This window comes from Tauraco erythrolophus, chromosome 13 (genome assembly GCF_009769465.1).
Source record: "Tauraco erythrolophus isolate bTauEry1 chromosome 13, bTauEry1.pri, whole genome shotgun sequence".
Taxonomy (NCBI): domain Eukaryota; kingdom Metazoa; phylum Chordata; class Aves; order Musophagiformes; family Musophagidae; genus Tauraco; species Tauraco erythrolophus.
In genome coordinates, this window is record NC_141477.1 from 22,372,967 (window position 1) to 22,661,324 (window position 288,358).

At 49.0% G+C, this 288,358-nt stretch overlaps 5 protein-coding genes across 7 annotated transcripts; all 5 read right to left on the reverse strand.

The window, feature by feature from the left end:
• Positions 1 to 20,517: 20,517 nt before the first annotated feature.
• Positions 20,518 to 204,746, reverse strand: ARHGEF9 (Cdc42 guanine nucleotide exchange factor 9). 2 transcript variants are annotated; one of them, XM_086619470.1, is made up of 12 exons: positions 202,083 to 204,746; positions 192,892 to 193,039; positions 190,113 to 190,222; positions 83,261 to 83,440; positions 70,257 to 70,448; positions 63,375 to 63,554; positions 60,712 to 60,944; positions 55,925 to 56,054; positions 48,572 to 48,703; positions 32,795 to 33,038; positions 32,032 to 32,100; positions 20,518 to 20,699 (listed from the first exon to the last, which is right to left on the reverse strand). In XM_086619470.1, exons 1-12 carry the CDS (start codon positions 204,744 to 204,746, stop codon positions 20,518 to 20,520), a joined length of 4,464 nt encoding a protein of 1,487 aa, XP_086475596.1. The 2 variants fall into 2 exon arrangements, with proteins under 2 accessions (XP_086475596.1, XP_086475597.1); XM_086619471.1 differs by lacking the exons at positions 48,572 to 48,703; positions 190,113 to 190,222; positions 192,892 to 193,039; positions 202,083 to 204,746 and having other exon boundaries at positions 83,261 to 83,386.
• Positions 131,379 to 131,558, reverse strand: LOC147527933 (uncharacterized). The gene has a single exon (XM_086619872.1). The coding sequence runs from the start codon at positions 131,556 to 131,558 to the stop codon at positions 131,379 to 131,381; it is 180 nt and encodes a 59-aa protein (XP_086475998.1).
• A 41,546-nt stretch (positions 204,747 to 246,292) lies between the features above and the next one.
• AMER1 (APC membrane recruitment protein 1) lies at positions 246,293 to 249,544 on the reverse strand. The gene has a single exon (XM_086619751.1). The coding sequence runs from the start codon at positions 249,527 to 249,529 to the stop codon at positions 246,293 to 246,295; it is 3,237 nt and encodes a 1,078-aa protein (XP_086475877.1). The 5' UTR covers positions 249,530 to 249,544.
• Positions 249,545 to 253,888: 4,344 nt separating this feature from the next.
• ASB12 (ankyrin repeat and SOCS box containing 12) lies at positions 253,889 to 258,493 on the reverse strand. The gene is given in 4 exon segments (XM_086619917.1): positions 253,889 to 254,022; positions 254,928 to 255,536; positions 255,539 to 255,773; positions 258,380 to 258,493. Coding segments are annotated over 4 exon segments (1,092 nt in total).
• Positions 258,494 to 266,176: 7,683 nt separating this feature from the next.
• On the reverse strand, positions 266,177 to 286,906 carry MTMR8 (myotubularin related protein 8). Of its 2 annotated transcripts, XM_086619436.1 has the most exons (15): positions 286,883 to 286,906; positions 285,116 to 285,238; positions 284,298 to 284,460; positions 281,784 to 281,941; positions 280,129 to 280,257; positions 279,042 to 279,151; positions 277,547 to 277,619; positions 276,985 to 277,117; positions 275,205 to 275,314; positions 273,945 to 274,070; positions 272,199 to 272,248; positions 269,945 to 270,145; positions 269,392 to 269,520; positions 268,320 to 268,446; positions 266,177 to 266,524 (listed from the first exon to the last, which is right to left on the reverse strand). In XM_086619436.1, exons 1-15 carry the CDS (start codon positions 286,904 to 286,906, stop codon positions 266,240 to 266,242), a joined length of 1,941 nt encoding a protein of 646 aa, XP_086475562.1. In that variant the 3' UTR covers positions 266,177 to 266,239. The 2 variants fall into 2 exon arrangements, with proteins under 2 accessions (XP_086475562.1, XP_086475563.1); XM_086619437.1 differs by lacking the exon at positions 277,547 to 277,619 and having other exon boundaries at positions 279,017 to 279,151.
• Positions 286,907 to 288,358: the final 1,452 nt, after the last annotated feature.

A 288,358-nucleotide genomic window follows, 5' to 3' on the forward strand; every position in this document is an offset into this window, starting at 1 on the left:
GAACGGGAAGACTTCCTTCTGAAGAAGAGGCTCAGAAAGCTGGTTTCACGGACGGTCGCCCTGTGTGCAGCTCTGATCCTGGAGCGCCCAGCGCTCCGTTCCTCTCGGCTGGACGCTTTGCAAACGAAGCCGATCCGTGCCGTCAGGTCGCTGCCCGCAGCAGGGATGCCGGCGAGACGGGAAAGGTTTTGTATCCGAATTAATGAACGCGGCGCAGCACGGGCCTGATCTTGGCTGTCTCTCCAGCAGCTCTGGTGGGAGCAGTCATGGGTCTGGCGGCCCCATCTGCGGCGTACGGACCACCGCTGCGCGTTGTCGGAGCGAGTGGCACCTCTTACCCAAGTAGATGACGCCACGATTGGAATCACTGTCCGATCCTGTGGCTCCCGTTCCTCAGCCGCTGCTCAGACCAACGTCTGATGCTCCGTGCTGGTGCAGGTGATCCCACAGCTCAGCTCCCGAGTCCAGCTTTGCGTTTCAAGGGGAAGTTCTGCTGTTGCCATGGTGGCTCTTTTCCACGAGCAGGTTTGTCCTCCTGAGCATGGGCAGGGAACAGGCACGGCTGCTGCTGTTTCTAGACGCTGCGATACTGTTATGATCTATATGTCAGCCTGGTCCCTTTCTGCAGGCAGCACAAAATGGTTTTCCATAGTCCGGGGAGAGCCCTGGAGCTGAGCTGGGTGTAGAGCCCAGCTGCCTCGCTGGTGTTCCTCACCCCTTTGGACCCGGTGAGTGACCCCGACCTCCCCAACACCTCCAGCACAGGTCTCTCTTTAGCGCTCTGCGTTACTGCTACGTGCTTTTGAGGAAACCAGCGTGTCCCCAAGCTGTCAAAGTGTACTGAGAACACAGATGCACATTTTCATCTTATTTGTGGGACTCCTCTGTCCTCCAGCTACCCCAGGTGCTGAGGTGTATGGCATCCAGTCATTATTACCCAGCTGGGCTGAGTTGAATATAATGAACTAATTAACTCAAGGTACAGACCCTGCCTACAAGAGGCAGGCCATTTCCTCCTGGCTGTGGAAGATGTAACAGTGTCCTTGGTGCTGCAGCTCAGGCTGGTGAGTGACAACTGGTGACCCTGACATCTGCGAGACCCTGAGAAGCCCCGACTCCTTCACCTGAGCCCGGAGCCAGAGTGAGGGTCCTTTGGTGAAGAAGGTAAAGCTGCAAGCCCTGATGTGGTATTTGTGGGAGGGAAGTGTGCTGGAGTTGGAATGAATGGACTGAGTCTCTGCTCACCTTAAAGCCTTCTTGAAAAAACCTTTGAAAACAAAAATTTGTAAAACAAAAAGGGGGAATTATGGCATCCAATCATTATTACCCAGCTGGGCTGAGTTGAATACAATGAACTAATTAACTCAAGGTACAGACCCTCCCTACAAGAGGCAGGCCATTTCCTCCTGGCTGTGGAAGATGCAACAGTGTCCTTGGTGCTGCAGCCCAGGCTGGTGAGCAACAGAGGTGGTCAAGGAGCAGGAATTGCTTATTATCCTTGCCTAGAAATTCCCATTGAAAAGCAGTGATACTTGGGAATCTCAGTGCAGGATCAGCTGTTTGGGGATCTCAAACTGCATCACAATTGAGGTATTGCCCTCATTTTTCTACCAAGGCACTGAGATGTTAAGTGGTTTGTTAGAAGTCTGCAGAGTGCTCAGCATGGGAGGCTCCTGGTCTTGCCCTTTCAGTGGGAGGTTTAGATCTGCAGTGGGGTGTTTCTGATAAGACCCTCTGACTAATTGCTGAGAACAAGACCCAGTCAATAATATCAGTGTTAATAGTTTCCCAGGCTGAATTACGTACTTGTTTTGTGTACACACACAAACCCTGATGCATTTGACGTTGTTCTTGTGGTTGCCTTGTAGCTGAAGACTCAACGTTTTCCATATTCGACACAGATTAAATCTTTGTTAATTTTTCTTTGGAATTTTGCAGTGAAGGTGAAATTAATATTTCTCACCTCAACTTCAAAGCAAGCAACCAAACCTCTCAGGCTCCAGCTCCCCGTGGGTACGGATCAGCCTAACTGCAGCAATGGCAGCGGAATTGTGAGAGTGATGAGGTCCTTGCTTTTTCCACCAAGCCCACACGAAGCAACAGATCAAATACATCCTCCTCCAGCTTTTCAAGGACCAAAATCTATACATGGCTTCAGCCTGGTGCAGAGCCTTTCCCATATTTCACCCTGTCCAATGTAAAGCACCACGCTAGGCGTTTGCACCCAACGCCCTCCCTCCGCTCTTCGGGAGAACAGCCTTGGAAACCAAAACCAAGTTGTATCTCCATACTGTCCTGCAGTGCACCCTCACAGGGCACTTTCTAGGGCTGGCCATTGCAATTAATAGTATTTAAAAGCAGTGTGGAGCAGCAAGGGAATAAATGCCTATCTGAGTTAGTTTCAAAGCTGTTGGAGATTGCACGCTCCAAATCACAGAAGGGAGCTGATGCCACGGGTGAGGAGCAATGGTTAAAAAAGCCCTGGCTGCTTCCCAGAGAGCTGAAGTACTAATTAGGGCCATGGACAGTCAGCTAATTCAGACCTTAATGAGCCCTAAGGGACTGTGAGATAACAAAAGCTCAGATGGGTACGGCACTGCGCAGCCTTGAAGCTGTTTTAATAATAAGAGCCTTGACAATAGGTGTAGCATCATCCATGCACTGGGAGGAAACTGTGGAAAGGAGCCTGTGAAATCTGGACAGTGGGGGCAGGTCTGGCTTTCTCTCATGGCAGATTTCACCCATTACAAGCCAAAAACACGTGGCAAAATATGACTGTTTTTTTTAAAAAAAAAATAATTCAAATTTGCAAAATTAGGTGGTTGCAAAGAAGAATTAAACCTGTCCAAACGTGAGACCAAAGTCTTCCTCTTATTTTGAAGACTTTGGAATGGATCTTAAATTTCTTCTCTAGATGGTTACTTTTTGGTGGTGCCTTTCCTGGGCTTCATTTCCTTGGAAAGCTGGGAGCTTTGTGCGTGCACAGGCAGGTCTGCGATCTGCCCTTGTCACCCCATCACCCGTGTGGAAACACGGCGAACATCCAACACGGGATGCTCCATGCTTCTGGGGTATCAACCAGACGTTAGGGAAAAAAGAAAACCAAACAAAACCTCTCAGCTGTCAGGTCAGTGCAGGGCAGGATCTGGCCTTTGATGATGGGTTTCCATGGGCGCTTGTGCCCATCTGGCCGTAGCACCGATTATCTCCACGTTCAGCCTACTGAGAAGTTGGGGGTAATTGACACGATTTTTGCTTCAGAACTCATTTTTAGCAAATTAAATTGAAATGTAATTAGCTATTTTGGTCTCCTTAGTAAGCTAAAATGCTGATTGTGGAGCAGATGAGCGTAACGTTCCGTTAGTTTTCAGGGAGGGTACTGGAGAGGAGGAAATCTCTGCACACATGATGGGTTCTCCCCTTCAAAGAGCATTAGGTATCATCTAAGTTCCTTTCCCTCCCCGTTGATCCTATTTTTAGATACATATATTACATTACATGTATATGGGAATCCTCCTGGGGTTGTCACAATTCGTTCTGCAAATAAAAATGGCCTTTTTTTCAAATTCCTTCAAACCCAGTCTTGCTGGGAGCCCCTTCCCTGATGTGGAACTGTTGCTCCCTGGTTGCTGCGTTGCTGAATCTGTCCCATTCATCACTAATCCCTTCAAAACACTGGATACAATTTTCTTTTTATTTTCTATTACATGTATCGAAGTAAGCCAGTGCTAAACCTTTGAAATATCAAGTTCCTGCAAAAGAAACTAATCATAGAATCATAGAATGGTTAGGGCTGGAAGGGACCTTCAAAGGCCATCTAGTCCAACCCCCCTGCAAGGAACAGGGATATCTCCAACTAGATCAGGTTGCTCAGGGCCTCGCCCAACCTGGCCTTGAACGTCTCCAGGGATGGAGCATCCACCACCTCTCTGGGCAACCTGTTCCAGTGTTCTACAACTCTCATGGTAAAAAATTTTTTCCTAATATCCAACCTGAATCTACCTCCCTCTATTTTAAAACCATTACCCCTTGTCCTATCACAACAGGCTCATTGTTAAACTAAGAAATTGGGTGTTGGCTCCCCTGGGAAGGTCAATCTGGCCAACGGTGAGAAAGGTTAATTTGGTTTCTCTGCTAAAATAAGGGATGGTGCCTCGCTCCTCACCCCGGTTTGCACAGCTCAGGAACAGCTCCCGGCTTTGTAAGGCAGGATCACACCCTTCCTCTCATTTCCTTGAGAAAGTACAACCTGTCTCCTCCATCTGCCGCTGCGATGGAAATAGCAGTGGGGAGCTCTCCTCCCCCTTCCCCGTGCGGGAAGCGTTACTCAAAAAAAAACCCTGAGCTGCATGTGGCACCTGCATCACGATGTGATGCACAACGGGTGCGCTCGGCACGGTCCTGGTCAACAGGTCCCCCCCATCTGTACGACAGCCCTCCTGTCTTTTGCAACTCAACTATATGATCTCTGTATTTTATTGTGTCTATATTTTGCTATTTATAGCTTTCTTTTGCATCATGGCAGTAGTAACAGCTCGCACCCCCTAAATACCCAGCCAGGCAAATGTGGTGTTTGCCACTACCCTCTCCTCTGCTGCTGGCCTCCTCCTGCGCTGCAAAGGGCAACGTGTCCCTCCAACCCACATCCAACCTCTGGTGTTTACTGCATGGACAGTTTCTCTCCGATGCTCTGGCTTTTCGTGCTATTGCAAGTAGTAGGAAAAAAGTGTTTATTTTTGGCTTACTGAACGTAGTACCCCAAAGTAATGGGTATGTTGCAAATTGTGGCCTTTTAATCATCAAATTAGCATCAAATCTCAAAGTTCTTTTTGCTGATATTCCTCGTATATGAATCTTTGACATTTCCTTTTGCAATCTAAGATCTTAAGAAGAACATAAAATAGGACAAGGTTGGTACGAGTCGGGGGACCTGCAAGAGAAATGCAGGTGTTCTCCTTGTCTTGCAGCAAGTCTGTCTCATTGGCCAACCTCTTGCTTTAGGGAGCATTTTCAGACCAGCTATGTGCTTGCTCACTAACCTGTTTGCTACAACAACATAAGGGTATTTGGTTTTCTTATTATTATTTTGATTGAAACCAGCTATGTCATGTAGTTTTTGCAAGGAAAATTCCCCAGTGACAGTTCTTCTGAGTCATCATCTTTTAGGAAGCAGCTATCGGAAGTAGCTATCTTCTCCTCCATTCCCACCTTCCAAACCATCTAAAAGAACTGTAATAGAAACTAGAATGAGAGATGAAGAAATTAAACACCACTCTCTCACCCCTTTTCCCTTCCTCACAGCTACCCACACATCTTTCTGCTGTACCTCCTACCTCTCCCGTATCAGCTCCTGGCTCCCTCTGAGTTTGGCACTCAGGAAAAACAAGGACCTGCGAGTAACGCCTGGATGGAGAAGGGAATTCATACACTTACACCTGGGTATACTCTGATCCTTCACTCTGGGATGGACAAAGGTGTTGTGTTACTGCTGTAGGAGGGTTATGTGGTTATTCTGGAGGTCTCTGCAGCTGCTTGGCCATTGACTCTTGGAAGTGTCTTTCTTACTCAATGCCATAGAGAGAATGATACTTCTACCTGTATGACAGATATGATCGATGTGCCCACTGAAAAGAAAATAATGGAATGTGGTGAAATCCCTCTGGATTCTCCACATCTTACTTCCAGCTGAAATACAGCACTCGTGGGTGCTCCGCCGGATGAGTTCGATCAGGGTGTCTTGGTGGAAACAACTCTCTTCTAAGGGTTGAAATGGTTTTTTATTTATTTATTTAAAATCATAAATATGAGCAGACGATATGCCCCCCCCTCCCCCCAACCCCATATGTCTGTAGGAGTCATGGAGCAATAATACCCTTCTGGTTTAGGCTGTTTTCCTGGCACCACTGCTGGCCCCCAGCAGGGAAATACATGGCAGGAGGCTGCAGAGTCCAATGGAAAGGGAAGGGAAACATGATTCACCAGGTATTTTGCAGCCTCGTCATTAGAAAACTGAGTAGGTGGAAGAGCTGGGTTTGGATTAGGAATTCCTCATCCCTCCCTGTGTTCAGCTCCCTTCTCCCTTTTGCCTCTGACTTACTCAACGTAGAATTCATTAATATGACTATGATGCATGGACAGATATTTTGTCTCTCCTCCCAAGTCAATCCTCCTTCCTTCCCTCCTGCTCCTCAGCTGCTTTCTTCAGCAGCATCCTTGTCTCACGTTCTGGGCAATAGCAGGGCCCCAAAGGGCTTTGGTGTGTTGGGTCCTATCTGGAACCCCTTTTCCCCAGGTTTTGCCAAGTGTCTCATCCATGTGGCGAATAAGCCTTACTTTGTATTTCCCTCCTCACCACTGTTTGATGGCCATTTCCTGGGACAACATCATCAGAAAAATAATTAGCAAAGCTCACAGCAATAACAAACCCTGAAAATCTTTGCCCTCCAATCCAACTGTTTGGCATTATCAAGGAGGAGAAATGTGAAATGGTAACGCTCTGTAATTCATTAATGTGTTAATTGATTTCACAAAATGTGTTTGCAGCCACTTAAAGCAGTCTCTCTTCTCTGCTTTTTATGAACTGCAAGTACAAAGCAGAATTATGAAGACCAGGCTGCCACTTGCCCAAGCAAATGAAAATACTGATAGAGTGTAAGTTGCCTGAAAGGAAAAATCAAATTCTTTCCTGTTCTGCTGAATTTGGTATGCATCAAAAATACAAACTTTCTGCAGTTCCAGTACTCTGTGAAGACGAAAAGGACAATCTTTTTTTCCCAATTAATACCAAACACCTGAGGGGCAATCAGAACAGAATAACAGGGAGCAGCCTGACGCGGCGCATTTATTTCTGTGTCAAAAAAACCCTCATCAATCTATTGTCATAGATGAATGGCAGGGAGAGAATTGGCACTTAGAAACGAAATGGAGTTGTTGTCATACAAAGCTGTCTCGTTTCAAAAACACTTCCAATGGCATTTATTTTTTGTATTGATTTCAAGAAGCTCTGGCTACAGTACAGGTCCTTTTTTGGCCTGAATGCTTCTCTGGAGAATATTTTCCAGGTGTTTTTTTTGAACACAGATGTAACGTTGGGAAATGAAATCAGCTTTGCAGCCAGCAAAGGGAACGGCTTCAAAGGTTAACCCATTGCCATGGCTTGGCATTACTTTCTCGGCATCTTTGCCTGGACATCTTAAGCTAAAGATGCTGTTGCCCTTGGGAGAGAAGAACCCTTCTTCCCACCTTCTCTCTAAAAGTCTAACACACATCCAGGAGATAAGAATGACGCTCCTAGAGAGAGGGAAAAAAAAATGCAGATTGCTCAATTTGAAAGAAAACTGATTTTTTTTCTCCCATTTTATTTGAAGTAGAGATGGGTGGGAAGGGATGTGTCCTCCCTGACTTCTGCTGGAAACCAGGCTGGATGAGCAAGCACGGCACTGACAGGCAGGGGGGGTGTTTCCTCACTGAAATGAAATCTAAATTTAACTTTCAGGGGTGTTGTTCCCTCACCCCACATCTCCCCAGGTATTTTTTGCTGGACAGCTGTCAATTGGCTGGCCAGTTTGGGTCATCTCCATGCAAAGCTTTGGGTTTGAAAAGCAGTTTGAGGCTGAAACGGGGCTGCACTCAGGGCGTTAAGGGTCTTCCTAACTGAGCACAATGGAAATGGCAGCCACGAACCATCGACCAAGGTTGTTTCTTCCTGTTGCTTTCTGACATGTGTTTGTCAGAGCAGTGTTGGAGAACAACCTGCGTTGATGAAGGTGGACGGACTATGAAGTACTGACACTTGTGATTATTGCTGCTGTGAAGCTTCCAGCTATTTGGGGTTTCGGAAGAGTTCAGGCATCTGAAAATGCATTATCTGAACATTTGGCAAGATGAGAATTTGGAGGAGAGAATATAAAAAATTTGCCTTCCATTAACACAAGCTAATGAAATCATTTAGCCAGCACTTCCAGTACTGAGAGCATGCAGCCATGAACTATTTTGAGGTTTCACTTGCTTTTCTGCCAAGTTCTAATCTCCAGACCAGCTTTATTTCTGAGTGGGAACTGAGGAATTTTGGACAATATGTCAAGCATCATCCACTGGATCTGCTAATTTGTGGCGAGATTGTGCAACCCTTAACGCGGGCGCCGTGACTCGTTTGAGCTGTGCCCGGCAGGGCGATGCGGGATGGCTCCGCTGGAGCACGGGCTGGAGGAACAGCCTCGGGCACAAGGATTAATTGTGTAAGAATTCAGCACAGTCATGAGTAAGGCTCATATGCTGGAGCCCTTTCTTTTAATTCCGTGGTGTTAATGTGAACTTTGCTGTAGTCAAGGGTTTTCTGAGAATATTATTTCTAATGCACTCAGTTCCTAAAAACCTTTTCTTTCTCAGTAGCAGAACCTCCCCCCTTCGGTGGTTTCAGCACACAGTCTGGGAAAAGGGGCTTTCTCCTGTTTTGTTGTGGACTCATCTCTTTGCCATTATCCTTCCCACATCTTTGTTGGATGTAGACTTTGTTTTCCTTTAATAAACTTATTTTTAGCTCCATAAAGTACACTTGAGATACCATCCTTCCCAGGCAGCCATGCTGCTGCCTAAGCAACCGTATTCTTTCTGGAGCATTTAATGTAGGATGAGGTTGGGGTTTTTTTTTCCCAGTAAGTAGTAAAGCTGCCCTGAAATACATGTGGTGCTTGGCCTGGAGTTTTATTTCCCGAGAAAGGCTGAAATCCTGAAAGTCAACAGTAAAACCCTGGCTGACTCTAGTGAAGTGAGGATGAAGGGGGAGCAGCCGGTGGATAACCTTGATAAAACTGGGAATATATAGGTACATCGCATCCAGAAGGAACGAAACCCAGACCCAGCTTCTCCCTGAGCAGACTGCAGATGCCAAATGCCTTTGCTCCCTGCTTGTCCCCCACTTTCCAGTGCTGGGCAAAGGCTGGACTGGCCGGGCACGAGAGTGGCTCCGACCCGCTGTGCCCAGGGCGGAACGGTGCTCCCTGCACCTGCATTGCCTGCTGGCATGAAAATGAGAAAAAAAGTGGAGAAAACAAAGAGAAATTATTGAATGCAAAGAGAAACTATTAAAACCAACAAAAGTTGAGAAAGGGCTGCTGTGCTCTTGCCTTGGCCATGGTTCCCAAGACATTTCGGAGATGACATATCTAGCTGGGATCCAGGCACCATCAGACTAATTTTGAATTTAAAATTAATTATGCCATTTAGTGCCCTCTCAGTTGCATTTGGATCAAACCATGGGACCCAAACAACTAAAGTTCCTTAAGGATGTCCTCAACCCTGGTGCCAGGTGCGATCTGAACAGCTTCTCCTCCAGCACTCGGGCAGTGGGGGACGGGATGGAGGGCTGGGGGGGAAATAAGAGGGTGCAGTGAGACCCCTGTGCCGGGCAGTGTCAGGACACCCCTCACGTCTCCGTCTGCTGATTTTCCTCATTACTAAAATGAAGGAGGGGGTAGGTGCCCCAAGCACAGTGCTTTCCCAGTCTGTACTGGGCTTCTGGGCACCGTTATGGGAATAACAAGAAATAATGTCACTGGAAGAAATGCTGCTGTTTAAATGGCTTGCTTGTGGCGTTGTTTCACCCGTTACAACATTGCAGAGCTGATGGCCAATCGCCAACGCTACAGCGGCGAGTTTATTCCTGTAATGTCATCGGGCAGATAATGAGAAAGAAGGAGTTTTGCCCGTAAATTGCAGCACATGTTAAAAATCACAAGTAGAAAGCAGAGGAGCTTGTGAATCACCTCACTGATCAAGGATTTACAACTCTCAGTGCTGGTCAGAGCAGGGGAACACGGGGCGGTGACAGGAGTCTGCATTTCTGAACAAGCTGTAATAGCAAGATGTGTCTGGGAAGGCAATGAATTGAATCCAAAAGGAAATAAAAAAAGCAAAGAGGGAAGGAGAGGAAGGAAAAAAATAGGGAGGCAGGACAAGAAGGGAAGAAAATAAAGAAGATAAAGTAAGAAGGAAAGAAAGACATCAATTTGTAAGTCTCCAGCTCCCCGGAGGATGGGAGCAGCACCCCTCGAGCTGCTGCCTGGGACATCCCTGGACGTCTGCGACTGCTACAGCAGACACTGGATCTCTGCACTGGATTCCCTTTGATCAGCTCCAGCTTTGTCCATTCTGTAAGCCCTTGACCTATCCCTTCCTTTCAAATCCTGCAGACATTTCCTACACTGACCTACTCGAAATGACATCCCCGGAACACCAGCCTCTTCCCCCCCACCGTAGTCTTCGTCTAATCATTCACCAGCTTTAGCACTGAGCTCTATTCTCGGGAGCCAAATAGTGGCAACACTTCTTCACGGGCAGCTTTAAGTCGATACGAGCCGTAAGTCAAGGGGAACAAGTTAAAAAAAAGAAAAATCAATATATTTTACTTCGACAAGCGTTGCTACGTCCTTAATCCTGCCTTTTTACAGCCCGCAGCCTGCAATCTGCCCAACGTTTGCTCTGCTCCACCGGACGGACAGCGGCTGCCAGCGGCTTCGCTGGCTCCTCTTCATGCTCAGGTTCACCTGGAGGGGCTGCGCTGCGATGTTGGGACAGAAACGCTCGGAAACGGGGTTGTTTATTCGACCCAGCTGTTCCCATTGGCACGGCGATGGCCCGTCGCAATATTTCTGTTGGTCGTCGGGCTCTTTGCACACCTGGCAGCGGCTGGACGTGTCCGCAGAGCCAAGCGGACACATCCTGCTGTTCCGAAGGGTTCGTGCTGGTCTGGTGCAGGTGCAGTGCCCCGTGTCTGCCACCTCTGAGCTCCTCATCCTCCAGCCTGGGCATGGCACAGGAATTATAACCGGGGAGGGGAAGAGGGGTTGGGATTCAAACTGGCATTTCTACAGCGGTTTGCATCAGCCTTTCTCTTCCAGCAAAAGCTTTTTGTTCATGTTTGGTGCAGGATAAATAGGGCCTTTGACCCTCTACATGACGGGGCATTACTAACACGCCTTTTCATGAGGAGCCAAAAGAATGACGGTGTCAGGGCAAACACCCACGCTGAGCAGTCTCCGCATGGCTCTTCCCAGGGTTGTCGCTGCCTTTTTTGGGGACCTGTCATTCCCTACCTGTAAAACATCCCCGATGGCTCCCGGCCCTGCTGCTTGTCTCTGACTCAAAAATGGGTCTGTCTGGGGAGCGTGAAGGAACATTCAATGGTGACCGTGGGCTTTGGTGGGTGCTGCCTCTTGGGTATGTGCTCTGATGTCTTTTTCACCCCCCCCTCTCCCCAGGAGGCAACTGGAACACAGTCCCGGCGACCTCAAATTCCGCAGTCCGGCTTCCCACGTGTTGGGAAGTCAGCGGGGTCAGCACGCCCGTGGTGCAGGAAATGGATGGGAAAACCCGACCGCCCGGTTCCCTTTGCCAGGTGAGTGGTGTTACCACCCGCTCCAGCGTAAAACCACAACCACCAACTTGCTTCTCCCTGTCCAGAGGCGCCATTAATGGAGCCCCTGGGCGGCACTAAATTACGTGCGAGGCTGAAACCACTCAGCTGGAATCGGGCAGCAGAATCAAACTTCTTTAATGGTACATCCAGACAGGAAAAATCAGGCCCGTGGAACTGCGCCCGCAACACGGATGCCAGCAGCGGGACGCATCCTGGAGGGACCCGGCTGCGCGCTCGGCTCCCCGCTGCGAGCCACGGGCACGCGCCGCTCCGCAGCCCCTTCTCTGCAGCAGACTGGAAATCTGGGTTTTGCCATCCGTTCCTTTTCGGGGAACTTTGGAGTGCCGCAGCAGGGATGCAGCGCGGGGCGGGTGCTGCAGGCGGGATACGTACCTGGCACAGCAAAGCTCCTTTGGCATCACCTTTGCGGTCAGTGGCAAACAGCAGCTGCCTCCGGGTGGCAGTTCGGCTTTGCGGGGAGCCCCAACACTGGCAGTCCTTAGAGAGTGGGCACAAAGTGTCCCGGGAGCAGAACCAGAGCCCACGGCACCCGTCTCGGCTCTCACCGCAGCTACGAGTATTTATTGTATTTGCTCCTAGTTTCTTTTCCTGGTCCAAAGACTCTGGATTTCCTTTGTATGGCGTGAAACCACCGCAGCAGCAGGGCTGGCCAGGGGCTCCTCTCTTGCTGCCCTGGATCTGTGGGGGAGTGAAACTTTGAGGAAATCAGTGTGTTGGTCACATATTCCCTCAAAAACCAGCCCGGAGGATAAGGGCTCTGTTAAGGCAGGTGCCAACATGGTTACAACTTTCATTGCCAGGACGAAGGAAGAACCCTCCCTGTTCCTGACCCACCTTGTGCCCACATACAGCACCCACCCACGGGCACCAGTGCTTTTGCCTGTTGGAGTTGGGCTCTTGGTGGCTTTTGTGTCACTCGGGTGTCCCCTGGGAGCACCAGGGCCCTCCCCAGCTGCCCCTGGACACCACCACAACAAGAACTTGGCTCCAACCAAACTGAAAAAAATAAATTGTGAACTACAACTGATGCGGTTTAGGTCAGATAAGGCAGAAAAATGATAGAATTTTTTTTGCATTTGCACTATTTGTGTGCAGTTTTCACAGAACCTCATGGGCCCGAATCCAGCAAAGGACGAGACTTTGCAACGAGACAAATTGCAATTTGGCCATCTTGTCTTCTGCTGGATTTGGGGAAAACTGCAGACTTTCACGTTGGCTGAGGCTGGGATGGGGAGTGGAGCTCTTTTTTGGGCACAGAAAAAGCACTAGTCTGGCTGCTGGAGAGTTAAAATACAGCAACTGGCACCTCTTTGCATGTATCCAGCTTCCAAATCAAAAACAAAGAAGTAGTGTGATAGCCCAAAGATGCACTTTAAGACGTGCAAAAAAGATCTTTAACTCAAAAAAAAGTGCACAGGAGTGACTGATGGTGGAAAAGCTATCAAATATCCAGGTCAGTTGGCATCAAATTGATATTAAAATGATTTGGGCAATATAGCTCCAGATTCGAAGGTGACCCTGGGTGGCTGTTGTACAGGAGAGGAGCCCTGGCCATGCTGGTGGGGCGACGGCTCTCACTTGTTTGGCATCACCACCCAGGGCACACCGTGCTGTGGGCAAACGTTGACTGCCTTCTGATTTCCTATGAACCTGCAAAGGCTTGAATGCACACACTCCCCCTCTGAGTAGTTCCTTCATGAATGAAAATGTCACAGCTTTTGTAAAAGCGAGCTAAAATGAGAAGCAAAGATACCAATATATTCTCTTACTGCTCCTCCAGATGAAAAAAAAGAGAATAGAACTCTCCTGAAGTCAACTTCCCCGGACTCCCAGGACCACTGGGAAGAGACCACTGAGGCTCTCGGAGCCCAAGTTCCCCGGGGTTATTTATGAGCCAGTTTGGTCCCATGGCTTACTCTGAAAACCCAGATCCTGGCAGAACTCCGTGTTCCCCTCCAGCTGCACAAGGGTAGAAAAGCCAGCCAGGGTCTAGCTGTGCATGTTACAGCTCTCTGCTGCGACAGCAACGGGGCAAGGTGGTACGTGTGGGCGAAGACCCGCGTGTGCCCAGCCCTTCCCTCCGCTCAGAACGCCATTCCCAGCTCATCCCAGCTGGGAGCCGCAGAGGGCAACTGGCGGCGACACACGCGCGACAAGATGCTGCAGCCCAGAGCCCCTTTTCAAGCCCTGATGGTTTCTTTATGAGGGCAGTGTTTCTGCCAGGGTTTACTTTTTTTATACAGTCTCCTAAATGAAAATTAAAAACCCCACAGTGTTCCTCTCTAGGACGTTTGTTGTTGCTGCTTTCACCACTTCTGAAAGAAGAGCAAAGTGCTCCGTGTCCCTCGGACACCGCGCATGCCCCCAGCCCGGCTTTGGCTGCTGTGTTGGCAGTGGAGGTGCTGGAGGGGGGGTTTGGAAACGGGTTCTTGGAACAGGGAAAACTTTTTGAGCCGTTGCCGCTGCACAGCCCGGTCTGTGGCAAGGGCTGAGCACAGAGACCCTGTCACACCTGCAAGAGGTAACAAATTACTGAGGCTCTGAAATGAGAAGGTGCACATCTTCACCTGGATGCATTTTTGCCTTGAAAGAGCTGGAAAAAAAAAAAGGATGTGAACATTAAAAGCATTTAAAAAATACCATCTCTCTCTTTTCCAGCGCCAAAGTAAGAGATTCAGTCAAATAACCACAGTTTTCCAATTTGTACCTGCAGTTGTAGGGCGCTGCTATTTGCAGTTAAACAGCTACTGTCCCTCCTTAGCAGCGCAGGACTGCGAAGCCCTCGTGGGCAGCGCTTAGAAACGCTCTCGAAAATGCCAGTTATTCCCACTGCATCCCCAGCAACGTGCAATTCCAGTTTGTTCTTTAATAACCCAGCACAGATGGTGCATTACGTGCTTTGGGGGATGCTGACCCGCTACTGTACCCGGCGCAAGACCTGGCGCTGCTTCTTAGCTACACAGCAAGAAGATAATTTATTGTTTGGGGTAGATTGGGATCCGTAATCCCAGCACCATCAGTCAGATTGAAAGTCCAATTCCTTAAAAAGGAAAAGCTTGACTGTAATATCATGGATACACACACACGGATAAACCAGAGATGGCTTTGCCGTACGGAGTCGTTCATACAACATTCCTGTCGTGTCGCAAACGTTATCAGCCTAAAAGTTTCACTCCTTCCATTTCAGGACCCTGACGCTGCCCACCGAGGCCACCAGCTCCGCGTGGTCCCGACGACTGCCCAGCACCTGCCCTCGGCCACACGGCGCGGGCACGGCGAGTAGGTAAAGTGGCACAACAGCCCATGGGAACAGGCAGAGCCAAGGGAGGTGCCCATTTTAAAGTCATTTCCCTCCCCATCACTGGCCGTTCTGAGGGGTGAATTCTGCACTTCAACGTGTAGGTCATAAATGCCATGGTGCAAACTGGGGGACTGGGACATTTCTTGGAATTTCTGGCTGAAGGTCTCAGCGCTCAGCTGGCACCTCTGTCCTGGTGTGCCCCTACTCTACCTCAGAGGGTCACTTTGGGCTCTTATCCAGAAATCCGGCCTAAGGAACCCCGCAAAACATGGATTTTAAACTGGGTTTCTTTGGGTTTTGGTTTCGCAGTAGCTGGCTGAACGCTGGGTGGCTGGAGGAAGCTAAAACCAAACGAATTCTGTCACTAAATTAAATACAGATGTCACTAAATTAAATACAGATGTCAACTGTCAACTAGAGGCTGCAGCGGTGGCGCCGGCCATGGATCTCCACTCCGGCCACCGCCAGGAAAGCAAGCTGCGGGTGGGAGCGTGCTGCGGGGCACGGCGGGCGGGTGCTGCTCCTGGCTAAGCGTTGGCAGTGCTCTTGCTTGCTGCACACAGGCTGGGTGATGGGGTTTCTTCCCCATCCCCTCTATCAAGGCCATTGTTGGCACACCACACGTCTTGGGTGACGCATATGGCTCGTGCGCTCCCTCACCACCCCCCCACAGCCCACATTTGCAAACGTGGGAGTGCAAAATGTTGGCCAACAACTTATTTGTCCTGCAAAGACAGTGGTGTGGGTGGGAGAGGTGTTCTTCAACGGGAGGTTTTACATGGAACTGCACTTTGGGTCTGCTCTCCCCAGCAGCAGCTTTCGCGAACGGCGCTGTGCCAGTCCTCCCGCGTGACTCCAGCGACGTGCTACAGGAGAAACGGGATCCTTTGGGATGTGAACCCCAGCATGGCACCACCGTCCCCATCATTGCAGGCAATAAGCAAGAGAACAAAGCTTGGCCGGGCGCTGCTGAAGCAGTGGGCAAATGTGAAGCTGTGATGTTTGAGGTCTGGGTGATGCTGCTCCTGAACCTGCTCGAGCTCAGGCCCCGCCGCAGCCTTGGTGCTCGCAGCTTTGCCTCTGTGCTCTCCCTCTCTCCCTGGCTCTCCCAGAGCAGAGCTGTTTGGGTTTTGCATCTTTTCGGTCCCTCGTCTGCCCGGTTTCCCCACGTGGGGGCTGCAGACGCGGTCACTCCGTGTCTCACCCCGCCGGGCACCACAGAACAGCCGGGAAGAGCAGGAAGTCAGTGGCACTGCGGAAAGCACAGCTCTTGGCAGCTGATGGCAGCCCAGGGTGTGTGCCCACCTGTTTCTCCGCGTGACGACGGGCATCGCTCCCGACCACCGCCGGCTCCGGATGCGGTGACCCCACTTCTCCCGTTCTAACCGTATTTTTGGGCTGTCCAGAAACCCACCACTCGACTGTCTTACCTGTGAAATGCCACTGGGTTTCTGGAGAGGGGCTTTGCCTTTCCGGGCTAAAGCCCCCGGTTCCTCCGCCCCGGGGCACTCGCTCCCTCCACGCCAGGGAAAACCAGGGCAGGAACCTGCTCATCCGCGGGGCTCCGCGTGCGGCCGGGCTCCCATCCCTCGGAAACCATCCCCGGCTCTGCTGCTGTTGCTCAGAACACGTTTGGGATCAGGCATCCCTCCGGAGAGCTCAGGACCAGCACTTTAACCCCCCGTTCCCCGGTCCGAGCTCCGCTCGGAGCAATCCCTGCCGCTGCCAGCGCCTGCCAGGCGGTACGGGCAGCGTTGGCCTGCCGGCTACTCATGAATCATCTCAGTTCAGCTGGAGGACCCCAAGCAAAGGGGGGTGGGATAATTCCAGACCTATTTTTTGGTTATGCTCAGAAGCCTCAGTGTCTGCTCTGCTGCCAACCTGGAGCCCCATCCCAGCGATTCGTGCTCAGCCTTTGGGAAAAGAGTGAGACCGCTCTGAGGGAAATGATTTAAAATGCCTTCAGGTGCCTTTTCACTTCTTTTTATTTAATTCCATAAATATTTTCATAAGGCTCAGTGTCTTTACAACACTTTTTAAACACTTTTTTTTGTTTTATACACACAACTTTGACACTTGTTTGACAGGGTCAAACAGTCCAATATAAACAAAATAATAAAACTGGCAAGTGCGGATCAGCTGGGTTACCAAAATCCTTTTTTTTTTTTTTTCTCTTTTTTTTTTTTTCTCTTACTGTTAAAACCCCAAAAGCACTAAAATATCAGTATTTGGCTTCAAACTAGAATTTTAAAAACCTTTTTTTTTTTTTTTTTTTTTTAAATTCTCTGCTACAAGTCCCTGTCATCATAGTGCCTTTAAACTCCTACAGACTCTTCTTTTCTTCTTAAGGAAAAATAAGCTTGGTGATGCCATGCAGAACTTACAATAGCTACTAAATATACATGTTCCCTGAAATGTAGCTGCAATGAAAAGATGACAGAGCATAAAGAGAACAAAACCAGAAACCCAAAGCACCACAGTGTACTATCAATAACATTGCGATGGATGGCCGGTGACCATCCAGAAACTGAAACAAATTTCAAATATATTTCTCTATGTATTATTTTCTATTTACAACTGTTAGATGCACCTAGGTTGGTTCTTGTTTGATTTTTTTTTTTTTTTTTTGGAGAGGGTGGGGAGGCGAAAGTCTTGAATTTAGATCCTCTGTTCTAGTGTCTAGGCAAGGGGTAATGCATGTCATTTACCTAGGGAGGAGGGTATTTTTATGGTTTTTTATATATATATAGATTCCGCCAGACAAATACCGTGTAGGTTTGTTACAACTCTCTTGTTTCTGCGTATGGAATGGTAAGTGGGTTCCTCCTGTCTGGCACTGAAATGAAAGTCTGTATCAGATGCTCAGTCAAAATCGCCCCGATCTGATCGCATCTGCGCTGCTGCCAGCGCTCCCAGCCACACGAGGCAGCCCAGCCCTGCTCCCTACTGGGAAAGCCACGGTAGGCAGGAAAAGTGGGAACCCGGTGCTGGTTCTTCTTTGCGATAACGCTCCATCTCTTGCAGCACCTTGGCAATTTATGGAGGGGAAGAGCTTTCTTGAAGGCCATGCCTGAGAGCCAAGCTGCTCTTCCCTCTGGAACGAACGCCTGCCCCTGCCGTGCCCGCCGCCCGGCTTCGGCAAGCGCCGGCAGGGCTACTGTGTTTTGGCTTTCCGTTTAAGAAAGAAGCTGCGAGTCCAACAAGTGGCCTTGTCAGATCAAGCGAGTCTTGATTTATGATGCAAATAATGGTGTGGCGGTGGTGTTGCTTTTTTCCTAGTGCTGAATATTTAGGAAGCATCTTCTCATAAAAATTATGGATGTCTCATTCTCACTCTCTGAGGCACAAAACAGTAAATGAACAGGCTTAACTAACGTGCTCGTTACTTTTTTTCCCCTAAGCAATTAAAAAGGCAAAGGAATAAGTGAAATTTTCATCATGTCGCCCAACAGTTGGTAATATCTCTCTCTCTTTCTCTCTCTCTCTCTCTGCGTCTCTCCAACCATTCAGAAACAGTAAAACATTTCAGTTAACTTCTGAGAACCCACCTCATTCACTTCTTTAAATACCCATTCTGTTAAAGAAACAAAATAATATCTCCTACGTATTCGATATTAAAATCTGGCCATAAAAATGCAAAGATACAAAAGAGCATAAAAATAAGTTCCGGTATAAAATTGGGTCGCCTCCTATTTGGGATTCCCGGTGGTTCCGCTGCTGCCTGTCACAGAGGGGCCACTCCTCCTCTCCAAAACATTCGTCTGGCTTTGCTGGTTATTGATTGTTTCTGGATTACTAAAAAGTGCTGAGATTATTTTTGTACTTCAGTGAAAAAACACAGCCACTGCCTTGTAATGTGCCCTAAAATAAAACAGGCTCCATGGAAATACTGAAATCACACTCTCTGCTCCTCCCATTCTCCTGTATTTCTTAGGGGAGGGAAAAAAACACCCTGTGTCTCCACGCTAGTTGGCCTGGGGTGCTTATGGGGTGTATCAGATTCAAAAAAAAGTGATAAATACCGTGATCAATCCCTTCATCCCACATTTTCAAAGGAGCTTGCAGAATAGCTCTGCAAAGTTTTTAAGTTTGTCTTCTGAATGTGGTTAAACAGTCTCATTTGCCCTAGGAACAAAAAAAATCATCCTAGTGCACAGCGATTTGTTTTACGAGCTGAAACATAAGCTTCTGCGCTTGCAAACGAACGGACTTAAGGCTGAAATTGTAGGGAGTGTCTTTGAAAACAGAGCTACGAATCTCCAGAGGGAGAAAAAGAGAGAGAAAGAGACCTGGAGAGTTCAGCTAATCACTCCAGAGCCCACTGACACCGGTACCCCTCTGCTGAACCATCGATGCCGTTTAGATCAAACCCATCACTGATTTACATGAGGTCACGTAATCGTGGTCATGGGGCTAAACTTCTCAGGTGACATCCTTATCTTCCCTGAAAGGCAGCTCTCAACTCCCCTGCAGCTGGGGTGCATTAAAGATTGGGAAAATCCTTCCAGTTACTGAGGCAATGAGCCTGTGGCTACTCAAGTTTTGCTCCGGAGGTCAGTGCCCAAGTGAAGCCACGGACCTCACGCGCAACAGAGCAGAGCTGGCAGTGAGGGCAGTCGTGGTCCTCACTTCGGGGATCACTGCTCCTGAAAAGAGCAATTAGTGGTTCATTACCGTGGGACTGTGCGGGCGTGAGTGTGGCCAACAGGATGGGACCTTAGTTCCTGAAGGAAGAAAACTGGCCATTTGTTGGAGCTAATAGCCAATTTTCCTCGGGCTGGAATGGAGGGCGTGAAGCCATCAGGTTTTAAGCTTTTATCTTTGCATGGAGAACAAAGATAGGAGTGGGCTTTTCAGAGTCGTGTCTCAGCTTAAAAAGAAAATAAATCAAAGCTAACCCCGCTGAAAGAAAACGAAATGCAAAAGAAACAAAAGCCCCTGATACTCTTTTCTCAGTCTTACTCCGGGCGTGAACAAATCACACCGAATTGAGAAAAAGACAGTGCTTAAAGAAAATGCAAAAAAAAAAAAAAACGAACGGAGGAAAACCTGTCTCTCGCTTCCTAAATAGCTGGTACCCCTTCTGCTTATCTTCACCTGCCCACAACAAAACGATTAAAGCCAGAGAAATACTGCGCAGCAGAGCATGGTGCACGGGGAGCACATCCAGACAGGCACGAGTCAGACCAGAGAATGTGGGACGGGGACGGGGTCGATGCTCTTCGTTGAAATGGTGACTCCGGGGACAGCCAAGGACGGGACGGAGAGGGAGGGAGAGGGAGCAGAGATCTCCCAGCACTCCAAAAACCAAACGACACCCCCCCCCCCCCATAAATAAAATCAAATAAAATATACACCGATGTAGTCCATGAGGAACTTCGATGACGAATTCACACAAGCGAGAAAGCATTCTGGGATGCCAATGACGACTTGAATGGAAATGAAGAAGAAAAGAAAAAAAAACAAACCACAACAACAACCAGATGTCCGACCAATGGAATAAAATAAAACAAGTCACATGGTTGGAAATCATTGGTGCTTCCTAGTATCTAGTAGCAGATTGCTTCCCAAAAACAACAAAAAAAGTTTTTGGTCCTTCTATATATATACATATATGTATACATATTATTATTTTTAAAATGTGTATATATATATATGTATATATATTTAGTTGCAACAGTGCTTCTCCGAAAAAAGGTCCATCTATAAATATAATTTTATTTATTTTTATTTTTAAATTTTAGTTCTTTTAAGTTAAAATTCTCCATCTCTCTAGGTATTATTTTTTGAATGGTGTTAACCTGCTGAAGTTTTGCCAGAATGGTGCCTGGCTGCGTCTGGGTTCGGTGAACTCGAAGACCTGGGACTGGGATATGCCATCTGTCACCATGTATTGTCCCTGATTTAATGGATCCTGGGGTGGTGGGTAGGCTGGAGGAACCGACTTGGAGTAGCTCACACCTGCATCGATGATTGGGGGGAAAAAGAAACAGATCAGTCAAAGTGCAATTGGGTCAATAGTCTTTCTTCGTCATGCTATCGCTTCTCATCCCTTAATAACCAGGGTCCCAAACAACAGGGTGATGGGCTGGAGACGGCAAATCTACGGAGCAACGCAGCGGCTGCCTGAACTCTCAGCTCGGAGGCTGCCTACGCTAGACCACGAGTTGAAGATCTGGAAAAGATCCATGACTTTGGTCTTGGCAGAGTTTTGCCTGCCCTCATGGAAAAGTCCTGCGGGACCTGAGGAGGCACCAACGCCCGCCTGGCCGGGCGAAGGCCGACAACCACAGCGTCCAACCTGCTCGCAAATTTAACACTTGGTGTTTCCGAGCTCGTTTTCACCCTCCCTCCCAGCTACGCCTGGAAAGCAGTTCTGCCTCAACGTGCCCCGCTGAGCAGCCCCGAGCAGTGCGACCCCCCAGGACCACCCGGCACCGGTTCCTGCGTCGGAACGGAGCAGAGCTGCTCTGGAGGTCGCGCTGCGCTGCAGGGACCCGCACCGCTCCGGCGCTTTTCTGCCTATACGATGGACAACTCATTATTTTCTTTAGGAAAGTTTGTAGGACTTTTCCATAGGGTTCAGTTTAAATTTACCAGTCTGGTTTCAGCCAAAAACGGCTGCAGGCAACGCAGAAAAGGTTGATTTCTGCGCAACCCAAACTGGTAGCGATGGGTGGACTGGCGAGGCTACGCTGTCAGGTTCTCCATGCGTAATGCCCACATACACGAGTCACAGCTCCTGGGCAGGAGCGGGGCGAGGGGGTGCTGCCCTTGCAGCTTTCCCATGGAAAGGGGGACCTACGCAACCCGTTGTAGAGGATGGTGTAGAAAGGGTGGCTCTGGGTGAACGGAAGTGGAACAGACGGGAGGGATGTCACCGCCGCAGTGTAGGCTAAACAGTAATACAGAAATTCTGTATTTCCTTCCCCGCGACACCACTGACGAGGGACACTCCCTCCTTCAGCCTCAGGGTAGCGTGATCGGCTGGAAACCACAACTCCAGAGAAGGGCAGGAAGGAGGGAGGAGCAGGGCTCTGAAGCAGGTTGCTGTAAGCTCTGGCCATCTCTGGATCCCCTCTGCTGCATGCAGAACTGCTCTTCCTTCTGCGGGGAGGGCAGCCCCGGGCGTGTGATGGGTGGCAAGCTTCGCAAGGGCCAGCTCGAGGCCATTGCCTCCCCTGGTCTTAACCGCAGGAGCGAGGCGACTCTACCCAAGCAGATCAGTGTCCTCATCTGGAAAGCGGGATGGCATCACCCACCTACCTCACAGGAGGGTTGTGAAGCTAAATTAATTAATGTTTGTATAACACTTTGAGATCCTCGGCTGGGAAGGTGCTAGAGAAGGCAAAATACGGTGATTAGCACCCAGGTACCACAGCAACGGGTGTCAAAGAAATGCCAGCTTTGCGTTCGGTTAGCGGTTCCTACGGACACACAAACACATGCTTTGCGGGAGCGGTGCCGCCGGCCCGGGCACGGGGGGCTGCACACAGGCGGGTACTTACAGACAAAGGGAAAAGCCTCAGGAAGTGCACTCACGGAGCTCATCGACAACTTTTACAGGTGGCCACGTTAAAATTCGGGGCCTCTTTTAGACACAAAGCTGAGGCTTTAGGAAAGAGAATGAATTCGCTTCCCCTTGCGAGAGAATTTACCAATCCGGGGTTGTTAAAATCCTCAAAAGGTTCAGACCAAACGGAGATATCATCTTGACTATGTCTAACTGATTTCTCCTTCTTTACAGCAAATACCATCCAATGGTGCTGTCCACTGTAGGGAGTGACCGAGACCTTTCCTTACGGTGGACAAAAAATGCTCCGTGATTCATACTTATTAACCTTTAACAAATTCATCACAGTTAATATTTCAAACTTATTTGGAAAGAACAACCTGGAAATATTCTGCATTTGTATCTGCGTGCTGGAATAGTTACTCATCAACAAGGTTTCTACTCTGGAATAGTTACTCATCAACAAGGTTTCTACTCTGTCTTTCCCAAGCTCCTCTCTCCCACAGAAAGCCTGCAGAGCAGAGTGCAGCCCCAGAGCCCGTGCTGCCCTGGGGTCAAACCTGGAACAGGGTCAGTTCTAGGACACCTGAGACAACTTCTGTCCCATCCTTGTTGGTAGGCCCCGACCGTCAGTTCGAATTTACCCCACTATGTGACTTAAGCCAATGAAGTCCCACAAGGGTAGAGCATGGGCTTGAGCTCATCTCTGCCCTGCCTCTTCCAACCCTTCTTCTACCACGGTCCTGCTCTGAGTTGCCTTGCTGGAAGGCAGGTCAATGTGTGGGCAGTGTAACCAACCGCAGAGTCTGCTCTGGAGGGGAAACTCCAGCCCTGAACCCATACAAGAGCGTAGACATTCTCCAGGAGGCCACCAGCCTTTGGTGCCTTGGCCACTTTTCTCAGCAGAGACTGGTGAGGAATTGTAGAATCTGTGGGAAGGTCAGGATCTGGTACAGGTCCCTTACACGGCTAGAGTGGGAAATAGATCTTCTGTCCGGTCAGTGGTTTGGACCTTTGTCTGACCCAAAGGACCAGGAATTACTTCAAAGGCCAGTAGGCCTTGTGCCACCAAGATTACTAAGCTGTGCATCTAAAGCTGCTGTTAAGGGACAAACAGCAGTTGTGTCTAGCTTTGGAAGACCTTAAAAACCACATTGCTTTAATGCCACGGCCCAATGTCTTTTGCATCCTGTGGCTGCTGAGTAGCAGCCTTGTGATGCACCCGGGCTGCCGGGCTGAGCTCTTTGTTGTCACTAAACCCATCTTTGGAGGGTGAACTAATGTATGTTAATCATGATACAGAAATGCCAAAAAATCTCCTGGATCAGCAAAACGTTATGCGCTTGGAACGCTGAAGAAGTAGAGAAAGGACAGTCTGGCTGAAGTCCACTGACATTGATGGAGTTACACTGCGAAGAATGTAATCCATAGTCTGTCTTCTCCAAAAGAGAAAAAGGCAGACTCCCCTGGCCAGATCACTAGCAAACCCCACTCAGGTCTTTCCCAAATAGCCTTTTTGGTCCAAACTCCTGAAAAACATCCATCCTTGCTTGAAACATGCCCATGCACACATTGCCACCTCCCTCAGTAAAGCAGCTCAGACCCATATTCTTGGAGGTGTTTGTGTGCCCCCTCGAGGATCGAGGCTACTGGCATTAACATCTGAGCTGGGTGAACGTCAGAAGCTCCTGGCTGGTTCTGCTTGAAGGTTTGCATATTTATTGTATTTATCAAACGGCCTCCATGGCATCAATGATGAAGACAGCAGCTCTTTATGGATGAGGCTTTGGGCAACCTGGTGTAGTGGAGGGTGTCCCTGCCCATGGCAGGGGGGTTGGAACTAGATGATCTTTAAGGTCCCTTCCAACCCAAACCGTCCTGTGATTCTATGATTCTCAATGGCATGCATGATCACCGGGTGTTTGTGGGCATGCAAATAAAAACGTGTGTGCTCGGGCAAGTCAGGCTGATAATTCCACCAGAACACATTTTCTTGTGAAATTGAGATTTGTGAATTGCACTTTGCAATAGCTTGAGGTGCCCCAAGAAGGGCCTCTTTGGTTTTTTTTGGACATACCCACGTTCTTGACAAGGTGGAACACGGGAACTGGGAGGGGGAAGGAGGGAGATTCACCTGATCTGCACGTCTTCAAATCCTGAGAAAATGCAATTCTGGGAAAAAGTCTGCCAGGTTGGTATTTTTCTATTCTGCTCTGAAGTGCTTTGCTCCCGCATCAGAACTGGGGGCTGCTGTGCAAAATCATCTCAAGGGATTTTCTTTTTTTTTTTTTTTAATATGCAAAGCCATAACTCCACTGCAATTCAACAGAAAGCAAAGCGCTTTCCCAGCGCGATTCTGGGCTGCCTGGTGAAAAAAATTCCAAGTGCAAAGGGGAAGAATTGATTTCCAAGGGCAAAGGCGTAAGAAAGCAGCTGTTCAATGACCAGACCTGGAGCTCCTTCTGCTGGTTCGTGCATAATTCTGCACTGTAGCAGAACACAAAGGCTGCAGCTGCACAGGCAGGATGGTTCAGCGGGGTGGGGGTTGTGGAAATCTGTTCGGAGTGGGAAAAAGAAAACTCCAGGGTTTATAATTTGGCTAGACAAAACGGGCAAAGAGAGATGCTGCACTGTCAGTTGAATTCATGGCTTTTTTTAGTACTAGGCAACGTCACTTGGAATCTTTCGGATTTCTCAGCTCAGAAGAAAACAAAAAGATTTAAATCTGTCTCATTTTCCCCTTCTAGTTCTTTTTTTGAAAGCGTCTCATCTATTTGAGGTTGCAACACGACTTCAGTAGCACGGGAAGCTGTAGGAGCACGCTACTAACTGACAGGGGATCCACATGGACACGTGCAGACATGGCTCCAACACAGCAGGACAGCTACAATAACACTGCACCTTTCCAGAGCTGATACAAAACACACACAGAACACGCTCAGATTTGCCTCTAGATAGAACCACGGAAACTTGCCTTACAAGCTGTTCATTCCATCCTCGACCTTTAGGATTTTAGCTTATAAAACTTTGATCAGGAGCTATTCCATAGGCTTTTCTTCTACCTAGCTGCCTAGGTACCATGCTGTTCATTAGCGAGAGCCGAGTGGGACACAGTAAAACACCAGCACCTGCTTCCTCTGCTGGCTGCTGGAGGCTGCTGGGAGGGATGGAAGCAGTGCTGCGCTAAGGAACCCTGCATCTCCCTCTGATCGCAAGAGCAGCTGAGCCAACTCGCATCTTTCAGGAGCCATGCTCAAAAATCCCAAAAATTCCGTTTCCTCCTGAATATTGTGACCGATACACAACATGGGGTAGCCAGGAACACACCTCAAGAACCCTAATTGTTGTATGGTTAATTACTCCTGCAATAGCCACAAGTTTAAGTTAAAGAAATGAGCAGTCATGGCTGATGGGTACAGCCCTTTGCCCTTCTTCAGCACATTTCAACAGAGGATCTCAAAGCACTTCACCGCTACTCACGCGGTTGCTCTTACGTTTAGGGTTGGCAAACTACGCTGGGTCTGACATTAGTTCTGCTCCCTGATTGCAGACCTGCTCTTCACGGCGAGAGGGGGATGGCAGCTGGGACCAGGAAACGTCTGCCTCCGACGGCATTCCTGGGCGGCCGTGGAATTCATCGGTTTACGCTTCCAGGCTAAACTGCCCGACTCAAATTTTGTCATACTCGTGCCACTCGAGGAATTTAAGTGGTGTGTTAGCCATGGCTCTTTACACAGCTGGGGATCTCACTCAAGGGCCTGGCAGAGGTAGGAATTACCAGGGATGGTACTGGTGAGGAGAACATGCCTCAGCTCCCTCTTCTAACCACTGGCCCAACTTCAGGTTGGATATTAGGAAAAAATTTTTTACCATGAGAGTTGTAGAACACTGGAACAGGTTGCCCAGAGAGGTGGTGGATGCTCCATCCCTGGAGACGTTCAAGGCCAGGTTGGATGAGGCCCTGAGCAACCTGATCTAGTTGGAGATATCCCTGTTCCTTGCAGGAGGGTTGGACTAGATGACCTTTGAAGGTCCCTTCCAGCCCTAACCATTCTATGATTCTATGATTCTATGATTCTCTGTGTTGGAGGCAGAGGGAGGGAAAAGGACTAACTGCAGCTTGAGAAACGCGAAGGAGGAAAGCAGTAATCTCATGTCCTGGCTACTCCAGAGCCAACCACAGTATCTACAAATACTGAGGTAACTTGACCTTCCCGAGTCTATTTATCAAGTCTGTTACTGCAGCTTGATGTCATTAGACTGGACATTAAGATGATGATTCCTCATGTGATAAGCAAAAGCTAAGCAAGGCAAGATGGAAGAAATGATACTAGGGCTTTATCAATCAAAGCCAGGTGAAAACTAATTTATCCCATCTAGTATTTATATAGCCTCCCTCTCCTCCACCATTCTGTACACTGATAGCAAAGATCACTCTGTCTGGTCCATTGATAGGAAGAGATCAGGTCACCCATCACTGCCCTGAAATGCAGCCTCTTCTGGGGAGCAACGCTGCCCCTCACCTAAGATTCCTCAGCAGACTGAAAGTGCAGGAGTATCTGGGCTGACAAACTTATTTGGGCAACCTGGTGTAGTGGAGGGTGTCCCTGCCCATGGCAGGGGGGTTGGAACTAGATGATCTTTAAGGTCCCTTCCAACCCAAACCATTCTATGATTCTATGATTTCAGTTGGAATCTCAACATGACGCTGATGTCGACATGTTGGCTCTTCAAACGAGGGCCACCGGAAAACCCAAGAGGCCCGTTTCACATCTCACCAAAAAACTCCTCTGGAGAATTTGCTCCGAAGCCTGTGCCCACTGCTGAGTCACCGGCACCTTCCTTTGACATCTCCCAGCCAAGAATTTATTGATGATTTGCCTTAGCTCGTACATGTGACGGGACCTCAGATGATGCTACTGACCCCAGCTGGGTTACTGATGCCTGGAGTGAGACGCTGTCTGTCTATACTGCCCTCAGTGGGACCAGTGCTGCGGAGCCCGTGGCGGGCACTGCGGAACGCCTGCGTTTGGGAGGCAATGGGATAAATTCTGTGATTTCTCCGAATCTGTGGGGAAATACCACGGAGAACATGATTAGCTCCGTTCTCTCACCTCCACTGTGAGAAGCTCTGTGAAAACAGGGAAGTGGCGCTGATTCTCTGAAAATGCAAGTGCCCCTCTATGTTTTAAAGTGGTTACTCCATGTGTTGCTCAGCCCCTGTCAACCCCCCGAGGCTATGCCTACATGTGCCAACAGGATGAGGAAACATGTCGGGGCCACGTCAATCTTGTAAGCAACGGAGATGCAATAAAATCGGCTTAAACACTCGGAGAACCACGGGAGGGACCTACAGACTCTGGTACCTGCTGAGACCATCCTTGGCAGCTGGATGATGCCAGCAGGAGTGTGTGAAGGTGCAGCCACCTCCTCCTGCGTGGCGGGCTTGGTGGGGGAGCGCCCGATGGGCAGAAGCGTGAGGAGTCAGAGAAAAGCTGTTGGGCATTTGGGTCAGGGTTTTTATGACATAGTTGGCCGTGCGCTCAAGTGATCAGAAAGGAAGAAATTAGCAGGAAAATTCAGTGACTCAGAGGGTGTTTTACTGCAGGCCAAAGCAGTTCATGCTGGCTGGTGATTTAACCCCTGCTGGGTTTGCATAGCTGAGTATTTATGGGCAGCTTTAAGGAGGGCATCCTTCTAAGCTCAGGGCTAGGGGTGGTGGTGATTGAATACATGTTTTCCTCCTTCCCCAAGCCCCAGACCACCAGGCTAAAGGCTTCTCTGGGCTGAGGGCATCTGCTTTGGTGAAGCTGTGGCGCAGTGCAGAGGAGAATACACAGGACAGGGAGAAGGGCATGAAGAAGCTGGCTCATAGCTGGGTCTAAAGAGCTTTCCTGGAGTGGGAAACCCTCGCACCTAGGGCTAAGGCCACTTCTTTAAATTAGAACTGACACTTTGTTTGCCAAAATGGAAACATCAGTGGGAAACAGTGCTTTAAGAATCTCTAAATTCTAATTCCCTGACACCCCTGGCTGACAGCTTCTAGGACCATGAGCAAAAATCCCTTACACGTTCACGCCATCCTGCACGGGGACAGACGTGGACAGAGTTGGGGATCAGCAAAGTCACTGAATGTTTCTGAAAGCTGCAAACGCTGATGGTTGGAGGGGAGATGAAAAGCGGCCAGCAGAACAGAGGCCATCGGTGGACAGAGGCACTAAAGGAGCCTTCTGTTTTCAGACACTTAGAAATGGAAAAAGTACCCTGGATAACCCCGTGCCTGCGTTAAGGATGGACTGGAGATCCACAAGGGATCCATTTTCAGGGGAACTTTAGAGTTTCTGCTGCTCAAGCCAGTAACGAGCACAAATCTGGAAGTGCAACTCGATGCTATCGTAACGTCGCGCAGGTCCTCGGTGGCACCTGGACTTATCTGCAGCAAAGCTGCCCACTTGCTCGGCTGTAGCTTAAAAAGGGCTGTGGGTTTTTTTGTTGTTTTTGTAAGTCAAGGCAAATAAATTTCCCTGTTACTTTACCATTTCTAGGAGACACCACACTGAATTCTATTCCCTGTTACCACACTGACGCTGACAGAAGCTAAAGGGCAGTAACCAAGAGGCAAAATATTGAACAATCAATGCAAGAAGAAAAAAAACAACAACAAACGGCCCTTTTCTGTATCTGCTGGTAAGGTGCAGAGCCAACACTACCCATTTCCTTTATGTCTAATGGACTGAAAGACGGCCAAAAATTGGTTTAACGCTGTCTTAAGGCACCTGGTCTCATATCATTACGTTTTGCCCAATCCAATAAGTAGTGCAAATCCGAGTATATTGCTGAAATCTGACCGCGCGCATCATGACGTCGCTCTGGAAGGAAGCCTGGCACCGCGTGTGTGCCAGCGTGCCAGCGTCAGGAGGGGGCTGCCTCCAGAGGGGCCGACTTGTGCCCCACAGACAACCCTCATTTTGGGATCAAACACTTCTCAAAACACTGGGAGTTGCGTTCTCCCCTCATCTCCTGGATAAAGTTTCCATTAGTTTAAAAAGCAGAGTTTTACTGTTTCTCCTCCTGCTCTCAGCATCTCTCCCTCGCCTGCTGCAGCGAGCAAGCAGTAGTTCAGATGCTTCCTTCATGCCAGCCAGCTCCAGAGCAATACTTCTGGGAGGTGTGGTACAACAGTGCATGAAATAAATGGCAGTTTATACTATTTGAAAAATGTTTTTCTGCTTCACCTCTAACAAAGTTGATTGCATTTTCCATTTCACCTCCTTCACGGCTTTTCTCTCTTCCTTAAGTGTTCTGTGACAGGGAAATTACCACCGTCTCCCATTTAAGAGGTGGAGGGAACAACTGAGATAATCCAGAAACAAGTCTGTAATGGGCATCCCCTGGCACGGAGCGGGGCTCTCGGCACGTCCGGCCAAGCTGCTGAGCTGTCGAGCTCTGCTGCACCACTGAGACCTGTCCTGCCAAGTCCTAAATTTACATGAATAAATAGTTCAGTTGAATGCAGTGGAAGGATTCCTACTCCTAAAGGGTTTCACTGCTTTCCAGGTATAACTGATGCTCCAAAACTAACTTAAAGCCCCTTCCAACGCTGCTGGTGTGCTGCAGGAGGCTGCGGGCAGGGCAAAGGCAGCGCGCGGTGCCCGCGGGCAGCAGCCTCCCGGCACGGGCGCTCACCCATCTGCCTGCACCCAGCCCAAGGGCTGCACCTCAGCAACACAGCCCCAAGGTTGGCAAAAAAAATGTGGGCAATGTATGTAAAATGCATATGGAAAGGTTCAAAAAATCAGTCACTGCCAGCCAGCTCTCAGGAATTCCCTCCTACCTCCCTCTTCTGCACAATGCCACCAGCTCCCTGCTCCAGCAGCTTCGTGCCTCTCGTTGGGTCTTGGGCACAAGACAAACCACAGAGTGAGAAAACTGAAGAGTTTTCGGCAAAGCGTTCGGTGCTAGTACTTAATTTAATTAATCAGAGACTGGGCTATGATTACCACAACGTAGGACCAAAAGAAGCAGAGCTACTAATTTCATGACCCTATTTGTTGATTTTCAGATCTCGTGTCTCAGGTATCAACCAGGCTTCGCCTAACCTGCTGCTCGGGCTCCAACTGAATTTCTGTCTGCCTCGAGGACTTCATCTCACAGAAAGAACTGCCGGTGTGACAACAGCTCGTTCTTCATAAGGAAATGCTGACCGGTGGTTTAGGAGCTAATTAATTTTATAATGAGAGAAGCCCCCTCCTTTTTCATCTCAGAGAGAAAGAGAGAGAAAGAGAAAGAGAGAAAACAAGAGAGCAATTGCTGCGTGAGAAGTAAGTACGGTCAGGCGTATCGTGTTTGTCAGGATGTGAGTCCAGTGATTTAAGTGGGAATACTGGTAGACATGCCCAGGCACCTTTGAACTGTGTCACTTAATGACTGAACAGTACAACTATTAATTAATTAATGCCTTAATTAATTAACACTATAATTAACTGAACAGCAAATAATAATTGAAACTGGTTTTGTCATGGCCATCATGCAAGTCAGATTCTCTTAATTTTCCAGTTGCCAGCATCTCCGTGGTTGCTTCCGTGCTGAGGGACGAGCATGCCAGTGGGGAGGGGTGACTCTGCCAAACCGCGCTCGTGACGGCGTCGCCACTGCCTCGACTACGTGCACCCATTTCTGGGTGTGTGCATACTCTGAGCTTAGAAAATCTGGCCAGGAGAGTTTTTAGAGAACATCTTAGAAGACAACATAGGAAGTTAGAAGAGCGGAGAAGACTAATGACAATGGAGAGACACAGCGAACCAAAGAGTTTACGGCTGGCCTAGCAAACCACTACTGGACCAGCAAAGCCAGTAGACAACAAACAGGTGAGGCAGAAAGCAAAGAGCTCCTTCAACTTTTGCAAAACCCAACCCAATGCCTGTACGGAGCGAGGACGGATCTGCCTGGAACTGATGACAGCCAAGAAGTGACGAGTTCTCTCAAAGCCCAGTTACGGGCCTCGTTGTGCCATGGTACTTTGGCAACGGATCGATACGTCTACGACTTTGTGAAGCTTTGGGAAACGTGAAAAACGACCTCACTGACTTTCCCTCCGTATTTAGTATTTCAAAACCTGTAGCTGCAAGAGTTATTGCGAGAGAGAGTTAATGCTGGCTGCCTCGCCGGTTGAGACTGTGTTCAGTGTCTAGCGTGGCATTTATCAGTGGGCTGCAGCCTGCCTGGGTGGGGAAATGAACCTGACATTGGAGAGATATAATGTCTTTACTAAAGTACTTTATTTCCTAGAGCTGACACTACTGTGCTGTCCTTTAGAAGTTATAGGTAGCCCCCAGAAACATAAGTGTCCCCTTTCCAAAAGCAGGAAAGGGGTAGATCCCTCAGCATCTCCAGTATTTTAGCCATTTTTCTTTCCTTGCTAATGGGAGACTTTGGGAATTAGCAGAACCCCTACACATCTCCGCACTCACTCCCGTTTCAGCCTGAGATAAACAACTGAGATAGATTTCTGCCCCCAGGGACAGCTTCTGGACATCAGACTGGAGACAACGAGATCAAATTCATCTCTGGTGAAATTCCACTGGCTTCAGCCGCATTAGACCAGAGATTAATTTGGCCCACAGATACATTAAGAAAGGATACAAAGCACAAACGGTATTTTATAAAAAAAGAGAAAGGGGAGGGGGAAGTTCAAGGGGGACGCTGGATCCTAACCCAACAGGATTCAGCCCAGCCCGCTCCACCCTCACATCACCAGGCACAGTGCGTGTTGCCGGTTACCTTTTTGCTTACTGACTTTCTTTACTGTCATTGCCGCTTGCCGCTTTTGATTTTCAGAAATTTCAAAGCCTGGAAAAGGGAACACGGCAAACACAATTCAGAAGGTTGCTTACAAAGCCTCTTTGTCATTTGGGGAAGGGGGAATGTTCTGCACTGCTTGGCAACACGGGTGCCCTGGGTGGCAAAGCATCGCCCCGTGAGCTGGCTGTACGGGCAGGTGTTTTACTGAAAAGCAAATCCTCCTCGAAAGGGCTGGCCTCTCTACAATCTCCCTTGTGCAGGGGCTGCGTGAAAAGTAAGATTAGACCCATTATTATTTATACAGTATCATAAATATGCCCAGTGCTTTACAGCTGGGCAACACAAACTGAGCCTGAACTGACACTGGTTACAGTCGATTTATGGGCTGATGCTGAGGGAAGGGCACGGCTGGTAACTCCTACCCTGCATGAGAAATGCTGAATCAGAGCAGAAATGATGCGGCCAGGAGACTATGAAGTCAGATGGCCGAAGAATTCTTTCTCCCACAATACCTGCAGAGGTCCAGGCTTGAAGCTACGGGCAGAATTTTTTCATTGAGGGCCAAAAATACCAGTAACTGAGTTGGAAAGAGACCTATTTCTGCCTATGAGAGCAACCAAGGACCTTTGAACAAGGTTGAACTGTAATTCTACTACAAAAACAAATGTGGGCTTCTCCAACAGTTGGGGCTAAATTAAGCATTACCAACGACCTCCTTTCAGGTTCATTTCATATTCCTCACCTATCTTTTCATCTTCTTTTACCATCTTCCTTTCTTCTCTGAAAGCTCTAAGCCATCGTAACTTCTCCTCCAGTTTCTTGGCAAAGAATAAGTGCATTTCCTCAGTCTCCTTGTTATGAAGTTTGAAGGCATTCTTCATGCTGACATTGAAGTCATCATCTCTCCCATCTTCTATATCCACCACTTCATATTTATCCATGTCTATGCGACCTTTGTAATACAGAATATCTCTTCGTATCAGATCCTACAGAGAAAAAAGGAGAGATGGGTTGATCGTAAGATACTTACAGAGCTTGAACTCAGCAGGGAATTCATGGGAGGGCTGAAGAAAAGAAAGAAGTAATGGTGAAACCTGGTGAGATTCTTCAAGCCTCATCTGCTGTGAACACATTTGTTGCTGGCTAAACAAACAGAGTAAATGATAGGCATAAAAGAACAAAACTAAGTCCTCATGCTGCAAAATTTTGCTTGTAGGCATGAAGAAATGCCTTTGAGAAGGTAACATATTTCCATCATTTTCCATGATGGGAATTTCAGTTCCATAGGACGAGAAAATGGAAAATACAGGCCACTGGCCCGATGGGATTCCTGTGCTGCAAAAGAGGCTGTGCCAATCTTGAGAAATCAGCTCGGGCACGTTTGGCAGCGCAGGTTGGGTAGTGCAGGTCTCTGTTTTCCAAACACGTTCTCGGAGTCGGGAAGATGTGTCTCTGCCCCTTCTCCTTGGATCCCATTTCCCATTCACACACAACTCATTGGTAAGAAAATCACCCTGATCCTCAGTTCAAAGAACTCCTGACCTATTTCTGTCCCACTGCACCCTGGTTTTAACCTCTTGATCCAGCTTAAATATTTTCTTTTTCCCTCCTTAATGTTTACAACCTTCACAACCCAACTCGTTTGTCCTTATCTCCTTTCTAAGTTGATTACTCCTGCCCCTTGTTTTTCAGCAACAGCTCATTTCTCTGCATTGAGAAGGGAAAAGTAAACCAGTCTTCATTATTAATTTTTCATCATTCATCTGAGAACACCCACAGCTCCGTGGCTGCTTGACATGCCCAGCACAACCTCCGCTCCGTGCCGCCAGCAGCCGTGCCGCGGCGCGGTGTCGCCTACCGCGATGCCCCCTGCCAAACCACAGAGGGTGCGTGTTCACGGCAGGTGGAGGTGGCACTAAAAAAAAGTGGTGTGAGATCTGTTGTGTCAACTGCTCCATTAGAGATGTGAGATTGTGGATGCTGATAAACTGTAGTAAAAACCAGATAATTTCCTGTCTTCCTCCTTACCCTCTTCATACTTATTTTGGCTTTGCCCATCAAATTTTGGACTGCCTTTACTAGAACTGGTCCTGTTGTATACTGGTGTAAGAGGAGCATCTCTATGTCTTTACAGGAACAGATAATAACAAATGATCATCAGAAAACAGAATTAATAAATTCTTAATTAATTAATTAAGAATATTAATTAATATAATATAGTCCTGACCACGTAAGGTGATTCAAGTTACAAGGCAAACATACTTACAAAGACAAATCTAGCGACACATAATCAAGATTTCCTTCCTCTATCCACTCTCAAAACCCAACGTTTAGGTGTATTGCATTACCTTAAATACTTTTTGATTTTTGAGAGTGCTCTAAATGCTACATTAAAAGATTCATTCAAAAGGAAAAATAAAATCAATGTACAGCATTTATTCACTGAAATAAGACTTAGTGGTGTGGTTTTTTAAAGATGAGCAGTAGGTTATTATTTTAAACAAAACATTAATCTCGGAAAATAAATTGCACATCATAATTTTTCAGCAAACTTGCTCATGGATGTGCCAGACAGTTTTAACAATCATGAGACAGGGCACCGTCCAGAAGCTCGTAGTCTTTAAAACCTGGATATTTCATGCTGAATATGAAATAGAAGATCTTTTCTGTTTTGTCCTAACTTGGAAAATTGCTTCTTTCCTCTCCCTTGGTGTCCAGTGAAGTGCAAAGAAAAGGCTGTAAGCATCACACTAAACACGTTCAATTAAATCAATACTGTGCACTGTGTTTAAATCTGAGTCTTGGACTCGTTCTTAGAAATAGCATTTATCTTCACCGCATTCTCAAAACAAAATTGATAACAAATCTCAAAGGAAAAAAAAATGCACTCCTTAAATTATCTGTACCAGCAACTATTCTTCTTCCCAGAGAGAACTGACTCACTGCTGCTGAAACCTCCAAAACACAACACAGAGCAGACCGTCCTTGTGAGCGAGATGGGTGAAGAGGATCAAATGTACTTTTCGATGCAATATTCATGATTATGTAGAGATTTGTTCATAAAAGGTATTACAAGAATAAATAATCACAATCCTCCTTCTCACCTGGCTCTGGAAATACAAGGCTCTGCACATTAGCTTGCTTTCTTACACATACTAAGTACATCTTTTCCTCTCTTATCTCTCCTATTTTGTTTCAGAAAACATCACGAGCTATTTTTAATCGCTAATGCTAAGTGAATGTTTGTAACAGCTTTGTGCTGTCATTATACTTCCAGGGGACACCACGAGGGGTTGGGATGTGTCTGACTGAACTGCTCCACACGTTTCCCCTCCGAGGCTGCGGCAGGAACAAGCGCTGCCTCCCGCGAGGCGTCCGCGGTGCCTTGCAGGGGCTCCCGTGCTCGGCAGGTGTTGCTGAGTGTTGGATGGGAAGATAACGGTGTTGCCTAGGAGTTACTGAAGGAGCAACGAGGAGATAAAGGAATCATACAAGTGCTTTTGGAAATAAAACGGCCCCACAGCGTAGTATTGCTGATGAGAATGCAATAGCAGGAAAGAGCAAGCTCAGCTATCGAGGCTGCCTGCAGAAACCACCCGAAGAAGAAACACCATGGTTCTGTCCTTGGATGTATGGAGTAAGCACACGGCGAACAAGGGGAAGTCAGCAAGGGCACAGCTCCTGCCTGCCACTTTTCCTTTCATTTGGAGAAGAAACTTCCATAACAAACCTCGAAGAAATGAATCATCTTTTCTCCCATCGCCCTCCCCAGAGCTCTCAGCCTCCAGCTCAGCAGGAACCTTCTGGTGGAGAAACAGCTCCTGGAGTGGGGAGAGGCCCAGAGGAGAGAAAGGTGCTGACATGGAGAAGACAAAACCATTCAAGGAGGTACAGAAAAGGTAAAGAGCTCAGAGCAAGTCCATGCCTGGCGTTTTCCAAGTGCAGGACCCTGTGTCAGCAGTGCTTTTCCTTCGTACTTCCACAAAAGATACCCCAAGTTTTTAAGAGCCCCTTTATTTTTCGCAGAGTGGTAAAGCACATAAACATCTCAGTGAACAGCACGTGTCTGCACGTGGGACACACTTTGTGCACACCTGGTCTCAAGAAAGCTCTGTCCATACAGCAGATTAATAACGGTAACTGGATGATGCCATTTTAATAGGTTAGGCATTCCCTACTACCACTTCTCCTTTCTTCCTCTCTTCTTGCCAGCACTCAATAAAGGGATATTATTTCCTAATTAACTAAATTTTAACACTCATAGTATGGGAAGTATTAGGAAGTATCTAACTCATAGATGTTAGGAAGTATTTCTTCTCTGAAAGGGTTGTCAGCCACTGGAATAGGCTGCCCAGGGAGGTGGTCGAGTCCCCATCCCTGGATGTGTTTAAGAATAGGGTGGATGAACTACTTAGGGATATGGTTTAATGGGGATTAGGGATGGTTGGACTCGATGATCTCTAAGGTCTTTTCCAACCTAGAAATCTATGAATCTATGAAACATAATAATTATTTGATCTGTGGATATTTTATCACGTGTGTTCCTACAGCTCATAAAGAATAACATATATTACTTAACTCCTTAGTGAAGCTTGGGTAAATACACTTGGCTTACACTGTGACTCATCTCAACACAATTTAGGAATTCATCTGGGCTACATGAGAGATGTACAGCAAATGAGGCCAAACCCCTGCTTTAAGGAGCTTTTTTTATGCATGTGGACAGGAGGATAAAAATTCAGGGAACAGGCAGGCCATGAAAGCAACGCTGCTTTGTGTGATTCCTGCGAGATGGGGCCGGAAAGCCCGCAGCAGCGCCGAGAAGTGAACCGTGGTGCTGTGCACACCGGCGGCGTCAGGCACAGGACCATCCTTCCTTCCTTCGAGCACGTAGGCTGAGCCAAACCAGCACACACGAGGTACAGGAAAGCAGATGTGTGGCTGAGGGTGAAAATGGATTGTTTAAACGGACTGGTGTAAGTGCTACACGTCGGAAGGACAAAGCAAATAACACACACACACATAAAAAGGAGATTTATCAGCTGTGTAAGGAGCCACACTGTCGAAAGGAGCTCAGGCTTAGGGGAGGGCAGAAATGGCAGTGGGGACAGGCTGCTGCCAGGACTCCTGATAATCCCAGGGACAGCATACAAGAGAGTTAGGAAGAAATTATTAAGCTAGAGCATCTACCCTTGTTTATATGCTGGCTATATTAGTGTAATATTACATATTAGCCTCTCCCCAGTTAAGCCAGGACAAGTAGCTGGTTTACACTGTCCAGTTTTGAATATCACACAAAACTATTTTTTGTAGTTAAATTGGGTAAGTGCATGAAAATATAAGAAGACCAAAAAAAAGACTCTCAAAACCTGAGCAGTGGGGAAAGGCCAAAGAAAGGGAGTTGTTTAATCTAGAAAGGACATAAATAAAAGGGAATGTGCTATTGGTATTCCAATGTGTGAAAGCTGCTTCTCTCCTAAGGAGGCTGGTGATCAATTATTCTCCATTTGATTGTGGCTTGGCTTAATTTACCACAAGGGAGAACAGGATTAGATACTTGGGAAAAAAAAAGAAAAAATCTTTCTAGCTATAAGAGTAGTTAAACACTAGAACAGACAAAATAGGGAAGTCTTGGGACAGCATTCCTTGGAGATTTTCAAAAATAAGGTTAGACAAACATCCGTCAGAGATGATGTGAGCATACTTAATCCTGCAAAGGGAATAGCTGATCTCCTGGGGTCCTCGCCAGCTCGGCACTTGGATGCTGCTTAAGAGGAAGGGGACAGATGGAGGAGAAAATGCCATGGGAGCAGGTAGGATTAGCCCGGACCTCGGGGCGGAGTGGGAGATGCCCCAGGCACAGCGCGGGCCAGCAAGCACGAGGAGCAGGACAGGAACCTGCAGTCTCTGCAGACAGCATCCAGCTTGCGCTGCGTGGCTCTTCAGGAAATTGATGCATCTAGGTCATTTCCACTTATTTGTCTAAATACGATCTTTTTTTACCCTCCAGCTTCTATGATTTCCTTTTCTTTCCCTGGCTGAGGTTAATTAAGCTCTTCTGCATAGCGCTCTGCAGTCTGTTCACGTAACGCCTGCTAAGGATTCGCAAGGAAAAGATGAAGCCCACAAAAGTCCTGTTTGATGGGAGCACAAACCAAAGTTGTGACGCGTTTCGCAAACCCGCCGTTGGCTTTGTCGGAGCTGTGCTCGGGGGCACGGAGCGCTCTGTGGCACCTGCTCAGGCCATCTTCTCCTGCTCTCCCCCTGACTTACATCTCCCCATTTCACTTCCCTCCTCTGAAGGGGGGAGGTGACTTTCTCTAGCTGCACTGGAAAGAAAAAAAATTGCATTTGTGACCATCGTAAGGAAAGCAAGGCTGGGCTTTTACTGGAAAACCTGAGGATCTGAAGTTGGGATGTGGTTTCCACAATGAATTTATGCACCTACCCCCAAACTGCTGCAGTGGATACAGCACTGATGGATAGGCGAAGAGCAACTGACATCATCTACCTGGACTTATCCAAAGCATTTGATACTGTCCCACACGACATCCTTGTCTCTACACTGGAAAGACATGGTTTTGATGGATGGACCACTCGGTGGATAAGGAATTGGCTGGATGGTCGCACTCAAAGAGTTGTGGTCAACGGTTCAATGTCCACGTGGAGGCCAGTGACGAGTGATGTTCCTCAGGGGTCAGTACTGGGACCAGTGCTATTTAACATCTTTGTTGGAGACATGGACAGTGGGATCAAGTGCACCCTCAGCAAGTTTGCAGATGACACCAAGTTGTGTGGTGTTGTGGACACTCTGGAGGGGAGGGATGCCATCCAGAGGGACCTTGACAGGCTAGAGAGATGGGCCTGTGTGAACCTCATGTAGTGGAGGATTTCTCTGCCCATGGCAGGGGGGTTGGAACTGGATGATCTTTAAGGTCCCTTCCAACACAAACCATTCTATGATTCTATCTGTAGAAAGCATTGCACCTGTAAATCAGACTGTTCAATAACTCTTACTATTAAATTGACTTCTGCTTGTCTCTGGTACTGCTTTCTCCGCCTGCTCTCTAGCTTTAATCAATCCCTTTTTTTCTGCCACGAGTACCCCAGGCCACAGCTAGGTGTGCCAGGCGCTGCCTTTGCACGCTGCAGTTGTGCAAGACCCTGTAAGGGCCAAACCCTCCCGTGATGCTGCAGAGGACGTGTAACACGGATCACGAGGAGGGCAATCTGCCTGTGCAGTTGACATGGCATTAGAATTAAAAGCTATTCAATGGCTTAAGCAGCATATGGCACATCGGGAGGAAATTGTCCCCTCCATCAGAGGGCACAGGGAAGCACCTGAGAGGACCCAGCCTGGTGTGTCCCAGGTAATTTGCCCCTGTTGGCTTTGCGTGCGGCCACCTTCATGTGTTTCAGAAACTCCGATTTATTTCTCAGTGGGTAGCGTGCAAGGAATGGGTGGGGGGGTCTTAAGCCAGGGTGATGATTTTAGGATGGCACATTTTTTTTCAAGTGCTATGGTTTATTCTATCCTAGGTCACACTCTGCTTCTCATGCGTAAAACAAATCATCTGTAAAGCACAAGTGGGGAAAGAGCCATTTCCAGCCATGAGTCATGAGATCCCTCTTACGAGCTGACAACATAAAAGATGCCAACCTCAGAATAATCCATTACAAGTTTCTCATTGCACATGTAGGTTATTGGTCTTCCTGGTTATTAAAATCCTGCATATTCCAATGGCAAAGTAGTTTCAAAATGACTCGGGGAGGAGTTATGCACTCTGAGTACATGGATGCAGTCAGGTCTTCTGAGTGCCGCTCCGGAGCCTGGCAGGGACTGGCTGCGGGCCTTTGGCTCAAACACAATTCCTCCCTCAGTCCTCCCCCATTAGCCCCCATGGGATAATGATATTTACCTATTTTACAGGGCAACTGGGAGCTGTAAATAAGTAATCAGTAAAAGCCACATTGAAAGCCTTTGATGGTGGACCTTCAACAGCTCAAAGCCGTGTAAGGACAGCTTTGTGTTACACGTGCTGCGGGACGTGGAGCTGGCAGAGCAAAGGGAGGCGGAGAGGGGGCTCCACGGGTGGCAGATGCAGCCCAAGGGCAGCGTGGGGCAGATCCCTCCATCCCTCCTGCGAGGCAAAGGGTGGCCCAAGTAACATGCAACAGGGTGGCTCTTCTGCAGGGGACTGTCACTCCATTCCCACCGCAGAAGAAGCCTTAGAGAAGATCATCCCAGAAGATGATCCGAGATGGGTAACGGGCAAAGTCACATGAGGATTTTCTTCCCTCACTCCTCCCTACCCAAGAACATGGAGCTGGAAGTCCTACACTGCATACACACAGGTAAAGCAAAGCCAGGGCTTGCCTCAAACAACGAATCCTTGAAACGTAACACGGACAAGGCAGCAAGGTAGCAGTGTGCTCAGTATAAAAAGCAGCAATCCCTGCAGACTATTTCTGCCCAGAAGATGATGTGTTCTTCAGGTATCAAAGGAGAACAGGGATCCAAGGATAAGGCTGGAGAAGACCAACCTACAGGCAAGCTCTACAACTTGGTCAACAGTTGATGTTGAAACATTTGAATAGTGAATAATTGATGCTGAAATTGGGAAAAGGCTAAACCAGAGTCCATAATAACTGCAGCCAAACACCAACCCATGATTTGGGAAAAGCAGAGGTTTGGAAAAGCCTGAGCTGTCTTTTGCACTAAGGTGTGGGTCTCAGAGCCCTCTCTCATGATTCCTCGTTGACCTGGGCAGTGACTGCAGAGCAGAATGGAAGAAGCAGAGGGAGTGAGCAGAGTTTTTCAATTTACTCCTGAAATTTGTCCTGATTTTCCTGCCTGCCTGCTCTCTATCTTCACTCTGCCCAGCCTGCCGTGAGCAATGAGAGCATGGCACGCTGCCACTTTGCCATGTCTTTGGGTATCTTTAGTCATAAGGGCTTTCAACGTTCTTTGGCTTTTTAAAAAAAGATTCAGAGCCTACATTTAAAAAATGTAATTTACCTTACAGCGACCCTTTGAAGAAAGCAGCCCAGCCTGCTTTTCATGAACACCAAGGACACAGTTTTGCGTGGCATCTGTTCATCTAACTTAACCCTGCTGCAGGCTGATTTTTGAGATGGGACAGTTAACACATGGTTTTCATCGACCTCCTCAAAGCTGAGCGCTTTGCAAAACTGCACCTCTCTTCCGTGCAAATGAGACCCTAAAACTCAATGAACCCTTCTGAACGTTTTTGTCCTAATTATTCTTGGTATCAGAAAATAAATCTAAGCCCTGCTAAGTGGCTGGATGCCAGTGACTGTGAGCTTTGCTATCAACCTGTCGGACACGGGGGTTTGGGCTGAGCCAGCCTTTAGGAGCTGGCTTTAGGGAAATGGGGTCTGCACAGCACAATCCGAAAATGCCATGAGGGATGGATCGTATTAGGAATGGGGATGTAACACCACCTCCCCAACACAACCTTGGCCACTCGCTTCCCACCACTTACTTCCTAGGATGGGTCAAGTTGTTTGTTAAAAATTTCCCCAGGGGCTGCCACGGGCAGAGGGGAGCGGAAATCTCTGCGATACCAGTTTACGTAACTCCTCCTTGCACAAGGACAGCTGTGCTGGGGAGGTCGGCAGATTCCTGCCAAATTATTCAGCAGTGTCTGTCTCCTGAGTTTCGAAAGAGACGTTTGATTCATCCTTGCCAGCTCCATGAAGCTGCAGTGTGGGATCCGAGTGGGGGAGGACTGGAGCTGAAAAAGCATTTCTGTGGAAATGCTATTTTCGTTCCACGTATTTAGTGGAACATCAGTGGCATTTTGATGCCTTGTTCCACCTCAAGCCCAGTCACATTGGCTGCGAAGCAGCCAGGCGAGGGCGAGTGCATTTCCAAAGAACTAATAGCACGAAGAGATGGGAAACCCTTCTGCAGACACATCACTTGGCTTCTCTGGTCTCTGCAGTTTGCTCCCAGGGGCTTCAAATTGTGCTGCTGAAAGGCCACCGCAGGAGGAGGGTTAGATTTTCAGCTCTTGAGGTTTCACTTGTGGGCCAAATTTGCACCCACTGCAATTACAGTGGTGATAAATCAGGCACAGAGTATCCTGTATAGCCCCTTGCATATCTGTATGGCCATGAGCGGGCTAAACCGGTTCCTTATGCAGAAAAAAACCCACAGACTGCGAAGGGCTCTAAATGCAGCCCTTTCTGGATTTTACCATTGAATTAGCAACTAACAAAAGTCTTCTCCTGCCCTCCTCCAGCTGGCTCCTCTGGCTCACCCTGATGTTTTTCTCCCTGTCTCCTGCGTTCCAGTGCCCTCCCTGGAGTCTGTGCCTCCCTCTCTGCTATGGCACACCGAGCAGTGCAAAGGCAGAACCTGCCTCCCTAAGACAGCAAAATTTTCACTATTAAAAGGACTAAATTTTCACTATTAAAAGGACTATTTTCAGGGCTATTTTCACTATCAAAAGGAATGTTTTCTTTTCGTGAATATGCCATATCTGAAAGCCAAAATACCTTTTCGTAACTGTTTTTAACATATATCCTGTCGATCGCTGGACCTTGCCTCCATGACCATTAGGACTGGGATTTAAGTGCTGACAGGGCTGGCCCCAAAGTTTCTGTCAGTGTAGGTGCTGGCTTGCACCATGCTAGTTCCAGAAGTTTGCTGCTTTTATTTTTGGACAATGTGGCACTAGGATATATCAAGGCTGCACCTTTCGTTTTCTCTGGGTTTTCTTCATGTGCTTTGAAATACCTTGCTGGAAGGGTGGTAAAACACTGGACCAGGCTGCCCAGAGAAGCTGTGGCTGCCCCATCCCTGGAGGTGTTCAAGGCCAGGTTGGATGAGGCTTTGAGCAACCTGGTGTAGTGGAGGGTGTCCCTGCCCATGGCAGGGGGGTTGGAACTGGATGATCTTTGAGGTCCCTTCCAACCCAAACCATTCTATGATTCTATGACTCTATAATTCATCCCTCATGTTCAGCCACCTGCTAGCCAAGGAGACTGGCAGGAAGATCAACCTTCCTTGCCATGCTCTACAATCTGGACCCACAGAACCCTCTGGGCATGAACACAGGGCTGCGTCAGTGGGGCTGTGGAAACACTGTTCCTTAAAAACATCATCTTCCACTTTGCTCTGGAGCTGTGACCAGGCCAGTGTGTTTTCTTTGGTCATCTTCATGCTCACTTTTGCTGTCTCCCTCACTCAAGCAGCAGCATGCCCTGCCTGCCAGTGCAGCATCCACCGAGTCCCTACCGAGCTGCTGCCTGAGAACAGTGAGACACAGCCTGACCCATTTTCCCACCCTGCTGCAGGCTGGACCCAGGCCTGAGCCAAAACATGACATTTCATGGACATCTGCGTTACTGGGAGGAAAAGAGAAGGGGTAGGAGGTGCTGCAAAAGTCAAACAGTGTTCTTTGTGGGTCAGAAAAACACTTAAGTAATAAGAATTGTCCCAGTGCTGCTCTGTGCTTGCAAACAAGATTTTCGGCTAGCCCAGTGAGACCCATTCAGCCCGTAATAAAAGCAGGGCCGTTGTTTTGGTGCAAAGATTACCCCAATGTTTTTAACAGAAGGGATATGGGAACTAGACCTTCTTACACTAAAAGGGCTCAGAAATGTCTCCTTTATCTTCCCATTTGGAAACTTGGACTGCAATGGAGTTTGACAGGATTACTTTATTTACTCTCTCTCCTGTAGCACAGCTATTTCTGGCTGGCTGGCTGTTGCTATTAAACTGGTCTCATTTTGCTTCTCCTCCAACCTGCTTTGCTCTGCGAGCTCAGGGGAAGATGGCAACAGCAATAAACCCCAAGCTGGAGCTTGCGTTGCCTCCTGATTACAAGAGACACATAAAAAGTGCAAATGAAAACTAAATGTGTTTCACGCAGTCACTGATCTTTCTGCGCTGTCAGAAAACACTAAACACGGAGCCCCGTCAAGGACTGTTCAACTGCTGGTGAAAGAAAAGCATAATTTGGTGCAGAAACTCTGTTAACCCTTCATACTTCGTACTGTCGTTTCCAGCCTAATGCCACAGCGCTCCCGAGCCCGTTGGGGAAATCCAAACTATTACCCAGAACGGGAAAAAAAAGAAGATCCTCATCTATTACACGATAAGCACCTCGAGCATCTCCCAACATAACAAGCTATGATCATAATTAATACTGTGTGTCACACTCCTGGATGTTAAGTACTATGATTTGCAAATTTAAAGCATCTCTGTGTCAAACTCTCTCAACTTCAGGGTGATAAGAAAAGTAGACCCTGTGCCTTTAAGGCAACATCTTTTAATGCCACCATCATCAAGGATTGACTTCATTTCTTGGTAATTACAGTTAGCATACTGGAATGTGCATTCTTCTTCCTGATTATAGACATATGGTAAGTCACACCGAGGCCAGTGCTTGCTTCCTACACAGTTTGTTCCCTTCTTCCTTTCCAAAAGGCATTTTTGCGTTAGGGCAACAAACTGACATCTCTTCTGAAGAATGTACCACGTTGTCCTCGTGTACACTGCAACGTCCCAACCTCTGGTTCGGGAAACACAGGCAGAAAATTCATTAGGAGGGTTTGTCATTAATCCAATGGCTAACGTTACTCAGATTTGCAACGAAAACCTAAATCATGAGCTCTCCCAGTGGTTCTTTATCAGGAACTGTAGACATCCAAACTAACTCTGTGCTCCCCATGCTCTTCCAGAAGTCCACAGTGCTATCTACATCCACTGGTATTTCAGCATTCAGTCCATTAACACTGAAATGGTTGACATGGTCATTTCATCCAATTAAACTTCTCACTTCCTAGCACCAGAAAATAATTCAGTGGTGATATTAGGAAGTGACCAGTGCTGTCTCTGACGGCAAAATCTAAGCCAAAGAGATTTATTTGCAAATCTCAGAAACCAATTTGGTTTGTTACAATTCTCCCACAGAAGGTGCTTTGCAAAATGGTTGCCAGAAATGGAAGCTGGCTACCACGGTGTCAGCTCCTCCACCTGCTGCTACTGCTCTTATTCATGCAGCCCTCGTAAATCTTACTGCAAGTTTCCTGCTTGGAAGAGACTTAAATATACCCATGCTGGCAGAGATAACATCTGCCAAGTGCATTTGAACGCGGCCGTTCACAGTTACTCATTTTCACAAACTAGGTCTCTGTCTGAAGTCCCATCAGTTATCCAAGACGTGGTGGTCATGGAAATGCATTCGGGATTTCTCAGTCTGAGGCAGTGGGACTTACACTGGCAACCAGGGAAGGGTCTGAGCTTTGCCTCTGGATCTGACCAGTGCCATCACTCTTTTCCTGACTGCTGAACTACGTTAATGGCTAGTTCATTACAGTCATATTAATACAGTCATATAGTCAATACAGTCATATTAATGACTATGCTAATATTTGGTCCTTTGTATGCAAACAATCCCTCAACCAGATAATCACCCAGCTGCCCACATGCCCATTTGCCCATTTGGACCCTTGGCTCAGCTCACGTTGCAAAAGCCCTTGGAAAAATCCTAGGAGGCGCAGCCTGTGTGGGAAGACAAGAAAGATGCTCACGTTCAAGGAGCTGCTCCCACCAGCAGCTCTCAGTCCATCCCACCCATCTGCTGAGCAGCAGATCACCTTTATGAGATGAGTGAGCAATAGGATACAAGGGAGTGATTCCAACCTGCAGACATCTGTGGACACCCATGATTTCAAAAGGCCAGGCAGATGCTGAAACCTTGTTTGAAATGTTTGGGAACAACTAATAAATACAGTTAATGTTGATCAGTGAGCTCCCGTCTGTCAGGTGGCTGGCCTGGCATTACTGATGATCTTCTGCAGGCGTATCAAGCGAGGGAACAACGAGGTGATAATCTCAAGAAGAATCACCCTGAGAATTATCCTCCCTCACAGAAATGTCTTGGCCAGATGTCCAACAAAAAAAGGCTCCATAACCTCACAACGTTTTCAGACATCAACAGAAAGGGATGGCAAAGCTTCTGGAAAGTAAGCCATATTCAAAGCAGACAAGGGTTTCTTTGGAAATACGTTAACTGCTGCTGAAAGCAGGTAGCTGGATACTAGAAATACCTCCATAGCCAACAGACCTTATTCCTTAGACACAGGCAACATCGATGGATGGATCAGCAGGAATAAGAAACACGGTAATTCTTGGTAGCATACGACAGGAGTCCTGCTGCAACCTTCCTAGGCCATCTGCCTGTAAAGCTGATGGCCCAAACCTGATCCAATAGAAGAACAGTAGAAATAATGATGTTTGTTGAGAATGTGGACTGTGCCTTGTCTTTAGAGCCACACAAAGGACACAGAACAGTTGAACTGGAGCAGTCATCATCGTTTACTAACTGATAGCAAAACTGCTATGAAGAAACCCAAACTTACGTGGGAGTAGAGGGGCATGTTACTTTGCACCCAGCGCTCACCTTAAATAAAGGGTACAAAAGGAGCTGCTACCTTGGCTATAGACAGAATTTTTTAATGCTCTGCCTGGGTTCAGCTGCAATACTGCCAGCCCAAAGGATCGGCAGCTTGCAATACAGACACGAACACGCACGTAGCGATGTGCTCTCCTGGGACTGAGATATCCTGCATATCGGTTGGCTGGAAGCAGAATACTGCTGGAATTTTTGCACCAAAAGAAAAACTTTCACTAGCTCTTCTCCAGATATTGCAGAAATTCATATACCGTCTTCCTGGACCTAACGTGCATCTACTGGTACCAGTGAATGCCACTGACGCCTCACCTGAGCCTACTGGAGTGAAGCTGATTCCAGCCAGTTTTGCCACATAGACATTATTTCATCTTCCACTGCATGAGCTAGTGAGCAGGGACCTGACAGTCTCAGCAACGTGAGCCCATGGTGCAACACATTTTACAGACAAGGGAGTTCAAAGGGAAGGAACCAACACCCAAAACTGTCACAAACGCCACAAAACACACCACAAAACGCCTTTTGAACACCTAAGGGGAGAGGACGGTGTCACGAGGACGGTGCCACAAGGACGGTGCCACGAGGACAGCGTCACGCTAACGCTGGCTGCATACTGGTACAACCTTCGAGCCCGCGGCAGCCCGCTGGGCAGTGCTGAACGCTCTCTGCTCGTACCGACGGCCACGGAAAGCCCAGCTCTGACCTTCCCAGGAGTTAAGGGAACACTTGATACCTCTCTGGGTCACTGCCAGCGCAAGCCAAACTGGATGCTGCCTTATGAATCGGAAATTCAGGGTCACAAGCAAAGTGCAGGAGGTCAAGATTAATAATTGAACCCAGCTGCGTACTTCCAGACTTGTTTTGACAGTTCTCTGAACATCTGACTTGTTGCTCTGTGGTTATTTTTTTTTTTTTTTTTTTTTTACAGAGCCAGGAAAGAAGCAAAAGGCACAGCAACGAGGAGGGGAAAAATAAGCACATGCATTCCAGAAGGTAAAATTTCAGTCGACCATGACTCAGGAGAAGAACGTGCCACCCACTGAACTGCACAGGCCGCAGCTCCGTGTACGGCGGCAGCGGGCAGTGATGCCACGGTGAGTCAGGAGCCACCCACGCCCCCACCCACGCCGCTTCCTGCGGCGGCAGGGCACTCTCGGAGGGCTGCCACGCCGCACAGGTCTCGCTCAACCTTTCTTTAGCTCATGAGATGTGACAGGAAGACAGCCCTGGTGTGTTTGGCCGGAGATGTCTGCAGCTCACCCTCACTCCTGCTTGAAGCCGGTCCAGGGGACTCCCTCTGCGCAGTTATCTGCGTCGCTGCAGTCGAAATGTCTGACAGCAGACAGAGGAACCCAGGACTTGTGTGCTCCATCCCTTCAGTTCCAGCAGTTGTGATGGTAACGAGCTGGGACCACCTTAGCTGGACTCCAGCAATACAGCTACGATGCTGCTGCTTAACACAGCTCACCTGCTGCTATTAACACTACGACAACACATCACCATCAGGATTCTTCACCACCTTCTTCTACCTTCATGATGGGTTTAACAGCAGAGATATGCCTTATAAAAACCAACACAGCAGCTACAAGAGGACGAGGCTCAAAAAGCATTTCACCAAGTGCCAGCATTTACACCTTGCTACAGACCAGGCTGCTGCCTGATATTTCTTCAAGGGGCAGCAAATATCATGTTACTGCAGTAACTGAATTGTCTGCCCAAGTGCCAGGCTTCATACCGAAATCCCAGAGCTATCTAATCCCAGATCATATGCTGCAGCCAAAACCCAAACGGAGAAGGGAGGCAACGAGCCAAACGAGGGGCGCATGAGAAAAAGGCACGAAGTGAACAAGTGGAGGCTGGATTCGCTACAAGCATAAAATCTCTCTATCACAGTATACTCACCATCCCATAATTCAGTATTTCTAGCACGTTGATTGCCCTTCCTCACTGCTATCCATGTCCTCTTCCGCATGTGTAGCAAACAGCCACCTTGCCCTAGAAACCACTTTGGACTGGGAAGCCTGTCCGCAGCATGTCCTTAGGCGTGCTGCTTTCTCCCTGGATGTCCTTACCTTCTTGCAGAGAACCATCTGGTGATCAAAGAGAAAGAAAACACGCTGCTGGTTCCGTCCATAAGGCTGGTAAATCCAGGACATCTCTCCCGTGTAGATCAGCTCTGAGCTGCGGTCCAAGATATCGTCTCCCTAAAGGGCACAGAGAACGAGGCTGAGTGGCAGTGGATATGTTTCTCTTTGCAGGATGGGGAGGAACAATAATTAAGATTTTGGCCCTTCTGCAGCTCTCAAAGCCGCCCCGTCTGACTTCAGACCAGAAACTGGAGATGGGGGATAATTCTGAAGGAAGGAAAATAAATGAAGTAAAAGCGTGGACGCTCGAAGCGTGGCCATTGTGGTTCACATCGCAACGACGAAAGAAACAGCAGAACTGCTGCTCCAGACACTGTCCCTATTCCCTCCTCTCTTTTCCAGGTACCAGCAGACCCCGGCTCTCCCTGCAGGTGCCAGTGGCATCCTGAGAGTGAAGCCCCTTCCTCCTGCTCACGGCAGAGCCACTTTGTTTTCAGGGTAGCAAATTCCCTGGCACCCCCTCCCTTTAAAACACCATCCCAACACACATCCCCTCCTGAGATCTCAGGCCAGCTACCAAAGTCCTCTACACTGGGATATCAATTCCCCCACCCGTGAGGATGCCAAAACTCACCCCTCCACGTTGTTGCCTCTCCTCCCACTCATTCAGGCAATTAGTCCCTTCTCCCATCTCCAAAAAACTGTCAGGACCACCCCAGCTCCTCTGGCAGCCTCCACCCCCCCACCGCTGGCAAGGCCTCCCCGGCCGGCTGCCAGAATGCCCTCACCCTTCCTCTGCCTCCGGCTAACGCTTGTTTTCCTCTCCCATTTTTTTTTAAGGATTCATGAGCAGATGGTCTTGCAAACACATTGCTCTCTCTCCCACTCTCTGAGAGAACAAATGCAGTCACCCTCCGCTAATTGGGATGAGCTGGACTTTTTAAAAAGTTAATTAAAATCTATTTATTAAAAATGGGTGAATTCAGCAGCACCTGCCCTGTGGGCATCTCAGTGTATCTCTCGCTCTGAAAGCCCACAGAAGGCATCAGGATGACTTCAGCTAAAAGGTAAGGAGCTGGATTCAGGAGCAAGTGAGAGAAAAGCTTTTTTTTTTTTTTTTTCCTTCCTTTTGGCTCTGAGACTAGTGCAGTTCTGCCTTTGATACCAAACTAGAACCAATTTCTGGGACAAGAGCATCACAAAATCTCAGCAAACAGCTTGTAAAGGTTCAGCCATCGAAGGGGGCATCCAGACAGACAGGCTTTCCTGGGACTGCTTACACTTGTAGGTGCCAAAGCAACCGAAAGTCATCCTCACTCCTAATTTCTTGGTGAGGATTTCAGGCTGCTGCTCAGGTGAATGTGTAATTAACCTCTCAGCATTGATTGGGAGCGACTGCCTGAGTCCCTGGGCCCTGTGACAACAGCAACTTCATTAAGTCGCTGCATCATCATGCTGCAGCACAGACTTTCAAATCGCCTTAGCGAGGTGTTTATCCACCTCTCCATCTCACTTCTGTGGCTGTGCTATTAGGGATAACTTCCCAGGAACACAGAGGGTCATTCCCAGAAGGGACAGGCTGCACATCCTGCAAGGTCTCAAGAGTGTGGTGTCAGGGTCCGATTTCAGCCGTGGTACCTCCTGGCCAGCAACTGGGGACCACGAGCTGCTGCGACAGCTCAGGTATCTGCAAGCCCTTGAACAAGAAGCCTCTGAAGAAAACACACCGTCGCAGAAATTGTGGGCTTTCCTGGCTAGATGTGAGCTTATACAAAGAAGATTCACACGAGGCTATGGATGGGAGCTTTTAAGAGAGGGGGCGAGCCTAGAAGAGGCTGTCTGCTAAAAATAGAAAGCCAGTTCTGTCTTTTGCTCCTGTGGTAGCATCTCAAGCCTGAGGACACACAGAGGACTCTGCAAACACTTCTACTTGATTAGCTGAATCCAAACTGTGTAGTCCCTGCAAGCAATACAAACCAAAAAAATTTAGATCTGAAATGATAGGATTTATATTGCATTTTCTATGTTGGGAAAACAATTTATATATACAGTCTATAGGCTAGAAATAGATGATTTCCAGTGCTGGGTTAGCAAATTTGGAAACCTATATTGCAAATAGTTTTGGACTAGCACACAGCCGGCCAGCCTTCAGCTCCCAGGAGCAGCATCTCCATGGCCCTGCCTGTTCCTCAAGCCCTCGGCTGCTATAGCAATACACCAGCCTCGCTGCGCTGCTACAGCCTCCTACAGCAGATGCAATGAACCTTGAAAGGCATTTTTTTCCCCTGACACAGTTATACCATGTCTTTGAACAGCATGAACTGTCTTCTGCTGGTGGAACGTCCCTACTGGGCAGCAAAATGGCCAAGAGACTAGATGCCCTACTGAGGTCTCTTCCAACCTAAGTTATCCTATAAGCCTATAATAAAGAACTCAGCCCTCCCCAGCCTGCATCAAGGGTTTGCACTGTGCATCCTGCTACATACAACGAACAGCAAAAAGAAAGCTGACTCCTCTTTTCTTCATGCAGTCCCAGAGTCCAACTACTTAGTGTGCAGTAAGGGGAGCAGAAGGTCACCCAGACCCAGGCTGGACATGAGCTTCATGGTCCCCCGAGCTTGCCAGCGCTACGATGATCTATCGAGTCCCAGGGCTAATCCTGACTGTCCCAGCAGAGGGTCAGCTCTGCTGCTGCTGCTACAGAAAGATGTTGACCATCAGCTCCCCAGGTAGGCTATAGGTGACCACCAATCTCTGCAAAGAGAAACTGGGAGGAACTAAAGGGTTTTCACTATTGTCATGAAAGAAGTGCCATTAGGAGCACCAACGTAACAAGGAAGGGCACGGCACTGCGAGCTGCAGCACGTTACACCTCCTGCTCCTTCTTCCCATGAGCAATCCCTGAGCAGATGCTGTCCCAGGCTCAGAAATGCTCATCAGCCCATCGGACCTGCTCCCCTGTGCCCGAGCCCACCTCCTGACACGGCTCCTTGCTGTCACTGCTGGGCACGAAATCCCCTTTCCTAGTTAACATTCAGCGAGCGGGGCTCTCTTCTGCCTGACACTGCTGTTCTTTAATTAGAGATTGACAGCCTGATTAGCACTCTGGGCTGCAGAAAGATCAGAAAAAGGAAAGCGAGAGAAACATTGTCCTTTTCATCAGGCTCCTTTTTTGATACCTTCTGTTGCTGGGAAGAAAAAAAAAAACAAAATGAAGAAGAAGAAAAAAAAAAAAAAAAGAAGGATCTGTTTCAGTCCCTGATGCGATTTTTTTCCCAGGAGGATTTCTCATCAGGCTGCCCTCACTTTGAAACCAGTACGTTGGTTGCATGCAGCTTTTTTTTCATGTCATTCTTGGATTCAATAACGTAATATTAGGCTGAAGCCAACTATCATCTATTACATAATTAAGGGCACCGAGTCTTGATTTAAAGGACCCGTAAATAACAAGAATGCGAAGAAATTTAAAAGGACAGTGTTCATTATATCTCCCAATTATATATATTTCTCCCTTCATGTAAATTTAACACTCTTGAGACCGGCCAAAGTGGCAACCCCTGGTAATCTTTGGTAGAAATATGTAGATATCTGCATAAACCAAAGCATCTGTTTAAATAGCAAGTTAAAACTAAGCCAGGCTGATGAGCAAGGCTCTCTCCTGTGCCAAACATCCTGCCACTAGCTTGAGGACCTCCACAGCTCCCATCCCAGGGAATGGGTGCCTCATTTGAGAAAAACCTGGTCTGAAAGGGAGGAAAGCATTGCTGGCAGCTGCCACGAGGGCCGGGGAGGGAGCCTGACACGCTGCAGCGATTGCTGCTTCGTTTTGTTTTGCCTTGGCTCGAGCGCTGCATGAAAAGGCACAAAACAGAGCAATTCTGAGGTCTGCCAAGGCGCAGAGCTGTTCTCCACCTTCACGTCATCTGTGACGGGCACTCAGAAGGGTGCAGCTGCGCTGGGGGCTGCGCTGGGCACCGCGGCCGTGCCCGCGCACACGCCAAGCCGGCAAGTCCTGCCCAGGAGCGAGCTGGGCACGCAGCACGCTCACCAGCTTGCCTCCCTGGCCTTGCAGGAGGGCAGGAGAGCAGTGAACGTGCTCCTCCGATGGCCGTGCAGCAAACCGTGCGCGGGGAGGACGGCAGGGACGCGCCGCTCCTGCACTCCCACTGCCTCCTCTGCGTGCCGTAAATACAGCGCTGCCCAGCCGGGGCTTGCCAGGACTCAGACCCGATGATGGGCTTTGTGGAAATAATCCCTTTAGAGAACTGCTGTGCGTGTATATCTGTCTAGATTCTACCCACTAACCTTTGAGATCTCAGAGGGCAGGAGCACACGAGGGACTGGGCATGTAAGGGCTGCCCAGGATGGGCTCTGTCTGAAGTCTGAGCCAGAGGAGACTTCCAGGCTGCTCTGAACCCGCTCCAGCTAACTTTGTGCGCTGGTTTTGTCCACCTGCCTTGAAATGTCACTGCTTTGATCTGAGCCTATTTAGCAACAAGGAAGGGGATGACGCTGAGCGAAGGAAAACAGAGGTTGAACATCAGGAAACACTTCATAACAACGAGAGCTCTCAGGCATGGAAAGGTCTCGGCAGGAGGTGGTGGAAGCCCTACGTTCTGCGCCGTTAACGACGGAAAGGACAAAAGGCACTAGAGAATTCGGTGCAGGCGGGGGCAGCACCTCTCTACATCTTTTTATATACTGGAAATTCAGGTTACAAAAGAAAGAAGTGAGTCGTACACGGCAACGGTCCAATCCAGGCTTTTCACTCAAGACCACGTTCCTACGAATTTTACAGGAACGCTTCTCAAAGTGATTGGGATTATTCCTAATTTACAGCAGTCAGTGAGATCAGAATCTTCCTTTAGGATTCTGCTCGGTCACTTCTCGTGCAAAGGTGCCAGTAATTCCTTAAACGTCACGGCCTGGCTGCGGTGGCACGGTTATCAGCTGCCACTAGAGCCACGCCACTCTTTCCTGGTCCCATTTGCAATTTAAACCTTCAGTTCCTGCTTACGTGACTTCTCAGAAAAAAAAAAAAATCTGGCCTTGGTTAACTCAAGGACATTTGCATTTTTCAAACACCGACCCTGAAGTTGATCTTCAAAGGGCCACGCAGAAAATCTTGAGGGATAAAAATGATTCCTGAAGCACACAGGCACGAATCCATGGGATCAGTAAAATCCCTTCTGCTTAAATCAGCTAGGACATTTCCTCTACTTTTTCTATTTGTTTTAAGATCAACAACATTCCAAATAACACCCTCTCCTTGCAAGAAAATGTGTACACACGCTTTGTGTACAAGAACATTTCAAATACTTACTCATTACATATTTTTTGTTTGGTTTGGATTTTTTCTTCTGCTTTAAAAATCTTTTTCTGACATCTCATTGCAAAACGTGGGTAAATTTAGAAATGAAAATGCAATTTCAAATCAGAGAGTCAACATCACTGGTCCAGAGCTTGGGTTTGCAATGCCTAAAGAGAGTATCTGCACAGATCAAGGACAGATCTAGGCATCTGGCACAGCTTTTGATCTCTCCTGCTCTCTTCCTGCATTACACTATGGCTAACTTGGGAGTATTTTGGGTTTTTGTGCATCCTTATGGCCACTACATGGACATCTGTGAAGCAGGGGCTGGATCTGATTCAGAAGTTACTGCAGAAGAAAGAATCAAGTAGTAAAGTCCTCTGCTGGATCTAACCCTCCTCCTTTAGTGTTCTCACCACAACTCTATGACTCTTCTTGATCCAAAATACAGAGTAAAAATGGCAAGAAGGGTGTTTTCCTTTGAATGGGGGCAGTACCTGTATTCCCCTTGGACCTCTGAGCACTAGCAACAGCAAGTTTTGCTACATTACGAGAAGTTGAAGGATGCTGCTGCAATATTGTGCTTAAAATCTGGAATAGTTGAAAAAAGCCTGGAAAAATGATTTGGCCAGTTCCTGAGGATAGGATGGAGATAAAGAATGGGTACTGCTAAGCAGGAGTGAATTATAAAGGATATGGCTAAAGCTAAACAGGAATGAATTATCAAGGATATGGCTAAATAAAAATGAATTATCAACTGAGCTAATGGAAGAGAGAAAGAAACTGCTATTCCACAAATCCTAGGTGGGGGTCACCTTGGCTTTCCACTCACACATGACTATTCACTGCCTTGGAATTGATCTGTCCCTAATCTAGATTTATTTACAATGAGGGTCTTGGCATTTCTTACAAATGACACACATTAGCTCATCCCATGGAATATACTCCAGGCTGAAGATACATCTGATGGGTCTGTGCCTCCTTGAGAGCAGTTTTCTAATTCTGAAAATGAGTCTGCGTGTCAGTAAGGAAGAGGTTTCTTCGCAGTAAACAACAATAAAACAATCAAGCAAATCATCTGCGTTCTCTGCTCTCACACCAGTCACAAGTTAAGAACCAGCTATGATTGCTGCATTTATACGTTTTATCAAGAGACCCAGGGCTGAATCCAGCCTTCGTTATAGCAACAAAACTAATTCAGTCAAGGAAAATACACAATAAGAAGGTGAGGCACCTTATTTCTCTCCCTCTTCTCACAGCCTTCCTAGATCTTTTCTGGAAAAAAAACCACCAATAACTCAATGATTCATGCATCTTTCCCATATACCAATTTACATAGTACGACTCCACTGACTTGAATGTGGAGTTATTCCAAATTGTTGTGACTGTGAGGAGGAAGAAAGGCTACTCCATCACTCTGAGTGTCCACTTGCTAAACACATGGATCGATGACAACATAGAGAGGGATTTACAAAAACATTTCTCCTCGGTCTGCTTCAAAACCCCTCTTTTTGTGGGTACTCATTTTAAATGTGCAAACAGCATCTCTAACTTTAGCTTAATGTATTGGCTTCTAATCATAAAGCACCCACCAGAAGAGTTTTCTCCAGTTTCTTAATCTGTCACGATTTTGAGGGCTTTTTATTACCTCTTTCCCTACTTCTTCCCCAGTGACAAAGCACAGAGCTGGAATGCACACAGAGTTTGATCCAAATCTCTCTCGCTCCCAGGACAACAGCACTTAAATCACAAAAGTTATTCCAGATTTCTATTGATGAAATTGGAACAGGACCCTAGATTTCCTTCAGAGTACCATTAATGTTTTACAACTTCAGAACCATCTCCAAAATCTGTAAATAAGTCTTCTCTGTCCCAAATTTAATCCCCGTTTTGGGGTCTTATCCAACCTATATCCAGACCATGTTGTGTGAAATGAACTATGTGGTCTAGGATAAGTCCAACAACTGCACAAAATTTACTTTTTCCAGGTTTATAGCTCCTAAACCGGGGCCGAGCGGGTGCTGTACCTCCCAGTCCAGAACGGAGGCCTGCCACTGAGCTATCTTGTCAATGTTCTCCAATCTCCGCTTCCGCTCGTTGATCTGTAGGGTCACGTTCCTCATGACGGCGAGAGCAGCAGCCACATACCTGTAGTCGCTGTTGAACACAAAACAACAGCCCATGAAACGGAGCCTGATGTGCAGGGGAAATGCACAGGGGTCTCTCGTTAGCAGCAGCATAATCCCACCCTCCTTTCCAAAAGCAACGCAGGCAGGATTTGCCGCTCGTTATTAGGACACCGTATTTTTTTCCATCAGCAATGTCTTTGTGGATCCCAAAAGAGCAGCTTGCTTGAAACTGAAGTTGTGTGTGTATGAGACAGAGAAACCAGCCAGCTCCTCAACTGGTTTGCATGAGGGGAGCCCAACTGGGAACAGCTGAGCCTCCACCGACCCAACAAACAACAGCGGGAGGTAGCGTTCTTCCAAGCCTTAAGGTGCTCAGCTGAAGAACATCCTAAAAGAAAGTCTGAACATTTTCATAGCCTATGTCTTTGGGCCTGGATTCTACCATTTTTAAAACAAACATTAGAAAATATTTTTTCTATTAGACACAAGGCCGGAGCCCCTTCCAAGCCGTAAGGTGACTCCACGAGTGCCACAGAGCATTCAGCCCTTGGCACTCACTCTTACTGCAGACTTCAGGTGAGCAAATCAAAGCAATTTTGGTTTTTTTTCCTGGACGGGGCTGTGAGTGTAATAACAAAGAGTGAAAACAGCCTCCCGCCAGCGCCAGCAAAGATGATGATCAGTCTTCTCAAAAAGTGATGCCGAAATCAATGCTATTGATTTCCACCCTGTGCCTTCTTCTCCATTCCAAGGAACCTTAATGTTCATTTCAATCGGAAAGACAGACAAGGCCAGCTGCCATAATGCCACCATAATATATTATTAACTTAAGGGCTGATATTGATTGCTGACTAATGAGAAAAACTGCGATCTCGGGCAGCTGCAGGGGGAATGGCTTTATTGATTATTGCTAAGAATTGCACTGGTGACAGCTGAAATAGGGGTGAATGCTGTGAATTAGATCCATTTCCCCATGTGATCCAAACAGGATAAATATTAAGACACAATCACAATATGATACACAACAGAACATTATTTGCTATTTTGCCATCCTTTCTTGGATGAAATCGAGATGCATGTTCAATTTTTATGCAATTCCTATGTCAAAATTCTAGCGCGGTTAAAAAAAAAAGCCTACAAATTCGAGAATATCAGGACTGGTCTTTCAACAAAGTAAAGGAAAATAGAGGATGGGCTGCCTGACATATCCATCATGATACACAACAAAGAATGTCTTGTGCCTTCCTTTGTGGGGCCATCTGTATGGAGTGAGTGCTTGGTTGTGTAAGGGAGAAACGGAGCGGTGCCAGAGAGACATTAGTCTGGTCTTCAAAACGTCCATGAGTTCTTGTAGGACAATAGCTGAGTCACTATGGCCAGAAAGGATCTACAGAGGTAGGAAGAGGTGTAGGGCTTACAGACAGTCACGAATGACCTCCTAGCAATTATGCCCATGCAAAGAAGGGAGGCTAATGTCAGCCCACCCATTAGCAGAGTCTTCTCCTCATGTAACATGTTCATACACTCTTAACTCCAGCTCAGTTCCGTGGCACGAATGCTCAGGACACTAGCAAGCTACACTTAGGACCTCCATATATTTAATTCATATTAAGCTGGAGTAAATCTTTAAGAGGTGAACAGATGTGGCTTTGTGAAAAATTCAAATGAACCAGTCTCAAAACAATAAACAATTGAAGGGAGCCAGGCTCTGAAAACATCCCCACGCCTGCCTCCATGCAGGCCAGTGCCAGTCAAGCTGGGTTTTATCTTGGTAATGTTAATTCACTAAATCCAATGTTATCTTTGAAGAGAAAACCCCATGCACATTTTTCTTTCAAGCAGTCAAGAAGGAAGAGCCATGACTGAACTTTTTGGGCTCCTAGCCCATGTCTGTGGTAGAGCTGGCAAAAACTTAAGAAGAAAAAATAACAGAAGCAAAGCATTTGGCCAGTGAAATAAGAATGGGACAGCACTAACTATGAAATTAAGGTAAATAAATCGTTTGTCAATTATATCGGGGCTGCAATGACCTCTTTCCAGTGCTCAAGCAGAATGCAAGTTCAACTCTTGCCAAATACCACATGCTGACCTGGGGGAGAGCGGTTGTTGTCCTGACCTGGGGCAGGGAAGACCCATAGTACAGTATAAGTGAAGACACAGAAAAAAAGAAGAATCTGATGTCCCACTGTCAGATGAAGCTAGCTTATTTGCTTCCACTGGGACTCCTGGTCCTTTCTGAGTTTTGCCTGACTTCATAAATGGTTCAACTGATTTAAAGGTTTTTCTACATATTAAATTCTACTCAGAGTGCCTAAGAGACTCCTAATTCAGCCAGTGATGACCCTGATTCCATTGCATTCGTCCACTGTAATTTTCCAGCTTCTGTTGCAGACTCACAATCTAACTGGGAGCACCATCAAACCGCGAGCGCGTGAGGACAACCCACCGCCTGACCAACAGGCGCAGCTGAAGCTCCCGTTGGCTCCTCAGTTCCTCTGGTTCCTGGCTGACCCTGATGGTATCCCAACCTGCAGGTATCTGAATGTGGGGATGTGGATGCCCCATCCCTGGAGGTGTTCAAGGCCAGGCTGGATGAGGCTTTGGGCAACCTGGTGTAGTGGAGGGTGTCCCTGCCCATGGCAGGGGGGTTGGAACTAGATGATCTTTGAGGTCCCTTCCAACCCTAACCATTCTATGATTCTATGATTCTATCTGGCTTTTCCCTATGTCTGATATTGTCACAACATGACATTCCCCAAAGATTATTTGCTTTTCCAATCTCAAGCTTTGCTCGTCTCAGCCTCAATCCCAAAGCCAGAATTACAAGAGGAGAAAAATATTTGTATTTCAAGCAGGCAACCACAGCAGTCTGGGTTTTCTGCACAGCCCCAGTGCAGAATCATCTGATGGTGAGTAAGACACATTCTCTGTGCCTCGCTTTTCCCATGTGTGGCACTAAGCTTGTCTGGGATGTCAGCTGGGTCGTCTGGAGGATCGGTCCCTCCCAGGTTCTCTGAACACTTGAACCGGAGGAGCTGGGCCACAGGGAATTGTGGTGTTACCCACCCCGATTCTGCATTACAACACCATTCCTCCATCAGTCAGTAAACTCTCCAGGCCATGCCTGCACGAGGGAAGTACACCAGATGCCAGCACTGAGATATGGCACAGGGCAAAAGCTGGCATGAGTTTTGTGTATGCACCATGTTACAGCTTCGGGGGGTTTACTCTTTACTGATGCAAGGCAAGAAAATATAATCCTGCTCTCCCTTTTCAGAAAAGGAAGAAAGAAGAGAAATGAAGTGTCCATGGCTGTGTCCTATCACTGACACAATCCAGTGAAAAGGAGCTCTCAGTCTGAATCAGCTACTTGTTGCTTAACCACAGGAAAGGTCCGAGTCTCCTCAGAATATGACTATATCTGATTACTTAACAACATGTTGATTTTAAAACTTCCCAAAAGAAAAAGGAACGCACTCCCAAAATAGTTCAACCCTCGTGTAATCGTGTTGTCCACATCCCCTTTCGTACTGCTACCAAATAACTCGGAGAAGGTGACTTCAAACACAGACCTCTTCTCTCTGAGGCTGCTTATGGCTTCCCACCATAAAGCCACATCTGAATTCACACTGTAAGCACTGCGGGGACATCACATGGCTGGGAAGGAAAAAAGCCACAACATTTGGGGTCTTGGAGCTGGTTTCTGATACTCTAACATTCCCATGAGTCCACTCCAAGTTTGATTTGGTCTCGTTACGAAGGGAAAACCAGAAATTGGATCTGGAGCCAAACGCATCTCCAAATGGGTGATTCTGAACTGGGCATTCAGCCGGTACGAATCGGTCAATTTGTGAACCGGGTCAAAGCAAACCAATGCATCTCTTTGCTCGTATCACGTCTCTCTGCACTTCTAGAGCTGGGTTTGGGGCAAAAATGAACCAAAAATTCAAACACTTGCAGAAGTTTCTGAAACATTTGCGGACGTTTTTGTTTTCTGAAGCACTTCCTTGTAAATGCATTTTGGAAAAAGAAAGAAAATTGGTGAGGCAGCAGAAAATCTACCCTTAGGGGGCCTGATTCTTCTTTCACCTTATTTTTATAGCAGTATATCACAAGTGGTATCATAGGTACTATTCCTGGTTTACACTAGGTCAGGGAGTCAGGTTGATTGCCCTCAGCAGCAGCAAAAGAGATCCTGGAAGTTTTGAGAAGTAATCAAACTCTGCACCTATACCCAATGGCAAAACTGGAGATGGAATCAGGCTGAACAGCAGAGCAGGTTCAGAATCATCCCCAAATCTGAGCACACTCAGGTTTCAGTTGCGGACCGTGGCCCTCCGTTTGCTATGTGCTGAGGTCCTCTTCAGGATAAAGGAATGAGCCTTTCTGACCACTGAATGCCAAGCAGGTAATTTTTCTAGTGTAACTGGTAGCACTGGAAAGTACATCCAAGGGTAATTAGTTCACACGCCTGATGATAACAGACATGAGTTTGGCTCCATTGAGAATCGGCGCTTTGAGAAGCTTCCTAACTGTCTGCTGAACCTTTGCCCTGCTTCAATTTACACAAGATGTCCTGAAGAGAAGAGCTGGACAGAGGAAAATCCCAAGCCCTGTGTGTGTGCAGAGGGGCCAGTACAGAAGCAGCGAGCGAAACCCTTCCCAGTAAGGAGAGAGCGGCGTACCTGTGGTCCTGCGCGGTGTACTTCAGCAGCTCCGCCAGCTGCAGAGGGTACTTGCAGATCTTCTGCACCGGCGTCAGAAGGAAACCGTCTATGGCAATGTCAATCATCTGCTGCAACAGACGACACGCTTCGAAGAAATGCTGGTACCTGCTGTCTTTCATCAGCTTGGAAAGCTCCATGCACGCATCCAAATGATTGTTACAGTATTCCGAATAGATCCAGAAGCCATCTTGCTGTGAGAGGCAGGAGAAAAGGGGATGCACACATCAGCCAAGTGCTGCGAGCAGCTGACCACCCGACTTGCCAACAAGAACACCTTACGACTAAAGCAGAAAGAACACCCCAAGCAGGAGGAGGAAGGGCTGATCCCGGAGTATTTTTCCTGCTCGGAGGAGGTGCTGCATGGTGGCTCTGGGGGAAAAGGGAGGCAGAAAGGGACCTGCACACTGACACATGGCCCAGGTCTCTGTAGGAACAAGGTGTGTTAAAGTGAACCCCTGCACAGCGCTGTGGGTGTCCTCAGTTTCAAACTGTGCGGTGGGGTTTTCTTTAGGAAAGGTGGAACCAAGCAGAGCTCTGGTCTTTGGTAATACAAGAAGACAACCTTGTTATTTCTAGATCTCTTTCCCTGAAAGATCATGAAGCATCTGGCAAATATTTAGGAGCTGGGTTCAATTCAATTTATTGCTGAAATTCCCTTCACCATCAGGGAACCCAAGGCACCAACCACTGTGTGGATTTCCCCAGGACCAGAGAGCCAGAAAACATAAAGACTGGAAAAACAAAGAAAAAAAAAAACCACTCACATGTGCGCCCACCCACCCTTTGCACTGCTCTAACAAGTCTTTTTGTGCTAATTTTGTTGGAATCTTTTTTCTGCTTTCCCTGACCACAGATGGGGCCATGGCAGTTCATCACCCTTAACTCAGGCTTGATTCCTCTGGGCCACATGGACACGGCAGATGAAAGGTCAAAGGAAGATCTGGAACGGAGAGACAGACACAAACTGGCCACCCAACATCACGCATCAACACTGTAGTTGAGACAGCCCAGATATAGGCCCAGGTGTTGTAGGTGAACAGCCTGAGATGCTACATCAGGTTGTGGACAATGAGTTACAAACTACAGAAAGGACAGGTTTTTTTTTTAAAAAAAATATATATTTGACCAGTAATTCTTATTTCTCAGCCCCATAAGGGCCCAACCAACCTGCCTTTCTGGGAACAGGGGAGCCCAGTTTCTTTCTCATCCCCACAGCTGAGCAAGAGCCAAGTGCCGACACCTCTCTCTTCCTGAGGCAGATGAGGAACAAGACGCTTTGCAGATCCATACAACAGGATCTCAACGTCCTCCTCCCTCAGTTTCCCCAAATGGCTAAATAGGGATAATTTATCAGGAGTTTAACAGCCAGCTTTCAGTCCCTATTTGATGACAGATAAGTGTCAAGATACTCCTCCGAATAACAGTGGCAATTCTTCCTATTGTCACTGCGAATGAATTGACAGCACAGCCTCGAGACACGACGTTTTAGCTACTGATTCTCACCAAGATTTCTTACATCTTTTTAGCTCAGAGGTGGAACATGATGCTGCTTCGGAAGGAAGCAGCGGAGGTCGCGGGCTCTGATTAAAACGAGCAATGTTCACGCTATCATGCAACTTCTCAAAAAGAAACTTGCTTTTCAACTAGAAGACCAACGATGCTTAAGAGAAGCTGTGAACCTTCTTAGGGATGCCCTGCTGAAGTTTCATGAACATCTATCGGAAATTTCTCTAATAAGACGTGAACTGTTGCCAGCTCAGCCTTGACTGTAAGTAACGAGGTAACACAGCACAGGACCTGCATCCCAGGTCGGAGCACCTCAGATACAGCGCTTCATTCTCCCTAGAAAAAAGCCTAAAACTGCAGGACTATAATTTTCTTGACCTTTCCTGACATATTTACAACACTGGTCAATTTATCAGCTCCTGTAGTACGTGTCCTGTGTAACAGTACGATGGGCTGGGCGAAAGGATCCAGGACCATATCATCAGCTAAAATGTCCTGCTCAGTGTGCACTTAGTGTGAGCGAGTATCTGCTGCCCTGCTGCCACCTGGGCAGCAAGAAGCACGAGCTGGCACCTCCCGACCCAGCCCAACAGCTCCGCAGGGGAAGGCCACTGAAGCCACGTGGGTTTTTCACCCCTGGCACACAGATCTCGGCACCGCAGTGAACAGCCCGGGCATTTGCTCTCCTCTACTTTTTTTGTGTAATGCACAATTAAGGCTTGTTTTTACTTCTCTGGACTCTCTTACCTCTTCCAACCTCCTGGTCATCCATGACCTTATTAGGATGGTCTGTGAGTGCGTTTAAGTCATATTCTGAAGAGCAAAGTAAGGTGGGGAGTAGGTGGGGGACGTGGTACCTACGTAACGTGAGTAAGAGTGGCTGCAAAAAGGTGTTGGGATTCAAAGGTACTGGGGCCGTTATCCAATTATATGCTTCACTTTGAATTCTCCCTACACCTGTATCTCACCAAGTAAACAGTGATGTGACTTAAACAGCACTGCTGCACAAAAGTTATTCTGAGTGGTTCCTGTCTCCTGACTTTCTCTGCTATTCCCCTCCTGTCCTCGCCGAAAAAGCCCCAAAACTCCCAAACAAAGATGCCAAATAAACTTACGTGTTCAAGGAAACATGGTCCAATTTCACTAAGATGGGGGTCTTCATTGTTGTACTGTTTCTCCAAGTCCCGGACAAAACCCATCTGAAATCTGTAGATATCTTCGATGTTACCGAAGATGATCTTTAGCTGTTCATCACTGAACATATCCCTCCTCTTCCGGCACTGCTTTAAGTAACCCTGTAAGAAGTAAGACAGAACAATCCATAAAAGAACCCAAACACTTATCCTGAGGCTGCTCCCAGATTTTTATAGAGGAAGCAGCAAGTAAAAACAAAATCAGAAAATGGCTCTGAAAACAAAATCCACTTGTTACGACCTGACAGTCCCCATCACCTCCTGTCTGTGCGTACACACGCGCTACGCAAAACCCCTGCAACGCTCCAAGTCCTTTTTTTGGAGAAGTGACATCTCATTTGCAACTATTGCTCCCGCTGCAACCCACGGCAGACCCACAGCACTACTGCTGCTCGGGACACAGCAGAGCCGGCGCGCACAGGGCTCGCAGCCTGCGCCAGGAGGTGCTGGAGACAGCGTGGGCACAGTGCCTTGGGAGGACACTGCTGGGTTCTGCCTCAGTGTCCTTCAGCATTTTGCATGGATCAGTTTTGCAAATGAAATCTTTCCCCAGAGATCTCAACCAGCACAGCCTGAGACGGCTCTGTCCCTACATGTTCCACAGAGAACTGCAAAATCTGGCTGATGGCTCCGAAGAGGTGTGTTACAGTTCCTTCAGAAATCCCTGCCTCGCAGTACCCAACACCCTGGCTAGCTCCTACAAACATTGCTTTTCCATGTCCTCTTCAGTGGCACATGGCACAACAGAGAAAGCTGTGAGAGGCTGTTTGATCATCTGCCCGCTCTGATTTCTCCTTTTAGCCCCAGTAACTGGGACAAGGAAGCTGATAACCATGCTGAGAAATATCGTTATCAATGTGTGGTTGCATGTGCTTGGTCTAGGAAGACAGTATGGAGGGTGTAACCACCCCAGTTGTTCCAGCACCAAGTGAAATGTTGAAGGAAAACGCTTTTCAAGTGTTCCCTGACTTCAGAGGCAACATGGTTTATCCTCCCAATTATTCATTTTCCCGAGTCCGAGCCACAGGTGGGAGCGCTGCTGTCCTGGGAGTGTCCTGGCAGGGAAGCCCGGAGGCGATGCGGGAGGTTGGCAGGTGTTTTGGCTCGCCTGAGCAAGGGACCCCGAGCTGCTGATCATTGCCATCGAGGGGAAAGCAGCATTATTTTAATTTTGTTTTCTATACCCTCCATTCCATTAGCACAAATATGCTACTCCAAACTGTGAAACGAGGGGAGAATTTTTCTGCTGTGTTCTCAACTACTGTCTTTCATTCCTTTCTTCCTTTTTTAAGTGGGTCCCGAGGAAAAGGCTTTGTACCCTTTTCTGTACAAACATCAGGCACCCTTACTGAGTCTACAGACATTGAAGTCAAATGGAGAAAGAGAGAGGAAGAGCTAGGATGTAGGTAGCTTAAAGAAGTTCTCCAAAAATCACAGAATGAATGTGCAGTAGATTTGGAAACGATTCAGTTCTCCTGTGTCTTGGTCCAGTGCAAGATCCTCCTTGCTTATTCATCTGCTCATGACACCCACTGGTGCTGAGCCTGAGCTTAGCTGGACATCATACAAACACAAATCACAAAGCACTGCTCTGAAGATGTCCTGACCTAAAAAGACTGAGTGGATCAATATTCTGGCAAAAAGTGTAACACCCCAAGTTCTGCTCGCCTCCCTGTTTCGCTGACCCTGCCTCATCCATGGACTTGCCATCCTGGATGCCGCTGAAGCATGAGGACTTCTCCGAACACGCTTGCACGTGTGGTCCAGGGGATGGGTTGACACATGGAGGCTCTGGATGCCTGGGCTGAATTTCTGGCTCTGCATCCCCCCGGCGCTTCGCCTGTCCGGAGGGTGTAAACTGGAAACGTCGTGAGGCCAAACATCAGGAGCTACGCTGGGCTGGGCTGGGCTGCAGCCTCTTGACTGAAAAGAAACAGCATGGGGGTCATCACGAGACGACTTTGCCTGCCTTTCTTATATGGGAAGAGAAAAAAAAAAAAAGAAGGGAAAAAAAATGCCAACAGCTCCAGTTGAAGGGCTATATTTGGGAACTGGAGATGCTTAGTCACACAGCCGAACCGCCAGCTGGTGACACGCAGCTGCTGGTCCACAATGCGAACTGTTGGAAGGCTGTAATAAACTGTCCTTCAGCCTCACCATGTGGTTCCTGGGAGGGAGAACTTCCAACAGATGAATGATAAATGCAGCTTTGGCTGACCTGGCAAAGAACCGACTTCTGTGATGTCCAGCTTAGCCAGAAGGACGCCGTTACCCTGAATTTGCTGGCTTTTTCAGCTGGGAAGCTTGGGTTACGGAATACCTTCCGCATTTACCAAATCTAGGTCTCTCTTCTTCCAGGAGCTCCTTGATGACTCATTTCCCTGGGCTTCCCTCTGTCATTCTTCAAGGCCAGGAGGAACGGGAGCAGGCTGGTTCCCACGTTGCAGGACAAATAAAAATTCAAACTAGCACGGAATAACGCGGAATATCTTTCCATGCTGCTTTTCATGTTTACCTGCTTATCTCAGAAGAGCTTTCAAAAGTAAAAAAAAAAAACAAATCAGAAAAAAAGATGTGCACCTGCCCCCGAGGTCAGGCTCTTTTTGACACTGGCTTTGGGGCTAGCGGCGCCGAGGGACTGCCGCGAGCCGGGTGCGTTCGGACCCTTCCCCGCTGCGCGCTGCGGGCTGCCTGCGAGCCAGCCTCCCCGCTCGCCTCCTGCTCTGTGGAATCAGTCACTGGATGATTTATGTGAACATCTTTCAGCCCTGGGGTTGCTATTGGCTGCGACTACCGGCTTGAATATTCCCCGTCCTCCCAGTGCTGGTTCATCACTTTGCCTGAGTCAGGAGTTTCCGAGAAGCTGAAGCAGCACATTTCTGTAGGGGCACCTACAAAACCACGGGGGAAACAAAAGAACACGCAGAGTTCCCAAGCCTTATCCTCTACCCAGCTTGTGCGTTTGGATGGTTGGCTTCCAGCACAAGCCAGCAAAGGGGAGACTGAAGATTTATATATAATAAGGAGCAAGAGCCAGCTAGAAGGCTGCTGCATAGTTTTTCCAGTAAATTTACTTCTGTTACATAAAACAATGTCATCCTCCTTCTGCTCATCCCGTCAGGTTTGCTCAGAGAAGGGACAGCTGACTGATGAGCAGATGTTGGAGAGTGTTTTGCTCACTGAATACCTAAAAATAGCTGTCAAACTGTCTCTCTTTAAAGTACTTTTCCATGTAGTCCCTGAAGTATAGGCCAAAGTTGGAAAGTATTTGCAGGAGGTTAAGTGCTAAGTTTTCTCCACCCCAGAGTGGGTTTAGACAGTCAGGAGAGGTGGCCAATCCATCCATCCATCCATCCATCCATCCATCCATCCATCCATCCATCCATCCATCCATCCTTCCATCCATCCATCCATCCTTCCCTCCCTCTTCTTGTCCAGTTGAGAGTAAGGTGAAGGAGAGAGTGAGGAGATGATAGCCACTGCAGGCTGTAACTTCCAAGGCAGTTGTGAAGTCCTGCAGGAATGCAAGCCTGTTCCTCAAAAGGGCAAGAAGTAGCCAGCTCCAAAAAAGAAAAACAAGGTGTGAACAAGCAGGCTGTGAAAGACAGCTACAAACTGCGCACTGGGGAATACGTGTCTGTAGTATCCATACATCCCCATTGATCCAAAGAGCTTTCCGCAGAGCCACCCTCTGGTCTGGTATCCATGGACAAGAAACTGGTCACACGAAGGGGCCAGCAGCTCCTCAGATGTGGTCCTCTGAAGGAGGCCCACACTGCTGCCAAGAAGGTTTTACGCTGCTTCGCTCTGAGGCAGCACAAAAAAATGGTTTTTATCCATCTCCGAGAATGAATCAAGCTAACCCCACGCACACCACGTGAAAACCTGTCCCATCAGCTCTGCACAACAGACACAGCTTGACACACTAAGCTGCAATGAGGATGTTTTCCACATGGCATTCAGAGCTGTCCTGGCACCAAAGTGAAGCTTAGGTGGAATTCAGTCAACGTTATTAATAAATAAATTCAAAGGGAAATTACTTGGAAAAGAGCAAACCGCAGCACTGGAAGTTGGCTGGCCTTTCTAACCTCCCACCCCCAAATTACTCACAACACGGAGGTTTCCTTTGATCTCCCAATTGCCTCACTGCCTCCAAGCTCTGTCACTTCTCCAACACCTCCTTAAATTCAGCCTTGTCTTCCTAATCCATGTGCCGATCCAAATCCGGTTCATTTCTCAAAGCACGGCACCCCGCTCTTTGTAGCCCTCCTGCATCTCCTTCTTCCACCTCTGCTCCCCACCGCACGCTACAGCTCCAACCACCTGCCTGGCCCTCATCGAGGTACCTGCCCTGACCCAGCACCGCGGCTGCTCTGCCGGTGCCACCGGTGCCACGTCACGGACAGACCCTGCGCCCTCCTGCATCCCCCCAGGAACAAACCCCAGCGCAGGGGGTATCTTCTCAAGCCTGGAGATGGCCATGCAGGTACCTGGTGCCTTACAGGACAGTGAGTAAGCAGTGAGAACTCCACATTTTACCCCTACCAAAAGTCTTCCCAAAACCGTTTCACCAAGCAGCAGTCAGTCCTTCGTAGTCTAAGCCAGGGCACAGCAGCAGCAGCCACCAGGACGGCGTGGATTTGCTGGGATGGGGAATTCTCCTCCAAGCCAGCTGCTTCACGCAGGCCTTGGCTTGTGCAGGTAATTTTCATTCCGGCGCTGGCTGGCCTGTGAGCTCCTGGCTTGGCAGGACTAGTGCCATGGGTATTATGAATAATGACATGGTATATAATAATATAGTGGCAGGGAGTGGGAATACATTCTGAAGCAGAAAAGAGCAATTGGAGGGCTCTTAATCACCTAGCAGGGGCTGCGGTCCTCCGCTAACAATCACACATCTTCAGGTGCCTCACTGGTGTTCGGATTTGTTATTCATTATAGCCCAGCAACAAGAGGATAACACACACTGCTAAACTCAGCACTAAATCAGGCTCAACCTTTGCCACCCAGTCAGAACCCCTCCTGCATCCCCCCGCCCCAACACATCACATCGCTGCTGCTCGTCCTGACACCTCGAAACAAAGAGCAAAGGCAAGAGGGGAACTGGCCACTGTCAGCAGCACTTCTGCAGCCCAGCAGCGGTCGTCTGGCGGCCGCTCGCTCTTCGGCACAAATAAAAACCTCTGCACCAATTCGCCCAGTAGCGCCGGGAGCAGCTCGCGCCGGCCCGTGTCTCTCCGTCTCCAGCCTCCCCCCTCTGATGCACAGACACAAACGGTCACGCCATGCCATGCCGAGATGCCTGGCATGACTGAGCTGTCTCCGAGCCTTCTCCAGGCAAACGGATTGCTCTGATTAAAGTGAGCACAATGAGGCTCTCTCCAGCAAGGGACAGCCCATCATTTTGCAGATGAGAATGCCCATTTCAGTCCTCCTCTGTGTTCAACAGAGGCAGCTGAATCATGTCCTGGTGCTCTACCTGGAGGTAAGGTTTATCCCCTCAATACCATTTTGCATCATACAGAGCAAGGCAAGAGCCTCAGAGATCTTTTTCGTATCTGTGACATATCATGAGGTGCTGCAAATCAGTGTTACCCCACTGAAGCTATACTTATCTGTACCTCCTGAGAATCTGATTTGGCAAAAGCATGGACACAGCTGGGAACTGCAAGTTAAAGTTTATTTAGTTTTTCAACATAAGAATGCAAATGCAAGAAAAGGAACAATACGTGGAAAAGTTCCTGCAGTTCTTCCCTTCTTCAAAGCAAAGCTCTCTGACTGAAATAGCGCAGCGAAATTAAGATCATTTGTTTCCAAACTGAAATCCCAAGACTCTTCCGTATTTGAAAAGCGTCATAGATGCTTTTTGGATGGCTGCTTTGCCTTGTCGATAGAAAAGGAGCAAGTATGAAGGGAGGAAGACATTCCTCTAAGCAGAATTCACAGGGGGCTTCAGCACATTGACTCTGCAAAGACTGGGCACAGGCTCGCTAAATCCTAAATGCTCAGAGGGATGAGCTGAAAGCATGGACTTTGATTTTAGGGCTAACAAACCTCTGTCTCTTAGGGATACGTATATGCTCTATGCACAATGCCCACGCTGCCCTGCAGCACTCTCCGGCGCAGCCGTGCGTTCTCCTTCCCAAACACCTGGCACCATGTGCACTGCACTTGGGGCTTAGCCTGTGGCACTCATTCTGTGTGCTGCAGGACTGTGAGGGGGTGTAGGGGTTAACTGGAACATAATGAAGAAGAACCAAGTTGAGGATGCAAGGGGTCAGTCATCAAAGTTCGCTTGTTTGGTGGTTCCCTTCCACTGGATAAATGTCACACACTTCATTTCCCACGATGAAAACATTTTGCTCTCAGTCTCACTGTAAGAAAAGGCAAACGGGGGCCATCCCGAGCCAGGGGAAATTGTGAACCCAATATGAAAGACACAGATGAAATGGGTAGCTGATTGGTTTAATTGCAACCTAATTGCCTCAATCACAAGTTCAAAAGTAGATGGCATTGGGTTTTAATTAAGAGGACTGCTTGAAGGATCTCAACTCCATCATTTTTTCAGTCAAAGAGGTATGGAAAAAAGGTCAGAAAATTGTACTTTTAGTTAACACAAACTCAAGGTAATTATCAGATCCAGCAGAAAATTCTCAGAAGTATCAATAACTATCGACAGACGCTGAGCCTCTATTAGACACACTACTTAAACACACTGCATCTTTTCCCCCGTCACCCAAGGGCAATCCCAGTCCTCAGCTCTCAACAGCCCATCCCGTGTCCTGCTGCAGCACCCCAGCGTACCTCGCAGATGTCCTTGAGGTGCTTGATGTAGTGGCGCTCCGTGCTCATGATTTCATTGATGACGTTGGCTCTCATCTGGTCTCGGTTCTGAACGGTCCTGCCGAGACAGAGGCAGTCGGCGCTTGGATCCAAATGGCCATTCTGCACATCGCTGGTTCCCTCCTCCACACCATCTTCTTGGTTTACCCATAGCTGCGAGGAGAAGAGAAGCAACAGGCTTGTTCATAAAAGCATCAGGAATTCCCACACGCCATCAGCTGGGGCTGTCCGACAGGAAGAAACCTCTGGGAGGAGGGATAAGCCCTTTACAGGTGTCTGATTTAAGAAAGTCAAGATACGTCTGGCTCAGAAATCTGAATGAATGTGACCATCTCCTAAATGATGGGTGATAGAACAAGAGGAAATGGGTATAAGCTTAGTCAGGGGAGATTCAGGTTGGATGTTAGAAAGAATTTCTTCTCTGAAAGGGTTGTCAGCCACTGGAATAGGCTGCCCAGGGAGGTGGTTGAGTCCCCATCCCTGGATGTGTTTAAGAATAGGGTGGATGATCTACTTAGGGATATGGTTTAATGGGGATTAGGGACGGTTGGACTCGATGATCTCTAAGGTCTTTTCCAACCTAGAAATCTACGAAATCTATGAAATAAAACGGGGGGGGGGGGGGGTTGCTGAGGGCAGCTTTGGAGGGGGTGCCAAGCACCCCTGGGCACTGAGCACTCTAAAATGGGGACAAATTGCGAAAAGCAATGAAAAAGGATCACCGCGTTTTCAGCGCACTGAATGTTCTTTCCATCATCAAATAAAAAACCACACGTGGAACTTGTAAACTAGAAGATAAGGCTCCCTCCTGATCTGTGGGTCTTTGAAGAAGACTGTGCTCTGCACACAACGTACGGATCAAACGTCTCCTTTTGATACCTTTTCCCCCAAATTAAACCCACTGAAAACAACTCTGATCAACTCAAATTGGGCTCCGTGGAGTTTATGAACAAACATTGAATAAAGCAAAAAAGAGGCAGAAATACTGTTATCTTACACAGGTCACCTAAGCTGTTACGTAAATGAAGCAACTTTTCTCCTCTGCATTTAAAGCCCTAAATATCGGAGACTTTCAGATATAAAATATATCTGAAAAGTATATAAATAAAATATGTAGCTATAAAAATACATCTACCTATAAACACTGAAACTGTCCACACAAACAGAGCAGCATCTGGAAAACAACTGGCATCGACGACCTGATCTTTCAGTCTTCTTTTCAGTGTTAATAGTTTTTAATACTTTCCCATTATTCAGCTTAAATTCGGGTTTAAATAGATTGTGAAGGGCTGTGTTCCTGTAAATCAGTGAAGTAAAAAACCCCTAAATGTGCCCATGCTCCTTCCCTGCTTTCCTAACCAACACCATGTTTTGCTAAACCGCTTCTTGCAGCTCCCACGTTTTCTCAGCCTACAGTGAGTTACAAAGGCCAAGAAGCCGAGATGGTTGGAGAAAACCCATCTCTTCTCTAGCAGAATCTTAACGATGCTGCCAACTTAGGGCACTAAAAACCCCCAAAGTGATAAAAAGTCGGACTTTTCACCCTGCTCACGACTGTGCCCTGTGCCCGGGAGATGTCGCGGACTTCACACAGGGGCTGTAGGGCAGCAATGCCTCTTTAAACCACATGATGCCCTCTTTGCCAGCAGTGGGGCAGGACCTGCTACGGGGATCAGCCTCTGCTGAGCATTGCAGAGCCCCAGGCTGTGCTCACGCCACGTCCTGGCAGCGCCAGGCACTTCCCAGGGCAGGAAACCCAGCGCAGAGCATTTGCCTGAATGAGCGAGTGGCAGAGCCGGGGTGGATCCAAGTGTCCTGCCCGCTCTGCCCACCCGATCTCCTACCTGTCCCCCACCCTGCACTGCCAACGTGGGACCTCCTTTGGCACATCAGGAGACCAGCAGGACACGCCGAAGCCTGCCAAGGAGGTGAAACAACCCCTCCTGCCACCTCGGCACTGCTCCCACTGCACCAAGGAGCCATCCTCAAAGTGCAAAGGCTGCACACCTTTCCCTCAGACAGCACAGCCAAGAGTCACCTGAATGTCCTGTGTGCCAGAGCAGAAGCAAAACCCAGCGAATATGGCTGTCAGCTCTCGTTTCGTATGTCCTGATGCATTCCAGGGGCAAGGGGTGCACCCAGGCACAGACTGGCGCACGGTCCTGCGGCACTGCCAGCACCCAGGGGGGCTCGGCTGCGCTGGGCTGGTCCTAAGGGCCAGCAGCCCTGCGTGCTACAGAAGGGTGTTTCAGTGATCCCAGCCAGGTCCAGCCATGCTGGTTTGGAGACAGGGGGAACCCCTGGGAGATGCAGGATGCCCGGGAGCAGCTTTGCATGCCTTTCCCCAGGCCCTTCTCATGGGATGGGGCTCTCCATCACAGCGTCTGCTGCAAAGATGGACTAGGTCATGCTGTCTCCCAACTGTGGGGCTGCACACGGAGCTCTGAAAGGGCTTTTTGTAGGATTTCCATCAGTACTGGGAGGCCTGGTTGAGCTCTGGGTCACTGCAAAGGAAGGCAGTGAGCTGGTGACCTAATGGCGCCCAAATCTACAGGGGTCCAGCATGCGAAACCTCTCCTGGCACACTGAAACAGATTTCAGAAGAACGCCACTTGTTCTGAGAAAAAACCCAAAAGCTCGTTAGAAAACATGCCTCTTCCCACCAAACCCCACTCTGCCCTGGAAGAGGTTTCAGTTACGCTGAGGCAGAGCAATGCTGCACGCACACAAGCAGCGTTTTATGCTGAAAAATAAACGTCCAAGTGCTGCTTCTGAGTCAATGCCACGCCGGCGTAATTCTGCCAAAGCCACCTCAGGGGCCAATTTCCCCACACCGCTGACACTGGTTTTAGTGGGGGCTCTGCTGTGAAAACCTGGGAGCCACACTCAGAAGAGAAAATGGGCTAGACCTGGGAAGGACAGAATTGCACGGGAAGTCCTTTGAGGGACACGTCCTCGTGACAGCTTTATTGGCATTCCAAACCAAAAATGTGGAAAATCAAGTAGGACCCATGGAGGTATTAAACCCTGTTGGCTGAAGTTTAAAATAACTTCCCATCCTACCTTCCTGCTGCTATGAAAAGGTATTTTGCAGCTCTCCCAAACCCAACCAGAACAGCTTGTTACCAAGTTTCACCACACAACCGCCAGTTCGGCAACAGAAGGTATTTTTAAAGCTCTACCTCCTGGAGTCAAGTGATCATGAGAAAAAAATTCAATTTTCATTTAAAAAATAAAGCAGGAAAGATCTAATCATAATAATAGGGGGAGGAAGCTTGAAAGCATGAACCCTAAAGGCTTTGAAACTCTAAGGCAAATAGCAAGCTTGCAAACTTTCATGATTTCTGAAAACCTCAGAATTTGGTCTGCCTTTTGTGCGCTGCAGGAACGCTCCCTGCTTCCAGGTCTGGGAATCTCAGGAGTCCTGCTTTTTTTCCTTAATGAAATTTTTGCTCCTTCCTGCTAGGATTCATGTTCCCAAAAGGAAAAAATTACAGTTCTAGCCTAGATGACTTCTGCTTTAGATTAAAACCAAATGCAACGATTTTATCGGCAACAGGAGGAAGTCTAATGTGCCTTCCACCCCGCGCTCCAGCGTCGGCTGCTGCAAGGATTAATCCCACTGCACTGTTCAAACATTCCTGCTTTCTATCTTACCCACTAGAGTTCTCCGTAATTCAAGCAAGGATCATTGGAAGTTTGGACCATGGCTCACAAAACACGAGGTACATTGGCAGCTCTGCTGCTGACCTTGGGCCAGTTCCTCAAACTGGCGGAGGTTTTCCCCATCTATAAACGGGGACAGTCTACCTGACCAATGGCATTTTTCACAAAAATTTTTGAGGTTGACAGACTTTACGTGGAAGAGGAGGGCACAGAAAAGCTCATGTGTGCTTTGAAATATGGACTTAAATGCATCACAGTGGGCTCGCCGCGCTCTTGCGCTCATCCATGAGCAACCACGTGGCTAGATGGACCTTTGATCTGACGCACCATGGTGGGTTTGGCAACTTCAGCTCTCAAATCCTCTTGTGCCTGTGCTGAGGAGGAGCTGGGTGGTGCTGGGGCAAGGCAAGGCTGCACTGAAAGTGTTAACTGTGTCCTCTGACCCAACACCACCACCCCAAGCCAGATCCTCTTGCTTCGCTGACCTGCTTGCTCAAACCGCAACGACGGTGTGCTGCAGGCGACAGTGAGGTGGAAGAGGCAAACTGGGGGTGACACTGTTTTTTCCCAGTAACTTTTAAAATGTCATATTTAGTTGATGGAGACAATGCAGCAAAGGTTCCTTTTAGCCCAGCCCACAGTCACCTGTACGTAGGGTGTTCGTTCCCTTTTAGACACGTGACTCTCCCAAAAATGCTCTCCTGCCTGAAATGCTTGAGCTCCGTTGCTGTGGATAACGGCTGAAATACCACTAATGGAAACAGGGCTCTCCCTTCCCCAGTTTTTCCAACATGTGCTGGACACAAACGCACAGATGTACCTCCCCCCCAGTGCAAACATCTCTTTTTCTCTAAAAGAAACTTCAAAACTCTACTTTTCTCCCAGTTTCGCCTCATCTGCACAGTCTTCCCTGCTCAGGATGAGGGGCTGCCAGCCCTGTGAAGTTCCTGTGGGGCTTTTCCACAGGGCAGAGATGGGATCAGTTCCCTGGCAGCTCCTCAGCTCTGCTGCTCACTTGGATTTCATGAAGTCTCTCCAGGCTCCTGTCCTGTCCTCAGCAATTAGGGGCTGTGGTTTGGCACAGATGGGGGTTTGGGATACCAGCCTGAATTACTGCATCCAATGCCACTTTTTTTTTAAAAAAAAGAATAAATAAGAACAGTTGTTCAGCAATCATTAACAACCCTACAACAACAAATGAGCCTTTAGTGCCTCTTCCAACGCCTCTGCAATGCAAAAAAGCATTGGGCTCTGAAATAACACAGCACTGGGTGGGTGTCCCCCACACCACTGAAAAGGTCCAGCGTGCCAAACAATGAAGTCTGCCCTGAGAACCATTTCAAACACTTTGTTTTAAGAATTAATTAAAAGAAACCAAGAAAAACTACAGGGAGAAAAAAAATCAAGTTGCATAATGCTAGCCCTAAATGATGTTTCTCACTGAAAGGCCACCCTACACGTGGGGAACAGGCTTATCACAAGGCTCACAGTCTTATTTCAAGATTCAACCCTAATTAGGAAGTCACGACCAGCTCCTGCATAACATAATAATTTGCAGAGGCAGATAAAAGTAAAACAGTCAAATAAAAAAGCCCCTTTTGCCTAAGGACCCAGTTTGGGAAGCCAGAGAGAGCTGATCATTTCATTGTGCTACTTAATATTATATGTGATTTATATAAAATCTGTAGAAGTGTGATGTATCAATTTGCAGCTATACCCAGACGGTGCATAAAATCACCAAATGGCACCGCTCCAACATTAGCTGACCTGTAATTATTATATATTTAGACTGCTGAATGCATACACTGTATAGAGAAGACATTTTACTTGAATAGGCACTGAGGGCTGATAGTCTCATAATAATCAGAGAGCATGATAAAACAAACATTTTACCAGCCATCTGGATTATTAATCTCCTTCCATTGGCTATTCACGAGGACAAAACTAGCAGATAATGTGCCATCCTGGATTCTAGCTCACAATTAAATAACGTGGCAGATTAATGATACAGGCAGATCCTTCCAGAGAGCTGGTGCCATTCCACTGAATCCCTGCTCACCAGCAACTTTATAACAAATACCAGTGAGCGCAGCCCAACTTTCCCCAAAACCTGGTACCAGATAGTGGTATTAGCTCCACTGAAAGGCAGTGGAGCAGATTCCAGCAACCCTACAGGAACAAGCTGCAGCACAGACCCTCAGGACTGGTTCCCCCCCCACCCTTGCCATGCTGCCCCCTGCTCTGCAGAGCTGTGGGGTTTGCCCCCTCGCCCTTTTTCCATAAAAAAAAGGTTAGTGGTTAGTGAGTGCTCTGCCCTTGTTTTCAGCCACGTGCACTGGGTTCTATGCATGCTCTGTTGGACGCTATCCTGCATTAAAAAGATCACTTGCTTATTTGCAATAAAGTAAGGCTCATGCTGCAGAGCTTTGCATAAGTAAAACAACCTCAGCCTCTGCGGGTCACTCCAGCGATCCGGGCACAGCCTCTCTCTGCCCTCAGGAGGAAGGACAGACTGTCCTGGGCTCTCCAAACACCCAGGAGCAGACACTTCTCCCTTCCCTGCCTTCAAAGAGGAGCTAAGGTCCTGGCAGGTGGCAGAGGCACAGGAGGGATGCACTGCCCTGGGCAGCCCCAGCCTCGCTGCCCTTCTGCGGGCAAGCTGCAGGCACAGGGGAGGTGTGGGACCGTGGCTGGGATGCTGTTCGCTGGGAAACACTGACCATCTTCTCCCTGTATCCTCTTCCAGGATGAAGAATAGGACACTTGGCAGTAGAAGCAAAGGCAGTGGAAGGAAGTTGTTCTTCCCTCCTGTGGTCCCTACCACTATTTTTTTCCCACAGCCTGAATTTTTCCTTCTGTAATCTGGCTCCTGCCTCACCGTCCTTCACTTCCCCCCAGTTCACAGCCTCTTTGATACCTTCTCTTTCCCTTCTGCAATTCCCCAGCTTCAGCAAACCCACTTCCAGCTCTTCCTCTTCCCCTCTAAAACTCTCCACTCCCAGCCTCAGAAGTTGCCTCTACCCAAGGTGAGAAATACCATTCCCTCATTTCTGGAAAAGGAGAAGACCGTGTACTCTATAGGGACAGCTTCAGACTCTGTATCCATGAAAGGTGAACAAAAATGGCTCCAAAGAACTTGCCCTGTGCTTCCTCCCTCTGTTTCCTGCAGTCTAAAGGCACAGACTCCCATGGGCTGGAGCTCCACCACGCAGCATCTTGCAAAAGCTGCGTGGACACTGTGATAAACTGGACGTGCTACACTAATCCACCAAAATCCTGTGAGTTAGGGCTCAGCCCTCCGCATTTCCCAAAACCCAAAAGCCTCTGGTGTGTGATGCTACATGTGATGCACAATAGGGAAGAGCAAAAGCTCAGCTGCTCCAGCAGCTCATTGCAGGAACCCTGGCAGGTCCAGGAAGCCTCATTCAGGGGAAGGATCTTCACCATCAGCTTGGCAGAGGGCAGGGACGGGGCTGCAAAGATTTGTGCCCAGTTTGCTTGATTCAAAGAGTGGTCTCAAGACACTGGTTTGTACCTGCTGGCCAGCTCGTACGAGGACGGGCCCAAGTGCTGGCATCTGAACCTTTGGGGATCTGACAGATGCTGAGCTGGGTGGCAGGAGTTGTCACATCAACAGCAGCTGCAATTAGCACAGGCAGTGTTTGGATGCTAAAATGCTACTTGACTTTAAAAAAATCCTCCTACAATTTGTCTGCAGTGCATCCTGTCGCGGTGGAGCGCTGCTCGCGCCGTGTGCGATACCTCTACCAGAAGCTATTTTTATGCTGGATTTGCCACAGGAGAATAAAATCTCCTTTACGAGGCACTGACTGCAGCAGACACTGCAGCACATACTGTTGGGTTTGTCCAACAGGTGAATGCTACTCCAGCACCATCCTCTTTTCCCGGGAAGATCTCACCGAGTCGCCACCGCGACTGGCGCTAAGTAAATGCTCACGCAGTGACTGCAGCAGATGGAAAAGCGGGTGAGTGATGTGCTGTCCTATCAAAATCCCTACACATAGAATCATAGAATGGTTTGGGCTGGAAGGAACCTCAAAGATCATCCAGTTCCAACCCCCCTGCCATGGGCAGGGACACCCTCCACTACACCAGGTCGCTCAAAGCCTCATCCCACCTGGCCTTGAACACTGCCAGGGATGGGGCAGCCCCAGCTTCTCTAGACAACCTGGTCCAGTGCCTCACCACCCTCAGAGTGAAAATTTTTTTTCTTATATCCAACCTAAATCTCCCCTCTTTCAGTTTAAAGCCATTTCCCCTTGTCCTATCACTACGTGCCCTTGTAAAAAGCCCCTCTCCAGCTTTCCTGTAGCCCCTTTAAGTACTGGAAGGCTGCACATTTTAAAGGAGAAAACAGGCAGACAGGGCAGCAGGATGTGGCTGGCTCCTGGACCAACACCTGCAACAGAGAGCACAGTCACGACTCCTACGAACAGACGCTGAACCCACCCACCCACCCACCCACCAGCGCGTCCCAGCTGCGAGGCGCTCAGGCAGGACTGGGGTTTAAAGCCCCCTACTGAGCAGTGCCTTAACAGCTCACACCGATTTATCTGGCACTTCTCCTTTAGCAGCAGCAAACAAAGTGGGTCAAAGGCAGCTTTTCAGCAGGAAAATCAATCCCAAATTACAACACTTGGGGAAACCCAGGCAATGATGAGAGAGAACAAGGAGCGCTGCTGCACCGACCTGCCCCTGCGTTTTCTCCTTCGTAGGAGGTACGGACCACGAAGCATTTACACCCATCTTTGCTCGAGCCTTCGGAGGGCCGTTACCCTTCCTTCCTGCACAACAACTCAACAGTCACTGGGCACTACGAGAAGTTGTAATAAAAGCTCCTGAACCCCAGATTTGCTCTTCAGCTTGGCTTAGTAAATACAAGGAAGGCAGATTCACTGCCGTTGAGGTGAGAAGAAATGTATTCTGGCAACTCAGTCTGCCTCTTGGTATCCAAAGAGATTGAGGAGACCCTCTGTAACAGGGTAAGTCTCCTTCTCTGCCCGGGATGGGCGCAGTCTGCCGTGGCTCTTCGGAAAGATTTCACAGCACTAAACATCCACACGCTTTCATTTTTTTATTTCTTTTTCAGTGCAAATATGTCAGAGCCCAAACACAATGCCATTTGATTTCCTGTGTTTGGAGTGCTTGAATCTCACATGGGCCATTTTGGAGACCTGACGCTGGGCTCTGCAATCAAAACCTTGTTTTGAGAGTTACTGTGTTTTCTAAAGGAGACCTTAAGGTACAACTATTGATCCATTTGCAGTACCAGAGTATTATTCTGTGCTGTAAATTCCTCCCTACAAACACTGAGCCTATTTTTTTTTGAGAGGAAGTGGATGCTGGATGTGCTGGTATGCAAAAACTCATTTGTACCACATCACATAAAGACAGCCCAAGGCTATGCCATCCACAAAAAAGAGCAACAAGTAGCATCACCGCTACAAGGATGTGAAACCCTGGTTAAAACTCCTGCTTTTTTTCCAATTGTACCTCCCACCTTCTCACACTCCTAAAAGTTGACAGAACATTCAAAGACACTGTGCAGCTAATCACAAGACTAATGGTTGCACTCTGTGGTTGTCCAGCAGGCTCCCTTGATAATATGTGCTAAAATACAACATAGACACCTTCACCTGTCCTAAACCCAGCTCATCACTCAGCCTTAAACCTATTTCTGGAGTTCTCATCTGCCTCTCTAACGACTTACAAGTTTTCAGAACTTTCTCCCCGAGCACAGCAGCTTCCTGCAGGAAACCACTCACCATTGCTTACTAGCTCCACAGTTCACTTCTCCTACATGGTGCTTTTTCTCTTCCCCAAAAAGCGCTGCTTTATCATCCAGTTTCTTCTTGAAATTTCCTGTGCTCCCAAAATTCTGTGGCCTTCCTCTCTCCTCCTTTCTTCTAGCCAAGCCTCGAGCTACTAAAAGGACAACTGCAGGTGTTGTGCATGGAGACAACAATTCCTGCACGTGCAGGCAATTCAAGTGCAGGTTTTGTTTGCAATCCCTCCGACGATGCGCATAAAAGAGGCCAAGGGAATCAGCAGGTTACTGTTTCCCTCTGCTCTTGCAAATGGTGAATTTTTCCTGCTATGAGATTCTGTGAGTGCCAAACGCTTTGCCAAGGATTTTCATATGATCTGGCTGGAGAGCCAGAAGCGTCAGACGTCTCATTGTAAACTAGGCTTCCAACCCAGTTTTGTCCTCAGAAGTGATCCAGGTGACTTTTAGAGCGATCTGATTCTGCAGTGATCTTCTGCTGCACCCCCTGTTAGTACCTACCGGAGACCTGCAGTCTAAAATATCCTGAAATGAATCCTACTTGGTTTTATACCTGTCTGGTCTGTCCCGTCATCCCTTACTTGAACCGCTTTCCATCCTCTGCTATGCAACACGTTGTTCCTTTTACTCCTGTACTTGCATAAGGGGAATGCAGATATAAAGGAAAGCAACTATTTTGCAAGTAAAACTAGAACCACTCAGGCTAAATCAGGCAGTTTTCTGGCATCGTCTTAAAAAAGCAGGGCTCAGAGTACAACAGAGAAAAAACTCAGCCTCCTCATTACAAAAGAGTGATCAGCTGAATAAGAAACACAGGGGGAAAAAATGGAGAGAAGAGCAAAGTGGAAAGCGTTCGGGTTAAACAGTCCTTGACAGGACCCTGAAGGAGCATAAACCTGCAGCAATGGTCCTGCAAGCAAAAAAGGGGCTACAGGCATCTTCTCCAAAGGCCCCCAAGGCTTTGCAGGCATCTGGTTCAAATTACTTACCAAGAAAGACAGAGAGTGAAGGGGGTGGGGGGGATATGCAAGAATAGAAATGCAGAGGCCAGCCAGCCACCTCGGCCAGCAGAGGAGAGGAGAACACGACAGCCCGAGCGGCGGTTGCTTTCTCAGCACAGGACAAGCGGCGAGTGGGCTGCTCGTGGCAGCACACCGAGAAGCGCTGCGGGGAGGAGGCAGCTCTGTTTTGTAAACCCCAGGGGCAAATTTTCCCCTGCAGCCTCCCTTGCCGAGCTGCGGACAAACTGTGCCAGAAATCCCTTGCCTAATTTTTGAAACGCCTCGTACTTATTTTTCAATATTAATTATCATTCATGGCAGCAAAGCCATGCAGTTTCCCCTCTGGGAGAGCATCCTTTGGTGCCAGGGCAGGTGTCTGGTCCCATCCCGTGCTGAAAAAGTGTCTCACAGATGGAATACCTGATCCGGCCTCTTGCAGAGCTGATGGAGGGATTGATCTTGTTGCAATAAAATCGAGCTGTGGGGTTGTGATATTAGACAGAATGGGCAAGAAACTTGCCTGGTAAGGCTATCATGATCCTAAGCATCAGACATTTGTGTACAACAGTCTGAGATTCATTGATTACTCTCCTTTGTTTTTCCCAGCTTCTAAAACCATCCTCCCAGCCTTTGAAAAGTGTAGGGAGAGAGGGAAAGTTCAGCCAAGCTGAATGATCCATGGTTTTGGGCCTTAGAGTAAATGGACTTGTTTGTTTAGTTGTTCTGTGTGTTTTTTTAGAAAACAGGATAAGCACAAAACAAGCCCGTTACTAAACCCACCATGAACAGCACATTTATGACATCACACAAGAAAGGATATTAAATCTTTTCCTCTGAATCACAAAACAAAACAGCTCTGGTCAATGCACTGAAAAGTTAAACTGGCCCAGAATATTTCAGTCTCCAAATTAAGCAAAAAAAAATCAGACACATTTCTCCAATTCACCCTTTCCAGCCAGCAACAGAGGAGATGTGCCAGCGACACAGGTGAGAATATTTTCTGCAGTAAGGTTACCATCTCCATCACACCTGACACAAATCCATTCTCCAAACTCATCGCCTCCCCTGGCTGCAGGGTCAGGCTCACCGTGTCCTTTTCAACAAAGTACTAAACACTAGTTGTTATTCTGGGCCAGAATAACAGCACAAACTTTTTCATGTGGGCAGCCCAGGCTCCAGTTCCAATCTCTGACCTCTCGCTCTCAGCACTGGCCAGACCAGGAGAAACACAGGAGCTGCGTCACGAGTATCGCAGGAAGCAAAGCCCGTGCACTGGGCAGGCAATAGTGAGCAGAAGTCTGGGTGCCCTCGTCGTGGTCATCCTACATCACTCAGAAAACATCAGGTCACACATTTTAACTCAATTTTCCTAATCTATATGGCTGTTTCCCAGATGAAGTGATGGAATCAAGCAAGGATGCTGATGATGCAGGGTTGCCCAAAAGAGGGAGGGTAAGACAGGCAGAGAACCAAAGCAAACGTGGCATCTCCTCGGGATGCACCACGGTCTTCAGTGTGTGTTTCAGAGAGAACAGTCTTGCCCTCGACTGCCACGGAGCTCGTCAAACTGCCTGGGAGGCTCAGAGGAGAGAGTCATCTTTCACACAATTTTACAAGGCAAAAGAAATCTTCATTTTTTGAACCACATCCCCCAAGCTTCTAAAGGAATTAAATCTCTGATCCTGCCTATCAAACCCTGTGCAGAAGGGAGAGGGAAGTGCATAAGGTCAAAGCCGACGTCTTGACTCCCCGAGGAAGGCTCGAGAGCGCCCAAATAATGTGGCAGGAGCCAACGATAGTGAAAAGGGCATCTTCTTGTCCCTTTGCTTTCTTAACATATACTGGGCAAAAAAAAATTAAGTGCTCAAATCCTTCTTATTTGCGAAAGGCCAGATCGCCGCTGGAGGTGGCTGGGTACAGCAAAACCTGCTTCAGCAGAAAAACAGAGACAAGCAAAATGGTTCCTTGTGCCCTTAAAAAAAAATAACCACAGCTGGTCACGGACTAATTAGCGAAGTAATTTTACATCCAGAACTGCTGAAGAGTCAGAACGCGGCGCTGCTTTTGGAAAGGGGAGGGCTGACACCTCCCCGTGCGACACGCGGACCAGAACGCTGTTCCCAGCGCTGGTCGCCTGTAGCTGGTGTGACCCATCGGGCCCCACCACATCATCTAGGACAGCCTGCAAAACACGGACTGGTTTTCCAAGGAACTGCTTAAGGAGCGAGGCTGCGACACGGTGAGACACACAGGAAAGGCCCCTCCATATCCCAAGAGCATAAACAGCAGAGCCAATACCTATCCCAGCCTCCCTCGACTGCACTCTTGTTTCTTTTGAAAGTTTTTTTGCTCCCCATTTTTTGGAGAGAAAACAGACACGCTGGAAATAAGCATCAGTGATAACACACACAGTAATCAGCTCAGTTGATTGGCCATTCTGAGCAGCGCTGGCAGTGATTCATTATAGCAGTAAAAAGAAGAAAGTCACTCACCCTCACGAAGCTGGCGGGAAACCATCCTTCTTCATCATCGATCTGACCCCACCACCAGTCCTTGTTGGAAGCATCCAGGACCTTGATAACGTCTCCTGCTTTAAACGCCAACTCCCGGTTGGCCATGGTGACGTGATCCCATACTGCCTCAGCACTTACAATAGAACCACCACTGATCAGCTTGGAAAACAGAAAACCAGCAGTCAATAAAAGCCCGGTTCCCCAACGCAAGCACATGCACAGCAGCAGCACAGAGAAAAAAAAAAAAGCGCTCAGCCAAAGTCAGACAGTTTTCCTCCATCCCAATCCATCCCAATTTCCCCCTCACGTGATGGAACCCAGTCTGAGACCGTCCCTACGCGCCGCCGTTCTGCTCCCAACCGAGCCACGCAAGCGGGCACCGCGTGTGGATGCGCAGCACCTCCTGGGCCCTATGAGCAGGATACACAACACGTCCCCTGGCACCGCCGCCCCGCCGTCAGAGCGGGCACGGGTGAGGGCACGTGGCGTTCAGGGACAATTCCGTCAGCGTAACGTAGAGCTGGGAGTTGCCAAAACCGGCAAAACCAAGCGATGGTGTCGTCCTGCAAAGGGATTTTCAGAGCAGGTCTGCTCAGTTGAAGGAGCAAATGTCAGCTGGAGGCTCAGAAGGCTGTCCATGCAAATCCAAGCAAAGCTTGCAAACATATTGAGAAGAACACGTTGTTTTGAAACTGAGAGCTCAGTGTTTGTTTAGTGCTGGTGATGTACTGACATCCCCTGCTTTGGAAATCTTCAGGCTACACAGCAGATAAGAAGGGCACCATGGCACCCTGCTGACCTGTTTCAGACCTGCCCTGGAGCACAGCCCAGCTCCACGGCACGTTCAAACCTCGCTCTGCCCACGAGAAACCAGCCTTCAGGGTGCAGACACCTGCCCACTAGAAACTGGACTGAGGCCAGACTTGCGTCCAACAGGACCTACTGAACATCTCTTCACGTGGAGCACATGGTTGCCTTGCAGCTGGACCAGCACCACGGCAGGGACCCAACCAGTTCTCATTTTCATCACATGCCACCCAGTTTTACATATATAAAACTTCTGCTTAATGCTTGTAGGAAGGACCCATCCGAACACCAATGCTTGTGCACCCACAAGACAAGTCATACACCCATGCCCACAACATCTGCTGCTCCTCAGAACGTGTCGTGTTTTTTAACAGAATCATGAATTGTATTTATGTTTTGTCCACTGCAGGAATTCTGCACTGAACAGTAGGACTGCCCTAGCAAATAGATGCTTATTAGCTTGTCGGAGCCATCCTGAACCTTGTTCATTAATTCTGCCGTCGGAGACGCACTGAGTATGCACTTGGGCTCGCCTCCAAACCAGGACTTCAGCTCACCAAGAGCTCAGCACCATTACAGACCTGCCACATGGCAAGACTTTAACAGCCACAGACACCCTTTCACTTCAGGCAAGCGACACAAAGCAGAAAGACGACGACCCGTCACGGCGGCTGCGCACGTGCCGCAGCACTGGCGATGGTCAGGGAGCACTTAAAGGCTCTTCTTTAAGTCTGGCCTACCGAAACGCCTGCTAAGAACTACCTGCACAGTAAGAACTTGCAGTAAACATTCTAGCACTGCTGCAGGGTTCTCAGCACACACCTACAAGAGCCTTCAAGTCCCTACAGGCAATTCAGTCAACAGATTAAAAGATCTGATTTACCATTTTCCTTGAACTGACTTTCCTTTAAGAAATCAAGCTCCTTAGCTTTGTGACAATTACCGTTGCGGTTTCAGCTCTTGAATTATTGGAGTCAGTTGTACACAAAGCAGCAAGATTTAAGAGAGCCTAACTTGACACTTAGTGCCTTTCATCCTCAAAGCCGAGATGTATCTAGTCAGTGGACCTCTCTTGTTCCCACGGTAGATAAAGTAAAACAATGTTCTTCCTAGTTCCATTTTGACAAACCAACCTTTCTAATTCAAAATCAGCTGTAAAAGAAACATGGCTTCTTTGTAGGTCACACTGGGGACTTCTATGCAGGAGCCTCACAAGATCACTGGAGCAGACTGAAAACAAAGGCACGGGTGGCCAGTTCTCATGGAAGAGTCAAGTGATGGACCTAATCGATCTGCTGGACTTATCAAAGAGGGCTTCTACTGTGTTAGCGTGGGTTCATCTCATCTTTAGGCTTTTGATACAGAGCTGCAAGGAGCTGGGCACCAGAGGATCCCATCCAAACTAGTGGTGGCTAAGGTCAGATGCTGTAGGACCCTCAGTTCACCCCAGCTCTGGGCCCTCACTTACCATCCAGGTAGCTACATCTGGAAAAATAACAGTTCTAAAGATTGATTTCTGATTCCAGTGCAACACCTGAACGTTCAACCCATGTGCTATGTTTCAGTGCTTCCTCACGGCCCCTTGAATCACTATAAATCAAGGTTTCTAGGTGCTTTTCATAAATATGAATGAGTCTCAATAAACCACAAGGAACCCCACGACAGATCTAGAAGGAAGGAAGACTTCACAGGCAAAGAAACCCCCTCGATATATTCAAGACCAGTTAAGAGTCATCTGTTCTTCTGCCAGGACTGAGCTCTTCTCCTTCACTAGTGCTTCCCCTTTGGCTTTTCCAGGTTAAGCAAGTTCTGCTCTTCCAGCCTTGTCTCGGCAGAAGGTTCTTCCTTCCCCTGAGCATTTCACCAGCCCTTTCAGACATCTAGATATTTCGCCTGCATCTTTCTTGAACACAGATGACTAGAACTGTAAATACTATTCCCAAAGAGACCTTACCAGAGATTTGTGAAACAGCATGAAATATTTATTATAGTGTCACAGAAATCTTGCAGCAATACATAACATCTCCCCCTTTTTGCCACGGCTACCTCCCACCAGGGGCTCATTGTGGGTCTTCCATTTAGTTTATCTAAATAAATGACGTAGAGTACATTCTCTTTGTCTAGAAAATCAGTTTTCTAGTCAAAAAATAAATCAGGTTGGCCTGACACTCGTTCCTTTTGTTAAAGCTGTTGGGTATTTTAGTCCATTTTTCAGCAATGATGAACCAGGGATGAAGCTATTACGCAGAAGTCGTGTTTCTGCTTTTTCTGCTTCGGCTGACATAGACTTTGCTGTCACTTCACACACAGGCAGTTCTGGGCACAAACTGCCACAGAAACGTCACTGAAACCAAACTTCAGAGGGATTGTGTTTTAGAGCCTCCTGGCCTACTTTGCAAAAAGTGCATTTCTGAGCCCGAGGCACAAAATCCCAGCTCCAAGGAGCACGGCTCGGCCAGCGGCAAGGGCTGCCAGGGACTTGCAGAGGGCCAGAAAAGCAGAGGGGGTGTGCTCAGCCTGCTTCTGCTGTTAACACAAAGGTCTGGAAGATGCTCTCAGTGGATGTCAGGAGCTGAGGTGGCTTTGCAAGGTGTTTCTTGACACTCAAGGAGAAAGGCTGCAAGTTCTTCATTTTCACTGTCTAGTGCCACCAGATAGAAGAAAGGCCCCTTTATTAGCTGGTCCTTTCCAGCCCCTGGTCCCTATCATTAGCCCAAGAAAGGGACCTACACACCAGGAAGCCTGCGAGCGAGCCTTGGCCTTCCAAAATACCAACACAGTTCAGCGTGTGAAAAAGGACGGCAGCGGGATGGCAGAATTCCAGTTCCAGCCATCGCACGTGCTGGGTCCATGGAGAGAACGTCAGAGCCTAAAATTAAAAGATTCCGTTTAATTTATTTTGCAAGACATCTTGCTGCATCTGTGGAGCTATCTGACTCAGGGCAGGGTTACAGAGACAGAACCTGACATCTGCAGCAGGAAGAGATGATGAACTAGAGAAAGGTCAGGATGAAATATTATTTTCTGAGAGAATCCAACGTAGGAGCTCTTCACTCCAGAAAGTTCACGTCTCTTGTTTTCAAATCTGGGTCTTAGCACTGCAGTCAGACGTACTCAGCCAAAGACCTTGAATGGGACTTATCTCCTGTAATTTTAGATGTCTACCACACAGCATCTGAGACTCTCATCTGGACTCCTTTACAACCAGTGAAGAGAAAGAGACACATCTGGAGCGTGATTCACCTCAGCTATTTCAGCTTCTACCTTCCAGTGAGGTGAATCATGCCCCAGAAATTACTATTTCCCTGTGTTTAATCAGGTGATGCAGAAGTTTACATTTCCAACAGCTTGTGTTCATCCCATCTACGGTTTGGCCATCACTAAAAAGGGGAACAAAGAACTGGATTTAACCATAATAATCACAACAGGAACCGTCGAATCTTAAATCACACTCTCCCAGACACAGCCATTTCTCAGCACACAAAGCTTGTTGTAAATAAAATTATGTTCTCTGTGCTCCTTGGAAGAATTAAAAAAATCCCAGCCCTGTAAATTTACAATAATGAGGAATTAGATATTTGGGAAAAGTGTCCTACTCGTAAGAAGAGGGAGGCCGTTAGAAGAAGTGCAGTAGGTGATGATGTACGTTTGGTTCTGACATCCCCTGAACACTGCTTCCCAGGTGGAAGTCCTAGTTCCTACTCAAATCAATTATTCTTGGCAGTTGGTTGTTCAAACTGAAGAGCCCACAGAGAAAAGTTCCTCGACGCTTTCACCATGTAACATCAGTGCAGGAGAAATGCCCAAGAGCATTTCTTAACAACAGACCGGAGAACAATTTTTACTGTTTTACAGGAGACTTCAGAGCACCGCCAACCACCTTCTGCCTGGGGTGAAAAAAACTTTCTCAGTGTGCAGAAGACCAGATTAACTACCAGGATGTTGAGCATGGTCTAGGGACCAGAGTCACTGCTCATCATGGGTCCTTCTTCACCTCCTAGTGAACACCTGGTCATGGCCGAAGAAAAGGACCAGGCTAGGTAGAGGAGGGGCCATTTCTGTGTCCCAGACCACAAAGAAATTTATTTAATGAGGAAAAGAAAAAGAGGATAAAGACAATTCTCTCTCTAATTACACACACATTTGACACGTTTCTGGAAGACACTAAGAGCAAGAACATGGGGTGTTACCACTGTATCGCCGGGATCGCATCAGCCTCTCCAGGGATTTTCACTGAAGGTTTCCAAAGCGCTCTGTAAACCTCCAGTAATTCAGTCACAAGCCCTCACTCTACAGATGCTTATTTAAGACACTCCTAACACCCATGTCCAACAGGTGAAATCTGTCACAATAGCAAGTAAAGTCAGTGGAAAGGAATTAAATCAGTCCTACTTAAGGTCCATGTGGATTTTCCTTTCTCTTCCAGCCTGGTGTTATTTCCAGGATGGAACGTGGCCACTGGAAATACCGAATTACATTAGAGGCGCTGCCAAAATAAAATGACAACAACAACAAACAGTACAAAAGGGTTTCAGAGGACTCTGCAAGTCACAACCCCCGGGATGCAGTGCCGTCGGAGCGTGCCAGCCGAGAGCTGCTGACCCTGGCACGCCACGGCGCGCCACAGCAGTGATGCTGAAGGCTGTCCCACGGCAAACGCACCGTGGCACATCGTCACAAAACCTCTGCCGAGCTCACCTAGCCATGCTCATCCTCACCAGTGTTGGGAAAGCTCAGAAACACCCATCTGGAGAACGATCCCGACTGTCTCCTCCTTCTCTCACGCTTTCCAAAGGCCGCAGCCGAAGGGGAGGGATTGTCGTTAATGCCACGGGGGGAAGCTTCCAAGGAATATAAGAGATGCTCAAACTCTGGATTTTTCACATTTTTTTTTCCGGCCATGGCTTTGTGACACTGCTATTAAGACAAAATAACTCTCCCTGCCAAAGTAAGCAGGAAAATAAAAAGTAGAAGGAGCAACAGGAAGAGCACCCTGTTACACCCAGGAGAAGGTGTCCCTGCCCATGGTAGGGGGGTTGGAACTAAATGATCTTTAAGGTCCTTTCCAACCCAAACCATTCTATGATTCTATGACCATGGAATCATTCTGCCTACAGCCCATTACTAAAGCAAGTCTGGAGTAAACTCGTATGACCAAGAGGAGAGGAGAGGAAAGGGGATGCCATGAAAGACCCTCCTGCAGCAGCAGGTCCCACACACCTTGTCACTCCCCACCTCGCAGTCTGTATCTATAGCAAATACTGATCAAAAAAGTTCAGGATCACTGCCTAGGATGTCTTCCTAAAGTACATCTCAGAAAGTGACCTCTACATCAAGGTTTACAACTTCTTCCAGGTTACTGCAGGGTTTAAATCTAGTGGCCATGAACCGGCTGTATCATTGCAAAGGGACTTTGCTCCAGCTCTACAAGATAAGGCAGCTTGGAAGAAGAGTTTGGGGAACGGGTGAGCCTCTGCCTCTGACCCATCTGGTGCGTTGTCCCTGACTTTGCTCACTTCCAAAAGCCACGACGCACAGTTGGAGGCCAACATCTGCTCCTTCTCAGCAACTGCCCGCAGAGGCAGCCAAGTATGAAACATGTTTTAGTGAAATCAGCCACTACTGCAAAATTTTGCTAAGTATTCTCAACTAATCAACACTTACTGCCTTCTTATGGGCTAATTTGAAAAATAAATCAGGAACTTACTGGTCCCTGGAGACCGAAATGGGCACAAAATAGCAGAAATCTTTTCGAAGAGGTGATTTCGGTCACTACTGTCTATCCATATCTGTTCCAGGGATAACCATTATTAGCTCACAAGATTCTGCATTGAGTTTCCAGCACAGTTTCTCACCAGTCCAAAATCCACTTAATGAAGAGCCACCTTCCCAAAAAAACCCGAAGAAACGCACCATAGATCACCATCTCCTCAGAAAACTCTAAGAACCTACAAAGTTGCTAGGACCATGACCTCCAGGTAATATAAATAATCTTAAGGCAGGGATATATTTCTCTATTAGATCTTTTATTTATGCATCAATAAAGTTATAATAGCAAAAAATAAAAAGCTCTGAGTAGTTGCCTTTCGAATCAGCGTTAAAACCACGTACCCCTCCGCAGGACGGCAGGAATAGGGAGCAGGGGAGATGGAGAAATGTGGTGAGACTGTGCCATTTGTTCAAATTGTTCTTGTACAGACATGCCCTTTATCCAGACAACATAAAAGCTCTGTAAAATAACAACAGCATTTCCCATTGTATTCAACAGGCCCTTCCATAACGGCAGCAGCCAAAACGTCTTCCAACAGGAATATACAGAGAGCTGGCATTCAGGGTAAAGATGCCAATGCTCCCAGTAACCCCAGCAGAACAGGAGACACAAACTATCTGCAAACTCCCAGCCAGATGAGGATCCCGCTTTGCTTCCCGTGTTCCCAGAAGAAAGGCATCTCACGCTGCTTCACCCTCCTGTGTTCGAACTGCCTGGCTCCCTCACGAGCAGTAATGCTTTACAGCGCAGATTGATCGGGCCGCGAATCACGGGGCCATTTATTGCATCAGCAACGTTGTCATCATCTTACAGATTTCCCACGGAGGGCACTCACGGCTCTGCTGCGATCCACTCGCGTGTCTCCCCCATGAAAGCGGGAGAAGGACTTTTTACAAGGCCATGTAGTCACAGGACAAGGGGCAATGGCTTTAAGATGAAAGAGGGGAGATTTCGATTGGATCTAAGGAAGGAATTCTTCCCTCTGAGGGTGGTGAGGCACTGGCACAGGTTGCTCAGAGAAGTTGTGGCTGCCCCATCCCTGGAAGTGTTCCAGGCCAGGTTGGATGAGGCTTTGGGCAACCTGGTGTAGTGGAGGGTGTCCCTGCCCATGGCAGGGGGGTTGGAACTGGATGATCTTTGAGGTTGGATGGGGTGCTCACCCGAGCTGCGCAGATAACAGAAGCTGCAGCCCGTGTTTCAGTCCAACATCTCGGTGGTTTTCACAACTAGGGCAGGTTCACTCAGCTGATGGAGCGGACAAAAAGGAAGCGTGCAAGAAAACGTCACCCCACCCCATCATGTTGTACTTTCGCTCTTGTGTCATCTCCCAATAGCCCCTTTGATTGTGTATTTATTTTTAAACCTCTCGTCAGAAATTATACAAACTGAATAATGCCAAATCATAGTGGATTCGCCGCATGGCTCATTCACAAAACAAATGGGAGGGCATTGCCACTTGATTTGCTTATTCTCTGAAGAGGTGCAATCACACAAAGGTTAAGCACGAGGCAAAGAATTTCCCTTTCTGCTTTCAAGCCCTTTGATGAATTTGACTAATGGCTGGATTTCAGCTGAAAGAGGCTGATTGGAGTGAGAGAGCCTCTGATATCCCCATATTCTGGAAAGACTGTCACACTGGGCTGGAAGCCTTATCTATACATCTAAAGGTGGAGAATCAGTACGGACTTAAGGGTTCATTAGCACTGGGTTATTGTATTTTTCATTGATTTAAATTTTCTTGAAAAGTTATCACCTGGCCCACTCGAAATCACCTGGCCTCATCCAGGATACAGCAGTAGACTCCAGGGAACAGTTATTAGTCTTAATCTCTTCCTCATCGTGGTTATTGTCCATGTCGTTCCTATTAATAATAGGAGCTGCAGCACAGAGCTGGCGAGCTGAGAGTGCCCACAAAACCAAGGCAGTGATGAGGAAAAGGACTGGTAACGAGACAGTTACCCCAGTAAAGCACTGCCCATGCAGTGTTAATTGGCTCTGGAGCACCGGTGAGCTCTCTGCTTTGATGGTGCATATGTCACCGTAATTGCTTCCCAGTCCCTTTTGCGTACTGGACACATTAAGCCCTCCCTTGCCTGATGACATAGCTTTCATGTACAGTAATTACAAATAACCCACTAACCATAATCTTTTAACTCGGATAAATTACAAGATGGGTTCCAGGACTCAAATTTTAAACTGCTTTAAAATTTTTGACCAGAGGGCCAAAGCTCTGCTTTGATTTCTGCCCAGTTTAACCTCACTGGGCTGAGCCTGAAATATGCAGTACAGGTCAGGGGAGCAGCCAGGATGCCCAAGGAATGTTTCCAGCATTAATAAAGCATCAGCCCAGCCTCGCTGCTCGCTGCAGCAGCAAACGTTGTGCCGGATAACATCGAAGCATTGTGTACAGACCGCTGCAGGACTCGGGAAAAGATGGATACAGTTATCTCTCAATTACCCAAGGTGCAGAATAACACAGACAAGCAACACGGATATTACAAAATAGATATAAATTAGGCTCTGGGAATGTGCAGTGAGGGGCAAGATGCTGCTGTGGAGTGCTGAGCCCTGAGCTAAGGGACCCAGCAAGGACGTAGGGCAGCGAGTGCTCAGCTGCACGGAGATCATCCTGAGCACCACGATGCCCGTGGTGCAGCTAATCCACAACCTCGAAACCCCATTCATGGATTAACCAAGACTTGACTGGAAACGTCAGGAATGCCAAATCTAGACTCATTTTACCCAAGAAGCCTGTCCTTACTGAAACTGGAAAGCAAAAGGCTTCTCTCCCACGGAGCAGACTGACTGGCTGTAGGCAAACTGAGCTCATCCGAGCAACTGAATAGTTTTTGCAGAGAAAGGAAGATAAAATTGTAATTGCTCTGAGGAAGGCAAGAGCGCTTGATGGTTTAGAGATTATTTATTTGAAAACTTACATCACCTGTTACTCTGGGGCATGGGAGTTTCCAATGCAAAAAGGAATTAAGGAGCAAATCACACAAATTACTCCCAGTGGATTGCACTATTCAATACAGCTACTCAAAGAGGCAACAGGAGACCGATCTGTAAAGACGTGGGGTCTTTACCCCAAAAGCTGCAGGAGAACTGCCATCAGGCACCACAAAGCTGGTGAGACGAAGCTAAGGTGTCCCAGCTCTCTCAAGCAGGGGGCAATGGCACCCAGACACACAGCTGCATGCCCACAGGCACATACACCACCACTACCAAGTGTAGCAACTTCACTCTTCCAGAATCAGGCGTTCATAGTGAAATGAATAAAGTGACAGGCCCAGAACTAATGAAAGCATAAGTGGATACTTTGTCCTAGAAAAGCTGACACAGTTGGCCAAGGTCTAAAAATCATGAAAGGAAATTAATTCAAATGTAGGGCTGTTAATACAAATCAGAAACATTACTCCTGGATGGCCAAGTACAAGGAGCAAGCAGCAAGAGCCCCTTCATGATATCAATCACAGCAATGTGTTTTAAAACACCTTTAAAAAATGAAGCAGATGCCTGGATTATGTCACTTTAGACCACAATCTATTAAAACACATCTTCAGTAATAGGCTTAATAATGCATAATTCCCATATATTGGTATTGTAGTATGATGCCAAATTGATAACATTAAAGAGAGAGATTTTTTTAGTAAGCGATGAGAACTTGGAACTTAAAAAGCAGTGGCTGTTATTAGTGCAAATCAGTGCCCAGATGTCTGAAGTCCAGATGAACGTGTTACACCGATTACATTCACTGCTCAGGCCCCTTATTTGCTGTTCTGATCTCCTGATTTCTCGGTGCGAGTCCCTGCAGCTCACACCAGCACCGCCGCGGAGCGGCGTGTCGGCAGATGAGCACAGAGGGGAACGCCGTCTGCGGGTTGTTCCGCAGAGCTGAGCTTACAGAGAAGTTTAATGAAATGCAAGCTCAAGGTGAGGAATGGTTAGAGAAACAGCACACGACCCCCAGAAGCCACCCCTGACTTCGGGTGAGCTTGCAGGGGCAGTAAGAGCCCCGGCTCGGCCGGCGGACTGCCAGCCACGGCGGGGGAAGCGGAGTCTGTCCAGCAGCTCTCTGCAAACCAAGTGCCATCCAGGGAAAACCCCACTGCTTCTGTCTCAGGCAGCAAGAGGAACAACCAGGACGAGCACCCAGAAGAAATGGCCAGACAAAGCCTCTAGCCCCTAAATGATGATCTTCAAGAGAATTATTCCAGCCAAAAAAGCAAGTCTTCCTCACGTCTTTCGGTGACCAAAAAGCAGCGAGAGGCACGCTGAGCTCAAAGGAAAGACCTGGGCGAGCAGCCTCTGCTGGCCACCACCCCACGCGTGCAATCAATGACACAACACAACGCAGGCAGTGAGACAGAGCTCGAGTCGTTATAGCAACCACAGCTTGCATTTACATCTCACCTTTCATCCCCACCGACTCCCGAGAGGGCAAACAGGCAGGACTTAAAAGTACACGATGCAAAGCAGCTTCTCCCCTTGAGACGCTCGTTGAGCCAAAGCCCGGGGTGCTCTCCGGCTCTCCGGTTCTCCGAGCCCGCGGCCGGGGCTGGCACGGTGCCCCGGCTTGGCCTCGCATCTCCTGCCACACGCACTGCATCGCTCCTGGATTTCCAAAGCACTTCATGTACCTGGTGCAAACCCTGCCGTGCCCACTGCTGTTGGGGAAGCGGCACACGGGGTGACGGGAGGAAGAGGGGTGGCACAGCGGGCTGGGTATCGCAGCACCTACCTTTGCTCCTTTGGTTTCAACAGAGAGATACCAGGTATCTGGCATGATATTCTTATTCCCATCGAATTCACTTTGCATTACCATGGTCTTGTCCTCCTAAAAGCTCAACGGACAATCCTGGATGTAAAAGGCTGCCTCGTCAGTAAGGTCATAAATTGATGCTAGTTAAATGTGTGTAACTCTCCTGCAGATTGTCATCAGACCCTGTAAGCCTATTACATGGATTGGCCAGATCAGGACGGGGATATGCAGCCTTCCACCTCTAAGCTGCTTTTCTCAATTCGGGTTAGGAGTGAAGGAAAGTCACTGTCTGATGGCTTCTCGGATTTTATGAAAAATTGCCACAGCCAAAACGTCCTCTCCAACGGAGTAATTCAAAGCAGACACTTGCCACAACCCTCTCCCTCCACCGGACCGCAGCTTGGACCTACGCTTCTCATCAGAACAGGGTGGAAAGCCCTTTTCTCACGCCATCAACACCCGTTCGGAAGCACCAGTTACCACCACAGCCTCGCGGGCTGCTCGGGGAGACGGCCGCGATCCCAGCAGCCGCAGCACCGCCGTGCCCCCGCGCCCCCTCCCATCCCACGCCAGCCCGAATCGCCCGCGCTGCACCCGGACCCCTGCGCAGCTCGGAGTCACGGGCAGGAGCTGCGGGAGCCCCGGAGCAGGTACCACCAGCTTTGCCCCAGCACCTGTTAAGAGCGAGTCGAGCCAGTGCCATGTTGTTTCTTATTTTAGTTTGTGCAAAACGCTGCTGCCAAAGCGCAGCAGAGCGCCAGGCGTGATGGGCGGCCGGCTCCACCGTGCCGAACCGGGGTCACCTCGTTGGTTGTATAACCGGCCCCTTCCCCTCCCCTCCCAGGTCACGCTGCACAAGACACGTGCAAGTCCCCTCCCTATCCTGTCCGTACCCCGTGTAACCAAATTATCACCTGGATGGCGCTGAGGAAAACGGTTACGTACCAAGATAATCCTGTTCCAAGTCTAGAGGGCAAAGCTGTCACAGATGAAATATCATTGTCTATTATCTGTTGGCAAACACAGTACATAATGGCAGCCACTCAACTTTATGGCGTACGTTCCAGCTTCTTCAGACGAGCCCATCACCACTGTAGGTAATCACAGCATATATTTAAAAGTGTAATTTTCCTCCGAAAAGACCATAGCTGGAGCAATATGACTCACACAGTTCCCTGTGCATCAGAAAGCATGTCATGAAGACTGGGAATTTGTGAGCCAGTTACCATCTGTGTATAAATTAGGCCGTGGACACGATTCTTCAAAGCAGTCGATGGCAAACTCTGACACAAATGGCAGTTTTGAGGCTGCTGAGACCCAAAAGCCAGACCCTTTACCTCTGCACCCAAGAGAACAGAAACGTTTTCTGAAGTTGTATGTGAAATAAAGGGATGCAAATATTAGAGAGAAACGCAACGGAATTAAAAGGCATCTCTCCCCATATACCTATTCCAGCACTTCAGAGCTGAATAGTTATAGCTGCAAACTCAGTTTCATTTCTGCCGTAACAAAATCATCTCCACAGCATAATTAGTGTGTTCATGTTAAAATGGGTCCAAATGCCTGGAAAGAGGCATCCAAATATGATTTGTTTTTCAAGACAACGTGATGTTTTCCCTGGCTAACAGACTCGATTCATTAAGGAACAACAAGAGCCAAGCAAACTATTTGCAGCAAACGTTTGCTGATTTTAGCAGCCTTTCCTCCTCGGTGAATTATCCACGGACAGACTGGTTTTCACATTATTATTTTTCACCTGCTATGATTTGACAACCTTCTTTAGTCTAACTTGACTATGCATTGTTTACAAACTATCTGTTCTGTAACCGCTGCTGAAAATAGTAATTATTCCTGATTTCCTTAATGGATCAATTAAGTCACCTGGCACCACTCTGTCCCTGGACTGGATGACTATCCCATCCACGCACAATTTTCAAGATAGCTGGATTGAACGCTCATGTGAGCAGATATTTGCACTAGGATTTGCAACACTATCTTAAGGCAAACACCTGAGTTGTCTGAAGGGCTTTTGAATGAATAATTTTCTGCATTATTCACCTACCTCTAGAAATAACGCTCCATCTGTTCATGGAACAGTTCCTTTTTCTTACTTAGGTAAAATGAAGGTCACGCAAGTGAAAGAAAAACTTGCACATCCCCAACGCCCTACAACCATACACATCTACACGGACGCAGGCGTACCTGGTCAAGGTCATTAACCAGTCAAAGCAAGAAATACAGCTGTCAGGTTAAGGGTGGTGAGTAATCACCTAGCGCATCATTGCTGCGACAAGCACCCCAGGACACAGGCTGGAGTCAGAACACGTCCTTTGCAATTAATCATTAATCAGGACGCGTTACGACAAAGAAGTCAAACGGCAACTCTAAAGGTGAACCAAAATGTTACTTTAAAAACACCTACGCTTCAAAAAAAAAAAAAAAAAAAAAGTCAACTCTCAAATCTGAGGGGAAAGGCAAATGGAGTGTATATAAAATCCCTACCAGCCTCTGGGTGGAACACATCCAGCTCATACTGGGCCATGATTCACCCCAGAAGAGCTGGCAGCAGTACAGCTCATGTGAAGCTAATCCCTGGCACAGTGGGCTTTGCTGGCATGGAAGATCTTTCCTTTCCCTGGCCTATGCCATGTCATGGACCTGCAGTGGCCTGGAGCGAGTCCTGGTTGCTCTGTATGGAAACAACAGGGCATTGCTCGCACCAGTCCTCCCCAGTTCCTCGCGCAGAGCTCCTGCTGCGGCTGGGCTCTCTTATCTCCGGCATGCTTGGGATAACCGTTAGAAACAACAGTCATTTACGGTTGTCAGGTAACCCTGAACTCACGTGCTGAGCACTTACAGTCACGGTTGGCACCTGAAGGAGCAGGTTAAATGCAAGTCCTGCTCTGGCGTCAGCGCTCAGAAGCAGTGTTCAAGAGCACAGGAGGATCATGATCACCCAGGCTCATCCTCCAAAGAAAAGCAAACAACTTCTCAGTGCAGATCTTCAAAGCAATCTTTTCTTATTTCTCCATAATACTATTCTGCCTAATCGTGTGTTGAGCACAGCCAGCCTCATTTGTACCATAAGGTTCTGTCCTTGCTCAAGTGAGCAGTGACACCAAAGTCAACGGGAACATTTGCAAGCCTACGTTCAGCAAATACACTGGGTTCTTCCTTCAAGGAACACATAAACCTTGCATCTGATGTCCAAGCCAAGTTCAATGCTGCTTTCCATTTTCAGAGGAAAACTTTTAGAGCAAAACCAGTGTAAAATATGAAAGACAGGCCAGGGAGATCGCTACGCACAGGTACAGATAGATTTGAGGGCGCATGATGACAGCCCAACTTGGATTTGGATTGAAACTTGGCCAAATGGAGCTGTCATAATTAAGTTTTGTTAGAGTCCATTAGCCCAGATGAATTCTCATCCAAGGATCTGCTCAAGCTCAGCTTCGGCTATACTGTATATTATTTGCCTGGTAAGCAATCTACACTCAATTATAGCCAGTATATAATTACTATTCATTTCAGAAATAGGTTTTCCTGACTCAAACCGCTTAAACGATGCCTTAAAGGATTGCTATTTTTAGAACAGAAATTTTCAGAAAACAGACCATATAACAAAGGTGGGAGATTGTGAGCTAACGGAAAATCTCCAACCCTTCTCAAAGAGATTTTTTTTCAGCTAAAGAAACAGAAGTCGAGGGTGTGGACTTCCCCCAGACATCCTGCGTGGTGGGCAGCTCGTGTCAGGCCAGTATCACGGACCGGGTAAGCATGGCAAAGCGCTAACGGCGACGGAGAACGATGAGTACGAGAGACGTGTTGTCTAAATCTACATCAACTGCGACGACACGGCACCTAGAAAGGTGGTGAGCAAACGGAGACAAAATGTAAATGCTCAGGTGTTGGCTACAAGGGCTCTGGGATCCACCCAGGGAATTCCCGGGGTTTTTGCAATGAACAGTGCTACATGAGACGGCATTAATTGGTAGGGAAATATGCTCGAATCTCTGAAATAAAAAACCTTAGGTAGAGCTATTTTGACTAATTGCTGAAAACAAGAGTGTGGACTCCTCACTGACCTGCAGTCCGCTTTATTTCTCCTTCCATCACTGGAGCAACTTCCAAAAATTCCCAAGGCTTTAAAAAATGCTACAACAAGCCTTGTCCACACTATCTAATCTAGCGTCGTTAAGAATTGATAGTGGTTTTTGAAGGCATCCAAGATGTTCTCTTTGGGAAAGTAGTTGGTGAATATCCTCCTGAAGACATCTGGGAAGGAATTTTTACTACTAGCCTAGATATGTACTCCACCTAGAAGAATTAAGTGGCTCTAAGGAGCTTTTAGTCTAAGTAAATCCTCATTTAAACAAGCCCTGTGAAAACGGACAGGAACTCCGATTGCCTGATTTGTTTTTGATTTATGGCCCGCTCGGAGAAAAAGAAACGGGAAAGATGTGATGTGATCTGTCTCTCACAGGTTTCCATTGCTACTGCACACCCCACATCTCATTGCTTTTCCCTCCCGTAGCACTGGCACAGAAATAATAAATTATCTCACGCTCACAAATTTTCACATTTGTTTTTACGGCCAGTGTTGCTCAAGACGGTAGCTGCCTTCTCTCAAAACTGCCCAGCTGGAACAGCCAGGAAGTGTATCCAAAGGGAAGAAGCATGGGAAAGAGCTGACACAGTAAAGAAATTTGACCATGGTGGCAACGCACGCGGCCAAAGGGTGCAACACGCAACAGTGCAAGCGGCACAGAGGGCAAGCACGATGGGTGAAATACCTTTCTTGCTGTTTCCTCCATAATGGGTGGAATCAGGGAGAACCTGGACATCCCAAAACCATGTAGAGATTTTTCCTTGGGTTTACGTTTGGACAAGGAAAGACTGTGAGATAAAGTTCAGCTCTAGCTCTCAGGAGTTTGGCTTTAAAGCTGTGGTTCAGCTGAACAGAGAGATGAATGTCCTCCCTCATCAACTCACCCGTCAAGGGACTTTGCCTGGGAAGCACCTCGGCTGGTGGGAGCCCAAACAGTAACAGCGCCAAGGTAGGACAACAAATTCAGGTTGAGAGACCTACAAATGGGCAGGAGGTGGCTGGTTCAAACCCAACTCTAGAGAAGGTCAGAAATCTCAAAGGTGTGCTGGATCATTCCATAGCTCAAGTCCTACTTTTTTCAGACCTAATAATACTCGACAGAGGAGGCTGACCAAAGTCTGCCACATAGGAGAGTGTGCCATTTCTACAGTAACATGACGGAAAAAAAGCTAATTTCCTAACCTGGAGATCTGAGATTGAGTTTGTTGTCACACAGGCTTAGGGATCCTGCGATACAGAGCAAAGCAAGAAAAACCAGGTGCAAGAAACTGGAAACGGGACTCAACGTTTGTTGCAGTCTTCAAAACCTTTACATCTTCATCGCAATGCGGAATAGGTGATCTTATTCACTAACATTCTCTGATGATCTCAAACAGGAGAACCTTGCAAATATATCTGAGAACTGCGAAATAAAGCTAATAAACAGGAGGCAAACTCATTCCAAACCCATATTCAATGGGAGAGATGTTCACAGGGCAAGGAATCACAGGAGCACCAGTGGCAGGAAATCAGAGAGGAGCCTGAAATGCACTGAAATGAGAGCAAGATCTGTAAGATGCTGCGACGGTCCCTCCTCCCATGGCTTGTTCTGCACGAAGCAACTCATTTCAGACAGATATTGACAGCGTGGGAGGGATTCAGAGAAAAGCAACAAATTTTATCAGAGCTTCTGGAAGGATTAATACCCAGAAAGAGATTAAACCTGTTAAAAGCTCAGCTAAACTACCATTTCGGAGACTGTGCTAACACAGTTTAAATAGGTTCAGGAGAGGTATTATTTATGTATAATGGGGAAAGCTAGGAGTCTGAAATGGAGCAAGGCTCCATTTTAACTATCTGAAAAATGAAAACACCAACAAAGGATTTAAAACAAAGGATCTACAAGGTGAGGACACCTTTGAACAAAAAGTAAATTAAACAACTTTACCCAAAAGGAGGAAACAGCACAAGAGCAGGAGCAGCCCAGGAAAGGCAGGAGGGCAACACAGAAGCCCAAGCACAACCACAGCAGTGCAAGCGTGCAGCAGCAGCCAAGGGGCCTGGTAGGATGGAAGAAAGCCTCTCCAAACCATGAAGAGCTTTGGACATGGATGTCTCGCTTCCCAAACGCAAGACTCAGACTGTGGGTTTTCTTTGCCAGTGCCAGCAGCCATGCCCAGGTGAGAGCTATTGCACGACAGGCTGAGCAGGGCTCTTTTATGACTTTGCAGTCCAAGCACAGACCGCTGAAAGTCTCCTGGGCGACGTAAGGCAAAGACCAAAACCATCCCTGATGCCTACAGAGGGTCCCATGACGGCCTAAATAACGCACCGACATACGTGATGCCGTCGCTGCTGCCAGTAAGGGGACAGTGTTATTACAGCCCAACAGCAGCGCTGCCACAGCAGTAGTATTTGTTCACGTATCTCCAGTAAGAAAACACTCAGAGTGCCTAGTTCTCCCAATCCACTCAAATACGTCAGATTTGAGCCAGGACAAGGGGTAATGGTTTTAAAATAGAGGGAGGTAGATTCAGGTTGGATGTTAGGAAAAAATTTTTTACCATGAGAGTTGTAGAACACTGGAACAGGTTGCCCAGAGAGGTGGTGGATGCTCCATCCCTAGAGATGTTCAAGGCCAGGTTGGACGAGGCCCTGAGCAACCTGATCTAGTTGGAGATATCCCTGTTCCTTGCAGGGGGGTTGGACTAGATGACCTTTGAAGGTCCCTTCCAGCCCTAACCATTCTATGATTCTATGATTTTGGAGAAAAACGTTCTTCCCTTCGAACTGCCGCACACGGAGCGAGGCAGAGGGTCTCCCAGCACACGCCGCTGACTCCCCGGGCCAGGTCTGCCTCGCGGCAGGGCAGAGGAGATGCCACCATCCTGGAGACCCGCACCTCTCCCACGGCAGCCCCAGCCTCCTTGCTGGAAGTAACACGGTGCTGCTGGAAGGTTTTAACCGCTCCTCCAGCCCTGCGGGATCCCGGGAGGTGCCATCCAGCAAACTCTAGACCCTGCCAGTTTGCAGGCTCTGCCCCGGGGTACAGCGGGTTCGCGGGGTGCTTGCTGGCAGTTTTGCAAAGAGACACTTAGCAGCATGGTGTCCTCACTTCCAAAAGTGAAATCTCATTAACCAGCAGCTAAAATAGACTCATTATTTCCCTAACACCACTTTTCCGTGTAAGTAACTGCTGCAGCCACAACAGGACGGGAGGTGGTCGCGAGATCGCCGGTCGGATGACGAGTCCCTATTAGGTTGTGGCCCACACGACACAGAAGTTTGTGAGCCACAGCTCGATCTAATTAAAACTGCAGGAGGGGAGGATTCGGGAAAACTGAGGACAATTATCCAAGTAAGAATTGAGCCAGGACACTGTGACTTAACCCATTGCCTTGTGCACAAAGTGCTAAAGGAGCTTAATTGCCACCGCTGATGGGAATCTACCTCTGTGACTCATCCCCAACACACATCAGAAAGTTTCATAGATTTCATAGATTTCTAGGTTGGAAAAGACCTTAGAGATCATCCAGTCCAACCGTCCCTAATCCCCATTAAACCATATCGCTAAGTAGATCATCCACCCTATTCTTAAACACATCCAGGGATGGGGACTCAACCACCTCCCTGGGCAGCCTATTCCAGTGGCTGACAACCCTTTCAGAGAAGAAATACTTCCTAACATCCAACCTGACTCTCCCCTGACTAAGCTTATACCCATTTCCTCTTGTTCTATCACCCATCACTAATGTAAAGTTGCTGGGTTTCTCACTCATGATTTACGTTTGCCAACGTGCTTCCAAGGCCACCGCTTCGCGGTGAAGCTGCATTTGGTTCTCCTTCAAACTGCAGAACAACAGACAGAGTCTGTGGTTTCGTTCGGGCTGGTTTCTCAGCAGCTACTGCCGACCGCCCACGTGCGCTGCTGGGGGGACTCGAGCAAGAGAGAGCAGAGTGGGTTGAAATTTAGGAGGAGTCATGAGGAATTGTTTGTTTTTTTTTTTTTTCTGACATAGAATCATAGAATCATAGAATGGTTAGGGCTGGAAGGGACCTTCAAAGGTCATCTAGTCCAACCCCCCTGCAAGGAACAGGGATATCTCCAACTAGATCAGGTTGCTCAGGGCCTCGTCCAACCTGGCCTTGAACGTCTCCAGGGATGGAGCATCCACCACCTCTCTGGGCAACCTAATTCTAATGAATTTCTAATTTCTAATTCTTCTAATTACTTTCTAATTCTTTCATGCATTTAACTTCTCAAATTCACTTTGCTTTTATTTAATCTTTGGAACACTAAAAAGGGAGTTCAAGTGTCTCACCAAAAAAAAAGGAACAAAAAAGCGTAACCGTTTGCGTTATGCTCTTAGACATTTTTTCAGGGTAATGTTTTTCCTTCTGAAATGCAAACCCTTTCCAAATTGCGAGACAGATTTCAGTTTGAATGCTGCGAGGTCAGAATAACACAGACATATTTTTCTTTTTCCCAGTTATTCCCCTTCTAAGCAACGAGCGGGCTCACGTCCCCGCTCTACACCTTCGGAGTGTCTATTCAGAACTCTTCTTACCATAACTGCCTTGTCAAATTAATTCATCATTAAGGATAGATTTTTTCCCTCACCACTGTGTGTTAATTAGCGAAAGGGTTGCCATGGAAACCCAGCAACACGAGTTAACACCACATAATTTACCAGGTTGGTAAAACACGGACTAGAGCCCTGCAACAGGTGCAACAAGAGGCACCAACGCCCGGGGTACACGTTGAAGCCAAATTTGCTGTTTTGATGGAGGCTTTGACATCTCCTTACTCAATAAAAGTTGGAAAAACTTATAAAAACCTGGACGATAGGATGAGTTATTCTGTGTACAAGCCTGAGGGCAGGCTCCCATTTTCCTGATGTTTTCGCCAATACAATTTTAGGACACTGGTAGGAACCAAAGTGAAGCAATAGAGGTTGAGCTGAGCAGGTATGAAAAAAGCTAAGGCACATGACCAGAGCCAGGCACTCATGCTCAAGAATTATCCACAAGCCACGGCCAGCTTAGAGCCTGTGGCCACTAACTGCTCCCCACAGCTGTGCGAGCCCTGGCGAGGCTGCACTGGAGGGGTCCCAAACACACCCACCCGCTGCCATGACTGTAACTGGGATCTCTGCTCTCGAGCCTCCGTCCTGCTGGGTTTTTACCCCCGTGACTCCCTAACGGAGGCTGCTCCACCACCACGCTCGTGCCCCATGATCAGAAACCACCTTCAGACCAAGAGCCTGTATTTTGCTTTGATCACCCGATACCTACTCACTCTTTCATCCTTCATCTTAAGCAGTTCTTCTGCCCAGCACGTCTTCATCCTCAGAGCATCTGTGGAGACCAGCTACGCTCCTGCTCAGTCACTGCTTTGCCAGGCTAGAGAAGGCACTCTGCAGCTTCCCCCCCTTCGCAGGCTGATCCTCCATTCCCCTGATTGTCCTTGTTCCTGTTCCAGTCTGAATTCATTTCTGTTGAATATTGGCAACCACACAGCCTCCTCTAGTCCAAGTGAGGCTGCACCACTGTCTGGTACAGTGGCATTAATCTCTACTGGAAATTCATCTCCTAATATATCCTTGGATCATACCTTGGTTTTTTACGGCCGTATCACACTGTCAGCTCATCGTCAGCCTTTGATCACCCTGATACAGCTCAGCCTTCTTCCTGCACGCACGACAGAAGGCTGCAGCAGGCACTGCTCGCCCTGCGAGCCACATACTGCTCTCTGCTGTTGTGCACTGCTAGCAACCTCAAACCTGCTGGCTGGTTATTTGGTTTCCCTGGTAATATTCCATATCCTTCTCTGCTAATATAAGAAGAAGAAAAATTCAAGCCTTAAACCACTTCTTTAAATAGTCAGTTTTCACTATCTGGGTAAAATTAGACCCAGATCTCAGCACCAGACTAATGGAGGTATTTCAGAAGCAGAACAAAATCACAGCTTCCCCCAGCAAACAAAACCTGAAATAAAAGCCGGGATTTGTCCGTGCCTTGCTGAGCCAGCTCCTGAGGAATGCGAGACCAGGCGCTTAGCAGCAGGTCGCTTCAGTGTGTCAACCCAAGGCAAATTCCCCCTTCCCACACTTAATGGAAGAGAAACAATTCTGGCTATTCCAACCTCTGAAATACTGGAGACCACGGGCAGAGCCCAACTGCTCAGAACCCCCCCGCTAAATGCACTGTGCTGAGCACAGCCACCTTCCCCCTGCACGTCCAAACGCTTCACTAAGAAGGAGGTGGCCAGATCTGTCTGGTTTTTTAACCCTTTTCATCTTCTTCCACTCCAGAGGGATGCACATAGCTCATGTCAAAGCTGCCTGAACAAGGAACAGGGAACTGGCCCTGAATGTGCTTCTGCAGAAAGTCCTCTTGCTTCACACAGCAGCAGTGAGAGATGTACCAGGGCAGTGGTTTCCCACTAGTGATGCACAACGATCCCATCTCAAAACACCTCCTCCTACTCCAAGACAGGATTTCTTCCCACACCAGCAGACCATCCTCTACTCACACCTCAGCTTCAGCTGTTGCTGAGGCACATCTGTGTAATGAGCACTAACCTACATCATCTCTGTATTTTAAGAAAAAGAAAGGGATGTTCAGGTTCACAAGAGCAGGATATGTAGGGAAGTTCAGCCTCTCCATGAGTATCCACATTAAGAAAACTGAATTTGACAAAACCATTGAAGAAAAGCTGAAAAAGATGCCTGCTGCCAAGTTTCTCCATCCCTTCACATCATTCTAGCAATCCACCCGCAGAATTTTTTTCTCATCTTGAATAAATAGTTATTTTTGCACTTAGGGAAAGATGGAAACATTTTCCGTACTTCCAAACTTTCTCTGGCATCACCATCAAGCTCAAATCCCTCCTCAAAATACCTTTCAAACATTTGTGGCTTGTGCTAAAAGCTCCAGAAACTTTCTTTCACAGGCTGATGTTTCTTCAGCAACTTGTTTTCCTGTTAAATAAGGGCCCAAAAAAGGCATGAACAGCGAGGAACAGAAATGCTAAACCAAGGCTGGCCTCCAAAGCCCAAGTGAATGGACAACCTGAAATGAGAGAGACTCAGGCTCTGGAATGACAATCTATTGCCAGAAGAGACAGTCAACAGGATGTCCCAAGTCTCAGCGCCAGCACACGCTGGTCTACCTTCAGTCAGAAGAACATGAAGCCTTCAAGTCACACGCTGAAAGCAGAGAGAGCTTTCCTCAAACTAAGGGCACTAAGCTGATCTCATATTAACGAAGGCTCCAGGTCAACACATCTCCATTAGGCTCAAATTGCTGTTTCCTGAATTCATAGGTCTCAAGTCCAGTTTCAAGTAGACAGGAATCCAGAAACCACCAGCAGAGTTGGGAAATCAATGCCAATATGCTAAGATTTCCCAATTTCCAATAGATTTTATTTTTGCTTTATATGAGTGTGAATGAGATCAGGATGGGATCTTCTTGTCCCAGGGTAGGACTGGGCTACCTTCTCCTGCAAGATTTCTGCTAAAGGGAAGAATATTAGGAGGAGGCCAAGAATTATGGGAAACGAAGAAGGTAGACAAGTAATCCAAATTTGAGAAAAGGTATGATTACACTTGGATCATTCCCAGACGTTTCTGTGAGCATCCAAGCCAAATTTGCTTCTCCCCTTACTGGTAACAAAAGAATAAAAGCCATGTGCAGTATTCCACAACGAAAAAAGCAGCAATAAATAACAAACCTGCACACACCCCAAGGTCCACATACCTGCACTCCAAACCCAGTGCACTCCCACGCAAACGTACAGGTACACACTCACACACCCGGGCACACACTTCTGCAACTGGCTGTATCCAGATGTTTCACACCATATCATTCCTTCATACAAAGCAGTGCTTAGGGACTTTCTAATACATCTTTTGTAAAAAGATTACCAACAAACTTTTATACAATTCTGTGACTCTGCTTAGTGGTTTGTGCAGGTGTGTGGTTCTGTCCCTCAAAGCCAACACTGGATTAATGCAAGGGCTGGCAGTTTCCACCAGCAAAACTTTGCTCTAGATACGCTTCACTGTCATCTTTGGAGTCAGCTCTTTGTCTTGTCCACAGAGCAGTTATCCCAGATTTAACTGCTGTGATTGAGGCCAGGACCTGGCCCAAAGGAAGGGACAGGGAAAGACTGGCAAAGGGTAAAGCAGAGGAAACACAATGTGAAGAGGAGAGCAGAAGCTAGAGGGGCCTTCAATTGCAGTTCAACAGTCGTTCGGATCAAGTGGCCTGACGCAACACAGCTGTTTTGGTTTCTCAGCAGGGATTTGAGGATCTGCATCCAAAAAGAAATCCTCTTCCCGTGTGTAACCCGCTGGAAAGCTGGCTATTTGATGAGCACTCCTGTTTTCAGACCAGCTTGGGCTACCACAGCTCTGGAACACATTTAAACAGGCAAAAGACCTATGGCCTGTCATTCTCTTCTAGAGGAATGATTTTCGCTCATGTGTCCAACCTGAAAACATTAAATACCCACCATTACTAACCAGCCCTAGGAGACAGGAACATGCTGCGGGCGAGAGCACCAAAACACAGATGAAGGTAACGCAGCCTAGCAAAACCAGCCATGTGCCCCAAATGACGGACCCTCAGCCCTCCTCAGCACTGCCTCAACCATCACTTCTGCTTCTTTGTTAGATTTACTGCGTCTGTCAAGCTCTAGGTGCCTCCACTGCAACCCTCCTGGATAAGAGATGAAAAACCCTCCTGATCCTTCCCTCCAGGATTTAATCCCCCTTTATTTTGGCCAGGTTGGATGCTCCACCAGTCTTTTCTCCCCTCAAAGCCCCCAGTCTCGGGCAGGCACGGGGAGGGTGCAGAGGTGATGCTCGGAGTGCTGCGTGCCGACAGCTCTGCAGCTCAGACGCTCTCCTTATCTCCCCTCTCTGCTCAGCGCTCTTCCTCCCAGTCTTTTCTCCAGCTGCTTTAATTTAAGCATTGCCTTGCACTAGGAGATGCAGTACTCTTTTTGACGGAGCTTTACTGGGAAATTCAGACTTATCCTTATGCATGCAGATGATTCGAGCATGCAGAAACTTGCTTCGGACATAGCTGGGAGTTTGCTTTGCGAGGCTGCTCCGAAAACGTCACTGTAGAGGATCTAAACTGGCTAACTCCACCAGTTCCTCCCTCCCTAACACCACCAAGGTTTGTGCAACGCTGCTTTCACCTTGCTGAAAACACTCACAAAAGAGTACGTCCACCCCAGCGATGTCACCGTCTCAAGGCGAACGCCCCAGCGCTGAGCCGCGAGGCAGCAGCTCCGTGGTTGTGTCTGGCCTCCCTGGGGCAGCTCAGAGCTGGGCTGCAAAGCATCACTTGTCCATGGTTTCCCCAAAAAACACCCTCAAATTTCTCTGTGGTGATGTAAAAGGGGATGCAGGGGGTCCGTACACAGCTCACCAGGTCTCAGATATATGCACTGCTGCTGACCTTGCATTTTAAGCTTCTAAGCACTTTACAGCGTCTCATCCCAAATTCCTTGCTTCAACCAGGATGGAAGCTCTTCTCTAACAGCACAGATTTTTAATAGAAATCAGGCTCAACACAATATAGCACCCCCACACCCTAACTTGCTCTTTTCGTACTGCAAATCCAATATAGCAGAGCTTAGGAGCACAGGATGATCCTAAGAATGCTAAAGAAAAATAAAGAAACTGAAGAAAAACTAAAGAAAAATGAAAATGAAAACTGGATTCCCCCGTCTGGACAATGAGAAAGCACCTGCTGTCCATGGGGAGAACTGCTGGGCACGTGCAACTCCTTCCACTGCAGCGCCCCAGGCAGTAACAGGAGCTTTTTAAAATTACTGTTATCTCAACCATCCGCTTTTTATTTGTGCCTTGTAGAAGGGAGATTCCTTTCTGTTATTGTGAAACTCTGCTGCTTGATACCTTAAAGACTACAACCTTCTCCAACAAGCCGGCCGACCGACGGCTCCCCAGCAGCAGGATGCTGCTCTCCGGGGAGGCAGCAGAGCCCTGCCTGGCACCAGTGCCCAGAGCTGCCAGTCCTCCTGCGGCACAGCTCAATGGCTCCTGCTGAAAAGGTGCTTTATTTGCTGCATTTCCCATCCTCAGTGCTGGAAATAATGCCAGACTAAGGGGGACCTGAGGGATATTTTGCAGAGAAAACTGTGGGCAGCTGACACATCAGGGTAATTCTTGAACTGAAACCTAGAGGGAGTTTCCTTCTTCATTGCTTTTTTGGGGTTGGTTTTTTTTTTTTTTTTGGTGTCCTGCACGGAATTCTCTTTCTTGCAGTGGTGTTTCCAGAAAATCAGCAAGCAAGGTTTGCTCTGAGCTTTTTTGCTTCTGTTGCTTTGATTGATTTCCAAGCACTGATACTAAGAAGGTCTTTGCACGTGTGAGTGGACATGGGCACAAGTGTGCACGCATTGCTTCTGAAAAACTGCAAGTGGGATGAAGGCCTGTGCACACACCACAACAGTAATTCCTCAGTCATCACCCACTCACTATTTAAGAGTTTTACACAAAATACAATGAAGGCCCCAAAACCTCTCTGTTGTCAAGATCAAACACCTCGGCTGCCGCCTTTTGCTGGTTAATGACAAAAAAAGGCCATCACCTTTTTTTCTGCAGCAACTGCAGATATTAGCCACAAACCCGGCGAGTGGGGACCAGTGCAGCCTGGCAGGAGGATTAGCATATTAACGAACCCAGAGCAAACCAAGCATCAGACTCAGCTGGGGGAGGAGGAAGGACAAGGAGACAGTTGGGGGGGACAGTCGGTGTGGTTGCCTGCCAAAAATGTCAGTATTTCGGTGGCTGCGGCGAGTGACGTGCCAGGCTGCGAGCACACATCCTCCATGAGAGAGGAACAGAAAGCATCTTGATGAGGGCTAATTGCAGTTTAAGATTGATCTTCCCAGATCTCCATCACCCACAAGATCTCACTGAGCAACTCTCCTGGCTGCTCAGCCCCCAAACAACCCAGCCAGTAGATTTTGCTGGGTTCTTCGGGTTTTTTAAAAATGTAACTTAATCCTCGCTTCCAAACAAAGATAATTGCGCAGGAGCACAGCTCCCTGGGACAATCTGGCATTCTGGGATTGTGCCACTGACTCCAGAGCATGTGGATAAATCCCACGGCCAGCGCAGACAAGTTAACACATCGGTACGGAAACACTGGGGTTTGCAACAGTGCCCGCATCCCCTCCTACCTGACAGATCCTTTTCTCTCAGGAAAGCATTTCTACCCTAAACAAGCTTCAGACCAAGCCTCTCCTTTCCATGCCATCTTCCAAACACCTTGACATAAAGGATATCGAGTTAACTTACAGGTAATGTGAGTGGTGCCACTGCATTTCCTACCTATGTCCTTCTGCAGGTGGCCTCACGGCGCCACTGAGAACATCAACATCTGTCCGAGCAGCTGTGGCTTCGGGATAACCACGTGCCAGACCTGAGCTGGAAATCACGCTCCCTTCTTCTGTGTATCAAGACACCTCTTGAATTTCTTTGACTTAAACACGCACCAGTCTTGAGTAGCCACTACTAGAGGCTGAAGGCTGCTCACCCTTGGACTTTGCAAGGGACCAGTCTCAGGAATGGAGGGTTTGGGGCAAGAAAGTATGATAGCAATTAATTCTCAGTTCAGACTCAACTCATCAGGTTTTGGTACTCCCTGAAACTCCCAAGTAACAGCATATTTCGTTATAATGGCCACAAATAACCTTGAAAACATGCAAAGACTGACAAATTCTGACCTTCTTCAAAATATCGTAGTTATGACATTACACTTTGTTATTCCAGCCACGGACAAATGGTTTCGATAAAATATCTGTCACAAACTAGTCCCTAATGCCCAGACTACAACAATCTAGTTTTAGGAACTAAAAGGTTCGGTTAGGCCGTTATGAACTTAATTCTAGCCAGAAAAGAAATGGAAGAGCTGGAGCACCAAGGCAGCAGCTATTCTTGTTAAATTGGTCTCAATTTTTCAAGCATCCTGTTGAACATTATAGGGGTCGTACCCCTAAGCTGCTATGAAAACATAAGAAGTCTCTAAAAGCTGCAGAGTTTAATAAGGAATGCTATATTCCCAAATCGCCTCAAATGTTTTACAGGGTATTATGACTTTCAGTTTTATAGGTCCAAAACACTAACCAAATAAAACATCTATTTCTTCCCAATTTTCAAGTTTCAATTTTTAAAAGGCCAGAAGCACAAAAGCAGCTCCTGTGCACCAGGGCAGCCTCAGCCATTCGCTGTTGCCAAAGACACAGCCGTCTCTCCCAGTCCCAGCTGGCACGTCCTGTGCTCCCTGTGCACGAGAGCTGCCCGTATTAACTTGGTGTCATTTACTTTTTCTCTTTCCCAACACAGAATCATAGAATGGTTTGGGTTGGAAGGGACCTCAAAGATCATCCAGTTCCAACCCCCCTGCCGTGGGCAGGGACACCCTCCACTACACCAGGTTGCCCAAAGCCCCATCCAACCTGGCCTTGAACACTGCCAGGGATGGGGCAGCCACAGCTTCTCTGGGCAACCTGTTCCAGTGCCTCACCACCCTCAGAGGGAAGAATTTTTTTTCTTATATCTAATCTAAATCTGCCCTCTTTCAGTTTAAAGCCATTGCCCCTTGTCCTATCACTACACACCCTTGTAAAAAGTCCCTCTCCAGCTTTCCTGTAGCCCCTTTAGGTACTGGAAGGCTGCTATGAGATCACCCTGGAGCCTTCTCTTCTCCAGGCTGAACAGCCCCAACTCTCTCAGCCTGTCTCCAGAGCAGAGGTGCTCCAGCCCTCGGATCATCTTTGTGGCCTCCTCTGGACCTGCTCCAGCAGCTCCATGTCCTTCTGGTGTTGGGGACTCCAGAGCTGAACGCAGTATTCCAGGTGGAATTATAAGCTAAATATTCTGAACTCTTTCCATTCTTGAGGCACAACTGTTCCTGAAAAACTAAAATAACCCGTCACAGGACCCTTCTGACTGAACAGCATCACACACCACACCTTAGCGCCACGTGTGACCACGCCGCCCGCTCCCCCTTGTCTTTACATGTTCCACGCATCTCCTACGTGCACGGAGGTTTGCATTTCCCGTGAAGCACGCTCCGAATTGATCGCAGTGGTTCATCCTTTCCTTCCTCTCCCTCTCCCTGCCCTCACGGACGTGCTGTTGTCCTGCTGAGAGGTTGCAGCCCTGCGACACGCACACGACACGCCGCGGCCCACGGTTGCACCACACCAATTTACTGATGGATACAACAGGGAATCTCTGGGGCTCGAGGCAGCTCAGGCGTTGGCCTTGACAACTCTATCTGCAAACTGGGCCATGAATTATGGTGGTGGTGGTGGTGTGGTTATCTGTCCAGCTGGACCGAAGCTGCAGCATTACTTGGGGTCAAACAGTAACGCTCTCCAGATGGTACCAGCCAGGGCTGGATTTACGCTTTTCATCTGCTGTACGTCAGGGTTGTAAAATTTCATCTTTCTTTCCGTGCTGCCCTTCCCTTCCAGATTAAGTTTATTAACAGCTCTTTTTATGAGCGCTATAAAACGCCGTTCCACATTTGGGTCCCTGTTAAGAGGACAAATTTCTACATAGATCTTCTGTTATCCGCGGGCAACTCTTCAAGCACACTCCGCATTTCCCCAGGTTCTTCTCACTGGGTGCCCATCATCTCTTTGTCCCCTTCAAAGGTCAAACCAATGGCACAACTAGTCGAGGATTGAAATATGGCAGCTGGTTTCTCTGAGGTGCACATACTGCACATTATTACTCTGGAAATGTAGCCAAGGACACTGAGGACCTGTGGCCTTCAGGTCCCTTGGGTTAGCTCAGATCAGCTGCTGGAAAACCTAGGTGAGAGCTACTTTTTTCTGATTTACACTTTTCTTTCTTCACTCATGTTTCACAAATAAAAACCAATGTCTTATTTTCCACTGAATGACAGTGCAGCAGTTCAGCCAATTAATAAAATCACTCACCAGCTCTGTACGTTGATTACTCCCTCTCTTTTGTTATGAAAGAAAATGTCAAACCCTCAGACCTTTAATTTGAGTCTTTCAGAAGCGTTTGAGCCGTTTAGGAGCAGCTTCTCACCTCTGAAACAACCGGCTCACATGGGCTGCTCCATACTCAATCCCAGATCTAATTCCCGATTTCATCGCAGCCACACACCAAATCCGACCAGGCTGACTCCCAGCACAGCCCAGTTTCGAGCAGTGAGGCTGAATATCTGCTGTCTGGGACTGAGATTGCTGGAGACCGTGCTATCAGATACGGAGGCTTCAGGCTTGATTTTCACCTTGATGCTGAATCACGAACACCAGCCTTGGCTAAGCCGAGCCCTGAGCCCGCCGCTCGCCCAGAGCTACCTAGCGGGCAGCTAAGGTGCTTAGGAGGCATCAATCACTGCGGTGCCCAGGTGCCAAACACTGCAGCTAAGATTAACATGCCAAGGCAGGTCAGCCCTGAGCCCCGGCACAGCTACCTGTGCTCTCCTCTGCAGCTATTGGATGAACTACTTAGGGATATGGTTTAATGGGAGATTAGGGATGGTTGGACTGGATGATCTCTAAGGTCTTTTCCAACCTAGAAATCTATGAAATCTGTGAAATCTATTCCTGCACTAGCAGTGAGGGCACCACACATTTTGTGCTCTCTTTGATCTCGCCTGGGCCGTTACCTTCCTCTCCCGAGTGCCTCCTAGCAGGCTGTCCGCAGCCGCGTGTCTCGCGCCGAACATATTCATGAACTTTTGACGGAGCGCTCGAGCCCTGCCAAGCCCAAGAGGATGCTTTACAGAACGCAAGTGAGACCATGCTGGCGGCCAGGGGCTGTGCAGCGCAGCCCTGGTGCACGGCCCTGCCACTCAGCAGCAGTGCCAAGGAACCAGAGCCAGCAGCACAATCCTGACAGCACCACTGCCTCCGCCACCCCGTGCCACAGCTCCTCCCAGAGAAGCCCATCCTCTGCTGATCATTCGATACGAATAAAATGCTTCTCGTCTTGCTTTCCAAGCGCTCTGCTTCATTAAGGAGCTGCACATTTTCTCCAAACCGCATACAGGCACGCTGCTAAATGTTTAGCATCTCACTCCCTCCTCCTCTCCCTCTACCTCTGGATTTTTCCTACTTTGTTTTAGCCAATCATACAGGGGAAAATTCTAGCCTGAGCCTCATTAATATGAGATATAAAAATAGAAGTACATTATCTTTTGTAGTTCTCTCCGTTGATTCAGCAGCAGCATGAAGGTAAAATAATTAAATGTTTGTCTAGTGAAAAAAAACAAGCCCAAACCCACAAGAGAGACTGGGTTTGTGCTTTTCTTGAACCCAAGCATGGAGATTTAGGGTCTCTCGTGATACACAGACTTTGCCTTCCCCACTCTCCATAGCTATAAATGCCTGATGCTGATACCTCCCTCCTTCCCTCCTCCTCAGTTCAAAAATAAACACATGACGGAGACTTCAATTCAGGAGAAGCTGGCAAAATGTCTCTGCTGTAAAGCACAAACCTCCAGCAAATCCCCTCCAAACAAAACTTTTCCCCAAATCTCCCCAAATCCTGCCTGGCATTTCTCCCAGCACCTCCCAAAGCTCTCCCAGAGACAAGAGGGCCAGAGGAGCAGGCGTGTGTCTGCGTGGACCAAGGTCAACACAGGAGATGTTCAGAAAACATTAGTGAGCTGACTTGATCCTTCATCAAAATACTTTTTGCTTTTCCTTCCTAACACTTCACTGCCCACGACATGGCAGGCTGAGCCGATGTGACAAACTGTCGAAACACATTTTTTTTAACAGAAAAAAAAAATTAAACCTAGACTTTAAAGGTAAAACTGGCCCCTCTAGCACACGTGACATTCCTGCTGGAAAAACCAAAGGCTCTGAGACAACTTGCTGGGAAAAGGCTCCAGCAAACTGGTGAGAGCTCCAGTCTGCAGCAACAGGACTAGCAGCAGCAATCTCCGAGGTTTCATCTTGGTTTTTAAGCTCACATTAGTTAATAAAAGTAACCACCGAGGTACAAAAGCACCTGAGCATTTGTCGATTCCCAGGCACAAACCATAAGATGCTCTTCATTGATTCCATAAAGTAACACGCAAATATCACCTAAATCATTCTGCTGGCACTAGAAATAATATCTGCTACCAAAGAAAAAGGACCACAAACCCCATCATTTCTAGCTCCCTAAATTCAGACATTGTGGTTTATTACTGCTGTTGTCTTAGAAATGACCTATTGACCACATGGCCATCAAGGGTGTCAATTCCAAACCGCCTTGTGTTCCCTGCCGGAGTCCAAGATCGCTATCGATGAGCTTCACAATTTGATGAGTTGGTTTAAGGATGCTGGTGCTCTTTTTGGATAAACGCCAGGCAATTTTTAGAGAGAAACTTCAAAGCAACAATAAAATACCATGGATATAAGTCAGAGTGGGCAGGCATCTCCATGTAAATCCGTGAGCAGCTGAGGTCTGTCTCTGCACATGTGATAATTGTACATATATAAGAATCCCATGTGCCCGGACTTGTATGCGGTAATGTTTATGTATGTGGCTCTCTGAAGCTGCACACAACACAACTCAGGACGTTTTGCACGCACAGAGGGTCACCTTTACATCACTCTGCACACGTGTGATGACACGTCCACATGCCCACACCACCCGTGCAGGTGAGTGCAGGTAATTTCTGATGGGGGTGGCTGCAAACGAATGTCTTGTTGCACACTATGCATGTTTGTGAGCATGCAACAGTCAACAAGGATTCTATATTCTTCGCTTTTAATTACATCAGGTAGTGAAAAATAGCTTTTTCTTGGGGTTGGATGGGTAGTGAGTATGTATAGAAAGCACCTGACAAATGCCCAGGGATCAGGCAAATGCCCGGCCATATTCATTAATACGAACTCCAAAGAGACTAAATCTTTACGTTTTTGTCCAAAAACTGGTTGCATCTTTGCTATTATTTCAAAATAACTCTCCTGAAAGTGGAGTGGATAGGTTTAAATTACTGATATCTTTCTTCAATATATGATAGTCTAAGATTAAAAATTAAAATCTGACCTCTACAAGAAGCTTGTGACTTCCTAACAAATTTGGAAAGCCCAGAAGCTGTAGTTGACTGAGAATCTGATTCATGGTTTCGAAGGTCTTGGGCTCATTTCCAGACTCCCAGAATCCCTTCCCAATGTTCTCGCCCATTAAGTTCATCAGGATTTGCAAGAACCTGGAGCTTCAGCTCACAGTTTTAAAACGGCTGGTGCTACTGCAGGTGAAGAAAATAGGGAAAAACAGCCTGGTCTGTGTTTACGCATCAGCGTAGAGAGAGTTTATGAATAAGTAGCATAGGATGGCACAGAACTACTTAAGAATTAAGGTGCTTTTTTTGTGCTAGAAGAAGAACCCAGTGCTCTTGGCAATGAACACAGGAGCCTATTTAAAACTAAGATATTGAAGCTGCTGGACACAGATAAGACCCTATAGCCCTGTCTCTCTGGCACTGCGGCTGACCAAACACTGCCTGGGCTCTCTAAGGTCATCCATAAATCCAGGTGACTTCTAACTGCACCATAGAGATCAGGAAGGTTTGGGATAGGCTATTGAACTGCCAAGATAAATCCTTTTCTTACAGTCAAATCCACCTTTACCAATCTTTCAAAAGCAGCAATCAAAACACTGATTCCAGCATATGAAATATCTCACTTATTCGTTGTTTCTTCTTTAGGACCGGTGCCAAAACCAAGTCTTATTTGCAGCATAAGCTCCATGCACCTATAACCACAGCCTACACCAGTATCACCACCAAACCCAACCCTGACCTTTTACTTAATCAGTCTTTTCAGGTTCACAAAGCATTGGTGGACACAGGACCCCACGGCCAGCGATGGATGGGACCGATCGGGCTCCAACGCCCAGCTTTCTAGCAGAGACAAACTGGCAAATCCCACCATCTGTTTAAGGCTTGAATCCACTCCAGGTAATAACAATAAAATCTTCCCTTCCTCTCTGCTCCAGTGGTACCAACGGCACATTTCCAGACCCCTTCTATTCGTGAATCCATCTGTCCTTGGGAGGTCTACTGCTCCTCCCTGCAGTTATCATTAGAATAAACTCTATTTTGTGCAAATCCTGCTGGTGCTGCCCCTTCATTAAGCTGTGCTGCCCAGATCTGCCAGCACACAAGGAAACACCGTGCTCCTCGCTGTTAGAGGGCTCTGTGCTTGAAAAAACATACTTGAATCATCTGGTTTGCTCAAAGCCAAAAGGAAGACTGTCCCCTTGAGTACCTGTTCCTGGTATTTTCTCCATCTCATAAGAACTGTCCCACGTGAAGGTACATCAGTTATTTTCCAGAAATACAAATCCATGGCCTAGTGGATTATATTTTCTGCATGTTCTAATTCGTCCTGATCTCCAGACCCAGTTTCCCCTTTATAACACCACTCCTCTATACTTAGTTTTACCTCCTGCGTTGCATCCTTCTCCTTCTTTCATCCACACTCTCTCGATTTGGAACCGCCTGCAATCTCCCCTTTCCTCACCTCCTTCTCAGACCACGGATGGCTTCTCTGCAACACAATCTCATCAGATTCATCCTGACTTGCTAAACCTACAGCAAAGCCTCTTTCCCTTTCTCTCTGTTGCCCCAAGCCGGTGATTTAAATGTGAAAGCGTTCACTACCCTGTCAGCAGAAACAAGAACGAGCGACTGCGTCTGTCGCTGATGTGGAAAGGCTCGTTGGCCAAACCAAGCTGTGGTGTCCCACGAGGGAAATGTCCTCCTTGCCCAGGCAGGGAGGTCAGCAGAGCTCCCGCTGAGTCGCAGCGTGCAGCACCGTCATTCCCCAGATGGGATGGAGCGGTAACGGATACGCGTCCACCGGGCACGTAAGGATAGTCCCAGAGAGACCAGGCGAGGGGGACACACTTGGAAGCGAGGAGGGAGGTCAGAGGAGATGTTGTGTATCTGGAGTCGATTGCTTATGTTTTGGGCCACTCTCCTGAAAAATCTTTCTATGTGTCTTCCTGTCAGGAAAGTCTCCCGTTTCCCTGGTTTTCTGTCTCAAACCCTCACCTGTCTGCAACACTGATTTCCAAAGAGATGTCTGATCTTCAAGGAGCCTGGTTTGCCTCCCAAATCACTTGCTTCTTGCCCCACTGCTTGAGTTCAGCTCCCAGGACCGCACCCCAGGCAGTACAAGAGGCAGGAGGAGACCAAGTCTAAAGGGATGCTCTGGAAGCAGCCAGCGAGTGGTGGGCTCCCCGAGTCCCTGACGCACAAAGCAGAGACACGTAGTCAGCAATCTGCCCAACCCAGAGCCAAATTGTGAGCCTGGGTGAGCAACAGCTCCCGAAAGTCCATGACAGGCAGGGTGAAGCAGGGTCTACCTCCCAGGAGGAGAGGGACGTGTGTCCCGGGTGACAGGGTGGCCTGGCAGCAGAGCTGAGATGCTTTAGTCTCTGCACGACGCTTGCCAAAAACTGGGTTCAATGCAAATCACCGTCAGCAGCTCCGAACGCTCAAGATGGACAAGAAACAAGGTCAAACCTCCTTCACAAATGCCACCAAACACAAGAGAAACGTCAGGTGCACCACGCTGGCCTTTCAGGAGACTGCTGGGAATGACACTGAGGACATCTCTTAGATCCAGGACTTATTTCTGCCAAGACAAACGTACCACACCCTGCCAGATACCAGAAGCCTTTAGCATTGGTGGACTTCAACCAGTCTCCTAAGCAGGCAGAGAATGTGAGGCAGCCCCCACAATGCCTGTGTTGCACAATCTGCTCAGATGTATTCAGAAGAGGTGATCGGAGTATCTAGCACAGTGTGGCCCCACTCATGACTCCTACAGAAGTATTGTCTAGGGAAAACAGGAGCTCCCTGTGTGTGGGCAACAGTCCATCCTGACCGCCTCAGTCTAGCCTGGAAGACAGCGTGGTCCTCTCCAAAGGGAGGGTTTCCTATGGAAACCCTGGAGCTTCCACCTTCCAACCCACCGTGCTCATCAGTACAACCACCTCATGGTGTTTCTCAAGAGATGACAAGAGGGAAAGTTCAGAGCAGAAAGCCCCAGGACACTCCACTTGCTGCCCACCTGCACACAGCCAGGGAGAAGGCTTTCCGTGGCCACTGCAAGGAAGAAAGGATTCAAATAAACTGTGGGAGGAAGCTGAAAATAACAATCCAGAAAGCTGCAAACATCTGGAAGACCAATGCTTTGATCTACAATTCTGAATTGATTTCTTGCCTCAAATAGACTTCTAGATAGACTGCAATTAAAATGAGTTACACAATGCTGTAAAAACGTTACTCGTTTCTGTTTCAGATTTTATTTTTGCATCTTTGCCTTCTAGATCCTTTTGCATTTCAACAGCCACTCCTTGGATTTCAACTATTTTTTTCTTTCCACTCTTCTTTCACTCTTCTTCTGGCCAAATCGCTCTGCACCCATTTTCATGGTTTATTACTACAAGGATTATGCTGGTGGTAGCTTATACAGCCCTGTAACACTTCCCAATAAATAGCTGGTCCGTGGTGAAAATACCCACTGTGAGCATTGACTACAGCTGCTGAGAAAGCTCATGGAAACCTCTGAGCATTTATCAGAGGCAATTGTTTTGTGAGCTGCCCTGAACCCTCAGGATACCCTTGTCACATGCCTCCAGGACAAAATTTCCATCTATTGTCCTGATTCTTACTCATAAGCCACAGGGAGAGAGGATAATGGTGAGAAAGGATGGACGAAGGGAAAACAAGCTTTGCTTTTCTGAAAAGCTTGTGAAGCACGTCCAGCTACCACCGAAAAGGGCAGCGCTACCACTAGCCCCACTCCAGCCACATGCTGGCCATTGTTGAACAGGGATGGACACGAAAACAAGATGATAAAACATGGGATTTCCAGCCAGGCCAGCAGTAGGAATGTCAGACACCAAGCCCAGCCCTCAGTGGCATCAGGGTTGAGTTTTACAGATGTGTTGGGCTCTTATCAGCATAGCAGTCCCTTTGCGCTTATCCTATACAACCCTACTCTTGATGGATAATGGAGAAAACTGCCAGTCGCCCCTAGCCTTTGATCTTCATTTGACTTTTGAGGGTTTTCAGGCACCCATTTCCATTTTTAAATAGAAAAAGTACTTGAGTATTTAGAAATCAGAGACTTTTAAGTAACCCAACTTCAGAAAATATTTTTAAGACGCTGGAATGAATAATGTCAAGTATTAGTATTAGTATTGCTTGAATTTCAACCTGACTTGGAAAAAACACCCACAAAGGTAAAACCGTCTGCAGTAGAAACAGAAAGGAAAAAAAGGAAATAAAAGAAACCTAAACCCACTGCTAGTGACGGTGAGATGTTTTCAGCTGTGGGAGAACTGTTCTAAAGAAGTTTTCCATGACCATCTGAGACTAACCACTACAGACATTTCCTGCCAGGTCTGACAAAACAGGAGGGAATGTGCCCCAGGGAACAACCTTCCTTTTGGGGAGAGGATGGCCAAAGACAGAAGCTCTAAAAGGAAAGATTTGGGAAGTAAGTCTTGAGCTCATGTCACTTAGAGACAGCACGTCTCGGGAGATCCCACCATCCGGAGCAGGGCTGGGCTGCCTTGGGTGGCTTTTGTGCCATTCCTTTGTGCGCTGGGAGCCTCTCCTGCCTCTTATCGCTGGCTACGAGGCGAGGGTTCCTGGCTACCCTGAATGGTTCTGCCCTGGAGCTCACGCCACGGAAGACTGAAAAGCTACTGCTGCAAAGCTACTGGTTTTATTAGGTATTTCTGCTTAATGCAGATTAATTTCTTAACCGCACAGAAATACCACAAAAGGCTTAGAGAAACAAAAAAGCCTAATTTGGATCAATTAATAACACAGAGCAACTGTGTTATTAATGAGCAGCGATGGCAGGCTCTGAAGGGGTATGGAGACCTTATCAGCCGAATGCTGGACATAGTACGGACGCAACCTGACGGTGCGTATGCAAAATATTTGAGGCCAAATTCATCTTTGGTGGAACCCTGCTGACATCATTTGGCATCTCGTCTCCGTTGGGATCTCAGGTGCTTTTAAGGAAAGGAGGAAGCAGCCTGGGTGGGAGCTCTGGGCTGCCAGAGGCCCCCTGCAAAGCCCATCTCCCCCTCTCTTCTTCGCCTGCGAAGGGCAGAGCGGCATTTTTCAGCAGCCCTCGCTCTGCTGTAATCCCATCTGCCTGGAATACAGCACTTTTCATCCTCAGCTGTCAAACCATTTAACAGGAAAGGGCAACTTCCTTCTGTACGTTTTACAGAAAGAGAAACAAAGATGTAGAAAGACCAAATGGCCTCTGCAGCATCACCCATGGGGCTGCAGAGAGGCCAGAAGTGGGGGGGCAGTTCCCCCCAAACCCCAGCCCCAGGAGCACCCAGTCATTCCTCAACTGCTCCAAACACTGGGCAGACACACAGAGCTCAAACTGGCCTTTTGAATAAAATACAGAGAGCCCTGATGGACGGTGGACTGAAAAGCACATCCCTTCTGCTGAGCTCATGAGAATTTCCTGGTTACAGCAGAGATTTTTGTGGTTTTAAAAATACAGAAGATTTAAATTCTCTTGTCTCCCAAGCATCAAAAACCCACGAGCTAATGGGGGTGAAGACAGAGTGCTCTGGATAAACAGGTTATTCCATCACCATCAATTATTGTGTCTCTCTCAATTTTCTCTGCAGCGTGTGTCTCAGACACTGTCCCAGACAGGGCACGGAGCTGCTTGCACTCCTGGTTTCAGCCCGCACGGCACCTGACTGCCTCCTTGGGAAGGCTTTGATGGTCTAAAACCACAACAGAGCTTTCTCTTTGCTTGAAAGGCAACCGCTGGCTTCGCCACAGCGGAAGTATTTGCAGTGCCCTGGGAGATGAAAGCAGTTCAAAACCTCTTGGTTTTATTGGGCAAATGAAAAAAATACACAAACAAGTCCTTTTCTTTACTTCCTTTAACTCTGCTACTGTCCATCCCCTCCCGGGCTTTCGAACTGTCCTTCAGAAACGCAGAGATTGGACTCAACAGCCTGGAATCCCAGAGTCACAGAGTTAAGCCTGGCATTAGAGATGGAGAAACCGAGACATGGCACCATCAAGAGGACAAGAGCACCCAACTACCACGCTTTGCTCATGTCCCACTGCTTCCTGTCCCACCGCGTGTGCCACCACACGCAGCACCCGTTGGAGCCCAGGACGCAGGATTCAAAGCCCTGGCATTACTGCTGTCTGACTGGAGCCAGATCCATCTTACTTGTTTTTTTGTTTGTGCTCCTCTGTCTCTCCATAATTCATGACGCTCCCCAATCCCTGCGATGCTCAGTGAACAAGCAGCAAACCGCACGGCCTCTCTCATCCCCTTACGTTACGGCATGTGATAGCACGGCCACCGATGGGCCCACACAAGTGCTCTCACGGCTGCAGAAGCCATCAAGATGGTGCTCAGCCCCCTCCGAATTTCACCCTCTGCGTGCACGGCAGGCACAGCCGCCGTGCTCTGCAGGGCGTTGGAAAGGAGCTCGCAGGGAGAAGCTGCAAGAGCAGGAGAGGAGGGCTAAAAGTGGATGGTGACTTCACTCTCCCATTTGGGTGTAGGCGGTGGAGGTGGGTGGCCGTGAGCAGAGGGGAGGCGGAGGGGGCAACGTTTATTTCCAGCTGCACTCATGTGCGATTTCTCTCCACGCTGAGATTTTATAGAAAACAGCAGGAGGTGGGGAGTGGGGGGAAGCAGAAAGCGAAATCGCAGAGTCTTTGCAGGAAAACATGTTAAGGAAGAGGAGAAAAGTCGTTATCATCATCACAGCCCTGAGACCGCTATTGGTACTGTGGGGTTTAAAAATATAACAAAACCCAAGGCTACTGGGACTGCATTTCTGCATCAGACACCACTGTGTACGATGGAAATAAGGCCACTTGACCGAGAGGCACACACCAGTGTGTGCTAACAAAATGATGTTAAAAAATGCTGCTTGCAGAAAGCCTGCCTCCTAATAAACTGCAAGGTTCTCTTCGCTCCCAGAGATTATGTAATATGTTCTTGCCTGCTGCTGACTCATATTTTCCAAAACACATCTAGGAAGGAAAACATACACACATGTGGTTTAATCTAGATGTTTCCCCATATGCGTAAAAGGAAATCTATACGAAGATGCACAAATGCCTGCACACGCATGCACGTTGCAGCATGCGAGGACAAGAGAGAGGGACAGCCTGGCATCTGCTCTAAAAAGGCACGCTGGAGATAGATTAAACCATCACCATTTTCTGGGGCAAAACACAGCAACTGTTTAACACAGGGAGTGTGGGAGGAGAAGAAGAAACGGGGAAGGTACAGCGGGGAGACGGGAAAATAAGAAGCACCGGGAACGCGTTGCCTGCAACCTCCAGCCAAACCTGGGCTCTGGGGACTAGACACAGGCTCCTACTGAGCTTAAAATCGAGCTGGAAAAAGGGCTTTTGTGACAGTTGGGGCCACTGGGACAATTTGCAAATGGCAGTGGGCTGAGAGTGCCATCCCATCTCGGAGGGGGACGGTACCAGCTCCTGGCTCGTCAGCACCCACTTCTGCAGCGGGCACTGGGTGCAGCAGGGGGAGGTGCCAGTGCTGTCTGAATGCCATAAATCAGGGTCTCGATCCTCTTGACGCCATGAACACGCTTCCCCGGTGCCAGGTACGCACTGAAGAAGCCAGGCTCCTCCTGGTTGAAGACTTATCATCAATAATAAGACTTAGGCATATTTGTTCCCAGCCTGCAGGTTTGTGAGGTTTAGTTTTTTGCTCTGAGTGTGTGTGTGCTTTTTAATTCTTCAGGAAAGACTTTTAGACGCTTCTGCAAAACCCTCGGTGTCCAAGAGATGGGATCGATCTGCGGCTGGGCATCGGATGAGAGATTCATCTACCTTGGACCAGAGGAGACTGAAAATCCATCCAGATGTCAACTCCTGATCACGAAATCAAGGCAGACACTCTCCACCGATGACAGCTGAGTTTCCTCGCCACCCCAGCACGGGTGCCCCTGCTCGTGGCGCCTGGCAGGGGTGGGAGCTGCCCGCAACGACACCGCGGCCCCGGCGAGCCCCTTCCTCGCTGAGAGCGAGGTGGCTGCACCAAATGGACACAACCATCTTCCTCCCACCACCTCCTCCTCCTCCTGCCTGTGCAGAAGCAGGTGGCAAGTCCTCAGCACAGCACCCTGTGTCCCCACAGCCCTTCTTGATGGCACAAGGCAGAGATACGAGAAGCTGCCCCTGACCCTCCGCACCTTATTGTACCTATGGAGAGGGAACAGTCCCTCTCCTTCACTCCTGTATCAGACAGGTACACACATATACACACTCCTACATACGGGCACCATTACTATTCTCTGGTTTATGCAGTGTGTACAACACTAGAGTAATAAAATTCTCATTTAATACCTAAAACCACATCACAGCCACCTGCCATTTAAAGGATGCTCTTTCTTGTTTTATAGAAACTTTAAAACGTTTCATCTGGATTCCAAGCCTGTTCTATAATTGTTACTTTTTAACTTAATTCTCATAAAACTTTACAAAAGACCAAACATCCAGCATGTCTAAAAGGCTTTGGAATAAACCTTAAAAACAAACATTAAAGATTGATCGCACTTTTCCAAGATTACACTAAAATTGACTGAAGCTCAACTAGATAAGGAAAAAGAGTTGCATAATATTAATCAGCACCTTATCAAGCCAGGAAGAAAGAATTTTAGATAACAAGCCTTCCCTAAATTTGTATCAGAACAGAAACTTCAGTGCACAACCTATTAAGAAAGCCTTGTCAGATATACTGAATACAATACAGGAGAGTGGAAGCATCAGAAATAGCACAGGGAATGTGGTCCATAGAAATCCTTTGAAAAAAAACCTGTTTTCTGATAGCACCAGCAAAAGCCTGAGGCTTTTTCTCCAAATGGAATAATTTTACTTGCCAAAACTTTTCTACAGATATGCCCAGCAAATTAGCCCACTGCTCATCGGGGTAAAAGACTTGATCCTTTGGGTATTTCTCTAAATTTGCATTTGTGTAGCTGGGGTCGGATTGCATTTTTTTCAGCTTTAAGAAACACCCCCTGCACAGTCAGGATCTTTGCTGCTTTCCAAATCCTCGTAGTTTGGCCAATTCCTCTTCCCAGCATCTTTCAAGTGTGAGCTGCAACCTGCAACAGCTCTCCCAGCCAGGAGCTCCCAGCTCCCTTATAGCCGCTTAACGACCCAAGAATTGGCACCAGGAGAAGCTTAACCCTTCAGAACCAGGACCCTTCAGAACCAGACACTCGGGGCAAACATCCTGAGTACCGAGAGGGAGCTGATGCAAACAAACCCCATCAGCAACATCCAGGGATTTTTACTTGCTGCCTGGTGAGGCCGAGTCAGCTCTCTGGTGGCACAGGGCACCCCCAGGATGCTCAGATACCCCCCTGGCCATGCTACAAACCCGGTGACAATTCTCCTCATCATTCCAGGCAGGACATGCTCCGCAAAGCTCAGCACAGGAAGCAGGTGGGGAGCAGAGCTGGAAGCAGAGGCCACAGTCTTGGCAGGCATTAGGATGGTTGGGCACGCTGCTGTCCCCACCAGAGACAAAGCGGGATGGACCACTCCATCCGCAGTCCCCCACCAGCCCCACGGCAAAAACACAGACCTCCCCGAAGGAAGAGGTGGGGGACGGTGGGTGCCATGGTGGGGCACAAAGATCATCTAATGACAATAAATGACCCAGAAATTAACTTTAGGTTTTATTTTTAAAAAAAGGGACAGGCTGCCAGGTCGGGCTGCCTTACCCCATGCTGTGACAATGGGGTGATGCCACCTATGGAGACCGTTCTACCTGCTGCGGCAGGGTGCCTGCTCTGCCCCAGCACCCATCGGGGCTACGACTGCAGGTTGCAGGTCCTGGTCAGGTCCTAGAAGGTGGCCCAGCTAGAGAACAGCTCATCCCAGAGAGACTTATCCAAGATCGCGGAGCGAGGCGGCTCGCAGCGCAGCCCTGCTTTACTGAGCCGGAGATGCTGCCGAAAATAGCACCACGCTGGTTGCCAGCACTCTATACGTTACGTTATACACGTCTCAGCTGCTGGGAAAGGGGCAGGCACTAAGCCACATGGGACCTTCCACACGGGCACAGCCGGACTTGTCTGCTCCCGGAGTCTGCTACGCTGGGAGCTCCGAAATCCCCAAAAAACGATCCTGCACCAGATTGCAGGCAGCTCGCTCCACGGCTCCCAGCACACGCCTGTCCCAGCACGTCGGCCCGCCCGGCGTCACCCAGCGTGAGGAGGAGGTAGCACGGCAAGCGGGCAGAGCGACCCACGGCCCCCGAGCTTGCTCCTGCTCCCAGCTCCGCTACTAACCCCCACCCCACCGCGCGCTGCTCTCCCACCACCACCTGCCTCAGTTCCCCTGGCTCCGTGATGGGAGCCGGGGTACTTTCCCAAAGTAGCACATTCCTATGAAATTCTGTGTGAACAAACCAGAGTCAGTTGAAATCCAGATCGAATTCTTTAAATACCTTCATGCAGGTGCTCCTTCACCCCCTAAAGCCCTCTTGAATTCGGGTGGCAAAGCTTCCAGGCCTGCCCAACGCGTTCATCAACAGGAGACCTCTGAGGGCTTCCTGCCCCGAGCTCAGACGTCCCAGCAAACATGCCATCAGTGTGGGGTTTCCGAAAACCTGGAGCAATATGCTACAAAAACTGGAAACAGCCAGTGGAGGCTGCATGGACCTTTGCTGGTGAGGAGCTCAGCAGGGTTAGTGACAACCTGGCCATCCGTGGGCTCTTCCGGATTAACTCACTTCCACTCAGGAAAGAAATTCAACCATGACCAATAAAATAAAAACAAAATAAAATACGGCTCCTCCAGCAGCTCCAGCTCCAGGAGCATCTATTTTCAGTGGGAAGCCTAGATCACTACAGCTTGCCATCCACGACAGTCCCACCGGGCAAACCCCAGCTGTGCAGAGTGGGCCAACATGGCACACACGTTGTCCAGCTGCACTGCCATTCCCCTGCCATGCCACCTGAGCGGAACAACAACGCTTTGCAGCTACAGGACACTGCAGAAAGGGGAGAAATAGGAGTCAACTGGTTTTGGCTACACCTGGGTAATGGGTGATTTTACTCTTCTACAGCTGGGAAAGAGGAGGCACAAGGCGGCGAAGGAACATGCCCAAGGCCACGCAGTAAACCAGTGGCAAAACAGGACCCAGCAGAACTGCCCTCTGCCACAGCCGTGATCCCTGAACAAACACCCTCTTCCCAACAGGACAATTCCTACACAGTTATTAACGTCAGGGAGTTTTCCTCAAGCTTCCTAACTTCTGGTCATCGAAGATTCTGCACGTAAGAGCCAAATCCCTGCATTTTATCAGAATATCTCTCGCGACGCTTCCCTGGGAGATACACACTGAACACGATCATCACACCCAGTCGAGAAGGACACACTTTGCAAATGCAAAACAGAGAACATCTCCCCCCTCACCGACACGGATGCGCTAAGAGCACACAGCACACACAGCTACAACACACACCACACACAGCTACAACACACACAGCTACAACACACACAGCTACAACACACACCACACACAGCTACAACACACACAGCTACAACACACACAGCTACAACACACACCACACACGTACGTGCAGGCGAGCGAGCGCCGTACACAACGAGCACCGCATCTCCCAGCACAACCAGCGTTCACTGAACATAGAAACCAAAGAACGACGAGAGAATGAAATGAACAACACAGAAGAGGGGTTCTAGTCACAAATTAAAGCCCCCCCAAAAAAAAACTTACATGGATTTTTGGCAATTTTCCTTCAGACATTATACGCAGCAGTTGGGCTGTGTACTGAACACCTGATCCAAAAAGAAATACAACCACATTATGCAAGCGGACGGGGGCAGGAGGCAGGTGAACACGCAGCTCTTAACAACATTCATCCAGGGGATGAGGCAGCACCTCGGCGTGCCCGGAGACGGGCTCGAATCGGGGCAGATCTTCATTCACCACAAAGCATAAGCAAGCGCTGCGCTGCTGCCATCCCGGGGGAGAACCCAAATGGCAGGACAGAGAAGAGCCACCACATCAGAGACCTCTGAGCTGTCCCGTCCCCCTTGTAACTTGTCATGTGAGGTTTAAAACAGAGGTGGGAGATAGCCAGGGTGGGGGAGGCAGCCTTTAAAAAACGGAAAGGAAGCCCACTCATCAGCATTAAAATCACCGCGAAGGCAGGACTAGCAGGGACCGTCTGACACGTATGCTTTTTCCCAAGCACCCAAAGAGGGAGAAACCCACCCTTTCCCCGTGGCAAGAAGGGTGCCTGAATCCTTCAGACGGCGGATTGCCACTCAGGAGGAACAGACTTTTTATGGACTGTGTGAACCAGGGTTGCTATGATACAGTCAGAGGCATTTTCACGAATCCCGTGGCAAATAACATCGGATCCTGCTTAAGCAGAAAACCAGCACGGCAGGTCTGCCATCACCCAGCCTCTGCAAATACACAGGAGCAATCACTGAAAGAGATTTGATGCGTTCTAAACATGCTATTTGCATACAAATGAATATTTTTTTCTTTGGGGCTGTATTTTCCAGAGGGTCAGTGCTTTGATTTATTTAAAGGAACGATCCCTCTTCCCTGTCCCTGGGCTTGAGCATCCCCCACGAACACGAAGAACTCAACGTTCACAAACAGGGGGGGAGTTATGGGGCCAAAGTATCTCCAGGGATCCGACTGCGACCAGCCACACGCGTGCCCCGCATCATCCCGCAGAGCTCGGGGAGAAGGGAAGCTCCACCACACGTAGGTATTTTATAGGGTGCGAAGACATCCATCCTCAGCCTTACTTCCTCTCTTTCCCACAAAAGTCCAACGGGAAACCTCATACAGCAAGAACAGTGTTGCAACAATAACAAAGTTATCTGCTCCCAACTTTCACGCTCTGCATAAACTTCCTTCCTGTGACTCCACCAGCCTTTGGGAGAATAGGTGAGAAAGTTGTAATAAAATTACATCAACTCTCTCAAGCACGTTCCATGATGGAAAAAAACACGCTCCCAGTGCACGACCCCCTCATCCTCTCCATGCACCCCCCCAGCCACGCACCACTCCGCCGATGGAACCAGAAGGGACTGGCAGGAAGCAGCAGCTCCCAGCCCACCCAGTAACGCACACCGGCGTGCCTCCCAAACAGCACCTGGGAAGCACAAGCTCCGGATCACGGAATACACTTTGCACGCACCAGAAAACCATGCCAGGCACCAAGCATTCCTCGTAGAAATCTTACTGAAAGAAAAACCTTCACGGCAGAGCGCTAACCTTGAGGAAAATAACCATTCGGACACAGTTGCATCCCATTTTTAACTTGCTGGTTTGGTTTGGTTTGGTGTTTTTTTCTCATTTTTCTACCCTTACTTCTCCAAATCACTCTGTCGCTTCAAACTCTTTCACTGAAAGGATTATTTTGGCTGCTCATTGATTGATTCCCTTTCCATGGTGATCTTTCCTCATTTATTATATTTCCAGGAGATTCTGCAACCTATAAAACTAATGACGTATGACAGCTAACAGGAAAACAAAGCAAATTTGAGCTGCTTAACAACCCAAACCATCCTCGGCGTCAAATTTTTTATTTTTTTTTTAATAAAAATCAGACTCCCCCTCAGTCTCTTACGAAGTGAAGCCGATGCCTCTTGCACAGACAGCTACAAGTGAAGAGGGGAAACAGAGCCAGCAGGCACCCGAGCATCTCCGCTGGGCTTGTATCCCTGGCTCTTGGCTTTTCTACCCATTAAAGCGGGCTGCTGCCACTAAACACTTCTTGTCAGCTTTGGGGACCGACTGTTACCACCCCAGGACTCAGGGAAAATTTTTTTTCTCTTTTATTTACAGCTAAAGCCAGTTGGAAAGTGCCAGATTCGCAGCATTTACCTCAATTTCCAGTCATGCCACCAGCCAAAAAAAAAATTTAAAATCAGCTCCTAAGCCTAGCTATGCATTTAAGTTGCAGCAGACGGATTCCCACACGGAAACAACTATCCGTCTCCATCTACAAGCTCCTGCTACGTCTTGATGAATCAATTACTTTTTTTTTTTCCCCGATTAGTCGAGGACATCAGATAAATAACAGCTGGAATTAGCACGAACTAGTCAAATTATCAAGGCAATATAATTCCAATGAACATTAGCAGGAGATGTAAACATATTCAAGCTGTGATTTTTTTTTTTTTTTTTTTGGTGTTTTGAGCAATTCTGATTTTTCCAGAGGGGAAAATAATATATTAAAAATCCTTAAGATTTCTAACAGAAACACAGTACAGAGACATATTTCTAAGGAAAAGACATGACTCTTTTCAGGCATCCCCTTTGTATTCTCTCTAAACTTCATGCTCTGACACTCGAACCCCCCAACCAGCTCTGCTCCCGAGCTGTAAACATTGCAATTTTCAACAGAAATTGAAATTGCATCGACAATTTTCAACCAACATCTTTCAACAGAAGGACCTCTAACTAGCAGACACCTTTTCAGCAAGCCTATAATATACAACTTAGCACTTCATTTCCAAGAAAATCAATGTAAATAAAGTCACGCAAAACAACCCACCTCAAAATCTTGTTATCCATGAGGTGGGCAAACATTTTTCTTGCATGCATTATGAAAAATTATATATATATTTACACACATGAAAGAAAAGAAAGCCAAAATAGATTTTCTAGAGAAATCAAAGCAAAACCCAACCAACCCCTCCGTATCTGTTGCTTTAGCAAAGAAAAACCAGCATGCATTCTCCTTTTTCTCTTTGATCCCTGCTTCCCAGTTTGCAGAGATACAAACCACATACAAACAGAAAAAAAAAACCAGCAGGTTATGTTTTGGTCCCTCTCGCATCTTTAAAGAAAGGAGCTAGGCTACATCAGTGGGGACATAGAATCTGGAGGCTTTTGGGCTGAATATTGAGAAATCAAGTCAGATCATCAAGGCAACGCAAATAAATTTCTCTCTCTTTTTTTTTGTGGCTGAATGTTATTTTAGCAAAGATTTAATCCTTTAATAGGATTTCTCATCCCCCCCTCAAAAACATCCAGAGCTCGATTCAATTGCACACACCACCACCTCTCACCTGGCAGCTACATGGTTACTCTCACAGACACTGCACATTAACTGCTTGCTAGAAATTCCACACAAAATGACTTCTTATTAATCCCAGTCTCTATTTTAAAGGAAGCAGAACAACACAGCCAGTGCTTACCACAGAAAGATATTTTCACTCTGCTCCTAACTAAACATGGATAGCTCCATCTCGCTAGCACACAACGATACAGGAACGGCTCACTCTTATTTATCACATTTAAAACCCAGGCAAAAGCAGCTACACTTACAGGCATACTTAAAAGACAAGACATGACAAAAGATTTAGGGAGAGATAATATACCAACGTCATACATATCACAGCGAGGCCATGTTGAAGCTCAACGCGTTTCCCCCCTCAGTAAGAAATCTCTCTCTCTCTCTTTCTCTCTCTCCCTCGCCTTTTTTTTCCTCTCTCTCTCTCTTGCTCTTGCTCTCTTGTTGAATTGCTAGTGGTAGTAGTAGCCCCCAACAGCTCAGGAGAAAAAATCCATTTAACGAGTGCCCAGGAAGAACATGAGTATGACATTCACAAGCAATAGCACCACAATCACTGCAAAAACGACCACCGTTTGAACATCCAAGGTCATGGTGCAATGCAGAACACTGTAGTGTTCGAGATGTGGGGCTGGCAGATTTGGAGAAGTCAACCTCTGCTCTGTAAGACTGTCCATACATCCACCATGCTAGAATAGAGGAGAAAACTGCTCCCGGTTTTGGTTTTGCTCGCAATGCTTTGTGGTCTGCTTTGAGTTTATCCCCCTATCTGCTGTCTCTAGCTCACGCTGGAGCCCGCTACGTGAAGCATCATCGCAACCAGCGAGCACTCAAGGCGCAAAATCCGTCCTTTCGGAAAAGCGGGCGAGCGCTGTCTGCGAGCTTCTCTCTCTCTGTCTCTCGTCCCCCCTCTGTCTCCCGGTCTCCCTCGCTGGCTGCCTCGCTTTTTAATTCGTCAGGCCAGTGCAGATAAGGAGCCCGTGCGAGTGTGACAGCTCTGCAAGCTGCTGCGGCTGCATCCCTCGGTGCGAGGCGGCCCCTTCCGCATACTAATCAGCTCCGGTGACCAGGCAGCGAAGGGATCCTGGCTGTCAGTCAAACGCGGAAGGAAGCGCTGGCTCCATAAATACGCCAGTCTTCCGCCCGCCGTGACGGCGAGCGCCGCGCAGGCATGTTTGGCCCCTCTGCTCTTGCGGCGGTTCGGAAAAAGAGAGTGGCGCGGGGGGCCGGGATGCCGGCGGCGCGGTGGGATGCCGGGGGTGCGGTGGGATGCCGGCGGTGCGGTGGGATGCCGGGGGTGCGGTGGGATGCCGGGGGTGTGGTGGGATGCCGGCGGTGCGGTGGGATGCCGGCGGCGCGGTGGGATGCCGACGCTGAGCTGCGGGAAGGCGTCTCCGGGCTTTGCGTGCGACGCAGATCCCGTTCCTCGCCGCCTCGGTCCGGCGGGGACGCGGCTGCCCCGGCTGGACCGCCTGCGCTCGGCTCCGGATGGAAAATATGAAACGCCAGCGCAAAGAGTCAGTGCTGCCAGCAGCCTGCTCAGGCCAGGAAGGGCAGCAGGAGGAAGAGCGGGGAAGAGAGGCAGCCGAAGTAACAGAAAGGCAACCCCCGGTACCTTGGAAATTCCTTGTGAGCCTGGAACGTGGGAATTTTGCAGGGGGAATTGCTTTTTAGCTCTGTACAGTACTATGCACATCATCCCATCGTAAATCCATCGCGCAGCCTCTCTGCTTAGCGCTGCACGGGGTTTCTCCATGCTAAGGGTTAAATCGAATTCTGATTCTACAGATAAAGTATAAAAGGCAGGTGGGGGGAGGACAGGATGGGGGATTTTTATTCCTTCTACAGCAGCCAGAAAAGCTCATTCCCACATTAAATGCACTTTCACACTCAGGATTTATGGTCCAGGTGCCAGCTGCTATCCCAAACCTCCTTCTTAGATCCCAGAACCAGCAGTTACCTTAGAGAGGCACCACACACACACACACAGATGAGCTCAGTTGGAAAAAGCAAATGATTTTACAGACAAAGACAAATCTAGAAATGTTGCCAATGCATCTGCATTAGGGACTAAAACGTGCATATAGGGGCTGATCACCAGCACCTTCCCAAAAACTCGCTCCTTTGAACACACCTGGGACACTTGCACACAGACACAAGGCCAACATGCACCAAACAAGCACTTATTTTGTTCTCCAGTGGCAAACAACAAGAGTTCAGGAGGATTTTAACGTTTAAACCTGAACAGGCAGGGCCTGGAGTCGGCTCTGCCAAGGAGAGGCAGCCTCCCTTCCCATCGCACCGTCCCTCCAGGGCAGGTATTTTTTGTCAGCAGCATTTGGGGAAGGGACAGGTGGGATGATGCTCCTGCCCCACCTCACCACTCAAACTGATACTAAACCCAGCTGTTTACTGCAAGGCTTGTTTTACTTTTCTTCCTTTGTTACTGGGGTTGCTGGAGGGCTCCCGCAAAAGGAGCAGGCTTTTTCTGTATCCATCTCCAAACACCATCAAAGGAGGGACCGCGGTGGGTGGGTGAGGACTGAGTGTCCAGCCTCCACCGAGATCCAGTGGTCTGTGCAAGACCAATGCTTGTCCAACACACCGTCCTCCTTGTTTCTGACCAGCTTTGTAGCATGTGTGGGCCGTGACGTGTTCGCAGATGCAGAAGGTGGGTGGTGTTGAGCAGCGTTCGAAATAAGCACAGTTTGCGTTAACTGGGTGGTTTCTTTTCCTCTCTTTTTTTCTCCTGTGTGATAACTCAAAGCCAGAGGCTGTCTCCAGCAACTGAGACCCCCCCCCAGCTCTGTTCAAGCAGAGAATTTCTCATTCTGGAGGACAGAGAAAGGTGATTCTTCCCCTGTGTATTTACAAGAAGCTGCTTTAAACCTGCCCCAGGCTGGCAGCCCGGCTGCCCCATTAGCACACGTGCCAGGCTGTGCCCAGGTGATGGGTCTGCCTGTTCATCAGCTTGCATTTCCTACCAAGCATGCATTTTTAGGACAGTCAGTCTGATGCAATTTTAGACTAATCAGAGGAGCAAACATATAATAGATGTGGAGTATTTACTACTGTTACCATCCTTTCCCAAAACAATGCAGGTCATTTTTCAAAATCCAAGCCCAAACTCCCACAAACCTCCAGGAAATTCCAGTTCCAGTCTCGGTAATAACAGTGACCTCTCCGAAACACGCAACAGGCCTGAATTTCAAGGCATCTTTACAGCCAGTTAATCTTCTCCTCTAAAATGCAACGAGCACAGAGGGTGCCTGGGTGTAGACTCCAGCCTCAGAGTGAGCCTTACTTTTACAGGAAGCACAGTGGAGATGTTCTACCTGTGCACGGCAGCCCCCAGGGCTGCAGACACCTCCACGGACAGCCCGTCCCTTGCCTTGTCCTGCGCTGTCTGCGTCCTCTCAACACCCCGACTGGGAAGCCACCAGTAGGGTTTCAAGGCAGACTCCTCTGTGCCTTTGCATATAGACAGGGGGAGCAAAAATTGGACGGGTAAAAGCAGCAGAGGCCTATGAAATATCCAGAAAAAAAAGGTGCAGCAGCTATCACACATGCTCAGTAGCTACTTCCGTAGCCGAGAAAGAGGATTTCATCAGGAGCAATGTGCCCGGCAGCTCTCAGGCAGTCATTCTGCAAGAGCTGAGCCACTCACAGCACAGGGGAGTGCAGAGATTTATAAATAGAGATGCTGAAGCCAGCCTCCTGCCTGTGCCCGCCTGCCAGCTGCAGGCAGGGGGTCCCCCGCTATCCGTACAGCCTGTGCGTCACCAGCAGCTGCAGCCCGCGGGGCGACAGCGGCGGAGACCCCACTGCCGTCCTCCCGGGCTGCGGGGGCTGGGGGAGAGGCATGGGTGCTGCTGCAGCCCGGGGGGCTCCGGCCGCAGCGCCCGTTCTCCCCAGGGCACGCTCCGGAGCGAACGCCCCAAAGGATGGGGCAGGAAAGCGCCGGGTGCCCCACCAATACTGGGCTCCAGTGCAAGCTGAGCGTGAAAGAGCTGCGGAGGGTGATCAGCACAGACGGATTTACTGCACAGAAGCTTCTATTTAAATGATATTCACGGTATTCCCAACAGTACTCGCCGCTTTATGTAACTTCCCGTGCCTTCTGCGGGTACTAAATGTTAATTTTACTACGGAAACGGACGGTGCTTTCTCTGAGAAGCCTCACTGAAAAAGAACACTTAGACATCAGAGGTTCTGAAAAATTTAGTCTAACCTTCTTCTAAACCGAGGGAGCAGAAGAAAAGGTTTGTGACAGTTACGTTAAAGCCCACCTCCCATCAAAGCACAATCCGTAACGCCGCATCAGCGACGGCTTCTGGATGAGAAAGCAGTTTTGAGCTTCAGCCAGGGCTTCCACTGCTACATCACAGACATATGTACGTACAGATGAACCTGGAGATACACACAGACCCAAAGAAAGAGTGTATTCCAGACACCCGGACAGCAGACAAATCAGAAGGGCCACGACAATAACATTATTAATTACAATATGGTAATTTCGAGGCAAGCCTCTGAAGCAGATGATGCCAAGTCTTGATTCCTCGTGCGCGCAATCCGTGGGGCTCAGCCATGTGAGCGTGACTCCCTCCAACGGATGGCTCGAGTAATTAGCACAACCCGCTGCTTCCAGCTCAACAGGGCTCTTGCTCAGGAGTGAGGATTTCTTATCTGAACGCTGAAAGGTCCTGCATCCCACTCCCGCCGGCCGGCACGCTGTCTCCGCACGCGCCGGCGGGATTGTCCCAGGGCGAGTGGCACTACAGGGTCTCAGCTCCAGCTCCCCGTTCTGCCATGGATCCCCTCTGCAGATTAACAGCCCCCACTGCAGCCATCTCTCTGCCATCTATGTTCTCCTGACACATCAGGTCCATCTCCCACTGCAAGAACGAAGCACTCGAGCCCGTAACCTCCAGGCAGACCCAGTGAATTCTGTTCATGCCGCTGTAGGAAGCAGCGCGGCCAAGATCTGGGATTTGGCATGAAGGCTCCAACTCCGCCAGGCCAAGAAAACCTGCTCAGCAGTTGGTCAAAGCAGATAAATCTTCTGGTGAATTTGGGAAAATTTCAAATAAATCCCATGGCGGCTTGTGATTCCAAGTGGGAATAAAACTATGGTCGTGTTGGTCCAAACTGGACAAAACCCATGGCCAAGGGGGAAAACGGCGGCCGGCGACCATCGGTCCTGAACTGCTTCGGTCCTTTTGTATTCCCTCTTTGAGCACAAGCCCCATCTCAGACCTATATGGCACCACGAGAGAAGTTTATAAACTTTTCATTTGAACTAAAACTGCCCCCAAAGAGGAACAAACACCAACGGTACCCAGCGACACGTGGGCAACTGCTCTTCTGTTCCCGTGCCCAGCTGCTGGGCACTTCCAGCCGGCAACGCCAGGCACCAGTGTGGGGTTTGAGTCACAGACTGTGTGAGAGATTATGAGAAGACCACCAAATTCATTATTTTTTTCTAAATCTAGCCAGGAATTAAGGTCAGGGTTTCAGAGATTAAATGCCAGTGGGATTATGATTTGCTAAGTTTCAAAAAAAGGAGGATTTTCTTAAACTGGGAGTTGCCTTTTTTTCCTTTCTTTTCACAGTAAGTCTGACACAGAGCCCTCTTCTCCCATCCTTCGTCCAGGGGGGAGGTGCCAGCCTACGAGCTGCTGCTAAGGGCATGTTTTTTCCTCCAGAAACTTCATAATTTTGTACGTTTATAGACTGCTTCACAGAAAGCTTTGAAAACCCCCAAATGCCTAAAATCCCTTACCCAAACTGAGTGTCATGCAAAATGGCGGAATATCTGTAGAGATTCAAACTCAGGGCACTGATTTTGGCAGTTAAATTTTTTTTTAAAAATGCAAAGCTTCCTCACTGTCCACACGAACTTGGGACTTTCTTCCAGTAACTTCTTGTACTTCCTTCTTTTCTCCTTCTTCCTTTTCCTTGCTCTACATATCTCCCTGAGAAGCTTTTATTTCACCTCTCCCTCTGTCCCAGCCCTCCCTCCCACAGCAGCTCAAGTGTCCTCTGCCAGAGAGACAAACAAGAAAAGGAAGTGGTGGGGTGGCTGGAACAAGCGGCGCTTCCTCCAGCATCTTCCACATTAACTCCACAACACACTTGAGCAAACTCACCGCGCAGTTGGACAAGCGATTCATTTGCAGAACTCATATAAAATACGATTACAGGAAGACAAAGGGGAAAGAAAGAGAGGTGGGCAGGGATAAGATGATCATCTCAAAAGCTGGTGAGGCACAAAGAGACTTCAGAGGAAGAACTGCATAAGAAAAGGCTGAGCTGAGAGCCTGCAGAGCAGTGAAACAGGAGAGAAGATGGATGGGGAAGAGAGCAGAGAAAGACCCCATGAAGCAAGCAAGGCTAAGAGTGCTGGTAACCAGAATAAGTCAAGTTTTTGAGCTCACTTTTGCAATGCACTGCCAGACGTTGAGCTTGCTGCACTGCATGATCAACTGGCCACAGGCATTATGGAAAGCTCAGAGGCTGCGGGGAGAGCCCCGAGCATCTCTGGGTCACTGCTTTAAGCATTGTACGAAAAAGGTAAACGAGAATTTCGCCAAAAGATGGGAAGCATCACATTGACCTCCACAGCTTGACTCTTGGTAGACGTACTATGCACTAAGACAGAGCTCAGGCAAGCTGTAGTAGGTGAACTCTTTCCCACTCTTCACCAGTTCTAATTTTATCTCCGAAAACAAGAAGTGATACACAAAAGAACTATGTTCTCAGTGTAGAGATTGATTTATTTATAACCATTTCATTTAATACTCACAGCCAGACAACAATCAAAGGTAGGCCAGGGAGGGTGCAACATGGTTGTGCACCAGCCCTGGTTAACCACCCTCTTGAAAACAAACCATGTTCCAGATAAACACATCTTAACCCCTTGAGCGAAGGGTAGTAGTGACATGTCAGATAGGAACCAAGGCTGGCCTTGGACCACATCTGGAGACCTCTATTAATCTTGGTTCCTTCTACAACCAGAGCCAGCATCTCAGCAGATGGTGCTCTTCCCTCTGTCGAAGAGTCAAAGCACTCGCATGATGCTGCGAGGGGGGGAAATAAAGCCAAAGCCTTGTCACTGTTTTCTTGTAAGATGCCCAGATGCTTCTTCCAGAGCACCCTGACCAGGTGTCATCTACATCCCAGCAGGGCTTTGTGGGTCCCTGCTAACACCCTGCCCTCAGCTGCTGGGCTGTGCCACACGTACCCAACTGCAAGGCTCTACCCCAGCGCTGGCTGCGCTGCAACAAGGAGTGATGTACTGATACAATCAGTTTTCATAGTTTTTGTAACACCACAAATCATGCTGAATGGCACGGAGTGAGAGCCTGTCCGGGGGTTGATTCCATTGTGCTTGCCTGGATTGCAGTGAGAACAACAAAACTGCTATTTTTAAGTTTATTTGAACTTAAAGCATTAAGATAGACTAAAATCTCATGCCCCTGGCAATCATGTTGCAAGTGCTTTCTCCTTGCATCTGCTCCACACCCCAGCCTGTACTCTAGAAGCATCCTCAGACTCCCAATTTTGAAAAAGAAAAGAAAAAAAAAAAAAAACAAACCTCAAATCCAGTAGAAATCAGATGTGGTAACACCAATTACCCTGGTCACAGAGAAAGACTTCAAAACCAAGAAAGGTCAGCTTAAAAGATGACCCATCAAATTCATTTGTTCATTTTAACCTTACATAAGCTCTCTTCTATCTGGAAAAAAAAAAATAGCCTAAAAAAAAATACATATATATTTACGTCTAAATTTTATTTCTGAGGGCTTACACAGTTGAGCCTGAAAACAAGGTAAAAAAAAAAAAAGCCCAAACTGCAGAAAAGAAAAATCCAAGACAAGTCCCTTCCTTGCACTGCTCCCTCCAGGCACTCTAACAGGAACTCCAGAGCTTCTGCTCTCATTTCTGACATTAAATTGCAAAGATCTTCACACCTGCACAAAGTGGTAAGTGAAAAAAAAAAACCACGAGCACCCACTAGAAACTACCTTACTAAACCAGGGTCAGCGTCCCCAGTGTGGTCCCTGAGAAATCCAGCTGCACAGGCACGGAGAAGAGAAAGCTCTTTGCTGTGAAAATCCCAGGGTGTTATTTTGGCTTTGCCACAACACGGGGAGGTCCTCTGAAAGCCAGTGCATCGCATCTCCTACGCAGATAAAAAGCAAATCTAACAGAGTATTTTCATCTGCTGAAGCCTGCGGAGGTCCAGCAATTAGCAGTGCAAGAGATGCCGGGCAGAACGGAAGCAGCGTGATCCATGATGCACATACTAAACAGGAATGTCAGAAACTACTCAGGGGAAAAGGCAGAAAAGAAGAAAAAGTTCCTGGTTCTGCTTCGTGCCTTTATTGCCTGCCCTTGCAGAAAGCGTGGGTTTAATGAGCAGCCCTCCCGCACAAGGACTCTCCTCTCTCCACCACGCAGATTCTAATCAGCTCTGCTATGGGCATGACCAAACCAGGCCCTGAGAAACACAAAGGTTTATGAATTTGAAAGTCCTGATGGAGCACACTCCTGGGGACTTGTTAGTCAACTTTCTCCTGCTGCTCTGTCGGCCTGAGCTTGCTCCGATGGAAACACGAAATGATCCACCATGTATGTATTAGGAAAGCAGAGCCCAGACACGGTCCCATGATGTACTGAGAGCCACGACACAACGGTGTGGCAGATCATAGAATGGTTTGGGTTGGAAGGGACCTCAAAGATCATCTAGTTCCAACCCCCCTGCCATGGGCAGGGACACCCTCCACTACACCAGGTTGCCCAAAGCCTCATCCAACCTGGCCTTGAACACCTCCAGGGATGGGGCATCCACAACTTCTCTGGGCAACCTGTGCCAGTGCCTCACCACCCTCAACGGTGATGGGAGCAGGAGCCACGGTCCTGCTCATGCAAGAGGGATGAGGATGGAAAGAATCACCTGCAGGTCCTTGCAGCCCTCCTCGGACCCCTCTGCGACACTGGTGGCGTTGGTTTCCCCGGATTTCTCCTTGTCAAGATATTGAGTAAAGAAAAAAACATCTTATTAAGATGCTGACCCATGGGTCTCATGTTCTTCACACAAATTAACCTAGAGAATTAGATGTATTTCATATAAATCATCTTCTCCCCTTCTCTCTGCCTGCCAAAAAAAAGGAGTGGGAACAGCCTATTGAATCTGGCACTCTTTTAATGAGAAAAACGACGCAAGACAACCTAATGAAGTAGGAATTCCAGCTGGATATCAGTAGATGTATGAATAGAACATAAACCACTCATTTTTATCAGCAATAATATCAGCATTAAAAAGGAAAAAGAAGTCTATAGCTTTTTTTCCCCTTTCCCTTTCAAACGAATGCCAACAGGATCTCATTCCCCATCCCGCCCTGACTCAGTGGGATCGCTCGCACAGGCTGCGGTCCCCGTCTGATGCTCCGCAACAGCCTTCCAGGAACGGCCAGCGCTGCCCTCCTGCCGACCGCTCGCGACAACGGGCGACTGCGGCGAGCCAAAGGGGCACCGGCTGTGCCGGATCACACGGATAAACCTGCTCGCTGGAGGGCACGGGCTAAACACGACGGGCGCGGAAGAGAACCTGGCGTTGCGTTGGCTTCTTCAAGAAGCACGAATTGCACGCCCTGCATCGTTCATCGGCCACACCAGCACAGAGGCTGGGATACAGCACACGGCACTGGGACGGAGCCGAGGTGCACTGTGCTATCCCAAACACGGCGTTTCATGAGTTCGGAGAGTTTCGGTCCGCAACCTAAAAACAACTACGGCAGAGAAGGTGTGGTGTGATTTACTGCATGCCCAACATCATCTTGGGTTAAATCCAAGGAATTCCATAGCAGAGCTAGGGAGACAGAAGCTGGGATCCCCTCTGACCAGAGCACTTGTGCCCATGAATACACCTCTCTGGGTTCAGTGAGAGCTCACCAGAGCTCTGGACCGGCTACTGGACTTGACTTCTCACCCACACCCTCCCACTAGACCGAGTTAAGAGATTTCACAGCCTGAAACTGGCTCCCAGATATGACACTCCTGCCATTCTCTAACAACACTTGTCTTTTCTTTCCCTGCCCACGTTACATAATAGGCAACTTTATTTATTTTTTCATAAGGCGTCTTTTCATAACAATAGAAACTACTGGAGACCGAGATAACTTGACGAATTTTTCCTATTATCTGAAAGCTTAGTCACTCAGGGAATTAGTCATGTTCAAAATAACAGCCAGGCGCAAAGAGATTCAGAGCAACCGTTCTGGAGCAGAAGCAGCTAATGTCATAAATACATTAAGATGTTAGCTTGAAGCATTTCAGAGATTTTTCAAGAAATGTTTAAAAAAAAGAGAAACCCTTTGACTGGATACAAGGAAATCAGGTTCCTAGCAGTTAAAAAACCACTGCAGTTTACCAAGCCTGCTGTGCTCAAACACTAAAACCCTGAACACAGGAGGGACAGATGGACTTTGTGACCCCACGGCGCGTGTGGTTTCCCAGCGAGTGCGTCCTGTTCCATGGGCTACGAAATACTGCTTCATGTTTCTATGGCACCCTCCAAGCAGCAGTCTCAAAGGGTTTTCCGGACATCCCCGATGAATCATCAGGACATATCTCAGGAGACAGGCAAGTCATCAGCATGTCCGTTATCCAGCAGGTAGGAACTGTGGCACAGAGCCACGGTTTGCGCATGGGACTAGAGCCAGGCCTCCTCCTAGGCACTCTTGGGATTAAAAAAGGGCAATCGTCAGCAGAGATCAGGTATTTATCCAAATATTTTTATTTACCATAACATCAACTCCTTCTTAACCTGCATGTTTTTTGTGCACTCTTATAGCAACAGGTGTAGTCGGAGGCTACAATTGAAAGATTACAGAAGCCCCAAACTGAGAGTGAAATGGAAAACAGAACAGAAACTATGTGGGTGAGAAAAATCCCACAAAGAAACGCACTTGGTAGGACTGACTTAAGGCTTTGGGAGCTCTTACGGCATCGCAGCACACACAAAATCCTCCAGAGCTCGTTCAACCCAAGTTATCAACCTCCAGCGCCAGGAGATGCCAGGATGAACAGGAACAAACTTGGAATAAGCCACTCTCTGGTGGGAAAAGGCCCTCCTCGCTGAGGCTGCAGGCTACGGAGATGACAGACCAAAGCGCATCCTCTGAGGACCCAAACTTGTTGCCCTGAGCAACCTGATCTAGTTGGAGATATCCCTGTTCCTTGCAGGGGGGTTGGACTAGATGACCTTTGAAGGTCCCTTCCAGCCCTAACCATTCTATGATTCTATGAAACTGTTTGGCAGGTCACCGCAGCTTCCCCACGTGCTCCGTTGCAACTTGCTCCATCAGCCAAGCCAAGTGCTCTCAGTTCCCTTTGATCTCTGTGGGAGTTCAGGGTGCTCTGAGCCTCTTAAATCCCATTTTTCTCTAATCCCTGGATCCTTTTTCCATCCCATCCTGGCCTGGCTTCTCCCCACCACCTGCGTTTGCTTATCTGAACTCATTCAAAAATGGAAATCAGACCAAAACTGCTTTCTCCCTCTTCTCTTTTTCCGACTTCACATTGAGCTTTTCAGGCTTACGGAGTGCAAAGAGCCTTTGTGCTTTAAATATCCCATGGTTTGCAGACTGACGAGTGGAGAAGAATCAGTAAGGAAAAACGTAAGAAAGCCGCCTGGCCGCTCAACTGCTCTGCTCAGGAACATCTCCACCACTTGCAGTATTTGGCCCTTTTATTCACTGAATTCCATTTCAACACATTTTAAGCTACGACGATGTACAATAGTTTACTTTTTGTTTATGACAGCAATGTAAAATATCAACAGATCGATTTCAAACATTCAAACAACAAGCATGGCAAAAACGTGGCTATATATGTCTGTAAAAAAAAAAAAAACAAATAAATACTGGGACTCTGCAGCTATTGAAGCTAATGACTGCACTCACTTTCACTTTCACAGGCACAACATTAAGCCCAGAATTAGACCCTATGTGAGGAAATACCGAGGAAGATGCACATTTGACTTCCCTCTAACAGCGCCAAAGGCTTGGGGAAAAACTCTGCCCTTGTCAGATAAAAAACTGCTCCAGAAAAGGCTGTATTATGGCATGATTTAAACCAACTGATTGCATTCTCCTGCCGGATCAATATTCCCCATGAAGAATGCCTAACCAAATGATCGTCGCACTTACAACACCGATCAGATGCGCAGATTTATTCTCATCGCTACCCATGACAATTAGTTTCATCTTTCTGGGTTAGAAACAGATACTACCAGAGTTTAGCAACTCAGTACCAATGAAGCGTGTAAAATACCCTCATGGGATGCCAGCATAATTGGCAAAAGATTAATTGTTTCAAAAACAGAAAGCAGCACATGCAAAGGAGAGAAAAAAAAAAAAAAGAAAAAAGAAGTCCCAACAGCTTAATATTATGGAATAATAGCTAAGTTTAAGGGGCTGATTTAGAAATAAAGAGCCACCTGCCACGAGAACAAAAGGTAGTATTCACTTGTAAAATATTAGTGACGTGCTTCTTAGAGATGACTAACTCTGAAAGGGAGCGGGTCTGACTCTTTAACCCGACGCAGCGCTGAGAGCGCCAGAAAACAGCACCTTTAACAAACCAGTGCTGTGCAGAACTTTGGAGAAATCAGTCTAAAATCCAGGTTCAGACCAATGTGCCTGCGCAGAACCAAGTCCAGGGATGCTATCCAAAATAAATTTCTGCTGCTGGTCTTTAGTAGATACACAGAAAATAATACCAGAGTAAAAAAAGACGGCTGAAAATCCCTAACAGAGGCTCAGTGCTCATGAAAATTGGTCCAGTGTTGCTCTAGATGGAAGGCTGAGGTTCTTCACCATATGGTGGGCAGCTTAACGAGCGTGAGTGCATCAGCCAACCTTTGCTTAGGAGGAAACTGAGCCATTTTATATTTCTGTAGCACATTTTAGCCAGTAGACTGAGGTGATAATATTCACACCGATGTGCTGAAATGCAGCCACTTCTGGTGTGGAATAACTCATTTGTTTAGCGGAGTACGTCGATACGATGCAACGTTTTAAGTGCTAAAACTGCAAGTAACTTAGCAATGAGAACTGCAGGCAAAACCTGCATCAGATGGAATGTAGCTGTCTGCACGGGCATTTGGCCAGGACATCTGGACCAATATGCCTTGTCTTGCAGAAAGAGAGCAGAATTAGTATGGACCAAGCATCAGCAGGACCTTGGCTTTGCAGCACAGCTGTCAGGGTGCTCCCAGCAGCCCAGCTCCTCCAAGCACAGGAGCGCTGTTGGCCCATCAAATCCCTCGGACCACAGCCACCCATCCCCGGGCAACCAGGCTCCTCGCTCACAAGTGATGGCAAAGATCTCTAATGGATTTACCTTATTTGGTTCAGTTTTATTTTGTTGTTTTGTAATCCTTTTCTACCCTATTTTCAGATGATCTAGAGATACATGGAGTATCTTCAGATGCTGCTGAGGATGTTAAACTGCTGTATAAAATACAGAAACCACAGCCCTCTCTTTCATTTCTTCCCTTATTAGAAGATGCAATATTGGGAAATTCCTGGGTAGAATCTGCTTCAAAGTCAATCACTGGAGTTTCACTTCCCCCCTCAAACATTTTAAATTACAGGGTATTCAGCAACCACTATAATTTCTCTCTAAGAGAAGGCAAAGATTAGACTAATCAGAACAAAATAACAAAGTCTCCCTTATTGCCAGCAGCAAGAAAGGAAGCTGGAAAGATAAGAGGGCGAGAAAGTGTCAAGTCTTGTGCTACGTCAATTAGAAAAGCAGTTGGCCCTGCACCACCTCCCCTCCCCACCAGAGCTCAGCAGTCACTCGGGAGGCAAGGAAAAAGGATGAAAGAGCCACATCCAAGCTTTCCATCCCCACTTTTCTTTCAGCGTAGTCATCTCCGAGAATGTAAATCGGCGAACGGGCGAAAGGCGATTTGTGTTGCTTAGACACCGGCGGAGAGGGGGAAAGTGCTACGCTGGCATGCGTGCGGGGAGGCGCGGGCACCGGGGGGCAGGGGAAGGAAAAGCCTGGATGCTCAGCGGGTGGGAGGAGGCAGCAAAACCCCCAAACTGTTGCTGGGTGGTAGACGAGCCTTATCAGGAGAAATTTGCTCCCTACACCCCCCCAGTTACGCTGCCAGCACCGGCTTGAGGGTCTTTCCGAAGCAGAAACCATTAAGCTCCTGTTTGTGTAAGTATCTTAGAGGGGATGGAGGGCAGGAGCAGGCTGCACCGGGCATCACGGAGCTGCCAGCTGGGCATCAGGAGAGAACGGGCAGCGACTTCTGCACTGGCTCCAAAACCGTCCCCGCTGCCAGTAACATCTGCTGGGTGCCCCCAACGGAGCCGAAACGCAGGGGCTGAGCCGGGTGACGCCAGCAGCCCGGGGGGCCCGATCCTGCCAGCCACCCGGAGCGGGTCCATGCCACGGGACCAGCCCGTAGGGATGCCCGAGCCTCCCCGCAGGGTGGAAAATGCCCAGAAAAGGGCAAAACAAAAACATAAAAACCTGCAAAACCCAGCCCAGCGCAGAGGGAAATGCCGTTGCAAAGCAAAGCTGTACAAGGAGAGAGAGCTGGGGAGGAGGAGGAGGAGGAGGAGGAGTATCTCGATAACAACCGCATCTCTTCACAGGGAAGTTTCTGAATGAGAAACAGAGATCCTTGCTGAGATGGGGGAACTTCCCTGGTTTCCCTGCCGGCAGATACAGCCCCTCAGAGCTGAGCTCCAGGCACGGTGAGGGCACCCAGAAATGGGCAATTTTTTCAATTTTTTCGATTTTTTGTAATTAAGCAGAGCTGTCACTGTTCGAACCGCTGCTCTTCAGAGGAGCGTTTCACAGGCTGATGCACGCGCAGGCAGGGATGCTCCGGCTCAGCAGCACATCCAGGCTCCCCCCGCTCCACAACTCATCATCCCCAGGAGGGGCAGATCTGACAGGTCCCAGCGGCGGTTCCACTGCCGCCAGCCAGCACCCAGCATCCCCGCTGCCGCGCTCCAATCCTTCCAGTCCTCTCTCCCAGCTCTTACACCACACACCCCACACCCGAGCACCTGGAAAATCCTTTGCTTTCCCCTTTTCCTTTGCAAACCCACCACTTCACCCTACCGAAACCCACCTCCCCAGCCCCTGCCAAGCGCCGCTCCCCCCCTCCCACGCCCCAGCACATGCACACCCTCCTTCCTTCCTTTTAATTTCTTCTTTTGCTCAGCAGTTTGGGAATGCAGAGTCCATAAAATGGCTACAGAGTGATCAATGGTTTCAAGGACAGGGAGTAAAGGAGGAGTCAGGAGATAGGACGGAGGCTTATTTCTCCATCAAACTACTGCAATAAGAGGAAAAGAGAAAGACATAGCTACCTGAACTCACCATTCCTGATCCATCCCTTAGCCACTGCATCTTGCTTCTGATGATGTCCTTATTATCAGGGAGGGGAGGAAAAAAAAAAAAAAATCCCTACTGCCTGGCGAGAGCTGGCAGGGAAAAAAAGCAGCCCCCCACCCCCACCCGAGCCCGGAGCTTTCAGGCAGACATCCCTCAGCCCGGCAATCCCGTGCCTGTCAAGAGCACGTTATCAGCAGCCTCCTCGCTACCTGGGACTGTAGTTATTTATTTCAGTCACAGACCGAGGGATTTGAGGGGAGGGGGATGTCCTTTTTTTTTTTTTTTTTTCTTCCCCCCCCTTGCCGTGCTTTGAAACTCTGCAGGAGGAGAGGGGAGGGGAGAGAGGGGGGGATCTACAAGAAGTTCTGGAGGGTCCCCGCAGGTGCTCAGCACCCTGCCCTCGCTCCCGGCACTACAGGACTCCCAAATCTGCAGAGCCAGCACATGCCTCCATGCTCAGCAAGGGGCTGGGTATTTTGCTGACATCCGAAGGGCAGTAAGCTCTCCCTCTGCTCTCCGCAGGCAGGATGAGCCCCCTTCCCACCGCAACAAAACCTCCCAGCCCAGAAAAGTGCTGCACCTGCCCAAGGTTATCCTGCCCCGGCACCCGCGCTCAGCTCCCCACTAAGGGTTTCAATCCCCTACCCTCTCCCTTTGCTTTTTCCTGGTCAGAGCAAGGAAACAACAGCCCCCCGCACAGTCAGAGAAGACAAGGCACTCATTAAGCGTTCATCATCAATACGGCCACCCACCACGCCGGGGTAGATGAGCTCAGTCTGTCTGGCGCTGGTTAGAAGAGGCGGTGAGAGCATATGGGATGTGCACAGCCAACTGGAAACAGGACTGAAACCTCCCGAGTCCTCCAGCTGCGACACGTATGTCGACGTGGTTCTCCCCATTTTATGGAGGAGATGTGGAGATCGGAAGGAGTTGGCCAAGGCCGTTCAAAGGGGCTGCTGCCACTGCAGCCCTCTGCCATCCTCCTGGAGCTGATCACCTGCAGGAAGGGGCAGCCCGTCCCAAGGACTGGCGCACACCTGAGTACAGTCAATATTCCCCACCAATATTCCCAGTATCTCCTCTTTGGCAGCTGATGAAGTCCACAGCTGACTTCAGAGGGAGGAGAGGGCAGGTACAAATCGTGGAGACGATGTGGGAAACGGCTGACATCCTGCTCGGAATGTCAGCAGTTGGGATATACATACACTGGGTACACTGGATGAACTGGATCCATATAGAGGATATTCTGCAAAACCTGTAGGGAAGCTCCAATCTCCTCTATTACATTTGCAGAGGATTTTAGGGTTGTGTTTGACTGTGTTTTTTTCCATGCACTCCTGCCTCAAGGGCAGGAGGGCATTTGAATCTTCTGCTCCTGACCTCCAGAGGAGTCAACGTTTTTCCTGCAGCTGGAGATTTTGAGTCAGGAAACAACACGCAGCTCCTCGTGACTGCCACTTTCTGCTAGTCCTGCGCCATTCAGCAGGATGCGCGAGGGATCGGAGCCCGGGTGGCTTCACTTATTTGTTTAAATAGGACAGAACACAAGTACAGGCAGGAGTGGAGGGATGCTGCCCAGCATCTCTGCATCGCTTGGGCCCCACGTAGCCTGCTCTAGTTACATCAAGCCATATTCCATCACCTTTTATACAGGCACTGACAGCCATCATTGTTCCCAGAGACGGCTGACAAAAGGAAGAGTCAGGAGGCAAACACAGGCATCCAAACTCTGGAATTCTGCCTAAGCTTCCTATGTTAAGTGACAGAAACTCCAGGTGAGTTATTTACATCCAAAGGAGGACTCTGGTCTGAAAATCCCACCTTTGAAAACCGTTCTGGAATGTATGTGTTGTCAACGTGGGTCTGCTCCTCACCTTCCCTCCCGGGGAGAGGCCAATCTCCCATGCGATGGCCACGTCTTTGTGCAGCCCTGGTTTCCACGGAACTCACGGGTACATTGTCTGTGTGGGATGCCAGTCAGACCCAGTGCAACTTCACCAACTGGTTCAAAAGCTGTAGGGGTTGGGGAGAGCTGGGACCAAAGAACTGATGGATAGACATCCTGAACACACAGGCATTGTTTCCTTCAGAAAATTGGACTAAAAATAAAAGCAGTGTTTTCTGTAACTGAAGGGTCAATGTTTTTTCTACATGGAAATATTAAATGAGAGATCTGCATCACTGTCAAGCACACGCACAAATAATACCAGACAGACCCTCTTAAGCACAAGAGCATCCTTAAAACACGCACTGCACCATCCCTGTAACTTCAGTCGAAGTTACACTCATCTTAACCTTGGCAGTGCAAACGGAGGGAGAAGTTGTCTGGCACATCCCACCCTGTTGCTCTAACTGGTAAAGTGGATCTGGAGGAGGAGGAAGACAAATTTTGTTGGGGCTTGTTACGCACAAGCAGACGTTATACCCGTTTCTGCCCTCCTGCTGTCAGCTGCTGATAGGGCCTGTCAATAAGGCTAATATTCCACTGTCTCACTTCCCATCCCTTGTGTAGACCAGGCTGATTTGAGAAGCAAACCAAAGATTGCCAGGTTAATTCTTGCTCCCTGCGAAGGTGACAAAAGGCAACAAGGACCAGAGATTAGCCAAATCCCTGAATCAGCATCATTCTGCACACAAATCCAGTCTTGCCCGGATCAATGGGGCAGTGATTCTCTCTGGCATGTGCAATCTCAGGGAGAACCCAGCTGCATTTCCCTTGCCAAAAAAAAAAACGCACTTCTGTTGCCTCACTCTCTATGCAAAGCATTTTGCAGCCAGCCAGCAGGCAGGGGACCGAACCCACAGCGGGTGCAAGAGGAAAAGCCAGCTCCTCCACTGGAGCAACCCCACGAGGGAGGAAAGCACCTGCCTCCCAGGAAAGGGCACTGTGTCTTGGCTCCTCTGCCAGACATTTGAGTGGGGATGTTGCAACCCAAGGCACAGTGGGTGACCCCACCAGCACACATCGGACACGTAGTAGGATTTCAAACGACACACCAGAGCTGCGAGTCACGCGGAGCACTACGAGTGCTATGGGCACAATCCATTGCCTAAGGGGTAACAGAGGCAACTTTAAGAGTTTAGTATTTAGGTACAAAATTTGCACTGCAGGCTCCTGCCCTGTGGTTCAGCTGACAAAAAAACTGACTTCCACTCCCAATGATAGTGAATAATTCAACACTGCTTGAACTAATTTGAGGAAATCCCTCTGTTTCTAGAAAAGCACTGAAGATGCAAGCAATAGGAGAAGGTCCTTTTAGCTATCCCTTCCCCACACTCCATTGGCCATGGAAGGTGAGGATGTGCCACAGCCACAGGTCAGCACACTGACGGAGGTGTGCCCGCGCGGGTAAGTCCCCAGGGGTAACTCGCACACCTGAGGCAGCACAAAGCAGCACCCAGTCCCACTGGGGAGGCGAGAGGGGATTTTGTTTTGGTGAGCAGAGGGGGTCCTTGGTTTATCTGGGGGACCACTCCAGAAGTCCCCTGTTAGAACGCGTACGTTTCTCCTTGACAACACCATGTCCCATTCGTTCTCAGCAGAACGGCTGTCTGGTAACGTTTTACCTGTCACAGCCTCTAAATGTCTCTTTCCCTACAGAATAAAGACCAAAACCAGCTGGTTTCAGCCTCTGGATCCCTGTTGCCTGCACAATTCCTTTTACCACACTCTTGGTCTGCATCAACCAACTTTTGGGATAATCCAGCCACTTGGTCTAAATCTGCACAGACTAATAAAACTTCTTGCAGCTTGGAGCATCCTTCCAACCCCCCCTCACCACATGCCCTGCGCCTCCAGCCCGCACGGACCATCCCATGCATCTTCACATGCAGTAGCTGCCTACAGGCAAGGTAATGCCAGCTCATGGGAACATCTTCCCTTTGACAGTCCAGTCCGGTTTGGGATCTACTGCAGACAGCCAAGTGACTGATAACGTGTAATAACCTCACAGGTGAGCAGAGGTGTGAAGGCAGGGCCAAGGTTTACCTGGAAACTGCTCTGTAGGAGCAGCTGTGACTGATATAAGGACTATAATTATTATATCAATGCCACTTTTCCATGTGTAACATTTTTCTCCTAACTACGTGCAGCTGGAGAGCGATTCAAAAGCAAAGCAAACGGGTATGAGCAGGAGGACACTTACTATCACACCGTGCTGCTGAAAAGCAAAAAGTAATCCCCAGCCTTGTACCTCATCCAATACATTCAGAGTCATGTAAGTGACACACGTGAGACTCCCACGACATTCCCACTGCAATCCGCTGTCCCATCCAATATGTGCAGACACCCACCCTGCTCTCCCACCGTTATACACCATTATGCTGTGGCATCGCAGGGCAGCTTTCGGGTGCAGATCCCTACTTTGAGACAAACAAAACAAAACACAACACTGGGATCCCAAATTCAATGGTTAATTTTCCTGTAACCTGCGAGAGCAGTACAGGAAGTGCAGCAGCCCTGCAGGATTTTACCTGCCTCTAATCTCTTTTCTTCACTCTATTGTGTTACCACATCACCACTGAAATCTCCTTTAGATCTTCAAGGCTTCCTTTCTTTAATCTCACCATAAGAATACTGCTATAAACCACTCTCTGGATGTGGAACTTTCTCCCAGATGCTTTCTCTCCCTTCCCTGCTGCTGCCTTCACAAGGGCATTTCATAGATTCATTCACAGATTCATAGATTTCTAGGTTGGAAAAGACCTTAGAGATCATCGAGTCCAACCATCCCTAATCCCCCATTAAACCATATCGCTAAGTAGATCATCCACCCTATTCTTAAACACATCCAGGGATGGGGACTCAACCACCTCCCTGGGCAGCCTATTCCAGGGGCTGACAACCCTTTCAGAGAAGAAATACTTCCTAACATCCAACCTGAATCTCCCCTGAATAAGCTTATACCCATTACACCCATTTCCCTTCCTTTGCTTTTCACCCATCCTCTCCTTCCTCCCCAACTACAACGTTCACTGGAGGTGTTGGAGAACATCCCGCAGCGAACAGCTCTCTTTCGAAATTCCAGCCCTGAATTGCCTCATTCCAGCAGGAGCCTGACAGTGCTCTTTGGGGAGCCCTGTGACACCACGTCATTTGGTGGCTGCAGAAGGCAGATGTTCTTCATCGCACATTAGAGAGCACAAATGTGTTCTTGCAGCCATTGTCTCTACCGAACTGCAAAGAAAAGGCACCAAATCCTACAGGTTAATTAATGAGAAAGGAGGGGAATTTGTCTAACCTCTACTAGGAATTATCCAGCCTGGCTTGGTAAGCCAATCAGCCACGCTACACAGCTACGAAATACGTACGTTCCTTCAGGAAAAAACCCCGGACCCTGTGGAATACTTTTGTAATGGCCCAGTGCCTCTCAGATTAGCACAGCAATAACGCAGCGCTGCGGGCTCTTGCAAGGCAGTATTATTATTTATGGTACATTACAAGAGAGCTTGTTTGTTCTTTAATAGGAGATGACATATTCACAAACTCCAGATACAAGTGTCCTCCTGAACTAACTCTGACACGAAGATGGTTATAGTCATAAATTACAGGACCTGAACAAGTGCATAAAAATCATTTGCTCTGATGTAAGCAATCGGGATCGTGCTGTTTACCACAGAAAGGGACAAAGATCATCATCTCCCTCTTGCAGCTGCAAACCAGGGGCACAAGGTCCCCCCCTCACTTGGCCAAGGTTACACATCAAACCAGTGTAGGAGCCCAAACTTGTCTGTCTCTGCTCCAAACCACTTCTCTGGTGGTAGATCAGCTACGTGTATGTAGACTCTACGTGCTGGCATAAACTAGAGTCATTGCTAATTCAATTATGCATATTTGGCATTATTAATTATTCGGTATGTTTCTATTTAGCAGTCACAGCGCAAACAGACGCCAGGCTAGCTCCAGGCAGAGGTGTGCAGCACACACAGCTTGCTCTTATGGCAAAGGATGCCAATGATGGAAAGGGCCACAGTCACGCTGGCCACAGCCTGTCCTCAAAGGACTTCTGGTTTGATTTTACTAACAAAGTGACAGTTTCAATTTTTGAGAGGCCAAAACCAAGCTATAACTTCTATGAAAGCCCTAGTGGAAAACCACAGTTTGGCAACCTGCTTTTAAAAGGCAATTTTTTTAAGGAAGTGAACTATTCAGTTGACAGCACAAGATCTCCCACAGACACAGACGTTCCTGCCACCCCTCTCCACGCTGTCCCCGGGATGGCCGGGGCGAGCCAGGCAAGGCAGCAAAGCATGCAGGTCCCGTACCTGCCGCCCTTCCAGAGCTGCTCCTTTGCCAAGTTGCCTCCACGGTTTGCATCCTGTTTACTATTCCTTTTTCCTTGTCACCCCCGTCTGACTGACAAGACGACTCATGCCTCAGCCCATTTGATTTGCTAATATCTTTCAACTTTTTCCAACAGTGGCATTTTTAAAACTCCCACACCTGCTTTAATTAAGCCATGGCAGTCTGTTGCCAAGGAACGCGCTCTGTTGCTAAGACCTCTGCTTTAGAGGAGAAAATTAATAACCTGCAGTCAAATTAAATTCCTAGGGTGATGAGGGAAGCACCCCAGTTCAGATCCCCAAGCCCGTTAAAAGCCTCTCCAGCATCCGAGTCTTCTTTATGTCCATCTGTTACTAGCGCTGCCCTAGTTCTGCTTATTCAGGGAAAATCCTATGGAGATTAGAAAAAGGAATAAAACTAAATTTGAAAAAGAAAGAGCTTTACAAGTAGCACAATGTTCATATATAAATGCATTTCATTTGTGTACTTAAGAGAGAGAGCTGCGGCCAAAAATAGAAATTTTTTAAAGAAAACTAGAGCTTAACATTACTATCCACAAGAAGATCTACAGGGAAACAACAGATGCTGCCCCCAGGTCGTACATTTTGAGGTCAGAAGGGACTGGCAAAGCCATATACCCTGCAACTGTGCTCCTCACTCTTGCCTGGAGGGCTGTTCCCTTGCAGGACCCAAGGACAGAGCCTCCTGGCCCACGGCATGGCCATGACTCATGGCCTAGGGTCTCTTATAGCCCTCCCTGTAACAACATCCAAAGCTAGATTCCCAGCCAAGCTCCTGCCTGTCCCCGCTCCCCCACCAAAGCCAGTGGGGATCCCGCTGGAGCTGGGTGCCTTCAGACAAGGCATCCCGTCCTAGTCCTACACCCACAAATATAAACTAAACCCTGGAACAGAAATGCTTTTCCTCCCATTGAGATATGTGCACTGGCAGAAACCACAGCGGTGAGCTGGCACGGTGTGATCCAGCCAAGGCAAAGCTCCCACCAAAGTCCACGGGATTACTGCCTGAGCAACAATTTTACAGCTTGGCTCTCCACACACAAAGCCATCGCACAGAAAGCAAGTCGCTTGGACTCCTAAGACCTCCTATCTCCACCAGGCAGGTGAAGGCTTCACGAGTAGGTCGTATTGATAAGGTTATGGCCACAGTTCATCAAAACGCACGGAGCGATGCGGACGAGTTTCACATTCACTCATCGCTCCTCCAGCTCTTTTATTTAATCCACGCTGTGACCTGTGGCCCTGGCTGCTGAGCTTAAGCAGCTCAGTTTGCAGCCACGTTCTCATGGCTTCAGTTGGTCTGAGTTACAAGTACGTGGCCAGAGTCCCTTAGCCGAGGAAGGTGAGGAGCACACGCCAGAGCAGGCAGGGATCCCGGAGCAGCCGAACCTCAGCCCAGCAAGTACGAGATGTCCAGTGACAGACATCCAGGACAACAAGGAGCGTTCTGACCGTCTTCTCTAGGGTGATGTATATTTAGTCCTTACACGTGTATTTTTCTAACATGCATGGATCAGGTCAATCTCAAGACTTCTAGGGCCTTCCTGCACACTTCCCTCTCTGCTTTCTCGTGCCTGCCATCAGCTGTGCCAGCCAGGGCGCAGCTGGCAAGTGAAACAGGCAGGGAAAGGAGCAGCTGGGACCAGCCCCAACCTCACCAGGAGAACTTGCGCTGGAGCATCATCTGCAGCTCCAGTCAGCGTAAGGAAACCTCTTTGCTGAGCCCCTTTGTTAACTGGAACTATTGACTTTGAGAGTGAGGACGATTACCCAGAGAGATGCTCTCCCTCAATACTTCAGGCTGCTAAAGGACCATGAGGTTTCCCTTCTGAGAGAGCACTGCCTTGAGTCACCCACTGGAGTCAAAAGGAAGATAGAGAGACTCTCTGTTCCCCACCCACCATCTGCAGAGGGATGTGAATTCACCTGATAAATAGTAACGTAAACCGAAGGCTGCAGCTCCTCAAACCCACTGAGCATGCTGCTTTCATGTCAGGCTACTTTTCAAGACCCCCACCGTCCCCTCATCAGACCTTCTTTGACACAGCCAGTCCACGGGTCTTCCCCACCGAGCTCAATCTGCAAAAGAAAGTTTCCATCTTGTTTGATTTTCAAAAGTATACAAAATTTCATTTTCCAACACTGCCTTTCTTAAAACTTCCATCCCTGTTCCCCTCCCTAAACCTACAACTCATTGCTGGTGTCCTTTGAAATTGCTGAAACCCATCTGCCGACAGTAATTACCAACTCAATGGTTTAATTCCAAATGAAATGAGATCCCTCTTGGGCTTGTTTTATTATTGCAGAGGAAAGAGGCCATAGGCTCCAAGAGTCTCTGGCTTGCCAGGAAGAAAGCAGTCAGTAGGAAGGGGCATTGCTCTCCTGCTGTTCCCACGTCTTTCATTTCTGCATTGCCACCCTGATGTGCGGCCGTACCAGTGCAGCGGGGTGTGCAGTAACAGGAGGAGACAGGCAGATCCAGGAGGAGCCAAAGGTTTCCCCATGGAAGCCATTTCACAGCAGGGATGCACGACAGCAAATACAGGGTGTAAAACATGGACAAGGATCACCTAACATCTTCCAGAGCATTTACGATTTTAGGTCATAAACCAACAGAAGTCTACAGAGGTCCAATCTCAGGAGCAGTTACGAAACGGCGGTCAAATAAATAAAGGGGTTAAACCAGCTACAGTACTGCCTGGAAAGCCTTTGTGTAGAAAAGCAATTCCTCTATTGTGTGCACATCCACGCACACGTACGAAGCCATAAATATGTAGCATTCTCTCCCTCTAGTGGCTGGAGGCTTGGAAATTAGAAGGATGGAAAATGACCCTCCAGTTCTGGGAGACAAATGGAGTTGTCCCAATCCATCTGTCCCCCAAAACCCCAGCAATCACCCCAGCAGGAGCTATGCCCAGGGAAGGTATTGCATCCTTTGCAATAGTCACTCCCCATCAGTACTACGCAGAACAGGATGCAACAAGCTGCTGTCTAAAATTCAGCTGCTACAGGTGACTGCATCAGAGTCACTAACCCACATGCTTTGCCTGTGTGTGCGTGTTTGCTTCTCCACAACGTTCCACTTGATAAGACCAGTACCTGCACCACTGCCAAGAGCGTACAAGAGCTGCTCCGTACTTATTCTCACCATATCATCCCACACCAGCCAGTCTGCCAGGTCTGCTCACACCTTACAACGTCAGCGTGCTTGTAGTAAAGCATGAGGCACAAAAAAAAGTCACCCAGAGATGGTCCGACCGCACAAAGAGAGCGCTAGTGAGACAAACCAAGTGTGCAACTTGAGATGATGTAACACGAAAAGCTCCCCGACGAACTGTTTCTGAACATCCTTATCTTAGTGTTAGAATTGCTCAAGGATTTCAAAGATGACAAAATTCCGAGCTCTGTACCACGCTTTGGGCTCCCAGCTGTGGTGACATGGCTTCTCCATTTTATTGTGAGAGTGTTGGGACTTGTGTTCACAGAAGCCTTCTGCCACTCAACCCATCCTCTACGGATAACTAGCATGGCATACGACATTCATTTTAAATAAATGCAGCACTGTTTAGGAGGACAGCATTCTTCAGAAGACGACACTACAGCAACACCAGTTTAAGACAGCTCCTTTCCACTAACTGCCACACAATTCTACCCTTTCATTTATCTTAGCTAAAAAAAAAAGTTACACTCAATAACAGGCATCATTACATCAGCACAAAATATATGTGTGGGGGTATGAATGCTGGATGAATATTCTCAACAACAGCAAAAACGTTCTTACAAAAGGCTAGGGAAAAAGGCAGAAAGAGGTGAGGGACGCTATCCAAGTGAGTTGGTGGCTTTGATTCAAAGGTAACACTTGCAAATATTCTTTGCTGGTTTTCTAGGCTTGCACGCCAATCAGAAGCATACCTGGGTGTTTCCAACAGCCTTGGGAAAAGGGGGTGAGTTTGAAGTGGGAAGGTCTCAAGCTTTGCACAACCTGGAAAAAAAACCATCCAGAAGGAAAACCTGTTCTGAACTCGCCTGGGACAGGTTAACAGAGCTCCCTGCAACACCACTGGCTCTCTGGCCGTTATCTCAGCCACTTCCCTCCCAGTGCCCCTGAGGAGATGGGCTGTGACAAGCCTGGCAGGGGCTTTCCAAGACCAGTCTCGTTGTATGACCGTAATCATTTACGTGTTGATTTTTAAAAGAGCGGATGCAAACCAGAACGCATTCATCCAAGCAGATGCCTGTAAGAACCAATGAGGCAGACAGATGTCAAAAACCACATTTATGCCGAAATCCCATTAAACCATATTTAATCCAAATCCCCTTAAACTATCCCGGCCTTTTCCTGCATCTCCTGCCCAACGACTCATGATTCATGAGAGCCAGGTCCACCCTTCGCCTTCCACAACTGTCCTTTGCCATTTGGTACTTTGATTGGCAGTGAAGCTTATAATTAGGTCCCAAATGTGCCACGCCATCACCGCTGAGTACATGGATTATAGAGAGGTAAAGACTTTAAGAGCCCATGTGATGTGAAGTCAGAACACCATCCTTCGCCTTCCGGAGTGCTAAATATACCCATGTTTTACTATATGCTTGTCTACTTAGCCGTCTCAAGAGCAGCCTGCACCAGTCCCTAAAAAAGGCACTTTGCTATTTATATAAAATGTGCTTAGCAATTTTTGTCACTACAGCTGCACAGATACGTGGGGCTTATCACCCTCATAAACTTCGACATGGGAAAAATCTACGCTACGAGCCAATCTTCCCGGGTTCTTAGGAACGGATGCTGTCAGGCGGGATGAGCGTGCCAACGCCTCCGAGAGCGGATTTCGTGCAAACTGACAATTTTAACAATGTGGAGAATGTGGCACGAGAAATAAGTTCTACAGGCAGCCACTGAGAATTTCCATGTATTCCAGCTATAAGAACGGTAGATTTTTGTGGTTTACTCTAGATTTTCACAATATGAAGATGCATATGAAGTCTCTCAAGAAAGGAACATATAGCATCACTTGCATGAACCAGGCAGGACTGCAAGATCATCTTTCCAAATTTTTCCCCAAATCTAACGCTTCTGGAAACGCAACAAGCAGACACGTTGACTCCCACGGCTGAAGACAACCACCAAGGCTCCTTAAAATCTCCACTGTGAAAAAACAAGATCGAACCAAAGGCACAGGGCTAAAACAAACGCTGGGGGGGTGACCTTTGCTTGCTTAAACTCTGCCAGACGGGACCCGTAACGGCATTTGAAGCACATGAATTGCACAAGACGGTTCGACTGAGCTGCACCGGAGGCTACAAACGCAGCCAGGAAACATCTCTCGAGCGTGCTGAACCGAGCGGGCTGCTTGCCATTTACCACCTGCAGCTTGCTGGGGTATTTTTTTTCTGGAAAGGGGTGGGTTTGAAACGTAGAGGATTGGTTATAAACCACAATTTTTCCCCTCAATTAAGCCGTGTTGTGAAAATATAAAAATAGCATTTTGGGGATAGCAGACTAACTGCAGAGGCATCACAAAAATATTCCTGGGTGAAGTGAAAAGGTGTGAAATACATGTTCTTACAAAGAAACGTGTGGCTTACGCTTTGCTCTGCTTCCACTACGCAGCCATATGTTGGCTGCTGTGTTCAGTGCTCTGCCATGATCCCACTTGGTGCCTGGGTAAACACGACTGCTGCACAATTTTGGGTTTGTAAACACTTAATGCTGATACCTTCAGTGGATAGTGACACTCAGGCGTCAGCTTTGCCATAAAAAGCATTTGATTAGGTCTCCTGCAAACTGCTTTGTTAAGAACACACTGATCCTATGCCTTTTACAAACAGGAAGAATCTGGGGGCTTCCTCTGCATCCCTGATCGGCTCTGTACTCTCTCACTGATATTTGGGCCTTTTCATTGTAAAGACACAGAAAATCACACAGAATTTCCTCCAGCTTTGAATTGCAGCCACATCTTGGGTGGGCAGATTGTCCCAGCTGCCAGTTGGCACAAAGCCACGTGAACATGGAAAGTAACAGCGTACCTGAGAGATGCACCTCATGGGCAACCAGCAGCTGATGACTCACATACCAGGCACTGCACAATTCCTTAAGCAATTTCTTCTTTCAAAGTAAAACGTCCACGACACATGGTAGCTCACTGCTAAATTTTCCAGCACAAAGATGCTTTCACTTACAGCTGCACAACCTGAGCTACCTTGGTCGTGCATCAAAACTGTCAGCCAGTGGATCAATACTAACCATGAACTCAGTAGGCAAATAGCTTTTGCAAAATTTTCATTTCTGCTTTTTTAGGAGTGACTGTGTTTAGATGTCTTCAGAGCACTCTGCCACACACCTGGGCTAGTTACAAACTCACCAAACGGGACGCAGAGCTGCACCAGTGAGGAGCTCTTCACCGCCCGCCCGCTGACGTGAAGCAGATTTTCACGTGGGAACTGCTCAAAACCACTGGCCACAGCGGTCTGAAGGCAGCTCGAGCACATGCTGCAGCCCCAGTGATGGGATATTCTCCCAAGGATGGCAAAATCTTGTGCCACAGGAAACAGTATTATCTATTTACCCAAAGTCTGGGGCTGTGACCTGGCTTCACCTGTATATATGCTCTTTACACGGAGATAAAACGCATGTTGCTTGAAGCCATCACAGGACAACACAAACTGGTAGTTATTGGCTGACTATTTTACCAGCTCTTCATGTCCAGTCACTCCACGTGTTGGAGAGAATATGACTTATTAGGAAAGGTGGAGGATTTAACAGAGACACTGATATGCCATGAGAGCCTTGTGTGCACACTTGGTGGCTGGAGGGCACAAGAGATGTTTGATCCTGTCTTGGATGAAACATACTGAATGACTTTGATTTCCCTCCTGTTCTCTCTGAAAGCGACCACAGCAAGGACAGAACGCTGCCGTAACATCCTTCTAATCACATTTCTCATGACCAAGTGATATTGCTCTTTCCTAGACTAGAAACAAAAGAGTTACCTTCTACAAGGAGAGGAATATTGTTTAATCCAAAGAGTGAGTTAATTTTTCAGACTCAAAATAAAGTAGCTAGTTCTTTGGCCAAGTTCTGATCCAGAAAGCCTAATGATGCTCAGGTTTACTTGGTTACACTTCCTCCAAAACATTTCCCGAGTTTTCTGAGCTTGCAAAACTTTATTGGAAGCCAAAGAAACACTGGGTTTTGGCAAAGATTCCCAGAATTGCTGCTCATTAGGGAAGATTTTTATTAAGTGATTTGCTTTGACACCTACAGTTCCAGCTGGAAAGCAGAAAACCATTTTGCTGAGTACTTCAGCAACAGGAAGGCCACGCTTTCAGGAGGGACCCAGCACTGAGCAATTATTCGTCACGAGTCTTATCCTTTCTCCAAAGACCCCAGCAGTAACCTAGACTTTCCTCTCTGACTTTGAGGTTTTAGAAGAAAAACAATGGGAAACCTCTTTCAAAAATCACTTCACAAAAAACACAGCAACACAAAATGGAACAAGCACTTCTTGCCCTGGATGCATCACATTCGGAACAGCAAGCCTGGGTTTGACATGGTTAGGCACCACAGTACATCTGCTCAGTCTTTCTGGTCTACCAGTTGTTCCATTCATACCTCGCACTCTTTCAAACCTTCCATGATGCTCAGGCTCTATTTTCTGATGCTCCATAAACCTCCCAGTATCATTTTGGCCCTGGTAGCTACGAAAACTGCATGAGAAGAGAAAATAGCTCATTATAATCTCTCCACTCTGAAAGGTTTTTTTCTCTTTTATTTTTTCCCCCCTTATTTCTTGTATTTCAATGTTATTTTTAACATGTAATAACAGCTCTGTTCCCCATCCCAGATGGGCCAACTCCTGCGACACCCCAGGAGCTCTCTGCACCCACCGACTTCGAGCCTACATAAAACAGACCGAGCAATAGGGCTGAGCTTCAGTGGCTCTTAAGCATTCACTTTTTTTGTAACATTCTTAACGCTGAATCTTGCAAGACCTCAAATCATCTTGCACTCATTTACAGGAATTACATACCATACTCACTTTCTCTTTCACCGAAACGGAGCTAGTTGTTGAAGGCAGCCATTATTTGACAGCCCACAGAAACGCTGCACAATAGATGAAGCCCCAAAGTAAAGAGCGCTCAAACGCACGCTGCACCACAGCCCTCGCGGAGCTCATCAGAAAATTGTGGCTTCTGCACAAAATGCTCACAGATATTAAAACAGGCTTAGGTTGGGGAGAGTTTCTGTTTAGTTTTGGGGTTTTTTTTTTCAGTTTCAAAATTTTCAGTTTCAGCTAAAACCTAAAAGCCAAGCGTGTCAACGGAGACATTCAATTAGGGTTCAGCACCTTAAAACTTTCTGATTTTTCTTATTTGAGCCTTCATCCTCAGAAAGAAGGGAAAAACTTCCAGGTAGCAGCACAAACACAAAAATTGGTTGTGCATCTAGTTTTCTGACCAAAACCCACAATCTCAACGGAAAACATTCAAACAGCCCTTATTTGTTCCCTCGAGGAGATCAGTGCTTTCTCGAGCTTAGGAAGACTATTGAACCCTGAAAACTCAGCGTACGTGAAGCTTGCTGGAAAACTACCTCTGCTATGTTCATACAGCACTCTACATGCATCATGTTGCACGCACCATCTTTCAGCACATTAAATTGCTTCTCCCTGAAAGCTCTTCTCCCACTGAGTCTGCTAATTGTTTCTGCTTTTAAAAGTTACTAATGAATTGAGAGTTGGGTATAGATGCTGGTTAAATAACCTCCAAGACTCCAAACAGGTATGGGATAAGCATAGATCATTCCCCCAAAAAGAGGAGAGCACCAGTTCATTCCTCATCCTCCTATGGCACTGCCATAATAAGGCCAACTTCAGCCCCAAGGTAGGGCTTCACCCACCTCCTCCTGAGAGCAAACCAGCTCCTCACTGACATGAGGACACCACGTGCAGTGCTCCCAGACAAGCACTTCCAGTCACCGTCTGTGCACAGATATTGGTACCTGGTCAATTAGACAGGAGGCACTAACGTTCCCCATCACAGAAGAGTTGCCAAAAAGGCACAGTTCCCTCTCAGCTTTCCCTCCTCACCAGCAAGCTGGGCAGGACAAACAATTCAGAATGAAACCGTTTCTCAGCACAAGCCCCCTGAGCCATCTGTGCCACCCACCCCTGCTTATCATTTCCAAGAATGAATCACCATTTCTTTACCCTCTTACCCTTCTTTAGCAGCGTGGTGATGAACACATCCCATTCCCCACCTGCCCAAGCTGTAGCAATTGTGTGACATCAAGCTGGAAGTCGCTGCTTCCTTTTCTGTATAGTGGGAAGACTTGACCTTGATTCCTCATCTAGACCCCTTGCTCTCTCTCTAAAGCCATTCAGTAAAAGCTGAACATTTAGGGTCAAATGTCGATGTTCCAGAAGTGCTTTCAGGCTGAAAACATGTCCCACAATATCAGTTCCAGACTCTGAGCCAAGCTTTGGGAATCCTAAATCATCTCTGGGGTCCCACTGCTTCTCCCACTCTCATCTGTCTACTCAAGCTGCTCTTTCAGAGATGAGAAATGTTGTTTCCTTTTACAAGGCACATTCTAACAAATCAACAAATCCTCTTCTTTTAACAAGGCTCTTGCTCTTATTCCCAGACGTGCATTCATGTACATCTCCTCCTGCTTTGGAAATCCCATTTGAAACTGCACACCAAAACGTTTTTAAGACTTATGAACTGATATGGTGGGAGGGAGAGAAGAAAAAAGAAAGCTGTTTGAATGTCTTTGACATGATGAAACAGCAGGACAAATACTCCCAAATGCAAAAATTTCTCCAGTTCAAACAATAATTGAAAACTACTTAATAGTTCCTTTGTGTCTGGTCTAAAATAAGAAGTGCCCTGGGAAAGCATGACCATGCAAATTGTTCCCCCTCCCAATTCTCTGACTCATCCTCTCTAAAAAGCTAGCACCACATGAATCTGAATGCAGCCCCTATGCCACGGGCAATGCCAACTGCCACTGGGCACCAGGGCGGGCTGTCCCAAAGCAGCAACCCTCAGTTGGGTTTGCAGAGAAACCTCGGGCGGATGAACAAAGAGGTGCTCCGACCATCCGGACCTCCCGGGAGCCAGCAGCCAGGTCAGGAGCCAAGGAAGGGATATGAACTCTCACACTTCTGTGTTAACCTTCAGCTCTCCTGTATGGGACGTAAGCCACTGTGAAAAGCATTTCATCCCACGTACGCCTCCCCGTAATGTGGCACAGGGCACCGCCAGCAAAGGGGCACCGCGGGAAGCTGGCTGCGGTCTGCCTGTTTGCTTGTGCAGTAAACGACAGCATCTGCAAAAAGGAAGGCTTTAACTTCTAAAACCAGCCCCCATTTTTTATAGAAGTAATTCCCTTTAAACACAGCCACAGTGTTCTCCTAATTCCAGAAAGCCAAACGCAGGCCAAGCTGAGTCCGAAACGCCGTGTGAACACGACAAAAACCTACGCGAGTTTGCAGCAGGAGCAGCCCCTGCCTTAGCTATGGGCTGAGCATGAACACAGAAGATGCTGTCCACCAGCTCTGCTGAGCACAAGCTCAGACTCCTCTTGAAGGAGAACCCCCCGTTGCAAAGAAAATACCCTGATTTCAACCCAAACCACAGCCGCAAACAACCAGTGTCCCTCCCAGCGGTGCCGGAGGACAAGGCGCAGGCACCCGCTCGCCGTGGGGAGCACCCACACCAGTGCCAGCAAACAGCAGGTCTCTTGGCAAGGCGGGTGCATGCCAGAGAAAGGAGTTTCCAACTGGCAAACATCAGCAAATCTCTCGATACGTGCGGTAAGACGCGAAGAACGCTTCTCCGGTGTCGGCACGTACCGCGCCAGGATGATCACAAATGTGTAAAATACCTCATTTTTCGGGGGGAAAGCAAGAGAAGAGGGTTCACTGCATCAGAGCCTTGGCAGCGCATGGTACTGACGTTTCCTTCATGCATAATATTAGCAGCCAAATTCCTGAAAATCAAGGCACGGACACATTCTCACCCCGAAAGGAAAGCAGGTGAACAAAGGAACGTGTTCCTCCGCTAGTCACGTCTTCCACCTGCCCACCCGGAGCTCAGTTCAATCACACTTTTTTTATATCAAATAATTAATGCAGCAGAGCTGACTAAAAGCTAAAACGCCACACAAAACATGAAAGCCATAAAACACCTTTCAAATCTACTTTTGGCCTCTCACGTATGGATTAAGCCCATCTCACCGTGCTCGCTCCGAAAGGAGACCCCCAGATCCTCGGAGCGAGCGCAGGGGCTCGTTTAAATGGCCAAGGATCCTGCAGCGTTCCGTCAGATGGTTTTGGGACTCATGGAATTACGGCCAATCCAGTAAAGACAACTTGGAATATTGCGTTCAGCTCTGGAGTTCCCAACACAAGAAGGACGTGGAGCTGCTGGAGCAGGTCCAGAGGAGGCCACAAAGATGATCCGAGGGCTGGAGCACCTCTGCTCTGGAGACAGGCTGAGAGAGTTGGGGCTGTTCAGCCTGGAGAAGAGAAGGCTCCGGGGTGATCTTATAGCAGCCTTCCAGAACTTAAAGGGGGCCTACAGGAAAGCTGGAGAGGGGCTTTTTCCAAGGGTGTGTAGTGATAGGACAAGGGGCAATGGCTTTAAACTGAAAGAGGACACATTTCGATGAGATCTAAGGAAGAAATTCTTCCCTCTGAGGGTGGTGAGGCACTGGCACAGGTTGCCCAGAGAAGCTGTGGCTGCCCCATCCCTGGCAGTGTTCAAGGCCAGGTTGGATGGGGCTTTGAGCAACCTGGTGTGGTGGAGGGTGTCCCTGCCCATGGCAGGGGGGTTGGAACTGGATGATCTTTGAGGTCCCTTCCAACCCAAACCATTCTGTGATTCTATGACTTCAAAGTCTTCAACACAAAATCAAACACACGCTTTAGAATTTTGGGGTTTGGGGCCTGTGTAGTAAATGTAACACTAATGCTGACGACACACTTCAATTACAGAGATGTGAAGACATTGCCAACATCAAGAGAACTCATGCCAGTACAACAAGTGCAAGGAAATAATTAGCATTTAATATTTCATCAAAATGTTTAATTTTTAAACATTGAAGTTGTCAGTGCGTTTTTTTTATTATCAGTTTTAATTATTTAGCTGGTTTTACAGCATCTTTGAGAATTTTTCTCAGCGCCTCAGACGGCACCAATGCCAACGGCTCACCAAGTGATGCCACACACGAAAAGACAGCTGCTATCAGTGAGCTTTTCAATGAAAACCTCTGGTCCTGACTGCCACTCATGTTTTATTCACGAGGAGAAGCACCTTCCCCTGAGCTTACACACTCCTGGGACAGACCAAGCCCTTCTTCCAGGTGTCTCAAGGCAGCGATGAGGTGGACCTGGCTCTTCCACACCTTCCCTGGCCTCCACTGACACTTTGGGTTTGGTGCCTCTCCACAAACAGACAGCAGTTCCCTGAACATTCAAGCACTGTTGCCAGCAAAGAAGCATCCTTATGGACCACACAGCCAGTCCAGGTAGAGAAACATGCCCAGCCCATCCCCCTCCTGGCCCTGGTGCTCCAGTCCCACCAGTCCCAAGGGCAGCCCCAGCCATATCCCATCATCTCATCCGACATCACGCCCTGCTTTCCTTTCCTTAGCCCAAAGACAACTCATCCCTCCTTCCCCACAGAGGCTGCCGTGTCTTTCTCCACCTCACCAAGGGCCAGAGGAAGGCAGAGGCAAAGCCTCGCTTGCTCCTCTCACTCCCCAGCAACATCACAGCCTTGGGAGGACGAAGCCGAGTTGATTCTGACCTGTGTCTCACGACAAAAGCAGCAGCTGAAGGCTTTTTTTAACTGGTGATGTTAAAACGGAGGAGGAGCACGCTTGTCTGCCAGGTCCCAGGTGGAGCTGCAGAGTGGCAGCCAGAAGGATCATCCTTTCCCGGTAATCGGAGCAACATTGCTATGGATGTCACTCAGGGAATAAACGTGAACCTCTGCAATCCCTTTTTACACTCGCTTCCCCGTCTCTAATCTAGCCTAAAGCATCCTGAACACAATGGCATCCAAAGCGTTCGCACAAGACACCCTGTCAAGCCCTGGATAAATATCCTGCCAAAATTCTGACTTCTAGAATTGAGCCTCTACTCAAACCATCCCAGGACCTGCTTTCTCACAGCAAAAAAAGGCAACCATGTTCCATGACTACCTGTCTCGTGCCCAGGGAAGGCACGGAAAGTAACTCTCAAACAGTCTGTCCCTAAGATTAAATACATTGCGGAATATTTTTAGTCCCTCTCACGCTGCCACTTCCACAATCGCCTATTTCAACGCCTCCCCTCACCAAGGGCTGGTGATGCAAGAGCTCATCGGGGGTTTCAGAGCCAACTGTACGGACCAGCCATCAGTTCACCTGGAAACAAGGACATTCAATCGGATTTTTGTTTTCCCAGTTTCTAAGAAAGAGATGGGGGGAGCTAATATTAGCTCTTCCAGGAAGAGTTAGGTGGCTAAAAAGAGAACAAAGGTGATAAAATAGACTGTCTGCAGCAGCTGAAGGAGAGGTTTTATTCCTCCAGCCTGTCTGTTGTTATCCCCATGGCCTTTGCCTTTTGTTGTCACTTGATGGAAGACCTGGATAAAACCCCCGGGTCAGCTCCGCGACACCCACCATCAAAGGGCGACAGGATTAAATGCACATCAGCAAAAACTGATCACACTGGTAGGTCTGAGTCCTCTGGAAACAAAGGTCAGTTGATAAGGAAGGAAGAACCTCTGGCCAGCTCAAGCAGCTCTTCCTATCTGCTTTATTAAAGACCATAATGCTACCCGGAGAGACAAAGGTGGGTTTGACCCAAACCACAGCAGCCCACACGCAGCTGGAGTGGGACCCCGAGCTCCAGTGTCGCCTCTCTGCAACACGGTGTGTTTATCAGACATTCAGGCTCCTGCTGTCCCCTGTTCCTCATTTCTGATCCCACCACACAGTATTGAACGTGGGATCAAATTAATGCTACCCTTTTTGTGCATCAGCACTCCCAATCTCTTTCAAATAAAACTTTTTAAATGAGAAATCACCTGACGGCTCTATGTTCACTTGTTGTTCACCCTGGCCAGGAGAGAGGAAGATCCTACTCCACAACAAACGGAAACGAAGCGGGTTAACTCCTGCCTTGCAAAAGCCCTGCTACGACTAAGTTAGAGCATCAAAAGCCCTGAGATGAAATTCCTCCTGGATGTTTCACTTTCAACGAATTGGGTACCAGTGGGGAACTGCATAATTCGTTTCCATTTTCGTGACTGCGTTCTGCCTTTTTGGGCCACCACCAGGCCTGGCTTTAATGGCTTGCAAATTGCACACAGGAACAGTCATAAACTGTACCCAAGTACTAAAGGACTTTTTTTCCCCCTTCTCGGAAACAAAGGCTTGACATATTGCTGCCTTATTAAGCCTATCATGAATGTGCCTGCTTGGATTACTATAATTACGGGAATTTAGTAGAGTCTTTTGTTTTGTTTTATAAGCTAAAAAAATGGGGAGCTGGAGGAAATGGAAAATAAAAGACCACTGGACGCAAAAAAGTTTTCCAGGAACCACATGAGTGAGAGTAAAGAACTACTGCTTGCAGAAACACGTGTGCTGGATGGGGTTAACAGTGCTGGGCAGTCATTCAGCAAAGAGCATCCCACAAGCAACAGGGCTACAAGGAAGATGCCTGGGAAGCACGTTATATCCCATAGCCTCTTCAGTGGCACAGCTCGATTTGAGCTCAGGGGAAGGTAAGGCTGCCAGAATCACACCCAGACCATCGTGCCCTGGGCTCTAACACACCCAGAGCACGGTTTTCCCAGCAATGCCCTCCAGAGTCATCTTTGACTCCCACCGAATAACATCTTTCCAGCACTCTGCGGGCAAGAACAAACCCACCAAACCCACGGTGGGTGAAGGTGGAGGCTGCACTGAGTGTTGCCTTTAGAAGAGCTGCATCGACTGCTGTGCACATCTCAGCTCCGAGGAGCGCTCCGGGGGTGGGCACCTCTGGCCAGGGCAGAACCTGCCGGTGAAGGCAGTGACTCGGCTCAGCGGTGGCCACCATCGTATACCCGTGCTGATGTTGGGTCCCATGAGAGGAAGGTCTGCATTTACTCTTACAGCATGAAAGGGAGGCAGCAAAAGAAGCATTTCCAGCACCCTGAACAGGGTGAATTTACTCCATCCATAGCATAGACTGGATTTCTGAAGGTCCTCAACAGCAGGCTTCAATGCTGTGTCCTCTCATTCCCCCAAAAGCAACCAAGGAAGGCAACACCTCAGAACGGAACACGAATTATCACCTTCCAAATTACATAGCAACAACACCAGAAGCAGCTTCCAGTGCCTCATGTTAGTTTATTTGGTGTAACCAGAACATCAGCTATGGGATGCAGTCCTGGTATCAGCCATAATAACAGCACAGAGGCTATGGCAGAGTCCTGACATTTGGGGAAAGGCAGATTTGTGACACAAACAGAAGCTTGGGTTTACTCAGTTTTGCATTCCTGCAAACTGCACAGACTTTCCCAGATGAGCCCCGAAACTCAGAAGCCAGCTCCTGCCCCAGTTCCTGCAGAATCATCACATGCAGACCAGGAACGTCTGCCTGCACAGGTATAAAAGCTAATAGCTATTACAGAATAAAACAGCTTCTTGAGTTGTAGTTTTCCCTCGCCAATTTGGACAGCTGAGAGCAAATAATGGCTTGTCACTGCTGTGTTTTCCCTGCAAGGGGAGCAGGCCTGGGAATCCCACAAGGAATGCGTGGATCTGATCCTGTGATGAGTGTCTGTTTCAGATCAGCAACCAGCAAGGTACCTGGGTGCCCTGTGTGCACATCACTCCTCCAGCCAACCCTCTGCATCTATTAGCAGCATCTGCTGCTAATAAACAAGCTACCAGCTCGCTGCTATTTTTGGATTAGAAGCCTGGTTTGAAAGCAAAGGAAATTTCCAGCTTTCACAAAGGCCTTTAACCTTCTTTATGTGGGAAACTACCTGCTGTATATTCCCATCAGGCATATACTCACACACGGATTCTTTAAATTACCTGCAATGCTATTAGCTTAATTTCCAAATCAGCAGCTAAAGCACGCTGCCAGATGAGAGAAAACAGGTTATAAATTACCATTAGCCACAAGTGCAACATAAACCCAACTCTATGCTGCTGAGGTGGTGAGAGACAGATGAGCCATCAGTGGTTCACACCCAAGAGCACCGAGCAGCGAAGGAAGATCCCTTTTCCCGGGCCACCGGGGGCTCTCGGAGCAAAGCCACACGCTTGAGATCTGGGCAAGGAGCATTTGCACAGTCCATGCCATGACAGCCCCATGGAAGCAATAAGTTCAGAAAAGAAGCAGTGCTAAGGGTCAAAAAAACCTGACATCTGACATCTTTACAGACAGATTTGCAATAAAACAACAAGCTCTCCGTCCACTGCAAGATATCACACGGTGTAAGAGCAAAATAAGCACTTCTGTCGCAATCCTCGGGGCCAAAAAAAAAATCATTGCAGATTTAAGTTGAAGGAAGGCAGTGGGATTATTGCTGTGATGAAGACAGCACCTTCTCTGGTATTGCAACCAGCCCTGACACTTTCCTCTGACTAATCCCTATAACAGATATAAATGGGCCTCAAGCAAAACCACAGATCTTTAGTAGCTCTTTGCTTCAAACTCAAGATCTGTTACTCAAGCTTTTTATTAGCACTGGGAGTTCCCAGTAGAATTCTGCCAGCACTTGAAATCTCTACACGTGGATCTCAAGGTACGGAGGGTTTTGAAGCCTGGCTCACGTCACGGATCACCTCCAAGTCACAGCCTCCTCGAATGATGCTTTTTAATGCCTTTGCATCACGTGCCAGCAGCCAGCATGTGCCCAGTGTGAACAGAACTGGAGGCAGGGGAGCACAGGACCGAGACACACGAGCCAAACGCAACACAAAAGCTCCTGCTCAAAGGCCAGTTTAAAGAAAGAACTCAACACTAACATGTTCCTTTTATTTCCATTCGAAACAACGATGCAATTTTTCTCACCAGTGTTATAATTTGTGGGTAGGTGGCGAGGACTGACTCAGGACTTGTGAATGCTCTGGGCTGGCAGTGCCACAGGGATGGGGGAAACCACCATTAAATGCCCTTTCTTCTCAATCCTGGAGAAAATCTTCGCAACTAGAGGATCAAAGGGCTGCAACAGCAGCAAGGGACCAACCTAGAGATGTTCTCCTGTGACACACTGCTGCTTCCCCTCACAGACACAAGCCCAGCCTCTCCTACCTGCTCCAATGCCCCCCCCGTGCCCTCCCTCCTCGCGTGTCTTTGCTGCATTGTGTACAATGGGGGCCCTGAATATTCACCCTATTTCCAAAACCATCCAGGCTCCGATTTGGGAACGAAACACACATCACTGTATCTTCACATCAAAGCCCTTGCAGCCACAGCATCTGCAGGGATGGGAAAGGGAAGGAGCAGAAGAGAGGTGACGGCAGGGACTGATTTTGCGTAGGGGGAGCTCCCCATTGAGATTTTTGCCAGAGTGTATTTAAAGATCTGGGAGGCTGCAGTTCCTCTGAGCTTTCATAATTCCTGCTCAGCACAAACCCAGCTTCACCAACCCTCCGCCCTCCCCTTGCAGCCCTTCTCAGAATCCAAACAAAGTGTCAGCGAGAGACTGATGGCAGACTGAAATCTGCTGGCACAAAGTTGTTGTTTTCGCATTTTTGTTTTCCACTGAAGTCTGCATTATCCCCAGCAACTCGAATATTCAGATAGCTCGGATGACAGGAACCGATGTCTCCAGCATGTGCTAAAAGGAGACTGTCAGAAAAGAGAAGCCAGTCTCTTTCAGATGCCCTGAGAAGCTCAAATCTTTCTGCTGAACAGCCAAGTCCCATTTTTACCCCTCTTCCCTCTTCTTTGATATAATTACCAAAAAAAAACCTATTCAGATACTAATTTCACCACCAGACCTTCTCAGTCTGAATACATCCTTGCAATCACTCAAACACCTTCTGCACCACCCCCAGAAAGGTGCTGGGGCTGTCTCTTTCCTGATCCTCGTGAAAATCTCCCCAAAGCTCAACATTGCCAGAGGAGTGCAGCTGTTAGTTTAATTTTGTCTAGATCTTTACAGCTGATGGACTGCTCCACAATGGCCAGAGCAGCCAGCTCGATTACAGGTGCCTAACCCAGTGGTATCCAGACAAATTGGCTTGTAGAGCACTAACAAGTTTCCAGGGAGAGAAGCACGGGGCAATAGATCACTCAAAGATGAATTTAAGCTGCCTGTTCTTTAGACTCACTTTTCTTGGCTATTGTTTAGAGATCCCTTCAAAGCAGCACGTGGAGCACAGCTCAGGAACCACTGCTTTAACTAATACCCCTGAGACACCAGTTGCTGGAGCACACCTGAGACACCAGTTGCTGGAGTTTGCCAAGTTTCCACAGCTTGAGGGCTGCCCAGCAAGCCTCAAATTCCCTAGAGAGAATGCCTGGACGAGAGAGAAGGGTCAAGGCTTAGGCTCTGACCTCTCTTTGGGATGATACCCTAATCCTCCCATCGGTTATCTGGTAGTGCTCCACACACTGAAGTGAAGAAGCCACTTACTTCAGACGCACGTGAAGAAGCCCGTCTTCCTCCTGTGCAAACCACTGCAGAACTTACAAACACCGAGACGCTGCAACTCCGCGACGTACAACCGATCCCACCTTCTTCATACTTCCACGGAAAACTTCCAACCGCTCCTCTCCGCGGATCTGACAGCTCACGGGTTTCGGCAGAAGCAGCACCGAAGGTGGAGTGCAGAGAGGTGATGGGACTACCTCTGCCCTGCCCACGCAGCCAGCAGCATTCCTGCAGCCTCCCGATGCCACGCCAAAGCCTTCAGACCATGTCACAAGAGCGTGCTCGCTCATCGGGTGACTTCAGTGACTAACCAACACAGTGTGAACTGTAAATGTCAGCTACTACAGTCCAAACCATGGCTCAGGCTTCCCTTTGGGAGCATCCCCCTGCTCTAGAGATTGATATTTATCCTTTAATGAACACACGACTGTGGGCATTCATGGGGATGCAGGAACAGATCAGAGCAGGAGCGTGCACACATCTTAATTATCACTTCAATCTGGTTTCTAATATTTTGTAGATTTTTTTTCCCCATCCTTTTCACAGCTCCAAAGAATAACTCAAAAATAAACCCCAACAGCTTCAAGCTATAAATAACCAAGTCAGACATGTAGGATTCTGTAAACTCCTATTTTCACCATGCAAGGGCAAGCAAACAGAAAAGGCAAGGAGAAAGGGTGGAATTAGCTCTTTTTTTTTTTTAACAGCATATTGCTGTAACGACAGATAATGCTTATATACAAATGTTGTGCAGATTGCCAGAGCCACACGTGTGAGCTGCAGAACCACAAACCAACCAAGATGCCCCTGAGCAGCCCACAGCCAGGAGACACAGAATGGCACCAACTGAGGGCTTGCAGCAGGAAAGCCACAGCACACGGAGCTGTGTGACAGGCAGCTCGACCCTGCCAGCTCCCTTCTTGCCTTGGAAAGGCTCGATTTCCCCCAGTCATCTTTTTCAGGGCTTGAAGAGGGTCGTCAAAGTGCAAAGCGCCGTGACTGAAGCACTGGCAAAGACGGGAGGAAAGAGAGGACATTTAAAAAGAAAATCCATGCACTCCAACACTGACATGATCACCCATCTCCAAAAACCCCAGAATTGTGCCCCACTAAGTTTGCCAAGTCTGCAAAACTAGAGGATTACTTCCTGCCTACCTAAACTCTTCCCGTAATTTCTAACAGGCTGGCAAACACCAGCAGCCACCGCACAGCCGACCCGCTCCATCCCCTCAGGAGGTGGTCATGGAAGCCCCTCGAGGATGTTTAGGTGTCCCCCTCACAGGAAAACATCTCCATGACCAATCTGAATGGACCCATTTGGGTGGGTGGGATTTGGTCAACCCAGCAGCACCACTGAGGGATCTCGATGAAGCGAGCCGCTAGATGCTGAGGACACCCCAGAGGTCAGTGATGCTCAGCACCTCTCTTCGGCCAAGAGGGCTACCAGCTTTCTGTTGTGGCATCTTAGCTCTCCACGCTCAAATACCCTGTAGGACACCTTCAAAAACTCAGTACCTTTTTCCCTATTCAATCCTGTTCCTGTTTCTTAATAAGAGCTTGCAAACCTCATTTTTAAAATGATGGTTCTCATCATATTCAGACATAACTATTTTTGTTTAGGGAAGGAGCAAAGAAATGGTATAAATTATGCTTAAGAAAACCCTTTGGCATTTTAACAGACATTAGAAAGAGCCAATTTCAGAACAGTGTCTTAGAGTGGATGTCTCCATGGATACCTCTTTGTCAGCACCTCATTAGATAAGAGTCGAGACGTGTACGAGTATCTTCTCCTGCATTTCAGAAGGTACCTCAAAAACACTAATTATGCAAATCTCCATCCTCTAACTGATGGATACTTGTGAGTTCAGGTGACAAAATGGATACGCTGAGCCTTGCTAGGAAAGGAAGGCAAGATATTTCATTTAGGCTCTCTTCTTATGACTGCTGACACTTAGACAATTACCAGAGACCAGGGAACCCCTTTAGGCCACAAAACTGTTTTTTCCCCCTCCCTCTTTTCTTTTTAACAGTAAGAAGACAGAAAAAGAAGAGACAAATGGAGAAGCAGAATTCAGAAAGCAGCATCTAGGACACCCGTGGTGTTTGAAAGAAAGCAGAAGAGTCTACGTGGCAGAACCATCAGCAGGACTAGTCAGGACCTGGTAGCCAGAGAGACACAGCCCAGAGGAGGTAAGACGAGCACTCTTTGTAGATACCACACAGATGAGTGGCTAATTAGTCTCCATAAGGACAAATACTTCAATTAAATCAAAAATCCAGCTCTGGTAGAAACACAGGAAGCACAAAGCTAGCTTGACTTTCAGAACGGTATCGATGGCACTAGAAAGACAAAGACAGCATTGAGAGCGCCACGCTACCTGTCAGCTAGGCTCAAGTTAACAAAAACTTCAGAAACAAGGTGAATTGTGGGAGATGGGTCCCATTGGGACCTCCAATTTGTTCTTCCATTGCTGAGCACAGCAGAGGTGCTGCAATCTCCCACTCCTGAAGCAGCTGGGAGCCCACTCGGATCCTAGCATGGCTTCGAGCTGCCGCAGGGAAGGGCTTTTCTCTATCCCTGAGCAGTCACTGGAAGTCAGTCTAATTCACAGGAGAAATTCTTTGGACCACTCTCAATTAGGCTGATGTGCAACAGCCCCCTGGGATTATCCACCTGCTGGGGACTGCTGGCATGCTGCTTCTTGGCTGCACCACCTTCCTTGCTTCCCAGGTGGGAGCAGAGAAACAGGGAGCTCCGTAACAGGGGACAATCTCCCACTGCCAGCCAGCTGGCTGTTGGAGCCCCTTCCCATGGCACCACGACAAGGCTCAGGACTGAGCCCGCAGGGACAGCCTCCAAGTAGAACAAAATCTTACTGAATCCTTAGGGGGATAATCCAAGACAGGAGCTGCCTGTTGGAAGTAGTTTTTACTGGAGACCTTCCTGTGCGGTGTTTCTATTTCAGGCACAGCTACTTTGAAAGCTCAGGAACAAAGTAGAGCCCTGCCAGATTTCTCACACCCAGAACAAAGAGAGCTCACCTGAGAAGCTGTCGCTGCAACGCCTTAAAGAGGAATTGGGGTTCAGTCTTACGACGGGGGAATTTGGATAAGGTAGAAAGCTGGATCTGTACAGGTGAAAAGTCAGAGCTTAGGAGCGCTGCTGTGTCCCCAGTACAGTTCTGACTGGTACTGGCTCAGACCCAGCATAAAACAGTTGAGACTAAGAGGTGGATGGGAACATCAAGAACTGTCCAGGAAGTAGAAAACGCTGCCTGCAATTAAAGCTGGGTGATACGCAGAGATACGAGTTATTGGGGGGGGCTGCTGAATTACAAATAGTTGCCCTCCAAGCATGGTCTTGCTGGCAACTCACACTCAGGCTTGCTCACACCCTTCTCCAAAGTTCATATAAAGCCCAGATTACATGTCTCAAGTTCAAAATTAAAGGTCAATTCTGAGTGTCCGCAGTATCCATGCCTACGATGAGGACACGGGCACTTCGCCATTCCCACGGGAACGGTGTGGCAGCCTGTATCAGGCAGACACAACACCAGGAGACACTGCAGACATGTTACATCACCAACTTACTACACTTTGTTCCTTGATGGACTTTTCATCGAAATTCCTCTGCTGCTCACTTGCAAAAACCTTCTTCAACCCCTGAGATGTCCAGGGTGTTGATGGGAGAGGCGCACCAAAGCAGGTCAGTCCCCCTGTTAGCTGTAATAACACCAGTGCTCTCCATCACCCAGATCACTGCGCCACCTGATCCACAGCCCCCCTGCCTTCCTCACCTGGCCGAAGCCATCCTCAGCTCCCACCGCACCGGCCTTTCACCCTAAGGCACACCGACGTGGGCACGGGAATTGCAAACTCTTCTTTCTCTTCCTGCCACATGATTTTTGACCGAGCAGTGAGTGTACCCCCACTGAGCAGACCAAATAGTTCTGTTTCATCTGTCAAACAAACACCAGTGGATTTAATTAGGCAAGAGCTGGCTCCCTTGTGGCCCATCTTCATCATCAGCCCTTTACCTGAGGGTGTGTGAGCAGAAATATTTTGAGTTTTTCTAATGACAACTACTTGTATTTATATAGTGCCAGTCATCCCAAAGAATCCCCCAGCACTGTAAAAGTCAGGGAGCACTTTACTTATCCCTGAACTGGAAGTACCTCAAGAGTGCAACATGGCAGCTCTTTAACATCCACAGCGATCTGGGCATGAAAGGAGGACAACCAAAAAACTTCACACGGTGAGTTTCTCAGCACTGAGACCTTCAGCACAGCCCTACCACATCAGCCAGCCCCTGCAGGACACTGCCACGCAGACACAGGGGCAGCTTTTCAGATGCACAAAGAGAACAGAAGTTCTCGTGCTCTGGTGGTGTTGAAAACAGATTTTTTTTGGGTAGACCTTCGGGCTGGAGACAGGTACCCTAAAGCAAACATCGACGTCCTGCAGCCTACGGACAGCTCAGAGGAGGTTCAGGCACTTCTCAAACACAGGAAGGAAACAGTGCAATTTGCAGAGAGCACGGCAGCACTTCAGAGTCTCAAATGCCACTAATTTTTTCAAGGGCAGACTAATGCAAACCTGAATTTTGAGGGGTTTTTGCACTTTTTTTTTTTTTTTTTCACTTTTTCTCCCAACTGTCTTCTCTAGAAATCCCTCTCGTAGAACAAAGCCTTGTCGAGCATAAGAAGAAAGATATAGCCATTCCTAAAAAACCTTCCTTATGTAAGGAAAATTCACTAAAAGATTCCTGGCTCCCACCTCCGCTCCACTCTCCCGAGAGTGGCAAGCCAGGGCTTCCAGCTACCAACCAAGCACCATTACACTGTGATTTCCTGAAGATTCGATTGGGACAATTATTACACTCATGATAAGTGAGGTAGCAATTTTCCTCTAACCATCTCCTTTACAGCAGAGGTGAAGAAAGTGAATGGCTAAGGTTAACCAAAGGCAGGTTCTCGACATTGAATACGACATCGGAAAGTTCGGCGGCTGAATAAGAAAGATGGCAACCTATACAGAGGTCAGGGAGTCAAGAGCAGTTAATTCCTTTCTACCACAAACATCCTCCATGACCTGGAGGAAATCATATGGCTTTTCTGGATCATTTGCCTCTTCAGCTGCACAGGAACAATAGCTGCGAGTCGTCAGGGTGATGGGAGGAAAGCACTCTGACAGCAGACGTGCCAGCTCCCCTCCACGTACACTTCTGCGATACGACACCCTTTTTGTCAGAGGACTTCTTTTTATTCTTCATGAATTTCCTCAATAACTACAGCTTTCGGAATACATTTTAAGACAAAGATACGCTTGAATATTAATGCTATCAAAAAATAATGGGAGTTGAAAGTATGTCCTTGATCATGTCTAGACAGAACCAGATATAATGGATTTCTAGTATCTAGGTAGTAGATATAAATAGATTAATATTACTCAAAGACCTGGAACATCTCTATGCATTATCCAGAGAGGAGTGATCCTATAGCACAAGCCCTTCCTGAATACCGTGCTGTCCCCTGCAAAGGGGGATTTGGCCCCAGGTGCATCAAAACTACTAAGGGCAGAGACAGCACCAAACTTCTACTTCTTCCTTTTGGAAAGGATGACATGACTCCGACGAATTTGCCCCAAATTTCTCCTGCACCCACTCCTCCCCAGCAGTTAGCTGTGATCCTCAGCAGCCTTGCATCAAGCTCACCGTGCTCAGCTTCTAATTTCTTCTTTCATTGAGAAAAAAACATCAGCAGGGACTGGCAGACTTTTTTTGGGAGACTTGGCTGGCTTTGAGGTGTGAGCCAGAGCAGCACTTGCTCCCCACCCAGGCTTGAGTCCTGGCACTGTTGAGTACCCCAAATGTTGACATTTGCAGTAGCCAACAGGGAATCTCACATACACCTAGCTGTTGAGGAACAAAAACATGCAGGAGTCCAGGATCCCCGACCATGTTTCAGACAAGCCCTATTCCCATCGCGTATGTCCACAAATTTGTTTCCCCAAGGGTGGCACAGAAATGCTTATTTGGACTCAGAGCAGGTTTGGTAAAAGCAAGAGAGTGTTGGGACAAGAAGCATTCACACTTAGTCGGGAGTTCAGCAACATGAAGACCTTTGTCAAGAAAGGGGAAAAACTGAGAAAGAAAAAAAAAAAAAGAGAGCAGGAGTGGGTTCGTCTATGAGTTAAGGCTGTTTTAGGTGTAAGCCTGGGGGAATTAACTTTAACACTCCATTTCAGCTTCTTTTTCCCTTCTCTTTCGCACAAACTTGCATCTCTCTCTCCTGTCAGACTTTGATGGCTTTATGTAACTGTTTAAAAATTGAACAAGCTTCTTAACTTAGGTTTAGCAGAACACACTTTTTTTGCCTCTCTCTCTTGAATGCACATTAAGAATAAAGATTTCCGGAGAAAACAAGACCTTTTCCATCCTCTGACATCAACCACTGTAGCACACAAAGCCACATCCTTGAGGACTGTAGTTTTTGTACATTCTGTTCCAGTACAAGCCGACGCATCTGCATCCCCAGTGGGCTTTACAACTGGTAGCTGGAAAGAAAAACTCATCCCAAAGAAAATGCACAGGTTCACCACCACGGCAGCACCCACAGTGCAACGCTTCAACGGGGAGCAGAATCCTAGAAAGCAGTAACGAGGAAAGAAACCCAAAAGCCTTGGCAGCAAGGTATGGCACCAGAAGCCCTGAGCAGTGGGCAGGGGCTTGCCCCACATTACAGCCTCAGAAAGAGTCTGTGACCTGCTGCTACCATGAGAATAATTTTTCTTTCTTCTTTTTTTTGCATACAACATTCAACAGCAAACGCACAGCACGGGCATCTCTCGCTCCAGCTGCTCTGCCCCTAGTTTGGAGCTAAACCACTGGGCTGTTGGCAGAGGGCTAAGCCTGCAAAAGGCACCAGCCACCGACTTTGCCCAGCTCTGATTTTGGAAGACAATGAGGAAAGTGCACCCAGTTCTGCTCCTGGTCATCAGTGCACCACCCCGGGCAGCCCATCTGGCACTTGGTGCTCATCCTCCACTCCCAGGTGCTGGGCAACTCCACAGGCCATCCTGAGCAGGTTCTCTGCTCATTAACCCTGAGCACCCCTGGACACGGCGGTCCCAGCCAGCAAATCCAGTTCGTGCTGCACACCAACACTACTGGCCTCCCCACAACGCGACAGCGCTGTACTTCCCCCAAGTCACAAAAAAATCCCAAGGGACACAACTGCATCGAGCACTGCGATCCCAGCAGCATAAAACCTAATTAAACATTTTGATACCCAACATCTCTTGCACCCAAACAACCAGGACGTGACAGCCTCACGACGCTGCTGCGCAGAGGCCAGAGCTACTGCTGCCCCTTCTAGGGATGGGAATGCCGAAGTCCAGCCAAAGCTGAGTTTTCCAGTATCACACAGTGAGTCAGGCAGATGATATTAAGGAATAGGACAATTCTCCCTGATTATCTGCTGTTAATCTCCTGGCTGTATGGAAGCTCTAACCCACGCCTGCCCGCACCCCCAGCAGCATGTGGGGTGGGCTGGTAAAGTCTGCAAATGAGCTACTAAAAAGGCTGCCAGTCATGAGCACTGTGGTTTCTTCTCCTCTGCTGCTTTTGCCTGCCACATTCCCACTCCAAGTTTCACACATCCCCAGCGTGATGCCATCCCTGGAGGAGGTGGCCTCGACACCCACGTAACCCCACGTGCTGCCGGATACGCGCTGTCGTGTCCATGCATCCCAAGCTGGTTTGTGGTGCATGTGGGCAGTCGTGTTGGTGTGTCAGCATCCCACAGCGGACAGGAACCAGCTTTGAGGGTGCAGCCCAGCCCATGGGCCATACGTGGTACAGGTTTGTCTTAGGAGCTGTCCAGGCACAAAACAGAAATTTCAAAGTACAGACCCAAAGTTGACACTGCAAGCGGGACCTTAGAGTCGAAAAGCCAGGCGGAGGAGCCACCAGACCACGGGTCCAGAAAACAGAGCTGTGTCTCAAGGAAAATCAGCACATTTTTAGAGCCCTGACCAAAAGACTGCAGCTCCACAAGGTTTCTGAATGTGGCCTGCTCGGACATCTGCACTGTGCATCCGGAGTTTAGCACGTGCATCTAACCAGGCAGCAGAAGCACCATCAGCGAAAGGAACGCCTAACGCAGATGGGCAGAACGTGTTGCAGCCACATCAGGCAAAAAGCAAATAACGAAATAATAATTGGAAGAAGATCCTGACCCTGCCATGGCTCTATGGTGCAAGCAGTGGGGCTGACAGGGTGCAAAGGGAGAACATATTTCCCGCACGGCCCAGGGCTCATCCTTGCACGGACGCTGCTCCCCAGCGTGTCGCAGGCGGCTGCGGAAACGGAGCACGATGCTGCCTTCCTGACAGGGGCTGCAATTGCACAAAGCCTGTCCTCAAACCAGGCTCAACTGCTCTCAGCCATCCTTGGGTCCATCAGTGGGTCATCAGTGGGTCTCCTCACCCCCTCTGCACCGAGCCCCGAGGGATCACCGCCCGCCCTCGCGGCTCCCGCAGAGGCGGCTGCACCACGCTCCACGCCACGGGGTGACCAGCCTGCACGCCCTATCTGCAGCACATTATATAAAGCCATATGGGAGGCAGCTCCTTTGGCACCACCACTGGTTACCTGGTTAACCCCGAAATCACTGCAGACCCATAGCTGCCTGTAACGGCACCACTCAGCTCTGCTGCTCCGTGTCAAGCAGGAGTTTTCCACCACCAAACTTCTGACCTACTTCTGGGTTGTGCATCTTCTCCCCCTCTCTGCTCCTGCCCTCAGTCCCCAATTAAATCTGAGTGAGATTTCCTCAATTATCCTCTTCCTGCTAATAGATGTGGAAAGAGGATGCCATAACAATGTATTCCCCTGGCAATGGTTCAAAATAAATCTCCGAATTAATGGTGACAAGTGCAGGATGTAGGAATATTTTAATTAAACATAAACGTATAGAAATGAGCAGTTGCATTTAAGAAAGCTGCTATTTTGCTGTCACCACAATACTTAACCTCTCAGCCATGCAGTGAGAATCTTAGTGCTCTTATTTAATTGACAGAACAATAAATCAGCACTAATCTCCCCTTTCTGCGAAGCTGTGCATGCTGATGTTCCGCTGAGGTCAGCTATTTCAGAACTCAACTGGCACAACCTAAACAGCAGCATGCATGGGAATCCTCCCTGGAAAACACTCAAATTTAGAAGAGGCAAAGCATCCTAATGCTTGAAACAGACACATACCTATAACAGAACTTGGAGGGGGGACCCAAACAATAAAAATCTGTGCCTGGAAATTTTTGCAGCAGAAAAAGTTTATATGAACCTTCGGCAAGAGGAGGAGTAGGAATAGTGAAATTCTCCTTGAACACATTAAGTGAGCTATTCTGGTAGGCACTCACAATTCTGCATGAATACGGAGATAATTCGAACAAAATTTCTAATTGAGGCAAAAAAGGTCCGCGAGGAACACGTGATGAACAGCGCCTGGGAATCGCTTTGCCCGTTACAGCAGACGTCAAGCCTTTGTGCAACTTTACAGGCCCCTTTCGACTCATCCCAGGAAAGTGTTGTGAGATAAGAAATTGCAAGTCTTCATAAAAAGGAGGCTTTAATCCCATGGAAACTACATCTGCACACCTACAAGCTGCATTTTCCACACCTGAGTTCCTTCTTTATCTCCTCTATTTATCCAAAACTGTGTCTTGGGCCAGAAACGCTGTATGATCTCCTAACAGCTAGATAACAAACTGCAATTAAACACATCACTGCAAAGGGAGCTCAGCGTAGCAATGTTACAGAAGAAAGAAAAAGAAGTTTATTTTAAGCCTGGTGAAGAGTAGCACGCAGGATATTAAAGGAAGCCAGATCACATGCCTGCTGCAAATACCCAGTAAACTTCACAGGCAGCATGTCCATATGCACACAGCAAACAGCTAGTAGGGTGATCTTAAAATTATTTAGGGCACAGCAGTGCTGGATGAGGCTGAAACGAAACCAAATGAAGACTTAAGGCAAGGTAGCAAAGGAAACATCTCCGCAATGAGACGGGAAACCATCTCCCATCTTTTGGAAGTCAAAAATTAGTAACACCCCCGGGAATAGAGTGCCATCTCTCAAAACTCTAGTCCCCTTTTTTGTATAAGAAAGGCAGTGACTCCAAACCTACTGAAATTATAAGCAGCAATACTCTGCTCGTCTCTGGAAAACACACTTTCTCTAAATATCTCCTGAGAGGCTCTAAACAAAAAGCTGCAGCTTCCCCTCTCGCCTCCCTCCCATCACTATTTGCTGTCCGTACACCAAAAGCCGTCGTTTCCACCTTAATGCACATGTACTGCAGCTATTTTTGGCCCAGAGTGACGTGGCTTTGTTTGCATAACTGAGTTCCCACCTCATGATCTGCCGCTCTAATAGTTTGCAAAATAATAGCTGGAAAATGCCCGATTCTGAAAGAAGCGCCTGTAAAGTTTGGTTTGCCTTTATCTTACAGAAAAAAAAAAAAAAGAAAAAAAAAGAGAAAAAAAGTCTTTCTGCAGAAGCACTTATAAAACGCTTCAGCAAGATGTAAACAAAATTATTTAGTGATGACCAGCTGGGATGCAAGAATTTAATTCTGTTCTGGTTTGGGTGAAAGAGAATCAAAACAGAAAAGACAAAACAAAATTCACACAGGAAGACAACCATTTTACACAGTGGAGTTTTAAACTCTAGAGCCAGATCCACTGCAGACCTGAGTTGTAACAACTCACCTCAACCCAAAATATCTTCCATAGGAAAGGCAAACCTATCACTGATGGTTAAAAACAAAAGCAGAGCTCAAAAGAGCAGCATTTCGGATGAAGCGAATATGTCAGCTGGACTGTTCTCAACTGTCAAAACTGAGCTGTAACCACAGATCTCTCTTGAGGAATATTTGGTGCTTGTCCAGTGTTAAAAATAAAAGTGAGATGTCTTAGAAGAGAAAGAGATGGCCCTAATAAAGAATGTAAGGAAATAAATCATACGTACAAAAAGATCCAACCACTGGTTCTTCTTCCCCAGTCCCCAACTACTGGCAAAAGACGGACAAAATCCACTTCTATAACAACTTTGTCACTGCACAATGCTGTAGAGGTGGGACTGAGCCAGGAGAACTGAACATTTTTGGTTTAGCACATCCTTCTTTGCAAAGTTCCAGCGGTTCAGGATCTTACTTCACTCCCAGCCAATGCTTTGCCTCCCCGAACGCTGTTGCCTGAGCAAGAACTTCACGTTTGGGCAGGATTATTGCTCAGTTTATACTTGAGACCTCTTCCTTCATCATCTTCCTCCCTCATCCACCACCCTTACCCACTCTCCTGCACCCAATGTTGGAAGAGCTTGAGGCATTTCACTTTACATCCTCCCTGGCTCCAGAGAAGTCACGCGGATAAATAAATAACACAAGACCATGAGCAGCTCAATCCCTTACAAACCCTGGCCGCAGTAAAGAGAAGGATGGAGACTGTGGTGGGGAGCAGCTCTCCCTCCTCATCTCTAGGAAGACATTTCTCACCTGCACAAATCACTGAGCTGCCAGAGATGGGAGGAGAGTCTAGAAACATCTTCCTTACCCTGCACTGAAACAGCACGTCCTGGGAGCTTCGCTCGCGGCGCTGGCTGCCCGACTGTGCCGTGTTCCGTTCCAGCAGGGGAATCACCCAGCAGGCACGACACCGTGCAATTACAGGGAAAACACCGGACAGCACGCCGTTCCGCAGGCAGGATGGAGACAAAATAACACAGCTGTCTGCAAAAGCCTGCACTGCCTGCTTAACCATCTCACAGAGTTGTAGTGGAGCCGAAAGCATCACCGTGCAGAGCCCAGGTCAGTCGTACTGTGAACACTGGAAACCTCCCAGAGGTGCTCAAGCCAGCAGTGGTCCGACACAGCTGAACATCTGGGAGTCCACACTCACGAGACAAAGGCAATCCCACAAAACAGCTTCTGTCAGCATTGCCTTGTGCAATTCCAGGAACACAGACATCATCGCCAAGACACCCGAGCGCATCATCGCTACAGTGAAGTCTTTAATTTACCTTTAATTTACCTTCTTTACAAGCTTTAATTTACCTTCTTCCCTTCGTTTTCCTGCTTTCTAGAGGGCAGCACCTGACTGCAGCCCACTTAAGTGCCCGAAAGACAACTGCAACAAGGCAGCCCTGTCACTGCCCGGCAACACGCTGTTCACTATTCAGCTCAGTCCCTTCCCCAGCATTGTGCCGACACCGATTCGACATATCCACTTCCACGTCTAAATATCTTGGCGACACCAAGCACCCCTACAGCACAGCAAGTCCCCTTTAAAAGGCAGTCACAGATCATTGCCCGGCTGCAGTGGGACCTGCTTGTTTCTCCAGGCAAGGCAAAACTCACCTAAAAATTTGGAAGCGTGTCAAGAGACAAAGCTAAGGAGCACTCGTCATACAAAGGGCAGTGGTGGAGTTATTTCTGCTTTTAGATAGGTAAGTTCTTGTATGAGGAGGAGGGTAAAGAGGAATCGTCCAGTACTGACTCATCTCTCTTGGAGGAATCTGCTTCTTGGGCATCCGGCTGCGGTTTACAGCAGGCCTTTGCTGGCTTGCAGCAATTATTTCGCTTTCCTTTTTCTCACTTACCAAATCATACACAGCATCACTGGGGAGAAACCCTACGTTTGACACCAGCACACAAAGTATCAGCAGACAAGCAGAACTGCAAGAGACAACACTTTGCTCGCATGGAGATTCGCAGGAAAACACATCTCGACCACGGAAGTGACCGGCACCCAAGCAGCTCTCCACATTCAGTGTAAGTTAAATCCCCTGCTGAGGGTGATGGTGGCTCAAGGCCAGTAGCCAAAGACCTCTCCGAAGGTGGTCCCCAATGGCCACGGGCTCTGTGCTGCGTCCCTGACAACGGGGTGGTTTCTCTGATGCTGGCTCATGGTGGTTCAGGCTCTGCAGCCTCTCTGACTCTTCAAAGGATGCTGCAATGCATCCTGCTGATGCAGAGTCTGTCTTGGTATGGTGATGGCAAATGGTATTTAATACTGGTAACAGCAGTACTGCAACCAGCTACTATTCCATCTTTCTTCCAGTTGCACAGGAATGCAATCACCGACCCTATCACATCAGACAGGGAGAACATGAAATGTCTGTTCTCGTTCAGATAAGACTGATCTCTCAAGGTTTTTAGACAACAGGATAATATATTTCCCTAGATATTAGAGACTGAAAGAGATTTATTAGGGGAATTATTCTCCATATTCTGTGCAGTCCATTAAGAGATGAAGTTTTCCCTGATTCATCGAGGAGCTCATTGCAGGCCATGTGATTTCACTAATATAACACCCAAGTTCCCTTTGCAGCTTCTCATCCTGTTAATTTTATACTCCTCATTCTCCAAGTACAAGCACAGCATTGGGTAAATGTCCCAAGTTTACTTCAGGTGTGAAAACCACTACAATTCCATAGGACAAATCCAGGGACAAAATCAGACCCTTTATTCCTACCTGTGGTACTAGGAAGAGGCAGCTTGTTACCCAAACCCGACTTCAGCTTCTTGATTTCTAAACCCAGAGCAAAATCCAGCCAAAGCAACCACACCTTCCCTGCAAGCCCCACATTTTCACATGCCAGTCGAAGCATCACAGCAGCGTGGCTGGGTGCACTGTATTTGCTTTTTATGAACCTATCTCCTCCACATCATACGAGTATCACGAGATTAGAACAGGTAGGGGAAAGGAGCAGAGGGGATGCTCCCACATCTTCCTCCCAGGGTGTCAACAGAAACTAATCAAGAGCTTTGGGCACAGCACGGTATCGCTCACAGCTCACACGGCCACAGGAGCAGAAGGACAGCCCTCCCACCTCCACACTGCAGCTCTCCATCACAGGAGCTGAAGGGGAATTGCCCTCGGCCGTGTCGGTCTGATGGTGCAGTGAAGCGCTTCGGACCTCATGTCTGAGAGCAGAGGGAGCCACGCGCGTGGTACCCGCTTCCCCTCCATCCTCTGACGAGTTTCTGGATGTATTTGTGCAGCCAGTGACCAGTGGCTTCAGCAGCATTTTGGTAAGGAAGATGCATCTCAGAATCACCTCTCAGCAGCAACAGAAGAGAATTAGAAGCTATGACCTGTGCTTTTGCCTTTCCCTCCCAAATTTAGCTCCTTTTCAGCTAAATACTGGTGACACTGCAGGGGCCTTGAATCACAAACGTAGCCAGAGCTTATAGGAAGCTCTACAAAAGCATTTGTTCCAATATTTACTCAGAGATTTTTCATGCTACACCTACCACGGACTTTAGTTTATTGAGAACATGGTGCACTGGGGAAGGGCAAACCACACAGAGTACATACTGCTGCCAAGCGAAATGTCGTTAAGGTTTTAGCAATGCAACACAAATTGAGTTTACATTAAAGCTTCTTTTGTATAAACCATATCCCAGAGTGAAACACAGTGACACAGCTGAGGAATGAGTAGAAGCAGAGCAATCAAGATGGAACTACTGAGCAACAGGGAAAAGGATCCATTGCAAGTTAAGATGAGGATAGAGGGCTTAATTTGAACTATAGAAGAGGTGATTATGCACAGTCCCCGTTACACACGCATTCAACGCTCTGTAGGATGCAGTACCACCACCTGCAGTTGCACAGAAAACACCTCAAGGTCCCATTGCACTATAAAGACCATCACGAACTGGAAGCTGAGATTCTTCTTAATACAGGCTTACCTGTAACCTCTGAACAGCTGAGAACCTCTTCTAAATCTAGAACTTCAACTCTCTCTTGCACTACCCAGAACAGAAACCCACAACCCAAAGTTCACCGTTTTGTCATTTCAAGATTCTCCTTCCTGTAAGAGCACGTGCTCACTGAAGCCCTGTCTGTCCCCAGGTGTGGTGGAGAAACACCCGTGCCATGGCACTGCTGGTGTAACACCAAAGTAATAAAGGCTCATGTCCCCCCAGCACTGCTCTACACAAAACCACAGCGCTCTTAAAAGTTATTTCTAAGCAAGATAAAATAACCAGAGCATGGTAAGTTTGTAAGTACTGCTCACTTCTGTACTAGGAATCCTAAAGTGTATTTTGCACTAATATTCATCACAGTCACTGGGGAGCAAGTTCAAAGCACGGTCCGTTCATGCGAAATGGATGCAAATGGGTTTAGGGATGACCTCGAGTTCACTGGAGACACTGTACATTCATTCAGTGTTCTCTGACCAGTTCATAAACTAAATTGGATTAGACACATCAGACCTCAGGTGCTTAAAGCACTGCCCACTGCTGCAAACCCACTACCTCGGAGGTCCTCGCTGAGCACCCTTCGGACAGACCCATGGGGAACATAAAACAGCATTAGAGAGTCAGGAGGGTCTCAGACGGGGGCATCAGGATCTGTCCACCTGGACTGAATTGCTGGCTCTTCCTTGAGTGAGGAAGCCAATTTTTATTTCTTTGTTTTTAATAATACTGCATAGAGTTTCTCAGAACTCACAAAAACATTTATAAATGCCTAAGAGTGGCTTCACGGAGGAAAGCAACGGAAGAAACTATATAAACATTTCGGAGCACTGCTAAGTAGAGCAGCGTTCATAGGCTTCTCAAGATATAAACCAACCCCCCTAAAAATATACAGATCAGACATACCGTGCCAGCAGATGTACTGAACGTTTAAAATGAGGGAAGAGAGGTTCAGAGAGGATGTATTTTCCTGGCAGCCCTCCATATGCACGTACAAACCTCTCGTAACCAGCACACTGATATTTAAGGTAATTAGCACCGGGAAAGCCGTGGGACTGTGCTTTTTTATCAGCCTATTTACACGGGCAGGAGGGCTAAAAACAACTACAATTACATCCAGCTCACGTATCCCAGTGCAGCAGCCCACGATCCCTGCTGCACCCCCTTCCTCCCCTGAGCAGCAAGGCAAGAGAAACATGGTGCAGGACACATTTCAAATAGGAAAAAAAAAAAAAATAACCCCACTAAACAAAACGCTCACTCAGCATTATGCTAGAAGACAAAAATAGAACACGGGAGAGCTGGTACTGAATATCAAGCAGCATTCCCTATTCACTGCAACACAGTGTGGGCAAGAGAGAACCCAAATCAACTTGCCCTTTGCTCTGCTCTCCTGGAGGCTGCGCGTTGCCCAAATTTCCTATTCCTCATAAACACATCAGCAGGGAATTGGCTTTGGGGAGCTGTGGACTCCCACATCCACCATCATTGCAATGGCAATAACCCACTGGTCTCTGAAAACAGCTCATGGCTTAGAGAGGAGCAAGGGCAGGCTGGGTTGGTGGGGTTCTTGTGAACATTCAACACCTTTGCACAGCAGGCCTGTCTGTTGTTAGTACAGGGGATGTTAAAGAAGCTGGCACTCGTGCAAAGTTTCCTTTCTAACCAGTTGCACAGTGGCTTCCTCCAGCACATGAACTGGTGCTTTAGTCCTTGTACAAGAGCACATAGGGCAGGCAGGGGGAAAAGGAGCAGAGAACAGGAAGTTCTGGTCATCAGCTGTCAATAAATGCACCTGACAAGAGATACCCAAGCCCACAAATCTTACCTCAAATTTATAAATCTTGCCAAAGAAGAAATTTCTTTCTGGCAAGTAGTGATTTACAGACCCGTAGATCTTCCCTCAGCTTGGGGCAGAGGCGACAGATGAATTTTCCGGCACTGCTATTGAGCCACACAATGTTATGTGTTATGTGTAACATCCTGCTCTTGCAGCTCTTAACACGGTACCTCAGATTTGTAAACCCCAGCACGGGTTTCACACCTGTCTGTTCGCCGTAATTCAGGCTGAACAAGTCTCCGAGGGCGTCTTGATCAGCACCCAAACCCAATTCTCTGTCCAAAGTGATGCACGGGGTCTCTGACACGCCTGTGTCCGAGATGAACATCCCACCCAGTTCTCTGCGGTCATGAGAAGCTCATTTCCCTTTCCAGTTCCGCATCCTTCCTAGACATCGCCACCGGAGAAGCAAAGTTTCTGAACTTACCCTTCCCAGACTTAAGCAGTACTTTTGGTTTGCTGAAGTTTCAGTTTCCCGCTGCCTTTGTGAGGGTGCTCTGGTGCCAGGCTCTATGTGCAATCAGAAACAAGGCTGGGTTTATTGAGACAACTCACGACACAGACCATCTTTCTTCTCATACGTGTGAGAAATACGGTGCCAAAAGAGAATAGGACCTTGGTTTCCCAGTACGGCCTGAAGGACAGCTAGGAAGGCTGCAGAGCACATGGCTCCTCTTAAGAGATTAAGAAAGTGTTTGATTAATTAAAGTAGACCAAACATATCCACACAGTGGCCAGCTCCAGATCCTGAACATGGAAACGGTTTATATGAATAACACACCTGATGATATTCCAAGGCAGGGTTTGCATATGGTACAACAGGATTCTTCATTGGTGTAACAGCAGCTCTGCAGCTGCCTGCCTTTTTCCTGGCCCCAGGGACAAACAGCTCTATTGGATTTGGATCATTTTATCTTCCAGGAGCTTAGACGTTCAGCATGCCTATAATCACAACAGCCTTCCTGAGTTGAAAGAAGCAGTTTATGTCTGGGAAGCAAGGTAAGACTCAAAGTGAAGAGAGAGAAAAGGAAGGGCTGAACTCCTGGTCTATCCTCTGGCTTGTACCTCAGCCCACAAAAAATGAGGAAAGAAAAAAGAACTGATGCAAAATGGCATTCCAGAAAGTCAAAAGTGACTGAAATACCAGTGGTCCATCCCTGCACGTGTTCCCTGGAAGCCAAACACCCAACGCAAGCAGGCTGGAGAAGGCAGTCTCACTTACTGCCAACTTAACTGCTTCTATGATGGAAAACCAGACACAGAGGCCAGGTCCTCCCTGGAGATCACATTTCCGGAAACCAGTTCATCAGAAATCAAAGGGAAAATGAATACAATAAAGGACTGGTAAGGAAGGACAGTAACAGGGACAAAGTGCCACGCAGACACAACCGCAGAAGGTCAGTTCCCCCTCTTGATTCCATCAGGGAAATTCCTGGCTCCCAGGTCATCCTTTGTTTGTCTGCCTTAGAGGAACAAAAAGGGCTAAACCTCTTCTGCCCTACTCACTAGAAAACTCTCCTTGCATCATGTTCACTGCCAGCAGCAAATCTATCAGGTTTGGGATAATTCAGAGTCTTACCTGTTGGGTACCAGTGAAACCAGACTCACAAATACTACAAATCCGAAACAAGACCACGGAATAACCAAGGTCGCCAGACTTCAAACGCACGGCACAGCACAGGCGAAAAACAACTCCCCACACAAGCAAGGAAACGCATCAGACAGACGGTGCAATTTTTGCCATATTTTCTGAATTTTTCCCAGAGAAAGACATGGACATCCCCAGGCCCACAAAGGCTTTTACATCCCCCACTAGAAGCATCATTCACAAAAAAAAAGAACAGTCGATTGCACCTATATTTGCAAAACACTTTGGGAAAGAATCAATGACATGAATTGGTCACCCAGACAGTGCTATGGGCAACCTGAAACGTCACAGGTCCCTCCACCTGCAAGGAGCACTCAGCCAAGGAAATGGGAGGCCCAGTGCCTCTGACAGACCGCGAAGCCTCGGAGATCCAGGAAAGGGGAACCAATCCAGAAGGGAAAGGATAACGCACCTATTCTTTCATTGCTACAAAATTAATAACAAAAAATCCCCATCTGCAACTGGAGGAACCACAGATTCAAGAAGCTGTTAGCAAAGCACGTTGTTAGCTTCCGAGGCTAAACATGCAGCAGTAAGTCCCAGCCCTGAGGCGGGCAGAGGCATATTTCAACCACCACCTTACCCTACTGATTTGCAGCTTCTCAGCTCCAGGCTTGAAGAGGTTCCATCGACGTCCACCGTTCCTGCAGTTCCCGCGCACCTTCAGAGTCTTTGAAGCCTGTTCGTTCTCAGCTGCCAGGATAAAATCCACAGGAAAAAAAAAAAAAAAAAAAAGGAATGACAAAAGATAAATGCTGTGCTTTAGCTCAGGCTGGGGGCGGAGGCTGTTCTTTTAAATGAAAGAAACAAAATTGTTTGCAAGAGACTCATTCAACCTCTTCTCTAGGAAAAGAGAGCAGAGGGTATATTTAGGTGCTTTATTCAGTGCTCTTGGGATACCAGAAAAATAGCGCAGCTTGGGTACTACAAAAAGGCAGGCACAAACTAGGAGCTGAGATCCAAATTCGGAGGTGGGGTAAGCAGGGAGGGGGGCAGAGAAGCTGGGTGTGAAGCCAGAACGCTCTCCCAGGAGCACCGGGCAGCACAAGAGCCTCGTCTGCGTGCACCAGTATTAAAAGTGCAACAGCTCCTGGGGTCGTAACTGCTCACGGCACCTCTGCGGTTTGGACCTGCGGAAATCCCGGCTTTACAGTCCTTGTGGTCCATGGGATGCAACACCTTGAAAAAGAAACAGCTCCTCGAATTCATGCAGAAAACAAAGACGGAGAAGTCCATGAAAAGCTGTTTTTCAAAGAAACTGGGCTACTTCTCACCCCAAGCGTTTCAGGCCAGTCCCTCACAGATGCAGTTCTGATCTAGCTTTAAGCGAGCTATACCATTCACACCAAACCTCAGCCTGGCCTCACAGATGGTAAAACCCAAAACAGCTTGTAAAGAAGAGGCAAACGGTGGAGAGGAGGGCTGGCAACTCACCTTTCAAAATTAAGCTCTGCTTTTCTAATCAACCCAAATTTTCAGCTCCCCTTCTTGTTCCTCCCTTTTTGGGGTGAAACTGCCATTCTGCGTGAGCTGGGGGTTTTCCCACCCACGTTTGGCAAGGTTAGATTTTAATCCCTTCCTCTGTCAGGCTCTTCACATCCCCTAGCATAGAGTGACGGCCACTGGGAGGAGGGAAACAGAGCCGAGCACCGTTCCTGCTCCCACAGCAGCTGCCAGCAGGTGCACGTGGGCTGGGCAGCGCACCTATACGTCCCTGTGTACACATACACACACCCATGGGTGTTCCCATCCCCTGGAGGCTTGTCATCCCCTTCATGGAGAAAGGCATCAACAGAAAACAGCCAAATTCTGGAATTCTTCCCTAAAGGATGCCCAATGCTAATTTTCTTTTTCCTGATGCACCTCTAACCCAGGTGGGGGTTTCAGGCTGTGTCAGTCCTGAGGGATCTGAGACCAGATAACAAAAGGTTAGGGTTAGGTCCCAGGCTTCGGGAGAGCGGAGATCCACACCCTCGCTGCTGGGGTTCAGGTCACCTTTACCTTCCAGGGGCAAAACCCACAGCTGCTATATGCTCCTTGTCCCCAAATCGAATCGGTGGGGACTCTGCTCTGCCCAGGACAGCAGCGCTGAGTGCAGCAGAGCTGGGACCCTGCTGCAGCCCGGGCACGGCTGGGTGGGCAGCAATCCTGATTTTCTTCCAGCGTTGCTGGGAGAGAGATTGCACCGAGACCTATTTCCTAAACGCCACGCTGACGCAGGCAGCCTGCTGCTATTTTTAGCAACGCGTTTCACTTTCTAGACTCGCAGCACATCAAGCTGCAGTGCGAGTGCCCGTTATAGCGAGAGGCTGCACCAGGCTCCAGAGGCAACGCGCCCATCTAGTAGCACTCGGGAGCAACGTGCAACCACAGCAACGCTCACATTGAGAGACGCGTGTGTGACCCCCCTCCCCCCCCCCATGGACTGGAAACGTGTGCACCCCGACAGAAGAGCCACCAATTACAGAGGCACCCACTCTGCCCTTTCCTTGCTAGTCATTCTTAGCCCTGATGTGCTGCCACCATCCATTAGCTGCTTGGATCCCCTGTGTGCTCCCGAGCGATGCCAGCGCGGTCTGGCAGCACTCCCGTACTTGCCCATCACTAAATCACAAGAATCTTGGTGTTAGCAGTATCCCTTCAGGAAATAAATTTCCTTACTCTAATTATCAATCTTTTTAATTAGAGGTTCAAAAAATGATGTCATCTGCTCAACCATCAGCCTATTTACCTGCCAACACAAGACCCTTCCAGCAAATACATTCTGTAGTGCCTTCTCTAGAGTCGTTTCGAGCAGGACAAACACAGAGGACAGCTCACCATAGTCTTTGGCTCACGAGATTCTCTTTTTGATCAGGAAGAGTACCAAAGCACAGGAGAAGAAAAAACAACTCACTTCTTGCTGTGTTTCCAAACAAACATCAGACTCAAGTTGTGAGCTCCGTATCCATCACCACTTGCCACCTCCAAGCGACAAGTACTCCCAACAGAGGCTGGTAAGAGGACAGAAAGCCAAGAGGAAACTACCAAAAGAAAATTCACACAGAAGTTGCTGAACAGCTTTTACGCTTTACATGCCTATCTGTTCATTTTCTCCCAAGCAAATCACAGGCACTGCGTTCAGAGATGCTGAAGAGAGGAAATAGCCTTATTTCATAAATACACTGTACACAAAAGGATCTTCTTAGCTAACAGGAAACTCCTTAGTTTGAGGCTCTCAGAGCTCCCTCACCTGGCTCCAAGGTTGTAACGAGCACAGACACAAGCCAAATTTCTGACCTTTTAACCCATGCTTGCTCTGCAGCATGGCCGAGGCCAAAACACCAAAACACCTGGGAGAAAAACACCGCAAAGCTACTCACCGCGTCTTCTGAGCAAGTGCTGCATGCGCCCTCCCACCTGGTCCAGCCCCATCGGGGTGCTCTGGGAGAGGGGCTCGGAGCGACATCTCTCCACAAGGACTTTGAAGGGTGGTGCTTGTGGGGATGGTTGAGAAGGATGAGACATCGGCTGGCAAGAGAAGGGTCCGAGAAGAATTTTATCAATATGTGTCTAACCTCAGACAAAGCAATCACAGAACACACAACACTACTGATAACTTTCAAGACAACGCAACACACCTTAGACTTTCTCACTGCAATTTGCACCCACTTCATTTTTTTTTTCACTGAAAGATTAAGATTTGCTGGCTCTGGTGTTGGAATGCCTTAACTCTTGTTGCATGGGGCTCATACCTTGAACACAGCTCACGGTGTTTAAGTCCGTCAGCTTGGGTCATTGGGCAGGTCCATGGTGGCGAGGCAGCTCCAAGGTCAAGCCAGGCAATCAAGCCCCCAGTCAGTGCCCAGCCCAGCATGGCCCATATCCCAGCACAGGCAGAGCTGTGGCTGAGCTGGAGCAGCCCTCCTCCCATGGTGCTCAAGGAAGGACTGAGCACCCCAGGCAGAGCTTAAATGGGCTGCCAGGCCCATGGGTGTGGTGTGGAGGCCCCAGGTGAGACTGCTTAGGGTCGTTAGGAGCAATTAGTGCATTCAAAGCACCGTGAAGGTGGACAACTGGGAGGTCTGCTTCAACAGGCACTCCTGAACTGATCTAGGAGATGCATCCCTTGGTGGCCTACAAGAAACAGGAGACTGTTAATTTCTGGATTTTCATTTTTCTGGATCAGTCACCACGGGTCTCCATGTATAGCCATGCCCAAGAGACATGTGAGTAAGAAATGAAAAATGGAACATGAGGATTTTTCAGAAAGATCTCCAGCACTTGAAAGACACAGTCACGGAGTAGAGCAATGAGTTTGCAATGGTGAGGTTTAGGAGAACCATCTGTTTGCATATGTGCTCATCCAGCAGTGTAATGATAGGATCTGTTCATACTATTACAAAAATAAAAGTTACAAGTTCTTAGAATAAAGCTGGGATACCCATCAAGAACAATTCCTGCAAAACTCAACAGTCTTCCTGATAATAAGATCCATGTAAAAGTGAATTAAATTAGTAACAGGATGTCGTTTTCCTCTTTCCCAAAAATCTTAACAAAACACTCCTTTCCAGGTATTTCTGGAGGTCATATAAGGTCTTTTCCAAATCTATAAACAGAAGCCTACGGATGATCTACAAAGAGGACAGGAGGTGAATACAGGTGACAGTATTGCTATTATTGCTGTGCTGCTGGACTCATCAGGAGGGTACAGAGAGCCTCCTGGGGAGGGAAAGGACTCTCACGTGGACATGGACTTGAATCACTCTGGTGGAACACACAACTGCAGAAGAACACATCAGACCCATGGACTGTTCTCCTTCCAAAGCCAAGTCTTACCTCACTTAACTGCTAACAAAGGTCTAATACAAACGCACCGACCCTCTTGCAAGCCAATACCTGCAAAATCAAGTCTCTTTATAAGCTGCTTTTCTTTCAAGATACTTCCTACCCACCCTTCTTCTCCTGGTCACTTCTGGTGTGACTGGGGAGATGCGCCTAGCTGCTTGCCTGGCCTCACTCCATACAAAATGCCCCACAAATTCAAGGACCATCAGCTTTGGACCATGCTTCAGCCCTCTGTGTTACCCTTATGAGTTTTTCTAGGTCTTTTCCCAAAATACTGGGTTTTCTCTTACCGTAAGACATGAAACACAGCTAATATTCCCTGCTGATCAAAATAGGTCTGAAGTCCTGCTACCGTTCCTAAAAGGTGAGCTCATAATGGCATTGCCCAGCGTTTCTAAGCCTTGCTCCTTACAGCACCACCGTTTGGATCAGAACAGGGTCCCGAAGCACCCAGTGCACACACACATCCAGCTGGGCACGAGGCACCAAATGGGGTTGGTCTGCACCTTCCTCTGAACATCTGCTACAGCGGGCACCGACCACACATCCTTCTACACCATTTTCCCTCTAATGTACGTAGCACATATCACCAAAATGCAGGTTTTTTTTGCAGTTCTTATAGCGTGCCTCATCTCCAGGGAGAACACAAGTTACAGCCCTTGCCAGGTTGCAGATGGTCCCAGTGCAAGGATGGGGCAAACCACAGCACTTCCAAGTAAACTGGGACCTCTTTCTCATTCTGTTAAAATGCCCAGGTACGTTTTTTAGCAAAACTAGAACAATTATTTTTCCTGAAAGATTCACAGAGGAAAGCAGAAATTACCATGGTAGTTTCTCTGCAAGCTGACTTGTAACAGCTGCTAACAAAATACGTCCTCTATACCAACAGCTGATGAAATACTACTCGAAACAATAAGACACTTGGAATTGATTGAAGCACCTGTAAAGAGGCCAAATACCCCAGTTACACCTTAACATTTGCTAACATTAATCCGAAGAATTAATTAGCATTTATAGCTAACTGGAGAAAAACGTTAAGTTTCTCCCTCAATTTCGGGTGACTCTAACTTTTATTATCCTATTTCAGGAGGAAGAGATCCTGAAAGAGACCACTTGTACAGTGATATTTTGCAGAATGGCTTTTTTTTTAGAAAAAAAAAAATCACAATTCAAACTCCTACTTTTCCTTTTATGACATGACACCGTGGAAGTCTCGTGGATAATCTTAGAGACAAGAAATCAGCAGGAAAAAAAAACAGTTTACAAAGGTCAGGAGAAGAAAACAGGAGGTGCTCCCCACTGGGAGGCTTCTAGGCTCCATTAGAGACAGATGTGTCATAAACTGGGCACCTCATCTGGTTCAGAGTATCTGTCCTCAAGACTTCAGCAGCCCGTTTTCACTGACATGCAATTATCTTTATTTACAGATAAAGAATGAAGTGGACAGGCTATAAATACCCCAAAGACACAGTGGGAATTAAGGCTTCATCTCCCATTCCCTGCTCCCAGCACCAGCACCGTGTCCAGTGATCACTATGCTTCTCTTGACTGGACTAACAGCTGAGAGGAGGTAAAAGCCAAAGAAAACCTTCCACCCAGAGAAGTTTTGGACACACAGTCCATTCAGCATACAGGCCAGCAATGCCCAGATGGTCCCCACTCATGTCACTACCAAGGATGGCAGGAGGTGGCCTGCTGAAACTTTGAGGCTGGGAACTAGATGAACACAAGACCCAACAAGTATTTTAAGAAAACATGTGGAAATCTGAATTATCCATGTGTTCAGTGGCTGGTTATATACACATGGAAAGCCTATCAGCTTGGCAAACTCAACCTGCTTTTTCCTGACAATGCTAAAAATATGTTTCAAAAAAAAAAAAAACCCTACCCACTACAGAGAGCACTAAATATAGGCTTTAATTCAAGATTTTGCTAGCACCTCGTGGTTATTAAAAATACGAAAATCGGAACAGCTTGGAGATAGGCTTTAGAGGTTTTGTCTCCTCTAAAAATAAGATGATTGTCAGCCATAACCATATTAAAAGCCATAAACACACAGAATCTTCATTCTGCAACTAAATCGTACCTCACTACAGACAGGAATATAGTGCTTTTTTGGGAATGGCAGGATTTAGAAAGTAAAGTACTATTTCTTAATTTGGAAGGACGATGAAGTCTTCAAGCACAACCACCAGCAGTAGGCTGAGACACAACCCAGTTTACAGCCAATAACCAGGCGATGAAGAGAGCTCTGAAGATCAGCTCTCAGAAATACCCATTTCCTAGTCCGTGTCGTTCGACAGAGCCGGGGGGGAAAGATAAATCAACTCAGCAGCCCATTTCTGCAGCTGCTCCCAAAATTTTCTGTAGCAGAAAGACAACAAAACCATCTCAAGCTAAAAGTCATCACGAGAACTTGTTGCACATCACTTGCAGTTTCTCATCAAACCCAGAAAAAGAAAGTTGCTGTTATCTCCCTCTCCTGCAAAGGCACTTGCAGCTGCTGCACTAAAGCCAAACTCCAAACCTGTGGGAGGACCCGAGATGTGCCCCAGCTATCAGCTGGCAAATCTGCAAACCATCCTCTGGCACGCGCGCACTCAGGCAAACCAGTAATCCTGTGCTCCCAGTTGGACCCACCGCACAGGGAGAGCCTCTGCTTTTCCCACACGGAGCAACGCGGCGTGCAGCTACCGCACGGAAATCACAAAACCTCCCAACGCCACGAAAGCACCGACCCTGCGCCAGCGGAACGGGCCGCTCCCGGCGTCACCACGCTCCGCCACACGGAGCACCTTCGTGGCACTGGGAAACGCTGGCTCCTAAGTACAGGACTCAGAGGAATAAACTGGATGGCTGCTCAAGAGGAACATGAAGGGCCACGAAGATGATAAGAGGGCTGGAGCACCCTTCCTATGAGGACAGGCTGAAAGAGTTGGGGCTGTTCAGCCTGGAGAAGAGGAGGCTCTGGGGTGACCTCATAGCGGTCTTCCAGTACCTCAAGGGGGCCTACAAGAAAGATGGGGAGAGGCTATTCAGGAGGGCCAGTTGTGATAGGACAAGGGGTAATGGTTTTAAAATAGAGGGAGGTAGATTCAGGTTGGATATTAGGAAAAAATTTTTTACCATGAGAGTTGTAGAACACTGGAACAGGTTGCCCAGAGAGGTGGTGGATGCTCCATCCCTGGAGACGTTCAAGGCCAGGTTGGATGAGGCCCTGAGCAACCTGATCTAGTTGGAGATATCCCTGTTCCTTGCAGGGGGGTTGGACTAGATGACCTTTGAAGGTCCCTTCCAGCCCTAACCATTCTATGATTCTATGATAACATCTGCAACCATCTGCTGCGATGCTGAGAGTGAGGTCGATCAGACGGCCCCTTACAGGGCTCTGAAAACAAACTGCCCGGGAAACCACCCCAGGCCAGCCTCCCACCTCATCCCACGGACCAGACACCTTTTGCCCAGGTTGACGAGCCTGTAGAAATCTCATTTTCACATTTTTGGCAACCATAATTCCCCCAGCAAACGGCATCACAAACCCAACCGGTGTCTACGCGCAGCCCCAACCGCCAGCAGCAAGCTGCAGCCTGGAAACCTTTTGGAGATAAAATCCAAAATCCTAGGCGAAAAGAAGGTTTTCTGTTCCCTCAAAATCAACTCTTATTTCGCAAATAAGCCAGCAGAGGGCACAGAAAGACTGCAGCGAAGAGCCCTCTGCTCCTTGGCTGCAGGAGCGACACAAGCCACAGCCTCCGCAGTGCCCAGTCCCGGTGCAGTGTCCAGTCCCAGTGCAGTGCCCAGTCCCAGTGCAGTGCCCCCGAGAGCAGCGGGGGGATCTCTGCCAGCGACACGCCTGGATCACGGTTCTGGGTCCTGAAAACTCTGAAGTGATGCCTGAAATACGAAGTCAGATGCGTATTTTGCAATTCCCTCGTGTCGCTCCCAAAGGAGGTATCGGTTCCCCACAAACCCTATCCAGGGACACACCAGGTGGTTTGAAAACCCCAATGGAAAAGCCGGAACTGGGAAGCAGTCTATGTGATATCAAAGCTTCCTTCCACCTAAAATCATCTCAAACTACTGCAAGGCATCAAATACAACTTCTGGGGCTATGCCTGACTCCCTGGAGCAGCATTCTCCCTGTTGGGATGCTGTGGGGTTTCCAAAGATGAGATGAGGATAATTCACTTCAGTGAGGACACAGAAAAATGGAAACTTTTATAGTTTACAACTGTCCAAAACCTCATAAAACCTCTGGATCATCTTTCAGTTTATTTCTCGTACCTACCTCTCAAAACAAGGAAGGCACTTTCACCCCAGAGCTGCAGCAGCGTGAACGGTGAAATCAGTAACTCCCCACTGACAACCTATTTCGACCTTTACTGTTTCAATTTTTCAAAACGTTTTTTTCTCCACTGTTTCACAAGTTCCCAGAACAAATGAGACGGGGTCTGAAAGCAGCCAGGCAGGGGGACAGTTAGAGAAACAAGCGGTTTTCTACCTTTCTGCTGCTGCTTTTCTTAAAACGCTGCTGCAACACTATTCCCTTTACAGCAGTAAAATCAATTCCTATTGAGCTGCTACTTGCCTACCACATCACTCAGCTCCTGCCCAAAGACATTAAAATTTTAAAAGGCAAGACTAGGAAAGCAAGAAACAAGGGCATTAATTGCAGGAGAGCATGGCTCTAACAGGTTTGCTGTACCGCTAGGACCAATGCACAGGTCCCCTGGATCCCACTCCAGCATCCTCTGTGCTACACCAGCCTCAATCCCATACACCATCTCCTCCCAGCACTTTTTTGCCTCCGGTGAGACAACATGTAGGTTGTTTTGAAACAGCAGCTGACCGAACCAAGCCACCCCGTCTTGCCAGCACCTTCTCCCTACTCCTGGTTGAGCATTTCACTTGAAATATAAATCCTTCGGTTAACACAGAGCAGCCTGGAGAGGAGGCAGGAGGGCAACAACTGTCCTGGGGAACAGGTGCCAGCAAAGAGCTGGATTTAGCCCTAAACCAATAAGAGGCTGGAGTTTGCTGATGCTGTCACGCTCAGGCTGAAGTTATTCCTCTTGCACGTTTATTTTTGGTAAAACGTTTCCGAGTGCCGCTCCCTGATGAGAGATAGGCAAGCAAATCCCTCGGGTATCTCAGGCCATTTGTTACTGGAGCTGCTGGTGGACTCTCTAGGTCCATTCCCACCCAAGAGTTTCCCTCCTTTAGCCTCGCGCTTGACCGCTCTGGGTTTGATGCCGCTGCCAGATCACCGTGCATTTCTAAACCTCTAGTCCGAGTTTATGGGATGCAGAAGGTGTTTACAAACCAGGGCAGGCTGTATGCTTTCCCTTCCATCCCACTGCTGCTCCTGCCTGGTGAGGCAGAAGGCCTTCCGTGGAGCCGGAAGCCACGGCGGTCCGGAGGTCATACTGCTATCGCCACGCTCGACGGGAACTCGGGGGAGGTTTCCTGCCCAGTTATCTCAAGCACCATATTTAAGTTTCTTGGTAACATTTGTAAGCTGCAACAGCTGAGCTGGGGCTTACTGCATCTCCTGCTCACACAGCTGACCTGGGAAATGGCTCAGATTTTCCCTAAGAGCCCTGTGATCGGGCAGCAGCCGCTGCCCTCAGCTAGCAGAGACGTGGATGCTCTGGGAAAAGAGTGCCAATATTTTCCTCTGCTCCACTCAGTCCTTTCGTGCCTCCGTTATCTTGCTCCTGCCCAGAATACTTCCAGCTTGGTCCCTGTGAAGGGATATCCAACCACAGCCCTCTCATTCAAGTTCCTCCTAAAAATGTTTCTTCCAGAGACCTCAAGAAGTGACTAACCACTATTCACCCCACTTCGTAAGTGCCTGGAATTACAAAGTGAGCTGTCTTTATTTTATTGTATTACACAGAACAGAGCAGAAAAACAAATCCAGGAATAACTAACAATGGTACTGCCCATTTTAGCTGGGAGTCAGAAGTTCAGCTTTTTTTCCCCCCCAGCATTTCTAATCTGCTGCCAATTTTCAAACACTTCCCCTCTTGGCTCAGAAGTCACAGTGATCCCTCTTCCAACAGGGAAAATGTCATCACCTCTGTAACATCTCTGGTCTCTCCAAGCCCAAAAGGGAAGGAGAAAGTTTCTTCACAAATTGATCCAATTTCCCTACCTGGCATCTTAAAAAAAAAAAAAAAAAAAAACAAAAAAACAAAAAACCATCATTTCAGCCTCAGCTAATGAGCAGGGATCCAAAAGAAAACAGCTGGGCTTCACACTGGGTCCTACCACGGTTCATCCACAAAGCTGTACTGATTCCACGGAGCAACGTGAGCCTGGCACGGGTGGTATGACTGCTATTGCTCACCCACTTCTGCCCCACACAGATGCACGTGTGTGGGTGCTACGGTGATGGGCTGAGAGTTAACGAGGGAGTCTATCAGCTCCAGGGGCCTCTTCTCATCCTGCATCATGTATGACACTTATCCATGGGACTTCTGAGGTTTCCTAGCCTTAAGCTGGACAATATGGATTTGTAACACCCAGAGGCTAGTCCAAAATGCAATGTCCACTTCCATGTTTTGACAATTTGAAGGGCTTTGAAAGACTTGCTTATAACAACTAGGAGTGCACTGCCATAATTAAATACCCAGCCCTAAGTGAAAGGTGGGCAGTGGTGGTGGCTTTAACACCCCAAAAGTGTGTCTTTTTGGGAGACAGACACAAGGTAGCTCGGAGCAGACTCCCACTGGGCGTGCAGTCACATTAGGGAGGCGTTTGGCTCACATTATGCACCCAGTCCCTCGGCAAGGCTTTCTGCTAAAGGCTCAGCACCAAGCTACGAGGGCACGCTACTGCTGACAGGTGTGGAGCAGGGCACGAGCTCCTTTACATCTGCCAGAGAAATGATCTGATGAGCTTTACAAGACATGGGTCACCTTTTTTTCCCCCCCCTGTTCTTGCACTGTGTGCCAGGACTCTGACTGGTATTCTAGATGCTGCGTTGTAACCAGCATCACCCAATAAAAACCAGCAACCACCACCCCTACCACATTTTTAGGTAAGGAAACACAGGGCCACAAACTCTAAATGGAAAGCTCTCTTCTTACAAGTTTCTACTTCAAAGGAACTAAACACAGAGAGGGGAAAGCTGGAACATAGGAGGAACATTCTATAAGCTGGAACATAGGAGGTTCTGCTTAAACATGAAGAAGAACTTCTTCCCAGTAAGGGGAACAGAACACTGGAACAGGCTGTCCAGAGAGGTTGTGGAGTCTCCTTCTCTGGAGATGTTCAAAACCCGCCTGGATGCGTTCTGGTGGGATCTGATCTAGGTGGTCCTGCTCCAGCAGGGGGATTGGACTAGACGATCCTTTGAGGTCCCTTCCAATCCCTAACATCCCGTGATACTGTGAGGGGAAAAAAATTAAAAGTAGCACCTAGAAATACATAAATTTCTGCTACAGCCCTCTTCTAGAGGCACTGATACAAACAAATGGCCAAACGGTCACAGGAGGAGCAGCTCTGGAGGTTTACACTAATAGCTCAGGGACATGCCAGTTAACTGACTCCTCTCAGACAGATGTAAAAGCTGTGTCTACTGCCATCGTTCATACCACAGTCTGCTTCACCAAAAATCCTACTGAGGGATACACAAAAACGCTTTCGAGTGCAAACGGTCTTCGTAAGATGCGTAACAGTACGGCTGTATTAGAAACGTTATAGTAAAAGTTGCTCATACCTTTCCGTTTTTGAGCCGTCCAGAGGAGACAATTCTGGAGACGTGCACTTGGAACGGACGGCACTTGTCGTTACAGTTGAACTGTTCTCCTCCGTCCGTTACCTCCACAGAGTTCTGTTCTACAAATGAAGTGGTTCCACGCTTCTTAATGCGGCAATCGGTCTGCTCCAAAACCTGTCCTGGAAACGTCGCACATTTTAAAAAAGTCACTACAGAAAAGTCAACATCAGCAACTGGAGAACAGCCCAGGTCTGCAGCATCCAGGTTATTCACAGCAAGGTCTTGAGAACGTGGCACGTCTCTGTCCACGACCAGTATCTTCTCCAGAGTACTGCCAGTGTCTTGAATCTCTTTAGCCAGGGTCATCTGCGGAAGGTGGATCAGAGCCTGAGTCACTGCAGAAAAGTCACCATCACCAGGTGGAGAACAGCGCAAGTCCACAGTATCCAGATTATTCGAAGGAAGATGTTGCGAACATGGCAAGTCCCTGCCCACGACTTGTGTCTTCTCCAGCGTAATGCCCGAGTCCTGAATCCCCAGCTCACCTCTAGACAAGTCTTGCAAAGGCAGCTCAGGATCTCTCAAGTTCTGCGTATCCAGTTCTGTCTTTGAAAGCTCCTGAGCCACTGCTGGAGATGGATCCATGTCTTTAGCAACCGCTGGAGCACAAGCCACATCCTCAGTGTCAAGTTTAGTCAGTGATGTCTGTGGAAGATGGATCAGAGCCTCAGCCAGTGCAGAAATGTCACCATTTGCAGCTGCAGAATGGCCCAAGTCCACAGAATCCAGATTATTCACAGGAAGACCTTGAGAATGTGGCAGGTCCCCGCCCACGACTTGTGTCTTCTCCAGAGTACTGCCCGTGTCTTGAATCCCCAGCTCACCTCTAGACAAGTCTTGCAAAGGCAACTCAGGATTTCTCAAGTTCTGCATATCCAGTTCTGTCTTTGAAAGCTCCTGAGCCGCTGCTGGAGATGGATCAACGTCTTTAGCAACCACTGGAGCACAAGCTAAGTCCTCAGTGTCAAGTTTAGTCAGTGATGTCTGTGGAAGGTGGATCAGAGCCTCAGTCACTGCAGAAACATCACCATCTGCAGCTGGAGAATGGCCCAAGTCCACAGAATCCAGATTATTCATGGGAGGACCTTGAGAACATGGCAGGTCACTGCCCATGACCTGTGTCTTCTCCAGAGCACTGCCCAAGTCCTCAATCTGTTTAGTCAGAGTTGTCTGTGGAAAGCTGATCAGATCCTCAGAGGGGTCCTTAGTATTTAGCTCAGTGAAAGAGTCATCTGCGAGCTCGGGCAGGTGGGAGACGGATGGTTCTGGGCCAAAGGCAGACAGTGATGTTTCATTCAATCTATCATTCTCGCTGCCCAGGGCAGAGGAACCAACATCTTGCAACGCTTCTGTGGTTTTGCAACGCTGCACGGGCTCCTTCCCCACCAAACTCTCAAAGCTCACGTTATCCCATGTGCCTGAATCAGGGGACTGCAGACACGCTCCCACCGTGCAGAAGGCCCTTGCACTCTCGTTCTCGATAACCAAGTCCTCTTTGTGGGAGGTTACATCCTGCCTCCAGCTTCGGAAACTCCGCTGAGGCCTTTTCTCATCAGGTGAAAATGCCCTTGAGGAGCCTCGCAGCCTCCGAGCTGCCTCGGCCACACTGGTGAAGAACCTCACAACACCCCCAAAGTGCGTGGCTTTGGTTGCACTGTTTGTTTTTTTCCGCTGGCCGAGATTCTCCTCACATCTCGTATCAAAGTCAAAATAAGAAGTAGAATGATCAGTTGTATTTTCTAAGTTCTGGAGATTGGTTTCAGTCGTTTGATCTGGAAGCTTTGAATTATCTTTGCTACTTAATGAAATTCCTTTCAGATAGCTCCAGACATCAGAGCTTCTTCCTCTTCTGCTCTCCTGTGGGAGCACAGCAAACCTCTTTTGGTTGTCCCCTTCGGTCATGGCAGGACTCCCACAGTTTTCAAAATTCAAGGACTCGCTCTTTCTAGCTGGTGTTCTATGGCAGTTACTATCACTACCTTCACCGGGTAATCTGACACTAGTATCCCTGAGACATTTACTTTCGTTGGCATCCATTTCAGGAACGCTGATATTCAGCTCTATGTCTTCAAAAGAAGAATCCAAATCATCGATGTACCCCGCATACGAGTGGCGGGAGGGCCTCCGACTGTCGCCCAGTTTCTTAACCCTGTAGACAGCCCTTTGCTCGCTGGCATGATGGTCCTCTGCAGGGTCACCAGCAACCTGGACTCCAGATGCTCTCAAATCCACGTTCTTAGACATCCTGGATGTTCTTCCCTTTTTTAAAGGCCTTACCCTGTCCATGAAGGATGTTTTTTTTAATTCTGAGACCTCAGAGGTAACTCCCAGTAGGATCATGGACTGGGGTCTTCCTTTATTTGTAGAGAGTCCTTTCCTTCGTCTAACAAAATTCCAGATCCGGTTGCCCTTGGTTGTTTTCTTGTACCTGGGTGCCTCCTCCTGTTCGTTCGGGACTGCATCGCTGGCGGTGCAGTGCTCAGCACCACAGACCTCCAACGCACCAGTACTCCCTTCCACCATGTTTGCCTGGAAAATCTTGTTTGCATATCCATTTGGAGCTATGATGGGACCAGTATGCTGGCGGCCCTCTGCAACTTCCATCGCCCTGGCTCACAAACTGGTATCAGGGGTCACGGATGCATCGTCTTCAGATTGTTTTCTTCACAAGACTTAAGGGAAAAAGAACAAAAAAATGCAATTAGGAGCAGAAAGTTGTTTTAGAGGACACATTTGTTAAAGCATCGCATGTCAAATCTTACCCCAGTGGCAGTGGTGGTTTTGCCACTGATTTCAGCGAGGCTGAAATTTTGCTCCCCAACCATATAAATCTTAAAGCAACTTAAACCTGATCTAGGTGACTGAAGATTTAGTGACTGCAAACAAACTCCCTGCGTTGATAAAGTGACCACAGCGTATACGCAGGCCACCATAAATCACATCTTCGTTCTGCACATCGCTAGGACTCTAAATACATCAGAGTACCTGACAGAGAGGAAATTACAGTTCAGCATCCCTGCGCGTGTCACTGTCACCTGCACCAGCCCCATCTGCCAGGAACCAGCAAGGCACTCCTGACACGTTCCGACTCTTCAGGCAGGCATTGAAAGACAAGTCAGGATGAGCCTTTTCCTGGAACCAACGCAATTCTGAAATACTACAGTATCAGAAAACTCACGGAATATCCAAGCCAGGCTTTTCCTACTATAGCTATGGCATCAGTGTGGGAATCCCTCGCTGGAACTGCGCTGCTAAACGAAAGCTGCTTGGCCACCACTCAATGCTACACAAAACACGTGTTCCCCTCAAGTCAGTTCCACCCTAAGTGAACAGGATTAAAACTACAAGTACCCCATATGCAACAGCAATGAAAACCACTCCAAACCCTTTGTGGGAATGCATTAGAACTCCTGCTCCTATAGATCCCAAAGCTTCATTGCCATTGGTGCACCTCTGCCCTGTCTCGCTGCTACGGCTTCATAAGGTGCTCCTGGGTTTGCTGTCTACCTTTGAGACATGCAGAACTACATGTCAGGCACTAAACGGGTTAAATTCCCTCCGTTCCCAATCCTACTCTCAGGAGGAAGAAGGAAGCAAGAGTAGGAACAAGAAGAGGAACAGCCCCAGAGACACGGGTTTGACAATGGAAAAACTCTCCGTTTTCCCCCAAGCAGAGGGAGAACGGGCAGACACACTGCAGCGCTCGGACACAACAGCAGGAAGCTCACTCCTGCACTCATCCTTTTTCCCCCATATCTATGAAAAAACCCATATTTTCTATTAAAACAAAAATTATTAATGCAGCAGCCACTGCTCTGGACACCCCACGGACAAGGAAAGGCTCGCCCTTGCGTCCAAACAAGCCTCTGTATCCACCTTGCCACCATGTCTGTTTTCAAGAAGCAATAACCCACGAGACCTCCACGGATGGCAGCGGCACTAAGGAACCGGAGCACGGCCAAGTGCCGTCAAAAACCTTAACAGAAACAACTACTATCCTGCTTTTTTATGAACAACAGCCATCGGCTTTCGCTGCAGCCATGACACAGGGGTAGTGCCAAGCATTTTTGGCACCAAGGGTACGGAGGGTAGCAAAAATGAATGGTTGCTACTGTACCGGGTTGACCATGGCCAACTGCCAGATGTCCACTCTCGCTCCCCAAAACGGACTGGGGGAAAAGTAAGATGGAAAAGGTGCTGGGTTGATATAAAGATATAGAGATCCCCTACCAGTTACCGTCATGAGCAAAACAGACTTGACTTGGGGAAAACCAATTTCATTTATTGCCAAGTAAAATGGATTTGGAGAATGAGAAACAGAGATAAAACTAACACAACACCTTACCCCCACCGGCCCCCTTCTTCCCAGCTCAGCCTCCCTCCTTCATTCCTGAGGACTTTACCTCCCCCCCGAGGGGCACAGGGGGATGGGGAATTTGGAGATGCACGGTCAGGACATAACAGTTCCTCTCTGCCACTCCATCCTCCCTGTGCTTTTCCCGTGCTCCTGTGTGGGGCTCCACAGGCCATAGTTCCTGCCAGGAGAACCTGCTCCTGCGTGGGAACTCCACAGGGCACAATTCCTGGCAGGAGAACCCGCTCCTGCGTGGGGGCTCCCTAGGCCATGACTCCTGTCAGGAGAACCTGCTCCTGCGTGGGGGCTCCACAGACCATGACTCCTGTCAGGGAACATCCTCCTGCTCCGGCACTCCCTCCCCGCCATCTTCACCGACCTCAAGGTTCACAGTGCTGTTTCTCACTTTTTTTTATTCCCCCCAACCCCTCTCTGGCGTTTTTGCCCCTTTCTCAAACATGGCTCCAGAGAGGCGCCGGCAGTGCCGCTGACAGGCCCAACTGTGCTGCTATTATCTTCCGCACGCGCCGCCTTGCTCCGCTTTCGCCATCCATTCCCTCAGCCCTTTGCCCTCACCATGACGGAGGTTTTGCAAGGGAATCCCTTCCCAAGAAAAGGCTTGTTTTGGGGCGCCGGCACCGCCTGCCGCCACTTAAACTCTGTAGCCCAAATCCGCCCAGGAGCTGTGCTGCCCTGGGTCCGTACGGAGATTGCAGAAAGCTTTTGTTCCCAAAAAAAACACAGGTTTAGTGGGACCGTTCCTCCGTCTGGTCCTCAAGGAGCAGACCAGCTCCTCACTCCCGCTCTGGGTCTGCGAGTTATCCACAGACATCCCCGCTGCAATTTAAAGAGTTAACACATTCGAACGGATTTGAAGGAGTGGGGGGAAAAAAAAAAAGCGCATTTGAGTGGTTTCAAGTTGTGCAGCCAACGGGCAGCAAAAGACAAAAATCACCAAAGGTCCCTAGGTTTTTTTGTCGTTGTTTTCTCTTTCCAGCTTTATGTTTTATTGGGTTTGGATGGGTGGATCTTGCATGAGCAAAGAAGATTCAAAGGGAACCGGCTGGTCTGCAAGGTCTTTGGAGGGATGTTAGTGCAGAGGAGAGAGGCTGTAACAGAGACAGATTCTGTCGTAGAGAGGCTTCGAGGAGATCTTCCAGCACCTTCCAGTACTTAAACAGTGCCTACAAGAAAGCTGGAGAGGGACTTTTTACAAGGACGTGTAGCGATAGGACATGGGGCAATGGCTTTAAACTGAAAGAGGGGAGATTTAATTAGATGTAAGGAAGAAATTTTTTACATCGAGGGTGGTGAGGGACTGGAACAGGTTGCCCAGAGAAGCTGTGGCTGCCCCATCCCTGGAAGTGTTCAAGGCCAGGTTGGATGAGGCTTTGGGCAACCTGGTGTAGTGGAGGGTGTCCCTGCCCATGGCAGGGGGGTTGGAACTGGATGATTTTGAAGGTCCCTTCCAATCCAAACCATTCTATGATTCTGCACAGCCCTCCCCAAAGCAGCAACATAACCCAGAAACGCAGAGTGCAAGGGTGGCTTTAAAAATAAAAAAAAAATATATATTTAATTTTTTTTAAAGCAGCTTTAAACCAGTTGCAAATTAGAGCCACCACCACAAAGCCACACCTGAGCGCCCTAAGCAGATAAGGGACCTGTGCTTGGCAGCTCCTCTCCACCTTCCCTTCCACCTCAATCTCTCCTAATCTTTGAAAATACCATCGTTGCTTTGGTAAAGCTGTCCCTGAGGGATAAATGGAAGAGCAGGACACAGGCATGGTTCCCAAAAAGGTCTTTTGGCCGCCTGCTAGAAAACATTCAGTGGGAGAAAAGCACCTTGTTGTTGTCTAATTGACCCCAACGAAGCCCGCGGGACTGCACACGCCGAAATCGCCGGGTAACCTCGGCAGCAGCCGACTCGCAGCGGCGCAGCTTCGTTAGTGCTCGCGGTCCCAGCACTGCCACCTGGACCAGATCCAGCCCACAGACTGGCATTGCCTCAGCCAAAGCAAAGCCTCCCAGCACCGAGGCGAATTCTCTGCATTGGAATAAATTTCAGCCAGTTTCGCTCAGTCTTCCCCACTCGAGTGCCAAAATCTGCTACGCTCCATCAACGGATACAGCTGCCGAAATTAGTGTCCGTCCCTGTGCAAACACACAATAGCAGCATGCTTCTGGGAAACCTATGCTTTAAAGGAGCCAAAAAGAGAAAAGGTGGCCTCACCAACCCAACCACACAGGGTCGGGGGCAGTAAGGCCCATCATGACAAAATAAAATTTGAGTATGGAGAACGACCGCGAGAGTATCTGATGAACCATCTTTCTGGGGCGCAGGAGAAGGAGGTTTTGAAGACACACTTTGAACGTATTTTTGAGAACACCTATTAGCCAGAAAAGTACAAGAGTCAGCCAAGTGCCTTTTTATTTTTCCCCTCCTTGGGCTGCAGGCGCAGTTGCAGATGTCAACTCGTAGCAAGTCACCACCTAGCAGATAAGCTGCGACTCCCATCTCTGCGTGCGGGACCCCAACCACAGAATCACAGAACGGTCTGGGTTGGAAGGGACCTCAAAGATCATCCAGTTCCAACCTCCCATGACACTCTCCACTACACCAGGTTGCTCAAAGCCTCATCCAACCTGGCTTTGAAAAACATGAAAACATGAGAAAACCAGAAAATAAGAGGTAATGCTATTACCTTACACCTCATCCACCACCCTCTGAATTACCTCGAGCCCAAAGAGGGTGGCTCAGCCCAGTGGCTGTGACCAGTGTGTTTGGTCTACAAAACACAGAACATCTTGCCTGGAGAGGAAAACGGTTTCATAAAACCACAGCTATCAACCAAACACCAAAAACTGCTCCAACTTACTGGAGCTACGCGGGTCCCTACGCTGCCCTCTACACAAGGCTGTTGTTCTTGCCATCACGCAAGTGGTAGCCCTTCATTTTGAAAACTCACCTTCCTTTTCCAGGTCACTGAGGTGGACATGTAAGTTAGGATTGCACAAAACCCCAAGGAAATGGCACCAAGTACATTACACAAACATCTGTATCCATGGCTGCGACTCCCCCTCCAAATTCTTTCCATTTTTTTTGCGTTATCCAAATCTTTAAGAACGAACTAGGTACTTCGTATCTCATTCACAATTGCATAACATTCCCTTGGCAACAAGGCTTTTCTTCCATGATACAGGTGGGAGTAATAGCAATTTTTCTCCTTTTAAGTGCGATTTAGCAGACCGACAAAAGAGCAGAAATAACACCATGGGCCCCAGTAACGCTCACTGAAGTTAACAGTTCTCGTAGACTTAAAGGTCATCAAATCAGGCCCAAGCAATCAGGGCTGTCACGAGGCACCATTCAGGGACTGACACTTTTCTTGTCAATCTTCTTATTCTGCGCTGGCTTTTGGCGAATTTACAGGAGTTATCCACAACCATTGCAAAACAAGGGTGTCCACACGCCTACCGAAGGCAACAGGGCAGGGAGACCAGCCAGCAAGGAAGCATCAATTAGGGAAAGGTCTGATCCAGGCTGAGGTGAGTTTTCTCAAGAGATCCCAATGATGGAAAGAAACTGCTCACTTAAGACCACACGGTCCAGACTGTTTGCAAGGCTGGCAGCACACAATTCCTGAAATCTGCTTCCGATCACTGCAGTTTTCGGATCACTTTGTTTTGCTTTGCCTGGGAGAGCTGTGATAAAAGAATTGGTCTTGAGCCTAATCTAGTATTTGGGTCCTACCTTGCTGCTGAGAACCATATTTCATGGAGAAAATCAACAATTATTCCATTTTCTCCTGAGATACACTTTGTGGAGAGCGGAAAGAACGGCACCTACCCCCTCATCTCCTCCAGGATAGGTCTTCTAGCCTTGTCGTAATGGTCTTTCAGTTCCTTGCATATCCTTGTGTAACCAGATGGTTCGTACCGGTGCGTGTCGTGAGCTCGATTTTGATTATTGTTTATCAGGTTAAACAACTTTTGTATTGTTTAACATACAGAGGAACAGATGGGAATGCCACACGGGAACATGCTCCAAGGCGATCGATCTCTTGGGTGGCAGGGTGTACATCCCAACAGACACACTCAATAAGGTAACACCCACGTGCCCGCCAGTCAACAAAAGGAAGCCCAGGCATCCCTAGGCGTTGTGGGATTCTGGAGAACGCATATTCCAGCTTACAGTCAGCTTGTAAATCCCCTCTATTAAGGGACCCAAAAGAAGAACTATTTCAACTGGGGCCCCAAGGAGCAACAAGCCTTTGAAGAGATTGAAGAGGAAACTGTTGGTGTGGTAGCTCTTGGGCCAGTCCGGACAGGATCACACGTGAGAAATGTGCTCTCCACCGCAGAGCCTCTGGCAGAAAGCACCTGGAGAGATCCGAGGCTGACCTCCAGGATTTCGGAGCCAGGGGTATAGAGGGCCTGAGGCTCATGACATCCCGACTGCAAAGGAGACACTAGCAGCACACAAGGGGGTTCAAGCCATGTCAGAAACAGTCGGTACAAAGGCTCAGCTCCTCTTGGCACCATGACTACCCGTGCTGTGCTGGATGTCCAAAGGACAGGATCTGCTCTTGCTGCGGAGCAATGACTCGAGACGTCCCTCCGAGGCTCTCCATCCCCCTTCTCTCACCTTTCAGCACCACTAAATTTGCTTTGAAGCCCACTGGCCGCCCCCAGCGTCGCACGGCGCTGCCGATTTCTGCTCAAGGCCTGGGGACGACACAGCAAAGGCGCTGGCAGCCTTGCACGGCGGCATTCGGAGCTGGAATGCACCGAGGGCCCTGGGGACACGATCTTCCACTCGGCTCTTCCTCTGCGGGATACAAAACAACAAACAAGAAGGAGCCTTTGGCCATTGTTTTTCGGTGACGGGGAGAGGGCACACGGCGCAGCCTGCCAGAAGGCATGGCTGAGCTAAGGAAGTCCTGCCTGGGCTTCGGTGTATCCGCTCCTCTCCAGGAGGGGTGGGGGGAGGCAGGAAGGAGAGAAAATAGAGAACAAATGATCATATAACCCTTGAGAGAAACCTGTCTGCTCTCGGAGAGCGTATTTAGCCCAAGCGTGCAGCGCCTCTTGCCATACAAAAGAAAAAGAGGAAAGAAAACCCCGCCAGTTCTTCCGTTACCATGTTCTACCACCAAAAAAAAAATGGGAGGAAACAGATGTCAAGCTCTCCAGCGTCAGGAAATTATCTCTTTCATGAGGGTACAGTTACTTCAGTGTATTTAGGTCAAATAAATAGGGAGAGAATCATGACTTCACCCCCTTTCTGTTTATGTCTCTGCAGACTTTTCAGCCTCTCTTGGTGCTGCTCCAAAGGACCAACGGCAAAGCCACGTTCACGCTTTCGCATCGCGCTCCCAGGTGATGCAGGCAGGAGCCAGCCACGCTCGAGCCCCTGCCCGCCCAGCAGATCCTCACCAGCAGATCCCCAGCTCAGAGCCACCCGCACCACAAATTGCTGCGGCCCCTGCAAAAAATCCAGCATCTCTTGTTTACGGGACAAGAAGGGCGGTTTGCTGCTGAGCTTCAGCCAGGCACGGTGGTACCACGGTTTGCTCATTACTTTTTATAGATAGAGGCGGAAGGAGCACGGAGAAGAGACTCGGCTGAAACATCTGCAAAAGGGATCTCCAGGCCATCAGCAAGCGCAGTTACGGCTTTCCGGTGCCGGGCTCCCTGAGGAGCGCTGAGCAAGTGCCCGTAGGAAGCAACCATAGAATTCAACGAGCATTTTACATGCTCTGCAAAATACGTTACACAGGAAGTTAAACTCCCTCATCAGGAGCAGGAGGCAGACGGGAGAGCAGTTTGAATCCCTTTCCAGTTGGGAGTGGACAGACCTTACTGAAACACTAAGGCTTTCAGTGGCAGAAGGGAATCTGCAGCAATGGTCTCACTCCATCACCGAGGGCAACCTACCAGACGCGTTAACACCAGGCCACCACGCCGCTCTCCCTGTGGCAGCACGCATCTGCCCCACAAGGTTTGCACTGGTTTAAGCCAAAGCTTTTACAGTACTGGATCCGGGTTTGTGTTTCTGTTAGTTCAATACTCACCGGGCAGACGGATGGATGCGCAGACACATCGCTCCGTCCCTGTATTCATAAGGACGGAACTCAAAACTTCGGCTTGAGTCAATCAGCTCACTCATGTGTAACTTAAACATTACTTCCTTCCCATTTCGGGGGGCTTTAGAGTTTGTGCGATGGCTAAACACAATGCAATTAGAGCAGGAGACTCATTTTGCCCACGGCCCAGGGAAAGACAGAGTTGCTCAGCTGCAACTCTCAGATAAACTGGGCTTGTGCTGGTGCTGCCAGGGAGGGACCAGCTCACTGCAAACACAAGCAGCTCCACTCTCGGGGCTTGGTGGGTCTGATGAAACAGTGTGACAGTGCAGAGAGGTGCCAGGCAGCTTACCAGGGTACCAGCACTTGGCTCTGCATCACACCGAGACCTAAAACCTTCCCCTGAGCCAGCAACAGCTTTATATATGCAGTGTCTGCACGGAAAAGGGGAAAGAGCCATCATCCAGCTCCTCACGCAAAGCTCAGCAGGAGAAACTCAAGAAGATAACACAGAGGTACAAAAGTCCATGTTAATTGGAATCAAAAGATGAAGATGTAACAGATTCAGTTCCTTCTGAGGCTGAATTTCAGAGCATGGCTCTGCCCGGAGCCCAGGAGGCTTTGGCACTGTACCTGTTGCTGAACGTTCCCCCAGATTGGCACAGCTGACCCATGAATCGCAGATGAGAATACACCCTTTGCCATTTAACCAGCACCGTGTTTGTGGGAGCACTATCCCTTGCACACTCCTTCACATTTTCCTAAGCCCTTTTTTGCAATTCTAAATTCCTTTGCTGTAGAGAAAACAAAACTAAGGTGAGTACCAAACAGATCCAAAAGGATACATACTTCTGCTGTCGACACCCTGGGTGCCCATGGACCCCCAACAAAATGAGGGAGCCCAAAAAAGTAGTCATCTTCCAGAACAAGGTTATGTTTTGATGCACGATAGCTGTTTCCCCAATCTTCTCAGGTATTTGGCACCGACTGTCCCCATTACAATACAGAAACATCTGCCGTTACACGTAGATTATTTGAGCTGCTCAGCATTCAGATGAAAGTAGTTAATTATATATAAGAACATTTAATTATGATCCAGTAGCAGATGTAGGTACTCTAATCCCACAGTGATGCCTTAAAACGCAACAGTACAGGCAATTCCAGGGGTCTACACCCATACACGCCCCGTTAACGTCAGCTGAACAACATCAAGCTGCTGGCTGCCATCCCTCCCGAGGATGCTGAGAGGCATCGACTTCACGATGCTTGGGACATGACTTTGCATTCTCAGTCAATTTAGTAGAGATGCCTCGGGAACTTTACAGCTATGACATTTCTCCACAACGAGCCCCTTAAAAATCCTTTCCTTCTCCAAAAATCCTTAAGCAAAAACGCACAGCTGCCCGTAGTCAGAACGTAAGAACAGAAATCAGTAGCCGGCATTTAATTGTTTATATCTTGAGACAAAGATAGTGTCTAAATAATTGTCTATTGTATCCCAGAGACAGCACAGGAAAGCTCTTCCCCTAGCAAGGAGCCTACAGGTCACACATGCTTCTGCCATAACATTTGCTATAAATAATCTTGGGTTGAGCAAAGGTTTGTGCTAGTTACAAAGCAGACTACGGCCGGCACTGTGCTCCTATCGGTTTCAGCCACTAGCTCTCCCCAGAGAGTGCATATCCTACCCTATTGTTCCTGCTCAAATGTTTGAAAGAATTATTTTTTCCTTGCTTCTTTTGTTTGGGGAGTTTATTTATATTTCCTCTTTGACATGGAATTACTACTAGAAACAATAAGTGCCATCTTACAAGGCAGCTCACCGATGCCGATATTGAAATTAGGTGTGGAGGGTCACATTTGTAGATGTATTGCCATAGTTACAGACCTTGCAATCTGTGTTTCTGTGTCAAGGTATGTTCAGCTCAGGATCAAAACCAAAGAGCTGAGTGCCAACGACAGCTCCAAATTCACATGCAGAGACTGGGATCACATGCAGCAACAGGTTCTGCTCAAACATTTCCAAGCATTACTTTGGCATATTACTCAGCAACTCCCTTATTGCCCTGCTGATGTCAAAGGGCATCTCACATGTACTTAACCGTGTCCTTCTAAGCTCTATGTCTATCTTCAGACAGATATCGCTTTAGGCAGCTATATGGGTGGGATTCCCCCTCTACTACTTTTCCCCCGTGCCCTTTTTCCTTATAGCAGTTTGAACAGGAACCATCACTTCTTTCAGGTTTCTCCATCAAACAGCCCAAACATTTCCCTTCCAAAGGGGAGAAATGGAAAAGCAACGACACGGGCTGGAGGGCGGCTCCCAGCTTTCATAAACGGGCTCCTCGGAACGAACCCGCTGCACAGCCTCGCTTTATGGCACACCAAACTGCAACAAGCAACACCTCCTTCGAACACAAACCCAACAGCACAGGACTGAACAGCTGGTTGCTGGTTTGCTCTCAATTCCCCAAGCACCACGTTACAGAAAATCCAACTCCTCAAGCAAAGGTTTTTGACTCAATAGCCAGGTATAGCCTCACTGTGCTCCGAAATTGGTGGCAAGTCTCAGACTGGAGCCCAGGGTCTCAGGTGTACAAGTGCTTTGCCTTCCACAGCGAATGATTGCTTTCGGAGTCTTCTGCATTGCTTTTGAGTAAAATCAACCTAATTTCTGGGTATTTGGAGATTTGATGTTCCAAACAGGCCAATGACCTGGGCACACCGGGCCACTGTCGCTCTCTAGAAATCTGACTCAGGGAGGCAGGTGGCCTTGCACAAAATTGCTTTTAGACATGTGAAAAACCTAATCTTGTGTTTCTCGAAAAGCACCATGATTGCTGGGCACCTGGCCTGCTCTCTGGCTGGGCCTTCTCACCCCAGAGAGGCACAAAGCTTTTAGGGGTCTGACGCTCACCTGCACCTCACTTCTCCCTCCCAAGGTAGGTGTATCATCAAATCCAGGCTCGCCCACCCCATGCCCAGAACCCTCAAAAGTCACAAGATGCCTCCTAGACATGCAGACACCTTTCTCCTGCCTTGCCCCCTCGAAAGCAACACCAAAAAATAATCCTCATTTGCACCCAGAGCCATTACCCAGCACCCATGACCACAGCGTTAGCCCAGGCTGGCGCGCACGGCGGCTGCTTCGCAGGAATCACCGGTGGGTGGGTGATGTTCGGACCCCGCTTGCTGTAGGTGTTACCCTGCATTCCTGCAGTCCCCACATGCACATCTTACAACCCAAGCCCTCAAACCCTTAGTCCATCACTGCAGACCTGCTCTGCCGACCCGGTGCGGGCACTAAACCAAACAAGCAGCTTTTCAGCAGGCACTGCGAGCGCATCGCCTGTCTGGACCGCTGCGCGGTCTCACCGACGCGGCTTTGCCCTGCCAAAGGGGCTGTCAGCTCGTATTCCTCACGCTCCGGGGCCCCGCTCGAGCCAGCCACGCTCCGCCGGGCGACGGCGGCCACCTCTGAACACAGGGAAGCAACATCGGCTTCAATCAGCATCATTAGGGATGAGCTTTTTCATCTGCCGGCTGTGCCCCCGCCATGCACCCCGGCCGGGATGGGGCTGTGCACACACCGGTGGCCACGCCGTCGTGTCTCCTCCACCTTCCCACCCTGCCCACCTCAAGGATCCACTTATCCCTTTTCTAGGGTTACGAACCCAGCTGAGCAGGAGCAGCTAAAGGTTCCCTTTAGCATCATTTACGGAACAAAGCCTGAATCTTTCTTACAAGGAGCTCAGGATTTTGTTGCAAGTTTTAGGCATCTTTTCTTGTTTCACCCTCTTCTATATTCTGTTAAGTCTCTTCAATAACCTCTTTTCAACAGCAAGTGAATTTATTGCTACGGGTGGCAAGGGACTAAACAAAAACCATACGCAGGAAAGGACAGGACCAGTCACCCTGAAAGTGCCCGTCACATCCCCTCTGAAGATGCACCTCCCCACCTCCAAGGATGAGCCCAGCCCATTTACTTCTTCACCCAGTCTTTAAAAGCACAAAAGGTTTGGAAACACATGCAGGTAACGCCTATTTTTTTTGCAGGAAATCGCATGGCAGGGATACACAAACTTTGCTATCACGCAAAAAACCAACACGCTGATCTGCCAGCTCATGTCACACAAGCCTGAATTGTTTAGACGTTACAGCGTTCAGCTCACAGCGAGCAGCAACGATACCCTCGCCGCAGCTCTGGAAGGCTCTGGATCTTCACAGCAGCAGGCTGGATGCAAGCCAAGCATCAGACTGCAAATACAGTAGCACACCTTGGTAAAGACAAGTGTACATGCTTCTGCAAGGACATGCACCCTGTTGCAGGCACAGGACCAGCCGGCAGTGAGCCGAGGTGCAATAGCTCGTGTTTTCTTCACTATTAGGTTCAAACCCTGCTCAGCGGGTGCAAGAGCTGCAGAAACTCCCACGCTGGCACTCGACCTGCCCGCACAGGCAGGGCCGGCGCTGGCTCTGGCTCACCGGCGCTGCCAGGGTTTGCAAAAATCTGCTGACTTTCCGGATGTTATTCCGGCATTAATTTCTTTTATTTGGCTGGAGCAAGCACTCAGTGCCCAGGCAAAAATCACCTCGGCTTAAGGGCCATATGCTGCGTCTCTGCTACGTCCTGACACGTGTCCTCCCTGTCGTAAAACGAACGGGCTCTGCCATACAGAGACTATATTGCTCCCTGGAAATAAGAATCTTTAGGGAATCAATCCTTCCTGCCCATCCCACTTGAGGGGCAACAAAGGAGCACTCGGAACTGTGCTTGTACTCAACCGTTTGGCACACGGGCTGCAAAACGCCCGAGAACACCAGGATGAAGACAGCAAATATTTTGACAGATTACTGGTCCCAGTAACGGCACTTTCCCACACCAGTTGTGATTCACTGTTGGCGTCAGCAGTGTGGAAAAAGTGACCCTTTCTTCCTTCGGAGGAGACAAAAGAAGTGCTTAAGAAAAAGCGATTAAGAATATGGGCTCGTCCAGCAGAAAACCCGAGCAAAACTCAATTCCACAGAAGCCAGAGAGATCTTCCATTGACTTTAAGTGCTCCTGGATGTTTTCCTGTCTGTCTTTAAAATACGTGCTCCCTCCTCCCCATAGCAGCGTGCCCATGAGAGCGAGAGCCTCAGCAGATGGCAGGGGAGCCATCACCCATCGCTGGCATTAGCGGAAGAGCCGCTATTTCACAACTACTCGCAGCAAGAAAATCAAGAAACCCGACGCGGCCAGCGTGCCAAAAATAATCTCCCTGAAAGACGTGGCAACTGGGAAGGGTTGCAAAGAGCTGCCCCCCAGCAGACGGGCAGGTGGATGCTTCGGTCCTGACAGCATCGGCTGAGGGTGTGGATACGGAAACACGCGTCGGGCAGCAACTGCTCTGCCCCATGGCCCCGCGTGGGTGACGAAAACAGGTCCAAGGAAGTCAGGAATGAGGCAGCAAGGGAAGCACTCATCTACCCACATCTTTTTGATCCTCACGTCAAAGGCATACGCCCATGTTCCGTTTGTCTTCAACTCCAAAAGACGACTGCGTTGAACCTTCCTCCCAAGCCACACTTCCTCTTCCACCCCCGGGAAGGGGGACGCTGAGTCCCTGTTTCCCCAGCCTCAATGGTGGTTGGATGCAATTGCAAGAAGAGGCAAAGGAGGAGATAAATGAAATAAGCACCTGATTTGGGAGCTGGGTTATATGCTGAATATGAAGTTCTGACCCATCACTACTGCAATGCAGCTCCAAAGGCTCCAGGCCAAATCTGGCTGTTGTTTATCCAGCTCAAAACGTGGTCTCTCCACACCCTTGTGGGTAGAAATCACAATTTAAGCTGCACGAGGTTGAACCCCAGCTGTTACCACCAGCAGACAGAAACACATTATCACAAGGCTCTGAATGCTTCTTCGCTGGACTCTTTGCAGAAGATCTTGTCCCAGATTGCTCCTTCTCTAGAAATCCTCCTGCACACTCAGGAAACGCTCACAGCCCGTCCATCCCGCAGACACCCCTAACCACAGCCCTACACAGCCGCGTCCCAGCTGCCAGGGAGGAGAGCTGCACCTTTAGCATAAAAATCAGATCTCCCACTTACACGCTCAAACATGCATTTAGGTGCCTAAACTAAACTCGAACTAGAGATCTCGATACTCATTCCTGCAATGTGTTTATCCTCATGCAGCAAAGCGTATCCAAAGAACCAGGGAAATGCAGCACAGAGGGGTTTCTCCAACACCACCATTCAGACAGACCTGGTCTCCAAAGACCCAAATCAGTGGCTCCTTCCAGCTCCCAGCAGAAGTTGCACCTCCTTTCATGAGTGAGTTTGAAGGAAGAAGACAGGCAACGCTTCTGCTTTTCTGAACAGTGCCCCAAGGAGGACCTGGCAATGAGGTTCGTGTCCCCTGGCTATAGCACTGCCCAGGTCCATGGAGCTGTCCTGCAGCATCCTGCGGTAAAGCTCTTCCCCTCTTTGTGTTTTCAACTCTGTCCTATTAAACATGTTTATCTTATAGCTGCAAATAAAGGTGAAACTTTCCAGGAATCAAAGCCAGGTGCCTGGAAAGATAATAAAGTTGTTATCACTCAGAAAGTTCAAGCCCAAACCCATACGAATAGACTCCCTATATTTATTACAGACAGTTTACATGGCATTGCCCTAATTCTTCATGGGTGCAAAACCCACTGATTACAATCAGAGGAGCGTTAAGGAGTACAAACACGCCAGCCTGGATCACACAAGGCTTCCATAAAACCTGCTGTTTTCTCCTGTGCTATGGACAAGGGCAAATGCTCCAGAAGAAGAAGGTAAGAACTTCATTAATGAGCAATTATGGAATAATCTGTGCCTCCAAGAAAATTGCTTCTAGCTGCGTCAAACACAGGTTGGCTTATGCCCTGAAATGCATCTATTGACTTCTCTTTTATACAAATATTTCTACCTAATGCAAGTCTTCATAAAAGTTTATTAAAACGCTTGGCTTTAACTTATTATGGCAAGAAGTGGCAGGGACCAACTGCAGAGCTGAGAGAGGCCAGAAAGGCAACGCCTGCCCTTGGGGGTTGCTGTAGCATCCCAGAGTGAGAGAACATCAACCACTGGAGAGTCCGAAGCAAAGATTTGGCTACTGCTCCAGCAGATCCCTTCTGCACAGTCCCTGTTTGGAAGGACCAACTTACTTGGTTGGTAAGTTCACAGCATCAGCCCCGGCCAGAAGGTCCTGCTGGGCAGCCGAGCTGGAGGAATTCGGCTCCTTTCCTGCTTGCAAAACCACCCGCACGCTCAGACGTTTGCTCATTTACATCAGGCTTTTGTGGCCCCCTTTCCTCTCACCTCCCCAACGTGCCGCCTGCGCTGCAGGCAGTGGGAAGGGCTCTGCGTGACCCGAGCACCGCCGGGCACGGAGCATCGCTCCCGGCAGAAGTCACGGCAAGGCTAACGAGGCTGTGGAAAGAGCACGAGACCAGCAACATCATCCTCGTGCACCATCATTAGACTACAAAGCCGCTCTGCAGCTCCCTGCAGCCGCATCACGGGGTGACCACACCAGAGACACCATTCCAGGCACACATCCACCCCAAACCTCGCTCTCCGGAGGTGAGGTGGATGACCTGCAGCGCCCCAGGACCGCCCTGCCGCCCCTATTCAGACGGGCATCACCTCACCCTAGCAACTAACTGACTTTTTTTCCTGTTTTTCCTTCCTCTCAGCAGCCTGCTCTTAGGAACAGGAGCAGAGCCTATTTTCAACTCAGCCAAATCCTTACGCGGTGGCGAGAGCCCTCCCGGCTCCGGCACTGGGTTTGCAATTGGGAAACCTGAAACGATTCTTTATCATTAAGCAATCGCAGCTGATCTGGCACCGCCTGCCACGGGCCCCGCTGGAAGCCAGCAAACCTTCTTGTGGCTCTGCTTTAGGTTCAGTTCCTCCACTCAAAAGGGACTAAAAACCAAACAGAAGCGGGGATTTAAGATCCATCTTCATTCCCATTGGAATATTTAAGGCTTGGCCTTAAAAATCTTCCTTTGCAGCAGTGGAAACCCCCACACAGCATCATTTCTGCAGCAAGGCTGTTTCTGGCGATGGAGCTGAGAAAGCTCTCCATGCAAGTCGCTCCCCAGCCCGTAGACCTTTCCAGCTATCGAACTCCATGCCATTTTCCTGATTCTGCCAGAACTGGGTGGGAAAAGGAAGGTACTTTACTTTCCAGGGAGCACGAGGTATCCTTGCAGCCCTCCGGTCAGAAGTAGAACCCACTACTGTCATCGCTGGAGCCTGTTTGGCATCAGGAAACAAAACGGTGGGGCAACATGAACCATCAGCTGAAGCCATCAGGTCTGAGCTGGGGGAGTGACGAGACTCCACTCCAATGTATTTTAACCCAAGCCTTGTCTTGAAGGCCAAGGTCTTTGCCATCTGTAACTACCTCCTTGGACAACTGAAGAGATAATCCATGGGAAGTATCGCCTAAAATGAACCCGATCCATTCGGTTGTGGAGAGACCCTACACAGACCACACTCAGATGTTCCATTTATCGATTAACTAAATGTAACTTTGAAATTTAGGTAAAGGACTGAGGAAAAGTCGCCCTGGGAAGTGCTGCTCAACACTCCCAGCTCAGAGCAGGAGAGCCCTTGGGTGACACCAGCTCCCTGCAAAAAGCTCTTATCGCTCCACTAAGACTGGAGGAGCAATAACAGGAAGAAATTGTTTTGGCAGGACTTACACCACATAAAGTAAACTCACCGGCCGCTGTTGTATAAAATCTCACTGGAAAACACGCGCAGCCATCATCCCCTGTGGCCGTGGACAGCATCCCCGGGGCTGCGGCGGGCTCCCACGCACCCGCCCCGGCCGCGCTCAGCCTGCTGGCACTGCCCATGGTGCGAAAACACGTAGAGGCCACCACCTCGAGCCCCGCTGCTTCTCCTGGCTTTCCCTGCCATCCATCCGCAGGCGATGCGAGCGGGACCGCAGAGGCTCACCGAGGGACACGGTGCGTGTCGCTCGCCTGCTCTCGCTGCCGCCGGCGCCCTTTTCAGCTCCAGTCTACGGTGCAGAAATCAGAGAGTGGAGCAGAAGTTTAGGATGTGCTCTGCACCCAGGAGCGCTGTCGAACTCCCTACAGCAGAAGGGAGGGATGGGAAGACAGTAACGGGCTCTGGGGCTGGTGCCTTTGCTCACCGGGAAGCACCCTTCCAGTGCAAACCCAACTCCTTGTGCTGCTCGGAGATGCTCTCCTCCTCCTCCTCACTCTCCATTGCCTGAGCTCAGGCAGGACCCTGGTGCCACCCTGCAGCCACCCAGCCGACGGCATCCTCTACAGCAGCGCGGGCAGAGGCGGCCAGGCACTGCCGCGGTGCCACGGTGCAGCCCAACACCGACTGCATGGCTGGAGAGTGCGGAGGCCCCGCGACCACAGGGCTCTGGCTAGACGTGTGACTTCAGACCACTTCAGCTGAACCATTCCGGCGCTGAGGGCAGACGGTGGTATTGTTTTCACACACAATAGGCATTTTTTACACCCGCGAGTGAAAAGGGGCAGTTTTAAGCTGATTAACGGCGCTCCAAACAAGTCTCTGAGTGTATGGGAGGCCTCCAGCAGACAATGCCAACCCAGTTTCAGTGGGATGCCTGGCTGGCAGCTGGTGTCATAAGAGGAGCAGCAACAGCACACGAGCTACAACTGTTCCCAGTGTGGCTTGTTCAGACGCGGGACACGGGACCGCTGCTGCCAGGCTCCCCGTTCCTCTGCCAGGCACGTGCTTTGTGCCGCTCATCACCGTGACATCAGAGAAGCCTTTTGGTTCACATTCCCATGCCAGCGCACTGTGGCACCAGCCACCCTATTTCCACAGATCCAGCAGAGCCCTCGAACCGGAGCCAGCATCTATTAAAGTCAAGAGACCAGCAGTTTGCTGCAGCAGCGAAGGAGCCAGCAAGCATCTCCTGCTGCCTCGCCAGCCGGGTGACAGCACCCTCACCAGCCAGTGTGAGATCCAAGGGGGGGGTCACCTCCCCACCCACGCACACCGAAACGCGGCATCCGGACCGAGACAAGCCTCCAGCAGCAAATCCACTCCCAGTGCCAGGGAGGTTGCTGGCAGCTCGGTGCAGAGGGGCTGGCTGGCTGCACCGGCTCACCGGGGCTGCAAAACCTCCGCTCTCGGGACACAGAGTTTGGAAAAGCCCCGGGAGCTTCTACGCTGAATTCTGCCCCGGCGTGCAGCAGCAGGGGAACATCCTGCACGTGGCTTCACTCTTTACACCTGTCCCAGTTTGGTGTTTTCCCTCTTGCGGGATGGCAGCCGAAAGCAAACGGAAAACCCAGCGAGGGGGAAGTCGAGAGCCTGGGCAGCAATCTCCAGGGGTGTGCAACTGCCTCCGCAGCAAGGGGGGCACAATTCCGACAGCAAAGCTTCCAAATCCTCTTGCTTCTCCCGGGAGGCAAGTCGTGGGTGAAACCTTACGGGCAGCCCTGCGCGAGATGACCTGTGGTTTGCACAGGTGAGGAACGGCGTTTTGCAACTCGGATAGCACAGCCTGGGAAACAGAGCTATCGCTGCCAACCATCTAAGCCACAAAGATTAGTTAAGGGGGAAAAAAAAAAAAAAAAAAACCCAAAGTGAAAGCAAACACAGGCAGCGCAGCGTTCGCTCCAGCGCTCCGATAAGAAACGGAGGCACAGACGGGTTAACAGGCGCCCTCGGTCACGTCACGGGGCTGCGGCAGATGAAAACAGCCTGCCACGTGCCGTACCTGCCTATTTACGTCCGTGTGATCCAGGCCACATTTTTTGGCATCTCAGGGGCAGGGTTTTGAGGGGTTTCTGTATCCCCCACACGCTGGTTTTGCATCACTCCACGTCTGCTACGCATTGATCTCAAGCAGGAGAGGGCTCAGCAGCAAGAAGCTGCAAGCTGTGATGAGGGACCATGCCCTGACTCTGGTTTCACTCCAAGTTCTCCTTAACCCTGAGGATTCTCATGGAAAAGCCGAGCGGCGAGTTTGAGCAGAAACGCAGGGATGTGGGCTAAGCGCGAACTTCACGCAAAACCAGCGCTGAGCTTCGTCGCTCCGCCAGCAGCCCTGGATACTCCGCGACATCCTTTTCACGCAGCGAGACGTTTTAGGATGTGAGCAAGACCGAATCCTGCCCTTGCCCCAAACAATAGGCTCTGCAATAATGGTGCAACCAGAATTTCCTGTGCGGTGGCGCGCGCGCCAGCTCCCGGGAGAAAATACCCTGGGAAAGCGCTGCCACGAGAAAAGCCGCTTTGCAGCGCACCGCAGCAGCTCCTCGGAGCTCCCGGCGACACCGTTTTTGCAACAAGCCAAACGCCGCAACCAAGTGCAGCCCAGGACGGAGGCAAAACCGCACCGGCGGCTCATCCAGCCTGGGAACGCCTGTGGATAATTCATTATCGCACCGAAGCCTTTTGCAACATCCGGACGCGGCGCTCTCTCACGGATATTTCGCTACCCAGCAGTCCTTGTGAAAACATCACGTCAGGTTGGAGCATCTCTGCTATGGAGACAGGCTGAGAGAGTTGGGGCTGTTCAGCCTGGAGAAGAGAAGGCTCCGGGGTGATCTCATAGCAGCCTTCCAGTACCTAAAGGGGCTACAGGAAAGCTGGAGAGGGGCTTTCTACAAGGGTGTGTAGTGATAGGACACGGGGCATCACTAACCATAGAATGGTTTGGGTTGGAAGGGACCTCAAAGATCATCTAGTTCCAACCCCCCTGCCATGGGCAGGGACACCCTCCACTACACCAGGTTGCCCAAAGCCTCATCCAAGCTGGCCTTGAACACTTCCAGGGATGGGGCAGCCACAGCTTCTCTGGGCAACCTGGTCCAGTGCCTCACCACCCTCAGAGGGAAGAGTTTCTTCCTTAGATCTCATCAAAATCTCCCCTCTTTCAGTTTAAAGCCATTGCCCCGTGTCCTGTCACTGCACGCCCTTGTCCAAAGCCCCTCTCCAGCTTTCTTGTAGCCCCTTTAGGCACTGGAAGGTGCTGGAAAGTCTCCCCAGACCCTTCTCTTCTCCAGGCTGAACAGCCCCAACTCTCTCAGCCTGTCTCCAGAGCAGAGGTGCTCCAGCCCTCGCATCATCTTCGTGACCTGCTCTGGCCCCGCTCCAGCATCTCCATGTCCTTCTTGCGTTGGGGGCTCCAGAGCGGAATGCAGTATTCCAGGTTATTATCAAGCCGAGCTCACCCTGCCCATCTCCCTGAAATCTCACTACTGAAATCCTTTACGGTGTTTGCAAAATGCCCCCTTCTGGCAAAGTATAACTCAGGTTCTCGGGTCATTTTGCGTAGATGAAGAAAACTCCAATAAATCTGTCATTTCGCGGAAAATTAACGCTGCGTCCTAATGTCAGCACCGAACACAGGAACAACCTCTTCTCCACAGGCAGCTATTGCACGTTGGACGCAAGAAGGCCAAGGACAACAAACCTTACATAAAAAAAGCCCCACCAAAATCCAAGTTGGTGATGCTTATGCCCTGAAACACGGCTGGCAAGAGGCCACTGGGCAGGACACGTGGTCGGATCCCTGGCTCGTGGCGCTGGCAGGAACCTGGTCCACGGGGGAGGCCCGGGTGGCAGCAGCACCCGCCCATCCCAGGGAAGCAGCACCGTTCCTTTCACGCTGTCTTTGCTCCTTCCATTTTTCCTCTTTTTTACCCACGTTATTTATAAGACGCGTTTTTGGTTTTGGGTGGGTTTTTTTTTAAGTGAGGCAGAGTAATTTTATTAAATCAGCAAATATTATTGCAAAAAACAGGAAAGTCTTTGAGATCACAAGACACAAACAAACAGCCGGGTAAATACAGGCAGAAATAACTGCTCCAAGCGTAACCAGGGCGCAGTAATTAGCTGGGTGGTTTTCAGCTCCCGGCCTCGGAACCTCGGGATTCCCGACTCTATTTCTGAGAGGTTTTATTAAGTTAAGTCCGAAATCAAACCCATTCACCTGGAAGTTTCACAGGAGCCTGCAAGCTGAAAAGAATCAAACCACTGAACAGGATGGTTGAGAGCAATTAGCGCTCAGGAAAACAAGCAGGAGGGAGAAGGCAGGAGACTCCGGCGCTCGCGGAAACAGGACGGAAAGAAATAACGTTTGCAATATGTATGGGATGAACCAAAAATGGAGCAAAGGGCCAGAAAACCAACTTATTGCACCCGTGACTTCCCAGGATCGGGAACTGCAGTTTCCACTCATCCTCTCAAGGTAGACCTTTCCCTGGTGCTTCCAGCTTGACTCATCAGGAGGCTTCCCCAAAGGAGGCGATGCATTTCCCTTCCCTCGCTTGCACACGTGTGATGCATCTGTTCTTCCTCCTCCCATAAGCAGCTTCTCCCCCTGGCCCACCAGCTCCTTGGTGTCAAAGGGCTCACATCCCACCTGCGCAAGCAATGGCCATCACCCAGAGCTCTGGTTTGAGAGCCCCACCAGCCACCAGCCGAGCTCCCGGGCTCTGGGACAGGTCTTCTCTTGCAGGAGGAGAGCATGGCAGCGAGCTTGCTGCAACCTCTCTGAACAACGGAGCCCATCCTGAGGCCATGCAGCCGCCTGTCTCACCCCACGTCCCCACGGGCCACCCGTGGCACAGGAGGACACGAGGTTTTGTGCCAAGCGACTCTCGTCAAATAACTTCCCTGGGTAACGTGGCCCCCGGGCAGCACGGTGTACACCTCTGCTGCCCCAACTCGGTCCCTTCTCCTTACGGGAATGTGTAGGAATCAAATTAATTAATTCCAGCTGTGCACGAGGGCACAAAGAGTGTTCACATCCCAGCAGGGAAATGAGATGGCACCGCAGAAATCCAGCATTTCCAGTCCCTGTCTGGTCACTTGTTCAACCGGGGACCGAATGCCACTCACGTGAGTCGTCCCACCACCACCGGGCACCCCCAGCACCCCAAACGCCTCTGCACAGGGCCTCCAGCAAAGCGCCCACCTGGACCAGGACAAGACGTAAATTTGGCACTTTTATTTTCCCCAAAGCCAACCAGTGAAGATACGGTGGAGGGAGTGAGCAGCATTCCATAAATACTTGATTTAAACAGTTACAGTACGTTCGGATCCAGCTCGCTGCATCCCAGACCAAAGTTCTAATAACCCGTAACCAACACGACCGCTAAGCCCCGCGCAGCGAGACTTCTGCCCCGCAGCCCGGCCCGATTTAAAAACGGAGCTGGTGCTGCTTTGCCTTGAGCTGTCATCATTTGGGGGAACAACTTGGAATAAAATGCGAGGGAGGAGCAGGGAGGTTATACCAGCTATTAATCCCTGGATTTTGAAATACCTCCTCTAATAAACGTTAAGGTGTAAAACAAAACCAGAGGTGGAGATCTGAACGTGGCATCTAACAGGAACCCCCCCAGCCAGGCTCTGTAAACACATGACTAACACTTTCTCACCCAGGTTGCCCCATCGGCTTCCTTGGGACTACCGAAACGAGTAAGGACCAAACCCTCCCAGCCAAAACACATGCGCTACAGCCAACAGAAAGACTCTCCTGGACTCAAACATACTTTGAATCAGCCCGGGTGAGTAATGACCCAGTTCTCAGGCAGCACACCACGCATAAACTACCAAAATCCGACACATGGAGTGGAAAATAAAACCAGCGTGCAATCAGAACTGGGCCCAGAGCAGTAAGGGACCAGCTGAACTTCAGGTTGGTGACTCCTCAGTAGCTCAAACAAAAAACTAAACCAACAAAAAGAAGGATTTCCATTTCACGTGACACAGAGGGGTTTTAAAACTAACCTGAACTTCGCAGCTTCGCGCTCAGATTGGGGGGCAGGGGAGGGTTCACCCCGCAGGTACCCGCGCAGGGGGCACACGGATTTGCCAGCTCAGAATACAAAGAAAACTGCTGCGACCCGCTGCGCGTCCCGGGGGCACCGCCGGGCCCGGGGCCGCCCGCCGTGGTCCCGGTCCCGATCCCGCTCCTACCTCACCGCATGGCCTCGGCGCCGCACGCTGACACGGTCCCGGGAAATAACTAAAACTGTCCGCTGGCGACTTGAAGTCGAAATGTTAAAAAAAAAAAAAAAAAAAATTTAAAAAGCGACTAATGGTGCGAGCTCCTCCGAGAAAAATAAAATTTAGGGGAGAAAAAAAAAAAAAAAAAAAGCAGCTGAGCCGGGGGTGCCCGTGCCATGCACGGCCCCGGCCGCCGGGCCGCCCCCGGGACCTGCCTCCCGCCGCCGTGCCCGGCTCTGCCCGGGGAGCGCGTCCCGCCGGCCCCGGGACCGGCCCGGCCCCGGCGGAGCGCTCAGAGGGCGGCGGCGAGGGCCGCCCCGGGCCGGGCGAGGGCTGCCCCGGGGGCCGGCGGCCGCCCGCGGGCAGCGGGGCGCGGGGGGCGCCCGCCGAGGCCCGGCGCGGGCCGCGCTGCTCCGCCGCCGCCGCGCATCCCCCGCAGCCCCGTCCCGTCGGGGCCCGCCCGGCGCCGGCCGGTGCTCGCCGCGCCCGGGCGCTGCCCGAAAATAATAACGAGAAGAAAAAAGAAAATAATAAAAAAAAAAAAACCCAAACTTCTTATTCTTTAAGAAGGTCCCAGGCCTGGATGCGAGCGGGAGCCCGGAGCGAAACTTTCTGCAGCCGGTGCGGCGAGGAACCGGCCGTGCCCCCCCCCCGCCCGCCGGCCGCCTGCGCGGCGCCGCCCGCCGCCCCGCGCTCCGCGGGCGCGGGGGAAGCGCGGGGGAGGGTCTGCGTCCGCCGGCAGCGCTCCGGGGGGACGGGGGCTGCGTCCGGGGAGGGGATGCCCAGAGGGGAAATTTTATTTTTTTTTTTGGCGGGGGGAAGATGCTTTTTGAGGAGATGCCGACCCCGCTCACCGCAGCCCCCACGGGAGTTGTTCCCCCCCACACACCCCCCCGCGATGAGAACAATCAGAGGAAGCGCGGCCGCGTCTGCTCCCGCCACCGGCGTTACAGCCCCGGCACCCGCCAGCCCTCCTGCCCAGGGAAACTGAGGCACGGCAACTTGGCACTGGGGACCCGCGGGAGAGTCCGGGAGCGAGCCTGGCCACCGCATCGCTGCACCGAAGGGGCCTGGTGGCCTCTGGCCTCTTCTGGGGGGGCTCAAGAACCCCCAGCCCCACTTGGGCCAACACCCCAGCTTTGCAGGTGCCAATGGCAAAATGATGCTGCTGTAGGCACGAGTCAGACCACCCAATGCCGCGTGTCACCGCAGCTCCTCCACCCTGTGGAACAGCCCGTACGGCGAGATTTTAAAAACTACCTCCATTTTATCCAGGCTCCTTATTCCTGAACGAGGTTGCCATCATGGGCCAGGCTGAGGTTAGCTTCTTTCCAGCTTCTTCCGTGGCCTTCTCGAGGAGGACAACCACTTCTTTCTCCTCCTCCCACACAGATGAGACCTTTTACACAGCCACCAGCCCACCTGGGCAAAACCAGCTCGTTTGAGAACCCACAGACACCTGGTAGAACAGCGCTGAACTTTTATCCGTCCCTTCCCCAACCCCGACAGGACACAAGTAGAAGTTTGGCTTCCTCTTTCCACCCCAGAAAAATGACTCCTGGAGAAAACTAACTTCTAAGCTGCACTGCCTGGAAGCTTGGAATGACGAGGCAGGGCTTTCCCACCCAGCCATGCGTCCTTGCCAGCTCTCAGTGGAGCCCCTGCAAACCCAACACCACTTTCCATCAGTGCCCGCTCTGGAGGTGTTCCTGTGTGGATCAATATGACGTCATGCAAATAAAAGAATTGCTTTTGTTTTAAAAAACAGCCTTTATAACATTAAAAATATTGGAGGGAAGTGAAATCATTATTTAGGCAAGGCTTAGTGGATTTAATTGCCGCTTTTCCATTGCGTGTAATTGGTGTTTTAAGTTATATTAGTAGTGTTTCCCGTGGAGAGGCAGGTGTGTGCTACAGAAAGAGGGTGTTATTAATAGGATAACCACAATTAAGTGTAATTGGGATCATCATATCAATCATTGCATGGAGCAGCATGAGCTCAGAGTTTTCCGCCTGGTTTTCTGATTGTTTCAGCGGTGCATCGAACGGAAAACGCTTTCTTTGGCTTCGGGCACAGGCAGCAAAGAGCCCCTTAACTTTTTACACCTTCAACCCATTCACAGAGAGTTAACTTGAGAGCCAAAAATCCACTCCAGTTGCTCCAGTGCTTCTCCAATCATCCATATCCCTCCCTACCTGGCCTGGGATATCACTGAGATGCCTGTGCCACAGTGCAGTCTGCCAGTTTATTTTATTTTATTTTTTACCACAAAGATTTATCAATAGACATGAAAGCAGGATGGATCTGCCAGGAAAAAAAAGATCAGCAGGCAAAGCTCTGACTCTCTTGTAATCTAAGAGAGGCAGAGAATAACACCTTTTCCACAGGAGGAGTGAGACTGGGAGTGTTCATTAAGCTCCAGGGGCTCTCGATGGCCTGGGAAGATGCTGCGGTGGGTACGATAAGCAGTATCGTCCTGGTGCCCTTCGGTCCCCATCCCGCACCCCTAAACGGGCCAGGCCTGGGTAGCTCGTGGTCCTTCTGTGCCGTGGTTCCCATCAGAGGGATTTAAGCTCAGGTATAAGCTTGAGCTGCTGGCAGTGCCTGCTTCCAGAGTGCCACTGCACCAGGCAAGGGCCACGATCCCTTTCTGCTCCAAGGTGGCGGCGATGGGTCACCCCGATGTTTGACGGAGCAAACAGCACCGTGGCACGGCGGCGTTTGAGGCTCTTTTCATCTTGCTGGCGGCTGATGCTTCTCCCAGGGAAGAGCTCAGCTGGTGCCACACGCAGCCACATCTAGCCCCATCCTCATCCCATAAACATCTGGCACAAGGGGAGCCCCCGTGGGCAGCCCCGGTGCACACAGCACTGCCTGGCTTGGGTGGCCAGACACACGGGCTGGGGGGTGGCTGTGAACGTGGGGGCTCTGCTCCGGATTGCGTTTTCCATTTGCACTCAAAGCGTTAAGCCATGGCATCTCCCGTTCTCCTGCTTGTGGGAGCAGCTAAAAGCTCCCTTTTCCAGAAAAGAAAGGTGAAAGTCTGAGGAAATCATAGAGCTGCATAAGCTGGGCTTGAAGAAAACCTTCAGATTAAAAAAAAATAAAATCACAAGAACCACAAAATGCAGAGGTAGCGACATGACGTACCTGTACGTGCATCTCGCAGGGACAAGGGTGACACCTCACAACCCTCAGCCCTTTTTTCCCAAAAAAAACCAGCTTTTACCATGTATCAGCTCTTAAATCTTCACAAGCTGCCCACCAGACAGGGCTTTTTCTTCCCTGTGCTGGATCAGCACCTGCAGACAGCCACCATAGCTGGCCAAAGGTGCCTTGCATGAACTAATTAGTTGCCTCTCCTTCCCAACAATATGATTTCCATTTTCTTCAGCTGAAGCTGATTATGGGCCAAATAATGCCTCTCGCTTCAAATACCATCAAGGACACGAATCGGGTATCCCCGAAGTGAGGAAAAAACAAAACAAAAGTGATAAGGAATTCACAGTTTCTTGGAAACCCAAATAAAGTTTCTGCAGTGAGGCAGGCATCAGAAATTGTGTTTTTATCGTTAAGACAGGGCAACCGTTTCCCACTGGGACACCTATAGGGAGCTCAGCCCTATAGTGGTGGAAAAGCAGCTCAGGAGCCGCTGAGGCTGCCTTGTAGAGGAGACCTCAAGGGGTTCAGCTGGGTGCTATGGACTGGGTTGGGTGGGGAGTGGGTTGCCAAAGCCCCTGTTTGAAAAGAAATGGGTCATATCAGCAGTCTCTTCTAGTAGATGCCCAGTCACCGCGGTGCTACCCCATCCCATAACCTGAAGTCCTTTCTACTGTCCGTGGTCAACCCGCTGTTGGTCTCATACCTCTTCATACGTGATGCGTGCACTGAAATCAATGAAAACATGAGATTTAGATTAGATGTAAAGAAGAAATTTTTTACATTGAAGGTGGTGAGGCACTGGCACAGGTTGCCCAGAGAAGCTGTGGCTGCCCCATCCCTGGCAGTGTTCAAGGCCAGGTTGGATGAGGCTTTGAGCAACCTGGTGTAGTGGAGGGTGTCCCTGCCCATGGCAGGAGGGTTGGAACTGGGTGGTCTTGAAGGTCCCTTCCAACCCAAACCGTTCTATGATTCTATCAGAGAATCGTACATCCTCATTTTTTAATTCAGACACCTTGACCAGGTGTCACAGGCTGTCTTCCACTTGGCCACCACCAGCATGGTGCTGAGTTAAGGGTTCTGGGCTGGAGGATACAGCCTGATGCCCATCAGCAGCGTTTATTCTACCTTTTAAATAAAGCACAGCCCCACGGCTTCAGCTGCACTAGTGCTGGGGGCAACAGCAGGAGGTGACCCCTCTGCCCCATGGGCAGGTGATGGACACCCTCGCCCTGGAGATACCAGATAAGGCAGTCTCCTCAAGCAGGAGAGCAGAGGTGGGGTTTTTTTTCACCTCATTTAAAGTTTTAATGGCTGCAGGATGGGACAGAGCAATGTTTTGCTCTGGAGCACGTCACCAAACCACACTCATTAACTCCTGATTCACGCTATAATGAGGGTTCCCTTGTGCTCCTCTTCCCCCTTTCACCAACCCAGGACACGTGTTCACCACTGACTCCTATTCTTGCCCTGGGCCTTGCTTGTTCCTCATCTGCAAGTGTAATTTTTCAGGGAGGGGAAAGAGAGTGTAGGAGTATGTACCTGGACCAACGCAGGAGCCCTCACACCATCACCCGCATCCCGGGGAGCCTGGGGGTGACAAACCACAGCGGGAAACAAATTAAGGATGGGAAACCTGGAGGAAAGGATGAAATCCCCAAGGTGAGAGCTGAGTGCAGGGCACATTACTGCAGTGGCTCCGCTTCCGTGGGTGCTCGGATGGTTTTCACCAGGTCTTTCCTGCTGCAATCCCCGGCCGATTCTCCGTAACGTTTCCAAGGCGTATTTCTTGCCGTCTCTGCTCCACTGGCCGGTGCTTCACGTGGAAGGTCTGACTGTCCTGCACCACTGCTGACTTTGCTTGTATATAGGGCACTTGCTCCTTGCACCCCCGTTTCTGGCCCCCTCCCCAAGCCTGGCATAGGCTTCAGCTCCGTTCGCTGTGGCTCTGCCCTGCAGCAGGCTCTGCTCCACCCAGGAACACGTTAAGGAGGATCCTGTCTTAACAAGAAACCAACTGGCAGAGGAGCAAACAACCACCACCACGGGTTCGCCCGCACCCCAGCCGCCGCCGCTCAGCACCCCGAAGCCACCCCATGGAGATGGCACCATTTCTCTCGCCAAGGCAGGCGGGTGCTTCCGCCGGCAGCTCGCCACGTGCACCGCGGCGAGGTTTGGGATGTGCAGGCAAAGCTGCTCTTTGCTGAGCTGGCACAGTGTGCTTGGGGTCAGAGCCCAGGCTCCTGCCCCAAGTCCCTGGTAATGCCATCCCACTGAGTCCTGCTGCGTAGGGATGGAGTTCCAGTCTCCAGCTACCACTGAGCTCTTGCATGGGACTGGGAAGGAACCACACTGCCCCAAAATCCACACGTAAAGGTGCCCTTTCTCTTCTTCACCCCCAAGGAACAGCCCCCTGCACCTCTCTCTCTCTTCCTAAGCAGCTCAGACATGCTGAACATCTCTGCTTGCCATCCCCATCCCCAGAACCCCTGTTCTTCAACGCTTTTCCCCAAACTGGGGAAAACCTCTCCCTCCCAGAGCTGCCGTCCAGCCCCTGAGCCCAGCCGCAGCCTGGGCCGGAGGAGCAGGCGGCCCCGGAGCACCGAGTGGGAAAACAAGGAAACATTTCCACGTATTAACTTCATTTCCTTCATTTCCTCCAGCCCCGCAGCCTCGCCGCTGGGTTATTAATAGCGCGATGCAGACGAGCGCCGGGGCTGGCCCGAGCACCAGCCTCCCAGTGCCCGCCGCGACGGCCACCGCTCCCGGCACCCCTCCGTGCCCGGGGGGGGGGGGATGATGCCGGTGGGATCCGCTCGCTAAACACGCGGAAAAACCACGTCCCTTGCCAATAGCTCGCAGGGAAATAGCGTTGAGGAAAGAGCTGGGAAACAGCCAAGTTTTTGCTGCTTCCCCAACTGGGGATGCAGGAAACCCCGTTTTTAACGTCAAACCTACTGCAGTCTCATCGTTTTCTGTTTGTGGAGGGGGAATCTATGGTCTCCTGCGTTTGCAAAGCAAGTCCTGCCGGGATGCAGCGGGGCAGAAGGAGCAGAGGGGAGGCAGCCAAAGGCAAGGCTGCTGCCCAAGCCAGGACTGCGCCTCGGCAGCACCCGCAAAAGCAAAAAACCACGGCAGCTCCATCACTCCCAGCACAGACACGAGTGCTGGCAGGTTTCCTAAGCACGTGGCTTTCCTTGGCCTCGAGAGGTGGCCTTCTGAGCGAGCAGCGGGTGCGACAGAACAAAGCTGGGTGCTTGCAAGGCAGGTGGGGAGGTTTTGGGTCCTGTCAGATGGGTGCTTCACCCCAGCAGCCTTTGGGCTCAGTCTGCTTTGATGTGCTGCCCAGGATGCCTCGGTGTGGGGAGGGGGGACCCCTTGGGGACCCCCTGGTGACACAGCTGGGGCCGAAAGCCCCATTTCCCCACCAGCTCCCGGCCGACCCGCCGTGCTGTCCGTCCTGTGCCGTTCCCGTGCGATGGCCTGCGAGGAGACGTTTCCTCCCGCTCCCGACGCTCAGCCCGTGGCCACGCTCCCCCAGCAAGGGGGGAGGCGATTGTGAGACCACCATCCTCTGCCACGCTGGGGATTAGAGCCTGAAGCAGGAAGGGGACCCTGAGCGGGCACAGGAGGGAGGTGGGTGGGAGCCTCCGGAGAGCGATGCTCTCCCAGCACCCCCCAGCATGGGGGTGCTGAGCCATTAACCCGGTTAAGCAGCTCTGCTTGAACCAGTCCAAACGCGCCCGCTGGAGATGGGCACGATCTTCAAACACAGGAGCCAGGAGCAGCCCTGGGGAGATTTCTGCAGCGTGACTCACGCTCGCTCGGTCCGGAGCAGCTCGAGGACCCGGCAAAGCCAACGGCAGCCCGGAGGGGCTGGAGCCCAGCAGAGCCACCAGCTTTGCCCTCCCCACTGGGATGGCTCCTGCACAGCAGTGGTCACACCGGTGGGCTCAGGTCAAGGGGACAGCGAAACTTCAGCGAGGCTGCAGAAGAGGTGGAAAACAGAGAGGTGCTGGCAGAGACCCTTTTCATCTCTGGATTCTCCAGAAATAACCCTGCAGGACCTTGGTTGGCTCTGCAGTATCGCTGCTTCAGCAGGGACGAGGGAATGAGCTCAAGCGGAGGAGAATCGAGGGCCCCAGCACCTGGGCAAAATACTGCAGATAATTTTTAAGCCTGGAATAAATCATTTTATTTATCCAGCCTGCCCTGAGTCCCCTGGGCCATGGAGTTCCACCTGCTGACGGCTGCTGACCTGGAAATGCTGCTGGAGGGAAAACCCACATTGGAGAAAAAAAAATATTTTGAAAGGAAAGCCTTCAGAGCAATGGAGAGTTTGCCACCTGCCTTGTAAAGTTCTCCCAGATGCCAAATACCCTCCAAAAACCCCAGAACTCGTGTGAGGAAGGTTACTGACCTGCAGGTTCCAGCCCCAGCTCTCCCAGAGCATCCTTTGGAACACAGAAGGATCCTAAACCCAACCGTCCTGACCCCGGCACCGACCTCAACCCCTCGTCTGCGTCGGACCTGGTGTTGGCCCCCGCTGACGCTGCGTCCCCACTCCTTTCTGCAAATCAGCATTTAATGGTGGAATACAACCACGGTGCCAGCGTGACCCACCTCAGATGGGTCTGGGAAGGGTTTTCTGGAGACCTGCCAGCTCCTGCCGGGACGTGAAGCCGGAGCCGGCGTTCCCAGGGAAGGCTTGTTAAGGATGCGAACTGCCGAGCTGCCACCTGGGACCGTCGGGAGCGGCTGGAGGAGGCGGACGGGGGGCGACTTCACCCAGCACCACTGGCCAAACGCTGACTCAGCATCGCAGCAGGATGGTTTCTGCCATCCCGTCCCTCCGGCTCCTCTCTCAGACCCCCGCAGAAGGGGATCTCCAGCCCCTCCAGTGCGGAGCTTCGCTAACGCACGGGACAGATCAGCGCAGGAGAGAGGTGACGGGCGGCGTGGAAGTGTGGGGGTCTGCTGCCAGCATAGCTCCGCGGGTGAAAAAGAAAAAAAAAGTATTATTTTGGCTCAAGTTTTGTTATTGATATGCATTTATCCGGTTACATGCTGCTGTAAGTGCACCCCAATGTGTCGCCCCCCACCTGGGTACCCTGGGGTGGGTTTGGAGCCGAGCGAGAGCAAAAAGGGAAAAAAAAAGAAATAAAAATAGCTTTTCCTCCTTGGCACAAGGGGCATGGGCAGGGTTGACCCCAGCCAGCTGTTTGCAGCCCTTGCACGCTCCCGGCGTGGGATGGCACAGGCAGGGAGGTGACGTTGCGCATCACTAACGGCAACATTGCCCTCCTGGTCACCCGTTGGGAAAAGATTTCGGAAGAGAAGGGCTGGAGCAAGCCAAGGTGTGCAGAGCCGGCCTCGCAACGAGGGAAGGATGCGGAGCTCCGCAGTCGTCCCGGCAAAGGCTGAGACGTACCTCGGTTGCCGGCAAGTTCTTGCGCAGGGAGAGCAGCTGGCAAAGCATCCTGCAGGAAAAGTGCTCCAGGGCTGTCAGTCCTTGGCCTGGAAAACCAGGACTTGAATTCCCAGTGGCAGGAGGGTCAGCGAAATGGTGGTACAGCTCCCGGGGCGAGAGCGCTGTCCCCCTCCCCGCTCCGCCGGGAACTCTCGGAGCCCAAAACCTGCGGACTCGGGGAAGCCGCGAGTGTAACCAGGCAAGGCACGCGCAGCGGTATCAGTCTCTCTTCAAACGAGCGTTAATTTTGGGGCCAAAAGCTGGTGATTTATTCGTCAGGCTGCGTACATCTACCTGGCTCTCCGCAGAAGCGCTCAGCCAGCTCCGTTCCCTGCAGGCTCCTCCTCGGCTGCCAAATCCATTGCCTCTGATAAAAATCGCTATTATTTGCTTTTTAAAAAAAATTCAACAATCTTTCCATGCACCTGAGGGATTGCACCAGCCATCGGGTCGCGGTCCTGTCTGGGGGAGGTCAGGTGGTTCCTGGAGCGGCTGCTGCAGACCAGCATCCCTGCACATCCGCACGGCATCGGCAGCGCCGGCTCAGCCCTGCGCCAGAACCAGCTCCAGCAGCACAACCAGAAGCAGCTTCAGTGGTTTCAACTGGAAAAAAATTCCCTGCCGGTTCCTCCATGGGGAAAAAGCAGCAGCTTTGCACAAGCCCCTCTGGGGTGGGCTGCCAGGTGTGCCACGCTGTGGCCGTGGCACAGAGGATGAGGTCGCTTTATCCCAGGTTTAAAGAGAATCCCCAAAAAATGCCTGTTTGTGGCCAGTTTTGTCTCCATTGCGTGGTGCCTTGGTCTCCTAATTCAAGGAGCTGAGGGTCTCTCCTAAATCCAGATGCCAGCGTCTCTCCTAGATGTTAGAAAATTGTAGGACTGGTTTCGTTCTGTTTAATGGAAAAACAGAGGTGAACCTCCCCCTGGGAGAGCCTGAGCTACCAGATCTACAGGATCCTCTCATTCTGGGGATCTCATCGCACCCCTCTTCCCTCCTTGGCACAGGTCTCTCATTGCCCTCAAAACCCCAAAACAAGGAGCTGAAGATGCTGTGCAGCAGCCAAAACTATTCCCAGGGCGGTCCAAGATATAGGAGGATTCAAGAGCAGGAAAAAAGGCCCTAAAAAGGGCTGACAGTTGACCTGTTGCAATAAATCACCACGTTCCCCGTGCCCGAACCCACCCTGCTGGCTAACGCTTCGTTACTCACCGCTCGCCAAAGGGCCACCGCCTGCAGACCAGCAGCGCGCTCCAGCGTTCGGAAGCTCCTGAGCTCACGCCGCTTCGGGTCAAGATTGGGGGAATTTTCAAAAGCAGAGCACAGCAGAACAGAACCACCGGAGGTGACTCCCCGAGGCACCGGGCAAGCAGCCACTGAGCAAAAATAATACGCCACGAGGCCGGGAGAGACATTTTTGGGTGCAGAATAGGAGCAGCAAGACTCAACTTTGCTCAAGACACTCAATCCCCGCAGCCGGTGGCATCGTGCTAATGAACAATCTATGGGCACACACCAGGGAGTTTTCTTCTTTATACTGGTTCATAAGGTTTTCTATGGGAGAAACAATAGCAGAAAGCAGCACTCCTCCCACCCCAGGTCTGGCTTAGTTCCAGATTTCACATTTCCCCCCCCCCCCCTTCCTTAGTTTCACACCAAGAGACACTTTATTATTGCAAACAAATGATTTATCTAAAAAGGAATAGGAGCTGGTGGAAGATAACAGCACGTCCTTGGCACGATGTTAACGTGCACATGGAGTTTGACTTCCCCAGGTTGAAAAAAAAAAAAAAAAAAACGGGAAAAACGTAGCGGAGCGCGGCGGGGAGGCGGGAGATGGATCAAACAGATCAGATCAAATAGAGGAAAAACCTCCCCATCGAAGTCAACACGACTTTGCGTGTCGCCGTCCAGCGGCCCCGACCCAGGAAGGTCCTCAGACACGCTGGAAGCACGTGCGGCCACCGACATGTGAGTTCCTGCTGCCTCTCGCCGGGCCTCGGATGGGAAAGCGCCGTCTCTTCCCACCACGGAGCCCTCTGCACCGACACGCAGGCAGGATCGGCCCCGGGAGGAAGGCAGGGCGCAGTGCCCGGGGGGTGGAAAGGCATCTAGTGGGGCTGGCAGGAGGAGGCGGCGAGACAAAGCCCCGTTGTGCTGGGTGGGGTATTCCCCAGGAAAAGGAAGAAAAATCAGGGTGGAGCCGAGCACATGAAAATTGAACAAAGGAGAAGGCATCCAAGGAACAGAGGTGAGCAGGCAAAGGGAAGCAACAAATCCCCACCTCTCACGTCGTTGGAAAGGGATTAGCCAAGGAGCAGGCGGGAGATAGAGCACAAACAGCAGCACCCCGAGCTGGAGCCTGCCCAGGCTGCGTTACGCAGGGGACAACATGCAGCCCAGATGGTCAACGTGGAGCTGAGCTCACCACCACCCCCCAGCAGCAGGAGAAACCTTCTCTGCAGGTCCAGTTGAAGCAGCACAGCCTCGCTCCCCCATCCCCACTCACCCTTTGGAGATGCTCAGTAACGCCCTGGAAACCTTCCCGTGCATTTCCGAAGCATGGGGAAGAGAAGGGAGTCTTCCTCAGCCAGCTCTTGGCATGAGAACAAACATAACCAGCTCCATGTGGCTTTATAAAGGATTGGTTTATTTATATGCTGGCGGGTCTCTGGCATCCTGCCCTTTTGACATCCCTTCTCTAAACACGGCAGCTCTTGCCTGGCCCTGGAGCACCCTTTGAGGGTCTTTAGGGACATGTGAGGACACCAACTGCACTGGCCAAGGGCCAGGAGCCATAACCCAGCTGGCAGAGCAGAGGCCAGCCCCATGGTACCCGAGCGAGGCAAGCAGGACAAGGACGGTGGCCAAGGCCAACCAAGGCATGTTCATGGTGATGAGGCAGCTCCACGGGCAGGCTGGGAAATCAACTCATGTGTCAGGATCTGGATCAATGAAGTCCATGGGATGGGATGGGATGGGACCAAGCTAGAGCCCTGCAAGGCAGCCCAGGGAGAGCTGGAGCCCCAGGGCTGAGCTTAAATGGGCTCCTGGGCCCATGGGTGTGGGTGAGGGTCTCAGGTGAGGCTGCTCAGGGCCATTAAGGGCTATTAGGGCCCTGGCAGCCTCACTCCAAAGCTGTCCTGTGGGAAAGCAGGAAGAGAGAGATGCCGTGTCCAAAATGGATGAGTTGATGATGCAAGGGGAGGTGGGGCTCAGGGAGAGACTGGCCATCGTTGGGGTCCTCCTGGCTCCCAGCAGCCCCTATGGGGATGATACCAGGGGAGTACAAGCCATGGTACCTTTGGTCCACTCTGTTGGGCGGAAGCCATGCGCAGCACCCATGGAGCAGCGAGCGAAGCCCAGGCACAGCGAGAAACAAAAGATCTGACCCCACAGTTCCAAATGTGTCCCATCCAACATGAGCGCAAATCACGGAGAAATCCTCCCCACCAGTCCCTGGGCTGGGATAAGCTGAGCTGTTGGGCTGGAGTGTCCCAGTCCCCAGCGACGTAGTTTTTGGTGGGCTCCATTCACTGCAACAAACAGAAAAAACACGTACAAAACCCCCACGAAATTCCTAAACAACATCTGTGAGGTCTGAGCTGTGTCAGACACTCGAGCTCTGTGGCTTTCCTCTAGCTCAAGCCATGCCACCCTGCTGGGTGTGCAGTGACATCCCACTGTTTCTCTCATAGGATTTCTTTCCTCGAGTCCCGTTTTCCAGAGTCAGCCTTAATCACTTTTTAATCACATTTGATTCTTCTTTGCCTTCAGTATTCCTTAATCTTGGAGATGCTTCCCATAAAACAATTGTGCCTGTCATCCCTCCCGGGGCTCCCACATGGAGGCTGCAGGTCTTATTCAAATGAACGTGTCCTTCACATCAGTGGCTTCTCCAGTCCTGGAAATCATGAGAAGTTTATCACTGCCCTTGGCTCTGGACCTTCATGGTGGCTTCTTCTGGCTCCCTCTCCTTCGAGCTCAGGCTTGGCCAGACAGCAGAGCCACACGTGGGGCTCTTCTCCCCATACTCATAAGGGGACAACGGAGGGGCAGTTTTCAGGCTCTCTGACCAAAGGGGATGGGGAAGGACGGTGCCCTCCCCAGCTGCCCTTCGGAGCGAGACATAAACAGCCAAGAAGCTCCCAGGACCCTCGGGATTTTTTTTCTCCTCTTTTTTTTTGTGGATGAAAATGAAGGACAGTGAAAACGCCGCCGTGCGTGGCTTTGAGGTGACCCCGGCTTTTCATTGCGTGTCATCGGCGCGTTCATCCCACGCGTGTGCCACGCGGCCACCGCCACGGCCCCGCGAGAGCCGCGCTCGTCAGCTGAACCAGGCACCTCGGTGCCCAAACGCCCCTTCCCCGCTCTCCGCTCCGCTCACTCGGTGGAAAAATAGGGGGAAAAATAACAGGGAAAAATGGAGAAACTCATCAGGAAGGTCAAGCGGGGAGGGGTGATGCCCACCTAGGCGGGCACCCAGCCACCAGTGCTGCAAAGCGGCAGGTTTGGGATCTCCCAGGGCGACGGAGGACTGGTTAGGGTGGTTTTTTAGGGTGCTGTGAACATCGTGTGGGGTCCGGCTCGGAGCTGCTGCTGCTCGAGGCTCGGGGGCACCGAGGGAGGCCAGGAGCCGTGGGGGCACGAAGCAGAGCCCGCTCCGGCTCGTATCCACCTTCATCCCCCTCCGTGTGCCCCAGATGCCCGCAAGCCCCGGGCCGCCCGTGCGGAGGGAGGAGCGGGGGGTCCCGGCTCGCTTCGCTCCCATTGCAGTAACTGAGCTCTCCCTTAGAGGTCAGCCCAGCACCAAAACTGGCCCCAAAACCCGCACCCAGGGATGGCATTCCTGAAAAGAGCCGCGATTCGGGTAAAAACGCCGTTCCTGGGGGGCAAGGGATGGTCCACAGAATCACAGAACGGTTTGGGATGGAAGGGACCTCAAAGATCATCTAGTTCCAACCCCCAGGAGAAACGAATAGACCTGGAAACTAATGCTGCTACGTGATAATGCTGATAAATTCCCTTAGAAATGCTTATTGTGCAATAAAAGCCCAAATTGAAACCATCATCCCTTCAACCCCTCCTCTTCCACACCGAGGAACCCACCGGTGAGGGCAGGCGGGTGACACGGGGCAGGGGGGAGGCGAAGCCGTCGCTGCTTTTCCTGCTCCTGCAGATGCCACCGAAATTCCTCCGTTATAACAAATTTTTCTGAAAAGGAGGGAGCCCGACTCGCCCCAGCCCGGCTCACCTGCGGCCCCCAGCACCCACCAGTGCTCCATTAACTCAGAGCCACAACCACCGCTGCTCCCCATCACCCACCCCAGCCCGGGCCATCGCTGGAGCCCAGCGACAGCCGAGGACGAGAAATGAAAAGGGAAAATTCAACTCTGAGGGCTGGAACCCTAAATGATGGATATTTCTGCTTAATGGCATGGGGTTTGGGAGAGGAGCGTGTGTCACGGAGCAGCGCCACGCTCTGCTCTCTTCTGTGGCCTTTTCCCACTGAAAAAGCCACTTTGTTTGCAAATAATCAAGAGATGGGAGGGGGAGGGGAAAGAAAAAGATGAAATCAAGCAGAAAGTGAGCAGGAAAAAAACAAACCACCAGTGAAATCCAATATTCTCTAAAAATCTGAAGTTTATTCATTAGAATTCAGTGAAAGGAACATTCATTTTTAAAACACAATCAATACATTAAAAAGTTTAAAGGACTAGTAGCAATGAGACCAGAAAGAAAAAAAAAAAAAAAAACAAACCCAAATTCAGACAAGTTGGTCACCTGGGAGGAGTCACCCCCGGCCCAGCTCTGCAGCTGGGGACACACCATGCGGCCTGGGACAAGGGCTAATTTTAATTTATTTGTTTTTTAGAACTGAGAGGTTTTTCTAAATTTTAATTTATCGCTTTACCCAAGCGTAGCTTCTAGGACGACTCAATACCAGTGAGAAGAGCAGCTGGAGAGGAGGGAGCTGCAAAATTAAGGGGCAGAGGGAATGTGAAACATGGCACGGGTCCGAGCGCCCTGGGAATGTTTGCCGAGCGACCTGCCCACCCAGCCCCCGTGCTGGGAACAAAGGCAAATCCATTTAAGAAAAATCAAAAAAAAGCACCGTTAGGTGAAGAGCTGTTTAATTAAAAGACACAAAAATGTACGCAGAGCCAAACGTCTCCGTGGCAACTGCCATCTCTGCTGGCGCTGGGGGAAAAATGGGGAAAAAAATTTGCTTTCGGCGCTAATCTTTTAGTTTTTCAGCACTTGATTTTCTTTCTGCACGTCACTGTTTCTGCCCCAAATTCCAGGCAGTCTTATTCCAGGGAGATGCTTTCCTGACGCCGGCAGTGCAGGGGACATCGGGCAGCAGCTCCCCAGGCTCCAGCCTCGTGGGGCAGGAGAGGAGGAGGAGAAGGAGGAAGGCCCCGCTAATCCCAGCAGGATCCCAGGATTATTCCAAGAGCCATCCTCAGACCCGGAGCAGGCGATGCCGCCTGCGCAAGGGCAAAAACCGAGCTCCAGGGAGCACCAAGGGGAGGGGAAATTTGTCACCGGTTGTGAGAGCATCGTCACACGCCAGCCAACAGCATCTCCTGCCCAGGGATTTAACAAAAGCCCCAGTTTTGGATAAAATAATTTAAGCACACGGAAGGGAAAGACCCAACTGAAATCCGTGGTTTTCTCGTTTAAAGACGGTCAATGAAACCGTCAGGGGGAAATCACCAAAGTCCACAAATTCTGATTAAAAACAAAGCTTTTTTTTAAAAAAAAAAAAAAAAAAAAAATGAAATGGCAGCTGACGAGTGTGGCAAAGCAGTGTCACACCAAAGCCGTGTCGGCGGGGGGTGCAAGGAGAGAGCGGGGGGGCACGAGGACGAGGGGGTGTCCCGGCACTGCTCGGGAATCACCTTTTCTCCATCGGAACGGGAAACCACACCGCTTGGAAAGACGACGCACACGAGTAAAAGGAACAGTCCGTAAAATTTGCCCCGTGGATACAAAATGCAAAACTATACAAAAATAGATAAAATTGACCGTTTTCTTATGTGTATAAAAACAAACAAACACAAAAAAAGTCCCCAAAACACAATACAGAATCACTTGGTAGACTGACCCGAACGTCGGTGGTTTCATCACGCATGAACAGCCGTAATTCACCGCTCCGAGGCAAGACCTTCCCTGGAAGGGATGTCTTCAGGCGAGTTCCTCCAGGGGAGTTTTCCCTTAATATCTTGGCACGACAATCTGCTATTCCTGACTTTTATTTCTGGTTTGGAAACCCTTTTTCATGACACGCCTCCATTGCCACTCTCAAATGTGAGTTCCTCAAGTAAGGCAGTATTCAACCAACGCCTTGATCCAGATCAAGACCAGAAGGTCTGTTCCTATTTATTTTATTTTATTTTATGGGTATTTTAGGAGGAGCGGTACACGAGGCAGTGAAATCCAACCTTTCTAGGGCAGTGCTAATTTGCAGGCTGGGTTAGCACACTGAAAATTCTTACTTCTTTGGGTTAATGGGGCAGAATACGCCGGTAACCAGCAAACCAGCTCCAAAAACACTTTTAGAAAACTCACTTTAAATCAACAGATATTTGCTTCATTTCGTCCACACCGAATTAGGAGGAGAAACCTTTGGTATAAAGTCAGGTTATCAAGTCTTGGCTGTATTGCTCAGCACGCTGGAGCCTGGCAGCTGTTGGCACTGCGCCTTCCCGTGACGTCCCTACGACCGAAAGGATTGTTCCCAGAGACTCATGTTGGCAAAGGAACGTCCATTTTAGCACCGAGACTTTGGCAAAGGCTGCGCCACGCCTGAACGCCCCGATGCCCGCGCGACGCCTTTGGTGACACGCTAAAAATCACAGAGCAATTAAAAACCCAGCGAGGGGCCAAGCAGCCGACACCGGTCCGGTGGCATCGGCTCTGGCATCACCCGCGGCGTTTCCCTGTGGATTTGTATTTGGAGCGGCGGGGAGATGTGCAGTGCTGAGACCTGACCCCGAGCGAGAGGGGAGCCCGTTCCGACCCGGCGATGCTCGTTAGCAGACGCTCTCACGCGCTGCGCTAACGAGGGGAGACTGTGCTCACAACCCGGGAGGCAAGGGACCTTCCGCTGGCCGACCGCGTGCTCCTCTCCAGGGGCGGGATGCGGAGCGGGAGCAGCACCAAGAGCTGGGTTTGTCCCACGAAATCCTCTTTAAATTGCACGGAAGGATGGGAAAAAAACTCAACCATGGCACGGCAGGTTCCTGTGGTAACTCCCTGCAGCAGTACTGGTAGGAAAATACGGAAAAAATAAGGTTTAAGCCCATGGATACAGGGATGGGTCTACTCTAGTCTCAGCGGTCCGTGCAGGAAAGAAAAAAAACCACATAAATAAGTGACACCGTGGGCAAGGAAAGCCTGGCTCTGCCTTTCCCGGCTCCTTCACGGATCTACAAGGACAGGGTAGGGAGGAGCTTCTTCTCAAAAAGAAATATTGGGACTTCATTTTGCTTGGGAAGGGAAAAAAAAAAACAACAAACCCAAACCAGCTCCTTGCGCCCGTAAATCGAGGGATGCAGGGAGCTGCTGACGTTTCCAACCGGAGCCGCATCCGTGCGGGGCGAGAGCGGCAGAGGGGCGACCCGCCGCGGGCAGGAGTCGGGTCGGGGTGGGCAGAGCCGCCCCTCGCCCCACAGATGGGAGAAAACTCCGATAATTTCCAGTTTGTGCCTGTTTTTGTTTTTAATGCTACAAACTCTGCTGTAAAGAAAAGCAGAACAAGGGGCAACTCGGAGGGGACAAAAAAAAAAAAAAGATTGTCATGGGTAACTGGTCTAGGATCAGGACAGAGCTCGGACAGGAGGAGGAAGCAGCTCTGCAAGTCACAGACAGGGAGGTCTGGTTTAGAGACAAGCCTGTTTGAGATCATGGACATCTGTTTTCCAGGAGCTTGTATGACCTCCTCAGCCACAGTCCTCCTCCTCAGCTCGCATCCCTCCTCCACGCTCCTTCCAAGAGGAAAAAGAAATCCAAACCCTGCAGCAATCTCCAGCTTTCTTGTTCCCTCCAGTTAGGAGGAAGAAGCTGTGGAGCCTAATTTAGACTGCGTTACATCCTGTATCCCAATTAACAGAATGCTTTCCTCATATGAGTTTATGCAAAGAAAACAACTGTAAAATAACTTAAAAAAACCCCAACAACGTACTTTTGAAGAAAGTAACAGCGTCTGCAACGTCGCAGCTACAGGCACGGTGCAAATTTAGCTTATTTCAAAGACCTCGTCCGTGTGCCCATGGCCCGGGAGAGGTGAGGAGCGTGGGACAAAGGATGGGAAAAGTTTCAACTGGGAATTACACACCGTGAAGACAGAGCACGACAAAGAAGGGACCGACACTTTGTTCTCAGAAGGGACACCATGGAGCACGTCTCTCCGAGCTCAGTATCTTTGAGCAAATTAACACTAGACCTGGAAAAAGTTGTCAGCGCACACACAAACGCACGCTCCGGCTGTCCTCTGCGGCAAGGGAAAAAAAATAATAAATAAAAACGTTACTGCAAAGTTCCCCTTTCGCTGACTCGCCTCCTGTCCTCGCTCTGCAGGTAACCGGTGTCCTCCCAGCTTCCCCAGTCCCGACCGAGATGGAAGACATTCAAAGTGAGGCTGAACCAAAACATTCCACCGAGAAGAGGAAGAAAAAACCCAGATTCTCTCCAAAGTCTCCCCGAGGTTTGCTGCCCCGGCTCCAATCCTGCAGAAAAACACCCCAAACCTGCCACGCGAGCAACGGGTCCCTTCCCAGCTTTTACCCCCGCAGCACTGGGAGCGCGTGCCGGGGGCTGCTGCCGCTCCTGGCGTTCGGGAGCGCTCCGGAAAACCAGAAAGTGCCTCAGCGTTAACGTACGGTTCCCGGAGGCGGCTCCGAATCCCGCCGGAGCACCCACGGCGGCGCACCCACGTACCACGGCTGCGGGAGAGGAGCTCGACCTTATCAGCCCGGCTCTAAATTAAAGTCACTCACAAACTGCCCACTAATGTTTATACATTCCCCCTCCCTGCGCTTCCCAACGCTTTCCGCGCCCTCCCCGGAGCAGCTATTTGGCTTCGGTGCCGTTCACGGCAGTGCCCTGGCAGCCGGCGGGCAGCGCGTGGCCGGGGGCGGCTCTGCCTTTCAGGGGCTCCCCGCAGCGCTCCGGGCTCCGTCCGGCGTCGGCGCTGCCGCTGGGATGCTGAGGCACTCCCTGGGCGATGCCCACGGGTTTGCACTTGGCGCGTTTCTCCGGGGAACGGGCGAAACTGAAGCTCGGGGGCAGCTCGGGCTCCGTTTCTCCCAGGGGCAACAGGCGGGTCAGCTTTTTGGCAGCGACTTCTCCGTGGTACCTGTAGGCACCGGCCGCCTCCCGGGTCTGCAGAGGTAAACTGGAGGGTCTGAGCGGGTGCCTGTTCGGCTCCGGCTCCTGGGGCCGCCCGGCCAGAAAAGGGGACGCGGTGCCCGGCTGCTCCGACGGCTCCCAGGCACTCTCCATGGTGGCGGCCGGAGCGAAACCCCAGTGCTTCATCGCCCCAGTAGCCGTGTCGGTGTCGTGCCGGAGGTGCTGCGAGCCCGGCCAGCTCAAGCCGCCCTCGGGAGCTGCCAGCTCGCCTTCCTCCTTGCTCCTGCTCCTCCTCGCTCCACCCGAGTCCCTTCTGCCACCCTCCCGCTTTGGCCGGAGCCGGCACGGCTGCGGGTCGCTCCTGCCGACCTGCGAGTCGGCGAGCTCGAACTCCAGGCTCTCCGTGTCAAGCGAGCGGCTCCTCCGGTCGACGGAGAGCGGTGCGGGCACGGCAGGGCCGAGCCCGTGGAGGCGCAGGTGGCGGGGCAGGCTGCCCACCCCCCACTCGCAGCGCGGGAAGGCGCCCAGCCCGTACCCCGGGGACATTCTCTCGTCACATTCCGCCAACGACTCTTTCTGTCCGTAGCCGTCGTCAAAGGCTTCGGCGATGTCCTCGCCGGCGTTCATCTCGGGATGCTGCTCGCACTCCCCTTCTCCTTCCTGCTCCACGTCGACCACGTCGAAGGTGACCATGGTGGGGAGGGCAGGGAGGTTCTGGGTGAAGGAAGAGCCGGAAGCGGAGCTCCCCAGGCTCTCGGAGAGGCTGGAGAAGAGGGTCCCGCTGCTGGCGAACTCCACCAGCGCCTGCGAGAAGCTGACGGCGTGCTCGGGCTCGCCGCCCGCCTGCCGCTCGCCGGTCTCCGCTCCGCCGCCACGCTCGTGCTCCGGGAGTCTGTAGCCGGGGAACATCCCTGCGTTGGGTGAGGCTACGCCACCGTGCGTGGAGCCCCCGAACAAGCCACAATCCGGGTCCGAGTCGAACCCCGGGTTGTTCTTCGTGAGCTGAATAAGGCAATTTCCGTGGGCTTTTTGGCTGTTGTAACAGTTTTCTGGACACAGAGTCCCTGGAAAATCCCTCCACTCCGCGTTTTCAGCCCTAGCCACCGAAACCCCACTAGTCACAGCCCTGTTTGGGGCGTGCGGGGCCACCTGCTCACTCCCAAGGCCACTCTGACTCTTGCCAATGGAGTTGGCTGCTCTGGTTTTACATTCAATGCACTGCTTGTCCCGGGGACACTTCTCCTTGCTGGGAACATCGAGGCGCTTCAAGACCGGTTCCCTCTGCAGCTCCCAGTACAGCAGCTCTTTCTGAATGGCCGCCAGCCGCTCTTCCTCCGTTTCCATCACCCCTCTTTTCTGATCCATCATCTGGAGCAGGCCCTTCTCAGCAGGGAGGCAGAAGTCCAAGAAGTAGCTGAAGATCATGGGGCGTGAGACTTTGCTCTCGAACAGGGACTCCTCCCGGTGAGAGGGACTCATCAGCGCGTCAAACTCGTAAAGTGCATCACCGCTGTAACTGTCTCTGGGCAGACGGTCCTTCTTGATCTCACCGAGCCCATCTCCGGCTTCGTCCTCCGGCCCCGGCGTGGTGGAGTCGTAATAACCCTCGTCGCTATTAGGGGCGGACTCCTGCTGGTCACTCTGCGGCGTCAGGAGGTCAACGCCGTCCATCGCGTCCCCCACGTAGGGGTGGGCTTCCACCTCGTGCGAGGTGTGTGTCTCCAAACTGCTACTCGACACCTGGGCTCCGTAGCTCCTGTCCTCTGCCGCGTTCCCGTTCCATATCTGGTGGAGGTACTCCTCCGCCTCCTCAGGGATGGCCATCTCCTCCCCACCGCCCTGGTAGGTGACCAGGCAGGAGCTCCGTTTCGCAGCGTCTCTGCTGCGCTCCACGGAGATGGTGCTCTCAGCGATGTCGGGCTCAGCGATGTCGTCTCCGCACCCCGTCAGCGAATCGAAGCTCTTCAGGGACGCGGCGTCTCCCAAGATGAGGTTTAGCAGGTCCCCAGAGTGTAGGCAGGGAGGGTCGTTCTCCATGAAGTCCGGATGAAAGGCCAGCAGCAGGTTGCCATAGTCAAACTCCGCACAGCCAACAGCCTCAGCCTCTGATTTCACATCCAGAACGTCCCTCTTCCCCGGCATCGCCGCCGCGTCGCCCTCAGAGCTGCCTTCATCGGCCGCGAGACAGCCGGGCGCGGCGGCCGCACCGCAGCTGGCAGCCGTGCCAACCGGGCCGTCGCCCTCCGAGCCCCCCGCGGCAGGAGGGATGGCTCCCAGCCCCCCGCCCTCGGCGGCCCCTCGGCTCTCCGCTCCCGCGCCGGCAGCTTTGCCGGCCTCCTCCGAATCGCCGGCGCACTCGGGGGGCTCCGCTTTCTCACACTCGGCGGCCTTGCTCTTGCGGTGACGCCGGATGCTGTTAAAAAACCCTTTCAGGCCTTTTTTGGGTCTGGGGAAGGAAGACTTCTCTCCGTTGGGCTTTTTCTCACAGCCTTCGGCGCTCCCGGGCGGAGAGCTGTCCTGCTGGCCGAAATCAAACCTGGCGCCGGCGTCTCCGGCCAAGTGAGCGCTCCGGGAGCTCGGCAAGGGGCAAGGACGCGGGTCCCGGCTCCCCTCCGAGGGGCTCTCCGGCTGCGCCCCGCCGCCCTTGTCGCACGCAGCTCCGCTGAGCCCGTCGTGGGTCTTACATTTACTGAGGCCCTTTTTCGAGGCTGCTTTCCCCTGGCTCTTGCTCCTGCCTCCGAAGAAACTGGGCAGCGTGCAGATGCTCCTCTTCCCTCCGAACAGCTTGAAAGCCGTTTTCTTCAGCTTGCCAGGGGGTGGCTGCAGCTGCTGCGGCTCCGCGGCCGCGCCGGGGGCATCGCCCCACTCGGGCAGCCGGTCCCCGTTCTCTTCCCGCTGCCCGCAGACCACCGACTGCGACCTGCTCCGGGCAGGCTCCTCCGTGCAGCCCGTTTCCATGGCAGCGGGCCAGTTCGGATGCGTCTAGCTGGAAGCGATGACTTTGGTAGCAGAGCCTTCTTCCGGGCGCAGAGATCGAAGCATGGCAGCGGATCTAAAGCAAAGAGAGAGGGGAAGAGAGGTGAGGAGACAGCAGCGGATGGTGCCACGCCGGAGGCGCGGGTGCCACGAGGTGAAGAGCTCCATCACCAGCTGGAAGCTGGCAAAAGCCTCCGACGGCTCCTCGGCGCCGGGCACAAAAACGTCGCGATGCTTAAACTTACCAGTCTGCGAGTGCAGGAGAACCACGTGCCTCCACGTGGCAGCATCCCCGCTGCCCGGGCAGGTCCCACCCCTGAGCCACCTCGCTCCAACCCCTGCGGATTCCTGGCCTTTTTGCCACCAGAGCCATCCGGTTTGGCTACCAGCCACCTTTGAGGGGGCAAACAGGGGCTGCTCCGGCAGGCAGAGGGACTGACGCCTGCCAAACCCCACTTCCAGCTCTCCCAGACCTAACACCGAGCTACAGGGAGCGTTTTGACGGAGAGCCAAGCCAGGACACAGCCCTTACACTAAGCACGTGTCCAAGAAGGAAGCCATTTACCGTACTTTTTTTTTTTTTAAGGAGATTTCAGTTGTTTTTAAAATCATCTGTCCAGCGAGAAAGAATGGCATTAAAAACATCCACTATGAACCGCCCTGATCAGATTATCTCGGAAGCAGAGAGATTGGTTTTAAATTTGATCCTGGATTGATGTCAGAAACAGGAGAACTAAAATAATAACGTTTTTTTTGCAGAGGTGAGGCTGGAGAAATTAAAAGCAATAAAAATTGTAACTGAGCTGTAATGCCCGAGGCCGAGCTCTTACTGGGGTGAGGCCAGTGACACTTTCTCTGCTGTTTAGCCAGAGATCCCGAATTAAAAACACCCAAACGATGACCTCTAGCTCCTGCGTCCTGACAGCAAATCTGCAATTTCAGATTTATTTTTTTTCCTCGAGTCTGGGGAACATGGCAGCGTTGCTTCGCCTCAGTAATTAGTGACAACCGCTGGCGTTCTCCCGCCCCACTTGGATCAGCAGCTGGCACACAAACTCCTTCCCACCAACAAACTGGGCTTCTCCAGGTCTATCCCAGAGCCCTTCTGGAGTCTGAGATGCCTCCAAAGCCTCTCTGGAGCACGGCTGGGCTTCCTCTGGAGCCTCTCCGCAGAGATGTGGTTAGACAGGCCTGAAGGCAAATCAAACGTGCGCATCTGTGCAGACTTAAAGGTAGAGGGGGGGTGAAATAAAACAGAAATGAGGTTTCGAAAATTCAGTTTGAAAATTCCTTCGCTCTGGCTCCGCGTCAGCACTGGCACCAACAGCCACTGCTGCGACGCTCCACAAACGCTCAAAAAGTGAAGCCTCTGAGGGCGAAGGGCACTATGGGTGAAAAATGAAACCAGGGGGTGTAAAAAACCCACAGTACCAAACGGCAGCGTTTCACCTCTGCTCAGCGTCCCGGGGGGAAAACAGGAGATTTAGGTACACTGGGGGAGAAGGGCCGTTCCGATTCCGGCCCTGGGTATGGGGAGGGCACGTCCAGATGGTCCAGAGAGAGGAGCTGGTGGCCCTGTTAGGAGACTCCGTCGCTACTTTTGAGAGCATCCATAAAAATGCACGGCCACAGCGGCGTTTCAAAAAGAGACGGAAGGGGAAGGTCCCCAGCCGGCAGCCAAAACCTTGGGAAAGTGTCACTGTATCGGGTTTGTGTGGAGAGGTTTTGGTAGTCAGGGGGCTACAGGGGTGGCTTCTGGGAGAAGCTGCCAGAAGCTTCCTCCATGTTCGACAGAGCCAACGTCAGCCAGAAACGAGATGGACCTGCCACTGGCCACGGCTGAGCCCATCAGTGATGATGGTGGCACCTCTGGGCCAACAGTTAAGAACGGGGGGAAAAAACCTGCTGGAAAAAACAGTAGCCAGAGAGAGGAGCGGGAAGAGGTGAGAGGAACAACTACGGAGACACCAAGGTCAGTGAAGGAGGAGGAGAAGGTGCTCCAGGTGCTGGAGCAGAGATTCCCCTGCAGCCCCTGGTGAAGACCATGGTGAGGCAGGCTGTGCCCCTGCAGCCCACGGAGGTCCATGGGGAGCAGGGACCCACCCGCAGCCCACGGGGGACCCCACACCAGAGCGGGTGGCTGCGCCAGGAGGAGGCTGTGATCCCATGGGAAGCCCAGGCTGGAGCAGATTTCCTGGCAGGACCTGTGACCTCACAGGGGACCCGTAGAGCAGGGGAAAGGTTTGGGGGGTCCCACCCCGAGGAGGATGGAGCAGCAGAAACAGCGTGTAACGAGCCAACCACGACCCCCATTCCCCGCGGGGCAGCGAAACCGGGAGTGAAGCCGAGCCGAGGAAGATGGGGGGGTGGGGGAGGGCGGTTTTCCGATTCGGGTTCACTCCTCATTACCCGACTCCGATCTGACCGGCAGCGAACGACACCGGTTTCCCCCCGCCGAGCCCCGTTTACCCGTGACGGCGATCGCCGAGTGATCCCCCCCCCCACCACCACCACGAGCCCTTCGCTGCGCTTCCCCCCCCGCCCCGCCGAGGCGGGCAGGGGCAGAGCGGCCCGGTGGGCACCCACCCGGGCACCGACCGGCGCCGGGGCCCGCCCGCCGCCCGCACGGAAGCCGCGCAGCGTGTCGTCCCCCCCCCAGCACTCACCGGCTGCGCGGGGCGGGGGGTGCGCGGCCCGGCCCGCCGCCCGCCCGGGCCACCGGCGAGTGGCCGCCGGCTCAGCGGGTCCGCCCGGCGCGGCGCGGCGCGGCGGGGCGGGGCCTCCGTGACCGGAAGAGGCGTGGCCCCGCGGCGGGGGCCCGGTGCCGGGAGGGGGGCGTGGCCCCGCGGCGGGGGGCGGGGCGGGGCTCGCGGTGGCCGCGCGGGACCGGCGGCACGCGCCGCCGCCGCCTCTTCCCGCGGAGCGGCCCCGGCCCCGGCGCTCCCCGCGGCCTCGTGAACAGGCGCTGATGAACGACGCTGATTTCCCGATGAATAACGGGAAAACGCGCCCGTGTTCCGCCAAGGGCCGTCCTCCGAGCTCCCGGTGCCACGGGCCGGGGCCGCGGTCGGGGGACCGCATCCCGAGGGATGCGTCCCACCGCATCCCGGGGGACCGCGTCCCACCGCATCCCGGGGGAACAGGTCCCACCGCATCCCGGGGAATGCGTCCCACCGCATCCCGGGGGAACGGGTCCCACCGCATCCCGGGGGAATGTGTCCCACCGCATCCCGGGGGAACGGGTCCCACCGCATCCCGGGGAATGTGTCCCACCGCATCCCGGGGGAACGGGTCCCACCGCATCCCGGGGGAACGGGTCCCTGGCGGGCGGGGGCTGCGCTGGCGCGGAGCAGCGCGGTTTGGCCGCCGGCTCCGGGAAGAGCCAGCGAGGCCCGTCCAGCCGCCACCGGCCAGGGCCGTCCCCGACGCCCGCGGGTCCCGCGCGTTGTCCCCGTCGCTGCCGGGACCCCCCGCTCCAGGTCCAGCCTGAAATCCCTCGGCTGCAGCGTTTCCCTGCATCCCTTCCAAACAATGCCGGCCGGGCTGCCGGGCCCTTCCCAATAAAGGATATTTCACGAAACGGGTCAGGATAGTTTAATAAAATAGTAGCAACATTTTTTAATTAAAAAAACCCACACAAGACCCCTTGAGCATCGTGTAAATCACTTTTGAGGTAAGACGATGGTTGAAGACAGAGCGGTGGCAGGGAGAAGAGAGTCAAGGATTTCCCAGGACTTACCCCAGCTCCTGCCTGGGAGCGCTGGGCTTTACACCGGCACGTCCTCGGGGCCAGGAGCACCCCAGGCACGGTGACAGTGACACAGCAGCGATGGGCTGGGCACACACGGGCACGTCCAGCCTCCCTTCTGCCCGCGCCAGGCTGCTGAACGGAGGAGCCACTTCAAAACCTCTCTGGGAAAGGGGGTTTAGGGGTGGGGGAAACCCGCAGGCACGAAGCCTGGTCCTGCTTCCCTCCTTCCTCCTCTTCCCAGGGAGGGCAGGAGGTACAAGCAGCTTTTGCTCCTCTCCCTCTGCCCACCATGCCCTCTCCCAGTACCAATTAAAGGTGTAAAATCCTTCAGTAAAGAATTTTGTAAAGCCAAACGCAGCTACATCAGATCCTGTTCTACCACCACCGTGATGCAGAGCAGGAGCTGGTCTCCTCTGTTTCCTTCCCACCTTCTTTTACCATCTTTTCCGCTTTTTGGAGACACCTCGTAAGGAAAAATTACTTTGCGACCACAAATTCGGGGCGGTTTCGCACCGCGCGGGCACCAGAGCGGCTTTTAATGGGGGTGCTGGACGTGTGCGGGGCGGGGATGTCCCGCGGCGGGCTGCGCGTCACGGCTGGTGGCGGAGGTAGTTCTCCAGGACCTTGGGCATCTCCAGCTCGCCGAGAGCCTGCGGGCGGCCAGACTGCTGCAGGAGGCGTCTCATCGCCAGCCGGGACTGGGACATCAAGGACCTGGGATGGGCTGCGGAAGGAGAGGGAGGACAAATGAGACGGTCACCTTCGGGACACACAACCCCGCAGCCCTCCAACCCGGGCGTATTCCTGAGCAAAGGGACTTCAATAATCCAAACTAAACATCTTTCCTGGAGGTAGGCAGTACAGGAGAGCCAAACCTGAGCAGCAGAAAGGAGAGGAAGGGTGAAAAGCAGCCTTTAACCCAACAGATTCATATCAAATGGAAAAACCAGGAAATCCCCGCGTGCTCCAGACCAGCACCGACCGCAGCGAGGACTCTCAGGAAAAACAGCTTCTTTAGGAAGCATCTAGAAACATTCATGAAAAGCCAACGCCATGGTGAGTCCAACAGGGAAGATAACCACGTAAAAACATACGTGGTGGCTGCACCGAGTCCACCCCAGACCCAAACCAAGGTAGCCCGCCGCCAGCCACAGCCAGCAGCGGAAACTGGGGATATTTGGTGGATATTTACTAGAAAGAAGCCCTTCTGTGACACTCTCCCCAAAATCCCAGCGATTTGTTTTAGGAGTTTCCTGCGGTAGCGTGTGTATCCAGGCCATCAGATGTAGTCACCAGTGGTGGACCAATTCTCCAGAGCCTTGTGATGTTCTTCCCTTGCGGTGCTCAGTATCAGAGACTGGGATTTTTTGGCCTGAACACAGCAATTATTGAGGGAGAGGGAGGAATGAGAGTTCAGGGTAAAATAGTCATAATGCTCAAGAGTTTTAAGACCAGAGAGACCCATCAAGCGATGTTGCAGAGGGAGTCAAAGCTCGTAGGAAAGTCTGGGAAAGGCTACTGGGAAGCAGAGGTGAAGGGAAGGGGAATCTGAAGCAACTTGCACCCAAAGGAGCAAAATTAGCAAAATCAGCGCCCGTTTGCAGCCCCGGGGCCGCGCACGCAGGTTACCTCTCGCCTGCAGCAGCAGCTCCAGGCCCTCGCTGCGGGGTGCCGCCTTGTCCACTGTGACGTCGGGCAGGTACACGTTGGCTCCGAAGTCGATGAGCAGCTGGATGAACTCGCTCCTGCAGCCATGCCGCAGGCAGGTTTCCAGCAGAGTCTTGGGCTCCTTGACCTGGGCGATCACCCTCTCCTCCCGGCAGTTGTAGTCGGGGTCGGCGCCGTAAAGCAACAGCATCTTAAAGCACTCCAGGTGCCCGTAGGCGGCGGCGAGGTAGAGAGGGCCAGAACAAGCCGCCGAGTTGGCGGCCCACTCGGGCAACCTCGCTTGGACGTTGGCTTCCGCGCCGTGGTCCAGGAGCTGCCGCAGGATGTCCACGTCCCCGTCCCTGGCGGCGATGAGCAGCGGCGAGCAGTTGTTGTAGATGCTGCCAGCGGGACTGGCCCCCGCGGCCAGGAGGACCTGCACGCATTCCCGGTGGCCGTTGCTGACCGCCATGAAGAGCGGGGTTTGAGCTTTCACGTCCAGGCTGTCCACCTCCGCCCCGTGGGCCAGGAGGACCTTCACGCTCCGGACGCGGCCCCGCGCGGCGGCCAGGCGCAGCGGGGTGCTGGGCACCCCCAGCCGCTCCTGCGGTTGAGGAACCTCTTGTACCTGTCTTGGCACAAGAGGCTGTCTAGGGTTTGGTAATCGTCCTCGCACACCGCGCGGTTCAGCTCCTCGCTTTCTCCGTTGTCTTCTTCGTCCTCGCTGGGCTGGAGCATGGAGAACATTTTCGTGATGTCCATTAGGCTCATTTTTTTTCCGCCTGTCTCCCATGTACCGCTCGCATCATAAACGGTAAAGCCAGAGATCTACGGGAGAACAAAACCAACACCGCTGGGTCAGAACCAGCCCCCCTGACACCAACATCATCTTTTTAGTACTATTATTATTTCTTACACACAATTTAAGGCAGAGTCTCAAAAAAGACACCATTGGATTATGATCCTCCTGCCACTGCGGGCGAGGAAACCCACGCTGGCGAGGGCCTAAGGCAAAGGCAGAGGTTGATGTTAAAATGTTGTGATACAAGAAAGATGGGGAGAGGCTGTTCAGGAGGGCCAGTTGTGATAGGACAAGGGGTAACGGTTTTAAAATAGAGGGAGGTAGGTTCAGGTTGGATATTAGGAAAAAATTTTTTACCATGAGAGTGATAGAACACTGGAACAGGTTGCCCAGAGAGGTGGTGGATGCTCCATCCCTGGAGACGTTCAAGGCCAGGTTGGACGAGGCCCTGAGCAACCTGATCTAGTTGGAGATATCCCTGTTCCTTGCAGGGGGGTTGGACTAGATGACCTTTGAAGGTCCCTTCCAGCCCTAACCATTCTATGATTCTATGATTCTAAGAACACGCTGAGATCATTTAATCTGGTTTCAGAGTCCAAACACTGCATTATTTTAAAAAATTCTTTCATGCTGTACTACTAGCCCCTGAAGTGGTAAAGGGTATGGGGCTACTCATGGGATACTCACACCTTGAGGTCAGGAAGGCTCCTGGGTGGCCACAGGCTCTGCACCCCACGGGTGGATGACACCACCCATTTTCCCAAAACCCGCAGAAGTCGCCCCGTCCAGCTGTTCCCTGCAGGAGCTGCTGAGGGAAGAGCACGTGGGAAAACAGCAGGAATCAACTGCTATGTACCAGCCAAGGCTTCTGTCGGAACCCTCACCAGCACCTGCACTTCCAAGGATTTTGGGAGCCACAGAAAACTCAGAGGGTTTTTAATTTAGGAACCAGCGGCATGGCGTGGTTTCTACACCCTGCTGCTTTCTGCAGCACCCTTTCTGCTTTTCTTTTTTTCGGATTTCAGAACAGAAGACGAAGTGAACGTGAAGGTGGCTGGTTTGGATCAGGACTTTCAGCATCACCTTTCCCAAAACGATGTCGGGGTTCGAATTCAGCAAACCCTCCCGCTCTGCTGCCGGCCCGAGCCCGAGCAGCGCGGCTGCAAGAGGATCTGGGATTTGTATAGCGGGGGGCACGGGGCGGCGGGAGGAAGGTGAGGGGATGCCGAGCTGCACCGGTGCTGGGTCTGAGCCCCGACACGGCTGCCAGGCACTCGTGCGGGACCTGGCCTCGGCGTGGCCGAGGGCAGCAGGGGGAGGAATGCGATGCACCGGCCGGCACCTGGGGCACGCTGCCCACTGGGAAGGGCAGAGGAATTTCTCGCCACGTCGCAGCCCTGTAGCATCTCGGATTTCCTCGGGGACAGGAGGCGAGGGGCTGCGCCGAGCAGTTCGCCTCTTTCTGCAAACGAGCCTGACGGTAACGGGGCAGCCCCGGGAGGCTGGTCCCACATCTGCCTGCTGCGGCATGGCACGGCACGGCATGGCATGGCACAGCATGGCACGGAGGGAACCCCCGCGCGAGGCCACCGCCGCATCCGGGTGAAGCGGAGCGAGTTTGATGGCAGCCAACAATGGCAACGCTCCGCTGCGCTCCCACCTGTTGCACTGACCCCGACAGTTTCCATAGAAAACGTGGAATTGTAACATGACTGTTAGGCATTAGACACGCCAGTAACGAGCTCTGGAGCTTTGGAAACCCCCCACCTCCGTGGCTCAAGGGGTGGGGGGTTTATTGCAGATGTGATTCAAAAAAAAGGCCCAGTTATATTCCCAAAAGAAATAACCTGTAAAAGTGAAAAACCAACTGTAGCATTTCCTGACCACCCCAATAAGCATCTCCAAAAGGACATTACTCTGACGGTGTAAGCAGGCCCTTGGGGAGCTCCCAGATGTTCCTCAACCAGAAAAGCCCAGAGTTGTCACCTCTTGAGCTGCAGGAATCACAGGATGGCTTGGGTTGGAAGGGACCTCAAAGATCACCCAGTTCCAACCCCCCTGCCATCCACAAAGGCCCCAAAAACGAGGTTCTGACTGGAGCCAAAGGTGACAGAGAACACACTCAACACTTTTTCAAGGGGTTACCCATTACCTCCAAGTGCCCGGCGCTGCCTGGGCACGGCTACGCTGCCGCCGTACCTTCGGGAGGGCGGTGATGCTCACGGCCAGGGCGGGCGAGGCAGCGGTGGTCCCATGGCGAGTTCTCCCTCGGTTTAAACAACAAAAAAAAAAAAGAAAAAGGAGAGAAAAAGAGAGGATTTCGCTGTGTCGGGATGGACGTCCGCTCGGTGCGACCGGAACGGCGCAGGCTGTCAAGCTCACAGCTGAAATGCCACCGCAGGGAGAAGGGCGCTGGGGCTAATTTTAGCCCCTCAGGGGTTTTATCTTACCACTTCCATTCTTGGGAAGTTCCTCCCGGGTAAATATAGCGAGGGACGGCGAGGCGGGGGGAGGCTGGGACAGGTGCTGGAGGCTGCTTGACCCATCCCAGCAGACACAGAGCGTTTGCTTCCCAGTTCCCTCGCAGAAGCCGCGGGTACCCGGCGGTGGGAGCCCCCTGCCAGGGCAGCACCTTGGCTGCCACCTTATCTTGGCTGCTGCCAATCACCCAAACGGATCCCCTCTTCACCTCTCTTCCAACCACCTTCTCCACTTCCACGGCGATAGGACTGACTATCTGCAACATCCAGAACTGGTTGTTAAACACAAGAAGGACAAAAGGCACCGAAGATGGTGCGGATTTCTCACCCGAGCGGCTCCTCAGGCTCCCTCCCAGCTACACCAGAACAAACCACTTCTTCGGCTTCGTAAAAATCAAGCAGCACGTAGCAAGGCAGAAAACTTCACAGGGGCAAACAAAACAAGTGGGGAGCAGCATCCGGGCTCTTATCAAGAGCTGTCAGCTGGTTACGTGTAATCGTATTTTATCCAGTTCCCTTTAAACCTTTTCCCAACTTTTCGGCGGTGGAGCAGGAGCAGCCTGACAGTTGGAGGCAGTGTTATCAGTGGTACTAGATAACGAGAGGGGAACCACATTATCCAGCAGAAAAATCCCCACTGCAGCAAGCAGGAAAATCAGGAAGCTCTGCAAAACGTTTAAAACGTCCCCGCCGTCACCACCGCGCTCACCGTTCGTAGTCACACCGTAAAAAGCACGGAGAGCAGGAAAATGTTCAAATCTTGACAGGTTTAGACTTCTGGCTTCCTCACAGTTTCACGCTCTCCAAATTCACTCAAAAATAGATTGTCACTTCAAAAAGATCAGTTTCTCAAAGTCAACACTACGAATGGAATTATGGAGTAGGAGAAACATGGATAAACCTCGGCGCAAACGCCGGGAGTTCAGGGTTTATTAAGTGTCAAGAAGCTGCAGCCACGACGGGGATGCTGCAAGTCAGAAAAGCCAAACCTGGCTGGAAACCTCTTCAGCAAACACAGACATAAAAGCTGCAATTAAAAAGAGAGTGTACTATAAAGGGGGAAAAAAAAAAAAGGGGGGATACAGACAACAAAATGAATACATGTTAGAAAATCTGAAATGTAGAAAACTAAAGGAACTTAGAGATGAAAGGAAAACCCTTGGAAGGAAAATTTAATGATAAAACTGCATATTCTTTTGTTGTCACTGCTGCTGTTTAGCTGTTAACCAAGAAAAGAAATGTTAGAAACAGGACGAGCTCTTTGGTAAGGAACAGAGATTAAACTGAATGAAGTGATGAAGCAAAAAGTACGGAGCACTCGCTGAGAATCCAGCCTCAAGCGCCAGAACGCAAACTGGCCCAGTCGGCGTGCTCCCTTAGCAGCCAAAGAAACGTGTGAAATAGCATCAGCACGAATGCTGAAATCAGCAGGTTCAGATAAATCCCACGTGGGAGCCCGCGGAGAGGTGTCCGACCCGCTCCGGATAAGCTTCCCAACGCTTCCAACACCGGGAAGGATGAGGAGTCGGGGGAAGCCTTCACCTTCTGCCTGAGCTCCGACACGGGCTGCCCCGAGCTGCCGGCTGACCCGACACGGGCTCTTCACTGGGGAAGAATTAAATGGCAGAAGTATATTTAATGCCAGTCCAGATGGGTTTTTTTGAAATTAAATCCTGTCCAATGAAGCTGCTTTCATCAAAGAGATTATAGTTATTAATGCAGCTGAAAAGAGGTAATGAGCTTTCTGATTTAAAACTTTAGTGCTAAACAGTACGGAGCAAATCATTTTGCAGGGATTAAGGATTTACTGACAGTCCTCAAGGTCGGAAACACACAGTGTGTTACTGTACATTAACACGGACTGTTATGTACATTGAATTAATGCACTGATTCCAGGCTTGGTTAGAAACATGAGGCAAGTTTTGTACCTGGAGTCTCCCTCTTCCTTCGGCATTCTCCTGCCTCCCTCCAGTCTGCCTGCCCCACCTTGGCTCCGTACTGAATTTCTGATTAAAAAGGACTGGCTAAAAGAGCATTTTTAAACGATACCGTCAGCAAATGGACTGCAGATTTTTCACTCAGCTATCAGAAAATAAATCTCTCCACCTGGTACCCACAAAGGTCAGACTCGGTTCCCCACAGCAGGGCAGAAGAAAGGTCTGGTTAATTCTCAGGAAGCTTTTGAAGTCAGCCTGGAGCTACCTGTAGGCAGATACCCATGGGTGAGGGACAGACAGCTTTCCGGGAGGGAGAATACACCAAAAAAGTATTAGGTCTTAACATAAAAAGAAAAATCTAATTTAAAAAAAAAAAAAAATCAGTGATGAAGTGTACAGAAGATGCTAAGATTTAATACAGCTTCATTAGTATTATTACTTTTTGTGTAAAAAAGTTACTACTTTTTTGGTGTACACTTTTTTTGCGTGTAGTGCACTCAGCAGTCCCTTGAACCCAGGGCTCACCCAGGTTCTGCTCTGTAACAGAATGGCAGGTGGAATCACTGGAAGATAAACTCACAACGTCAGAGTCCTTAATCGATTTCACCTTTCAAAGGGTGAAGTTCTGCTTTGAGTTTAATTAACCAATAAACAGACTGGTCATTTACTTTAAAAAGGCAAGGTATTTATTTTTGTCGGGAATAAAAATAAACTGTAATACAAGTGAAACTCCATGGAACAAATACATTTAGAGAAAAGAAGACACAGTGCTCCTCTAACCATGGTACAGTTATTTTTTTAAGCAGTGCATTAACCAAAGTGACTGACACGGACACAACCATCGCGGCACATTCAAGAACGCGGGATTTGATCATCCACAATTTTGTACAACCGTCCCTCAACAGCTACACTGACAAAAACAGCGACCGACTTACAGAAACAGCAACACATTTACGTTTTTGGCTGAGCACTACACACAGTTTTAGGTAGGTTCCTACAAGGATCTGTTTGTGGACGACAGGAAAAGTACGTGTGTGTGTGCCCAGTTACACAGGAGTGGATCCAGTGCTACAAGTTACTCCAGTAGTACGTTGCTACATTAAATACAGAGGCGTACACACAGATAAATGATGCCAGAAGAGATACAGGCCAACCACTCGAACCCACCCTCCTTCTGCACAGCTCCTGTAGTTCAGAGATGCCAACAGGACGCAGCGCTGCGCGTTAAAACACTCGCCCTAACGAACGACACCGGCTGCAATTGGCACCCACCTGCCTGCTCCTCGTGCTAAAGATGCTCACGAGAACATGGGACTTCATCATCACTGGGTTCGAGACATTCCTCATCTAATTAACCAAGTGCTGTGCATTAATTAAAACAAAACTACTACATTCAGAACAGATTCTTCCCCCCCACACTCCGCCCCGAGGCACGGGAAGTGCCTACATGTGCAAGAGGGACGGGGTGTAAACAAGGAATAACTGCATTGGGTCCCTACAAAAAAAATGACCCCAGTACTCGAGGCAGAGCAGTGGGGAAGGGGAGAAAAGTGGAACAACAGACACACTGTGAGTTCTCCTGGTCACTCATGAAGATTCATCACTAAATAGTGCCCAGAAACGACCCCTTTGGGGGAGCAACCGTCAGGCACCGAGGCCACCTCAAGACTGGTTTTGCCAGGAGGCGAACTGAAGAGCACAAGAGCTCTGCTAGATGCTTTCCCTGCAGGTGCTACAGCTTGGTGAGATGCATGGGTGCTTTCTGAGCACCCACTGGGGCTCACCACCTCCAAACCCGATGGAAACAACAGTCACGCTGTTCCACCTGGAACCCAACAACGCCAAAAGCAAGGCAGAGGTCCTGGGAAGCTCTGTGCACCTTCAGCTCCCAGCAAATCCCTCTCACCAGGACCTGAGCAGCTTACCAGCTACCTGCAAGCAAGTCTCCTTCTCCACACTGGGCAGGGTGGCTTTTGTACCAGTGAGCACCCACAGCAGGGGGATTTTTCTTCTCAGCAGTCAAACGAAAGGCATTCACAAAGAGCAGGAGCAGAACATGCAGCTACGAGTACGTTATGCCCACGGGCTGTAACAAACTGCTTTTTCTCTCCCATGACAGAGGGCCACCTGAGAACTACACCATCTATGGACAAGCCAATTATTCCCTTTTTTTTTTTTTTTTCCGTAGAGCAAACAGCACAGATTAGATTTTTCTCTACCACAGGCGACAACTGCCAAACAAAACACAATTTAAGAATCCAACACTGTGAAGTTCACATGAAGACAATTCAACCGAGAAATGAAGCTGCACGAGTCCCTCTTCTACTCCAAAGTAGCAGCTTCAACGCAGGTGACAGGCACTGGCCCAGTGCAGTGCTATCCCTGTTGTAGCAGGACACCACGACACCGCGCCGCATCCTGGCAAAGCCAGAGGTGCTCCAGAAAAGGAAGGGGTTTTACACACACAGAGCCCAGCCGCAGCAAACAGGATCTCTCCTCCTCCCAGTTCTCCCAGTCAGAAGAATCCAAATGGAAAGCAGCAAGTTGCATTGTTCACTTAACAGCTCCAAGTAAAAAACGAGTATTTGGGACTTTACGACGCGTGGATGGTCCGCTAGGAATAAATAAATTATAGGAACTTTTCACCTACACGGTGCTTACGTAAGAAGATTCCCACGTAACAGCTTTTAGATTAACACTTTCAGGGAACGTACAATCAAGTCAGTCAATCAGCAGGGTGTTCCGTACCGGGTGAGCTCCAGCCTTCTGCAAGGCTCTGGGAAGCCCATCCGAGCGGATCGGGGACCTGAGGACACGCTGCACTGCTGGGAACAGCTCTGCATTTTTGGTCTTGAAACACACAGGAGTTACCATCAAAATGAAAAGGTTTCTAGCTGATCGATTTTCAAACAAATCATCTCACGGAAAGCCAGGAAACCCTGGAATTTTTTCCAGCTCTGCAAATTTACAGCACCAGCATGAATGATTTTTAATGTCGTACTTAGTCTGTACACATTAAATCCAAGAGGTTTAAAAAGACAGACCATTGCTGCTCTTTTTTTTTGGCCAGGTCTTGCATTTCAAAGAATCAAGTCAGCCATTGTTTTGTTACCCAAGCCAAAAGCAGCAAGGTTACTAAAAGCTTACTAACACTTTCAGTGTACGAAGTAATCTTTTCATGGTTATGTGCAGCTGTGGTAATATTGTAGTCAAGAAGGGTTTGTGGAGATGTCAGCATCATGTTTTAGGAACAAGCAGAGATGATTATACTTTTTCCAAGGTCATCCATGATAATTCAAAAGACAAGGCAATGTGTAAACATTTATAGAAACGGCCTGCGAAATGTTCTTCTACAAAGATTAACCAATGGTACATCTAAATGGTTCAGCAGTCAGTCAAAACTCTCTACAGTTTTGTATCTCTAATTTTCATTAGAGAACACCTCAAAAGAACTGACGGCATCGAGAACTGGTCCTAAAAGGTGCTTGTCTTGGTCTCATTTACCATTTCGAGTTCTCTGTTGAAGGAGCCCTGCACACTACCCGCTGCACTCTCCTGGCACCTGGAAAGAACAGACAGGGTCGACCTACCAGTCCACAGGAAACGGGCTCCAATGGGCAAAGTGCACATGTGAAACTGAGCTTTTAGGCTACGAAGAGGCAAAGGGAAATAATCTCCCCAGCGTCCTACAGCGGAAATCTACAGCAGATTCCGCACCCACGGTATCCACAGCAGCCAGATTAAGACTTGGGGTGCAACCTCTTCGCTTGAGGAGCATGAGGATATGGCCAACTTGAAAGGCTGGTAGACTACCTAAATGTCAGGAGCTCAGCAGATCTCTTGTTGGGAGCAAAGAGACTTAACAGCAGATATTCATCTTGAGATTAAGAAAAGACGCGTTCCGAAAGGTGCGTCCTTCAAAACAAAACACACAGCTGTTGCACGACGCAGTATTTCCGATACGTACCCACACAACAGATTTCAAACGTCTTCTGCTTAAGTGTATCTGGTTCAGGATTTTACGTGCTTAGTTTTTAAATCAATTGCACATTGCAGTTCTCTCACCCCTACCTTGAAAACAACTATTTTTTAAAACTACTTCAATATTACTTGCTTTAAGATTGAAAAACCTGTAACTTTAAAAAATTACTTTCTTTTTGTCAGTCTGGGCATTGGAGAAACTCCGTGTTCTCAGGTATTGCCCTTTTTCCTTGAGTATTTTCATAATGCCTAATAAAATACATATTTTCTTACCCAGAGTGAGACTCAGGGGTGTTTTGTTTTGTTTTTTTTTTTTCTCTTTTCTACTTTATCTTGAACGCTGAAACTACCCGAGTCATTTCACCATAGGTTATAAGCACATGAACAATGGCTATTGCATTTCATGATGTATAATGGAACATTTCTACTTTTTATCATAGATTGGGAAAGGTAACTTAGAAAATACCTTCAGTTTGTTTCAAAATTTTATAAGAGAAAAAACGATTTTAAGACCTAATGGCAGCACCTAATTTAAACAGCAGGATCCAAAAGAAAGCAGAAAAGCATCCTGAATGAAGCTGCACAAAGGGACTCTCTGCAATTAAGCACATCTCTGGAAGCTTGCCCACAACAAGCTCTGCAGAAGAGCTTTCCTGGGCCAACCTTTTCCCTGGGGGGGACAAGCCTTTGTTTCTCCACAAGACTTCTGTACAAATGGAATATATGTCTCTGTTTGAAACCTGCAACTTTGAGTTAGCATCTCCAGCTGAGATTACTGCAGCTTAAGGAAACCAAGTGGTGGTAACAAGCACTGGAGTGGTCCAAGCTGGAGCCACAGCCACGAGCCAAGTTGTCCACTCCTTATTCCAGTAAGGGGTCACGTCCCAATTTAAGTTTTGTCACCAGCTCTACAAAACGATGAAGTTCAATGCCATGAGAGATATTGTTGGTCTTGACAGTACAGACAAAACACCTCTAAGGTTCATGGAATTTTAACACCCAAGGCAACATCCATTATAATCACTCGGTATGGGACAAAGTAATCACTTTGGCCCCGTTGCAACAACACAACACGCCTCATCTCTGATCACTCCCTCATCAATGGGTGCAGGGAAAGGGTATCCATTCCTTAGAACACGGAGATACTCTCTTGCTTCAACTTAATACAGATCACAAAACAAGAGAGAAAAATTCCTTATAATTTTTTTCCTATCTTTTCTCATCTCTAATCCTCTCCCTGTCAAAAATTCAGGTGTTGCAGGCTGTCTTGGTGGGCTGCTGCACCCTCCCAATCAGTAAGCGAGGTCCATAAAAGCTTATTCTTTGAAAGGTCGGCTTGGAAAGAAGCTGCTCAACTCAGGGGATCGGCAAAGATCCCGGAGAAGCTGGCAGCAGATAAAAAACCTTGTGTAAAAATACTGACTACAAAGCCCACCAAATACTCCGCTCTCACAACAATAATAAAAAGTAGCACATGGCGTGGCTAGGCATTAAAACGGTCTCCACAAAAAGGCACAGGGGTTTGTTTTTGTGTAACAAATATGCATAGGAAACAAAAACCAAACCAGTTCTGCCACAAGGTGAGGGTCCATGCAGAGACTCATTCACAGCCAAGAAAAGGGTTTGTTTTGTTTGTTGTTGTTTTTTTTTTTTTAAAATCATTTTGAGATGAACTGAATTTTTTTATCATTTTAACATGACCTTGCACCACCACTGAGAATAAACGGATTGCATCTTCCCTACTCCAGCTGTAAATACCACAAAACTCCTAAGTCCCACGTTAACTGGCCAAGATTTTGTTCAGCTTGAAATACCAGTACCGGCAGGCAGACTTACACCTTAAAGACACACCATGTTTCCACTGAAAAATAAGGTTTATGCGAACTGGAGGGAGCCTCCTGGGCAGCTCTGTGCACATCTTCACCCTTTTGGCCACAGAAGGGTGCAAACGCCTTCTCTGCAGCGAGCACAGCTCCCTGCCACACACGTACTCACGTGAAGGGTGGCGGGGTCTGTGCCCTGGCAGGGGGCACCGCTCCCCCACGCCTCGCCCCCACCAGTGCCCGCTTCATCCTCCACGGTTCTCCGAGCTGATCAATGGTGCTGCTGCTTTCCCTCCTTCGCTCCCGAGTCCAGAACGCCAGCGGCGGCGTTAAGCTGGCGGAGGTGCTGGTGGTGAGACTGGTTCCCTTCGGGTGTCCGGTCCGCGTCCGACACGGCGTCCGCGTCCCCCGCCGCGGCGCCGTTGCTCAGCACGGGAGGTGGGTCCCCTTCGTAATCCTGAGGGGTGTTGAGCATCGGTGTTTTTGAAGCAGCACGTCCTACTTTAGGTAAGGAGCAAGGCTCGCTGGGCAAAGGACCATCAAGGAAAGGAAGTTTCTACACAAATAAAAAGACATTAAAAAAAAAATTCATGAAAGCTATTACTCCCAGATGTCAGAGACACATAAAAACCAGCTGCCAACATTGCTGTCCTGCATTAGCACCTCTTTGTCAGCTCTGCCATCCAGCAATAACGTACACGGACGCAGATCCTGACGTGTCTGACACACACATCATTATTTAACTAACAAACCAAAATTTCCAGCATTCACACTAACCTAGCAAACAACACTGATAGGTCTTCTCCTTGGTATATTTTTAGATGACTCTCCCACTACTGTGTTTTTTTGGTTTGTTGGTGGTTGGATGGGGTTTTTTTTTAATATGTATAGAAAGGATATTGCAAGTGGAGCCCTGAGCATAAAGAAAAGCCACACTTCTCCTTTCAGGAAGCTGTACAGGACTGTGGTGGGTTGACTGTGGCTGGACACCAGGTACCCACCAAGCTGCTCTATCACTCACCTCCTCAGCAAGACAGGGGAAGAGAAAATAAGATGGAAAAAAACGTTGTGGGTCAAGATACAGACAGTTTAATAAAGCAAGGGTAAAGGCCACACGTGAAAGCAAAGAAAACCAAAAGATTTATTCTCCACTTCCCATCAGCAGGTGATGTCCAGCCACTTCCTGGGAAGTGGGGCTTCAGCTCCAGAAGACAAACATTGTAATAATGAACATCTCCTGCCTTCTCTTTGCTTTTATCGCTGAGCAGACACCGTATGGTACGGAACATATCTCTGGTCAGTTTGGGTCAGCTGTCCTGGCCGTGTCCCCTCCCAAGATCCTCCTCACCAGTGGGGTGGGCAAGATGTTGGAGAGCCAGCCCTGACGCCGTGGCCAGCACTGCTCAGCAGCAGCCAAAGTGCTGCTGTGTTGTCCACACCTTTCCAGCTCCCGGTACACAGCACAGCACTGAGAGCTGCCAGGGGCAAATTACTCCATCTCAGCCAGATTCAATACATGTAGAAACATAAAACTACAGCACTTCCAAAAGCTAATGAGACTATCAACTTTTTCTTTTTTTTTTTTTTGCTGTCCTGCACTGCTGAGAGAGATACCAACATCTTCACATAGACAAATACAGCGCTGGGGAATCTGATCAGAACTCGCCACACCGTGAAGCATGTCGCTGTTTATTACTCTGGGTTGAAGGAGAGAAATTACTCTGGACACAAGATTTCTGCCCTCCAACATCACAGCACACAGGCAGTAAACGTTCAACATCCTCGTCTTGTTTTAGCAAAGCACTTCAAATCCGAGGTGGGCGCTTTCAGAGGGAATTCAGCCCACACCATCCAGTTACATTTTGGCCATTACATGAAAGGCAACTGAAGTAACTCAACTATTTTAATACTTGGTTGATCACCAGTTTTTCCAATGTGTCTTGGGAGTGGGAAGGCGAGAAAGAAACACATGGAGGTGAGCTAAAGACAAGAATATTTTTGCATATTCATGTTATTTATGTGTGGGGAAAAGGAGGCACTTTCTCTTCTCTCTCCCTCCCTTGAAGTTTGTTGCGTGCAGAGTTGAAACCCAGATGTTTTTCTAACATCTGCTTCATTTAGAGAATCAGAACATCACAAGCCTGCAAGGGAACTTGACCAAACACAGCTTTTACCTAGCAGATGAGAATTTTGCATAATCAAACTTTTATTACAGTGATGTCATTTAACCTCTTCGTTTTGCCAGCTCTGCCCAGCATGTTGAAACAATTACTCAGTACCAATGTTCAATCCCAGTTACATTCGCCAAAACCACCATGTAATTTTAAACATTATTAAGATTCAGGACTCACATTTTCCAGTTCCAATGCATTGTCCTCCAGTTTCACCTTTTGGCCCACGCAGCTCAGCAGATGATCCAATACACACTGCTTGGGATGCATTCCTTTGTCGAAGCGATTGTACATCCCGCACCAAAACCTCAAGAACAAGGCAAGAAAAGAGAATTAAGTGGCCAGTTGAATGCTACTGGCCAATAAAGTAGATGCTGTTTAAGAAAAAAAAAAAAAAAAAAAAAATCAGCAAGTTGGGATTAGTAACTGATTTAAAAAAACTGCCACAGCCTTGGATTATAAAATACAGTATCGAGGGGTGTATTTTTGAAAAGTTCAAAAAACCTTCTGAGGATTTAAGTACTTCTGCCTTATGATCCACATGCACTGGCAGCAGATGTTAGCACAAGATGAAAATACACTTTTTTCTATAGTGGACTCACTGGAAACTTGGGCAGTTCACCTTCAAGTCCTCAGTTTGCCCCACCTCCCTACTTTTATTAAAACTCTTGCCAGCCAGTAACCACATCCAGCATTTAACACCACATTTGCATCCCCCTCTTTCTTAGCAGGGAACAGGAGTGAGCCAGGAACAAAGCACAAGTAACCACCTCAGCTGGAACACCCTGGGCAAGCACAGAGACGTGGCAACAAGAAATCTCTTCTTGTGAGCATCCCCTTGACTGCACCAGCCTGGGTGTGAGTGGGCATCGAAACTCCTGTCTGAAAGACTTCCTTAATATACATTAAAAAGGAGGAAAGAAAGAAATTTCTTTAAGATTTGCCTACTCTTTCACGTTGACAGAGCAAGCAGTCAGGGGGGTGTGTGGGGTGTCTTATCTACTCATCTGAAGTTCTTTTCCTTGCCTTGCCCCACCCTCTTTCTCAACACCAAAGAAAAAATATTTTAATTTGCAGTACCTGCGCTTATTTAGCAATTACCTGTGCACTACTACTCTCAGTTTATGGATGAGGAATGGAGGAGAAAGGTAAAACAAACATGTAAATCAGTGAAAATTTATTTTATTAAACCTGAATTACCATTCTACATTACAATGAAAGAAATGTCCCCCTTCTTAAATGAGCAACTTACTGGAAGCTGAAAGGTAGTGTGTTTGGTTGAAGCTCTTTGTAGGCTGTAAATCCTCTGTACAAAGGATTTCTCAATTCCTGCTTCTTCTGCAAGAGGAAAGGCCACAGAGAATGTGTCTTCTCCAAGATTCTGTCAATTACAAATAACATCTAATCACTAAAAAAAAAGAATCAAGTGAAGTGGATTAATAATGCTAGCTGTTCCGAGTAGTATTAGATTAAGGGAGTTAAGGATTATTTTTACACAGTATTTGATTAATTTTATAAACACAAGATACATCACTGAGGAATATATAATCATTTAATAAGGACACTATCCAGTCCAGAAAGGGTATGTGCAAGTTATTACTGTGGTCCAAATCAAAACACCTGACTTTGGGGATATAATTAATTTCTTTTTTTCCCCCCACTGTGGAACACAAGCATCTCTCAAGAGAACGTTACCCTTCGCTAACCTACAATCACATTAAAAACAGACAAACACACACAACCTGCCCTCCTCCTGACATTCAAAGTGACTTCGAGGCTTTTGGCTCTAGGAACTGCCAACTCACTTCAGATCCTCACGCTCCTTGTGACAGGTCCCAAGGAAGTTGCCGAACTGGCAGGAGTAGACATGGTCATGGATTTCAAGAAGAAAACGCTCATTAAACTCAAACGTGCACGGGAACTGCTGCATGAGCTGCCAGACACATTCCACGAACTGAGTGAAGACAGGGGATACTTCTTTGGGGTCACCACACAAATGGCCACACCTAGAGATGCAAACAAAATGGTTAAATCCTGTGTCACTCAACAACAACAACAACAAAAAATCCTCTCACCATTAAACAACTGGGAAGTTTTGTTCACTACTGGAGTAAGAAATTATTCTGCAGACAGGAAAAAACCCCACATGGTTTACCTAAGGTGTGCCACCCTCAGCATTACTTCTTCTCCAAGGGCACCTGGTAGGAGCAATGAGAACTGTGCCAGGTCCCTTTCTCTACACTAAAATTAGCCATGGCAGAGTCTACGTAACAGACTTGCAAGCATCACAGGAAATATTTGTGAAACAGGAATCCTTGAGCCCATGCTATGATTTTAGCACAAGGGAAAAAAGGCAACACTCTCCAAACAAACATCTGTTCCTCAAATATCAGCAACTAATGCTGGCCCTTAATTGGGGGAAAACGTCATCAGTGGGATTCTGTCTGTTTGCCAGGAACAATCAGAAACAGCATGGGGGGGAAAAAGTGTCCTCTATGATCTTCTATGGATGTGGGAATATTTTATTGTGCAGGCATTGGCACAAACAGCAACAGTCACAACAACCTGATTTTGCTCCACATGGGCATCAAGAACGAAATCCTGGTAGGGAATCACTCAGAAAGGAAAAAAGGAAAAACTCAAGAAAGAAAACCTCAAACCAACAGTACAAAAATATTTTTACTGCTTTAGATGAAGTTCAGAAAAACCCTACTAGGTCTGCAAAGATCTAGCCAGGGATCTATTGGTGTTCATTACAACCCATCACAGAAGAAGAAACAAGCAGAAAAGGAATTATAGCATTTTTGGAAAGCAGCCACCACCCATTTGTACCCTAATGGCTGCTCTTTCTCAAGAGAAAAAAAACAGGGGCAGAATCCTGCTTTTCTAGGAAGAGATATAACCTGGAAATGCAGAGAAAGGAACAGGGTATCCCCAAAGTGAAGTGGCCAAATGAAGTGAGATTTCTTACGACAGAGATGACAGTTCCTGGTTCTGCAATTCCATCACAAAACCCTAAAAGCAGCAGCATGAGGGACTCATTTCCCTCAGAACTGCAGGGCACCGGCCACCGCTCCGTGAGGAATGACACTGCCTACTGCCATAAAAGTTCATATTCTCAGCCAATGCTGAAACTCCTGTCTCAAGTACTTTTTGTATCCATTGCCAAGTTCTCGTATTTGGAACAATTCTTTATAACAGAAGAATAGCAGTATTTTTATTTTTTTTTTGTCTTAAAGCAAGAAAGTGAAGAGTCCCTAAAGAAGCAGAAACAATGACCACAGAACATTTATTTGGCTAATAAGGACCAAACAGCAGTTTATCTTCTGACTGCTTCCTCTTATACAGCAGCATAAGGGTGTGCATATTGATTATTTTCTCCAGATATGCTTTAAGAAAACAGATTTGGTCTATTATTAAAACCAGGAATCAGTTTTACAATAAGAAAAAAGCTTTTTTTAACAAGCTAGTATGACTGAACAGACCGGTCCCTCCCCTCCTGGTGTTCCTTTGGACCATCTCAGTTTCTAATTTCTATATGGTAAATACAACCAGTAGTAATTCAAGGCAATATCCCTAGTAGATGCAGCCTACCAATTAGAGGGAGAACAGCATTTTTAATCTGCCTAGAGAATGCAGATCAATTTGGGTTTTAGCACTATATTGGCCTCAAGCTTATGCTTTGAACTTGGCAAAAGTCCTGTAAAACATTAGCTGAGATTTTCTTCCAGGAGACGCCTGCAGAAGAATTTACATGGCTTGCCAGAACATTACCATCCTCATATCACACAAATGTGACTTTACAAGTAGGAAAACACTCAGAATTCAAACAATTTGCTGTATGATTTTGTAAAGAAACACAAAAAGCACTGGTGAAATAACAACCCCAGCAGATACTGGCTTTACGTCACCAACTCCAGTATTTTCCAAATCATCTCTCATCTGTCCTGTGTTTCCATTTACGTTTTTCACGGGAGTTGATGAACCTGAAAACACCATATTGGTTTCAAGCCAAGCCTTCACCCAGTCACTACGCCCCAGATAACACGCTGCTCTTACCTGTGTGAGAACTTGTGGCCCATTGCAATCCACTCCTTTTCTATTAGAACCTGTAGTTTCAAAACAGAGGTTAAAAAAAGAGCGTTACTTTGTTTAGAAAAAGCAAAATGCAGCCTTTGATCTTCAAACTCTAAAAAGTTTACAACCAATGCTACTCACTGACCCTGCTGTTGTATCCACAGAAGCCAACGAAAATAATAATAGTGACCTACAGATCACGGAGTTACCCAGTTACCAGTGCAATGTCACTGCTGGGATGAGAAGTTATTTCAAACAAGTCCAGCACTATTTTGAGGGAGTTTCTATGTTGTTAAAATCATAATCCATAAACATGCTGAGCTAAAAGAATTAACAGTTTAATATCACACTATGCACTATTTAATTTGGAAAAGATTATCGTGATATTTGGTATAATAAATCAGCAACTGGAATTCAACAAGTGTTTAACACACAAGTAGGAACATAAGAAGTACAGCTGTGTACTGAGCTCGGGACGAAATCAGAAAAACTGCATGGCTATTTCTCTTTTCAATAGAAAGCCTGTGCTATACATATGGAAAGAACAAGGGAGCAGTATTTTCCTTAAACCTGTCTCACAAGGAACCAAACGACTGATGCTGAATTCATTATTACTTGCCTTGCTGGATCATAGTTACAGATCAATTCCTGCTATCATCACCCAGAGACTTACAGAACAAAAGGAAGGCAGAAATTCACAACAGGTTCTCTGTAAACTTCAGTTACATTGCTTTCCAGGTTTTTTCCATTCTTTACACTTCTGTGGCATTCATTCAGGAATAACCACTGTCATAGGATTTGTGCATATAAACCATTTGCTCAGAGCGCAGACCAGCGTTCGCCTTTTCTGGTTTACTCCTCCGGGTCCCAATCAAAATCACGTTTCTTAGTTCATACAGAACTGTCCAGTGCACAGTCAAAGCCCAGGCAGATGTTTCACACTTTGATGTGTTTTTAACTGTTAAAAGACTGCAGTGTAATCCAGAAGCACAACTAATAATAATAAAAACAGCACGGAATGCAAGGAAACAGCCCTAGCAGTGCAACACGCCGGAGGAGGAGAGATGTGCCTTGTCCTGATTTCAGGGTTTCTTTTAAGGAACTCTTCTGAGGAAGAGGAGCAGCCTGTCTTTCAGGTATTTAACAAAAGGAGATGAACAGAAAGGTAACACATTGCACTACACTTACGCAGTGACGGCTTCACAGAAGGAAAAGTCTGCAGTAGAAGCAAACGGCCAAATTCCTGTGTAATGGCTTTAACAAAAAAGCCTTAAACCACGCACAGATTTTATGTGATATCCTGCAATATCACATATGTGATACATGCTGCCCCGTGCTCAAGAAGAGTCCACCTCATCTTAAATCCTAGCAGATGAGAGACCACCCACTGTAACAGTCTTAAAGGACAAGCTGCTTCACCACTTTTTTGTGGATTGCTGCCAAGCTTGCATCCTTTGCTCACTCATCTCCTGCTGCAATGTCTCATTAGTGGCTCTCATGTGGACGTTCAAGGAAACAAAGGTTTGGGAATTGCAAATCAACTGCTGCCGTTCTGTGCCCATGCTGTTCAGAGCAATTAAAGCTTCTTTATAGAATCAAAGCTGGTTTTATATAGGTCACCTACTGTTTGTTCCAGGAAACAGCCTACAACATTTAATTAGGGCCTGTTTACATTTCAAATCCAGGAAGCTCTCTTTATTTTTGAAATTCCAACATTCGTGTTCTTACCATGAAGCCTTTAAAAGTCCTATAAAAGGGATCTAAGAGTAGGCTAGCCAGGGAGCAGACCTGCGCGGTGCGATCCCAGCCGTCAGAGCAGTGCACTAACACGCTGGCTTTTTCATCTTTCACAGCCTGCGAGGGAGAGACCAGACAGAACAGTTCAGCAGCTTTCTAGGTGTAATTACTACTGTCATTAAATGCTATCCCTTCATCTGCATTTACCTGACCAGCCTAAAACCCAAGGGGAAAACCTGTCCCTTCTCATCTGGACCATGAAAATGCACCATTGCTGGGCAGGGAGCCACCAACCCACAGGAAATCCCGACTAGAATAAAACGCTGTAGCATGTCGTGTCAGCAACACAGACCACCAAGAAACAAAGACCCTCTGATCTCAAAACACTCAGTCTTCTGAAAGGCCAAGAATTCTCAGTCCCCTCCTCTGAGGGAAAAATTGGTGGATGAGTAAAGAAGAACAGCTGGACACACAGAAACTAGGAACTTCTCAAGAAAAATTAGAAGAGCTCATCCCAACTTCCTCCCACATGGATCACCTTCTTCCCTTTGTACCAATGGCAGAAGAGAAACACAAAAACACGAAACAGCTTCTTGCTTGCTACATGGGAAAATTTTGGAGAGAAAAGAGAACGTTTACAGAAGGTCACTCCTCTTGCCACGTGTTACCCACATGCCCTTTGCCATCTCTGAAGAGCCATGTGCCTTAGTGCCTTTTCTCCTTTTGCCTCAGCTGCGAAGCCAAAGCTCTGCAGAAACGAGGACTGCATGGAATAGCCAAACCCAGCAGTCCCCACATCACACAGAACCAGGAGAAAACAAACTGGTCTAAACTATTCCTTGTTTTGAGCAGAGCAGTTCAACAACTAACGAGCACAAGGCTACAAGATGTTTGCACTACTAAATATGCATCATATAGAGACGTTCGTAAAGGCCACTTATTCACATTCTGTGATTTTATTTGTTTCAAATGAATCCTAATAAAGCCTAGATAACTGCCTGTTTCAGCACAGTGAAGAAGACAATGTCTCAAGCCCTATGGCATTTCATTGAGTCACAGGAAATGTCTAGGAGAGAGCAGCTGGGTAACCCCCTCGTGATGTTCTCCAACTGCAGGCTTGTTTTCGAGAGCTGAGGCCAACCTGAATACCAACGCTTTCCCTTCTTCTCTCCAGAGAGAATGTCACAGCCCTGAAGCAGTCCCCAACAGACCAGCACATATTTTTTAATTCAGGCTGGAATAGAGCTTTACCTTGGCAAGAAAGACACCTGCATCCATCACAGCCTTAATGTGCCGTAACCAGCCGGAGCTCTCCAGCCCAGTGAGGAAATCGCTCATCGAGGGGGACTTCGTTTCACACACTAAGAACACAAACAAAGGTATTAACGGGGTGTCAGCTAACAAAATATCTTTCTTTTTGCCCACCTTCTCATTATCTTTAAAGCAACAGAGCTTGGTAGATCCTAAAAGCCAGTATTTCCATACTTTTAAGTGTCAGCAGCAACATCCTGCCTAAAGGACACAAACTACTGGCTGCATACTTAAACACAAAACCCAGAAATTTTCAGCTATGAGAGAACTGAAAATATCCTCCTCCTTTTTTCAACAGTAACTCATTTTTTCAGCTCGTTTTTTTCCAGCAAAGAAGGTGTTTAGTGATCCGTTACTATAAATCACCGTCACGCACACATCCAACCACCACTAACATGCAGTCACCACCACAAAGGTTTGAAGGAAGGAAAGTTGTAATTCAGAGAGAGAAATAACATGTCTAACCTTGAAGGCAATATTGAAACCCGGCACAGAAAATACTTATAGTAATAGAGTTCAATAGTACCAGCAAGAGAGATTTTATCACCGTTGAAGAAGAATAAGGGAGTAAACAACTATTTATTCTGCCTCTTCCTCCACCACAAAATAAATCTGCCAGAACAGGCAATTGAGGACTTATACTTGTGATCAGGACAATCTCTCGGTCGGGCAAATAGCCTCATTTTTCTCCAAGGTCACCACGGATCCCGCAGTGCTACCTGGCCAGGCAATTGGTAGCATCAATCATTCGACTGTTTTGAAGCAAGACGACCATTACGCTGGTTACTAAAATATTAAACTCAGATTTTGAATGACAGCACTTGTATTACATTTTAGAAAACTACAGGGCCCAAGCAGCACGATTTGCAACATCCACTCTGCCCTGTTCCGCAGTCTTTGCCAGCATGAGGATGGCAACAGTGCTGGAAACCAGCTGGCAGGGTGTGCTGGTTTGATCCAAGCTATGCCATCACTTTTAATGGAACTGCTCCAAAAATACATTAGTGAAAAGATGTGCCTGATTCACCTCTTGATCTCCAATGGCTTAGGTAAGTATTGCTTCTGCCTTGCTCCACACTTTCCCCCTAAGATCATAATCTCACAGAGTAGCTTAATTACCTGAGCCACTCTGCATTTTAATCTATTTGAATGTATTAAAACATTAATTTAATACGTTTGAATGTATTAAAACCAAGTTCAGGTAAAGAAATGAGAAATAAATGAAAAATAAGTACTGGGTACGTATGAGATTAAAGTCTTTGGAAGATCACGTCAAAATTCTATTTCAAATCAGAAATGCTGTTTAGCACTTAAACACTGCAAACTAGACACAGCAAACCCCAGGAGAGCATTTCCTCAACAACCTACACTAGTTTTCCTTCACTAGCTCGCAAAGTAACCATAAGACTACCTTAATGGTGAAACATAGCATTCCTCCAGCCTTTTTCTTTTAATTTGGCACATTTAGGAAATTCACATTTTATGTAACTAAGACAATTAAGGAACATGGTTAGTATTAGTTGCTATTTTTGAACCACTTTAAAAGAGTTACACGGTAAACCAGAAATACAGCAAACAAATTACGATTCTGACTTCGTTTACCTGCTTCCATGCCAGCACCCGAGGCCACGGGCACGTGGGATTTACAAATTTGGCAAAAGGTTCTGCCCAAAAGTGGCTGAGGGAATGAGGACTGGCCACTGGCACGGGCTGTACCCACCTTCCAGGAGTTTCTGCAAGCTGCTCCGCATCACGTGGATGTTTTCTATGCCGATGAACTTGAAGCGAATGTTATCGTAGTTGTCTTCGTTCTCGTAACCCTTCCCGGCAGCCCGGTTGGCCATGGCATTCAACTGGCAGGTGCAAGGGAACGGGAGCAGGACAGGAAAGAGACAAACTTACAGCAAACACTACGCAGAAATAAATGAGCGTTTTGCAAGTCCTTTTTTTTTTTTAAAAAAAATCTCCCGGAAAATATACCGAACACAGTTGTTACTCAGACGTACTTCCCCACCTCCCAGACATTACTTCCAGCTGTTTCACTACAATTATACTGGGGTCTCCAGTCCGTTAGTCTTATGCAGAGACTCATTAAGACCCTGGATAGAATTTCTTAGGGTAGGCAGCATCGAAACCGTACCCAATTTCAGAATGCTGCTGTCACCAAAACAGGCAAAGAGACATTGACTCTGCCTTAACTGTGAAGCTACGTAAAAAGATTCAGGCAGAAGCACATGAAAATAAAACTAGGAAAGCCATTTCTATGAGGAACATATACATACATGGTGGTATAGAAATAGTAAGAGAATTCCAAAGCTTTTCACAGACATACATGCACAGATGAAATAAAGCCACCTGAGGGAAACATAGAAATATTAAAGTTGAGCAGAAAGAACACAGCAACCAACTGCCACTGCAGAAAAAAAAAGGTAGAAAAGAAGCCAGTTGCTCTACCAATTACCCAAACCAGTTCAAGAGCTACCAGGAAATCTTTAGCAGAGACCAAAAAAGAAGCACCTCAACCCCTCACCTATTAATTTGGGAAGAGAAGTAGAGCAAAGAAAGAGTCAGATACGGTATCTGCCTCTTTAGAACAATTAAATAGCCTTAGTGCTTCAGTTCCACCACTCAGAGTAAGTCATGCTGTGCTAGGAGAAATGTCACCAGTTATAAATTCTCCCTTTTTCACCAAACACTTCAGAACAAAATTGCCATCAATGGTAGATGTCAGTGGAACATCTATGATGCTGGAAGCTGTCTGTACCAAAAGAACATACAGCAATTGCTATAAACATACATGTAATCAGAGAACAGGTAATCTCCAGGAAATGGCATACTACAAAAAGCCAAAATACATCTTGGAACAACAGGTGAAACATTCCCTGTTTTTCCAAAAAGACTTTTTCCCCTTCTCACTGTTGCCATAGCTTAACTAAATCTGTAGTTTCTATAAAATATCTGAACAGTGAAGCAGGTTCTCAGAAAGCTCAATTTTAAAATACACAGAGCACTTTCAAATCTTTTTGTTTCAATAATTGTGTACTACAAAAATCCTTATGTTCTAAGTTGCTTACACTGACACTCCCAATCAATGTGCTTACAAGACAATCACTTGTATTGGTTTCTAAATTCAGTTCCTCAAGACAACAGCCACTGGAAATTCCATTTTTGTGAATGTTTCTTCAGTATCTTATTACACAAACACCTCAGCAACAAAGTTCTGGCTCCAAACAGTAGCTACAGACCAGAAGAGATGAATTGTACTAAGCTCCAAGCTGCACATCATCAGAACATCAGCATTATTTTTACAAAAGCAAAAAAATGGAGGAATTGCTTTTCTCAATTGTTACCAGATTCCATACAGCCCCGTGTCTACGGATAAAAGCATTTCTGCCTCGTGGCACTGAATCCTAAGGCTTCTCTCCAAGCCAGCATGTTAAGGACCTAGCTCTCTGCAGGAAAACACTTCACTGTCTCAGCCAAAACTGCCCGTTGCTTCAGGTCACCCTTGACACAAACCTCAAGTGCGAGCACCCCGGGCGTGCAAGCACGCTTAGCAGCACTGCACGTGGCAGTTCTGTTACACACAAGTGTTGGCACATTAAGACACTGAATTCCTGATTCAGGACTGAGACGATCGAACCTACCGCAGCGTAAGAAAGCATCGGCACAGCTGTGAAAGAATCAACTGGAAAAGGCATCACTAAGTCAGACACAAGCTTTAAAAGTAGCCACGAACCCCATGGAGATACCTTTGGCCTTGTGTCTACAACATACATGAAGGGGCTCCCGGGGTTGGCTTCTCTGATGGCTTGCAGCATCTGTTCATCCTCCAGGCACCGCGCGCTGAACCCGGAGAGGGGCTGGCTGCAGCGGCATATGGCAGCCTGCAACACACAACAGCTCACATCGCTCTGCTTTCGGGTTGTCTCTGCTGCCCTGCCCCACAGAACGCTCCTTTGTGGGGTTTAAGTGTCCTATTCCCTGTTTCACAGAAAAACTGCTATTTAAATGGACACACAGAAAAGCTGCTGGAATACTTCTCAAACCTGGAAGTTTGGGAATCGTAAGGAGGTAGTGAGGCTAAGGAGCCCTGCTGTAAACTTCACTGCAACGTTCTCAAACCCACAGTGCTCTCTGCCTGATGATCAGCATCCCAAATGTCAGCATCCCTCATGTTTTCTGCTTGGTTTCTACTGCCCAAATCATTCTTTTCCACAACTTTCCCTTTGCTTCTCGGTTGTTATCGTTCCCTTCTCAGACCTGCACTGAGAATGCTTCAGGGAAATTTCCGTAGCGGCCAGCACAGCTCCATACAGTTGCCCAGGTCAAGGCACACTTCCTCAAAAAAACAACAATTTGACTGTGACAGCATTTTCCCTACATCTGCATCTAAAACATTGCTGACACAGCAAAGTTAAAAATTTACATTCTGGCCTTCAGTGGAAAAAACAAACCTGAAACCTTCATTTATTCTGAGCTAGTGGGGATTTATTTCAGGGTGGTTCCTCCTCTTCAATGCCAAGAAAATCTACTTAACATAGATCTTATTAAAATATTATTCAGTATAGCTGAACGGTAGATTAAAAAAACCCACATAACAAGGCATTGCTGAAAGCTGATAAAAAAAAAAAAATTACCAGACAGGAAGTTTGCAAAGTCTGTGCTTTTTGCACAGCTCTGGATGCATCCCAAGTGTTTGTCTTTACCAAACCAGTATTAAAGCTGTTAAGAGAAGGACAGTTCTCCGACGGGAAGTTAACTCACTCTAACAGCCATCTCCCTCTTCCCTTTCACTAAAAGGGGACTGGACAAGACGGGAAACCCTTCCTCCCACAAAGGCAGCAGACAATGAACAACTAACATTGTTTTCTTTATACAAGTAAGAAAGCACTGGAATCCGCCCTCTGCTTCTGAACCTCGAGCTTCCGACCACCACCGCCTTATTAGCAGCTCTAGGCACCACTATTTCTGGAGGATATGTGTTGCAAACCTAGGTGAGAAGAAAAAAAAATCCAGATATTACTACTTAGCAGTTCAAAATTCATGGAAAATTTTCATCTTTTTCTTATAATCTAGCATTATAAACAACACAAACAGATTGTTTGCCATAGCATACTTAACTTTTTAATGGCGTTCAAAGTCTCGAGCCATTAAGATGCATTTAGAAAAACAACTCGGGAAGAGGTGCAAACTAAAACAATGTGGTGAAGGAAATAATCAATTTTGCAACTGAACCTAAAGAAATCGACTGCACAGTACACCATGCATATTAAAATCAAGTTCTTTACATCCATAAATTTTAGGAAAGCTTCTGGTTTGCCACAAAAAGATAAATTAAGGACAGCTATACTTAAAAAGTTGCCTCTACATCTTATTCAACTCGAAATGAGCAAGAATCGACTTCCAGCAATCAGGTGGCACCCTCAGAGACCAGCTTTATCCTTTTTTCCTCAAGTAAGTACAGTCTTTTTGGGATGGACTCCACAGATAAGCCATTCTCCAAGTCTGGCTTTACTTGAGGCTTGACAATTTTAAAACATAAGCTGGAAACCCTGAGGAAATTACAAAGCACTGGCACTTGAGAGTTACATACCAGCAAGTAAAACTTCAAAGTGATTAATGACTTTAGATGCTCGCATTCAGATGCCCTAATCAGCTAATGGAAAAAGCACCTCTCAAATCATATCTCATTTCAGGCATCCAAAGATAGTAATTTAAAATTACCAGTCACTTCTGACAGCACAGGCTTATATTTTTCCAATCCAGAGTGTAACAGTAAAGAAAACCAGCGGGGAAGGGAGTGGAGAGCAGGGGGAAGGGATTCAAGACTTAATATATGGGTATCTTCCTCACTTTGTCTTTTAAACAAAGAAGTCTGACTGTACACAACATCAGCAGAAATAAAAAGGGGAATAATATGAAGCAGGAATTTGAGTAAGCTTGCTGAAAAACACTTGCATTTAACGTCCTTTAGATCCAACCTGGCTTTACAGGGGTGGGAGAGAAGAAAATAGCAGCAGTCAGGGCTGAAATGACTGAGGGCCCCTATTTAGCAGAAGCTCCAAACAAGCAAGAGAAAAAAAAAAAAGGTCTGTTTTCCATTACTGTTTTTTCCTTCCTTCCACTCTGCCTCATTCCCCTCCAAGCCAAGTCACTGCCTTTTTTTTCTCTTCTACACATTTGTCACCAGCCTGGTGGGACAGGGTTTAGCAATACCAAAAGCAGCTAAGGGTACTTCAGGATCTTTGTAACAGATGGTTTGACATTTCTCTAGAAAAACGAGTATCTGGTACTTTGCCAGGAGGACCAAAGCAAACCAAGGTGACTCTGCAGCTCTGTTCTGCTCTTCCATAGCATCATTATCTACCACTTCACATCCAGACGATGCTGCTTCGATTAAAACCAACTGAGCTCATCCCTCCCCAGAGGCATCGCTTCTGCAGCACGAGAAGGACGACTGTATGTCATTAATAAAAAGAGAAACTGCATTAAATGGCTACTTTGGGCAAGAATTACCTCATAGTCTTTATTAGCATCCGTTATTTCCCAATAGTAATTTGGAATTCCCATACGCTGGTAATCTACTTTTACATCAATCAGCTTCCATCCAATCTCCCGATTCTCTTTAGACGTCTTAGGATTGTAAGAGAAAGCATAAAGTTCTTCAGGTTTCACTGGGAAGAAGAAAGCAAAAAATTAACTGGTTAGAAAGAGCTACAAAGACATACGGAAAGGTCAACGCTTCTTCCGGAAGGCCGACCTTCGGATAAGCACGCCGTGCGAGCCAACGAGCTGCAGGTTTACCACAACTGGTACAAGGGCTGAAGAAAATTACCCAGTCAACACAGATCAGGAGGCTTGGCAATGACTTACGAGAGAAGCCCAAGGGCTATGCCACTGTATGGCACAGTTAGCTGGATTTTAATAACAACTATTTTTCCTTAAGCTTCTGCCTCCTCAGAGATCAGAAGGATGAAGTTTTATTTTATCACCTTGTGTACTTCACTGATCTAAGCAAACTGCGTGGGCTGATTCTCACTCCTTAAAAAAAAAAAAACCACAATAAAAATCGAGTTTTACTACATAGAAGAGCATGGATATTCAAAATTCCTCAGCCGCACATTTACTGCTTTTCATTTGGGGCAGTAGCAAGTGCTGACAATTCATACCGAAATCCTGAGGAATTCCCAATACTCAGGTCCCACGTGCTGGGAGATACGCTGAAACATTTTGTTAGAATTAATTAAAACTTCAAAGTAGTAATTTTTCCTGAACAAATAATTTCCTGCTGAATTCACTGCAATAGGCACGTTAGATAAGACTTATATCATAAGAATTAATCCATAAATGAAAATACCTATTAAAATATATATCTCCTGTGAAGAGTTCATAAACCAGCTCTTGCACACCTGTAAATTCATCGCTCAAGAGCAAGTTCTGAGCCATGGAAAACTTGACAGATGTCTCGAATATTACTGTCAGCCCAACAAAAGCTTCAGGCTGTGTCTGACAAATGGTAATTTCTTCCCCCCTCCATCTCTACCATCCCAATTTCCTTCTCTCTCTTCATAAAATGCAAATCCAAGCAATAACTCATTCAGCTGATTCCCAAGGCAGCAAGCACTCCAGAGAGAGAGTGAAACCTGTCTGAGCCTGATAAAGTAGCCAGGTTACCAGACAGGTAACCCATAGATGTCAATCACCTGCAAATCATAAATAATCATATGCTCTGCCAAAAAAACACGAAGGAAGCATACAGAAATCTTAAAACAAGAGAGAACTGTTAAAATCCATAAATAGAACAAAGAGCTACAGCATGTTACACAACCAACCACAAGACGAAAGGAATTGATGTAATCCCCTGCAGTGACAGCTCCCACGCTTCAAGCCACTACAAAAGTCTCTAATTTTCAAAACTGAAAGAACGGTGACAGCTCTTAAACACGACACCAGAAGCTTGTCAGATACAGCATCAGAATTAGAACTTCAGAACTAAGAAAAATCCAAAGCACAAGGAAGATGCTGGGAATAGACACAAGCTTCAATATCAATCAAAAAAGAAAAACCTAAATGCAGCCAAACCCATTTCTACTACAGTATTTCTATTCAAGTCCTACATGAGGGCCAGCATGAAGCAGACTGGTGCTACCAACTCCCTCCCCTTAGTCCAGTGACATAGCTACAAAATGCAATTACAACTGGCATCCCTATAATAATGGCAAACTCCAAACACTGGTTCACTGGAGGAGCACCCCAAAACCAGAAGCTGCTGTTCACAGAAGCCAGGCAGGAAACGTGGTGGAATGCTGTCCTGCAAGAAGAACAAGGAGACTGGAGATCCATCCATGATGGACTACAAAGCTGAGGCCAGAAGAGATCACAGGCTTTTGAGAATGTGTTGCTTACACTCCTAATTTAGGAGTGACTCCAAGTTAGGGCAGTCAAAGTGATGCACGGGGTTTCAGAACTGAAAGAAGACAAACACCAAGGAGCAGTAGCCTAAACATGCTATTAGGAAACAAATGAAAGAAGCCAACATTTAAAGCTTTATTTGTGGGATTCCAGAATTCTGTGAACGTCTGGATCAACTGGAAAAGGCAGAACTACACAAGGCCAAGAGCTAAGTCACAGAAATGACTGACAATGGCCAGGGATGGGACACGGCACTCAGCATGAGTGCTACAAGAAAAAAGCCTGAGATGCCACATATAGCCTCAGTTGGGCAAGTGAACTTTGTGTGAGTCTTCACAAGTTCCTCATGGGACACCACCTCATTCCCACCACCATAAAAGCTGTGTGTTTAGTTTGGAAGCAAACGTCCTGGTCTACAGGGCAGCACTCCACAAACTGAGCTGACCCGTGCAGCTCCTCTCTGGTGGTGGAAACTGATGCAGATTTCACATCCTCCCCTTCCCACACGGACACCGCGAAGCCAACAGCCTGGCAGGCAAAGCTTTCTGCAGCACTCAGGGCAGCCTTCCAGCTCAAAGTATTTCCACGACCCGCAAACCAGACTCTTGTCCTAAATACCTGGTTGTGAAAGTTTAAGCAATGAGGTATACACGTCGTGACAGTCACGCTCCTGCCCGATGACAAAGTGAGCCACGTGGAAGTTCTTGCAGTGAATGAGGAGTGGATATCCAGCCGTGGTCAGAGGCAATTTTTCTACAGTTGCAATATGGTGATGCAGAATCTGAAAAACAGGAAATAAACAACGTTTTTCAGAAGCCACCGACAAGGCTGTGAGCAATACAAGCAGATACTAAGTTTTTGCAATACTATCAGCTATTTACGCTTACTGCATCTAACTAGCAGCAGAAAATGAGTCTGTTTGTGATATTTATCCAACAAACATAATAAACATGCAGACTGTGCACGCGAAGGCTAGGTAACTGAGAGCAAGACTGAAAAAATACAGATGTACATAAATTAGAGACCGATGTGCAGCTCAGTTTACCTTGTTTGCTTTGCTTTCCCTCCACCCCCATATGCAATATATTTTGTAATTCCTATTTTACTTTAGAATTAATAAAAAAGGTTAACTTTCAGTGCTAATTTTGCACTTCTAAAAGCTGTAAATTCAAGTTCAGTGGCTTAGTATATTGAGTTTGAGACAGAAAACTAGACAAGTTGTGGGTTTTTTTTATGTTCCTGGAACTAACACTAATTCCGTGGGCGACCTCTATCAAGTCACATTACCACTGTGTTCACTTCCTCCCAAAACAGCTGCTTCTGTTAAGCATTTGGTATCAAAATGCTACAAAAGAGCACTACAACTTCGGAATTCACAAACATTTTGGATACGAGACACAAAGTAATTTTTATATTTGTGTTTTAACACGACATACCCATGTTTCTTTCCTGACTTCAGCAGAAGCGTCTACGTAGATAAGGTGGGTAGCTGTCAGGTACAACGTCCCATTTGCTGCCTTCCTATTTGTATAACGGTCGAGTAACTTCACATTTTCAACCTGTAACATAAAAAAAGTATGAAAAAAGTAAATTTAACTTCGATTAAGAAAGTAACTAAGCACCTGTTGAAACACAATTTAAGTTCTAATATACAACTCACGAAGCAAGACAGAAAAACAGAAGAACTAAACTCTCCCCTGCAACACTAACTCAGCTTTACACGATAAATTCAAATTATTTCTCCAGTAATTAAAGCCAAAAAGGTTAAGCAAACAGTCAAAGTTTAGCACCAGTGTAAGTAACGGGATTACCGGATTTGTGGCCAAGATCATCAGTGTTTATTACTGTGCACAGTTGCAGAAATAATAACACAAAGAACTGTGAAAGAAAAGACTGTCCATGTTCAGTGTAACTGAAGCGTAACTGTGAAAGCAACAACCCTCTCCAGTCCGACTTCCAACTGCTCAGTCACCATAAAAAACCATTAGTAGCTACTTCTGGTAACAACACACTTCTTAGGCATGCAAGCGTGTTTCATAAACCATGCTCAGCTAATTAATAAAAACACCCTTAAAAACATTAGCACAAACAAAACATTGAAGTGTTCTACATCGATTGAATTTCTCCTAGCCTGCTTGCTTCTTAACGAACGTAGACAGAGTTTTGCTTTCACCGTTAACCAAAAATAATGAAAAAAATAATTGGAAGGACAACGCAAACAAACACGTTTAACAGTATACGATAAATTAGTTCTGGGTGTTGAACATCTCAACTTCCTTACAGGATCATTGGTGTAAGAGAAATCATGGAAAACGGCAGCAAAGAAACTTGAAGAGCAAAGTGTTGGCTGTACGTCTTCCTAGGATGTCACGTTTTTCAGCACGCATAGTTACTGAAATAGTTACTTATACACACGTACAATATGTAATAGTTACTTATATAGTATATATCGTTACTTACAGTATACATAGTCACTTATACACACATATAACATACATTATATCTAATACTGCCCGTTTTCAGGCCACTGGAGACGAGCAGGGCTGGCAAAGCCCCTCAGACAACGTGGGAAAGGAGCATCCCCAAACTTATATCCTGGGAATAACACAGAACACAACACTGCAACCCTCCTGGTACCAAAAAACCTCAAAACCAAACCCAACCCGCCGGCTGGACCACAGCTGCCCGGAATAAACGCGATGTGCTGTAGCTCCCAGGAGCGCCGCGATCCCAGGGCTCCTGGGGCACTTTATCCCTCCGAAAACGCACATTTTGGTTCCCTTATTGGGCCGAGGGGGGGTCTCCGCACTTTGGTGCGAAGGAAGCTCGCAGGAACAGCACCCCGAACACCTTCTGAGCGGCAGCCTCACTCGAAGCGCCCTTCCCAGCGAGGGGAAGCCCACCCGGCCGCTCCGGGCCTCCCACCGACCCCGGGCCGCCTGAGCAGCGTTCGAGGGCACCCGTGCCGGGAAGGAAAGCAAAGTGTCCGGTTTACTTCAGCTAATCGCGACCTTAAAACAAACAAACAAACAAAAAAAAGCCGCTGCAAACGCACGGCGCTGCCCACCGCCCCGGCCAAGGCCCGCGGCCCCGGAGGGCTTCGCCTCAGCGCCCCGCGGGAAGGCCCCGCGCGGAGCCCCAGACCCGGCCGGGCCCACGGGCTGCAGGCGCCGTGCAGGGAAGCCGGCGGCGCGGCCCCTTACCTTCGGGGTGGTGATGTGCTCCATGGCGGCGGGGCCGCCTCCCCTCACCTCGGCGCGCCCGCGCCGCCCGCCCTCCGCGCCGCCATTCGCCGCGCCGCAAACCTCGCGAGAGTTGTGCGGAGAGGCGCCGCGGCCGCCATCTTGGGGGAGGGCAGAGCGCCGCCGTGCCCGTTCGCGGTGCCCCGCAGGCCCGGGGCCGGCCCGGGAGGGCGGCGGGGAGCTCCGCCGTCCCCCGCAGCCCCGAGCAGGGCCCGCTCAAGGGCCGCAGAGAGGCCTCGCCGTCCCGCTGCGGCCCCGCTGCCTCCCCGGCGCCTCCAGGGCCCTGCTCTGCCCTCCCCTCCCGGCACCGGCCCGCACGACGCTCTTGGGGAACATTTCCGGAAAAAAACCCAGAGTTTCCCTCAATGTGTAAAGCATCAGCTCCAGCATCAGCATCGCTCTTAATGGGCGGCGGGCTAATCGCGTTCCCCGCTTGTGAAAGGGGGCTGGAGACGCGCTTGACCGTGTCAGCACGGGCAAACAGAACTAATAAGACCCGTTTTATCTGCTTTTCTGTGTATTTTAATTTCACAGTGTAACGCTGTCTCTGGTGGATACCCCAGCTGGATCCCGAAGAGCTGCTGTAATTACTATTCACCTGCTGCTGCCTCTGCCATGAATATTCATCATGTCTCACCGAGCCCAGGGCAGCGCAGCTGCCCCAGGTGTGCACTGCATCCAACCCCCCATGTGCGGAGACATCGACTTCAGGAGGATGACCCTGTATCCAGCCTGAGAAGTTACGTTTTCTAATTGTTACACAACGGGTGATGATAGTGTAAGGTGCTGGTGCAACTGTTTGTTGCGGATCCCAGCAAGAAAGGCACTCGGACTCCATCAGGTGTTGATTAAAATGCTGTTCATTAGAGACGACACGAGAAGGAAAAAGGGGAGAGCAGATCCTCTCGCATTCCTTCGGCTGGTGGCACGCCCGAGCTGCGCGAGGTCGGGCAGACCCTACCCATGGCACACTGGGCAGATCCCGTCCACCAGCACTGCAGCCCTTACAGCTGTTGTAAGACGCTCTTAGAAATAAGCAGCCCTTGATTTCTGCCACTTATAGAAATAAACACACACTGCTTTGCTCCAAGATGAGAGGCGCAGGGGGTGCCACGCAGCACCTGCACGCAGGCTCCTCCGCCACAATTAGTGGGGGCAGCGCTCATTCCTTAAGGCTTTGTGTTTGTGCTGCACATCAATACAAAGTCGGTTTTTCCCCCTCCAGCAGCTTCTCCTGGGGTTTGCAGAAGGATGATGATAGTTTACGCCATCAATAATAAAGTGGGTGGAGATCATGGAAGGGGACTCTACAGGGCTACACAAGGTACACGTAGAATAGCAACACTTCCTTCTCCTTTTCCCAAAGGAAAGTTCACACACCAAAGGCAAGAAATAAAAAGTGAGGGAAGAAATAAGCATCTTGAGGAGTAGGAGACA

Coding starts and splice junctions, on each gene's coding strand:
- ARHGEF9 (XM_086619470.1), bottom strand. CDS start 204,746: ATGGAAGTTGCAGAGGGCCGCCAGCATACTGGTCCCATCATAGCTCCA. Junction 70,449..83,260: donor TTCCCGCCAGCTTCGTGAGG/GTGAGTGACTTT, acceptor TTCTCCTCGCAG/CTATGGGTAAACCAAGAAGA. Junction 63,555..70,256: donor ACCTCAAGGACATCTGCGAG/GTACGCTGGGGT, acceptor TACTTCTTACAG/GGTTACTTAAAGCAGTGCCG.
- MTMR8 (XM_086619436.1), bottom strand. CDS start 286,906: ATGGAGCACATCACCACCCCGAAG. Junction 275,315..276,984: donor CTTGCAGAAACTCCTGGAAG/GTGGGTACAGCC, acceptor TTGTGTTCTTAG/TGTGTGAAACGAAGTCCCCC. Junction 274,071..275,204: donor CAGGTGTCTTTCTTGCCAAG/GTAAAGCTCTAT, acceptor TCTCCCTCGCAG/GCTGTGAAAGATGAAAAAGC.
- AMER1 (XM_086619751.1), bottom strand. CDS start 249,529: ATGGAAACGGGCTGCACGGAGGAGCCTGCCCGGAGCAGGTCGCAGTCG.
- LOC147527933 (XM_086619872.1), bottom strand. CDS start 131,558: ATGGACAGTCTTACAGAGCAGAGGTTGACTTCTCCAAATCTGCCAGCC.